A 234310-nucleotide genomic window follows, 5' to 3' on the forward strand; every position below is an offset into this window, starting at 1 on the left:
TCTCTAGTCTTGCATGGAAATTATACCCAACACAAAAGAGCAGCTTACCCAACAGCCAAGCTCAAAGCAAGGCTTAATTTAAAAAAAAAATGCAATGGGATGTGCTAGGAGTGGAGGCGAGAAGAGGAAAAGGGGGTGGTGGTCCCATCAACTCATGCAGTAAGCAGAAATGTCATTTGATCTAAATGGCATGGGAGGAATGGTGCTGGATGTTTCTCTTGTTGATATTGTAGTGTTATTCAGCTTCATTGCAGGCTCCCTTAAAAGCATATGTACACAGTGGAGCTGCTGGCCCCTGGGCATTTCATAAGTCACTGTGGCTCTGTATTAGATCGTTAGACTCGTTCTCTTCCTCGTGCAGAGGAATGCTTATTGCTGCCTTAAGATTTAGTGAGAACGGACCCATGTTAGTCTCCAAGTCACTTCTCTGATTTGTATTGCTCGGAGGACTCTTCTTCTCTGGTGGACTTGTTCAGCTTTAGCGGTCTTCTGGTCTACGGGAGGATTCTCGGGCTCAAGTGTTTGGCAAACCTTAGGCACGGGCTGTAGTAGTTTAAAAGCTTTAAGTTAGTTCCACTTTAGTCCTACACAATGCATCATTCACTTAAGTCATATTTTAAGTGTGAGGTAAACAAAGCAAGGTACAAATAGGTTACATACTCAGTCCAAAGTGATACTATATCTAGGTATATTCTTGAGATGAAGACGAAAGACCAAGTCCAAGTATGTCTCTACTTGTCGTCTGTTATATTGTGTGGGTCATTTATGAGATAGGCGATGTTCCAAACAGTCCTGGTACTGTCTGTAGAGATTAGTGTAGAGTGAGATCTTTATTTCTATAGGCCTGGCCGAGCTCTTTCTACAAATGTCCACAAGCCACATTCAGAGCAGCACAGTCTCCAAGTAAATTATTTCATTGTGTTGTTGTGCATGGGAGCACTTTGACTCCGCTTCCACGTGTCTTGGAAAGCGCCCTCGGCCAGTTGGAGACTCGCTGACCACACCACTGTTTCCCTAGGGACTGCAACTGCTGCTGCTACTGCTGCCTCCCTCCCTCCCTCCCTGTACTTCACCTCACTCAGTTGTCAGAGTCAAAAGTGGCAGGGCATGATACCAGGGCATTACACCACTCCCCCTCCCCCACACATCACATGGTATGTTTGGGCTATAAAAAGCACAGCAGAAATCATGTTTGTTTCTCCTCAGGCCAGAAACGGATGTTTTCCCTGGCTAACTCTGTCCCTCCTCCTGTCTACAAGGCTTTACAGATGCTATTCCATCAAGAGCTGAATGAAATACCGGGCCTCAAAACAGAGTGATGTTAGAATGTAATTTGTGGTTAAAGCACTGCTCTCCTGTGCATCTCCTAGCGTGAAGGTTTTTAATTTACCCAGCTCTGTGGTGAATATATTGTGTTGACTGCTTCTCTACACTTTCCAGCCTGGGCCTCCCTGTTACAATGCTGATGATGATGAAGTGGAAGGAATGCGGTGGAGACACCCCTCTTGTTGAATGATCTGATGAGAGCCAGGGCTCAAGCAGCTTTAACAGGGAGTGTGAGTCATCAGGTTGTGATTGCCATGTTTGGTACCAAAGAGACTCCGTCTCACCTCGTGGGCTAAATTACCTCAGAGAGAGGAGGAAAGGATTAGACATCCCAGAGACTAAAACAGCCCTCCTTAACCTGGACGAGAGACCACTATACTTATTCACCTACTTTAATCCCTTTTATTTGTTCATTGTTCTGTCAACTCCTGTTACTGTTGGGATTATTATAGATAGTTGAAGCATTGATACTGACAGATCAGATGTTATATTTTAGGTCCAGTTCCTCACTTTGCACCACTTGGTCGTCTTGTTAAATTAGCATTGCAGCATTGTGCCCGTGTCCACTCCAGAGGTCACACTGTAATCATCTTTTCCAAACAAGTGAGCAGATTTCTACTGTGATGGTTTCTGTTTACCTCCTGACCAGTCCCTGTTACTGTAATCAGATGCAGATCATCTGTTTTTTTAGCACTCTGGTGTTGAAACTGGCTTTATGCTGACTGTGTAATTCCACTCATGTAGGGTGCTCTGTTTGTGGGAGTGACATATCTATCTCACTGATTCATCACTTCCTCCCAGTGATGGATGTTATTGCTGGCCAGTGTTGGCCAAGCGTGAAATAAAATGACAGTACTAACTTGTTTTAGTATAGCTCCATGATTGGTGGGTAGCACTGAGCATTGGTTTGATCAATTATCAGATTCAGCCCAACCCAAGAGTCCAACCTCATCATTGCTGTGAAACTTCATCTTTGTCCTTCATGCCTTTTCTGTCCATACGGTAGAGCATGTTCAACATGATATTAAAAGATTTAGGGATTATGGTCTCAGCGTTTCAGTGGGCCAGCTCCAGCTTGTGACCAGGCAGGGAAGTCTGTTGATAAGCTGACTGATAGAACACACAAGGCAGACTGCTTCTGCCAACCTGTCACTCAGGCGGCCTTACAGGGGTCTTTACCAACTAGGCCGGTGGTCCCAGCATCTGCAGTACCCCTGGCTGTGCCCGTCTGATGCCAAGGGAGCAGACCCAGCCTTGTCCTCCTGGTGACTGCTCTGGAGACCTTACCATGTATCCCGTCATGTAAGTCTTCTATCGACCAGGGGAACAGAATTTATCTTTTCAAAACAAGCGGACAGATTTAGTCCCTCATCAAATGCATTTGATGCTTGTTGGGTGCAATTGCACAACAGCACGGTGGCTTCAAATTCATTAAGAGATGCCTGTGTGGTAGTTCAGGAAAAATTGGTCCTGTGGTGGATTTACTTCTTAGATATTTTCTGTATCTCAACCTGTTCCCTTCGGCTTTAGACAGACACTAACGGTCTCTGCTGCATTCCCAACCAGACGTGAGTCTGAAATTAAAGCAGTGCCTGTGGCAGTGTTTGGTCCACAGAGATCAGTGCTGTGAAGGCATAGTGAATGCCAGCAGGCCCATGCTTCTCACTGTGTGATGATCGACAGAGGGACAACCAGGAACAGCCCTCATCACTCAAATCTTTACCGCACAGAACAAGAGGCCCTTTGGCATTTAGATGGACATACCAGACCAGGAGTCTGTGTAGACTTTCTCCTGTCAGAGAGCGTTAAAGGGCAGATTATATTCTAACTTGTTTGACTGGAGTGACACTTCTCTGTGAACCTGTCCTTTTTAAAGTGAACCTGTCCCTTTAAAGGCCTACTACGGATGGTTTTGAGGGACAGACTGGGAGAGAGGGACCGCACTGACCTCCCTCATATCTCGGACCAAACAGAATGCCCAATGGAGATGCCAATAAAGTAATACTTGAGGGGACTTTGGAGACAAACCATTGCATCTTACCACTGGCCAAAGCTCAGTTGACACGCAGTACCAAGATAGTGCCTGACTTCACACTTATTGTGTGTGTTAGTATGCAAGCACACAACTCCATGTATCCCCAGACTCCCCCCAGCTCTCTGCTGTGCGTCAGTGAACATTTACAACCACCGACGAGAAGACTATACAACGCTGCTTCTACCGGGTTGGAGGTTATTGTAGCAACGGCTGGTTGCTATCAAACAAGACAAGCTTCTCCCCAGCCGTCTAGCTAGCTCCGCACGCTTCTGATTTATGTGCGGATTAAGGAACCACTGTGATTTACTGCGTGGGCCAATCTCCTCCGGCATCTCACAGCCACAGCTCCTCTCACCGCTGCAGTTTTAATCTGTCATCCCGGTGATATGCAGGGCCCTGTGCCCCGACGAGAGCGTCAGGCCTTCCTCCGCTAGGCTAGGAGATTTGGCCTACAGTGAGCTGTGTTAAGTACCAACCAACCAGACTACTAAATCACAGGCTGTCCTGGGCTGAACTGGGTCTTCACACTGTCTTTAGTGGCGCAGGATGTTTTAGACCTGGGACCAGATGGGGAGGGAACACACACACACACACACACACACACACACACACAATGTGTTTGTGAGAGGCCAAACGAAGGCTTCGCTCCTCTGTCACCCTAATCCGGTAAATCCACTGGCCCATTTCCCCATGCTGGAATGAAAGGGCCACGTCACCATAGAAACAGGATCAATAAATCATTAGGATAAAAGGTGTGTTCGGTAGAGAGGGGGAGAGCTCTCTCTTTATTAAGACGTTATACATTTTATCGCTGTGTTTACGATGTTTCCATGTGCATCACCTTTTCTACTCGACCAATGGTTTTGTAACAAACTGTTGCTATAAATAGCAAACTTGCCCAATGTGTTTTTGCCACATGCTCTCTAGACAACAGTCCTCTGATTTTAAGTTGACAGGGTAGGTAATATGATGGCATACCGATAATCATATTTGAACTTTTTTTTAATCATTGGCAGCCAAGCATCAATCTTCATGTCACCAGCATTCAAATAATACCCTCGATATTTATTGGAGATTTGCATCAAGCTCATCACCATCCGTCACTTAACCACCATGAAGTTCATAACTTATTTCATTTGCCTATTAACTCTTAATGCTTTTCCATGTGGGGGTGGTAGATATATCCTCACATGGAGTGACTCCATTTACTTCGACATGGTGGTTTATTTGTGCATGGAGTTTCCACCACAATTGTTGCGTAATCTGTTTCACAGACACACAAATTATCCCACTTTGTTTTGGGATGTTTCCATCAGACCTGACTTGAGTTTTTTTTATTTTTATATGTCAGTTAATTCAACCGCATGAAATAGTTGGATGGAAACCTTGTTACTGACAGAATCATTCTCGTACTCACTAAATCACAGTTGATGGGAAAGTCTAGATATTGATTTAAAACACCACCGAATAGTCTGATAAATCAATATGAGGCAGTGCTTCACCCGCTGTAGGATTATATTATCAAATCTCTGAAGTCAAGGGCCTATCATTTATGCCACATGGTCCAATTGATTTAGCTAGAGACTTGGATTGAGTTGGGTGATATGGCCAACCTGATACTCTACCATGATACAGCTTTACAGACAATTATACAGTAGCTTGTCCCTCTGTCATATCTACATTTACCCTCTTGCTCACCAGACCAACATAGCAGAGTGCTGTACAGCGAGCACACTGGGGGAGTTGGGCAGGGTGTACGTATGGGTTTTGAGCCAGGGAGGAGAAGGGAGAGTTGTGTGGGGGGGGTGCTCTTAGTCTCAGAAAACCCCCGCAATAAAACCGTTCCAAGACTCCTTTCAGTCAGCATGTTTATTCCTGGGCTGAGGGGGACATTCTTCAGGGGGCTGCTCGGACGGCCCGATTTTAGCCCTCTGGAGGAGGGGTCCTAGTGGCAGCAGACCTGTTGGAGCCTCTAGTCTACATGGTCTCCTCACTGTGCTGTTGGGCAGCTACTGAGACACTTCTTTGCGGACCTCACAGGACACTGACAAGAAGGCAGACCCTCTCAGACAACGTCTTCAGGTGTTGGTGCTGAATACACCTGTTGTCTCCACCGCCAACATGACACGTGGCTCGTAAGTCCTTGTAGTGGCAAAGGGGGAGCGTGGGAAGGGAGCATGGTGGGTATGGGGTACATGATGGGGTAAGGCCGAGGAGGAGACATGTACTGGAGAGACTTGGAGGGCTATTTTCATTGTCAGATAGTGTTTGTAATGTAATAGTGTAATGTTAAATGTTTTTCTTCCTCACTATTTCTGTGTTTTAAGATGGCTCTAGAGTTGACCAGTGACTATGTGATTCCCAGTTTGGATTAGAGCTTAGTCTGTTTGTGCCCTCCTCTGCGCTGATTGAACAGCTTTAGCTTCTGTACGATGAGCCTCTACTCCCCATCCCAGTACTGCTTCATTAATAGAGCCTAGTCTAATAAGTGTCTACAAGCAGAATAGCTCATATTTATAGACCATGTCCTCTAGGGCTGGGAATTGCCAGGGTCCTAACGATACGATATTATCATGATACTTGTGTGCCGATTCTATATGTATTGCGATTCAATACTATGATTTTTATTGCAATATTCCAAACATATTGCTCACCATATGTCTGCTGAGGAGGGACAGGATGATGAAAAAAATACTGGAATTTTGGTGCAGGTACAGCCGACTAGGGCGACAATAATGCTGTGATATTACTAAAACGAAATGATATATCATCAAAAATAATACCCAGAGTTGTATTTTTATCACTAATATCCTCTTCTTTAGAATCAATTCAGATATAGTTGATGTCTGGTTAGAGTGTAGTATTTCTCCTGTGATGTGACAGGAGCATTCAGCTGCTTGCTGCTGGAGGTCTATATTTATTGATGCACACTCAGAACCAGTTCATTAAAATCCCTTTAGCTAAGTCATACCCTGGGGTGTGTGTGTTAATGTATATATATACAGTGGGGAGAACAAGTATTTGATACACTGCCGATTTTGCAGGTTTTCCTACTTACAAAGCATGTAGAGGTCTGTAATTTTTATCATAGGTACACTTCAACTGTGAGAGACGGAATCTAAAACAAAAATCCAGAAAATCACATTGTATGATTTTTAAATAATTAATTTGCATTTTATTGCATGACATAAGTATTTGATCACCTACCAACCAGTAAGAATTCCGGCTCTCACAGACCTGTTAGTTTTTCTTTAAGAAGCCCTCCTGTTCTCCACTCATTACCTGTATTAACTGCACCTGTTTGAACTCGTTACCTGTATAAAAGACACCTGTCCACACACTCAATCAAACAGATTCCAACCTCTCCACAATGGCCAAGACCAGAGAGCTGTGTAAGGACATCAGAGGTAAAATTGTAGACCTGCACAAGGCTGGGATGGGCTACAGGACAATAGGCAAGCAGCTTGGTGAGAAGGAAACAACTGTTGGCGCAATTATTAGAAAATGGAAGAAGTTCAAGATGACGGTCAATCACCCTCGGTCTGGGGCTCCATGCAAGATTTCACCTCGTGGGGCATCAATGATCATGAGGAAGGTGAGGGATCAGCCCAGAACTACACGGCAGGACCTGGTCAATGACCTGAAGAGAGCTGGGACCACAGTCTCAAAGAAAACCATTAGTAACACACTACGCCGTCATGGATTAAAATCCTGCAGCGCACGCAAGGTCCCCCTGCTTAAGCCAGTGCATGTCCAGGCCTGTCTGAAGTTTGCCAATGACCATCTGGATGATCCAGAGGAGGAATGGGAGAAGGTCATGTGGTCTGATGAGACAAAAATAGAGCTTTTTGGTCTAACTCCACTCGCCGTGTTTGGAGGAAGAAGAAGTATGAGTACAACCCCAAGAACACCATCCCAACCGTGAAGCATGGAGGTGGAAACATCATTCTTTGGGGATGCTTTTCTGCAAAGGGGACAGGACGACTGCACCGTATTGAGGGGAGGATGGATGGGGCCATGTATCGCGAGATCTTGGCCAACAACCTCCTTCCCTCAGTAAGAGCATTGAAGATGGGTCGTGGCTGGGTCTTCCAGCATGACAACGACACAAAGCACACAGCCATGGCAACTAAGGAGTGGCTCCGTAAGAAGCATCTCAAGGTCCTGGAGTGGCCTAGCCAGTCTCCAGACCTGAACCCAATAGAAAATCTTTGGAGGGAGCTGAAAGTCCGTATTGCCCAGCGACAGCCCCGAAACCTGAAGGATCTGGAGAAGATCTGTAGGGAGGAGTGGGCCAAAATCCCTGCTGCAGTGTGTGCAAACCTAGTCAAGAACTACAGGAAACGTATGATCTCTGTAATTGCAAACAAAGGTTTCTGTACCAAATATTAAGTTCTGCTTTTCTGATGTATCAAATACTTATGTCATGCAATAAAATGCAAATTAATTACTTAAAAATCATACAATGTGATTTTCTGGATTTTTGTTTTAGATTCCGTCTCTCATAGTTGAAGTGTACCTATGATCAAAATTACAGACCTCTACATGCTTTGTAAGTAGGAAAACCTGCAAAATCGGCAGTGTATCAAATACTTGTTCTCCCCACTGTATATGTTCAGCCATGTGTGTGCTATATATAAGTATTTTACGTTGGTGTACAGTACATTGAGACAAATGTGTTTTGTTTGTTCTGTTTACCATCTGTGTGCTATGCTGTTCTACAAAACAAGTTTATCAGTGGTCTCCACCGGGTTGGTGGAATCAATTGGACTTAATGGCCGTAGCTGTTTTGTTTTTTTCTCTCTTCCCTGATGGTCATTTTCCTAACCAGCTGCACTTTAGAGATCCTCTTCTGCTCCCAGATGCAGCTGCAGTACATTGGACACGTTGCAGGAACCGATGGAGTTGGGGTGGTAGGGCTGTTTTATCAAGAGTTAAAGAGATACTTTAGGTCATGTGGACACTTGCTCGTCGAACATCTCATTCCAAAATGATGGGCATTAATATGGAGTTGTTCCTCCCCTTTGCTGCTATAACGGCCTCCACTCTTCTGGGAAGGCATTCCACTGGATGTTGGAACATTGCTCCAGGGACCTGCTTCCATTCAGCCGCAAGAGCATTAGTGAGGTCGGGCACTGATGTTGGACGATTTAGGCCTGGCTCGCAGTCAGCGTTCCAATTAATTCCAAAGGTGTTCGATGGGGTTGAGGTCAGGGCTCTGTGCAGGCCAGTCAAATTCTTCCACACTAATCTCAACAAACCATTTCTGTATGGACCTTGCACGAGGGCATTGTCATGCTGAAACAGGAAAGGGCCTTACTCAAACTGTTTGGCATAAAGTTTGAAGCACAATCATCACTAAAATGTCATTGTATGCTGTAGCGTTAAGATCTCCCTTCACTGGAACTAAGGGGCCTAGCCCGAACCATGAAAAACATCCCCAGACCATTATTTCTCTTCCACCAAACTTTGCAGTTGGCACTATGCATTGGGGCAGGTAGCGTTCTCCTAGAATGAATTGGAACGCTGACTGCGAGCCAGGCCTAAATCGTCCAACATCAGTGCCCGACCTCACTAATGCTCTTGCGGCTGAATGGAAGCAGGTAGCGTTCTCCTAGCATCCGCCAAACCCAGATTCGTCTGTTGGACTGCCAGATGGTGATGCGTGATTCATCACTCCAGAGAACACGTTTCCACTGAGTCCAATGGCAGCGAGCTTTACACCACTCCAGTCTACGCTTAGCATTGCATGTTGATCTTAGGCTTGTGTGCGTCTGCTTGGACATGGAAACCCATTTCATGAAGCTCCCAATGAACAGTTCTTGTGCTGATGATGCTTCCAGAGGCAGTTTAGAACTCTGTAGTTAGTCTTGCAACCAAGGGCAGACAATTTTTTATGCGCTACACGCTTCAGCTCTCTGTGGTTCTATGCGCTTGTGTGGCCTACCACTTTGCGGCTGAGCCGTTGTTGCTCCTAGACGTTTCCATGTCACAATAACAGCAGGGCAGAAATTTGACAAACTGACTTGTTGGATATGTGGCATCCTATGATGGTGCCACGTTGAAACTCACTAAGCTCTTCAGTAAGGCCATTATAGTGCCAATGTTTGTTTATGGAGATTGCATGGTTGTGTGCTCAATTTTAAGCACCTGTCCGCAACGAGTGTGGCTGAAATAGCCAAATCCACCAATTTGAAGTGGTGTCCACATACTTCTTGTGTATGTAGTGAATATCAACATAGTTTCATGGTGCAGGTGTGACAGGTATTGCGTTGACATTTGGTTGTTGGGTGACTTTGGTTGTTTCTCTTCATGGCCCCACCCTGAGGAGAAGTTTGGGGCTTTTTACAACAGTCATCTGTCTCAAACTATCTCTGGCTTATGACAACAGCACCCAGCAACAATGACATAATTTTTCAGACTATGGTTGGCGAGAATACAACAACATCAGGAGTTAGATATTGAGCTAAAAGTTAGCACTTCTCCCATTTTTGTGTTCCGCTCATACAAGGAATCCAAGTAACTTTGTATGTTGTTCTGGAGATGTGTGGATTAGGTAGTAGTCTTGTCCACCAGCCGCCTCTTTAGAAATTAGCCTGGGGACGAGGTTAGGTAGCCATGGCATTAAAACAATAAGCCTTCTCTTCATATCAGGTGAAGTTTCCTAACCACCTTCATCATTCTGACAGTTCCCATACATAGGTAGCAGAGCTAGCCCGTTGGCTAATGTTAGTGTGAATCACTCAGAGGGTTTTGTTGGGTGACACCTGTGCACGTAGCCGTCACCTTACCTACTTTTTGTCGGGATGGATGGAAGAGTAAACTATGTTGCTTTTCAGGTCTGTTTCGTCGGGCAACCTTGTCAGAAAAGGAAGGTTATTACTGGAATGAGAGAAGTCTTTCTTGCACACCACACCTGCTGTTGAACACATTGGTGTATTTTTTTTTTTTGTTGCCTTTTGCTGTATGTGTTGTCCTGTAAAATGATCCAGAGAACAGGGTATGTCTCACAAGGTCTCTAGGACTAAAACTACTACCTGCTCTTCTTGGTCAAAGGTTGGAAATCCGAGTCGGCATGATAAACTGTGTACCCAGGCTAGGATTCCCTTTTTTTGTAAGTCTGACTGCTACCCTCTGTCTCCTTTTGCCATCAAAGCAGTTTCAATTACACGTGTCATTTCATATAGCCGGCCATCGTCACAGTCCAGCTGCTGGTGAATAACCTGTGTGTGAAGTCCCATCTGTATCCTCCATCCTCTGATCAGTGTAAGAAAAGGAGTTTTTGAATTTTTGTCCAGGAAGGAATTTGATATTTATCCTTGTGTTCAGTATCTGTCATTGTTTGTGGGAGTTGCCCTTCATGCTGATCCATGATCAGTTTTACTTAGGTTATAGCCCTCAAGTGGTGACTTGTTGTGATCATATCTCTACTAAGCTGGATGTCAAATATTTTACCTGCTCTATTAGGTGGTTGGACACAGACCGTAGCCATCCAAGGAAAGTCTTTGCATACTGTACGCCTATACACCACACAACCATACCATCTTTGATGAGGATCCTAAACCATTTAATATTGACAATATAACTCATCAAAATGCATCACTTGCAGCTGCAAATTCCACCAGTCGCCCAAGACTCAAGCACCAGACACATTTTTGGAAAATCCTCACACCCCCTACGTACCTCCTATTTGACATGGAAATGTAAAACCATTGTAGCACGACTGTAGCCTGGCTGACGCGACCCATGTGCCTCACAGCAGAGGGAGAGCTGTGACCACACTGGTCTGGAAAGGAGGCTGTTTGTTTGATTGGTTCTCTCAAATATATATTTTTTACTTCGGGGTTGAGACCTCATTGTTTGGATTTGAAAATCCAACTTGTAATGAAAGTGGCCGGTGCTCAGGATCTCTGCATGTTTGAGTGAGAAAGACATAGAGAACCAAACAGTAAAAGCACAGCCCACTTTGTCAATGCATTGCGCCGACAACATCAAAGAGTCATTCCAGACTCTGAAGTCAGGAGAACTTTGAGAGTTAGGTGTTAGCCAGACTAGCATGACTGTCTGCAGTGTGGTAAAAGTAATCTGGTGGAGCAGGGAGTCTTTTCCATGTGTTGGCTATCCATTACCTCTGTCTGGGCCTGTGACAGCCTTAATACTTGGAACAGTGTTACGAACACAGCTTGCCTTGGGAGGCTCCTTTTAAAGCCCAGCCTTGGCAAAACTTCTATCTCTTACTTTCGTCGCTCACGTTCTATCTTGATCCCTCACTCAACCTCTCAAGTCCTCTTTGACTTTCCTCAACTCTCTCTTTGATCTCTCTTTTTATTCCATTGTCCTTTCTTCCAGCTTCTCTCCTTTTACTGTCTGTGCCTGTCCCTCTTCTTCTCCGTCTCCCTTTGTCCCTTTCCTTCTCTCTCTGGTTAAGATGTCCTGTATTACAGTGCAGGTGTCAGGAGCTCGTCATCAGTGATTTTCTCCGCTGATTTCAGTGGAGCTGGAGCTCAATATAGTCTCCTACAAAGTCTCCTCCTCTTTGTCGGGTAGCCTGGGCTTCAAGGGGGCGCAGAGTCTGTTACACTGCAGCAGGGTTCCATTTGCCACCAGCGCACGGACGCTAACCCAGTTATGTTTAACAGCTGTCTGTACTGTAACACAATCCCCCTCCTCCCTCCTTTTCCCCATCTCATTGTTTCTTCCTCCTGGTCGTGACTTGGTCTGCTGCACCTGGCGCATCGCATCATCTGATATATAATTAATAGTCCTGACGCTTTGAAGTCAGTGATGCCATGATGCAGTGCATTGCGTTGCCTGGCAAAGTCAATTAAAGGCAAAAGACTGCCCAACACTTACCTGATTCCCTCTCTTTTTCTCACTATTTTCCCCCCTACTGTTTTTGTTATTCAGACCTGGATCCCACAATGCTCGGAAGTGCTGCCGCACATGACTGTTTTTGCCAGTGTGATCTGAATAGAGGCTGATTTTGCTTGTCTGTGCAGATAAAACTGCTGGGAAAGAGAAGAGCCTTTGGGAAGCTGGGTGTCGTCCTTAGTTTAGCAGCGAAGGGCAAATGTATTCATCGCACTCTGTAGTTTTCCCCTTGTTCTCTTTGTTGTACGTTTTCTTCTGAACTGCCTCGGCTGCCTGTCTCTGACCAGACTCAGCCGTGACCTTTTTACCCTCCCATGAGGGCAGAAAAGTGGTGATGTACTGCTTAATGATGTAATTGACTCATTCTGCTCTTTGTTTCTCTGCTTTCATCCACACATGCTCAGATGCTGGTAGACGGAGCCCTGTACAGTTAGATTAAAGGGGAGGATACTGTATACCAGTTCTGATTTATGTCCCCTCAGTGGTATAGGGTTAAAGGGATTCTTAAAACCTGCGTTTTCCTGGCATTCTGATGTCATGTAGTCATGGGGCAGCTGGAATGGGTAGAGGTGATCTAAGCAGGGTATTTGTTAGGGCTGGGAATTGCCAGTGACCTCACAATAACAAATTATGATGATACTATACAGGGCATTTGCAAAGTATTCAGACCTCTTGACTTTTTCTACATTTTGTTACGTTACATCCTGTTTCTAAAATTGATTAAATACATTTTTTCCCTCATCTAGCTACACACAATACCCCATGATGACAAAGTAAAAACAGGTTTTTAATTTTTTTTTGCACATTTATTTACGTAAGTATTCAGACCCTTTGCAATGAGACTCGAAATTGAGCTCAGGTGCATCCTGTTTCCATTGATCATCCTTGAGATGTTTCTACAACTTGATTGTAGTCTCCCTGTGGTAAATTCAATTGATTGGACATGATTTGGAAAGGCACACACCTGTCTATATAAGGTCCCACAGTTGACAGTGCATGTCAGAGCAAAAACCAAGCCATGAGGTCGAAGGAATTGTCTGTAGAGCTCTGAGACAGGATTGTGTCGAGGCACAGATCTGGGGGAAGGGTACCAAAAAATGTCTGCAGCATTGAAGGTCCCCAAGAACACAGTGGCCTCCATAATTCTTAAATGGAAGAAGTTTGAAGCCACCAAGACTCTTCCTAGAGCTCGCCACCCGGCCAAACTGAGCAATCCGGTGAGAAGGGCCTTGGTCAGGGAGGTGACCAAGAACCCGATGGTCACTCTGACAGAGCTCCAGAGTTCCTCTGTGGAGATGGGAGATTCTCTGGTCTGATGAAACCGAGACTGAACTCTTTGCCTAAATGCCAAGCGTCACGTCTGGAGGAAACTTGGCATCATGTCTATGGCGAAGCGTGGTGGTGGCAGCAGCATGCTGGGATGTTTTTCAGAGGCAGGGACTGAGAGACTAGTCAGGATCGAGGGAAAGATGAACGGAGCAAAGTACAGAGATCCTTGATCGGGCGGGGCTTGTGGGCGCGTCCTCTGTCTGGTGGGGTGGGGCTTGTGGGCGGGCGCGTGCTCTCTGTCTGGGGGAGCGCACGCACACTCTCTGGCACGCTCGCTCGCTCTCAGCGGTGGAGAGATGGCTCTGAGTCACCTGCCAACCATGCTCCACCTGTGGTGACATTTTAATGCAAAATGTGCAGAGGGAGGGGAAATGGAGAGCAGAATCTCCTCACGTGGTCGGCCTGGCTTGACTAGCTTGAGGGGCTTGGCATTACACAGCTGGATATCTTTTCCTGCTGTCTATGGCAGTGGTTGTGGTACGAAATATATGCATCTGTGCTCTAATGTTGATTTTGGTGAAGTTCCATTTTTTTGCCATTATGTGCCAGTTAGTGTCTCATGTGTTCTCATTACGTGTATTGTAAAGAATACCCCACCAGCAGTGTGTTTTCCTCTGTGAGTGCTGCACCTAATTGAATCGTACAGCTCTTAATGTGACAGCTCTTGACTTGGGGGTTACTGAACGTGGGACCAATAGCTCTCATGTAAGTGCTTTTATCCGACACTACAATTCATTCCCAGGGCAGATATATTTTTCTAAACTGAGGTTTTATGCCTTTTTATTGTGTTGTGCATATTTCCATTATACTATCCCGATGAGGATACATCAACAGGTAAACAGAGGAGTTGTCATATTGTAAATTATGGCATTTCTTCTTTAGCATGTAAACAGTCTGTGCCGCTCAGTGATTTAGTCATCCATAGTGAGATTAGTCTTGTTGAGGTATTGAAATGTTTCTGTCCAATCACGGGTTCCATAGTCATCACCTATATAATTAATACAAGTGTTTATGGGTTCATGAGTGAGGTGGGGTCCTGATTATGACCATGCATCTGCAGGGGCAGCCCTGCTCTGTCTGTTACTGACTGTGTCCTTGCAGTTGACCTGTTACTCACTCCCGTTCCCATGGCGAACCAACCGCCGCTTAACATGCAGTGAGGTCTGGAATCACTCCTCTCTCTACCGCCCACCCTTGCCACACGCATCTGTTCTGTCAGCCCTTCTGGGGCTTTATGGAAGGGGAAAGTAGTATCATTAGAGGTGGAGTCGGTAACCTCTCTAAAGGTTAGTCTAAGATTAGGATTATGGGTCTGGTAATCTGACCCTAAATATGTGGTTAAGGACAACTTTGACCTCAAAATGATACAGTGACTCTGAGAGTGGTTGGTTTCTATGGTTTAATCAGCCAGGGTTGTCGGGGCTATCACATGGTTAATCCTCTCTGACTGTGCTGAGTGACTACTGATAACAAGCATGGAGTAGCCAGTATGGGAGGGGTGTGTGTGTGTCCAGATGAATGTTGTTGGCTGAAGGTTGTGTGTGGGAGAGGGTGATTACGAACCTGTGTTGACGAACCTGTCATCAGGACCCCAGGAGCAATGCCATACCCTCAGTGCTCTTTCCATACTGTACATGAAAACTGTTACATAAGCACTGCTGATTCTGGTCATATCCGTTCATTTTCAGACAATGGGTCCTCTTTTTAGTTTTGTAGTTTTATAATCATCACCCGCAGAAAGGGAGACTTCCTGTCAACGTGTGTGTCATAACTCCATGGCAATGCCTGGTTAAGCCTCGTTAATACGCTCCGAAACACCGCTAATTCTGCCTGGTTATTATGATATGTCTATTTTGGAGGGAGACAGATGAGGGGGGTGGGGGGTGGAGAGAGAATAAGAGGGAGAGGAGAAGAAATCTCTGCTGAACTGAGGCCAGCTATAAACACCTGTGTGTGTGTGTGTGTGTGTGCGCGCACTGATTTCATCTTCTCCAAACGTGATCTTCATTTAACAACTGTCTGCCTGCAAGGTGAGGGGTGGGGTGAGAGCCTGTTGCTAGGTTACCCCTCCACCACTGTGAGAAGCCGTATTCCGCATCAGCAGTCGTTCACATCAGTGCTAGGCTAGCATGGAGCAGCAGCATCGCTGACTCGCAGCACCCATCCAGCACTTCATCATGAGTCACTGACTTTTTAAGAAGGGGGCAACATGAATCCGAGAGGGTGGTAGAGAGAAAGGTGGACGGCGGGACGGACTGCACCGCCCTGAGTCTGGCAGCAGTAACGGTGAGCGTTGGGCGCTGAGCTGAGTCAAGGGGAGTGTCGAGGGGGGGGCTGGGGGAGAGCCATGCAGCTCCACACCTCCACACACCGCAAGGCTTCCAGCTTCATCCTTAATGAAAGATCATGCTGCTTGTCTTCCAAAATGGACATCTACCGGTACGTACTGTAGCCTGCCTACTTTCTGTACTGTATAGTCTAATATAGTACTAGATTCCTCCTCTCTACGTCGGATAATCTTTTTGGGGTTTTCTCTCAGTACAGAATGTGCCCTGCAGTCGTGTCTTCCTCATCAAATAAACTGTTGCATATTTTTCATGCAGAGCCTCCAGGCTTGTGGCATCTTAAACACAGCTTGAAGGGTTGGACAGGAACGGTTTCACATGAAGCCTTGTTCTATGAAATAGGTGAAGAGTTTGGTCCATTAATATCTAAATTCTTCCGTTATTCCTCTGGTATGACATGACGTTATATATATTTCCTGACGCGGATGTTGATGTTACTAGAAGTAGTTCTCAGATGCTGCTGTTTCTATGCTCATTGTATCGTTCTCCTGGCTAGCTCCCCAACGAGCAGTGGACATGTACACTACTTAGTCTGGCTGCCGGAACATTAAGCAAACCATAAACATCAAGTTAAGCAAAGGAGAATCCTCATCAAATATTAATATCAATTCCTTCACATATCTGCTCTATGTGCACTGAGCGTATTTAGCCTCTGCCTACTGGGGGCTGAAGCAAAATCATAATTTCAAACGGCATATACAGTACCAGTCAAAAGTTTGGACACCTACTCATTCCAGGGGTTTTCTTTCTTTTTTCCCCCTTTTTTTTAACTGTTTTCTACATTGTAGAATAATAGTGACCTCAAAACCATGAAATAACACATGACATTAATCTGATGATTTATGTATCAAATCAACTAACTAGGTTTAACTTTTACTCAAATTAAATGAATCATGTAACAACTCATTAGGATTTGTGGCACCACGGAAGTTGTTTAACGAGTTACCATCTCCCGAATTAAACTCTAGATGATATATATTGATAAGTATTAATCATTACCACATATTGGTCTCATAATTAGCATACTCATTGCATCTGCACAAACCCCAGCTTTACTGATCATTCCGTACCACACACATTGATTTAATTATTTAGTAACTAAATGATAACACAGGATATATATATATATATTACACACACACACACACACACACGGTATAGGTTATTGATTAGAAACTTAGTCCGCTAGGAACCTGTTTTGATCGTATTAACAGCATGACTGCTTGTTTATCAAAAGAGGGTGAAATGGAGGGGGGGAAAAGGGAGAAAGAGAACACTTATACACTTGAAGCTACGCTCACAGTAATCATAATACTTTACCCCTGAACCGCCACCTGTTTGGAGTAAGAGCTAATGAATGTATTTATGTGTTTGAATGTCTTCCTTCGTTGTTTATCTCTGTTGGACCCAGGCCTTTGTGGAAAGGGTTCTGTTATTCCGTCTCCCGAGCTCTTAAGTGTAAGGCTCTGATTTATCTACAAGAGGTCACGATGTCCTCCTTAGTTGGCCGTGGCTTCAATGCCTTGTCCTGTAGTCTGAAGCAGAACTAACAGGATGGTGTTTACTTTCACTCGTTCTGGAAGAGTGGTCCTCTGAAGACAGCTAATCAGCCGTGTCGATGATCCCCAGTGGGGTGATACGAGCAGTGTAGTAGACAACGTTTTGAAGAGAATAACAGGATGGTCCTACTTAAAATCACTTTCTTATATACAGTACTTAGAACAGCTACTCAGCTGTAACATTGATTGTTAGAGAGGATACTTTGTCATCTTCACCTCGTGTTGATTTTCAGGGTTGTAACCAATGGAGACCGACGCTGCAGCTAGAGTCCTTCTGGTCTGATATGTTAATTCTCAACTCATCCTTTATACTCTGGTAAAAAGGGGGTGTTCTGTCATGCTGATACACTCTCTGAGCTCCCTCGGGCGTGGCTACTTACTTAGGCAAAGTATCATAAAAACGATAATCTCGTTAGAAAACTAAAATCACATTCCTATCTTAACAAAAATACTCTGTCCTTGATATTTCCTACTCAACGTAAAGGATGAAAACCTGACATATGCAGTGTGTATAGTGTTCAAGGAACAATATTCCTGTTATAACGTTGAAATAAATGTTTCATGACATCACAAAATAGACATTAGTTTTCCATAGACCATCTTTCATCATTCCCCACATTCAGATGTTAGGAATATTGTTCCAGTGTCCGGCCGTGATTGGGAGTCCCATAGGGCGGCGCGCAATTAGCCCAGCGTTGTCCGGGTTTGGCCGGTGTAGGCCGTCATTGTAAAAAATTGGCGACTTAAGCATTTTTGGTTGTGGAAAAAAAAGTCTCTGTTACAAAGTTACATTCCAATACTAATGGGTAAAAAGAGTCCTTTGCGGCATACAATTTACGTCCGGGCGTGAGGTGTCACAAAACCCCCACATCAATCCCCCCTCCCCTCTGCGTGGAAGAGTCCAGTCCATCATTAATTTAAGACCTGTAGGTCAGTCAATCCGGAAAATGTCAAGAACTTTGAAAGTTTCTTCAAGGGCAGTCGCAAAAACCTTCAAGCACTATGATGAAACTGGCTCTCATGAGGACCACCAGAGGAAAGGAAGACACAGAGTTACCTCTGCTGCAGAGTATGAGTTCAATAGAGTTTCCAGCCTCAGAAATTGCAGCCCAAATGAATTGGGTTCAAATAACAGACACATCTCAACATGAACTGTTCAGAGGAGACTGTGTGAATCAGGACTTCATGGTCGAATTGATGCAAAGAAACCTCTACTAAAGGACACCAATAAGAAGAGACTTGCTTGGGCTAAGAAACACGAGCAATGGACAATAGACCGGTGGAGATCTGTCCTTTTGGGTTCCAACCACCGTGTTTTTGTGAGACGCAGAGTAGGTGAACGGATGATCTCTGCTTGTGTATTTTCCACCGCGAGGCATGGATGTTAAGTAACAACACTAACAACGTGGCCAGTCAACCCTGAGACAAAAACCAGTGGTGTCCAGCCTGTTCCCATGTAGCCCAACAGGGCCTGTTCTGTTAGCCATGGGGGTGGTGGTAGATTGATGGCTGTGTTCCATATGAACTCCTCTCGGTGACTGGCTGAATGGCAGCCCACAGCGCCCAGTAGGGTAAAACACCTCCAGAGGAGGAACTGGTCCAAGTTTGCACTAACCTGCCACTTTCTCACCGTCCCGCTAGCCACCCTTCAAACGCCTGATGAGGTTGGCGTGTTCACAAACACAGTGCTGCTGCTGTCACTCACACAGAAGCTAGCAGTGTTTTCACAAGGCTGGAGCCTCTGGAGGGTTGAGGCTGCACGCAAACTAAGTTTCCCCTCAAACACATTCTGTATGACATGTTTTTCTTTCAGTTACCATGTCATCGTTTTGCAGTCTCATTCCGTTTATGTGGAACCTGTTTGGTTTGTTTCTGCTTTTTGATTGAGTTATGATCCTTCACACCTGGTGAGTGCAGAGGGAGTACTCATGGTGCAGTTTTAGTATGACAACACTGTATTACAATGTCTCTCCCACACCTCTCTACTAGAACCTCTTGCAGTTAGAACCCCAGACAGACCTCAAATACAATTTTATTGTCACATGAGCCGAATACAACTTTACCGTGAAATGCATACTTACCCTTTATCAACAATGCAGAGTTAAAAATGAAGACAAATTTGCTAAGAATAAAAAAGGAAATAGTCTATTTTGTGTTACTACAGTATGTGGAACCTGTTTGGTAGCACCGGTACCGAGTGCAAGTGTACGAGGTAGAGGTAATTGTGCTAATATGTACATGTAGGTAGGGGTAAAAGTGACTAGGCAATCAGGATTTGATAATAGCAGCAGTTTATGTGAGGAGTTGTAAAGGCTGTCCCCGACCCCCCAAAAATTTATCTTAATTGACTGAAAGTCATCTGTTCTTTCGAACAATCTATTTGGTTGAAATTTTTTAACATATTTTTCCATATATAGACACCCATGTGTTTAAAAAAAATAAAAATCAGCTTGTCGGGCGCCAGAGATCTGGATAAACATTTAAAAAAATGTAACTTGACAACTATTCTCCTGCTGGCTTTCGCAGATTCTGCCATTACTCTCCTGAAGTTGCCGGTAATGGGCTACACGAGGAGTCGGCAATGTTTTTCATGTGGAATGCCAATTTATCTTACCACTTATACCGATCTGCGTGCCAAGTATGTTTTTTTTTATGCACATTTTCATGATATTATTATAAATTAAATGAAACTATCTTTATCTCAATCATTGTCACGTTTTTAATCAAAATTCTATCCAAAGCTAAATGATATAAAAACCTAAAGTAACTTATATTGCCAACTATGTAAAAATAGCCTACATAAAGCAAACAAATAAAAACATTGTAGCCTGTAGATAGAAAATATCCAGATTTAAAAAAAATATATATATATATTTTAAAAAATCCAATAAATCACATTGGCTACACGTGGCCTGTCTGCAACAAATTTGAAACGTATCAACTATTAACTTGGGTCTGGCTCAGAGACTTGTGCTAGCAAACTTGCAGCATTGTATACAATATTCTGGGCCCTCAGTTTCCTACCCAGTGAGCTCGGGACAGACACAGATGTAGGCTATTTGCTCAAGGGATAAGAAGCAGGACTTGGGCAGGAGCTCACTGGAGCTGAGTACCGTCACCTCCCAGTTTTCTACTGCTTGAGCTCCTGTTCCTCTTGTAGAATATTATTTCAAAAGTATTGTGGCGCTCCTGTACCTAAATATAAACAGCACCAGCACCCAAAATGAGTAATCAGTTAGGCCGATTTTATGACGTTTCCACTGGATCAGAGCATGACATTTTTCCCTTTCACACTGAGTGGTTATCGAAAGGGAGAGAGCTGGAAAGATTTTAAGTACATTTGAGGAACTATTGTCATTCTCAATGGATGTTAAAACAGACTTTGTTTGCTTGCTGTTTTGAGGTGAAGGAAACATTACTTTGAGAAGATCCACAGGTCGGTCATTAGTGGTGGTGTGTTAAGCCAATCAGAAATACTATCAGATCCCCAAATGGGCACATTTCTATACCTACATTTGTGTTCAGGCCAGGTAGCCTATACGCCTACTTCTATGCATGCACGTTGTTACTCAACATGGACAGGAGCGCTCCAAACAAAGACTCAGTTGACAACTCGTAAATGGAATGAAATAAATCCAAACTTGTTTCTCACAAGTGTAGACTGTAAAATTCTCAAAAGACTGGAAAAATAATATTGAATGCATTAAACAAATCTATTTTATTTTTTATTTAACTAGGCAAGTCAGTTAAGAACAAATTCTTATTTTCAATGACAGCCTAGGAACAGTGGGTTAACTGCGTTGTTAAAGGGCAGAACGATAGATTTTTACCTTGTCAGCTTGGGGATTCGATCTTGCAACCTTTCGGTTACAAGTCCAACGCTCTAACCGCTAGGCTACCTTACCATAACCAAAGTAACAAACGTATATTACAAATTCTAGGAATGAATGGTACATGTACTACTGGTGATGTACAGAATGTAAAAGGGGAATTGATTTACACTAACAATCAAACGCAAACAATGAATGTGCACAAATTGGCGGGAGAGAGCGTATTCTGGACAGAGAAGTGCATGGTCAAGCCGATGTCTGCATTGGTCATGCTGCATTTATGGTAATATGGCCTCAGCAGAATTTAGGGCGGAGCAGTGAAAAGCTGTTGTCAATGAAGTGAGTTTGTGTTTATATATGATATACTGCCCCGCCTACCGTCAACCAATCATGTCAATGGAGCCCTCCACATTGTTACAGAATTTGGGAGGCGCATGGTGACGCGGTACTGAGCTCAATTTGGCCTCTGTAGGCTCCACAATTGTCACACCCTCCACATGGAGCCTCCGACCACCTTTTCGGATCAAGCATGAATTGGCTTTTAGTCCTCCTCAATGGATTAGTTCACTGAGATGGGCGCAAATGTGTGCGTGTGTGCATACACACACAATGCATTCGGAAAGTATTCATCCTCCTTGACTTTTTCCACATTTTGTTACATTACAGCCTTATTCTGCAATGGATGAAAAAAAAATGCTCATCAATCTACATACAATACCCCATAATGGAAAAAGAGAAAACTGTTAAATATATATATTTACATAATTATTCAGACCCTTTGCCATTTAAGTTGAAATTGAGCTCAGGTGCATCCTGTTTCCATTGATCATCCTTGAGATGTTTCTTCAACTTGATTGAAGTCCACCTGTGGTCAATTCGATTGATTGGACATGATTTGGAAAGGCACACACCTGTCTATATAAGGTCCCACAGTTGACAGTGTATGTCAATGCAGGAGTGGTTTCGGGACACGTCTCAATGTCCTTGAGTGGCCCAGCTAGAGCCCGGACTTGAACCTGATCGAACATCTCGGGAGAGACCTGAAAATAGCTGTGCAGCGGCGATCCCCATCCAACCTGACAGAGCATGAGAGGATCTGCAGAGAAGAATGGGAGAAACTCCCCAAATACAGGTGTGCCAAGTTTGTAGCGTCATACCCAAGAAGACTTGAGACAAATTTTTCGGGCTTTCCGCCAATGTGAATGGGGGCGTGCTCTGCCCTCCTAATCCGGTAGTCCACGATCGGCACCTTTTTTGTCTTGCTGACGTTGATTGGGACGTTGTTGTCCTGGCACTACACTGCAGGTCTCTGACCTCCTCCCTATAGGCCGTGTCATTGTCGTCGGTGATGAGGCCTACCACTTCCGTGTTGTCGGCAAACTGGTGTTAAAGTCGTGGGTGAACAGACCTGCACAGGGTTTATTCTGCCACTCCCCAGGGGTTCAACCTGGAGCTGGTTACCATGGTACTGTCAAAGCTCAGACCAATTACAGCCAATCAAAGGCAGCTATCTGTTGCTCACACCAGTGAAGGACCCAGTAATCTAGTGGTCCCATGGGTCCTCTGTGTCCTATGGGGAATTACTTCATTAGGGTGGAACTGAATCCACAGGGATGGTCTGTGTTCTTCACAACTGCTACTACAGTACAAGATTAAGAAAGGTTTTTCCCTGGAAAGGTACATTTTTGGAATTTATGACTAGCTTACTCCATGTCACTTGAGTCCTGTGTTGAAAGTGTTGATCCTGAATGTACCAGTTAACACGCTTGCTCCGATGAACGAGAGCTGGTACTGACCCTTGTCATCTGACCGGAAGATTGCATCACATGTACTGAAAATATCACACGTTCAGAATGTGGCTTCACAGAAGGTAATAAAGTTGTGCCCAATTTCCACTTATCTCCTGAAAGCATACGAATGCCTCCTGTTTTCCAGTTGAGCTACATTTCAGATTTGAATTGTGCTTTGTGATCGCCTCTGCTGCATGAGCCCCAGTGTGAACAGCTCACAAAGTCATCATTATGAAGGTATTAATGGTCAGTCAACTGTCCCATTTTAGAGTGTTCCAGTCTGTGTGCCAGCGGCTGAGGGCAGGCCTCCCCTGCCTCGTAAATACAGCCCATATAGTTTAGCCTCAGCCAGCTCAGAGATGTCACCTCAGCAGCTGGCCCGCCTGAATGTTTTTACAGTGATGCCTCACATTGTCCTGCCTATCAAGCAGCATGAATGAACATTGTCTCTCTCGCTCTCTCCCTCTTCCCCCCCCCCCCCCCCCCCTTTGCTCTCGCTGTCTATCCCACCAAATCTGCTTGTGTTATGCATGACTCATGGCAGTGAGTGGTGTGTATTTTTAAGCTGTTGGTCCGCTCCCTCTGTGCTATACTATGTTTGGTTGGTGGTGAGGAGTGGGCTCCCTCTGTGCTATACTATGTTTGGTTGGTGGTGAGGAGTGGGGTCCCTCTGTATGGCTGGCGTCAGAGCGGAGGTAAGAGGTGAGGTAAGGTGTTGGCGGTACGTATGGCAGGACCAGGAAAACAGCTGCTGGTGATTGACTGTGTGTGTGTGAAAGGAGGATAATCAGACTGCAGGATGTAATGACTGAGTACAACAGTTGTGATCTTACGTTCTCACTCCCTCACCACCCGTGGACATGCATGCAAGCATAGTGACACACACACACACACACACACACACACACACACACACACACACCAAGGCAATAGGTCAATCCCTCTTGTCTGATGCTCTCCACGCCTGTGTGTGAAATAGTGAGAGCGATGAATGGTTTAGTCTGGGTGTCTCGCTCTTTCCCAGCTATGGGGAAGCAGCCAGGGATCCAAACCAAAACCCACCCACCTACACAGTGTTGCTAAGGCGATGGCTGTAGTTTGGAGAAAATTTGTGAAGCGCCAATGAAGGATTGTGACTAGTGAGGGAGGGGGCTCACTGCACATTTCCACAACATGCCCCCCTTCAACCAGTCTTCCTTATTACTAGTTTCACATGGTGTGAAAGGTCTGAGGGAGATTTCATGTGAATGAAAAGGAATCCATTTTCTGCACTCTTTCCACTGAGAATGTTCCTTCTGCACTGTGACATGCTGTGGAGGGGGTTGAGAGCGACACACACACCTTGTCTTGTCTTTTAGGGACATCAGTACAACTGTCAGCCGTTTAAGAGAACAGCTTGAACTTGGAAACGACTGACTGTACTGTTCAGTGTTCATGTAGTGCTACTCCTGACAATCAAGGCTTTCTCTTTCCATCTCTATTACATGATTTAGTCTGTTTAGAAAAATGTAGCGTGTTCATGGTATTTCATTCTTACACTGGGATTTACAGTGCATTCAAGGATAACAAGACCACAAAGTGTTCCAATGCTTCTGCTGGAAACGATCCTGGCTACAGAGCGCTGTGTTATCTAGCCAACTCTTCTAACGATCTGCCTCTGACTATTGTTGTCATGCCAGACATGTTTGCCAAAGCTGTACAGATGGTCCAGACTATCACCAAACCATCTATGAGTCATATGAATTCCTTATTGATGACATACAGATGTAGGATCTTAATTTGAGCCGACATTTTTGTAGGGGTTGATAGATACATTTTTCGTAAGGGAAAATCAAGTCTCAAATACACTACACGTTCTCGTGCAACAGGGTGATCTAATTAAGATCTTACCTCTGTAATCAGTCGGGTGTCTTTTTAAATTGAATACAAGCTGAAGAGGAGTGGGAGGTTGAGGTCTTTCAGTGATTAGCATACTAGCGTTAGCCTGCTAGCATTAGCCTTGATACTGGACCTCCATTCATTTCTCAGCAGGGGTCTGGTGGTCACAGTCCAACACCTCTAACTACACTGGGCCTCTAACAGTCTGAACAACAGCAGGCTTCTGGCACCACCATCAGTGAGTTTACAGCAGTGACATTTCTCACGCCTCCCCTTCTGCTCTTCTACCATAGCTGAGAGGAATCCACAATATTATTTCTGTCTGCTATAGGTCTGGAGCTGTGGAGAAAGTGTTAAAACGTAGGAGTGTTTAAACTACCTCTGTGAGCTGTTTGCTGAGCAAATGAAAGCATATCACGTTTTGTGCTCTGAAGGAAGCATTCTAGGAACAGAACAGTCCGCTCTCTGGTCACATGTTGAGTTAAGGGTACCGTTGCATCCCATCTCTAGCCAGCAGTACTCTGGTGTCAGGCTAGGCTAGCCCTGAGATTCTGCTCCTCCTCATTCACTGTGTGAGGGACACTGCAAGCAAGTAGCCACCTGAGTAGGGGCCAGGTTCTGGTTTTCAGACAGTGGAGGCTAGTACTGGTATGTTCACTCTGCTGCACGGGAGGCCCATGTGGGGAAGTGTGCTGTGCTGCTGTCAAAGTGTTCTAGGCTAGCCCCAGTGGGGGGTGTGTGTCCCTTAGGAGTCTTCACTCTGGCTCTACAGGACTCTGGGTCCAGTTGAAGTCTTGAACCATAACCTTGACCCACACCAGTCCCTCAACACACTTTATATACCACTGCCTGTGGACCTCTCATTCATCCCCTCCCCTAATGCCTTCCAGATGGACTGGAAGAATTATTTTCTTTCCCCTCACTGACATGTGATTACGCGTAATCACGTCAGTCAGAATGCTGAACTGACAAATCAATATTGCTTTGGTTGACTTTCCAGGTAAATGAGCCCTCGTTACATTTACATATCAGTAATTTAGCAGACGCCTTCATTGGAGGTGGTTTCTGTCACAGTGACTGACATTATATTCACGGTTTGTCCGGTAACCGTGGCTACTCATGTTTTTTTTTTTTTTCATTTTCGAACAAACAATAGACTTGGTTTTAGTACTACTATATTCTTCTCATTCCCTGCACATTTCCCTTAGTGTGGTATTTTGACTGCTTAACTGACTGGTTCTAGTTAGCAGTTAGCGGCTAATTGAGTTGTACAGCCTTCCTGTGTCCATACCTGGATGCCTCTTCCCCCTTGCTAGCTCTGTCTGCGTTGGGCAGTAAATCTGCCCCAGTGTTGAGTGTCCGTTGGATGCTGCAGTTGTGGGCGCCTGTCTCCCGTCACTGCTCCATGAACAGCAACCCATCCCTCAACCCTGCCCTCTTCCCTGGCCCTCTCATCCAGCCACACAGAGCAGACCATGCTGGCCATGGAAATTCAGAGCTAAGTCCAAAACAAACAAGTTCTATCTAGATCTATACAGAGCCTCAGAACATGAGTTGTGGGGAAAAAAACATTGTCCTTCGTGTTTCTTTTGTCATACTTTGTTTTGTTTTAGATTTACAGGGTTCGTCCTCGGATTTAGTTTTGAGTATAGAGCATAGTTCAGCCGCTTGTTAAAGCAAACATGGCATTAAAACTGCGGACTGATTCCTAGGCCAACATTCCTGTTTGTTTAGCCCTAACCACTGCATGCGAGTACACCATTTAAGGCTCAGGGTTGCTATGCTCTCTCTGTGGCAATGTGGACAATCAGAAACCACACAACCATCGACCGAGGCCTCCCTGTGGTGTAGCGCCTACAGGGGGCAGAGGAAGCGCTGTCGGTCTTCCCCAGGGGAGACTGACTGATTGACTGACGAGTCTGAAGGAAATCCAGAAAACTGCAGAGAACAGTTTTATTTCTAAGACTTGGACAGTCAAACAAACCTCCACATGGGGTCTGTTCATTCGACTGTGTTGATGAAAATAATGATTTGGACCCGTTTACACACCTAAATAATGGAGTGTTCCTTCCAAAAGAATTTGCATTCCTGTTCTTAGCAGTAAGAAACAGAGCGGCGATATGTTGCCATGTGTTCTTTGGTAGGGTTATAGAAGGCAGACGCTGTATTGCGTAAGCAGGCAGGTCTAGCTAGTCCCTGGAGTGCTTTTCTGACGTCACCACCGCTAGCTTGCTCTCCCTCATCTCTCACATCCAGGCCCTTTGATGTTATATTTTGGTATAGAGACATTAACATTAATGAAGGGAAAGAAGGTAAACGCTCCCCTATTCGTGTTCCAATTCCACCTAGCTCAAACGTTACAGCTTTGTGTGTACTGTGTTTGTGTTTACTATAGAGTTCACGCTATATGACCCCTTCTGATATGTCTCTAAGGGAGTGGTGATACTCAGAGGAGTACTGCACCCTGTCCTTCAGAGAGGCTGAAGAGAGCCCATGCAGAGCCAGCTGTGTAGGTGTACTGAGAGGGCCTAATGGGGAGATAAGGAGACTCTGAATGGAATCAGGACTATAATGAGAGGGTGTGTGTCTGTCTGGGTCTGCTTAACAAAGCATTAAGGCCAGTCTTGAAATGCTACAATCTGCAACGAGAGAGAAGCCAGTGTCCTTAGCTTTGTTTTCCTACACTCCTCACTGCACATCTATTAGGCAGGACTCCACAACAACCTTCACTGGGAAGCTAGCTACTTACAGTACCTTCATTGTTTCGCTTTGTCAATTCCTCTGATTTCCCTTAGCTTCAGTGATGCGAAGAGCCTTTCTGGGTCAGTGTCTGTGTTATGACAACAGTAAGCTGTGGTACACACACACATTACTCAACCGTTATGTGTTTGGTGGTCAGCCAATACCATTGCTTAGATGACTGTGCAGATTTTAATAAAGAAAGGGAAGGGGTAATGAACGCCCTCGGTGATGTTTATGGGGAAGGGCAGCCCTGCCACCACCAATGCCACGTTGCTACCTCAATCCCACTGAGAGGGCTGTGTGGCTCCACTAACACATGTTCCCCTGCCCTGGACACTTAGTCTGGGGTTGGATTCCTCTGGGTTTCAGTTGCCTGTGGTTGGAAAGTGGTGGCAGATCAGCTACCAAAGGCCTGCGTTATGTTTCAGATTCTCTCTGGTGGTTTAGACTAGAGCACTATACTGTACTTCATTATTAGTCTCCTTTATGACTCGTCTCCTTCATGACTCGTCTGATACAAGGAAACCAGTGGGAATGTGAAACTAGGAGCTTTGTTATAGAATGTATTTGAATACGGAGTAAAGCAGTAGTCTGTGAATAAATTTACAGCTCACTCCATTTCCATTGTTCTTCTCCATTCATTAGCATTGGATATTATGCCCTAGTTCATGGTCCACATATAACTGTTTTTGACCACATCCTTTCCTGTTCCGCGTCATCTCTTTATCTAAGCAGTAGGATTGACTGTTGCACAATACTTCCATTCTGTGTTATGCAGTGTTTCCTTTCTACCGAGGACTGTGGGGTTTATTGCTGTCGTGTGTGTGTTGACACTGGGAAGATGACTGTGTCTAGTGGAGGTGTGTGTGTTAAGACTAGGAAGCTTACTGTGTCTACTGGGATTCGTGGGTTCAAGTCTCTTGGCAGGTTATTAGCACTCTTTCACCACAGACAGACTATAGCAGGCAGGCAGATATAGAACTGTCACTACAGGCAGACTATATAGCAGGCATATATAGAACTGTCACTACAGACAGACTATAGCAGGTAGGCAGATATAGAACTGTCACTACAGGCAGACTATATAGCAGGCAGATATAGAACTGTCACTAGACAGGCTATAGCAGGCAGGCAGATATAGAACTGTCACTACAGGCAGACTATAGCAGGCAGATATAGAACTGTCACTACAGGCAGACTATAGCAGGCAGATATAGAACTGTCACTAGACAGACTATAGCAGGCAGGCAGATATAGAACTGTCACTACAGGCAGACTATATAGCAGGCAGGCAGATATAGAACTGTCACTACAGACAGACTATAGCAGGCAGGCAGATATAGAACTGTCACTACAGGCAGACTATATAGCAGGCAGGCAGATATAGAACTGTCACTAGACAGGCTATAGCAGGCAGGCAGATATAGAACTGTCACTACAGGCAGACTATAGCAGGCAGGCAGATATAGAACTGTCACTAGACAGGCTATAGCAGGCAGGCAGATATAGAACTGTCACTACAGGCAGACTAGCAGGCAGGCAGATATAGAACTGTCACTAGACAGGCTATAGCAGGCAGGCAGATATAGAACTGTCACTACAGGCAGACTATATAGCAGGCAGGCAGATATAGAACTGTCTCTACAGACAGACTATAGCAGGCAGATATAGAACTGTCACTAGACAGGCTATAGCAGGTAGGCAGATATAGAACTGTCACTACAGGCAGACTATATAGCAGGCAGATATAGAACTGTCACTACAGGCAGACTATATAGCAGGCAGGCAGATATAGAACTGTCACTACAGGCAGACTATATAGCAGGCAGGCAGATATAGAACTGTCACTAGACAGGCTATAGCAGGCAGGCAGGCAGATATAGAACTGTCACTACAGGCAGACTATAGCAGGCAGGCAGATATAGAACTGTCACTAGACAGGCTATAGCAGGCAGGCAGATATAGAACTGTCACTACAGGCAGACTAGCAGGCAGGCAGATATAGAACTGTCACTAGACAGGCTATAGCAGGCAGGCAGATATAGAACTGTCACTACAGGCAGACTATATAGCAGGCAGGCAGATATAGAACTGTCTCTACAGACAGACTATAGCAGGCAGATATAGAACTGTCACTAGACAGGCTATAGCAGGTAGGCAGATATAGAACTGTCACTACAGGCAGACTATATAGCAGGCAGGCAGATATAGAACTGTCACTACAGGCAGACTATATAGCAGGCAGGCAGATATAGAACTGTCACTACAGGCAGACTATAGCAGGCAGGCAGATATAGAACTGTCACTACAGGCAGACTATATAGCAGGCAGGCAGATATAGAACTGTCTCTACAGGCAGACTATATAGCAGGCAGGCAGATATAGAACTGTCTCTACAGACAGACTATAGCAGGCAGATATAGAACTGTCACTAGACAGGCTATAGCAGGTAGGCAGATATAGAACTGTCACTACAGGCAGACTATATAGCAGGCAGGCAGATATAGAACTGCCACTACAGGCAGACTATATAGCAGGCAGGCAGATATAGAACTGTCACTACAGGCAGACTATATAGCAGGCAGGCAGATATAGAACTGTCACTACAGGCAGACTATATAGCAGGCAGGCAGATCTAGAACTGTCTCTACAGACAGACTATATAGCAGGCAGATATAGAACTGTCACTAGACAGGCTATAGCAGGCAGGCAGATATAGAACTGTCACTAGACAGGCTATAGCAGGTAGGCAGATATAGAACTGTCACTACAGGCAGACTATATAGCAGGCAGGCAGATATAGAACTGTCACTACAGGCAGACTATATAGCAGGCAGGCAGATATAGAACTGTCACTACAGGCAGACTATATAGCAGGCAGGCAGATATAGAACTGTCACTACAGGCAGACTATATAGCAGGCAGGCAGATCTAGAACTGTCTCTACAGACAGACTATATAGCAGGCAGATATAGAACTGTCACTAGACAGGCTATAGCAGGTAGGCAGATATAGAACTGTCACTACAGGCAGACTATAGCAGGCAGGCAGATATAGAACTGTCTCTGCCCGGCTAAAGCAATTCAGTTCTAAAGATAGTCACAGTAGCTAATAGAACGTAAAAATGGAATGATGATTTTCTCTGAAAGAGGATAGATCACCTTCCAGCTACGCCACAATACTGTTCCGATTTTTAAATATTTTAGTGTTTTTTAAGAGTAACTTGTGCATAGACTCTAGTACCTGTTCCTTCCTTCCAAAGCATCCACTTCCCACATCAAGTCTGGGAGCTCCCCTCCTCCCTCTAGGCCCAGGGCCTGTCAGTGTTTAGCCAGCCGTGCAGTTCTGTTATCTTGTTTTCTCCCTTTGAGGCTTTTGTGGAATTGCTCTCGGTCTCTCGGCCAGCTCCGGTCTGACTAGAGATCAATAATCATTGTTCCACCCGTTGGTTTCCTCAGTCGTGTAAAGGCCACGACAACGCCTTTTCCCCCTCAGGAGGCTGAAAAGATTTGCATGGGCCCTCAGATCCTCAAAAAGTTCTACAGCTGCACCATTGAGAGCATCTTGACAGGCTGCATCACTGCTTGGTATGGCAACTGCTCGGCATCTTGACCGCAAGACGCTACAGAGGATAGCCCCAAAAAATTCAGCATTTTCTTACATTTCTACATATCCTGCACTCATTTGAGGTCATTTTGACACTGCCACGTAGGGCAGCATGATATGGGCAAACAATGTAGGCCTTATGTTTAACCAAATATTGCAATTGAGATTTTAGAGCAAAACACTTGGGTGAACTGTTGGAATCATGGAAATATAATGATTATTCTATAGAATATAATAGTGGGTACTTACTTTGAATACAGTGTAGTTTGACATGACATCGAGTACAAATGCCAGGGAGGAGTTATTGTGACAGGTTAGGAACCAAAAGTGTTAAGTGTTTCCTCGGACACTATAATCTTTGGCTACATTGAATGTTTTCGCTTAGCTACTTCATGAAGCTAACATATTCATGCTTCTCATATTCGTCTTTGATTTAGAAGATACTGTTGCATAAACAACATGCTGATTCAGGTCTACACCATCACTGTTAGTATCAGGCTGTATAGCTAATTACGTTTGCTCTGACTCAGTAAATGTATTAGCTAGCGAGCCAGCTAACTAGCGATTAGCATTAGCGGCTATCAAGATTTAGGCTTAGTTTGTATTTTCTTAGCAAGTTATCTGTTTGCAGATGTAACAAACACAAACTAATAGTGTAATTATAGAATGCTAGTGGATTTATATTAAGAAGTGAAGTGAAAACAGCATCGTTGTCATCAACATTGCTGCATGTGCTGCGTTGACCATAAAGTAAGTGTCGTGGTCGAGGAACATTTGCTCCTTGAGTGACGGGCAGTGCTAGGTCTGTGGAAAGTGACATGGAGAGAAAGGGAGCGTAGAGAGATGAGTCAAGTAGCAATGTAAACTATATAATTGGACACTACATACAGGGTGTCACATTTAACTGTCCAAACATTCAAATGCCCTTATAGAAGGTAAAGTAAAAACCCAAACCTGTCCCGGCATCAATACCGGTATATCGTAAAATATGGTATACCGCCCAGCCCTACATCCAGGACCTCTATACCTGGCGGTGTCAGTGGAAGGTCCTAGACATTTTCAATGACTTCAGCCACCCAAGACTTGTCTCTGCTACCATATGGAAAACGGTACCAGAGTGCCAAGTCTGGGACCAAAAGGCTCCTAAACAACTCCTACCCCCAATCCATAAGACAGCTGAACTGTTAATCAAATGGCTATTTGTTTTGACCCCATTATTGCACTGGCTCTATGTGCACTCACTGGACTCTACCCACACACTCACACATACTAACCACACTGACACTCCAACACACACGCATATTGTCGCTGCACACACTCTTTCACAGACGCTGTTACTATTCTGTTTATTATCTAATTACATGTACATATTACCTCAACTACCTCGTACCCCTGCACATTGACTCGGAGCCGGTACTCCTTGTATATAGTCTTGTTATTGTTATTTTGTGTTACCATTTCTTAATTTTTTTTATTTGTGAATTTTCTTTTTAACTACATTGTTGGGAAAGAGCTCGTAAGTAAGCATTTAATGGTAAATGTCTACACCTGTTTTATTCGGCGCATGTGACCAATTCGATTTGATTAGATTGATTTGAAACAACCGCCAGATGAAATGGAGTCTGATTTATCAAGCAGAGCTGTGGAGAAGAGAGACATGTTTCAAGCCTCTTTCAATGAAGAAAGTGGAAAACGCGGGCGTTTCCCCTGCATGGTTTGTTGTTAACAACACTGCCTTCTCCCCTGCTGACACTCACATGGTGAGAGTTTGTGTGGGGAGGTTCTCTCTCTCTCTCTCTCCTCTCACTGTCCCCTGGCTCTCTTCTGCTATCCTGTACCTTGTCCCCCTGGCTTTCTCTCCTCATTCTCTTACTTTTTTCCTCCTCTCTCTTTTCCTCTTCTCACATTCTGCTCCTCTGTCTCCTCCCGTTGGAGTAGTTGCTATGGAGTGGGAGGGAGGGTGAAGCATGTTGGTGAATCATTCACTCTGCTGCCTGGCAGGGCCTTGGCCTACTTGTTTTGTCCCGCTAGTCTGTAACAGTTGTCAGGGATCACCCTACACAACTGTCATTGGACAAGTCTCAAATGACACCCATTACTATAGCCTATACAGTGAGTGTAAAGACACCTTTCAAATTTTTTGTTTCACCCCCCATGTTGACTCCAATGCTTCCCACAGTTGTGAAATTGGCTGGATGTCCTTTGGGTGGTCGACTATTCTTAATGAACAAGGGAAACTGTTGAGCGTGTGAAACTCAGCAGTGTTGTGGTTTGACACAAACTGGTGCGCCTGGCACCTACTACCATACTCTGTTCAAAGGCACTTAAATATTTTGTCTTTCCCATTCACCCTTTGAATGGCACACATACACAATCCATGTCTCAATTGTTTCAAGGCTGATTTTGAAGTGGATTTAACAAGTTACATCAATAAGGGATCATAGCTTTGTCTGCCATGGAAATACCAGGAGTCCTTATTGTTTTTTACACTCGGTGTGTAGTGCATTAGTTTTGAACAGAGCCCTGTGTGGTGAGATGGGCCTGTCAGTTCTCACTGTGGGCAGACAGGAGTCTGGTGGGTGACTGTTAAGTACTAGACCTAGGCTGTATGGTTTCCCCTCTGCAGGTGGACTGCCTATCATGTATATTCACACTCACTCTGATATATCTTTATGGATATTTGACTCCCTTAGAGTCTTCTCCTTTTAATCATGTCCAATGTCATTACATAAACGACTTCTCCAATACCATTTCCCGCCCAGACAGCCACTCTATTACTTCCTGACTTTCAGGAGACCAAGAATGTCCCTGGGATGGCCAGGCTTGATTAACTCTGATCATCTGGAGGGGTAGTTCATTCTTACTGCTCTGCTTAAGGTAAAAACCAATGTCCCCCTGTGTACTGCTGCTTGTTAATGTGTCTCTCGCTCTTTTTCTCTCTCTCCTTCTCCTTCTCTCTGCAGTGAACAGAGTATCTGTCAGGCGCGGGCCGCTGTCATGGTGTATGACGATGCCAATAAGAAATGGGTTCCAGCCGGCGGCTCCACGGGCTTCAGCAGAGTGCACATATACCACCACACGGGCAACAACGCCTTCCGGGTGGTGGGACGCAAAATACAGGACCATCAGGTGACTCACTGGGACTAGGCCTAGATGATGTGTGAAGCATAGTAGTGCTTACTGTATATGAATATAAATGCTACAGTATATAAAGCTTTTAAAAGTTGTGGTTTAAAGTGGGACTGGGATTTCACATGTGGCTGAAAACTGCGCTGATCCGATGACTCAAGACTTCTTTATTCCGTCTGACCTGTGTCAGTAGGAAGCGGTCTGGCAGCCATCTTGCCTCTCTGTGTCTCTCAGGAATGACCCAGTCTCTCAGGAATGACCAGCGCTGTAATTGAAAACAGGTCTGAGAGCTTTCCTGCTCCACCAGTCACCAGCACATGACAGCCATGTCTGGACTGGCAGAGCCAAGGTCTCAAAAACATCACTCAATCTGTCTTTGTCCCTGGTACAATAGGAAAGCCCATGGTTAGCTATAGAGTCAACAGAGGGGGGCAACAATGTAGTTCCATGCCAGAGAGGAAACGTAAGTCTCCTGTATTCCTCTCCACTGACTCTGGCTTACTGTCTTACTCCATACGGTATGATCAGCCAGACAGCCAGTGATACACATCTGTATTTAATGAAGGGAACAATTTAGTGGAAAATTAGAGGATGGCCTGTTCTCAGGAAAAATAGAAGACCTATTTCGAGAAACGCAACACCAGGTGCTGCTGAATCGTTTCCACTGCACCAGACTACGCCCCTCTGATTGGCGGATTAGTGTCTGAGCTGATTGTTGTCTGTTTTGTAGCCCTCTGTGTATTTTTAGTGTACACACTACTGATAACCTCGGCCTGAAACCGGCTCCTGGGTTTTTAGCAGAATTCCCCCCCCCCCCCCAGCCCCTCAATTCAGTTATGTCAGCAGGAACTGACAAACTCAGTTATTCTCATTACAAACAAGCTGGTTAGTGAGCCTCCTCTGCAACCCTATCTCTTTCCCCTGAAAATTGATCCCCTGAAATAGACTTGAAGGAAGCCATGATAGACTCTGACTGTTTTCAGCTTTAAGAGTGAATAGTTTTTAGTTTTTGAACTGAGGTTTATTATCCTGCCATGGTTGGGACTGAACAGAGAGTTAGCTTGGTCTGACTTGATCCTGCATTTGTCCTAAAAGAGTTTACTCTACCTGTCTGGGAGTAACTCCCTCAGTGCATCAGACTGTTGTGATTTAGTTGGTTTCACTGTAATGGTGTTCGTCAGTGGATATACTTTCACACCGTCTAGTGCTGTTCCTTTGTTGTTGGAGGATCACTATAGGATCCCAGGGCCTCATTGGCATGCAGGAAGAGTGTTTGTGTAGTGGGCTGAGTGCAGTACTAGTGTAGTCCACTGAGGCATTGTGTACATCCAGGGATGGGCAACTGACGCAACATGTAATCATTTCAAAGATCATATAAGGAAATCAGTCAATTTAAATTAATTAATGATGCCCTAATCTATGGATTTCACATGACTGCGAATACAGATATGTATCTGTTGGACACTGGTACCTTAAAAAAACAAGTAGGGTCGTGGATCAGAACCAGTCAGTATCTGGTGTGAACACCATTTGCCTCATGCAGCGTGACACATCCCCTTCGCATAGAATTGATCAGGCTGTTGATTGTGGCCTGTGGAATGTTGGCTGTGCGAAGTTGCTGGATATTGGCGGGAACTGGAACACGTTGTCATACACGTCGATCCAGAGCATCCCAAACATGCTCAATGGGTGACATATCTGGTGACTATGCAGGCCATGGAAGAACTTGTAAATGTTCCGCTTCCATGAATTGTGTACAGATCCTTGCTACATTATTATTCTGAAACATGAGGGGCGTCAGGATCCCTTCACGGTATCTCTGTGCATTAAAATTGCCATTGATAAAATGCAATTGTGTTCATTGTCCGTAGCTTATGCCTGCCCATACCATAACCCCACAGCCACCATGGAGCACTCTGTTCACAACGTTGACATCAGTATACCGCTCTCCCACACGATGCCATACACATGGTCTGTGGTTGTGAGGCCGGTTGGACGTACTGCCAAATTCTCTAAAATGACGTTTGAGGCAGCTTATGGTAGAGAAAGGAACATTCGGTTCTCTGGCAACAGCTCTGGTAGACATTCCTGAAGTCAACATGCCAATTGTATGCTTCCTCAACCTCATCTGTGGCATTGTTTTGTGTGACAAAATTGCACATTTTAGTGGCCTTTTCTTGTTCACAACAGAAGGTACACCTGTGTAATGATCATGCTGTTTAATCAGCTTCTTGATATGCCACACCTGTCAGGTGTATAGAATATCTTGGCAAAGGAGAAATGCTCACTAACAGGGATGTAAACAAATTTGTGCACAAAATTTGAGAGAAATAAGCTTTTTGTGCCTATGGAAAATGTCTGGGATCTTTTATTTCAGCTCATGAAACATGGGACCAACACTTTACATGTTGCGTTTATATTTTTGTTCAGTGTGTATTTTTTAGTAACTTAGTCGGTCTCAATTTACTATTAGTAGAATACACAAGGTGCAATTCCAAAATTTGGTTGTGCTTCAGCAGTATTTCTCTAACGTCAATTAGCAAGTCTGCACAAAAAAAATATATATTGCTAAATTACTTTCATGGTCGAATTACCGGCTGAGGGGCCCCATTTGATTTTTGTTAGTCACCGTCACTCACACACATTTCATATAAACAAATGCAAACATTTCTCTCTGCCGTATAGTAAAATGTGTAGAATTGTAGGAAATAAGCTGTTAAACAGCTCATTTTCCTCTCCACCCCATAGCAAAGTTAGTATAATTGCACAGAATTAACTCCAAAACGTACAAAAAATGATCAAGAGGGGGGCCACACAAATGGAATCAATGTTTGATCACAAACCTGCGCGCCACTGTGCCCCTCATGAGTTCCGATTTTTCTGTGGCCCCCACCCCCATCAAAGTTGGCCGTCTCTGATCCAGAGGCACAGAGGAGAGGACAGGGCCTTTTGCTGCAGTGGTAGATCCTGTTACATACTGTAGCGGTCTCAGGAGAGGCCCATGGGGAGAGGGGGGGAGAGCGGGATGGAGGAGCGGAGGACTGCTCAGACGATTGGAGAAAGGAGGCGCTGCAGTTCCAGCTAAAGTATGCGTATCATGTCAGTTGGCTGGTTACAAACTCTATAAGTGTATTTTAGTTCTAAATCTAGTATCCCTCTTTATTGGAATGGTCAACTCTCCCAGAAGCTTAATAGTTAAACTTACTGGACTTAGTTGACAGGCTTTTATTCTCTCTGTGACGTGTTTCTGGTGAGTACCATGCAGCCAGTGATTTAGACAGAGAGGTGTGGTATTGGGGGGGGGGTCAGACATAAGCACACAGGCCACAGTGGCTTCCTGATTCACAGAGTTTCCTGCCATAATAAGGTTGAGTAAATCCAGGAAGTCTGGACTCCCAGCACAGTGCCTCGCTCCCCTCAGAGAACTGATTCCACGGAGGCCAGTTAAAGACTATACCAAAGCCAGGGGGTCAGGGGGTCACAAACTATACCAAAGCCAGGGGGTCACAATGACTGATTGAGTGCAATCCTACTATTTCACTATTTGATTTTTTTTTCTTTAAAAACTTTATGAAAAACCACTGTTCTATTTGTTCCCCCTGAAGCAATAAGCCCTGACCTAGTTCCTTCCCCCTATTCACCTTGTGAACGTCTTGTTTCTGGAATGCCTGACCCCGGTCCTCCTGTCTACTAGGCTACTTGCTGTAGAGCAGAGGTATTTAACGCAGTGGAAAAGCCTCTATGATATTGTTTTCATTTTACCAATGCAATAAAGAGCTTCTGTCACAGTCACTCCCTCACTCACTAGTTCTTAAAGTTGATTGCCTTGACATTTTGTCCTTACATTTGATGTATTTTCTGTATACTAAAAACAAATACTGAATCAGTAGTCTCTCGCCTGTGATGACGAAGGTTTTCATAGTATAGTCTCCAGTGTAGCGAGGTCTTGCTGTTGTCTCCACAGCTGCTGAGCGTTGCAGAATCCATACCCTCAAGGCCCTGCCATGTCTTGTGATGGATGAGCACAGCAGACAGACCCCAGGAGTGTGTGTGAAGACACTACGCGTGTGTGACCGTGTGTGTGAACAGAGTCATGGGAGGCTGTTTACCCAGTGACGCTGTGTATGACGAGGAGCTGTGACCAATCTATCTAACACACAGGATTCGGTGGAAGCGGTGCTGGTCGCCATGTGCTTTATCAGCAATCCCAGAACCCTCCCTGTCTTCTCCCTGACATCTCCCGTCCTGTGGGCCTGTCATTTAATCCTGCTGCTGTTCATGTCAACACGATGGGAAAAAAAGCCCTTCTCACATAGACACCATCACTGTAGACGCATAATGTGCACACACGACTCGTATATACTGCTTACACACCACCCACACCAGCCAGGCTCCACTCACATCTCCATCTGAACCTGAGGATGTATCTTTCACATGTAGGAGGAACTAGACTCTTAGAACTGGGTTCACATGATAATTAGATACAGTGTAAGCCCATGTTGACAGGGGCTGCACCCTGTTCTGCGTGAGTCGCAGCTAACTGGTTACATTGTAGTAGCCCAAGGACTAGATAAGATATTCGTGAAGCATTTGTAAGACTTTCATAAGCACTTGGTCATTATGTACCGTCTAAGGATAACTTAGGCCCGGGACGATTAAAAGAAAGAAAATTGTTTATTGAACCTTTATTTAACTAGTCAGTTGAGAACAAATTCTTATTTACAATGACGGCCAAACCGTATCCCGGATGACGCTGGGCAAATTGTGCGCCAGATACCAGTATTGCATCTTTTTCTGTTGGTAAAAATGAAAGAAAATCGAAGACAACAACTCTTTTGTCCTTTAATAAACCTGCTGTATGTAAATATTGCATGCTATAGCTTGGAAAATACATGCGAGTCTGGATGAGTTTGTTTCCAACATTAGGTCTGTTATCCTCAATAAGTTTTTTTTCCTTGCCACAATACTAACGAGTATCACAATATTGGTATCATCCCGGCCCTAAGTATAACCCAAGAGTTGACTCTAAACTGCATGACGTGGAAAATAGACCTGCAATAGGATTTATGTTGTCACAAATGTTGTTGTATTCATACTCTGCTTTAGTAAGTCAATAAGTTGATAATAGAGGGACATGTTTCTATATTGCTTCATAACTCGGTCAGACTTCATACACTGACAGATTTGAATCTTCATAATCCTGTAGCGTATTATTTAGGCTCTTTGATGGATTTCTGGTTTCTCATAATGAGCAGAGAAGTTCAAAAGTACACACTGTGTGATTAGTATTGATGTGATTATTGACTTCTATCTCAAATATGAGACAGGATAAATGCAAAATGCTTCAAGATTTAATGGCTCTTATTATTATCCGACTGACTGCTAGCTGTCTGAATCTGTTTAGTGGAGGGAATCGTTAAGAGAAAGACTATCTGTCTGGTTGTGGTGTTGGCCCCTCTTCTATTTGAAGAATGCAATATGAACCCGAAAAAACATGACCAAGAACCAGCACATTCAGTTTATCCTTCAATTGCAGCATCTATAGGCTACTTTTCCCTTTGCAATGACTCTTTCAATTGGTGACAACAGCAGTGAAATCTATAGCTAGGCCTTGAATGCCTCTCCGAGCATGACTCGTTTAAAGTGTAATAGGGGTCCAGAGGGATTCTTGGCCAGGATAGTACAGCTGATTTCTGATAGGGGCTAGTTTAACTGTTTGTGTGCTGTTTTTCTCTGGCTGGAGTCGAACCGACACCCGTTTCGTTTCCTCTGCTCTTCTGTGTGCCTCAGTGAGCTCTTCAACACTAAATTATAGAACAGATGATATAAATCTCTGGCCTGGCTGCCTAGAGGGGAAAAAAAGTGAGAAACCATCACATCTTCACTTTCAAGAGCCAAAGGAATGTTCTAATTCAATTATAGATTTTTGAAATGAACTTGGTGCGGATATTCTAGGTATTTTTTCCCTACGGCATTTCGCTAACCTTAGCATTCTAGAAGTGAAGAACTGCCTCAAGCTGTGAATGATTGCTTGTGAGCTGAACGCAGCTCATTCGATACCCTCCATTTGTTTATGAAAGGTGTGCTAATGTTTCTCTGACCTGAAGACTATAGACACAGGGTTGCTCCTTAGTCCTATGCCAAAGCTGTTAAATAACCACATGTATCATTCAAGGTCCCTTATACTTTACTGTAGTAAGTGTGGTGATAGTCAATGTTCCCTCCCCAAAAATTTGGCGCTGAGCACGAACTTGAATGTGAAAATTCTGTGTATCTTCCGGCGCACGTTTACTGTGAACACTGAGATAGAGCATTGGGCCAGTAAACGAAAGGTTGCTGGATCAAATCCCCGAGTTGACAAGGTAAAAATCTCTCATTCTGCCCCTGAGCAAGGCAGTTAACCAACTGTTCCCCGGGCGCCCGAGACGTGGATGTGGATTATGGCAGCTCCCCGCACCTCTCTGATTCAGAGGGGTTGGGTTAAATGTGTAAGACACATTTCAGTTGAAGGCATTCAGTTTGTTCAACTGACTAGGTTACCCCCCTTTAAGTTAGTTTTAACAGTGGTCAAGTAGGCTACTGTGGCTATTTGACTATAATGTAGGTCTACCAGAGTGGCCTACCATTAAAAAACAATGGAGAAAAATGCATCCCATAACATTTTAACATGGAAATAGCTGTTCTATCATTCAGCCTACAGTAGCAGCCTATGTGTGGTGTTCAATGCCTACATTCCATGAGACAAAAACATGCAGGGCTTGACATGAAGCTGTTTATCCACTTGTCATTCAGACAAGGTGACTGAAAATATTTGAGTCAAGAAACCACTTTACAAAATAAAATTCATTATTATTCCCATTCTCTGCCTATTGTCTACTTAGCTTATTCAAGACCGTCTCAAAATACAACACTTTCCCTTTAAGACATAAACATCTCTTTACCTGACTCACTGTTCAAAGATGGCTAGAAATACACACATTTTCTGCTCTCGTTGGAATAAACCGCTCTCCCATTGACTAGAAATGAGTTATAACTGTGCTAAAAACTCACTAGCAAAGAATATGAACAAATGTGCACACGTGGCTCCATGCAGCTCTCACTTTCATCTCAAAACAAGCACATTTACTCCCGACCGTTCATACTATAGACTAAACACAGTCCAGTTCAAAGTGATACGGCAATGGCTATTTGCATATAGGCCTACTTCAGCTCTGATTGATTATGGCGCTCCGGTCTGTGTAGAGTATGGGCCTGAGTCTGCCAATGCAATAGAATCCTACTCTAATGCGCTTTGCCTACAAGAAAATCTCTTGCACAGTTAGTTTTGCATACTAAATCTTGCGTAGTTTGTTTTGTTTTGGTATATTATACTGAAAGTGGCTAATATTGTGTTGATTCGAACACAATTCCGGCAGTAGAGCGAAATGTTGAGTGTTAACTAATGGGGGGAAACTGTAGCGGGCTCATTTTTCATCTACACGGCAGTCTGAGGGGAGCTGCGAGCATTCACACAGCTCTGAGGGAACACTGGTAGTAGACTGACTGACTGAGGTTGTATTAGCTGTAATGTATGACTCTTATGAACTCAAAACATACATTTCCTTACCTGTAATCATGATACACTTGTTTTGAGCAACACAAATAGTCAATCAAATGTATTTATAAAGGCCTTATTACATCAGCTGATGTCACAAAGTACTGTACATAAACCCAGCCTAAAACCCCAAACGGCAAGCAATGCAGGTGTAAAAGCACGGTGGCTAGGAAAAACTCCCTAGAAAGGCCAGAACCTACGAAGAAACCTAGAGAGGAACCAGGCTATGAGGGGTGGCCAGTCCTCTTCTGGTTGTGCCGGGTGGAGATTATAACAGAACATGGCCAAGATGTTCAAATGTTCATAGATGACCAGCAGGGTTAAATAATAATAATCACAGTGGTTGTTGAGGGTGCAACAGGTCAGCACCTCAGGAGTAAATGTCAGTTGGCTTTTCATAGCCGATCATTGAGAGTATCTCTACCGCTCCTGCTGTCTCTGGAGAGTTGAAAACAGCAGGTCTGGGACAGGTAGCACGTCCGGTGAACAGGTCAGGGTTCCATAGCCGCAGGCAGAACAGTTGAAACTGGAGCAGCAGCACGGCCAGGTAGACTGGGGAGAGCAAATAGTCATCAGGCCAGGTAGTCCTAGGGCTCAGGTCCTCCGAGAGAGAGAGAAAGAAAGAGAAATTAGAGAGCATACTAAAATTCACACTGGATAAGACAGGAGAAATACTCCAGATATTACAACCTGAACCTAGCCCCCCGACACACAAACTACTGCAGCATAAGTACTGGAGGCTGAGACAGGAGAGGTTGGGAGACACTGTGGCCCTGTCCGACGATACCCCCGGACAGGGCCAAACAGGCAGGATATAACCCCACCCACTTTGCCAAAGCACAGCCCCCACACCACTAGAGGGATTTCTTCAACCACCAATTTACCATCCTGAGACGAGGCCGAGTATAGCCCACAAAGATCTCCGCCACTGCACAACCCAAGTAGTCCTCGCAGTACTTCAAAATAGCTATCCAAACCATCTCACTCTCTCTCCCTATCCTTCTTCCTAGAAGTGCATCATAGTCCTTGTGCCAAGAAAGCAAAGGTAAGCTGCCTAAATGACTACCGCCCTGTAGCACTCATGAAAGTAGCCATGAAGTGCTTTGAAAGGCTGGTCATGGCTCACATCAACACCATCCCGGAAACCCTAGACCCACTCCAATTCGTATACCGCCCCAACAGATCCACAGATGACGCAATCTCAATCACACTGCCCTTTCCCACATGGACAAAAGGAACACCTATGTGAAAATGCTGTTCATTGACTACAGCTCAGCATTCAAAACCATAGTACCCTCAAAGCTCATCACTAAGCTAAGGACATTGGGACTAAACACCTCCCCCTGCAACTGTATCCTGGACTTCCTGACGTGCCGCCCCCAGATGGTGAGGGTAGGCAACCCTTACCTGCCACGCTGATCCTCCAACACTGGGCCCCTCAGGGATGCGTGCTTAGTCCCCTCCTGTACTCCCTGTTCACCCACAACTACATGGCCAAACACGACTCCAACACCATCATTAAGTTTGCTGACAACACAACGGTGGTAGGCCTGATCATCGACAACGATGAGACAGCCTATAGGGAGGAGGTCAGAGATCTGGCAGTGTGGTCACACACCCGGTAACATCGACAGGGCTGTAGTGGAGTGGGTTAAGAGTTTCAAGTTCCATGGTGTTCACATCACCAACACACTATCATGGTTCAAACACACCAAGACAGTTGTGAAGAGGGCACAACAATGCCTTTCCCCCCTCAGGAGACTGAAAAGATTTGGCATGGGTCCCCAGATCCTCAAAGTTCTATATCTGCACCATTGAGAGCATCTTGACCGGTTGCATCACTGTCTGGTATGGAAACTGCTCGGCATCTGACCGTAAGCCGCTACAGACTGGAGTGAGTACGTCCCAGTACATCACTGGGGCCAAGCTTCCTGCCATCCAGGACCTATATACTAGGCGGTGTCAGAGGAAGGCCCAAAAAATTGTCAAACTCCAGTCACCCAAGTCAAAGACTGTTCTCTCTGCTACCAAGTCTGTATCCAAAAGGCTCCTTATGGCTTGGGGGTAGAACCTGTTAATAAGACTGCTGAATAATTAATCAAGTGGCCACCCAGACTATTTGCATTGACACAGCTACTTTTTGTTTTTACACTGCTGCTACTCGCTGTGTATTATCTATGCATAGTCACTTTACCCCTAACTACATGTACAAATGACCTTGACTAACCGGGACCCCCGCACATTGACTCGCTACCGGAACCCCGTGTACATAGCCTCGTTATTTTATTGTTACTTTTTATTACATTTTTTGCTTTATTTAGTAAATATTTTCTTAACCAACAATAGAGTTAAGGGCTTGTAAGTAAGCATTTCACGGTAAGGTCTACACCTGTTGTATTCGACACGTGACAAATACCATTTGATAATTGTTTTGAGCATCACAAGTAGTCCTTTAAGGAATTTAAATTAGCTATCAAAACCATCTCAAAAACCTTCCCTCTCTCTCTATCTCCCCCCCATCTCTCTCGATCCCCTCTCTCTCCCGCTTTCTATCCTTCTCCAGGTGGTAATAAACTGTGCCATTCCCAAGGGGCTCAAGTACAACCAGGCCACACAGACCTTCCACCAGTGGCGCGATGCCAGGCAGGTCTACGGACTCAACTTTGGCAGCAAAGAGGATGCCAACGTATTCGCCAGTGCCATGATGCATGCCCTGGAGGTGCTCAACTCTCAGGACACAGGTGAGGGTGAGCTCTGCTGACCGACGGGAAGAATATCTGCTGTAATGACCTGAGATATCCAGCTCTCTTTGGTTGTTTTGACAAAGGAGAGGTGGTCTTGCCTGTTGCCGTCCTGTTGCTTCACCCATTGCAAGTAGTCGTAGTGAGAGGTGTCCTGGATGTTTAGTGGGCAAGGATGCACAACTCTTGGCTGATGTAGAAGCTGGGTAAGGGTTAGCCTTGGAGTGCTGTGCTCAGACACACTGGTTAACGTGACTAGGTATTGGTTTTAAGCAGGACCCAAGAGGTAGAGCGAAACCCTCTACAAATGTCGTCACAGTTGAGCGTCACATTAAAACTACAGTACTTGACCAGACATTTGCCAACGGCACTTTAAAAATATATCTTTGTGTTTACAGTCCACACAGATGACTCATCAATGTTTTGCCTCACTTTGCAGATTTTTTTGCTTCACTAAGCTAAATATGGTCGGGTGAAGGAAAAAAAAAAATAAATACAAAGAAATGATTTGCGTCTTCTTTTTGATCCGCTGTTTAAATTGGTTTGGCAGAATGACTCTCTTGTCCTCAGAGTTAGATCAAATGTTTACTGAGGACCTGCTCTCGTAAAATTGGATGCAATTAGACGTTCTGATGTGTGTCTTGGGAGGTTGTGTGTGTGTGTTTGGGGAACTCTGGGTCTGGAGCAGGGGCCTAGTGAGGGGCTCAATCAAGACCCTGTTCCTGACCCCCTCCCTCTGTGGCTGCAACAACTTGTGACTGACTAGGCCCTCAGGGGTTCCACACAACAGCAGTCACACTGAGCCTAGTATCTCTCACCAGGCTGTTTAGGCCTTTTAGTCAAACTATTTACTTATTGCTAACAAATGATGCATTGTTTTCAGTGGCGGCCATTTCTGTTTTTCAGATATGATTAATCTCTGGAAAGGCTAGCTAGCGGCTGGCCTGGCAGTGTTCTGGGGGGATAGCTACAATGTATCTGTATTCTCTCCAAGCAGCAGTCTGCTGAGCCCAGCCCACAGTTACCTCAGATGGAGTGGCCTTGGAACAGACTGTGATTATGCTGGTTGCCTGCGCTGCCTTAGCTTAATTTGTTGACGGATGCGATGAGCCACTGCGTCTAATGTGAATAGCTTTCCTGTAATCTCCACCACCACGCCTGAGTAATATACACACTGTAGCTCTGGTGATATTTTCTCAATGAGGGCTGGCTGCCTGGGACAGAGGGAGGTGTGTTTGGTTGTTGGTAATATGATTGTAGAGCGGATCATCAGTCATTTTGAGAGAGCCGAAGGTTGTTGTTTTTCAACGCACACTGCACCCAATCTCTTCTCTGAGGGGAAAGTTACGGTTTTATAGTCTCTTTGCCACTGTGTTTGGAATAAGACTGACTGAAGTTCAGAAGCTATTTAACCAAGTCTGTATGAATGAATCCAGGTTTCAAAGCAAATACACTTTTATTTGTCACATGCTTCGTAGACAACAGTGAAGTGCTTACTTAATGGTCATTTTCCGACAATGCAGTTGAAGATGAGAGAGAGAGAAAAAAAAGTATAAAAATAATTAGTGACACTTGGAATAAATACAGTGAATAAATAATAAAAATGATGCGTAAAAATAACATTGTTATATAGGGAGTAGAAAATATTGTAGCTATATACAGGGAGTACCATTACTTAGTCGATGTGCAGAGGTAATTGAGGTAGCTATATACTGTGCATAGAGGTAGGGGTAAAGTGACTAGGCAACAGGATAGATAATAGACTGTAGCAGTGGCGTGGGCGTATGTAGTGTGTGTGTTGGCGTGTCAGTGTAAGTATGTCGTGAGTGTGTGTGTGTGCATAGTCAGTGGAAGAGTTAGTGCAAAAAAAGGTTCAATGCAGGTAGCCATTTGATTAGCTATTTAGCAGTCTTGTTTAGAAGTCTTATGGCTTGGGTGTAGAAGCTGTTCAGGGTACTGTTGGTTCCAGACTTGGTGCATTGGTACCGCTTGCCATGCTGTAGCAGAGCGAAGTCTGTGGCTGGAGTCTTTGAAACTGCCTGGTATAGAGGTCCTGGATGGCTGTGAGTTTTGTGGTCGGTTGCCAAGCAGTTGCCATACCGAGTGGAGATGCAGCCAGTCAAGATGCTCTCGATGGTGTAGCTGTATAACTTTTTTTTCTGAGGATCTGAGGACCCATGCAAAATCTTTGAAGCCTCCTGAGGAGGAGAGGAGCTGTCGTGTACTCTCCATGACTGTGGACGATGATATATCCTTGGTGACGTGGACACCGAGGAACTTGAAACTCTCAACCCGCTCCACTGCAGCCCTGTCGATGTCAATGGGGGCGTGCTGGCGCCCACCCAGAATAATAGTTTGTGTGGAGGTGCTGACTAACACCTTGAGGAAGGCACAATGATGCCGAAACATTGGTAAATACCCATTAAATTGCTGGGAGATTACACATGGAGTGTGCGACTTTCTTTATTTTGATAGTTTATGGTATTACAGACTGGGTCAGGGAGAGGTTGAAAATGTCAGTGAAGACACTTGCCAACTGGTCAGCGCATGTTCTGAGTACACGTCATGGTAATCCGTCTGGCTCTGCTGCCTTGTGAATGTTATCCTGTTTTAAATGTCTTACTCACATCGGCTATGGAGAGCGCGATCACACAGTTATCTGGAACAGCTGGTGCTCTCGCGCATGATTGTGTTGCTTACCTTGAAGCAAGCATAGAAGGCGTTTAGCTTGTCAGATAGGCTCGTGTCACTGTGCAGCTCGTGGCTGGGTTTCTCTTTGTAATCCGTGATAGTTTGTAAGTCCTGTCACATCCGGCGAACGTCAGAGTAGTAGGATTCGATCTTCGTCCCGTGTTGACGCTTTGCCTGTGATGGTTCGTCGGAAGACATTGTGGGATTTCTTATAAGTGTCCGGGTTAGAGTCCCACTCCTTGCCTTTAGCTCAGTGAGGATGTTGCCTGTAATCCATGGTTTCTGGTTGGGATATGCATGTACGTCGCTTTGGCGATGAGGTTGTTGATGGACTTAGTTAGTTTTATTGAATATTTAAAGTATACAATATACTTGCAGTGAAGCCACTCAACTACATTACATTAGTCATCTAACAGACTCCCATCCAGAGCGACACACAAGCAACCAGGGTCAACGCCCTGCTCAAGGGCACGTTGACAGTTCTCCCACAAGGTCAAAAACAGGGACCCGAACGAGTGATCCATCAGCCACCGGCCCAAGCTCCCAACCATCCAAGGCCCCCCCACCGAGAAAAAAAAAATAAATACAATAATTCCATTCCCCCCCAATACACCAACAAAATATAAAAAGGAGAAACAGCAAACAACAAAGCAAAAGACATCAAGGACAACAAAAATCATAACAGCAAGGCCAACTGAATAAGTTTCAGTGCATGTATGGCACTATTTACATGTGTGTCCGTGTATGGGTGCATTTGAATGAGAGCGTGTGTATATTGCATGTGTACAAACACCTGCAATGCATCAGCCTCAGGCAATCCGGCATTAACTGTAACAACACTGCCCCTCAGTGTCATTCAAACTGACTTTTTGTTATGTTTTATTTTGACTTTATTTTTTAAACATTTTGTCTTTGACGGTCATTCTATCCCCCGCCCAGCAACTCCACTCCCACCTGTCTCCAATTCCACATGCGAATTTCTATACACCATATATCTTTCAACTATGCTGTGATGTTTAAAATACATACAATCTATCTAATCAAATAGAATCCACGGATTGCGAGTTGAAGATAAATACTTTTACTAAGACTATTAGTAACTGACTGACACAGTCTCTCAACAGTACTATTTCTAGGGTAGATTTTTGATAAATGTTATGCATTTTCAGCCACTCCTGAACCTGAGACCAGAAACATGATACCTGAGGGCAATAGCAAAAGAAATTATCTTGATTCTGTATCCTCACAACAAAATCTGCAGCGCTTTGATGATTGTATGGCCCAAATATTCAACATTTTGTTGGTGGCAAGAATTTCATATAATTTTAGCTGAAAAGCATAAAGTCTTGAATCTTGCTTCATTTTATATATCAACTCATACACCCTGTACCGTGGAATCGGTACATCATAAATCTCTTCCGAACTATTTTGCAATCTGTTTGGCACAGCTGGTCATCAAATGAAACTGGTATAGCTTCCTATTTATGCTGTTTTTATTCCTCTCACAGTTTTGATCCTTTATAATGGGCAGACAGACCAGTTCCCTACCTCCTCCCGCTGCCACCTGTCTCCTCCATTTTAGGGGGTAATGCTGTAATCAATTGGTTGTAATCTTGGATTGAGTTCCCATGCAATTCGGAAAACTCCATGAAAGACAACTGTACCATTACAATATAATTTAAAAACAATATACCGTTTTCAAATATCTTTCCCATAAATACAGTTCTTTCAGCCATAATATTTGTTGTGTCTTTTCAGGGTGATGAAATTGAAATTGTAGCCAGCTCTGCAGTGCTTGTTTGAAAAAGAGAGCATTTTTTTAAAGTATCATTTTCAATTAATCGAAAATGAGACATGGCAATCTGCACAAAGGCAAAAATGCAATTTTTATGCAATGGATGAGCTTTTCTTAGTGATCTACTTGAACCATTTAGGGTTCAAATAAAACTTTTGAATGAGTGAAGCTTTTAGAGAGGTTTAGTGATTTTATATTTAATCTCAACCCACCCTATTCATTATATAGATAGGCACACTTTATCTTGTCTTGTCTGCGACGAACCATCAAACAGGCAAAGTGTCAATACAGGGCTAAGATTGAATCAAACTACACTGCTCCGACGCTCGTCTTATGTGGCAGGGCTTGCAAACTATTACAGACTACAAAGGGAAGCATAGCCGCGAGCTGCCCAGTGACACAAGCCTACCAGACGAGCTAAATCACTTCTATGCTCGCTTCGAGGCAAGCAACACTGAGGCATGCATGAGAGCATCAGCTGTTCTGGACGACTGTGTGATCACGCTCTCCGTAGCCGACGTGAGTAAGACCTTTAAACAGGTCAACATACACAAGGCTGCGGGGCCAGACGGATTACCAGGACGTGTGCTCCGGGCATGTGCTGACCAACCGACAGGTGTCTTCACTGTCCCTGATGAGTCTGTAATACCAACATGTTTCAAGCAGACCACCATAGTCCCGAGCCCAGGAACACAAAGGCAACCTGCCTAAATGACTACAGACCCGTAGCACTCACGTCCGTAGCTATGAAGTGCTTTGAAAGGCTGATTATGGCTCACATTAACACCATTATCCCAGAAACCCTAGACCTAACAGATCCACAGATGCAATCTCTATTGCACTTCACACTGCCCTTTCCCACCTGGACAAAAGGAACACTTATGTGAGAATGCTATTAATTGACTACAGCTCAGCGTTCAACGCCATAGTACCCTCAAAGCTTATCACTAAGCTAAGGATCCTGGGACTAAACACCTCCCTCTGCAACTGGATCCTGGACTTCCTGACGGGCCGCCCCCAGGCGGTGAGGGTAGGTAGCAACACATCTGCCACGCTGATCCTCAACACTGGAGCACCCCAGGGGTGCGTGCTCAGTCCACTCCTGTACTCCCTGTTCACCCACGACTGCATGGCCAGGCAGACGACAAAACATTGGTAGGCCCGATCACCGACGAGACAGCCTATAGGGAGGAGGTCAGAGACCTGGCCGGGTCGTGCCAGAATAACAACCTATCCCTCAATGTAACCAAGACAAAGGAGATGATTGTGGACTACAGGAAAAGGAGGACCGAGTACGCCCCCATTCTCATCGACGGGGCTGTAGTGGAGCAGGTTGAGAGCTTCAAGTTCCATGGTGTCCACATCACCAACAAACTAGAATGGTCCAAACACACCAAGACAGTCGTGAAGAGGGCACGACAAAGCCTATTCCCCCTCAGGAAACTAAAAGATTGGCATGGGTCCTGAGATCCTCAATAGGTTCTACAGCTGCAATATCGAGAGCATCCTGACTGGTTGCATCACTGCTTGGTACGGAAATTGCTCGGCTAGTGTGTACGGCCCAGTTCATCACTGGGGCTAAGCTGCCTGCCATCCAGGACCTCTACACCAGGCAGTGTCAGAGGAAGGCCCTAAAAATTGTCAAAGACCCCAGCCACCCCAGTCATAGACTGTTCTCTACTACCGCATGGCAAGCGGTACCGGAGTGCCAAGTCTAGGACAAAAAGGCTTCTCAACATTTTCTACCCCCAAGCCATAAGACTCCTGAACAGGTAATCAAATGGCTAACCGGACTATTTATATTGTGTGCCCCCCCCCCCCCCCCCCCAGACCCTTTTTTATGCTGCTGCTACTCTCTGTTTATCATATATGCACAGTCAGTAACTATACATTCATGTACATACTACCTCAATTGGCTCGACCAACCAGTGCTCCCGCACATTGGCTAACCCGGGCTGTCTGCATTGTGTTCCACCACCTGCCAACCCCTCTTTACGCTACTGCTACTCTCTGTTCATCATATATGCATAGTCACTTTAACCATATCTACATGTACATACTACCTCAATCAGCCTGACTAACTGGTGTCTGTATGTAGCCTCGCTACTTTTATAGCATCGCTACTGTATATAGCCTCGCTACTGTTTTTCACTGTCTTTTTACTGTTTTTATTTCTTTACTTACCTATTGTTCACCTAATACGTTTTTTTTGCACTATTGGTTAGAGCCTGTAAGTAAGCATTACACTGTTGTATTCGGCTCACGTGACAAATAAACTTTGATTTGATTTAGCGTCCCAGATAAAGCAAAATATTTTTTGCTCATATGATTTGAAAACTAATCATCAGGAGTAGGCATCGCCATGTGTGAGTAAACTGAGATATGACTAAGGAGTTAATCAATGAAATGTTTCCATAAATATACAGGTGTTTACCTCTCCATAGTTGCATGATCTATTGAAATTCTCTATTGAAATTCATTGTGGAGAGCTCATTTATACATTTTGTGACATGAATACCAAGTATGTCTACTTCACCGTCAGTCCATTTTATAGGTAAACTGCACGATAATGTACATTTTATTTTTACGTAATATTGTACACATCATAATTAGGTTTTAGTCCAGAGATTCCAGAAAAGTTATGTAGATTTTCAATGAGACATTGCAGGTATCTAGCTTGCGGACTTAATATAAAACTTGAGTCATCGGATGGACGGACTTGATCCATGGACACTTGTTTTTAAGCCTTAGATTTTTAATCCTCTAATGTTGTTATTTGATCTGATTTTAATAGCTAGCATTTCAATGGCCATAATGAATATATAAGGTGACAGCGGACACCCTAGTTTAACTCCTCTTGACATTTACATTTACATTTAAGTCATTTAGCTGACGCTCTTATCCAGAGCGACTTACAAATTGGAAAGTTCATACATATTCATCCTGGTCCCCCCGTGGGGAATGAACCCACAACCCTGGCGTTGCAAGCGCCATGCTCTACCAACTGAGCCACACGGGACCATATTCAAAGCTCTGAGAAGTAGCCACTATTTACTATTTTACACCTGGGGTTGCTATATATTTAGTTATTAATGAACCAGTGACTGATGTGATAAAGTCCTCAATGCCATTAGATGAATCCTGGAACATATTCCAGTCTGTGCTAGCAAAACAGTCCTGTTGCTTAGCATACACTTCATTGGACCACTTGGTACTTCCTGTTTTGAGTTTTTGCTTGTAAGCAGGAATCAGGAAGATGGCGTTATGGTCAGATTTGCCAAATGGAGGGCGAGCTTTGTATACATCTGTGTGTGGAGTATAGTTGATCTATATCCCCCCCCCCCCCCCACCATCTAGTTGCACAAGTGACATGCTGGTAGAAATGAGGTAAAACGGATTTCAGTTTTCCTGCGTTGAAATCACCGGCACCTAGGTGCACTGCCTCTGGATGAGCTTTTTCTTGTTGGCTTATGGCCCTATATAGCTCGTTTAGTGCCGTCTTAGTGCCAGCATTGGTGTGTGGTGGTATATTGACAGCTACGAAAAATATAGATCTCTTGGTAAATTAGTATGATATTTAACACAGTTGTTATGAGAGCACTGAACATTGCATACATATCCTAGCTGCTGGTAATATTACTTACCCTTGTCCCTTACCCTGCCTCCCTCCCTGACTCTCCCCCTGTCCCTTACCTGCCACCCTCCCTGACTCTACCCCTGTCCCTTACCTTGCCTCCCTCCCTGCCTCTGCCCCTGTCCCTTACCTTGCCTCCCTCCCTGACTCTGCCCCTTACCCTGCCTCCCTCCCTGACTCTACCCCTGTCCCTTACCTTGCCTCCCTCCCTGCCTCTGCCCCTGTCCCTTACCTTGCCTCCCTCCCTGCCTCTGCCCCTTACCCTGCCCCTGTCTCCTCCCTGTCTCTCCCCCTGTCCTTCAGCTCTTTGTTCCTGACTAGCCTATCGCCTGACTAGTGTATCTGGCTCTGTTTACCCCAGTGACCTCTAGCCCTCATCTCTCCCTGAGGCTGAATGCTTGGTTCTCACTGAACTTTTCTAGCCTGTATTAATTACCCGATAGTGATGAGCTTGATTATGGGAATGGTGATGACTTTCTCCAGCGGTGTGGGTGTTCTCACACTATCAAAGCCTGCCTGTTGCAGCCTGCCTCTGACAGGAGGAGACCCTGGGGTCTGCTTGCACTTTGAAGGAGTCTAAGGATATCCTCAACGTGTGAGTGAGAGGGAGTGAGTGAGGATGTTTCAGTCCTCTCCAATTCCCCTGTCTGTTTGCAACAACGTTTTGTAGTGTGAGCTGTCTTAATAACGACATAAGCAAGGACTTTTCTCTCAGACACCCTCTTCCTCTCTCCTTCCTTCCCTTCTCTATCCTCCTTCTCTCTCGCTCTGCTGTTCTCCTTTGTTTTTCTTTCTCATCCTCGTTAGAGAAGGGGGGTTTGTTAGCTGTTATTCTTTTTGCTGAACTCCTCCAGTGCTGAGTTTGCAGAATTCCCCTGTGTTTGGTTGGGGGCTTAGACTTGGTGCTAGAGGCTGAGGCTGGTTGTCGGGGCAGGGATCTGCTCTGGAGCCGAGGCTGAGGCTGCATATGGGCTAGACTGGGAGGGAGGCTGGGAGCTGGAGCGCCACAGGCTTTATAATGCAGAGACTGTTAGCCTGGCCCTACCAAAGCCCTGCCAGGCTGACAGAGAAAATGGGAGGCGAGGTACGATGGGACACTAATTGGCCCAGCCTCAGTCAGAGACCCATTTTGTGTTCAGTAAGCCGTTTACAGCAGCACAGTCCAGCACAGTGATGGGGCTTGATGGGGCTGGATAGGCCTGACTGGATGGGGTTTCAGCGACCATAGAGGGCTGGAACAGGCTGGCACGCCACTGTGGCCCAGTGCAGCCAAGCTTTCTCCTATACTTGTCCTTAACTGAGATGGAAACATGTATTGTGTGCAGTAGTTCTCGTCAGGGTTGTGCAGAGAGGAGCTCAGCACTTACACAGGTCCGGTTGAGTCCACCCAGGCTACAGCTGAGGTACAGCAACCCTGTTCGTGAGCAACTTTGTTTGAGAGGCACTTTGAGAACTGTAGTTAAGATATGGATCTGATTTTCTGTGCCTCTTGTTGGTCGTACATAGAACTGCACACAGAAGCACTCCAGTGTTATTCTTATCATCCAATGTGATGATACTTCTGTTCTATTCGGTGTCTCTTTTAGACATGATAAGCCTTCCATGACACGAGGCTCAACATCATTCACTCCCGGACTGGGGTTTATCACCGGACAAGAGAGCAATGGAGTCACGCTAGTCTATCTTTTTATAATACTTGTTATTTATTTCACCGCTAGCTAAATCCAGTGTTGACATGATTTACCGAGGCCTCTTCTGCCTGTGGTCTGTGCTGAATGTAGATCCAGCTGCTGTGTGTTCTGTTGCGGACTCTGCACTGTGATTGATCCTGCCTCTCTCCATTGTTCCTCCACTGGAAAACTGATGCTGCTGCTTGGGAGGAGAGAAGAAAAACGCAGGGTGGTGGTTGTGTCTTTTGCTGGTAGTGCAGGATTTTACTGCCTTTGGTGGAAGTGTGTAGCTCTTTCTCTTGAATGAGTGTGTCTCTGTGTGTGTGCTTTCAGAAAGCCCTCCTCTCTCCCTATGTCCCTGGAGTTTCTACGGTCTCTATAGTATCTGGTCTAATTTTAGCAGAGTGAAATGTGTGGTTGGGAATCACATGGCAGGCAGTCGGAGCTAGGCTGACACTGACACCGGAGCTGTGTCCGCTTACCGTGCTGCTATTGCCTGAGACTTTGTGGCATGTGGGCTTTTCTAAAATAAATGGCTGTTGTCACCTTCCTTCCCAGTCAGATAGAACACTGAGTGACTGAATGACTGAGTGACTGAGTGACTGAGCCACTGGACAAAGGGCAGAGCGGACTCCTGGAGATCAGGGACGTAATGGGTTCAGAGTTCATGTTTTCTCTGTGTAGGCCCTGTGAGGTGTTGTAGCCCGCGGACAGATGAGTACATACTCTAACAATGAGCTATCGGACTGTCTCTATGGAAATGTGTAATGTGACATTTGGTTTACACAGAAACCAGCCGGACCAAACTAAACCACACCTTTTCTGTGTTTAGCGCTGAGTCCCAGGTGCTGTAATTTGAACCGTTGTCAGAACAGCAACAGAACAGCACTGGGAGTGTTTTTCTCGTCCTCTTTACCGAGAAGGAGTGTGTGTGTGTGCACGCCAAGACAAAGGAGCGATCGGTTACCGTCAGAGACGAGGCAGTGTTTGTGGTCTGGTGAGGGCGTGTGACTTTTGGAAGGTCGAGGGTTTCTTGTAATACACGTCAGTCAGATGACTGAGGGGTCAAGTCTGGTGGAGCCTGTCTGTGACCCTCCTCAGGTCACACCAAAGCAACTGTGTTCTCCCCATGTCTGGGTCCAACCTCATTGAACCCGAAGTCATTGAGCTGTAGTGTGGTGCTAAATGTTAGTTCTGGGCTTTGACCTGAGCTCACTCTGTGTCAGTCATGTCCTGTAACCCATAGAGGCCCATACAGACTGATGTTCTCAGTCTACCTCCCTCTCTCTGCTCTCCTAAAATGGGTAAAAAAAGGACTGGACTGAAGGTCAGGCCGCTGGACGCCGGTCAGTGTTCTGGTCTGGCTGTAATCCCCTCCTTTTCATCTGGCTGTGGACAGATTGATACAGTGAGGGAAAAAAGTATTTGATCCCCTGCTGATTTTGTACGTTTGCCCACTGACAAAGAAATGATCAGTCTATAATTTTAATGGTAGGTTTATTTGAACAGTGAGAGACAGAATATCAACAAAAAAATCCAGAAAAACGCATGTCAAAAATGTTATGAATTGATTTGCATTTTAATGAGGGAAATAAGTATTTGACCCCTCTGCAAAACATGACTTAGTACTTGGTGGCAAAACCCTTGTTGGCAATCACAGAGGTCAGACGTTTCTTGTAGTTGGCCACCAGGTTTGCACACATCTCAGGAGGGATTTTGTCCCACTCCTCTTTGCAGATCTTCTTCAAGTCATTAAGGTTTTGAGGCTGACGTTTGGCAACTCGAACCTTCAGCTCCCTCCACAGATTTTCTATGGGATTAAGGTCTGGAGACTGGCTAGGCCACTCCAGGACCTTAATGTGCTTCTTCTTGAGCCACTCCTTTGTTGCCTTGGCCGTGTGTTTTGGGTCATTGTCATGCTGGAATACCCATCCACGACCCATTTTCAATACCCTGGCTGAGGGAAGGAGGTTTTCACCCAAGATTTGACGGTACATGGCCCCGTCCATCGTCCCTTTGATGCGGTGAAGTTGTCCTGTCCCTTTAGCAGAAAAACACCCCCAAAGCATAATGTTTCCACCTCCATGTTTGACGGTGGGGATGGTTTCTTGGGGTCATAGGCAGCATTCCTCCTCCTCCAAACACGGCAAGTTGGGTTGATGCCAAAGAACTCCATTTTGGTCTCATCTGACCACAACACGTTCACCCAGTTGTCCTCTGAATCATTCAGATGTTCATTGGCAAACTTCAGACGGGCATGTATATGTGCTTTCTTGAGCAGGGGGACCTTGCGGGCGCTGCAGGATTTCAGTCCTTCACGGCATAGTGTGTTACCAATTGTTTTCTTGATGACTATGGTCCCAGCTGCCTTGAGATCATTGACAAGATCCTCCTGTGTAGTTCTGGGCTGATTCCTCACCGTTCTCATGATCATTGCAACTCCACGAGGTGAGATCTTGCATGGAGCCCTAGGCTGAGGGAGATTGACAGTTCTTTTGTGTTTCTTCCATTTGCGAATAATCACAGAAACTGTTGTCACCTTCTCACCAAGCTGCTTGGCGATGGTCTTGTAGCCCATTCCAGCCTTGTGTAGGTCTACAATCTTGTCCCTGACATCCTTGGAGAGCTCTTTGGTCTTGGCCATGGTGGAGAGTTTGGAATCTGATTGATTGATTGCTTCTGTGGACAGGTATCTTTTATACAGGTAAGAAACTGAGATTAGGAGCACTCCCTTTAAGAGTGTGCTCCTAATCTCCGTCCGTTACCTGTATGAAAGACACCTGGGAGCCAGAAATCTTTTTGATTGAGAAGGGGTCAAATACTTATTTCCCTCATTAAAATGCAAATCAATTTATAACATTTTTGACATGCATTTTTCTGGTAATTTTTGTTGTTATTCTGTCTCTCACTGTTCAAATAAACCTACCATTAAAATTATAGACTGATAATTTCTTTGTCAGTGGGCAAACGTACAAAATCAGCAGGGGATCAAATACTTTTTTCCCTCACTGTATGGAGAGAGAAGAAAAAAAGAGACATAAGAGAAATGAGGCAGTGTGTGAGAAAGGGCCATGTAAGGCTACAAAGCACCAAGTTAAAAGGCAGAGGGAAAGGGTTTTTCAGACGTGGTCCTGTAACAAAAAACTCCACAGCTTCTGTTTGGGTCTTCATGTTGACAGACGGCCATCTGAGCCCCGGGACAAACGTCCTGTAACATAACACTCCACAGCTTCTGTTTGGGTCTTCATGTTGACAGATGGCCATCTGAGCCCCGGGACAAAGGTCCTGTAACATAACACTCCACAGCTTCTGTTTGGGTCTTCATGTTGACAGACGGCCATCTGAGCCCCGGGACAAAGGTCCTGTAACATAACACTCCACAGCTTCTGTTTGGGTCTTTATGTTGACAGACGGCCATCTGAGCCCCGGGACAAAGGTCCTGTAACATAACACTCCACAGCTTCTGTTTGGGTCTTCATGTTGACAGACGGCCATCTGAGCCCCGGGACAAACGTCCTGTAACATAACACTCCACAGCTTCTGTTTGGGTCTTCATGTTGACAGACGGCCATCTGAGCCCCGGGACAAACAGCTGAACACAGTCTGATTCTACACAGTGGTGTCCCTCTCTTTGGGGGGTCCCCTGGCCCCTAAACCTCCACCCACTGCCCTGTGCAGCCCCCGTTCTGCCCGCTACACCCCTAGCAACACAGCCCAGTCTGGCAGCATGGTGTGCGGGACCAGGGGTAGATTTATTGATGGGCACCTTTTTGGGGGTATAAATACCTTGATGTGATGGCCTGTTGCCAGAGCAGAATACAGGGCGAGTGTGTCTGTTTCCATGACTTCCTCAGTGTGAGAACAACACGGGAGCTGGGTTGACTGTGGTTCTGTGTGGCCTACTGTTGCCCGTCATAGAAACAAGCTGCATCCCTGAGCCAAAATAAGTTTGTTTTTGCAGCTAAAGTCCCTGCCTTTTTAAATGAGTGCAGACAGAGTAGGGGGGTTGGACACTGACACCCTACACCGTCTCTCAGGGTGTCTGGTGTGTTGCTTTCTTAAGTCATGCCACCATGTGAACCCCATTGCATCACTGGGCCAGTCGAGATGGAGGTTGGTGTGACGTGAGTCCCGACTGCCTGCCTCACTTTTTGTTGATGAGCGCATGCTCTTTTGCACCATACTGCCATAATAACACACGCTGCTGAGAGGTTCTCCAGCTAGCCAGCCTGCTACTACTACTACTACTAACACTGACAGAACAGCTGCCCTGCACGGCCCAGAGTGAAACCCCAGCATGGTGCCTACCAGAGACTACAACACTGTACTTATCAGGGAAGGCGACCAGAGCGGGAGAGACCAGACATTGAGAGCAGCGTGATCCAGAGAGAGGGAGCAGGGCCTGCTGTTTTAGACTTGTGTCCCAGCCCAGGATGGTGCTGTCCTGTTTGGTGCTCCTCACTGCTGCCTCAGATCTCTCTCTCATCCCTCTTCTGCTCCTCTGTGAGGGGAGAGACTGCTGCTGCTGTTTGGTGCTGGCACTGTAGAGACAGTGGAAGGCCCTCCAGGCGTCCACAGATATGCCTGCTCCCAGAGTGAGCCGCTTCCAACTGCAGCAGACTATCAGTCGCGCTCAGATCATCCTCAGCAGTGAGTAGAGCTGGACTGGAGGGGGTTGGTAGAGGGTTTGATTTGGGGGTGTAGTGAGACAGCTGATGAGGAGAAAGGGTGGTGCAGGAGTGGGAGGGGGCAGATGACTACACCACTGATTGCATGTTGCAGAGCGTTAGTTGAAAAGGAAGCGCGACTGACTGAGTTCCTCTCTTACTAACACAACTAGTGCTAACAAGTCCTTATGTAACTTGTATAACATGAATGTTTTATGCTCTATTCGAGATGTCAGTGAAAATGAGGTGTTAGTTGCCTGTAGTGTAACCTGCTATATATTATACACTGTCCCGATAGGCGATGGAAGGAAGATGGAGTCCTCTTATGATTGGTCAGAGATCAGTTACTCTATCTTCTGATTGGCTAAGCTGTGTTCCATACTTTGGTGCTCTGTAGCAACAGTCTTAAGAAGCCCCTGGCTGAAAGAGAAAGGGCAAGGAGATGGAGGGCAGCCGTGACCTCTGTTTCTGTGCTTAGACGATCTTTGAAAGATAATTAAATCACTTAAAAGTGGTCCTGAGTCTCCCAGAAACACTCTGTTCAGTCCACACAAATAATTCAACCCTCGAGGGAGAGGAGAGAAAAGGTACATTTTAGGCATAGTTCTGAATGCTTCTCCATTCTCATGCCCTCAACACAGTTGGCTTCCTTCAGCTAGCTCTGTTTTCGGTTGGAGGCGAACCCTGTGGAAAGCCCTGTCTCTCCTCTCTCGGTTGTGCCAGCATTAGGATCATGAGGATATGTCTTTATTGCACGCTGCTTGGCTCGCAAAACTGATGATTCCTATAGTGCAGTTAGGATCAGCAGCAGAACACAAGGGCTTTCTCATTACAATAGGCTGTGTTTAGGCAACAATCCTGCTGACTATCAGGTGCTAAAGGCATGGCTGCTAATGAAATTGGGACACACATGTCCTAACAATGCAAAACAGTTGCATTTTGGTCTAGTCATTGGATACTGTGTCTTTGGGGCTAGTTCCCTGGATGATGTGTCTTTGGGGCTAGTTCCCTGGATGATGTGTCTTTGGGGCTAGTTCCCTGGGTGCTGTGTCTTTGGGGCTAGTTCCCTGGATGATGTGTCTTTGGGGCTAGTTCCCTGGGTGCTGTGTCTTTGGGGCTAGTTCCCTGGGTGCTGTGTCTTTGGGGCTAGTTCCCTGGGTGCTGTGTCTTTGGGGCTAGTTCCCTGGGTGCTGTGTCTTTGGGGCTAGTTCCCTGGATGATATGTCTTTGGGGCTAGTTCCCTGGGTGCTGTGTCTTTGGGGCTAGTTCCCTGGATGATGTGTCTTTGGGGCTAGTTCCCTGGGTGCTGTGTCTTTGGGGCTAGTTCCCTGGGTGCTGTGTCTTTGGGGCTAGTTCCCTGGGTGCTGTGTCTTTGGGGCTAGTTTCCTGGGTGCTGTGTCTTTGGGGCTAGTTCCCTGGATGATGTGTCTTTGGGGCTAGTTCCCTGGATGATGTGTCTTTGGGGCTAGTTCCCTGGGTGCTGTGTCTTTGGGGCTAGTTTCCTGGGTGCTGTGTCTTTGGGGCTAGTTTCCTGGATGATGTGTCTTTGGGGCTAGTTCCCTGGATGCTGTGTCTTTGGGGCTAGTTCCCTGGGTGCTGTGTCTTTGGGGCTAGTTCCCTGGATGATGTGTCTTTGGGGCTAGTTCCCTGGGTGCTGTGTCTTTGGGGCTAGTTCCTTGGGTGCTGTGTCTTTGGGGCTAGTTCCCTGGGTGCTGTGTCTTTGGGGCTAGTTCCTTGGGTGCTGTGTCTTTGGGGCTAGTTCCCTGGATGATGTGTCTTTGGGGCTAGTTCCCTGGGTGCTGTGTCTTTGGGGCTAGTTCCTTGGGTGCTGTGTCTTTGGGGCTAGTTCCCTGGGTGCTGTGTCTTTGGGGCTAGTTCCTTGGGTGCTGTGTCTTTGGGGCTAGTTCCCTGGGTGCTGTGTCTTTGGGGCTAGGTTCCTGGGTGCTGTGTCTTTGGGACTAGTTTCCTGGGTGCTCCGTGGGGGCAGTTACTTCTGAGGCATTGGCAGAGCTCCATGATGAACTCATCCACAGGTGCCGGTTGGCCTGGTCTGGGGGTTGTATAGCTCAGGCTCCTCCCCTAACACGGTGGCTGGGCCAGAAATAACATGTTTACCTTCTCCTATGGATGAAGGGGGCCTGGCCTGCGTTGCTTCTGCTTATGGGCGTACTGTTTTCGAGAAGGGCAGCTTTTATTTGGTAACTTTACGTCAGACCTGAGCTGAGGCATCCGGCCCCCTGAGCTGGCCTGGTGTCAGGTGCTGGGTCTCGGTGTCAGTGGCCTTGCCTGTGGAAATGGATATGCCTAGCTGTGCTACTGACAGCCCTGCTAAGGACAGGGGGAAGGGTAGGGGGAGGGTGCACTTTCCTACTGACACCTAGACCCCTAGTCTCTCCCTCTGCCCCATAATAAGACCCCACCTTGGAAAAGAGGGTGGAGGTGAAAGGGATTGAGGTTTTGGGGGTAGTGTATACGGCCTGCCCTGTCATTACGTTTGTCTACACGTCTGTACTGTATGCCTGTCTCCCTATGGGAGACGGGAAATGGTTACACTGCTGCAGCCATGAATAATATATCACAGGCTGTCTGTGATTGCAGACTCCTCGAAAGCTGTTTTTGTAACCGTGAAGGAAGTAGGCTTAATGTTCTGACATGCAACACCTACCATCATCCATCACCACACCCCCGTCCTGTTGCCACAGACGGTGAACTGACCTGTGACAATTGCTCAACCTAATTGGCACCCCAAACTGCAGTGAAACTGTTTATAGCCAATCCTATCTAGGCGTAGAGAGCCTGCGGAGTCAGGAGGACCAATCATCTGCGCTCTGATGACTCTTCATCCTTTTTCTTGGAAGTTTTTCTCCCAGCAGCCTCACATCTGTTGGCCTGTTCACAGTAGCAGCACTCAATTTCACAAAATGGGGTTAGCCATTGTTTAATAGGGCTGTGACGATACCAGTATCGTGGTACTTGAAAACAAACCTAATTATGTTGTCATCCAGTCACATTTGTTTGTTTTCGAAGTTATGTTACACAATATCTTACAGACAACAGGTTTTTAAAGGACCAAATAGTTTTTGGTCTGCTACATGTTTTCTTTCTTGCCTTTGAAAAAATATTGCGATACTGGTATATTCACAGGCCTATTGTTTAGACACTGTATATTTGTGAGTGTTATGCTGCGAGACTACGGAGTCCTCTGCTTTTGGGGGGGGGACTCATTTGCGGGTTGCAAGTAGTGTTACAGCAGCAGTGTTGGGGTTTTAATGAGACGGCGGTGTTACAGCAGCAGTGTTGGGGTTCTAATGAGACGGGCGGTGTTACAGCAGCAGTGTTGGGGTTTTAATGAGACGGGTGGTGTTACAGCAGCAGTGTTGGGGTTTTAATGAGACGGGCGGTGTTACAGCAGCAGTGTTGGGGTTTTAATGAGACGGGTGGTGTTACAGCAGCAGTGTTGGGGTTTTAATGAGACGGGTGGTGTTACAGCAGCAGTGTTGGGGTTCTAATGAGACGGGCGGTGTTACAGCAGCAGTGTTGGGGTTTTAATGAGACGGGCGGTGTTACAGCAGCAGTGTTGGGGTTTTAATGAGACGGGCGGTGTTACAGCAGCAGTGTTGGGGTTTTAATGAGACGGGCGGTGTTACAGCAGCAGTGTTGGGGTTTTAATGAGACGGGTGGTGTTACAGCAGCAGTGTTGGGGTTTTAATGAGACGGGTGGTGTTACAGCAGCAGTGTTGGGGTTTTAATGAGACGGGCGGTGTTACAGCAGCAGTGTTGGGGTTTTAATGAGACGGGTGGTGTTACAGCAGCAGTGTTGGGGTTTTAATGAGACGGGTGGTGTTACAGCAGCAGTGTTGGGGTTTTAATGAGACGGGCGGTGTTACAGCAGCAGTGTTGGGGTTTTAATGAGACGGGCGGTGTTACAGCAGCAGTGTTGGGGTTTTAATGAGACGGGTGGTGTTACAGCAGCAGTGTTGTGGTTTTAATGAGACGGGCGGTGTTACAGCAGCAGTGTTGGGGTTTTAATGAGACGGGTGGTGTTACAGCAGCAGTGTTGGGGTTTTAATGAGACGGGTGGTGTTACAGCAGCAGTGTTGGGGTTTTAATGAGACGGGCGGTGTTACAGCAGCAGTGTTGGGGTTTTAATGAGACGGGCGGTGTTACAGCAGCAGTGTTGTGGTTTTAATGAGACGGGCGGTGTTACAGCAGCAGTGTTGTGGTTTTAATGAGACGGGCGGTGTTACAGCAGCAGTGTTGTGGTTTTAATGAGACGGGCGGTGTTACAGCAGCAGTGTTGTGGTTTTAATGAGACGGGCGGTGTTACAGCAGCAGTGTTGGGGTTTTAATGAGACGGGCGGTGTTACAGCAGCAGTGTTGGGGTTTTAATGAGACGGGCGGTGTTACAGCAGCAGTGTTGGGGTTTTAATGAGACGGGTGGTGTTACAGCAGCAGTGTTGGGGTTTTAATGAGACGGGCGGTGTTACAGCAGCAGTGTTGTGGTTTTAATGAGACGGGCGGTGTTACAGCAGCAGTGTTGTGGTTTTAATGAGACGGGCGGTGTTACAGCAGCAGTGTTGGGGTTTTAATGAGACGGGCGGTGTTACAGCAGCAGTGTTGGGGTTTTAATGAGACGGGCGGTGTTACAGCAGCAGTGTTGGGGTTTTAATGAGACGGGCGGTGTTACAGCAGCAGTGTTGGGGTTTTAATGAGACGGGTGGTGTTACAGCAGCAGTGTTGTGGTTTTAATGAGACGGGCGGTGTTACAGCAGCAATGGTAGTGATGGAACACTTGGGGAAGTATTATGTCTATTGCCACATATAATTGTCTAATATCTGTATTTTGAGACCGAGAGAACAGGCTGATGTTTTGGTGGAGATGGAGACTTGTTTTGGCCCTCTTGTTGTTGCTTTGATTCCTGATTGGTGGAATTGGGTGACAATTCTTGAGATTTGAATAATTGGAATAATTGGAAATGAGCACAGTTTTCAATTACTTACTACTGGTTGCTATAGAACATGGCTATTGCTTCACTAGTTTTTGCTTTTCTGATACCAAAGTCCTGAACAGTATTTGACCTGAAAATGCATGTGCAGTGGAATGATAATTGGCAGATGTGCCAACTCATGTGTAACTGTGTCTCCTCGCTTGTCCCTGTTAGCAAAATGTAAAGACTGTGGGTAATACACTGGCCTCCCGTCTCTCTCAACATGATTGATCAATAACCATTACCTGAGATGGCCTCCCAAAAAGTAATTTTGGCTCCCCTCAAGTACAGTACATCAGTCATAATTTCCTCTCCAATTTACTTTCCCCTCTTTCGGTGAACCAAAATAGATAGCTAAAATACATTTCCACATGACCTACAGGATATATTTGATTATTGAGCTTCACATGTTCGTAATTTCTAATCTTATGGCTAAGAATTCAAAGGAAAATCTGTCAGTTAAAAATAACTTATGGTATTACAATGTTTACTTCCTTAAGTTGGTCACAGGGCCTCTTCCTCTTCTTGGCCCAGCCCAAGTGAATGGATGACCTTGCTGATGGTTGAGGAAGGTTTCTCTCTGTATGGAGCCCAGATAAGGTAGCAATGGGTATCAAAGTTGTTAAATAGTTTAAATACAATACTGATGAATACAACCACTGGACAATGGATGAAGATACTCGGAACTTTTAGAATTGTTTAAATCCATCATATATTGACTGAATTATAGCACATTAACACTGTACTGGCATGGACAAATAATGGAGTTCAGGCTTTTTGGTGGTAATTCAGGCATTCAATTTATTGTAATATGTCACTTTTTTCCCTATAACGAACTATCAGGTATTTAAAAAAATATATATAAATACAATTTTATTTGCGTATAGACTGGGTGTATTTGCATACATGAATACATTTATATAAAGGGTTGAAATGGGTGAAACCACAAACTACCTCTAATCATAAACTGTGCTGTCTAGACTGCCTCATTAATGATCCATTACAGTTGTCACGTTCTGTTACCATAATTCTACAAGTGTGTAAAGAGAATGATACCCACGCAATTTAAAATCAAAACGCTCGTTTCTAGATTACACCTATCTATAAATACTGAACATTGTTTGCGAGATCAGACATAATATCACTATAATCCCAGTGTTCCTTTTTGGGAAATTGTTTTCATTTCAGCACATTACTGTATTAAAATGACTTTTTTTTTAATTGCACAAAAAATCTACACCTGCAAAAATAGTGTTTTTCTTGTGATGTGTCGAGGCGGTGGGTTAAATCCTCAGCCAATCGTTGGTGTTTTGTATTCCATTTGTATTCTACTGAGCACATTTCAGCCATTACCGGGGTGTGTTTGACAGGTCACTAACGTTTCCACGGTTGTAACGTTAACTGGAGAAAAAAAGTCAGAAGCAACAGTGGGAAAGAGTTTCATGAAAGTAATCAATATAGTGAGATTTAAGTCAGTTAAGAACAAATTCTTATTTACAATGACGGCCTACCCCGGCCAAACCCTAACAACGCTGGGCCAATTGTGCGCTGCCCTATGGGACTCCCAATCACGGCCAGTTGTGATGCAGTGTCTAGCACTGCTCCACTCGGGACAAGCTAATCCCGAGTGGAGCAGTGCTAGACACTGCATCAGTGCTAGAGGCATCACTACAGACCCTGGTTCGATTCCAGTCTGTTTCACAACTGGCCGTGATTGGGAGTCCCATAGGGCAGCGCACAATTGGCCCAGCGTTGTTAGGGTTTGGCCGGGGTAGGCCGTCATTGTAAATAAGAATTTGTTCTTAACTGACTTTAGTTAAATGGAGGTAAAAAAAATATTATAATAATCAAATAAAAAAACACAGGAAATACTGTAGATATTCTCAGGTGGGTGGGGCCTGCGTGTTGCTAGATAAAAGGTCAAAACATTGTAATAATGAACATTCTCAGGAGCCCACCAATTCTAAAATTGAAGTAAAAAAAATTAACAGTTGCAATGGAGTTCAGTATGTCAAATCGGAGGGCCTGTTGTCCGGACGTCTGGCAGTCTCTATGGGGGTGCCACAGGGTTCAATTCTCGGGCCGACTCTCTTCTCTGTAAACATCAATGATGTCACTCTCGCTGCTGGTGATTCTTTGATCCACCACTACGCAGATGACACCATTCTGTATACCTCTGGCCCTTCGTTGGCCACTGTGTTAACTAACCTCCAGATGAGCTTCAATGCCATACAACTCTCCTTCCGTGGCCTCCAACTGCTCTTAAAATGCAAGTAAAACTAAATGCATGCTCTTCAATCGATCGCTGCCCGCACCTGCCTGCCCGTCCAGCATCACTACTCTGGACGGTTCTGACTTAGAATATGTGGACAATTACAAATACCTAGGTGTCTGGTTAGACTGTAAACTCTCCTTCCAGACTCACATTAAACATCTACAATACAAAATTAAATCTAGAATCAGCTTCCTATTTCGCAACAAAGCATCCTTCACTCATGCTGCTAAACATACCCTCGTAAAACTGACCGTCCTACCGATCCTTGACTTCGGCGATGTCATTTACAGAATAGCCTCCAACACTCTACTCAACAAATTGGATGCAGTCTATCACAGTGCCATTCGTTTTGTCACCAAAGCCCCATATACTACCCACCACTGCGACCTGTATGTTCTCGTTGGCTGGCCCTCGCTTCATACTCGTCGCCAAACACACTGGCTCCAGGTCATCTACAATTCTCCGCTAGGTAAAGCCCCAGCTTATCTCAGCTCACTGGTCACCATAGCAGCACCCACCCGTAGCACGCGCTCCAGCAGGTATATCTCACTGGTCACCCCCAAAGCCAATTCTTCCTTTGGCCACCTCTCCTTCCAGTTCTCTGCTGCCAATGACTGGAACGAACTGCAAAAATCTCTGAAGCTGGAGACTCTTACCTCCCTCACTAGCTTTAAGCACCAGCTGTCAGAGAAGATCACTGCACCTGTACATAGCTCAACTGTAACTAGCCCATCCAATCTACCTCATCCCCATACTGTATATATTTATTTATTTATCTTGCTCCTTTGCACCCCAGTATCTCAACTTGCACAATCTGCACATCCTACCATTCCAGTGTTTAATTGCTATATTGTAATTACTTTGCCACCGTGGCCTATTTATTGCCTTACCCCTCTTATCCTACCTCATTTGCACATACTGTATATAGATTTTTCTACTGTATTATTGATTGTATGTTTGTTTATTCTTTGTGTAACTCTGTTGTATGTATCGAGCTGCTTTGCTTTATCTTGGCCAGGTCGCAGTTGCAAATGAGAACTTGTTCGTAACTAGCCTACCTGGTTAAATAACGGTGAAATAAAAAAATAAATAGAAATGTCCAAATAATTTGAATGAACCATTTCATACATTATGGCAGTGCTATTCAAAGTTGGTTCGCAACAGCGGGAGAACTGCAGTGGGGTCGGCAATAAAAAATCAATAAAATAATTCATTGGACAGTCCCACAGTTGACAGTGCATGTCAGAGCAAAAAACAAGCCATGAGGTCGAAGGAATTGTTCGTAGAGCTCCGTGACAGGATTGTGTTGCATCACAGATCTGGGGAAGTGTACCACAAAATGTCTGCGGCATTGAAGTTCCCCAAGAACACAGAGTTTGGAACCACCAAGACTTCCTAGAGCTGGCCGCCCGGCTAAACTGAGCAATTGGGGGAGAAGGGTCTTGGTCAGGGAGGTGACCAAGAATCCGATGGTCACTCTGACAGAGCTCTAGAGTTCCTCTGTTGACATGGGAAAACCTTCCAGAAGAACAACTATCTCTGCAGCACTCCACCAATCAGGCCGTTATGGTAGAGTAGTGGTCCTGCTGCTGGGTTGTTGCCCTCCTACGGCCTCCTCCACGTCTCCTGATGTACTGGCCTGTCTCCTGGTAGCGCCTCCATGCTCTGGACACTACGCTGACAGACACAGCAAACCTTCTTGCCACAGCTCGCATTGATGTGCCATCCTGGATGAGCTGCACTACCTGAGCCACTTGTGTGGGTTGTAGACTCCGTCTCATGCTACCACTAGAGTGAAAGCACCGCCAGCATTCAAAAGTGACCAAAACATCAGCCAGGAAGCATAGGAACTGAGAAGTGGTCTGTGGTCACCACCTGCAGAACCACTCCTTTATTGGGGGTGTCTTGCTAATTGCCTATAATTTCCACCTTTTGTCTATTCCATTTGCACAACAGCATGTGAAATGTATTGTCAATCAGTGTTGCTTCCTAAGTGGACAGTTTGATTTCACAGAAGTGTGATTGACTTGGAGTTACATTGTGTTGTGTTCCCTTTATTTTTTTGAGCAGTGTATTTTTACTCTTTATTAGTTATATATCATTGTGTGCAGTATTTTATTTTCACTGGATGCCATGGTTCTAACTTCAGCAGTATGTATGGGCTCTGCCTGGTCCTCTTTATCAGTATGACTGGTTCATGATGACTCATCCCCAAAGACCCCCAACTCACAGGTTCCAGGTCAGATTGCAGGTCAGCGGGCCAGGGAGTGATTCATGTCTTCCTGACCCAGGAAAAGTGAAATAGCACAGGATAGGCTGGACCTGGGGAATAGATGCACTCCAGGGGCTGTAAGGGGCTGAAACACAACAGGACTGTTTCACAGAATCACAGGAAGAGGAAAACCCCCCAAGACTACCCTAATTTTTTCCTCCCCTCCTTTTATCTCCTCCGTAGATCTGGGTGGAAAGAAACATGTAGTTAATTAGCAAAGAATACATTAGAAGAGGAAACACATCATGCTGTGTTTGTACAATACTTTTATGGTCTGGTGTGGAAACGCACAAAGGGACCAATGCAGTGTGATCAGAGGAAAGCTCAGATTTCTTGTTTGTATCTCTTTCTCTAGTATTCATCACTTCTTATTTTCTGTGCCACTGTTTCCTTTTCACTTTCTTTTTCTCTTTTTTTTTTGTCTTCCCTCTGGGTTTTTGAGTTGGTTTGTCTCGAATTGACACACGTGCGGTGTGATGTGATGGGGGAGGTGGGAGGATGCCTTGCCCACCCTCCATGAATAATTGATCAGGACAAGGTTTTGCACGACTTGCGGACTGACCAAAGCATGGGACCACATCCCGTAGACACCTCCCTCTCTCCACCTACTCCCTCCCTCCCTGCCTGTGTAGCGTAGCCCTGGCTCCAGGCGTGGCGTGTGGGTAGGTAGCAGCTCGGGGCGCTGTGTGTGTTAGCATGTGATAGAGCGGCATGGAGCTCTGAATTCCCAGGATATGAGCCTTGTGGAGCCATGATGACTGGATCTGGGGTTTTAGTTGGTACTGGGTCTATGACTATGGTTGGGACCATGTCCAGGGCTGTGGTCGGAGCACCTAATGACTGCCCGACGATGGACTGTGGCAGTATATCTGCTGTCAGAAGAGACTGGATTACTGCTTGTGCTGATTGTAAATAAAATACTTCTGTCCTTACTGGGGTGTAGTGGTGTAAAAATACTTAATCCCTGTCATTTGATTAGGCCTACATTAATTTATTTTAATGTGTGTATTAAAACCTCTTAAGGAGGCTTTTCCAATTTTCGCCTAAAATGACATGTCTAACTGCCTATAGCTCAGGAACTGAAGCAAGGATATGCATATTCTTGATACCATTTGAAAGGAAACACTTTGAAGTTTGTGGGAATGAATGTAGGAGAATATAACACATTAGATCTGGTAAAAGATAATACAAAGGAAAAAATGCCATCTTTGAAAGGCCACAATGTATTATTCCAGTTTAGGCGCAATTTTGATTTTGGCCACTAGATGTATGTGGCCACCAGTGTATGTGCAAAGTTTTAGGCTGATCCAATGAACCATTGCATTTTTGTTCAAAATGTTTTATGAAGACTGTTCAAATGTGCCTAATTGGTTTATTAATACATTTTCATGTTCATAACGGTGCACTCTCCTCAAACAATAAATAGCATGGTATTCTTTCACTGTAATAGCTCATGTAAATTAGACAGTGCAGTTAGATTAGATATGTCTATGTCCTGGGAAATGTTCTTGTTACTTACATCCTCATGCTAATCACATTAGCCTACGTTAGCTCAACCGACCCGCGGGGTGGGACACACCGATTCACTGTCGTTTATTCTTCTCCTTCTCGGAGTGGCAACGTTCTTTGCAGAGTTCACAACCTGCTAAACTTGCGAGAAACAAGTTATTTCATACCATTTAGGCCCTACGAGTTTTAATTAAATTACATTTTTGGAGCGCTCCATGTGAGCAAATGAGCATGTGTCTGGACTGTGTGTTGTTTCTCTGTCCTATTAATGTTGACGGAGTGCGCACACCTACATAAAGTAGGCCTAGGCTACCTGGCCTGCTGCGCGCAAATGTAGGAATGTGCCCAATATGGGGATCTCTGATTTCTGACCTCCACTAACAATAAGCTGAGCTTCTCAGTAATTTTTTCTTCACCTCACACATTAAGTCAATGAAGTCAGTTTTTTTTACATCCATTGCGAATTATAGGCTAATAGTTCCTCACAGCAGTTGAAAAACCTTTCTAACATTCTCCCCCTCGGTAATCACCAGGCCTCCGTGTGAAAGAGCAAAATGTCATGCTCTGATGATCCCATATATCCAGTGGAAACGTCATAAAATACCTCAACACTTTTCCCTGGCCTTGCGTAAAAACAGCTGTCTCGAGCTGACTGGCGCAGGAAACTGAGGGCCCAGAATAGGTTAGTTAATACAATGTTACAAGTTTGCTTGCGAAGGCTTCAGGACTGATCCAGTTTATTGTATAAAATCAATGTTGCACTTCACTAGAGAGAGCTCAAGTCAAGAAGGATAAAAGGAGGCAGATAGGCTTAGATATGAATGTGATTGGAAGAACCTGAATGTTCATCTACTGTTTTTATTTTTCTCGGCTTTATGTATTTTTACTTAGTTTACAAGTTGACAATGGAAGTGTTAAGCCTGCTGCTGCATTGGCCAATTTGGCCTATAGGCTAGGCTATCTCTGAGTTCCATGCACTAATTTCTTTAGCCAATGGCTCACGGTTTAGGCCTATCAATGTGTCCATATGGCAGAGGCTGGTGCTCTCGCATTAGTTGAATTTTAGATTTTTTTAAATTGTAATTCAGATTTGTTTTAGCCACGTGCCAATGATGTTGACAATCTTAAAAAAGTTATGGAAATGAAACTGTTCCACGAAAATGTGAATATGAAAATCATAACTGGCACGCAGATCGGTAGAAATGGTAGGATAAATTCTTAGCTTCTCCAAATTCAACTCACTCATGTTACCTTGGAAAATGCAGTTCTTATTTTCTTCTTCGCCATGATCAGCTCAGAAATGGACAAATAGGCCTACAAACCTTGAAATCGCTAATTATCATGATAATTTAGCCCACTGAGTGAAACTCCCGGACAGCAGTCGTGAGTAGTCTGATTTCATTCTGTGGGCTACTGTCCATTTTACTTTGACCGGTCCTGTTTTTAGGATATGGTGTGTTAACATCTTAATTCTTATTCACATTGAAGGACATTTTTATTTGATTGGGTGCCGTTTAGACGATTTGATCAGAAACATGATATAAAAAGTGTCATTAAGTTATGCTGCCTTTACGGCACATGACAACCATGAGAGAAAAAATGTCTAGGTCCTAATCTCTAATACTTATTGATTTTAGTGATTGGAAAAGGAATTTGCTTTATTAGGTTTGGTGATTAGTTTACAGAACATAAATCTAGACCTTCTAGAAAAGAGCTAGTTTCTTTACTGTTCAGTGCTGGTGTACAGTATGAAATAAAAAAATAAATAAACCATTCCCCCTGTACTTATTGTTTCTCATTTACATAATGAGATCATCTAAATGCAATTCTACCTAGTCTCATGTCGGAAAATTTAATTTACCTCAATTTCTAACTGTCTGCAAGGGGAGTGGCCCTTCTACAACACTGTCTCAGGCCTGCTGCGAGTCATGTTCTGGGTGACTAGTGTTTACACTGTGATCTATTAAATGCTACATTTATAATCAGTGCCGGGATAAGGTAATTGGCCACGGAGAACGTTTCTGCTGAGTTTACGACTCAGCTGTGTGCTGTTTGGTGAGCGTGACCACAGCACTGAGACTGTCTGTCACACATGCAATTTCCCCTCTCCTTATAACAGGCCTGGGAACAGTTTGCCAAAAAGCACCTGGAGGATGATCGAGTCTGTTAGAATGTTCTTAGAATGGACAGATTCTAAAGTTTAACTTTTTGGATGACATGGGCCCTATTATGCAAAAACCAAACACTGCATTCCACAGTAAGAACCTCATACCAACGGTCAAGCATAGTGGTGGTAGTGTGATGGTTTGGGGATGCTTTGCTGCCTCAGGACCTGGATGACTTGCCTTAATAGAAGGAACCATGAATTATGCTCTGTATCAGAGAATTCTACAGGAGAATGTCAGGCCATCTGTCTGAGCTGAAGCGCAGCAGGGTCTTGCAGCAAGACGATGATCCAAAACACAAAATCAAGTCTACATGAAAATGGCTAAAAAGCAACACATTTGAAGTTTTGGAATGGCCTAGTCAAATGCCAGACCTAATACCAAATAGGGCTATCTTCTATATACCACCCCTACCTTGTCACAACACAACTGATTGGCTCAAACGCATTAAGGAAAGAAATTCCACAAATTAAGTTAAATAGACACACCTGTTAATTTAAATGCATTCCAGGTGACTACCTCATGAAGCTGGTTGAGTGCATGCCAAGAGTGTGCCAAGCTGTCATTAAGGCAAAGGGTGGTTACTTTGAAGAATCTCAAATATAAAATATATTTGGATATGTTTAACACATTTTTGATTACTACATGATTTCATATGTGTTATTTCATAGTGTTGATGTCTGCACTATTATTCTAAAATGTAAAAACAAAAAAAACCTTGAATGAGGAGTAGGTGTGTCCAAACTTTTGACTGGTACTGAACTTATTTCATAAACAAAGTTAAGCGACACCCAATGCCCCTGTGTAAAATTAATTGCCCCCTTAGACTCAACTGGTTGTACCACCTTTAGCTGCAATGACTCCAATGAAATGCTTCCTGTAGTTGTTGATCAGTCTCAGAACTGCTGTAACTCAGCGACATTTGTGGTTTTTCAAGCATGAACTTCTCATTTTAAGTCCTTCCACAACATTGGTAAAAGACCAAGTCCATATTATGTCAACAGCTCAATTAAGAATAGAGAAACGACAGTCCGTTACTTTAAGACATTAAGGTCAGTCAATCCAGAAAATGTTGAACTTTGAAAGTTTCTTCAAGTGCAGTCACAAAAACCATCAAGCGCTATGATGAAACTGGCTCTCATGAGGACTGACCACAGGAAAGCAAGACCCAGAGTTACCTCTGCTGCAGAGGATGAGATCATTAGATTTAACTGCACCTCAGATTGCAGCCCAAATAAATGCTTCACAGAGTTCAAGTAATAGACACATCTCAACATCAACCGCTCAGAGGAGACTGCGTGAATCAGGCCTTCATTGTCGAATTGCTGCAAAGAAATCACTAGTAAATGACCAATAAGAAGAGATTTGCTTGGGCCAAGAACCACGAGCAATGCACATTAGACTGGTGGAAATCTGTCCTTTTGGTCTGATGATTCCAAATTTGACACACTTTGTCTGTGTGAGACGCAGAGTAGATGAACGTATGATCTCCGCATGTGTGGTTCCCACCGTGAAGAATGAATGAGGTGGTGTGCTTTGCTTGTGACACTGTCAGTGATTTTAGAATTCAAGGCATACTTAACCAGCATGGCTTCCACAGCATTCTGCAGCGATACGCCATCCCATCTGGTTTGCACTTAGTGGGACTATCATTTGTTTTTCAACAGGACAATGACCCAACACCTCCAGGCTGTGTAAGGGCTATTTGACCAAGAAAGAGAGTGATGGAGTGCTGCATCAGATGACCTGGCCGCCACAATCACCCAACCTCAACCCAATTGAGATGGTTTGGGATGATTTGGACCGCAGAGTGAAGGAAAAGCAGCTAACAAGTGCTCAGCATATGTGGGAACTCCTTCAAGACGGTTGGAAACGCATTCCAGGTGAAGCTGGTTGAATACCAAGTGTTCAAAGCTGCCATCAAGGCAAAAGCTGGCTACTTTGAAGAGTCTCAAATATAAAATGTTTTGATTTGTTTAACCCTTTTTTGGTTATTACATGATACGATATGTTATTTCATAGTCTTCATGTCTTAACTATTATCCTAGAATGTAGGAAATAGTAAAAATAAAGTCAACCCCATGAATGAGTGGGTGTGTCCAAACTTTTGACTGGTACTGTATATATACAGTGCCTTCGGAAAGTATTCAGACCCTTTGCTATGAGACTTGAAATTGAGCTCAGGTGCATCCTGTTTACATTGATCATCCTTGAGATGTTTCTACAACTTGATTATAGTCCCCCTGTGGTAAATTCAATAGATTGGACATGATTTGAAAAGACACACACCTGTCTATATAAGGTCCCACAGTTGACAGTGCATGTCAGAGCAAAAACCAAGCTATGAGGTCGAATGAATTGTCTGGATTATATCGAGGCACAGATCTGGGGAAGGGTACCAAAAGAGTTCTGCAGCATTGAAGGGCCCCAAGAACACCGTGGCCTCCATCATTCTTAAATGGAATAAGTTTGGAACCACCAAGACACTTCCTAGAGCTGACCGCCCGAGTTTGCCAAAAGGCACCTAAAGACTCTCAGACGATGAGAAACAAGATTATCTGGTCTGATGAAACCAAGATTGAACACTTTGGCCAGAATGCCAAGCGTCACGTCTGGATGAAACCTGGCACCATCCCTATGGTGAAGCGTGGTGCAGCATCATACTGTGGGGATGTTTTTCAGCGGTAGGGACTGGGAGACTAGCTGGGATCGAGGCAAAGTACAGAGAAATCCTTCATAAAAACCTGCTCAAGACCACTCAGGACCTCAAACTGGGGCAAAGTTTCACCTTACAACAAGACAATGACCCTAAGCACACAGCCAAGACAACGCAGGAGTGGCTTCAGGACAAGTCTCTGAACGTCCTTGAGTGGCCCAGCCAGAGCTTGGACTTGAACCTGATCAAACATCTCTGGAGAGACCTGAAAATAGCTGTGCAGTAACGCTCCCCATTCAACCTGACAGAGCTTGAGAGGATCTACAGAGACAAATGGGAGAAACTCCCCAAATACAGGTGTGCCAAGCTTGTAGCGTCATACCTAAGACGACTCAAGACTGTAATCGCTGCCAAAGGTGCTACAACAAAGTACTGTGAAGGGTCTGAATACTTATGTAAATGTCATATTTGGTGTTTATTTATTAATTAGCAAACCTTTCTAAAAACCTGTTTTTGTATTGTCATTATGGTGTATTGTGTGTAGATTGAGGAGAACATGAATAAGGCTGTAAAGTAACAAAATGTGGAAAGTCAAGGGGTCTGAATAGTTTCCAAAGGCACTGTATATAAAAAAAAAACTCAATATACTTTAAAATGACTAAAATCAAATCAAAACTGTGTAGAAATTATAAAAGACCTACATTTATACAGTTACTTGAGTGTCCAGCTTGCTAAAAAACACCCACATGAAAGCTAGACAGTCAGGGAGCATCGAGCATTCCAAAAACTATGGATAGAGAACAATTTTTTTGCACATTTTTGCTGTGAGGAAATATGTAACCAATTCAGTGCGCCCCGCTGGACATTGTTAAAGACCGAATGTAGCCCCCCGGGGGGGAAATGAGTTTGATGCCTCTGCTATTAAGAGACCTGGCCCTGCTACTACTTGTTCTGACTGGACTTGCCTGGGCTAAGGTGCAAGTCAATAATACCTTTAGTTACAACAGTTTTGTATTATCAATCCTCTTTCATTGTGGGTAATGGTTATGGAACATTTCTAATAAACGTTAGTGATATCAAATGCTTGTTTAGCAGATACTGCTGTTGATGAAGAGTGTGGAGAGGGCTGTGGTTGTGGTGGACTGTCACTAGCAGGTCTGGTGTAGGAACAGAAGGTTATATATGAGTCACTGCTGCCAAACCTTTATAGATTAAAGCCTTATTCTTCCCTCAGATTTAGAGCTCTCTCCATCTGTCTGGAATAGCAGATCAATGTATCACTGCTCTACACAGACACTAGCCAGCCTGAATACTGATAGCATAGAGAAGACTCATCTCTTTTGGTCAGATCCAAGCCCTCCAACTTCTGTCGACACTGGACTTTGAGTCTGGCCATAACCGCATTGGCTTTTCATCTATCGGACGTAGGCTTCAGTGAATCACTTAAAACCACTTTAACGTGTATACATTTGATCAACAAACAGTACCAGTCAAAAGTTTGGAGTTTGGACACATCTACTCATTCCAGGGTTTTTCTTTATTTTTACTATTTTCTACATTGTAGAATAATAGTGAAGACATCCAAACTATGCAATAACACATATGGTACCATGAACCAAAAAGTGTTAAATCAAAATATAATTAATATTTTAGGTTCTTCAAAGTAGGCACCCTTTGCCTTGATGACAGATTTGGAGACTCTTGGCATTCTCTCAACCAGCTTCATGAGGAATGTTTTTCCAACTGTCTTGAAGGAGTTCCCACATATGCTTGTTGGCTACTTTTCCTTCACTCTGCAGTCCAACTCATCCCAAACCATCTCAATTGGGTTGAGGTCAGGTGATTGTGGAGGCCAAGTCATCTGATGCAGCACTCCATCACTCTCCTTCTTGAACAAATAGCCCTTACACAGCCTGGAGGTGTGTTGGGTCATTGTCTTGTTGAAAAACAAATGATAGTCCCACTAAGTGCAAACCAGATGGGATGGCGTATCGCTGCAGAATGCTGGGGTAGCCATGCTGGTTAAGTGTGCCAATTCTAAATAAATCACTGACAGTGTCACAAGCAAAGCACCATCACACCACCACCTCCATGCTTCACGGTGGGAACCACACATGTGAAGATGGCCCGTTCACCTACTCTGCGTCTCAAAAAGACATGGCGGTTGGAACCAAAAATCTCTAATTTGGACTCATCAGACCAAAGGTTCAGATTTCCACCGGTCTAATGTCCATTACTTGTTTTTCTTGGCCCAAGCAAGTCTCTTCTTCTTATTGGTGTTCTTTAGTAGTGGTTTCTTTGCAGCAATTCAACCATGAAGGCCTGATTCACACAGTCTCCTCTGAACAGTCGATGTTGAGATGTGTCTGTTACTTGAACTCTGAAGCAGTTATTTGGGCTGCAATTTCTGAGGCTGGTAACTGTAATGAACTTATCCTCTGTAGCAGAGGTAACTCTGGGTCTTCCTTTACTGTGGTGGTGTCATGAGAGCCAGTTTCGTGAATGTGTTTTATGGTTTTTGTGACTGCACTTGAAACTTTCGAAGTTCTTGACATTTTCTGGATTGACTGACCTTCATGTGTTAAATAAATGATCGACTGTCGTTTTCTCTTTGCTTATTTGAGCTGTTCTTGCCATAATATGAACTGTGTCTTTTACCAAATAGGGCTATCTTCTATATACCACCCCTACCTTGTCACAACACAACTGATTGGCTCAAACGCATTAAGAAGGAAATACATTTCACAAATGAACTTTTAACAAGGCACACCAGTTAATTGAAATGCATTCCACGTGACTACCTCATGAAGCTGGTTGAGAAAATGCCAAGAGTGTGCAAAGCTGTCATCAGGGCAAAGGGTGGCTACTTTGAACAATCTCAAATATGAAATATATTTTGATTTGTTTAACTCTTTTTTTTTTTTTATTACTACATGAATCCATATGTGTTATTTCATAGTTTTGATGTCTTCACTATTATTCTACAGTGTAGAAAATAGTAAAAATAAAGAATAACCCTGCAATGAGTAGGCTTGTCCAAACTTTTGACTGGTACTGTGTCTTTGATCCCTGGCCAAACGTGGAGCTCTCTTACTAATTTGATTGTAGGTTTGTTTTGTGTTGATTTTCTTTCGATGGTCTTGTCGTCTCTACAACTACCAGATAATTGATTGTTTTGTAACTCTGTGGCTGTTTGGCAGCAGTCCAGTGCTGTCAGTGGATATGATGGCTGATTGGTTGGAGTAGCTGTGAGAGCAGGCTAATAGACAGCTCTGGGAATGGATCAGTATGACAGACGTTAGGTCACAACCTAGCCGGCCGACAGGGAATTACGCTTAAAGGATCGGTCTGGCCTGAAAGAAAAAATAGTTGGGAAGGAGACTGTGTGAATTGGATTTGATTCTGATTTTGAAACAAATTTAAGACTGAAACTTTGAATGAAATGCTGAGAGAAATGACTGGGTAGATGTTGCATTCCCTCAATAAATGAGACTACACTAAATATTTAGGCGTTGAGATTTGAGTAAAAAGCGATGAGTCCAGAGGCCGTTTCCTTCAGAGCGGATTTGTGACCATCTCTGTGTGTTTCTCTTTCCAGGCCCGACGTTGCCAAGACAGAGCCCCCAGGTTCAGAATGGACCTTCGCCAGAGGACCTTGAGATGCAGAGAAAGTAAGATCTGAGCCTACAACAGCCCTTAACACAGCACGACAGCACTAAATATAATACTGTTACTCGGACCCCAATCCATCTCGTAGATACACACACTTCTGACTAGAAATTCCTGTTTTGAGTTCAGTGTTTCAATCAAATATGAGCCAATCAGTCAATTGCCTGCTTAACACTACCTGCTTGCCTAAATATATTGATCCAAGTACACTACATGACCAAAAGTATGTGGACATCTGCTCATCGAACATCTCATTCCAAAATCATTGGCATTAATATAGAGTTCGTCCCCCCTTTGCTGCTGTAACAGCCTCTACTCTTCTGGGAAGGCTTTCCACTAGATGTTGGAACATTGCTGCTGGGACCTTAGCGAGGTCGGGAACTGATGTTGGGAGATTAGGCCTGGCTCGCAGTCGGCGTTCCAATTCATCCCAAAGATGTTTGATGGGGTTGAGGTCAGGGCTCTGTAGAGGCCAGCCAAGTTCTTCCACACCGATCTTGACAAACCATTTCTGTATGGACCTCGCTTTATGCATGGGGTCATTGTCATTCTAAAACAGGAAAGGGCCTTCCCCAAACTGTTTGGCACAAAGTTGGAAGCACAGAATGGTCTAAAATGTCATTGTATGCTGTAGCGTTAAGATCTCCCTTCACTGGAACTAAGGTTCCTAGCTCTTCACCATGAAAATCAGCCCCGGATCATTATTCCTCCAACACCAAACTTTGCAGTTGGCACTATGCATTGGGGCAGGTAGCGTTCTCCTGGCATCCCAGATTTGTCTGATGGATTGCCAAATGGTGACGCGTGATTTATCACTCCAGAAAACGCGTTTCCACTGCTCCAGAGTCCAATGGCCAATTGTGCGACGCCCTATGAGACTCCCAATCATGGCCGGTTGTGATACAGCCCGGGATTGAACCAGGTTCTGTAGTGACGCCTCTAGCACTGAGATGCAGTGCCTTAGACCGCTGAATCGCTCGGGAGTGGCTGCTCGGCCGTAGAAACCCATTTCATGAAGCTCCAGACGAACCGTTCTTGTGCTGACGTTCCTTCATGAGGCAGTTAGGAACTCGGTAGGGAATGATGCAGCCGAGGACAGACAATTTATACACACTTCAGCAATCGCCAGTCCAGTTCTGTGAGTTTGTGTGGACTACCACTTCGCGGCTGAGCCTTTGTTGCTCCTTGAAGTTTCCACTTCACAATAACAGCACTTACAGTTGAGCGGGGCAGCTCTAGCAGTGCTGAAATTTGACGAACTGTCTTGTTGGAAAGGTGTCATCCTATGATGTTGCCACATTGAAAGTAACAGCTCTTCAGTAAGGCCGTTCTACTGCCAATGTTTGTCTATGGAGATTGCATGGCTGTGTGCTCAATTATATACACCCGTCAGCAACGGGTGTGGCTGAAATAGCCGAATCCACTAATTTGAAAGGGTGTCCACATACTTTTGTCTATATGCTGTACTTTTGAATGGATACAACCGGCTTTGGACTTATGCTCTAAAAGGTTGTTACCTCTCCAGCCCTCACCATTTCCACTCCCATATTAACTAGGCAGGCGGAGTGTTTGCCTGCCTGCAGGTGGTGTTCTTCCACATCCTGGCACAGAGTGAGGCTGATGGCTGCCAGTTTGTGTTCAGACACCCCTGGAGTAGAGCAGGGCTGGGTGAGAGGATGATGGCGCTTGTGGCAGGCTGTAGTATACAGGCACCACATCAGTGTGTCAGGTGGAATCACAAAACACTGCTGAGTGCAATGGTACACTCACAGCCTGAGGTTAGGCGCTGGCTTAACTCTTTCTCACACACACACACACACACACACACACACACACACACACACACACACACACACACACACACACACACACACACACACACACACAGGCAGACTCACTCTGTGAGAAGTGTGTGTGTATGAGAACGCATATCTGACTTGGTGTGCATCAGAGAGTGAGAGAGGCAGACATGTTGTGTGTGTTTGGAGACATCAAAAGAAGAAATGGACTGATAGAGGCTTTTTTAATGAAAAGCTATTCTACAGCGAACCCCTATCACTCTCGGGGGACTTTGGCTTTCTCTCCCGTTCTGAAAACACACTGCTCTAAATCCTTTGAGTCTCCCTCTCCTGCTGCACACACACTCAATAACGCTTGGCATGAGATCCGTCCGTGTTCATATTCAAATGCGTTTACCGAGGCTAACACACATTTTGTTAAGAGTGTGTGTTTTCTCGCGCAATCACTTCTGTTTTGCGGCTCAGACTCAAGCGAGCTCTTAGAGGGAGTACTGTACCTGTAATTGTTTTTCCTTCTCCTTAAATGGCAATGAACCTATTCCCCCTTGGGTGGTAATAATGTGCAGCTAACGCTGAGTTTCTCTGTGTGGTAAAGAGCCCCCCCCCCCCATTCTTCAGTGGGGCACCACAGGACAGTGCAGCGTAGCACTGTAGCAGCAGTATTAATCTGAGCCAGCTGCTGTCTGTCGGCTATTTTATTACCTGCTCACAGAAACCTATAAAACGTTATTGAATTAGCCTGCAGCCTGATCTCACAGGACCACACAGGGACTGCCACCTGTCCTGTCCCCATGTACACAAAGACATGGCATCATGACGATATGACCCCCTCCTCCCTCAGTGCCATATCCTGCGTCACAGCAGCAGAGAACATTGGTAGTTCGATAGAGAGCATCTGGAGTTTGGATTGCCCCTGGCCCTCTCTCCTTGTCCTCTAGACTGCAGCCAATTTACAGAGTAATGTGCTGTGGATTTAGTTGTCCTGGCTGACTGACAGGTAGTATGGCGGGAGAGTGGATGTGTGTGTGATGCCTGCAGAGTAGGCGGCTGCTGGTGGTCAGGGTGCTGTGTTATGAATGATGAACAGACTCCTGGTATGGCAGCAGTATATGTTGTACGTGTCTGACCATAAAGGAGCTGCAATGGAAGTAAACATAAGATGGAGAGACTTGGCTCTATGTTGAGGTTTATCATGGTAACTGTTTGTATGTGAGTCAGGGTCATTTCAATCCCAGACAACCTGCCCATGGGATTTTGAATTTAACTTTACAATCAAAAGATAACTCATCCATGACGTTATTTGTTAATCGGCCTAGATTTGCTTGCTTTAGTCCCCACTAGTCGTTACGGACAATTAACTCTGAAGATTGTGAGTAAGAAATAGTTTGACGATTCTGTGTTCGTGTGTCCGTCCAATAGGTGTGTATCTGGCCTATTTGTGTCTTTGCGGTCCCTACCTGTCGTCCCATGATGTATGGTGACTCAGCAAACACAATGACACTTTTCATTAAATGAATCCTCTTGTTTCAGCAGGCTCACTGAGACCCCAAGGCCTGCTGTAAGGCCACTTGGCAATTTGGTTAGCAGCAGTTTATTAGCAGCGACTGCCTTGGAGATGTCATTGTGGTATATTGTACGTGAGATGGACTTGTCATATCATTCATACCCATCCTGTTAGTCTCAGATGAGGTGTTCCACAGGGTATATGGCATCTCTGATTCTAGTGCTGACCCCAATTATTTGACTGGTCGAAAGGATGTTGGTGGACCGAGATTTTTTTTAGTTGAGCAGTAGCATATATATATTTTTTTTTATGGCAAACGAGACACCTGTCTTGTTCGCGCCCATCTCAGTGAACGAATCCATTGCGGAGGCCGTGGGAATGGCAAAGTCCAAGAAGAAGGGGAGTGTGGCTGTGCAATCCACTTCTGTCTCCAGAATGCGCTCTCTGCTGCCAATTTGTGCACATTCGTCGTTTCATAACTTCATTGTGTGAATTGTTTGCATTTGATTGTTAGTGTTTATCAATTCCCCAATACTTATATTATCAGTAGTATATTTACCGTTTAATCCTATAATTTCTAATCTACAATGTTTGTTTGCTTACTTCATGTCTGTTAATGCATTCAATATATTATTTTTCCAGTCTTTTACCATTCTCATTGTCGGAGTGGTCATGTTGTTTGCAGAGTGCACAACCTATGCTACACTTGTGAGAAACAAGTTCTGGTTTATTTCATTCCATTTACGAGTCTTGTCAATTTAGTCCATGTCTTTTTTTTGGAGTGCTCCTGTTAATGTTGAGTAAGGACGCGCACCTGATTATGCATAGAAGTAGGCCTATAGGCTACCTGGCCTGCGCGCAAATGTAGGCATATAAATTTGCCCATTTGGGTATCTGACAGTATTTCTGATTGGCTTAATGCACCACCACTAATGAGCTGTGGAGCTTCTCAAAGTAATGTTTCTTCACCTCAAACAGCAAGCAAACAAAGTCTGTTTTTACATCCATTGAGAATGACAACAATTCCTAAATGTATTTGAAAAACCTTTCCAGCTCTCTTTCAATAACCACTCAGCGTGAAAGGGAATAATGTCATGCTCTGATCCAGAGGAAACGTCATAAAATAGGCCTGCCTGATTACTTCTTGCGCAAATAGCCTACAGCTGTGTCTGTCGTGAGCTCACTGGGGCAGGAAACTCTGAGGGCCCAGAATATTTTATACAATGTTGCAAGGAGCTTCGGGCCGGACCCAAGTTAATAGTTGATGCAATGTTTCAAGTTCATTGCAGACAGGCCATGCGTAGCAAATGCGATTTATAGTATATTTATTTTTTATCAGGAAATGTTCTGCCTGCAGGCTGCAATGTTTTAATTTGTTGGCTTTCTAGGCTATTTTTACATAGTTTTTAGGTTTATCATTTTTAGATTTGGATAGCATTTTGACTAACCACATAGCAATGATTTTGAGATACGAAGACGTTATTATAAATTAAATGAAACTGTTCCATGAAAATGTGCATATAAACCCTAACTGGCAGATCGGTAGAAATGGTAAGATAAATTGGTATTCCACATGATACATTTAGCTGACTCCTCGTATATCAAATTCTGGAGAGTAACGGTAGAATCTTTGAAAGCCAGTAGGAACAGGAGGAGGATGGTTGGGACAGGTTACGTTTTTTTTTCTGGTTATCTTGATATCTGGCTCCCTTAGTAATTTGTCTTATTTCATCAAATAGGGAGCTTAAAGCATCAGAGAAGTTCAATGCATATATAGTTGATTTTATTAAAACCGTCTATATTTAGAAAAATATACGTAATACTTTTTTTTTTTAAATAAAAACTTTCTACCAATCGATTGCTCCGAATATTACATTTTTTTGTAGGGGCAATCCCTATCTGATTCTTATCCTGCACTAGAGCAGTTGTTATAAGTGTTGATTTACACAGGCGCATGTGTGTGTTTTTGCTGCCTTGTAAAGTCAACCCACTCTCTCCCATCTGAAAGTCATAAAATTGAATCCTGACATGGATTTGATATTAACTCCATCATTAAGAAATTGGTTTATTGCTCCACGCTAACATGGGGCACACACACATGGAGGGTAGTTTGAGAAGTGGGTGGCCTTGCCTGAAGCTTGTTGAGTGATTGCCTAGTCTAAAACACTTTCTGTATACATTCAGACATAGGCCTCCCTGTGAAGAATGTCCCTGGACCGTTCCAAATGTTCCTTGGCCGGGGAACCACCTCATACAAAGAATTACCTGACATAGCAACATGTCCGTCCAACATAGCTCTGTACTGTATTAGTAGACTAATCATTCCTTTAGGATGGCTCCTTTTAAGGATATCTAACCTAATCTGTGTGGCTCTGTCATTAACACAAAAGGCCTGGATGTGTTCAAAGGACTTATATAGTTTGTGTGAAATGGATCTGGCCCTGAGCCTCCCCCTCACTCTTCTGTTCTGTTCCGGCCTTCGTCCATATTTAGCTGTTGCAGTCAATGGAACTGGCTGGGTGCTTAATGCCTGGTGTCATCCCTGTGATGCAAACTCACTACAATCCTGCCTGGCCCACCCTGGAGAGATGGAGTGGAGAGGATGGATTCTCACAGGCTCACACACTCATCTGCACTCTCTAAAAAAAAAAATACAACCAGGTGCAGAAACGCCTCCACACATGGATGCATGTACGCAATCGCGAACATGCACACACTTTGCTATCAGGGGACAGCCTAGTACTTTCAGTCTGACCCTGACAGTGTTTTTATTTTATTTTTACTATTGACTATGTTCGAGGTCTATAATTCCACCATAGATTTAGCCTGAAGGTTAGGCATACTTTACCATGACCCTCACATTCTAGTCTTTAGTGTCAGAATGGAGATGGATGTATTTTAAAGGTCACTGTTTTCTTCCCTTTTTATAAATAACACCAATGATGAAATGACTGACACTCTTGGTTATAGTAGTTTCCTATTACACCCTCCATCATCGAGCCTTGTAGTGGAATAGCCTTGCACCACTAGTCTATTTTCACACACAGGGTTAAGAACTGTTCTATGGTCAGTAATGCAGAGGTCCAGTGTGTCCGTGTTCCAGAGCTGGGGCCTCATTTATAAAACTGTGCGGCGGATTCACGTCAAAGGTGGCGTACAGACGAAACACAGGAAGTGGTTACGCACAAAAATATTCCGATTTATAACACAGTACGCACGCACGTCCCATGCCGGTTTCCCTTTATAAATCACAATCAACTCGAAATTTGGAGCACGTGAGCGAGCGTCTTGTCCCACCATTTTAACGCCCATAGTTGCCTATAAATAGTCAGTGAACCGCCCCTAATTAATATCCGTCCATACTGACTGCATGACGACGATGACGGAAAATCCCGACAAAGGCTTAAATAGAAATTTCACCCAGTGTGAAATTGAAGTTCTTGTGGGGAGGTTGAAGCAAAAAAATAATAATTGTTTGGTGGACACAGTGTGGTTATTATAAATGTCAAAAAGGAGTTAGTGGCGGCATGTGGCGGACGCTGTGAATGCTGCTGGCTCAGAAGTTCGGACCCTTTCAGAAATAAAAAAGTGGTCTGACATAAGTGGAGGCCAAAAGGCGCATAGCCTTACACAGACAAAGTGTTTGTGCCACTGGCGGGGAAAAAGGACACCGGACCTCAATGAGGGGGACACGACATGCAAGACACACCGGATGATCCAGGTATGTAATTATTATTCCCTCGTTTGAAAAGAGTAAACCAAATGCATTCAAGTTGTGTTGAAACAGTTATTTTCTATTGTTTTTAGTAGCTGTGTTCCACCGGGGCGGTGGTGCTGCAGCTGAGCAGGAGCTGAGTGTTCCACCGGGGCGGTGGTGCTGCAGCTGAGCAGGAGCTGAGTGTTCCACCGGGGCGGTGGTGCTGCAGCTGAGCAGGAGCTGAGTGTTCCACCGGGGCGGTGGTGCTGCAGCTGAGCAGGAGCTGAGTGTTCCACCGGGGCGGTGGTGCTGCAGCTGAGCAGGAGCTGAGCGTTCCACCGGGGCGGTGGTGCTGCAGCTGAGCAGGAGCTGAGCGTTCCACCGGGGCGGTGGTGCTGCAGCTGAGCAGGAGCTGAGTGTTCCACCGGGGCGGTGGTACTGCAGCTGAGCAGGAGCTGAGCGTTCCACCGGGGCGGTGGTACTGCAGCTGAGCAGGAGCTGAGCGTTCCACCGGGGCGGTGGTGCTGCAGCTGAGCGTTCCACCGGGGCGGTGGTGCTGCAGCTGAGCAGGAGCTGAGTGTGCCCAGCCCCAGCGTCTCCACTGCACCTCGTGCGTCACAACCCTCCAGCGGCCGTGTCCTCACAGATGCAGTCCTGCAAACGCAAAGAGACACCATCGACACCATTAACGAGGTTGCCAAGGAGTTGAAGTGGGACAAGCATAGCTTGGTTTCTGCGGGTGCTTCTCTGTAAAGCTGGGCCCACTACAGCACAGAGATCCAAGAGAACAGCTCTTGGTAATCGGAACCGGCTCATAAGCCACTTATTATCATTGGCCAGTAAATCTTGCTGGTCTCTGACAATTCGCTATCTCGGAATTCTTCCATTCGCCAAATCTTCCAACAGTACCAAAGCAGCCATTGTGCATCATTACGCATTGTAATTGCATGCCTTTTTATACCCACCCATTTGATTGTCACAGCTCCCCAATTGCGTAACACCTTCAGGTGTGGTAATTACCCTGATTGTAACTGACAATGACAGGGCCATTATCACATTGACAGTTCTGCGCAACGAACATGTGATAACAATATATGAAACTGCACTCGTATCTGCCCGACTGAGGCATCGAAAACAGCATCAGTTTAAACGTAATTTGTCCTACTGTTCACCTTATGATTTGAGTATAAATTTCATAATATGCAAGTATTGTTTAATAATTACAGATCCAATTAAATATGATTCCCGATTAAACTGGACAACATATTTTAGGGGTTCTTTTGCAAAAACGGATATCTCCATTTGTATTTATTATCCTAAATGTTTTTTTTTTCTCTGTTGTTTTTTTGTGCACTCCAGGGAACTCTATACATAATACTTGAGAGGTAATATTTCAATTTATTTTACACAATGGTATCAATTTCAAAGCGTTTCTCGAGTTTCTTCCTTCTGCCATCGGAGTCGCAGTTTCTAATTTATCCAGTTTATGTACGTACGTATGGGTCAGTGTCCGTTGAGGACCGCACATTCTCCCGTCAAGTTTGTTTTTTACAAATCCCAAAGTTTGCTTATAAAGTGGAGCACACCTTCTTTTGTGCCTAGGCAACATTTATAAATGAGGCCCCTTGGTCTCTACTCACTTTTCTGCCCCATGTTGTGTTGGAGGTGAGCGAAATAGACTGTGTAATGCATGCGGAGTACAGTTTATTTTATTATCTTCTTCCTGAGCGGTATGACGGCTGCGCGGTCCCCTGGTGTTTATACTTGCCAACTGTTGTTTGTACAGATGAACGTGGTACCTTCAGGCATTTGGAAATTGCTCCCAAGGATGAACCAGACTTGTGGAGGTCTACAATTTCTTTTCTGAGGTCTTGGATGATTTATTTTGATTTTCCCATGATGTCAAGCAAAGAGGCACTAAGTTTGAAGGTAGGCCTTGAAATACATCCGCAGGTACACCTCCAATTGACTCATATGATGTCAATTAGCCTCTCAGAAGTTTCTAAAGCCATGATATAATTTTCTGGAATTTTCCAAGCTGTTTAAAGGCACAGTCAACTTAGTGTATGTGAACTTCTGACCCACTGGAATTTGTGACACAGTGAATTATAAGTGAAATAATCTGTAAAGAATTGTTGGAAAAATTACTTGTGTCATGCACAAAGTAGATGTCCTAACCGACTTGCCAAAACTATAGTTTGTTAACAAGAAATTTGTGGAGTGGTTGAAAAACGAGTTTTAATGACTCCAACCTAAGTGTATGTAAACTTCCGACTTCAATTGTAAATGTCTTCCAAATAAAAGATTGCAGTACGGGCCTCTCGAGTGGTGCAGCGGTCTAAGGCACTGCGTAGCAGTGATAGAGGTGTCACTACAGACCCGGGTTCGATCCCGAGCTGTATCACAACTGGCCGTGATCCCCATAGGGCGGCGCACAATTGGCCCAGCGTCGTCCGGGTTAGTGGTGGGTTTGGCCAGGGAGGGTTTACTTGGCTCATCGCGCTCTAGCGACTCCTTGTGGCAGGCCGGGCGCCTGCAGGCTGACCTCAGTCGTCAGTTCAGCTGTGTTTCCTCTGACACATTGGTGCGGCTGGTTTCCGGGTTACGCTAGCTGGTGTTAAGAATGCCGGTTTGGAGGGTCATGTTTCGGAGGACGACAAGATCTAAATTGGAGAGATTTTTGGGGGGAAAAGAACCACAAAAAAGTGTAGTAAATGCAGTTGACGGTGGTATTTTCAGAATAATTAGCCTAGCACCACAGTTATACTACACTGTAACTGCAGTTACACTGCAACATTACTGTAGTAAAAATAAGTTAATTTGGATGCAGTATTTACAGCATACTGCAGTTACTGCACTTTAACTGCAGTTATACTGCATTGTACAGAAGTTATACTGCACTCCGACTGCAATCTTTTTTTGTAAGGGACAAGAACAGCTCAAGGACAGAACTACATTCATTTAAAATTAGAATAAATAAATGATAATGGTCCCGTACTGGCAAAACACTGAGAAAACAGAGATGCCTATACTATAGGCCTACATCCAGTCACATCTATCAATGTCATGCTTGCATACATGCATACCAGTTTCCATATACATACAAGTTATTTCGGCCAGATAGGGGAGAGACCTTGCTGCGTCCTCTCTGCTTGGAATATCTTCATAAAATACAAAGGATCAAGGGAGCAGAAGTCAAATTAAAAGGAGAGGGATGGGGAGAGAAAGCAAGAGGCCCAGCTGACTTGAGCACAGTTTCAATTGGCACTTTGAAGTCAATCCAGGTTGGGCTGGCCTTGGTGGGCTAGCTCAAATTGTGTTTCCACTGCCTCCAGAAATTGTCAGGTTGCTAAGTAGCCAATATGTGACTACAGCTGGCTTTGCTAATGTTGCTAGCTAGCTAGTGAGCAAGATGTTGAAGAAATGAATTCCCTCTTACCATGCTGTAACTCACGTGACCCCATACTTCTGCCAGTGCCAGCTAGACTCAGAGCCATGTATTTAGCTTGCTGGCATTAGCTAGCTAGCTAAAAGGTTAGCATCATTATTAGCATAACAGTCTAGCTAGCTGACTTATTTTCTACCTTGCTTGCCATAGCATTGGCTATTAGCTAGCTAGCCAACCAAGCAAATCCGACCTGGCCAGCTAAAATTAGCTAGCTAGCTTGTTTCAACTCGGATTTGCTAGCTAACGTTAGGTAACTAGCATTTGAGGGCTGACTGTTCTCAAAGTTTATTCTGTAGTGCAAAACAGAACGAAGGATCCAGCTATGGTGGTAATTTGTGTCATGTCTGACTACTGTAGTACTGCTTGTCCATGTGCTAGCTAACAGCAACATGCCCAGACGAGCTAGCTAAACGTTGTCAGCATTCATAGCTCCAGCTGGAGAGACTAGAGGCGCGTCCCCAGCCAAAACCGCTCTCACTACTCAGCTATGGCCTCAGAGCAGCCTGGCATCCCAGGGATCAGTGTGTGTGACTGTGTGTGTCACAAATCCTATATACGTGTGTGTTTGAGGGGGAAAAGCAAGCCATTCATACACATAATGTGGAAATCCTGTTTTAAGTTTTGCAGCAATCCAGTCCAACAATGGCATACCAAATTCTTGAATGACCACATGTATTGAGCCTTGGCTGTTTATATATCCATCTCTTAAATACATTCCGTGCTTCGTCACGCATAACTATATCTACGCTGACTATTTCTCAGTGTCATACTTTGAACCACGCTATAAATAAATATTTAGATCTATGTCCTCTGTCAGAAGATCGCTGGTCGTGGTTTCGAGAAGATTACATAGGCAAATATGTGGATTTGGAAATCTCTCTTCCAATCCCAAATCCCAGTCCTTCTGAAGACATGACTCACAAAAGCCAAGACTTTAAGATGCCTCTTTAAAGTCCCAGAGATACCCAGTATTAACCTACCATTAGATTAAAAGAGTGTAATGGGATGTATAAGTAGCTGGTGTGAGACTATAGCAGTTTGACTGTAGCACTGTGCCTGCTTCTAGCATCTGTCAGGTGGTGAGACAAAAGGAAGATATTCTCCATACTGATGCAGGGAGATTGGAAATAATGTGGTGCTCTGTACCCGATTGACAGAATCATTTAGAGACGAGCTGCTAATGAGGAGCATTTATCTGCTGCTTGACATTGATCACACGGTATGTGGTTGAGATCTCATGGTAACAGTAGTTGAGATCACACAATAACAGTAGTGGAGGGGTGGTATCAAGCACCTGCAGCTGTGTCAGACTACATGTATAGTGCTTGTGTTCTGTTATTGTCTAACACAGGGCTGCTGTTGGACAAAACCAATTCCTCTCCTTGGCTTTGACTAGTGTTCTGGGGCCTCGTGATGAAATACAAAATGTATCCCAAAACAACCATGCGCCAGTTTTCTCCCAAAGGTTACAATTTATAAAAACTGAACTTGGCATGAGAATGTCATTACTTCGACACAGAGTTTAGACCATGCGCACGCACATTTTCTAGTGGTTGGTAAGTAAGTATCTTGTGCAAATGGGTGATATGATTATTTATTTTTTTATTTAAAAAATTGAAAACATAATTTAAAAAATGCAGCCATTTGCTGTTAGTGAGAAGAGCTGACATGTCCACAATAATGTGCCATTTTATTGTCTTTCAGAAACGGTCAGTCCTTTTCCAAATACAGCCTAAGTTACTGCAAAAGATAACATTCTGCCAACACCTCCAAAAATATTTGATCAAATTTGTCATTGCTCTTTGTAAACTCAGCAAAAAAAGAAACGGCCTCTCACTGTCAACTGTGTTTATTTTCAGCAAACTTAACATGTGTAAATATTTGTATGAACATAAGATTCAACAAATGAGACATAAACTGAACAAGTTCCACAGACATGCGACTAACAGAAATTGAATAATGTGTCCCTGAACAAAGGGCGGGGGGGGGGTGTCAAAATCAAAAGTTAACAGTCAGTATCTGGTGTGGCCACCAGCTGCATTAAGTACTGCAGCGCATCTCCTCCTCAGGAACTGCACCAGATTTGCCAGTTCTTGCTGTGCGATGTTACCCCACTCTTCCACAAAGGCACCTGCAAGTTCCCGGACATTTCTGGGGGGAATGGCCCTAGCCCTCACCCTCCGATCCAACAGGTCCCAGACGTGCTCAATGGGATTGAGATCCGGGCTCTTCGCTGGCCATGGCAGAACACTGACATTCCTGTCTTGCAGGAAATCACACACAGAATGAGCAGTATGGCTGGTGGCATTATCATGCTGGAGGGTCATGTCAGGATGAGCCTGCAGGAAGGGTACCACATGAGGGAGGAGGATGTCTTCCCTGTAATGCACAGCGTTGAGTTTGCCTGCAATGACAACATGCTCAGTCCGATGATGCTGTGACACACCGTCCCAGACCGTGACGGACCCTTCACCTCCAAATCGATGTAATGCTCATTCCTTCTACGTTAAATGCGACTCCAACCATCACCCCCGGTGAGACAAAACCACGACTCGTCAGTGAAGAGCATTTTTTGCCTTTTCTGTTTGGTCCAGCGATGGTGGTTTGTGCCCATAGGCGGCGTTGTTGCCGGTGGTGTCTGGTGAGGACATGCCTTACAACACACCTACAGCCTATTGTGGACAGTCTCAGCGCTGATGGAGGGATTGTGCATTCCTGGTGTGACTCGGGCAGTTGTTGCCATCCTGTACCTGTCCCACAGGTGTGATGTTCGGCTGTACCGATCCTGTGGAGGTGTTGTTACACGTGGTTTGCCACTGCGAGGACAATCAGCTGTCCTTCCTGTCTCCCTGTAGCGCTGTCTTAGGCGTTTCACAGTACGGACATTGCAATTTATTGCCCTGGCCACATCTGCAGTCCTCATGCCTCCTTGCAGTATGCCTAAGGCACATTCACGCAGATGAGCAGGGACCCTGGGCATCTTTCTTTTGGTGTTTTTTCAGTCAGTAGATAGGCATCTTTAGTGTCCTAAGTTTTCATAACTGTGACCTTAATTGCCTACCGTCTGCAAGTTGTTAGTGTCTTAATGACCGTTCCACAGGTGCATGTTAATTAATTGTTTATGGTTCATTGAACAAGCATGGGAAACAGTGTTTAAACCCTTTACAATGAAGATCTGTGAAGGTATTTGGATTTCTACAAATTATCTTTGAAAGACAGGGACTTGAATATTGGGCTTTACAATCATTTACAAAAAGACTTAGAAATCTATTTCAAATTACAAAAATAAAATGACAGTAAGGATCTTTAAAAAGAACTTGCAGTGTTTTTTTGCTGAGTTTATCAGAAACTAACATGGACTAATTCAAAAAGTTCCAAGTTATACAGCAAATAAATGGCATTAAGTCACCATAAAAGGTGGATGCAGGGCGTTTTCCATGCGGAGTTATAATGCTAGTTCACGCATGCACAGTTTAAGGACGTGTCAGATTTATAACGGGAAACGTGCGCATGTTGTGCGCCAAGTTTATAAATCTCTATTTTTAGACATGCATTTATTTATTTTTGAATGGCGCACGCAGATGTATAGTGTGAAATTTATACAATGGTTATAAATGAGGCCCCTGGTCTGACTTGCTGCGCTTGGTTAGGGGACACCTGGAAGTAACTGTGAGCTGTAGAGTTGGACGGAGTCATTTATAGAGTAGCTCCATATGGACTAACTGGGCTTCAGTCCACTGATACAGAACTGTTCAGGCCAGGCCAATGAGGAAAGCTTCTCTGACCAACTGGACTGGGGGCTTGCCAGGCTTTGTGATTGTGCGGCTCTGCTTCCCTTGGCTGTCAGAATCAAGGACCGCTGAGAAGCATCACACTTGCTACACCCTAAAGCTTGGACTGTGTGCAGTTAGTTCTCAAGACCACTCCAAAGATGCTCACTCTTCAGTGTGGAATTGTATTTTGACATTTTCATTGGATGTAGACCATGTTGTCTAACATCTGCTCCTGCTAGGGCTCGGCGACTATATCGTGAATAACGGTATACCAGGATCCACATACCGGTATGGATTTTTGCAATACTGTCTATAACGATATTATTGTAGAGTGCTAAATAAAATGAAAAGTTGTACAAATTGTACTACTTTGTCAGTTTTGTACTAGTTTGGTTAAGTATAAAACCATCAGAATGGAGAAAGCCCATTAAAAAGCACTCCGAATTCATGTGTTGCCATTCAAGGGTTATGCACTACTCATAAAACATATTTAGAACTTTTATTCAGAAACATAAAATACCGCCATGCTGTCAGAAATGTGAAAAATATTGTGATATTTTGGCCTTATCGCCCAGCCCTTTTCTCCTGCCCCAACCTTGGTTCTAATTTTGTCTGTATTAATAGTCTGCCCTCGTTCTGACACTTTCATACTGTAATGTCCTCCTCCTCCGCACTGGTTTCCTACTGTCTAAATAATTAATTTGTCAAACACAGCACATTCAAGCGATTCTCGTTTTCTTGTAAAATACTGACAAAGCTTTTTTGTGTGTGAGTCCGTGGTAGTAGTAAGTTGTTGAAAGACGTTCGGATTCAGGCCGTGTGCTTTCTACACTCCCTTAGCAACCGTTCCCCAGGCAACGCATGTCAGGAACTGAGACTAGTAAATGGATCACCAAGGTTCTTCACATCTTTGAAGCCTTCAATACCTTAAATGTGAGAGAGGAAGTCATGCACATATCAACCTTTTCCCACCCGGCTCGGTGTGCATGTAGGGCTCCTGAGAAAGTGAGGGGAATTCTGTGTTTGTGTGTTTTAACATGTGCTGAGGAATCCTTTCATCATTTCTGATCTGGTCCCATTGTTCTGTTCAGTAGGACCTGCAAGGAGCTGCCTTCCCCTCTTTCAGCAAGACATATGTATTGTTAATGCTCCAGCTTGGCTCACCCTAATAGTGATGATACATTGTATTGTTAGACTGTATGAGAGTTTTATAGTTGTCATATCCCAAAAAGATTCTATATTGGAATGTAATGAAAGTTCTGCTATGGGTGCAGTATACACTAGTACTCAAAACTGACATCCCTAAATACACTGAACAAAAATATAAACGCAACATGTAAAGTGTTGGTCCCATGTTACGTGAGCTGAAATAAAATATCCCAGACATTTTCCATAGGCACAAAAAGCGTATTTCTCTCAGATTTTCTGCACAAATTTCTTTTCGTCCCTGTTTGTGAGCATTTCTCCTTTGCCAAGATAATCCATCCACTTACAGGTGTGGCATCAATAAGCTGATTAAACGGCATGATCATTACACAGGTGCATCTTGTGCTGGGAACAATAAAAGGCCACTCTAAATGTGCAGTTTTATCTCACAACACAATGCCACAGATGTCTCAAGTTTTGATGGAGCGTGCAATTGGCATGCTGACTGCAGGAATGTCCACCAGAGCTGTTGCCAGAGAATTCAATGTTCGTTCCTCAACCATAAGCCGCCCCTGATGTCGTTTTAGAGAATTACGTCCAACCGGCCTCACAACCGCTGACCACGTGTAACCACGCCAGCCCAGGACCTCCACATCAGGCTTCTTCACTTGTGTGATCGTCTGAGACCAGCCAGTTGATGAAACTGGTTTGCAAAACCCAAACATTTCTGCACAAACTGTCAGAAAGAGTCTCAGGGAAGCTCATCTGCATGCTTATCCTCACCAGGGTCTTGACCTGACTGCACTTTGTCGTCGTAATCGACTTCAGAGGACAAATGCTCACCTTCGATGGCCACTGGCACGCTGGAGAAGTGTGTTTCAGCATGATAATGCACGGCCCCATGTCGCAAGGATCTATACACAGTTCCTGAAAGCTGAAAATGTCACCCATTGAGCATGTTTGGGATGATCTGGATCAATGTGTACGACAGTGTGTTCCAGTTCCCGCCAATACCAGCAACTTCGCACAGCCATTGAAGAGGAGTGGGACCACTTTCCACAGGTCACAATCAACAGCCTCATCAACTCTATGCGAAGGAGATGTGTCACGCTGCATGAGGCTAATGGTGGTCACTCCAGAGACTGACTGGTTTTCTGATCCACGCCCCTACCTTTTTTTAAAGGTGTCTGTGACCAACATATGCATATCTGTATTCCCAGTCATGTGAAATCCATAGGTTAAGGCCTAATGAATGTATTGCAATTGACAGATTTCCTTATATGAACTGTAACTCCGTAAAAGCTTTGTTGCGTGTTGCGTTTTATTTTTGTTCAGTGTAGTTGTATTTATTATCCCTTATTGCTTCAGATACAGTACCAGTAATAAGCTTGGACACACCTACTCATTCCAGGGTTTTTCTTTTCTTTTTACTATTTTCTACGTTGTAGAATAATAGTGAAGACATCAAAACTATGAAATAACACATATGGAATCATGTAGTAACCAAAAAGATGTTTGTTTTAAGTAATGAAGGTCAGTCAATGCAGAAAATTTCAAGAACTTTGACAGTTTCTTCAAGTTCAGTCGCAAAAGCTCTGAAACTAGCTCTCATGAGGACCGGCCCAGGAAACGAAGACCCAGAGTTACCTCTGCTGCAGAGGATAAGTTCATTAGAGTTACCAGCCTCAGAAATTGCAGCCCAACCAAATGCTTCAGAGTTCAAGTAACAGACACATCTCAACATCAGCTGTTCAGATGAGACTGCGTGAATCAGGCCTTCATGGTGGAATTGCTGCAAGGAAACCACTACTACAGGACACCAATAAGAAGAAGAGACTTGCTTGGGCCAAGAAACACGAGCAAATGACATTAGACCGGTGGAAATCTGTCCTTTTGGTCTGAGTCCAAATTTGAAATATTTGGTTCCAACCACCGTGTCTTTGTGAGACGCGGAGTAGGTGAACGGATGATCTCCACATATGCGATTCCCACCGTGAAGCATGGAGGAGGAGGAGGTGTGGTGGTGCTTTGCTGGTGACACTGTCAGTGATTTTATTTAGAATTCAATGCACACTTAACCAGCATGTCTACCACAGCATTCTGCATCAATACGCCATCCCATCTGGTTTGGGCTTAGTGGGACAATCATTTGTTTTTCAACAGGACAATGACCCAACACACTTCCAGGTTGTGTAAGGGCTATTTGACCAAGAAGGAGAGTGATTGAGTACTGCGTCAGATGACCTGCCCTCCACAATCACCTGACCTCAAACCAATTGAGATGGTTTGGGATGAGTTGGACTGCAGAGTGAAGGAAAAGCATCCAACAAGTGCTCAGCATATGTGGGAACTCCTTCAAGATTGTTGGAAAAACATTCCAGGTGATGCTGGTGGAGAGAATGCCAAGAGTGCAAATCTGTCATCAAGGTGAGGGGTGGCTACTTTGAAGAATCTCAAATATAAAATCTAATTTGATTTAACACTTTTTTTGCTTACTACATGATTCCATATGTGTTATTTCATAGTTTTGATGTCTTCACTATTATTCTACAATGTAGAAAATAGTAAAAATATAAACCCTTGAATGAGTAGGTGTCAACTTTTGACTGGTACTGTATATCCATGTTCATCTCAAGGAGAACATTACTTTAACATGACGTCCCTTCCTTGAAAGTTAAACTGGATGTAAACAAATTGCTATCCCCTTGACGAATGGCAAGCAGACTCTGTCCTATGACTCTCCTCCTCTCCACCACCACCTCTCGCCACACAATCTCGCCTAACAGACATGGTGAGGCCTAGTGCTTATTATAACTGTTCTCCTTTGTGTTGTGTAGGAATGTTATGGTCTCGTATGCCAGGGATTTCAGTGTGTGTCAGATAGTGTTACATGTACAATAAATACACTAGATGGAAATAGTCTGAACTACTGCTGTGGACAGGTATGTCATGTCACCATTACCAAAGTTAACCAAAGTTCTACGTTGTAAAACACCTTATTTTTGGTGAAGCCTTGTTCCGTATAAAGCAGGGGTTCCCAAACTTTTTGGGCCCTGATCCCATTTAGATTTTTTTCTTTTTTCACCAAACCCCACCATGTAAAAACTAATGTAATCAACGGACAATGTTGAATTTTTTTATTGTAGCTATGACAGTTTATTACTAATCAGTCTGACAGTTTTGACAGTATTTCAAGCTGAAGGTAGTATGGTTAAAAGTGACTGAAATGCATCAGAAAGGTATTGGGAAGTTCAGAAGCTCACCAGGCAATATTTTTGTATCATCTTCAAGGTAGAATATAACATCATAATTGATGTTCTTTTCCCCCCAGTCTGATTTTAGTTCCTAGGCTTGTCCACTCTGTTATTGCTTGTGGGAATTGTAGACGGAGTCTTATATTACAGGCATGGGGTCATAATATTTTGTGGTTTAAACCGTTCAAAAGATAGAGCAACATTTGCAGGAAGAAAACACAAACCACATCCAGTGGCTACCGCAGGTTACTGACGTAAGCCCGGTTCTATGAACCAAGCACAATGATCATTTTGTTGTTGTTTTTCCTCATAATCCGGGTTGATTGGTTTACGTCATCCTTTTTACATGTATTCCGTTACTACCAATCCTGTATACAGTTTCACTCGGTTTTGTACGGTATAACCACTCCCCATATAGGTGTCATTGACATTGCACGTCAATTGCATCATCCACCACTGACCTTCTCTAACCCTGTCGTTCGTTCTAGTGGTGTGCATAATCAACCCTTCCTGCTGCTCTCAACACCATCCCGCCTACATTTAACCTCGGGCATACTGATAATATTCTACACTTTAATTGTGATATTTTAGAGGCTCCTGCTTGTGCAGCAGTCTCCGGCACTGTCAGCACTCCTGTCACAGTTTGATACTCTCTGTGGAGGAGCTGCGGCCCTCGCAGACTGCCCCCGGGGTGGAGTATATGCTAATCACTGTAATGCCTCTTATCTTAGCGCTGATATACACTACCTTATATAGTAGACTCTCTGCTGTACTCCATACTGTAGCTATATCAGCGTGGAGATAAGGGGATGTTATCCTATAGCGAAACCCCTGGGAGTGGTCCTTCGAGCCAGATACCTTGCCTCCAGACCTCTAGTGGCCCAGCGCCTAATGAGCAGTACAAAACTCCTGCTCTTTAATTAACTCAGAGGGAGGTGGGGAAGAGGTGGAGGGGGAGGCGTGGGAGGATGGAGAAGAGGTAGATGAGGGCTGCACTGGGGCTTTAGTGAAGTTAGGACGGGAGTGCTCTGTTCTGTGCTCCCTGTCTTGTTGTAACAAGGCAGTTTCATTATGAAGTGCACCAGTGGCGAGGAGAATAGCCGTCCTCATGGGAGCCTGCTGGGTACAGCTACATTTCGATAACAGCACAGTGTGATATGGGGACACCTTGTAGAGTGAGACTAGTGAATATGGATAATGGGGTCAGTGGTACTGGGGGAAGCCTGGCTAAGGCAACAGCTAGTGAAAGCCTCCTCAGCCGCTTCCACGCTGGTTCTGGGAGAGAGAGGATCTCCACCAACTAAATCTGTTAACTCTCTCTCAGCCCTTTCTCTGGCTACTCTAGCCTACAGAGTGGATTGCTGCCTGGGCCCATAACTGTTTCTAGTTGTATTACTAGCTGAAGCTTTACAGTCTTAAGTAACATTGAAATAATTTTCATGCCATTCTTAAGCTATATATGTTAATGATGGATTATTTCAAAGCTTTTTCGATCTCCATCAAAAAGAGAAGAGCGATGGTTTGCCTTCCAGTAAATCATTAGTCTTAGTTCACTAGAGCCCATGAAGTCATTCTGGGTGAATAACATGGATTGATTGAACCTGTAATCCCCTGACTTGGCACATTGAGGGTTTATTTGTGTCCGGTTTCCACTTTGACTTATCACTTCTTCTCTCAGAGCACATAGTGTAGAATAGACACACACAGTGCACTTATAGGAAAAGGGGAGCGGAAGTGCTGTTATTCATAAACAGGTGTATTGTAAGTCGTTTACACCACGTGATAGGACGTCATACTCCTCCAGGCCTGTCTTGGGGCAGGAAAGCGTTTTTATTTCCCATCATGTTCCTCTCTAAAGGGTGTGTGGAGACTTGATGCTGCCCCACCAGGGGATGCAGGGCCAGGGAAGTAGGAGGGGTTCAATGGGAAGTTGGCTGGTGACTGGTGGGGTAGAGTATTCAGGTGATGAACCTAGAGGGGGGTGTCTGGCTGTGACATCATTGCGGAACAGGTGTGTGTAGCTAGCTCCTGGCCAGATGGAGCGCGGGGGCGGTGTGACACCAGATAGCGTTTGAAACTGATGACTGATGTTGATGATTCAACGTGAACAGTAGGGTGAAGGAGTGACTGAGGGAAAAGGGCTTGCAGCTTGTCCCTATACAAGTGAAGCACCACAGGTTAATTTGGTCAAGGCTTCAATTGTATTGATGTGACCCAATCCAAAATGTCCCAAATTGACAGTCATGGATAGGGGATCTGCAGTGTTATTATGACAGTCTGGGTAATATTTGTCAGCAGGCCTGGTTGAGGCTGATGAAGCCAAACAGAATAGGCGGGTACCAGTCACAGCCTCCATGGTAGTGATATGGGGAGAGCGAGAAGAAATGGCTTGGAGCTGCAGCCAACCAGCCAGAGTCACAGTGAGCTACAGCAGGCTACCCCAGGAGGCAGCCTGCCTCATCTCTTATTACAGCATGCTGCCCTCTAGTGATGAGATTTCTCGCTGCAGAAATAAGTCATTCCCAACCTGAGAAGCTCCTATCCGACCTCAGCAGACCTAGTTGGAATGAACAAGCTGATGTGTTTAGGTATTTGGTGAATGTTATGCAGTAAATGCCAGTAGAAGCTGAATAACAGACAGGTTCTGTTTATAACAGACAGGTTCACTACAGAATGGGAGGCTGTAGCCAGAAGAATACATTGTGGTGTTTAACAACAAATGTGCAGAGCTAGCTGTGGTTGCGTAACGGTTTGTCTTGCACAGAACAGTAATTACATAATGACAACAAGCTTATATAATGATGACAAAAATACCTTTTCCAAGTGACAGCACTGCCTGTGGGTCTGCGTGGTGCGTTAGGCCAGCGTGTGAAACGAGGTCAGGGCCTCATCTCTTCATTGACATTTTACAGGAGCGATTAGGATTAAGTGCCTTGCTCAAGGGCACATTGATAGATTCTTCACCTAGTTGGCTCGGGGATTCGAACCAGCGACCTTTCCGTTACCTGGCCCTATGCTCTTAACCGCTAGGCTACCCCATCTTCTCCACTCCTCTATTCTTTCTCCTCTCTGCTTTCTCCACAATCCTGTATGGTCTCTCCTTTTTCTTCTATGGTTTCCTCTCTTGACTGTATGGTCTCTCCTGTCTTAGTTCTCCTCATCGGGTGTCTCCTCGTCTGGTGTCTCCTCTCTCGTCTCTCCTCATCAACCCCTTTCTCTTCCTCTCTCTAACCTCTTCTCTCCTCTCTCCCCATGGCAGGCAGCTGCAGGAGCTTCAGAGGCAGAAGGAGATGGAGCGCGAGCGGCTGGAGCACGAGCGCCAGGAGAGGGAACGGCTGGAGCGTGAGATGCTGGAGAGGGAGCGTGAACGGGAACGTCAAGACCGTGAGCGTCAGGAGCGAGAGAGAGAGCGCGCCGAGAGGGAGAGGGAGCGCGCCGAGAGGCAGCATGTGGAGCGCGCCGAACGGGATCGCCTGGAGCGTGAGCGTCAGGAGCAGTTGGAGAGAGAGCAGTTGGAGAGAGAGCAGTTGGAGAGAGAGCAGTTGGAGAGAGAGCGGGCGGAGAGAGAGCGCGGGCGGAGAGAGAGTGGGAGCTGATGGAGAGCGAGAAGCAGGAGAGGGAGAGGATGGAGCGAGAGACTCACCAGGAGCAGCAGTTGGACAGAGAGCAGATGGACTGGGAGAGAGGGAGACGCATCTCCAACGCCGGTGAGCAGCCAAGCCTTTTTCCTTACCTCTTACACACTCGCCCACATGCATACACATACTTCCACACACACACACACACACCAACACGCATATGCACACATCTGATGTCTAGGACAGGACAAGGTAGTACAGTACACACTGACGACACAGAACAAAATGACAGAATAGTTACCAACAGGTGAGTGGGCTTAGATCTCACTTAATTTAGCAGTAGTACTTCCAAAGAGTCGTCTTGGGTGTAAAATCCCAGCTTGACATTTAGCTGGAGTCTGAAGCGGAGCCTAGACGCTGACTCTACTCAGCCATCCCTGGCCGCTCATTAGTTAGTGTGACTTATAGCGAGGCTCCTCTCCCATCTCTCTCTGCCCATCTGCCTGTGTGTTGGACGGGCTCGTGGAACAGCTTGAGTGGCGCTAGGGCATAGGGGGAGTGTTTAGGTGCTTCTCTCAGCGAGCAGGCAAGAACACACACACACTGACACACACTCAGCTCTCTCTGCCTACTCCTGTTAAATGGGTCCTGTTTTGACCAGGGATGGCTTTGACTATGTGTTGGTGGATGGTAGGGGGAACCCCAGCCAGCCTGCCCGGCAAAGCATAGGCAGGTGCAGGACTCAGGTTCTGGGTTTGGTTAGGGGAGGATCAAGGATGGGAGATGGGCATTGCTGCTACATATTGGGTCAGTGGGGGAGCCAGTGTTGGCATGGTTCAGTGCCACAATCATCACATTAACTGGGCCAGATTCTGTGTTAGTAGGAGAAAAATGAACCATCAAGGCTAACATTCTGCCTGCACTGCAGGAGCACATCAATATAACTAACATATCATGGTATAGAGTTCACTTTATTTTTCCCAGGACATTTATACAATAAATGCATAACGACCCAATTCACACAGAACATGACAAGACCAAATCAAATCAAATCAAATCAAATTTTATTAGTCACATACACATGGTTAGCAGATGTTAATGCGAGTGTAGCGAAATGCTTGTGCTTCTAGTTCCGACAATGCAGTAATAACCAACAAGTAATCTAACCTAACAATTCCACAACTACTACCTTACACACACACACAAGTGTAAAGGGATAAAGAATATGTACATAAAGATATATGAATGAGTGGTGGTACAGAACGGCATGGCAGATGCAGTAGATGGTATAGAGTACGGTATATACATATGAGATGAGTACTGTAGGGTATGTAAACATAAAGTGGCATAGTTTAAAGTGGCTAGTGGTACATGTATTACATAAAGATGGCAAGATGCAGTAGATGATATAGAGTACAGTATATACATATGAGATGGGTAATGTAGGGTATGTATACCAACACAAGAAACAATGTTGCATTGCATGTTGCTGTAACATTTGGGACGCTTTTGGGTTTGAGGTGTGAGTATGCACTTTTAATACGCTTCTAGTTGTCTTTCCTGCAGGAAAAACAAACATTTGCGCTGTTGGCCTAATGTACATAGCCTTGACATAGCTTTTGGTTGGATTTCCAATTTCATTCATAGTATGTTTAGTATTCCATTGGATGTCGTCAGTGTCTAATGGATGCCATGCTGATCCTGTGTGTAACCATACCTCAACTTCTGACTGAACACTTGAGGAGAGGTCTGCTAATAGGGCATCCGCAGATCCATGGACTATCTGAAATGAGCTTCCTGATGTGTCCGGCACACTGTGGCGTCTGTCTCATATTAGCTATGCCCCTCATCGCATTCAAAAGAACAAGGGATTCCTTGTGTGAATGTCAACAACTTTAATCCAGCCATTCCTACTACTGATGTGATGGTTTTAGACCGGTCCGCTTCTTCTGTAGGCCACTCTCCTAGGGAACACACTAGGCTACACACTAGGCTACATTTAGTTAGTGTGTATGGAGGAGATGGAGTGTATGTCCATTTTGGGGTTAGTGAGGTGTGTGTGTGTTATTACTCTGGAATCACAGAGCAAAGCTGGGGCCTGCCTCTGCCCACTTACCACCCGGAGGGAGGGAGGGAGGGAGGGAGGGAGGGGAGAGGAGAAAGGAGGAGACAGTTGGGGGATCGGGAAAAAGAGACAAACATTTGGGCAAGAGTAAGTCTTCTGGCTGGAGGAGTGTGTGTGTGTGGCTGCCACTGAGGGTCAGTGGAGCAGAATGAGGCCGGCACAAAGGATTAGCAGCATTGCCCCTCAGTCAACATATTGCATGAGTGGCCTCCGCTCTGGGCTAACTCTGGGGCTACGCTGGCTGGGGCCACAACAAAACAGAGCATGGATAATTCAGAGCATGCAGTCAGGCTCTGGCAGTGTGACCACCCAGCGAGACTACCCCCGCAATGGCTCACCTCACTAATTCTGTACTTTACATGAGAGATGAGAAGATACTACTGATGTGTGTGTTGATGAGAAACAGACTTTGTGATGGTATTTTTTTCTTTGTTTTGTAAGACAAGGAGCGAACTCCTTGTCATTTGAAAGAGGAGATTCTGACTTGAAATCGTTCTGATAGAAACTAGGTAATGGTGAATGCAAGTAAGGGGTGATTGATTTAAACTGGAGTCACCCAAATATATTGAAGCGTTTTATTTATTTAGTTCATTTAGATTGTACTCGAGTCTGTGCACCATTTGCTTATTGTTAGAACAATTTACAAAACATGTCCAAATTGGTGTCATGTCTCAATTGTGGTTCTTTGACTTCTAAATGTATAGAATACAACTGTTCTGCTTGCTCAGTCCTGGTATGGAGCGGCTGGATGCAGCATGGACAGAGTGAGTGACTGACCAGTGCTGTGTCTGGTGTGTGTTGATCCTGTGAGTTTCACCAGAGGCTAATAAAGTGTTTGAAGTGGGCATCACTTGATTAGGCTTCATTCAATGAGCGGCCAAGCCAAGCGCTCCCGACTGAAAGTACTATGGTCTCTGTTTTTCTGCTGCCTCTCTATCCATGTGTACACATTGACGCATTGTTTACAGAGTGTGCCTCAGGTTCTGTCTCAACTGCTAACCTTGTGTACTAATAGTAGCATCCTTTCTGTCAGACAAGTATAGAAAAAGGAGATTTAGGTCTGTGCTGGTTTTTCCTGCTTCATTTGCCCCCTTCTCTCTGTTCTTTCTGTTTCTCCCCCTTTCTCTCTCTCCTCTCCTGTGTTCTTTCCCCCCTTGTGTGGCTGCACGGTGGCTGCTTCTCTCCTGTCCTGTTCAGCGTTTGAAAGTACCCTCTACACCCCTCCGCCTCCAGAGTACTCCTCCAAGACCTCCTCTACGTCTGTGTCTCCCACCACCCCCAACTACCCTCCGCCCACCCTGTCACCCTCCTCTGCAACACCCCCCACCCCGCCTCTACGTCACTCTGCCTCCCGATTTGCCACCTCACTAGGCTCCGCCTTCCACCCAGTCTTGCCCCACTACGCCACAGTCCCCAGGCGACAGCCCGTCCCTCCCACGCCCCCCACCCCGGCCCCAGCAACCCCCTCCAAGTCTTTGGTGTGGTCAGCAACAAACTTCAGCCCTCTGCCCCCCTCGCCCCCAGTCATGATCAGTAGCCCCCCGGGCAAGGCAACAGGCCCTCGCCCTGTCATTGCCATCCCTGTCCCCAGCCCCTTGTCACAGAAACCCCCCTCCCCCAATGGGCCTCCTATGTTCCCTGCCCCTTCACCGGTCACCATTGGCAACAGCAGCAACCCCACCCCGCCGCCCCCTCCCACCCCACCGCCCCCTCCACCGCTGCCCCCTCTCTCCCTGTCCCTGTCCTGCCAGCAGTCGCCTGTTGTCTCCCCCATCGCTCCCCTTGTGTCCTCTCCCTCATCCCAGCCTGCTGTTGTCCCTTCTCCTTCCACAGCTCCCCCTGCCTCTGCTGACCTCTCTGTAAACCTCTCTGAGCTGGGAGACTCCTGCTCCTCGGCTCCAGAGGCCTTTCAGCCTGCAGACCCTCTGGCCCAGCAGGGTAAGGCCTCACCTCTCTCAGCCTCGCTCTCTACCTCCACTCACCCACTAACGGGGGGCCAGGGAGTAGCGGGCCTGCCCTAACCAGCTCGGCCCAGCACTGGGTGCCAATGCTGGCTGCAGCGGTGGATAGTATGGCTCTAGGTCTGCTAGGTGCTTGTTAATCTGTGTTGGTCAGGTGTATGTCTGGCCTCTGTCAGCATACTCTCGCCATGTATGTCCATGCTATTGCTCGTGGTCTTGAGTTGCCTGGTGAACTGGTTTGAATGGTGTCTGGGCATGGCATGGCATGTATGTGTGCACTCACAGACAGGGGGCTCTGTTGCATCTAGCTATAGATCGCTGCAGCTATGTCTGGAGGGATCAATGTCTCTTTGTTTCTCCTTTGCTTCTTGTTTTTTTTTTATCACCTCAAACTATTATTTTTCTGCAATTCACCATTGTGATGACCTTAGTATGTTACCATGACTTTTAACCCTCACTTGTCATGTCAGTGTTGTGTTCATCAAGCCGACTGGACCTGGTGACCGTAGGCTTGTATACGTGATACAAAAGGGACTGATAGATGGAGACTCATTTCTGCTCTATCCTTGTTCACTTAGGGTTCTTGTCATGACACTACTGTACGTTTCAAGGGAACGGGAAGGATGCTGGTGCGGAGGAATTAACATAGATATTAGATGTATTTTGATTAGGAAATGACTGACTGAACCCGGGGGCAGTCTTTAGAGGGATTTTCACTGTCAGAAGCTATCCAGCAGCTGGAATCAATAATATTAAGATCATTTTTTCCCTCTCATAAATAGAATAGTTAGCATACACGTCTGTCCCCTCTGCATTTGGGGATCCAAATAAATGAATAACCTCTAACAACCATGTCAAATGAGGACAAGCTTTTTATTATTCTTCCTTAACCGGCCATCACATCTGATTACCTTATTAACTTTATGAGAAATAACATTTAATTCAATAGTAGTTATCCACATTTGAAATCTTCCTGAAAACCATTGCAGTTTCAAAAGTTCAGATTTGACATAATTCAAACACTCCAGTAGCATTAATGAGACTATTTTGTAACATAATAGAGTTTTAACAAAGTACTGAGTAAAGGGTCTGAATACGGGGTCTGAATCAGTTTATAATACATTTGCAAAAATGTCTAAAACATTTTTTTTGCTTTGGCATTATGGGGTATTGTGTGTAGATTTGAGGGAGAAACTAATCAATTTTAGAGTAAGGCTGTAACGTAACAAAATGTGTGAAAAGTCAAGGGGTCTGAATACTTTCTGAATGCACTGTGTATGTAGATGATTCAGTGCGACTATTTCTCCCACTTGGACTGACCCACCCGTGTTAGTGACCTCTGCCCTCCAGTCTCCTCTCTCATTGGCTGAAAGGAAACTGGTCACACTATAGAGATCCAGTTAAATTACTATTCTAATAATTAGTATTCGAATTCCTAATTCTATAGGTCACGCCCTCATTAACAGGAGCTCAATATGGGCACGTTCCATCATGGCTTATTGATCCAATCATCTGTCTGGGTTGAGGAATCACAATGATTTTCTACATGCTACTTGTTACAGTTAATACATCTCTGTGGTTCCATGGTTCAGGGCTGCTCTTGCAGGCATATGCCGATATTGACCTAACTAAGGCTGCTAGACTTCCTGTGTCCAATGCATTTTCTGTCTTGTTTATGTGTTGGATGTCTCCATTTGCTTCATTCAAATGGATACATTTAGGCCATTGCCACAACTCACTGATATGCATGCATGTTGTATGACAAACAGCAAGGGGATGTTGGCGACTTCATGCTGTGTCTTCACACACAAGTTTTAAAGTCTAAAGTTACCCAATAAATGGTCAAGCCTGATAATGTTAGTATTGATGCTGAATATAGTATGGGTACTTTAGGAAGCCTGAGTTTTGTGTGTGAGGATAAACTAAATAGGAGAGAACTCGTGACTCCTACTCTTTCTGTGAGTCCTACATTTTGATACTGACTGTTTACTCTTCTCCCTCCTCCCCCCATACAGACACAGTGTTGACGCCGGTGCTGCCCACCCCCCCTCCCCCTCCCCCCCTCCCTCCCGGCTCCACTGTGACCCCCACAGCCTCTGCCCAACCAGGCCCTCCTCCCCCTCCCCCCTTACCCCCCACACTCACCCCTACCAGCGGTGGGCCCCCTCCCCCACCCGGACCCCCACCTTCCCTCGGTGGCCAGGCCCACCCTCCCCCTCCACCAGCCCCTCCCCTGCCGCCCGGCCTCTTCTCCCCCTCAGAGGACCGCCCCCTGTCCGGGCTGGCCGCTGCCCTCGCTGGAGCCAAGCTGCGTAAAGTGCCAAGGGTGAGAGGCCAACACGCACAGAACAGAAACACACCCACAAGTCCTTACCCTTACACAGACACCCACTGTTTGTCTCATACCATATCCTCACAGGCTTGTAATCTTGTCCAGCACCAGTCACACTTTATATCCCCTCTATTGGAAGTAGTGCTGAGCTATTAACTAACATTTCATCGTTTTTTTGGATATTAAATCGACTTCTGTTCAATTACTTGAATTCCATTTAATTCACTTTTTTTGGTGAGCCCAGCTCGCTGTTTCATTCACGAGAGAAATCTGAGAAATCAAGTCAATGTACACAACGATGAGAGGGACAGAGACAGTTTGTGAAAGTATACCTTATCTACTTTGAAGAACTAGTACAATTATTTTGTCAGACAGTTCTGCAGCATACTGTAGGCTACAGTATTTAGGCTGGCTAGCTAAATAGGATGACTGAAGACAGTACAGTGTGGGGAGCACGTTAGATGGCCTGGCTGGCTGACTGCTGCTGCCTGAGTAGAGATGAAATGATGACTTTAAGGAATGAAAAATCAAATAAAAACTAAGTAATATACAAAACTCTAATATTTGATTATTTCATAGTAATTTCCCATTTTTCTATTGATGTGGAACTGTCTACCTGACTGGTCCACATTTTGGCCTTTGGAATTTCCATTAAAATGCTCAAATCATTGTAATGTCATTATTTCGTAATATAAAAATATTGAAATCAAACATCGGGATTATTTTTTAAATAATCTAACAATAACCGAACCAACCTCAAAACACGAATTACTCAGCACTAATTGGGAGCTGCCACTCACTTCAGATACATTTAAATCATGTAGCCCATACTGTACTTCACGCTTTCATATGCCTCACTCCACCATACCTGACCCCCAGTTATGTGCCTCTGTAACATGGTCTACCACTACTTCTCTGACTCTGACCTTTCTCTCTATCCTTCAGAGTGATAGTGGTGGTGATGCGGCAGCTGCTCTGGCTGCAGCCATGGCTGGGGGCTTGGCTGGCGCTACAGGGGCCAAACCTGGAGGGAACGGCCCTCTGGGAGGAGCACCTGGAGGAGGGGGGTTGATGGAGGAAATGAGCGCCCTCCTGGCCAGGAGGTAAACATTTTCAGATCAAATCAAAGTTTATTTGTCACATGCGCCGAATACAACAGGTGTAGACCTTACAGTGAAATGCTTACTTACAGGCTCTAACCAATGGTGCGAGGAAAAAAAGGTGTGTGTGTGTGTGTGTGTGTGGGTAAGTAAAGAAATAAAACAACAGTAAAAAGACATTTGAAAAAAGAGTTGCAAGGCTATATACTGCCTGTTAGTCAGGCTTATTGAGGTAGTATGTACATGTAGGTATCGTTAAAGTGACTATGCATATATGATGAACAGAGAGTAGCAGAAGTGTAAAAAGAGGGGTTGGCGGGTGGTGGGACACAATGCAGATAGCCCGGTTAACCAATGTGCGGGAGCACTGGTTGGTCGGGCCAATTTAGGTAGTATGTACATGAATGTATAGTTACTGACTATGCATATAAGATAAACAGAGAGTAGCAGCAGCGTAAAATAGGGGTTGGGGGGGGCACACAATGCAAATAGTCCGGGTAACCATTTGGTTATCTGTTCAGGAGTCTTATGGCTTGGGGGTAAAAACTGTTGAGAAGCCTTTTTGTCCTAGACTTGGCACTCCGGTACCGCTTGCCATGCGGTAGTAGAGAACAGTCTATGACTGGGGTGGCTGGGGTCTTAGACAATTTTTACGGCCTTCCTCTGACACCGCCAGGTGTAGAGGTCCTGGATGGCAGGAAGCTTTGCCCCAGTGATGTACTGGGCCGTACGCACCACCCTCTGAAGTGCCTTGCGGTCGGAGGCCGAGCAATTGCCATACCAGGCAGCGATGCAACTGGTCAGGATGCTCTCGATGTTGCAGCTGTAGAACCTTTTGAGGTTCTGAGGACCCATGCCAGATCTTTTTAGTTTCCTGAGGGGGAATAGGCTTTGTCGTGCCCTCTTCACGACTGTCTTGGTGTGTTTGGACCAATCTAGTTTGTTGATGTGGACACCAAGGAATTTGAAGCTCTCAACCTGCTCCACTACAGCCCCGTCGATGAATGGGGACGTGCTCAGTGCTCCTTTTCCTGTAGTCCACAATCATCTCCTTAGTCTAGGTTACGTTGAGGGATAGGTTGTTATTCTGGCACCACCCGGCCAGGTCTCAGACCTCCTCCCTATAGGCTGTCTCGTCATTGTCGGTGATCAGGCCTACCACTGTTGTGTCGTCAGCAAACTTAATGATGGTGTTGGAGTCGTGCCTGGCCATGCAGTCGTGGGTGAACAGGGAGTACAGGAGGGGACTGAGCACGCACCCCTGGGGAGCTCCAGTGTTGAGGATAGCGTGGCAGATGTGTTGCTACCTACCCTCACCACCTGGGGGCAGCCTGTCAGGAAGTCCAGGATCCAGTTGCAGAGGGAGGTGTTTAGTCCCAGGATCCTTAGCTTGGTGATGAGCTTTGAGGGTACTATGGTGTTGAACGCTGACAGTAGTCAATGAACAGCATTCTCACATAGGTGTTCCTTTTGTCCACTACATTCACATTTGAAACATGGAGAGAGGAGGGATACAGCATGTTTGGGTGGGCTTGAGGTCCAAATGTTTCTTGTCAATATATATATTTTCATTGAGTGCCATATCATTGCAGATCATGTACAGTAGCTGTTAGTACCACGTTAGCCAAACATTATTTAAAAGTAATTTGGTGTGAGAATATTTTTTTTTGACATACAATATAACATGTTATAACTTTAATATTTTGTGGGGTTTTTCAGGAGAAGAATTGCAGAGAAGGGATCATCGCCTGAGCCGGAGCAGAGAGCTGTGAGTATGACAGATAGACAGAGGCCAGGGAAAGTTAATCTCTATATCCTGCCTGACAGTATCTATCTAGTCTACCCATCTACAGTGGGGAGAACAAGTATTTGATACACTGCCGATTTTGCAGGTTTTCCTACTTACAAAGCATGTAGAGGTCTGTAATTTTTTATCATAGGTACACTTCAACTATGAGAGACGGAATCTAAAACAAAAATCCAGAAAATCACATTGTATGATTTTTAAGTAATTAATTTGCATTTTATTGCATGACATAAGTATTTGATACATCAGAAAAGCAGAACTTAATATTTGGTACAGAAACCTTTGTTTGCAATTACAGAGATCATACGTTTCCTGTAGTTCTTGACTAGGTTTGCACACACTGCAGCAGGGATTTTGGCCCACTCCTCCCTACAGATCTTCTCCAGATCCTTCAGGTTTCGGGGCTGTCGCTGGGCAATACGGACTTTCAGCTCCCTCCAAAGATTTTCTATTGGGTTCAGGTCTGGAGACTGGCTAGGCCACTCCAGGACCTTGAGATGCTTCTTACGGAGCCACTCCTTAGTTGCCATGGCTGTGTGTTTCGTGTCGTTGTCATGCTGGAAGACCCAGCCACGACCCATCTTCAATGCTCTTACTGAGGGAAGGAGGTTGTTGGCCAAGATCTCGCGATACATGGCCCCATCCATCCTCCCCTCAATACGGTGCAGTCGTCCTGTCCCCTTTGCAGAAAAGCATCCCCAAAGAATGATGTTTCCACCTCCATGCTTCACGGTTGGGATGGTGTTCTTGGGGTTGTACTCATACTTCTTCTTCCTCCAAACACGGCGAGTGGAGTTAGACCAAAAAGCTCTATTTTTGTCTCATCAGACCACATGACCTTCTCCCATTCCTCCTCTGGATCATCCAGATGGTCATTGGCAAACTTCAGACAGGCCTGGACATGCACTGGCTTAAGCAGAGGGACCTTGCGTGCGCTGCAGGATTTTAATCCATGACGGCGTAGTGTGTTACTAATGGTTTTCTTTGAGACTGTGGTCCCAGCTCTCTTCAGGTCATTGACCAGGTCCTGCCGTGTAGTTCTGGGCTGATCCCTCACCTTCCTCATGATCATTGATGCCCCACGAGGTGAAATCTTGCATGGAGCCCCAGACCGAGGGTGATTGACCGTCATCTTGAACTTCTTCCATTTTCTAATAATTGCGCCAACAGTTGTTTCCTTCTCACCAAGCTGCTTGCCTATTGTCTTGTAGCCCATCCCAGCCTTGTGCAGGTCTACAATTTTATCCCTGATGTCCTTACACAGCTCTCTGGTCTTGGCCATTGTGGAGAGGTTGGAATCTGTTTGATTGAGTGTGTGGACAGGTGTCTTTTATACAGGTAACGAGTTCAAACAGGTGCAGTTAATACAGGTAATGAGTGGAGAACAGGAGGGCTTCTTAAAGAAAAACTAACAGGTCTGTGAGAGCCGGAATTCTTACTGGTTGGTAGGTGATCAAATACTTATGTCATGCAATAAAATGCAAATTAATTATTTAAAAATCATACAATGTGATTTTCTGGATTTTTGTTTTAGATTCCGTCTCTCACAGTTGAAGTGTACCTATGATAAAAATTACAGACCTCTACATGCTTTGTAAGTAGGAAAACCTGCAAAATCGGCAGTGTATCAAATACTTGTTCTCCCCACTGTATAATTCAGTAGCCTGGTGTTTGTATTCTGTATCCATCCCTTCTGGATGTCTTTGGAGCTTCATATGTTTCTCTTTGAGGGTCATTGGTGGCATTAAAGAGGATCAATGGATCTCCCTCAGTGGATTATTAACTAAATGCCTGGTCACATTTCTGATCATCTGAAGCTGCCTGACCTATAACTTCTGACCTTTGAACTCACTGTGCTTCTCTCCAATAGGACGACGGCGGCAGCGAGGGCACCACGACTCCTAAAGTGTCTGCCTGTAGCACACCAGGCGAGTGGGGTACAGGATACAGTACAGGACTGTAGTGGTCAGAGATACACAGGACCAGAACAGAAACATGCACCTTCCACATTCAGACCACCAGGATCCTAATCCGTGTTGGCCAGCAGTTAATGTAGTTTGGCAGATTTGTTCAGTCAGTATTTTTTTGTCTTCTGATGAAGTGGTTCAGTTATATCAGTGTAATATCTCTAATGCTTTTGTGTTTCTCTCCTCCGCAGACATGCCCAGGAAACCATGGGAGAGGACTAACACTATGAATGGTAGCAAATCCCCAGTCATTGGAAGGTAAGTACCAGCATTCCATAAATGTGCTTAGATTTCATGTACAAACGGTAATACATTTTTAGTCTCTGAGTCTAAACACATTATTGGGTCAAGCACAACTAAGTAAAAATATCCACTGCCTGTCTGAATCATTGACTGCCTCTGCATTGCCGTTCATTATCATGTAACTGGAGAGAAGGAGCATAGAGGGTAGCAGAGCATGGCTCACTGCTGGGGTCCGACCCCTGGGCTTGCTGGTTCATGACTGGTTAATAACATGACTAAAGCACAGGGTTGCTGCTTACCACTAGGCTACCGCTAGCAAGGCTGTCTGTATCAAATCAAATTTTAATTGTTGCATGTGCCGAATACAACAGGTGTAGACCTTACAGTGAAATGCTTACTTATAAGCCGTTAACCAACAATGCAGTTTTAAGAAAAATTCCCCCCAAAATTAAGAAATTAAAGTAACAAATAATTAGAGAGCAGCAGCAAAATAACAATAGTGAGGCTATATACAGGGGGTACCGGTACTGAGTCAATGTGCGGGGGCACTGGTTAGTTGAGGTAATATGTACATGTAGGTAGAGTCATTAAGGTGACTATGCATAGATAATAAACAGAGCAGCAGCAGTGTGAAGGGGGGGGGGGGGGGGAGAGGTTGTCCTTGCACCACACGGCCAGGTCTCTGACCTCCTCCCTATAGGTGGTCTCGTCGTTGTCGGTGATCAGGCCTACCACGGTTGTCATCAGCAAACTTAATGATGGTGTTGGAGTCGTGCCTGGCCATGCAGTCATGAGTGAACAGGGACTACAGGAGGGGACTGAGCACGCACCCCTGAGGGGCCCCCGTGTTGAGGATAAGCTTGTTACCTACCCTTACCAACTGGGGGCGGCCCATCAGGAAGTTCAGGATCCAGTTGCAGAGGGAGGTGTTGAGTCACAGGGTCCTAAGCTTAGTTATGAGCTTTGACGGTGTTGAACGCTGAGCTGTAGTCAATGAGTAGCATTCTCACATAAGAGTTATTTTTGTCCAGGTGTGAAAGTGCAGTGTGGAGTGCAATAGAGATTGCATCATCTGTGGATCTGTTGGGGAGGTATGCAAATTGAAGTGGGTGTAGGGTTTCTGGGATAATGGTGTTGATGTGAGCCATGACCAGACATGAGTGCTATGGGTCGCTGTCATTTAGGCAGGTTACCTTAGTGTTCTTGGGCACGGGGACTACGGTGGTCTGCTTGAAACATTTTGGTATTATAGACTCAGACAGGGAGAGGTTGAAGATGTCAGTGAAGACACTTGCCAGTTGGTCAGCACATGCTCGGAGTACACGTCCTGGTAATCTGTCTGGCCCTGCGGCTTTGTGAATGTTGACCTGTTTAAAGGTCTTACTCTCATCGGCTACGGCGAGCGTGATCACACAGTCATCCGGAACAGCTGATGCTCTCATACATGCTTCAGTGTTTCTTGCCTCGACGAGTGCATAGAAGTAATTTAGCTCGTCTAATAGGCTCGTGTCACTGGGTTAGCTCGCGGCTGTGCTTCCTTTTGTAGTCTGTAGTGGTTTGCAAGCCCTGCCACATCCGACGCGTGTCGGCGCCAATGTAGTACTATTCAATCTTAGTCCTGTATTGACGCTTTGTCTGTTTGATGGTTCATCGGAGGGCATAGCGGGATTTCTTATCAGCTTCCGGGTTAGAGTCCCGCTCCTTGAAAGTGGCATCTCTACCCTTTAGCTCAGTGAGGATGTTGCCTGTAATCCATGGCTTCTGGTTGGAGTATGTATGTACAGTCACTGTGGGGATGATGTCATCGATGCACTTATTGATAAAGCCAGTAACTGATGTGGTGTACTCCAATGCCATCGGAAGAATCCCGGAACAAATTCCAGTCTGTGCTAGCAAAACAGTCCTGTAGCTTAGCATCTGCTTCATCTGATAACTTTTTATTGACCGAGTCACTGGTGCTTCCTGCACTATTTTTTGCTTGTAAGCAGGATTCAGTAGGATAGAATTATGGCCAGATTTGCCAAATGGAGGGTGAGGGAGAGCTTTGTACGCATCTCTGTGTGTGGAGTTATCTTTTTTATATATATTTTTCCCTCTGGTTGCACATTTAACATGCTGGTAGAAATGAGGTAAAACTGATTTAAGTGCATTAAAGTCCCCGGCCACTAGGAGCGCCGTATACAGCTCGTTGAGTATGGTCTTAGTGCCGCATCGGTTTGTAGTGGTAAATAGACCGCTACGAAGAATATAGATGAAAAGTGAGTGTTCCTGAGATGTGTCAATGAAAGCCCCAAATTCCAGGTTCTAATTCCAGGGCTCTAAATGGCGGTTTGTCGGTGAGAACGTGTTCCTGGAAATGCACCTCCAGCTTCCATGTGCAAAACAGAATGCTGACTGCCTCCACCACAAGTCCTTTTTTGTTTTAATTCGCTGAGAATGTGAGATGTTTTTTAGAACTTCCTTTAAAGTCGGTTGGTGTTGCATTTTAGCGTATTAATGCGAAAAGTTTCAGACAATTAACAGATCCCTAGAAAATTCCTATTACAATGCTTTATCATTGTAAAGTTAACTTAAAACAAAGTCAATATATCATCAATAGCAGTTGTTTTTCCATATGCCCTGACAGCTATACTCAGTGTGTTCTCTGTAGCCTGTAGATTTAGTTTGGGTTGGTTTAGGGAGGGGGGCTACAGGACAGGCCTTCTAAGAGCTGTAGTCTCTCTCTCACGGATTTGACTCACCGTGTAGAAATCTGATGGGTTCTGATCTCGTAAACAGGTATACAGGCCTGTAGAGTGATAATTCTCCCTTTTTGCTCATTTTGTGTCATTTACTGTGATCGAAGTGGAAGTGATATTTTGGGGGGGTTGGGTTAGTGCCTTGTAATTCCCACATACTGTATCTCTGTTTTGCCAGCAAAGTAATCACCAGACTACTAATGAATTCCACATATATACATTGGTTTATTCTTGTTTTAAAATAAGCAATCTATAGGTCTGTCATGTTACGTTTCCAGTTGCTTTACAATCTTTGTTTTACTGTCCATCTCTCCTACAGTGCCTATTTTGCTAAATTCCTGTCAAAGGGAATCCCTCGAACACGTCACAAAGAGCCCACTACTCACATGTACACACAGACTCAACACACTCTGTGGCTGTGTGCTACTATATAGTGAGGAAGCTAGAGGAGACATCACCCCGCCCAGTGCTGTTAATATTCACTTCCGTGCCAATTATGTCCCAGACGCACCCAATAGATAAGGCCACACAGCCCTGCATTGGCATCCTACATTTCTCTCACATAAACTGGCCTTAGTATCTGACCTATAGAGGAGGACAGAGAGACCACGAGAGCAAATACACAAACACGCAGAAGGACAACTATTGAGAATTGTTACACTTCCCCTCTTGGCTTCCACTTCCTCTCTGACAAGCTTTTGGCTGTTCACAGAGTTAATTTCTAAACTGATTTCACACTCAGATAGTTTCCTTAGTTCCCTTGAATCATTCCTGTAGTTGTAGACCATGGTGATTACCTTGTTTGCAACAGTGTCCTGTCCCAGCTGATCCAATGGCAGAGAAGCATGGCTGTGTGTGACTGCTGAATTGTGTGTGCATGCTGTAACTACAGCGGCCTGTTTCTGAACTCTGGCTCCCAAAGTCAACTTGATTGTGTTTAAATCGGGCTAAACTACCCAATGTCAGCTGTGTGTTTCCTTCCTATTAGTTGGCGTGTGAACTCGTATGGTTGGTGTGTGTAGCATGTGTATTGGGCTAGCTTTACCTAAGGCAGGGATGGGCAACTGGCGGCCCCCCATTTAAAGGCCCTCCGATCAATTCCCTTGTTATGTCAGTCACTGATGGTCACTCAATTAGCCCATTTCAGCTAACATAATTCTTTTACATTTAATTACAGCCCCTCGTGATGAGTTCAGATTTTTTTGTGGCCCCACCCCATCAAAGTGGCTCATCCCTGACCTAAGGCATTAAGCTATTCTATTTGTGATTCCAGTCATAGGACTCTACAGTTTCCAGTTAATTTACTGGTTCACTTTGCCTAAATCTAGATTCAGTTTGCTCTGAGCATAATGATGCTTGAACTAACTAAGTTCATGAAGGAGCCTCATACTGTATGTGGGCAGCCAAATTGTTAGGTACCCTGTCAAATAGGCTCAGTTGTTTACCACTAGTGTCATATCAATGCTGACAAATGGATATGAAATGGCCTGAAAATAATTGTGGTACTCTTATGCTCTACATTGCCATATTTGTGTATCAGTTTCCAAATTCTGAATTTAAAATAATAATGTTGGTGTATAATGACAGTTTGTTTTGTGCATTTAAGTCTAACTTCCAAGGTTTCCTGTTGTGTTTTGATATCAAACCGTCAATTTGAATCAATTTGAAATCTCAGATGTCCTCCTTTGGGGTTTCAATGCACTTTCTTTCAACTTGTTTATGTTATAGTTGCACATTTTTTAAAAGAGTGATTGAAGTGTCTGAGGACTGAATGCAGAGGAGAATGATCTAGCTACAGTCGGCACTTCGCTGTCTTGTTTTCCTCCAAGAGGGACTTCTGAAGGCCCCCTTGACAATAGCCCCAGTTTAGGTATACTACTCTAACTTTTTCTGTTTCTTGTCTACAGACCAAAATCCACACCGACTGGATCCCTAAGTGCCAACGGGGTGCCAACAGAAGGTCTCGACTATGACAGATTGAAACAGGTATTCAGAGGAGACAAGTAAAAAATGACCGACTTGCTGTTTGCTGCCAGTACACTGGAGCTGTTGTATTTTACACAGCATACTAAAGAGCCCTGAGAGGGTGTGCCCAATGACGGTGTCCTGTACTGGGGCAATCCCGCCCTTCTCCCCTATGAATGAGCCTGTTAGATAAGTGTAGATTCTTCATATACCCTCCCTATCTGTGCACACAGCAGCAGCCTCAGTCAGAGCAGTAACACAGAGGAGTGACACTATGGGCTTACTAAAACTCATTCAGCTCTCTGGGACAGTATCGCTCATTGATGCTATGCTCACTGTTTTCCCCCATCTCACATGTCCAAAGAACCTGAAGTTTGATACAAGTCACTTGTTTTTCCACTGTTTTTTGTCTCTAATCTTCTCCTTCCAACCTTGTATTTTCAGGACATTCTGGACGAGATGAGGAAGGAGTTATCAAAACTGAAAGAGGAACTCATTGATGGTAACTGATTGCTTGATAAACCTTATGCACATACTGCTCTGTAGTATGTGACAGGGTGTGAAACAAGTTCCTCAAAGCACAGGGCTGAGAAGAAGTCCTTACGCTTACGAGGCCTGCTGTACCTTTGTCATCAGAGAATTAGCATCAAACCATTCAAGCCGCTGCTAAGATCATATCAGAGCAAAGACAGCACAAAACACAATATAACTGACATGTTGTTTGTCTGTCCACAGCCATCAGAGAGGAGCTGGGCAAGTCGAACACTGTGTAGAAGGATCTCACCTCCCTGTAAATTACACCTATTACCGGACAACTGAGACAGGTCAACTTCAGATAGGACAATATTATAAAGAAACAAACAAGGAAAAAAGTTTAAAAAGGTGGCGATGATGATGACAATAACCGAATTAATACAGCAGACAGAGTTTGTGGGCGGAGCATCGTAAGGCACACAACTGGGGACGAGGGAGTGCGGGAGGCGTGTAGCATGGAAGCACTGTTGGTGTCCATCTTGTGAAGCCTGGCCGTTGCTGCCATTTTCCCGCAGCCTCACCTGGAGGACAGGACACAGTCATGAAGAGAATTGACTGTCATTATGCAAAGATTTCTCTCTTTGTCAGTAACACAAGAAAACAAGGAAAATCAACAAATAGAAAACTAACTATATTGAACTGTATACTGTATTAACCATTGAAGTGTGAGAAGTCAGACAGCGGTCACACTAAGATTTGGAACGGTTGGTGCGCACTTGTGATTTCAAAGCAAAAAGGCACGTTTAGTGGGCGAGTGTTAAGTTTGGAGGCAGGAGGGGAGGGAAAGGGAAGTAGGACTCAGTTTCCCATAGGGCCATAGGAGGGAGCCTCTTGTTGTGAATGAGGGACTGGTGGACTTGGTATTATCTACTGCTGCAGGACTCTGTAATGCTTGTCTTCCTCAAATACTATTTTAACCTGAATATGTACAAAAGAAGAAAAAATGATATCTACAAGTCTATCAATTGTCTGTTTTAATGTAAAACCATGGCCATATCAAGTAGCTTAATCAAATAGTTTCAAGATGGTCTGTCTTTTGGTCTGTTTGGCTTAATATCCGAATATCATCATCTTCTTTTTTCTATAGAAATGATCGCTGTAACAAGCTACTGTACTGCATTTCTTCTCACTGTTTCTGTGTGTTGCAGGCTGATGAGACGGTCACAAAGGGTACATGCCTTTCTACAGTCAATCTTTGTAGCTCTTTACCAAACAACCTCTGTCAATTAGTGACGGTTAATACTGCTAAAATCACCATGACCAGATCTGGAGATGGAGCTATTTGAAATCTCTGTACTGTTATTATGAACTGAACCTTTTTTCCTCTCCCTCTCATTTTCTGTCAAATGTTTGGTGCATGTACGATGAGACTGCCAAGAAGTTGCATTATTGTCCGTCAGTTTATAAGCAATAAGTGTAGCATCTGAGTTGAATTTCCCCCACATGTTTTCTTTAAAATGTTCCTGTTCTTTTAACTCCACTCCAGCGCCCTGTTGAGGATGTGATAGTGATTCTGTACCTCCTTCTGTTCACTACTGTACATCCACCAAATAGATTCTAAACTGTTCTGAAACAAATGGGTAGAGAATAGATGGAGATGGACAGACCCCCTCTGTTTATAGCCATAATGTACTTAATTTACTGAGGTACGTCATTCATTTTTCAATTCATGGTACTCATGGTATTTTGCATTTAAAAAATGCATAAGATAGTAATGAAAAAGACATGAGGGACACCCCATAAATGACTTTGTCGGCATGACATATCCGCATCCATGCTTGTGCCATTCAGTGTTTTACCTGTGCTTAATTATTTGTAGCATTTTTGTTTGCCTTTATTTCCTCTCCTATAATATGAAGTTCTGATAATGGCATACTTCTTTCGCCCTTTGATTGACTTTGTTCATATGGGAATGGCTACTTTTAATTGAAAATGTTTCCTTTTCAAAACAAAACTTTTTTGATTTCCTAAAAATCTCGATGTACAATCAACTGAGAGAAGGTCAAACTGAGGTCAGCCTGAGACTAGTGTAAAACAGCGCTGTCTTCACTCCCCTTGTGAGTGTTTTGCTCAAACACAAATTATTTCATTCTCATCTCTGAATCAAAGCATTGGAAGTTTGTACAGAAGAGTGTTTACAGCATCGATTGCACTTTATAAACCCATAGAAATTCATGATACTAAGATGAACCTGCTTACAAGATGCAGCCATCGCCAATAGTGTGTCTATCACACCAAAGGTTTCAGCTACAATCTCCTCCTACACACGTCACACTCTACTGAGTCGCCTTTTGTTTTATCATTGTCAAGAGAATGGGAGATATCTATATATCGAGTCCTTTGGATTGGGGAGTGAAACATTCTAATTAAGGATCATTCATATCTACATGGATAATTCTGTTTGTGATCTTCATGGTTTGTGCCTTGTTCTGAATTTACATTTAATATGTCAAAGATTTAAAAAAGACTAGTAATAATTCTAGGAACTGTCATAATCTCACACATGATCATTGTTTAGTTTTTTTGCATCCTGGTATAGTTATTTTAATGGGAGAATGAAGTTATGTTACAAAGTACAATTGAACCCAAGAAGTGGTGTATTTTCCTCATGCCATTTGTATGTTACAGAGCAGTTTGTTACATGGTTTAGGTTCTTGGCGCTTGGGAAATCTGAAAATGTATATATCATCTACAGCAGTGGAGGCTGCTGAGGGGAGGACGGCTCATGTCTGAAACAGAGTGACTGGAATGGCATCAAACCATGTGTTTGGTGTATTTGATACCATTCCACTAATGCCGCTCCAGTTATTACCACAAGCCCATCCTCCCCAATTAAGGTGCCACCAACCTCCTGTGCTCTACAGTTACATTTTTGTCCCCAAAATCAGATTTTTCCATCTACTGAGGGAACCGAAGCTGGTGGACATATTAAGAATAGTCATGAGAAATTCAACTGAATGTCTCTGAAATGAAGTTATCAGTTTCCTTTATTCTTTTATCATTCACATTGTACCATACCGTTCTCATATTAATTAGAATTTTCTTACATGCTAACATTGTTTGAGCAAATGAAATAAAATAAAAATGCAATACATGATTAAAAAGTAACTTTGTTTTGTGTGGTGTTCAATTGATGTAGTTTCAGTAACTCATTGTTAACTTTCTAATCTGGATATTTCTCTCCTGCTGTGGGACAAAATGTGATCCACAGGAGCTCATGAAACTGAAGAGTTACGAGCCATACATGTACTTGTGCTGCATCAGCAGTTTCTCTCACAGAGCTCTCAGCCTTTGAATATAACTTGTTTATCTGCAACAAAGAGAATGTGTGGGAGATCATACCCGTTTTACATGCAGGGCATTCATCAAATATTCAAATGCTTGAAAACAATAATTCAGCAGAAATACTGAAATTGAGCTTAGGTGAAAATCTTGGACTTGTCTTGTCTCATGGTGATTATAAGCCTTGCGTTTTACTCTTTATCTGTGTTGAATACTTTACAGATGTTGGGTATAAAGAGGTCATTACTGTATAGGAATTTGTCATAAGACTGTACTTGCTATAGAACTGTCCCCTCATGAGTCAGTCACTGCCTCAGCCACTTGTTCCTTAAGTAGGTCTAGGGAATTCCCAGCAGGCCTATTCTTAGTAGCAGACCAATCACGTTGTGTTACATTACCCCTTATTTCACACCCCATTAGCAGTGAATGTATCAGCGCCTCGGGTTTTGCGCTCTTCTACAGACACAGGTTAGCTGAGGCGAACAGGAAGAGGCAGGACTAACTGAAAATGAAGCAGAGAAATCTCTTAAGACTGTTGCACAAGCTATTTTTAACCCCCCACACAGTTGCTGTCTGAACCCAAGCCTATGTCCACTGCAAAACGAGGCCGATCATCTGCTTCTGGTCTTGCAGCTTTTTACAGGGGTGACAAGATCTCACAGTGGGAGTCAACTACTGTGTGCAGTTGTTTGCAACATAATGAACAGTAGAAAGATGTTTCCTGGAGGAGGGTCTGAGAAGTCTGCCAGTCCATTTGCAGTTAATTTGTACCGGAGTAGAGAAAAGGCTCTGCAGGGGCGGAAACTGCTGTAAGACAGGAAGATCGACTAAGCGGCTGTTTGGCTTCATGACCTCAGAGAGAGCGGGCGGAGAAAACGCTGTAATTGGACTAGAGTTTGTTTGAATTTTCAAAATATTTGTTTTATTTCCTTCCGTAGTCATGAAATGACTATGTGTGAACTTTGAATTGTGACATCTGTTTTGACTTTACATGCACAGTTATAACTGATTGCTGAGAGAAGATATGTTTCATGATAATATTCCTTCATAATCCTATGTTTTTAATATTTCTTCGCAATGTCTCAGACTCGTTGAATGTAGTTTTGGAATCTCCCTCTAAGCCTATAAAGCAACATCCCATTGAATTGCACAATGTGAGGTCAGACCAATGTGTTGAAGATACATCAGAGCTTCATAGAGGGAATGGCATAGCACCATGTTACAGCTGGTTTGTAATGTTGAAAGCAACTCCTGCAACAAGATGTTGTGAACATCTAATATATACCTGACACTTGGTAGATAGTGTCACTGGTTCTGCACTATTTTCAGCTTCAGTCAGATTAATTAACAATTAGAGTCAATATCTAATGAGGTCTAGAATGCATGAGCACTTTAGAATTTTAGAAATTGGAAAAATGTGTTGGTGAACTGCTATCTAACCGTTTTTTCCATTAGTGTAATTAACGGGCAGTAATAAGTTATTACATGATGCGCATTTATTTACAGATTTCTGGATTTCAATTGTTGATAGTTTCGTTTTAAGTTTAATACAATTTGAAATAACCTTTTATGACCAACTGTAATCAGTTTACTTTGTTTATTAACAAATTGTTGTAAATGCTCTACAATTTACTACATAATCAAATCAAGAAAGGGTTTGTATGATATCATAGCATTTTCCATGCATCAATAATGCTGATGTAATTAATAATTAATCAATTTAAACATTAACTTCCATTTATACTAAAACAAAGATTATCTTCCATACAATTACAAAAAATATTTCCTCCATTTTGTCTTGACGCTTGTAGAAATCTGATGGCACATGACACGGAGTTGGAATCACTGAAGTAACTGGCAAGGCTAGAAATCTGACACCGTCAACAAAGAGAGTGGTAGGACAAACCGATTACAACCAATCCGCACTCTGTTAAAATCCTCTATCGACCAATCAGAACATTTTATAATTTTAAAAGAAAAGCTTTGTAGCCAATCAGCGAGCTTCGCGCCATCATAGACTGGTGGGCATCGCGGATAGAGGGAGGGAGAACGCGCTCTACATTCAGCTACGGATTTTACAAATATAGCTAGCTATATTTTTGTTCCACGTTTTTGACAGGATACATATCTTATTTTCCTAATTGGATTCGTACGTGTTATCTAAAGGTAATAGCGTTGATGCATATTTACCATTTATTGTGCATAAATGTGGTCACGTTTTAAATGTCTTTGTTGAGAACTTGGCCGCTAACTAACGGGTTTTCTTTAGTGTGTTTTGGGGTTGCGTGGGGTCAGCTAGCTAAAGTTAGCTACAGTAACCACTACAGCTGAGCATATGTCGTTATCTAGCTAACAACTTATTTTTTATTTTATATTAATTAGTGGCTATTTATTAGTTTTGCCTCTACACATTCAGCAATTTTACACCTATTTATGCGTCGGTGCAGTTTTTACAGTTGCAAAAACGTAAACATGCCCTGGAACAAGCTCGCTGACTATAACATTAGTTGACCTATTACAATGACCGACCGTTGACGACATCAATGATGTGCTTGGTCGCCGAGTTTAGTTCGCCTGCTTGGATGTTGCCACACACATACCTACTTGTTAACAAAATTAAGGAGGTTTCCTTTAAAATTATTCATAAATATTATCCTGCCAACCACTATATGAAGAAGTTTAAGGAAAACATCAACTCAAATTGCTCCTTTTGTAATGACCACCCAGAAACAGTGTTGCATCTTTTTTGGCATTGTATTCATGTAAGAAAAATGTGGCAAAACATCAGTAGATTTATTATTGAACACAAAAATAAATTTAACTGTATTTTAAGACTATTAAATACTCTACTAACAAAAAAGCTGTTAGAATTGTAAGTGTATGTATGTCCCTTAAGGTCCTTGTGTAATTGTAATGTGATATTGTACCCCCTAGCTCGATTGTCCATTATATATAATCTATATATACTTGTGTTCCCTTATGTACTTTCTGTATTGATTTGTTGTTAATAAAAATAAAGTTTAGTTCGCCTGCTACTAGCTAGCTAGTTAGGTCAACAATTACTAACAAAGGTTTGAATTCATGACGTTTTCCCTCCATCCCGCTGTCACTTGGAGCTATGGCCATTAAAGGAGCAGATACATTCGAGCAATCTTTACCACGAATCTAAGGTTACCTTTTGCACATTGATTCATATTTTGGGTTGCCCATTTTGATAGTTGACGTTGGCTAACCGCCAAAGTTAGCTTAGTTACACCGTTCTGATTGCTCTTCCAATTCAATCTAATGACTAGCTAAAATGGCTAGCTAGCCTACCGTTAGCTAGCTCCTTTTTGTTGTTGTAGATAACGTTGGTTTTTTGTTGCTCACTTTGTTTTTCTGACCAACTAAGTTAGCTAGCTTTAGACGGCTAAATATATCTCCGACCAAACATCCACAGATGTCTACATTTTATCCAAATATAAAAAAAAATATATATATATTTAAGTAACTTTAAACGTCTAATTCTATGGGAATATGTTCAACGCTGACTTGTGCGCAACATCCATCATTCAGTCACATCAATGAAACTAGCTAGCTGGCGGCTGAACTTCTCTAAGGTTAATGAACTAGCGGGGGCTGGGTGAATTTACTTTCTATAAAACCAATTGCAAACTCCCATTAGAGTATTTTGATCTATTCATTGAGACGATTTTACTTTTGGGTGTTGTATTTAAAAGGCTGTGTGTCGTACCTTTGGGTGTTGTATTTAAAAGGCTGTGTGCCCGAGGTATGACACACAAGGTATGGGATAACTTTCAAAGCTCCACCCACATCATACCGCGCATCCTTTCATCATTCCTGGAGTAGGGAACACTGTTCGCATCGTTTAGCTATACCTTTAACCATATGGAATTCAGCAGGGACGTCAGGACACCATCACAGAGCCTTTTGGTTTGTCAGTGTTGGTATTCATTAATGGAGGTGTTATGGAATGTGCTTTACTAGATTAGTGGGCTCACTGGTTCTATTTATAATCTGTGGGCCATTAGGAAAAGGATACTTATTTATTTTTCTAAAACATTTCAGCAGCTGTGGTGTCCCGTTTTGACTTATATTAGATGACAAATATGGCCAGTGCTGAGTAGTTGATTATGGTCATTACAAGGACAAGAGCTGTGGAATTCCAGTGAGCTTGGGCAGTAGTTGGGAATATGTCATGCATTTCACATCTATTTAAATAATATCTGCTTTGATAAGGATCTAGGTTTTCAAAGTGTGTGTGTAATGTGTGTTGACAGTTTGTGGGCAAAAAATATTGGGCTTTAACTTGTTGATATGAAGTGTTGGTTTATGGGTAGACATAGAAGCACAACTTCCAATGTCTGTCAAACTTCTAAAATGCATTTTTTGATGTTACCTGACCGTTACTCGAATCCAGTGTACAAAGGCTATTGAAAGCGTGACAAAGGGGGCTGGAGTGGCAATGTCGAGTTTAAACCTACAGAGTTAAACCTAGTGGGGACGGGCACGTCAGCACTTCTGTGAGCTCCGCAGCCCCTTCCATACCGCTGACCTCACTGCTCCATTGTGTCAAGCCGTACACGTGTCTGTCCCCCTTTACATTTTCTTAATGCGCACTGTAAATGTCTCATCTAGCCTAATCCACTCACGCCAAAGTCAAGTAGAGGCAGTGGAGCGCGTGATTGGGGAAATGTTGTGAAGGAGCGTTCTCTCCCATCGTAGATGGTTTTGGTATGCACACCTGATTCATTTGAAAAAGTTTATCTAACGTGATAGGCCTACTTATAAATTGACACCTTTGTTGAATTTGTCGGGGTAAAGTGAAAGAGAAAACAGAAGCCGCATGTCTTAACACTGAAATAATATTTTTGTCTTAGTTCAAAGGTTCAAAATCCTCTTGTATTTCCCCTGTTTTTTTTAACTTGTGTTCTCTCTCGCTCTCTGTCAGGTAAATGAGGATGCCGAGTATCAAGTTTCAGAGTGGGGACACAGTGATGGGCCGCTGGCCCGGCAGCAGCCTGTTCTACGAGGTCAAGGTGCTGAGCTACGATGCCAAGAATCAGCTCTACACTGTTATCTACAAGGACGGCACCGAACTGGAGCTCAGAGAGTCTGACATGAAGGTAGTAGCACAATCTATCTCCATGGCAACCATGTCACTGAAGACGTGACCCAGATGAATATAAATGTCACATAATGTGACTTCTCTTTTGGATGGTGTTTTTATACCTTGAGAATTTTCAGACATTTTGAGCTTATAATATTATTGTAGTACATAATCAAATCTTATGAGCCTTTTATGATAAGTTGATTGCTCCATTGGCGCTGCCTTTTACAATTCAGTTATGTAATAGCTATGTAATAACAAGTTGTAACCTTGCTAAATGCTGTAACTTATGTTGTTCCAGAATCCCACTGGGTTCAAACCAAGCCGTCGCTCTCGTTCTCGCTCACGCTCCCCGTCGCGGCGGCGCAGTCGCTCCCGTAGCCCGGCCAGGACCACCAGGCGCTCCTCGTCACGCACTGTCAGCGGCACCTTCATCGCGGAGACCCACAACGCACGCAAGGAGCCCAAACTGAAAGAAGTGCTGGAAGTCAGACTCGTTCCTGTGGTGAGGAGCATGTGATGTCACACTGCTGGGATTTAGAATGGCTTTTTGTTTTGAAATATTGCTCTACTGATGTTTGTATGCTGCCTGAGTTTGTGTATTCAGGATGTACTGTAAAATGTATGGCCTCAGAGATGGCATTATTTAATTTAATTACATTAGTAAACAATGGTTTAATAAACCCGTTTCTTTAGCGTAGTGTGAATTAACAACTTATAGTGTTAATTCGATGGGTCCATCTTTGCTTAGACATGCAGTGTTGGTCATCACGTTCGTTTTTCTGCATGTTGATGTTTTTGCTTCCTTCACTCCATTTTAATTTACCACAGGCAAAGCCAATTGAGAACAATATCAACAATAAGCATGAAAAGACAGAGGAGAATGATACTGCTAACACATTCAACGAGGTGAGACTTCTAGATATGTACTTCAGGAATACTTTTTTTTCTGTCCATCCATAATTGTCTCAATGATCCTAGAACAAAATAAAAGTTTGTGTTGGGCTGTAAGCAAGATGACCCAAAGTCATGGCATTAGGCAATGGAACTGTCCCTAGCTGTACTGCTTGTTTGTAAATCGGCTTGTAGGAATGTCATGGTGCGTGCATGTTGTACCTCCTGTGTGTTGGGAGGACTGCATGGGGGAGTCAGCCTGACTGAGCTACACACTCACACCACTTAGCGTCTTGCTAATGTTCCATCAGTCAGTCACATGCTGTTGGAACATGTGCTGCCTGTTTTCTCTGCTCTCCTCAGAGGTTCTGAGGACTTCTCATTGTACGTTATGAGGACTAGTTTACGTTAAACAAATACCAAGACTTTGGCTATCAGTATGCCCGTGGCCATGTAACACTGCCAACTTAGTAGTAAAACCAAACAATGGTTTATGGTATTTCCCGCTATAACAAGATAAGTGTTCACTTTTCCTTTTAATAGCAGATGCACATCTAAAGCTAATTTGTTTGGCAAATAGAATGGATGGGCATGACAGGAACGCTCATAGTGTCTGCCTGTCACTGAATTCACTGCCATTGCATCAGATTTGGGCCTGTATAGTGAGACATTGTACCTTTTATTAAAGTCTTACTGTTTATATTTTGCTGTCGTATTTTCCCCATGTTTGTCTGACCTGTGAAACAGCAAGGCCTGTAGGCCACAGCAAATTCACGAGCTCCATTGTCCCTTACTTTAGACTCAGGCATTCATGCTGTCTGCCCGCCTGACCTCTTAAGCGGCCATCAACCAAAACATGTACGTGTACACGCAGCAGTGTTCTAGAATATTTGACCGCTGGCTTTCGTACTTTCTAAATTCCAAACGTCAACACATTCAAATTAATAAAGGACGAGTAGGCTATGTTGGTTGGTAATATTGGGGAGGTGCACGTTCGGGCTATGTGTCACAATGAGACGCCGGACTATCGTGTCTGTAGACTCTGAATTACACTTTACGCCCCCATCTCACCAGCTGTGTGAGACCAAACGTTGTCTATTCTACGATAACCTCCCCCATAAGCTCAAGTCACAGTTGTTTAGACATGTTGTTCATGTCTGTGTAAATACATACCACTCAGCCTGTCCCTTGTGTGTCTACTTCCAGAAGCTTGCAGAGGTGGAGCCAGAGAAGAAAGTAGTAGAGAGCCGCTACAACTTGAGACGCAGGAAGGATGACGGTGACGCCAAGCCAGCCGAGCAGACGGAGGAGGATGAGCAGAAGCCTGCAGTAGCCACAGCCCCCATCACCACTGAGCTGGAGTTTGGAGGGAGGCTAGGTGAGAAACTGAGAAATGTGGTTGCTGTGCCTATCCCATCTTGTCGTGTGCTGGATAAAGTGAGGGAAAAACAATGGTGCTAGTCTGCACACTGTTTTGCCAATAAAATTGCACTAGGGTGCTTGTCTGCACTAGCCTGGGTACCATCTGTTTAGATAACATTCCACTCCTTGCGCTCCGTGTCATATGTCAAAGATGTTTAGCATGGCAAGGAGTGGATTGATAGCTAAACAAACTGGTACCCAGACTAAGTCTGTAAATCCTTTGTCAATGTATTTCTTGAGGGGCCGGTAACAGGGTAAACATAAGTCAGACAGTTGGAGAAGGACCAGGCTGACTTCCCTTGGCTCCAGTCACTCAGTGTCTTTCCCCCTGTATTTGCAGGAGTGTTCTGCATGACTCTACTCCTGCCTGCGACGGTGTTGGGCCTGATGGTGGTTTGCAGTCAGGAGGATGCTAGCCTGATGAGTTCCCCCCCTCTGCCTGCTCTTGACTCCCTGTGGGACCTACAGGTGTTTGGCATGGTGGTCCTCTGGTTGCTCTTCCAGGCCCTGCTCTACGTGCTGCCTGTTGGAAAGGTACCATGATCGCCCACCTCACTGCTTTGTTGGCGCACATGTAGAATCAGAATCACCAAATTCTGTTCTAGTCATTGTGGAGAGAAAAAAAGAACTCAACCGTAGATGACTGCATTCTTAGAATTTCTACTCCCACCCCCTCTGAAGACTACACACACTGGCAAATACACACACCAACCGTCCCTGAGAGTACAGGCAGTACACATGACTCCCATCTGTAACCTGAACAGAGCACATGACCGGCGCTCACTTCTGCTCGTTAGCCGGAGCAGAGGAGAGAAATGAGATTAGTCAGCGGGAGTAGGCTACGCTCCACACTGGAACTCTACAGGAGAGAATGGGACATTTTGTTCTTATTTTCATAATCTCCTGATCTTCCTTATGAAAACTGTTGAAGCACATGTGTCTTTTTCAGAATGTATGAAACTTTCACCATATGGCTCCCAGGAAATCACATGTTCTCTAGGTCTGGGAGACATTAGTAAAAGGGATGCTGTACAAAAAGTCACCTGTCCTATCTACATTTACCCTCTCAGATAATGTATTTCCTGTAAGGTTGAATGAATGTCCAACCTGTGTGCTTTTGTTGTCCCCAGGTTGTGGAAGGAATGCCCCTGAAGAATGGAGAGAGGCTGAAATACAGAATGAACAGTGAGGCATTCTTCTGTGTTATGTCTTTTTTTTTTTTTTTTTTTTTCAACGGAATGAAATGAGATGAACTAGTCTGTTACCCCCAGCACTTATGATAGCTCTAGTAAAGCACTATGCCAATGTATTTCATTAACATGTAAGTTGTGAAAGGAAACTAGGAAATACCTTTTGGTTGAGGTACTTCCTGTGTATTAACCCTGTATGTTTCCCTCTCCTCCACCACCAGCCCTCTATGCCTTTGTGCTGACGGTGGCTGCCCTGGGGGCTGCAGTGCACCACAAGATAGACCTCAGCTACATCCACAGCCACTTCCTCCAGCTGGCTTTGTCTTCCCTGCTCTGCTCTGTCCTGCTTAGTGTCTACCTGTATGTCCGCTCTCGCTGGGCAACCCAGGACCTGCTGGCCCCTGGAGGAAACTCTGGTGAGTGGGTGTTTGTGTGTAGTTGTCACTGGTAAACATACTAGAGGTCGATCGATTATGATTTTTCAACACCGATACCGATTATTGGAGAACCAATCATTTTTAGTTTTTTGCGTATTTTTATTTGTAATAATGACAATTACAACAATACTGAATGAACACTTATTTTAACTTAATATAATACATCAATAAAATCAATTTAGCCTCAAATAAATAATAAAACATGTTCAATTTGGTTTAAATAATGCAAAAACAAAGTGTTGGAGAAGAAAGTAAAAGTGCAATATGTGCCATGTAAGAAAGCTAACGTTTAAGTTCCTTGCTCAGAACATGAGAACATATGAAAGCTGGTGGTTCCTTTTAACATGAGTCTTCAATATTCCCAGGTAAGAAGGTTTAGGTTGTAGTTATTATAGGAATTATAGGACTATTTCTTTCTATACGATTTGTATTTCATATACCTTTGACTATTGGATGTACTTATAGGCACTTTAGTATTGCCAGTGTAACAGTATAGCTTCCATCCCTCTCCTCGTTGCTACCTGGGCTCGAACCAGGAACACATCGACAACACCCACCCTCGAAGCAGCGTTACCCATGCAGAGCAAGGGGAACAACTACTCCAAGTCTCAGAGCGAGTCACGTTTGAAACGCTATTAGCGCACACCCCGCTAACTAGCTAGCCGTTTCACATCGGTTACACCAGCCTAATCTCGGGAGTTGATAGGATTAAAGTCATAAACAGCGCAATGCTTGAAGCATTGCGAAGAGCTGCTGGCAAAACGCACGAAAGTGCTGTTTGAATGAATGCTTACGAGTCTGCTGGTGCCTACCATCGCTCAGTCAGACTGCTCTATCAAATAATAGACTTAATTATAACATAATAACACACAGAAATACGAGCCTTTGGTCATTAATATGGTCGAATCCGGAAACTATCATCTCGAAAACAAAACGTTTATTCTTTCAGTGAAATACGGAACCGTTCCGTATTTTATCTAACGGGTGGCATCCATAAGTCTAAATATTCCTGTTACATTGCACAACCTTCAATGTTATGTCATAATTACGTAAATTCTGGCAAATTAGTTCGCAATGAGCCAGGTAGCCCAAACTGTTGCATATACCCTGACTCTGTGTGCAATGAACGCAAGAGAAGTGACACAATTTCACCTGATTAATATTGCCTGCTAACCTGGATTTCTTTTAGCTAAATATGCAGGTTTAAAAAATATACACTTCTGTGTATTGATTTTAAGAAAGGCATTGATGTTTATGGTTAGGTACACGTTGGAGCAACGACAGTCCTTTTTCGCCAATGTGCACCGCATCGATTATGCAACGTAGGACACGCCAGATAAACTAGTAATATCATCAACCATGTGTAGTTATAACTAGTGATTATGATTGATTGATTGTTTTTTATAAGAGAAGTTTAATGATAGCTAGCAACTTACCTTGGCTTCTTACTGCATTCGTGTAACAGGCAGGCTCCTCGTGAGGCAGGTGGTTAGAGCGTTGGACTAGTTAACCGTAAGGTTGCAAGATTGAATCCCTGAGCTGACACGGTAAAAATCTGTCGTTCTGCCCCTGAACAGTTAACCCACCGTTCCTAGGCCGTCATTGAAAATAAGAATGTTTTCTTAACTGACTTGCCTAGTTAAATAAAGGGGGGGGGGGGCAACATCGGCGTCCAAAAATAACGATTTCCGATTGTTATGAAAACTTGAAATCGGCCCTAGTTAATTGGCCATTCCGATTAATCGGTCGACGTCTAAAACATACTTCTACAATCTGGGTGTGATATGATTCCATGAAATGGCTCTATTATGACATGGACCAGCATAAGGTTAAGAGCAAAGGTGAATTGATCCAGAGCTATAGAATTAGGTAAAGGATCCACCATCTTGGCATCAAATGTTCAATTGATTCTGACAGGAGAATTGCATTCCAATCCTCGAGGTGAAAGCTGTATGTCTGTACTACCCATTTGAATGATGATGCCTCACAAATGGTCAACATAATATGATTAATTTGTTCTTCTCACCTCCTCAGGGAGTGTTATTTATGACTTCTTCATGGGAAGTGAACTTAACCCCCGGATCAAAGGCTTTGATCTCAAATACTTCTGTGAGCTGCGCCCAGGATTGATTGGTTGGGTAAGTTTAACTAGTGTACTGAAATATTTCCATTAAAGTACTTCTCAGCTGTATATTAGAGACATTTAGTGTAGATTAAGCTGTTTATTTCCTCAAACACAACTGCAAAAACAAAACTCTCCCATTCTGTTTATTACTCCCTCTAGTGGTAAAATGTAAACTGCTTTGAATACATCCTAAAATAATTCTACTGTACATTTTGGAGCCAGTTTGTTTAACTGTCTGTTCAACGAGAGTGTTTAATCAGACCTGTGATCTTAATTCCATTACTTTACTTTTAGATTTGTGAATTGTTAGATAATACTGCACTGTTGGAGCTAGGAACACAAGCATTTCTTTACGCCTGCAGTAATATCTGCTAAATATGTGTATGTGACCAATACAATTTGATTAGATTTTGACATCTCTGTTCTGTCCAGCTGGTGATCAACGCTGCCATGGCTCTGGCTGAGATGCAACTCCACCACCTGGACTACCCCTCGCCAGCCATGATCCTGGTCAACTGCTTCCACCTGCTCTATGTGCTTGATGCCTTCTGGCATGAGGTACAAAACCTGCTTTTTCTTTCTGCCTGATTTGGTGTTTAGTCTATTTATTTGGTTGTAATCTAATGGTCGATTGTTGCTCCCCAGGAGGGCGTCCTGAGCTATATGGATATTACCCATGATGGGTTTGGCTTCATGCTGGCATTTGGAGACTTAATGTGGGTCCCCTTCACCTTCAGTCTCCAGGCCTACTACCTGGTTCACCACCCCAATCACCTCTCTCTGCCCTGGATCGTAGGCATCGTCACTCTCAATGGTTAGTCGGTAGTACTGACTCAATACTCAGACCTTTAGTATTGGCTTATGTTCATGTTAGTCCTACATGTCATCTGTGATATTCTTTTTGTTGTATGACTAACAGTGACATTTTCTTTACATCATTTGTTAGTCATTGGATTTAGCATCTTCCGTAAAGCAAACTCACAGAAAAACGCCTTCAGAAGAAATCCATCAGACCCCACATTATCCCGTAAGTCCCCAATCCCATTCATGTATATACATTAGCCATTTGCAGGCTCCCTGCCTTGATAAAGGGATGGAGTTAGTCCCCATCATGTTGTTGGACTCACTGTATCTCTGTGTTTTCCAGATCTGAAGACTATCCCTACTGCCACTGGGAAGAGTCTCCTGGTATCTGGTCTGTGGGGGCTAGTCCGTCACCCCAACTACCTGGGGGACCTCATCATGGCTCTGGCATGGTCCCTACCCTGTGGTGAGTGATGGCTAATCAGCTAGTTAGTTACCAGGTATTTGTTTTTTGTATGCATTTTTTCCTGGGTTGTACTGACGAGGCATCAGAAACAGCCCAGTAAAGCTAGATGTGTTTTGATGGGTGTATAGTGTGAAGATGAGACGCTGTAGTGTATGTTGACCTTTTGTGTTGTCTGTGGTCGTCCTGTAGGGTTCACCCACATCCTGCCATACTTCTATGTGATCTACCTATCCATCCTACTGGTTCACCGGGAGGCCCGAGACGAGGCCCAGTGCAGGAGGAAGTATGGCTCGGCGTGGGATGACTACTGCCGAGAGGTCCGCTACCGCATCATCCCCAGAGTCTACTGAGGCCTATGCCACCCCTGCCCCCACGCCACGCCCTTCAATTCTGCAAGCTTACGACTCATCACACGGCTGCATGAGTTCACTGAAAAAACAAGTTGTTTGAGAACATTTGAATTTTGGAAAGGGGGACTCTTGATTCTTGGAAGTACCACAGGAACAGCTTTCTTTTGAACTTACATGGTTTTAGGAAGGTAAACACTCATTGGCCGGCTGAATTTTGTTAATGCCTTTGTTTAGAGAGAAACATTTGGAAAAAATAAGCCTCAGAATCTAGTGAAGTGATGTGTATATATTTTGTACATATACATTTTTTTAACTGAAAGATACCTGTAAACAACATTGCATATTTGGTCTGTGTTAGTTTTCTTTGCTCCCATATTTGAAGTGTACAATATTTTCTTGGCTTTTATTTTGAAGTATTTTGTAATGATACATTTGGTATACATTACTTGTGTATATTGTGAATGGTGGGATTTAAAATGTTCTTTTTTCCCCCTGTACAGTTGACATAGGACTAACGTTCTCCCTCGGGATCACGACGTTGTCACAAAATTGCATTTAGTTTTTTTGGTCTTAATTTATATATATTTTTATATATAGAGAGATATGTAGCCTAGTGTTAACTGAGAGTGATAAAAATATTTGGTGGTTTTAAATGCACTATGCGAGATTGCGTTTTATACCCAAAGTCTATTATTTGTCTTTGCTACCTCAGGTTCTGTCAAATTCCTCCCCAGTCCTCTGGATGGTGGTGTTGCTTAGTGCTCCTGTGATAGTCAGTCACTGTTTCAGAGGGAAGACAACCCATCTGTTATCAAATCGACATACACGTAGTCTTATTTAATACCATTAGAATTTGCAACGGTGCTTATAGGCAGTATCCATTCAAGCACCACAAACCTTAAGTTATTCAAGACCGTACTTTTAAAAAAAGGTGTCAATAATGACATGATTTTTTAATGTTTTATTTTATTTTAGTATTTTCAAGTTTATACTGTGACATTCTGCACAATGCTGTGTAGTGTGGTAGCCATCTGGCAACATTGGTGGTTTATCCTGTGCATTCTCAAACCCAAACAAGTATTTTTGGACCCAGCTGTAGATGAACAGCATCGCAGCAATATGTCAACTAGAATATGTGGCATTTTATGTGACTAAATGCAATGTACATATTCTAAATTTGTTTTTATTTTAAGTAAAAAAATATACAAGTTAATGGTAGTAATCATAGATATTATGTTTCACGCGTAGATATTGAAAGTTACATTTGATTTTAACTGTTTTGTTTTTAAGTTAATTGCCTGAATTACCTTTGTAGCCATTTTTGTTTACAGCTAGATCTGCCGTTATTACTGACTCAGTCATCTGAGAAGATTACTTGTGATTTGTCATTTATCATGAACTATTTCTCATTGAGCCACGTTCTGTACCCAACCCCTGTGTTTGTGGCGGATGGGACTGGTAACAATATCCTATTTTGGTCAGCTGGTAGTTTGTCGAAGCTAAAAGTTGGAAGTAACTAAGAATTTGGAAGAAGACCCAAAGTTTTTGAATCGTTAAATTCTGGTGGAGACAGATCAAACCTGTGACAGTGGCTGGAAAGCTTGCATTGTACAAACATTTTGGCAAAAAAAATAAAGGTTTCAACTTACATTACCCCATGTTATTCAGAGGTGTCAAACAGTTCAACAGATAATGCACTGTGTGAATAGTCAAAGTGAAACCAAACAATAGGAGGTAACTGGGAAAGTAAGCAATTCAACACAACTGAGATACAGAGGTGATGGGCTGTCCTCTAAGTCAGGAATGGGGCTAACTGCCTGCTGAGGTGTAGATCTGGACAGGACCAGAGACTCCCTCAGGCCCCTGCTGCAGACCCTCTGGGAATCAATTAGAGATGTCAAAATCTTGTGACCCATCACTGATTTACGGCGACGAGCCGTAAATCCCCCAAATGATCTAGAGGGACAGTTTAGTGTTTGTTTTTCTCAGCACGACACCACATTGATGTAAAAGTCACATCTCTGCAGGTGTTTGGTAGCCTGGTCCAAGGTCTGATTGTACTCTTGCCAGCTCCATTCTTCATTGTTAAACCAAACATTGTTTGGCATGACCATGAGTGACAAGTTTCAACCTAGTCTCAAAGCATTTGGTATTATTCCGTACGTAAATCTGAGACACTCCATTTAGAATGATATGGTACGTTGGGTATGGTTACATAAGGCAAAAATGAGAGGAGGTTGGTCGGGCGTGGAACACGAACGTCTAGCAACCCAAAGGTTGCAAGTTTGAATCTTATCACAAACAGCTTTAGCAAATTAGCAACTTTTCAACTACTTTGCAACTACACTATATATACAAAAGTATGTGGACACCCATTCAAATGAGTTGATACGGATATTTCAGATACCAATTGCTGACATGTGTATAAAATCGAGCACATTGTCGTACGATGCCACCTTTCCATCAGTAAGTTACATTTCTGTCCTGCTAGAGCTGCCCCGGTCAACTGTAAGTGCTGTTATTGTGAAGTGTCAACTTCTAGGACCAACAATGTCCCAGCTGCAAAGTGGTAGGCCACACCAGCTCACAGAATGGGACCGGCAAGTGCTGAAGCGCGTAGCGCATAAAAATCGTCTGTCCTCGGTTGCAACACTAGCAAGTTCCAAACTGCTTCTGGAAGCAATGTCAGCACAAGAACTGTTCGTTGGGAGCTTCATGAAATGGCTTTCCATGGCCGAGCAGCAGCACACAAGCGTAAGATCACCATGTGCAATGCCAAGCTTTAATTGGAGTGGTGTAAAGCTCGCCGTCATTGGACTCTGAAGCAGTGCAAACGTGTCCTTTGAATCACGCTTCACCATCTGGTAGTCCAACGGACAAATCTGCGTTTGGCGGATGCCTGGCGAACGCGACCTGCTTAAATGCCCAGTTCCAACTGTAAAGTTTGGTGGAGGAGGCATAATGGTCTGGGACTGTTTTCATGATTCAGGCTAGGCCCTTTAACTCCAGTGAAGGGAGATCTTAACGCTACAATATATAATGACATTCTAGATGATTCTGTGCTTCAAATTTTGTGGCAACAGTTTGGGGAAGGCCCTTTCCTCTTTCAGTATGACAATGCCTCTGTACACAAAGTGAGATCCGTACAGAAATGGTTTGTCGAGAACGGTGTGGAAGAACTTGACTGGACGGCACAGAGCCCTGACCTCAACCCCATCGAACAACTTTGGGTTGAATTGGAACGCCGACTGCGAGCCAGGCCTAATCGCCCTACATCAGTGCCCAACCTCACTAATGCTCTTGTGGCTGAATGTATGCAAGTCCCTCCAGCAATGTTCCAACATCTAGTGGAAAGCCTTCCCAGAAGAGTGGAGGCTGTTATAGCAGCAAAGGGGGGACCAACTGCATATTAACCCTTTTAGTTTCCCCTAACGCTTCAGCAGGCAGCGCTTGAGCTCTGGCAGGATAGGAACAGAATAGGAAGCAGTGGTGGTCGCAGAGAAGTAGTTTAGCTGATCAGCTCCCATACCCAATTTACATTTACATTTAAGTCATTTAGCAGACGCTCTTATCCAGAGCGACTTACAAATTGGAATGGTCTAGCCTGCAGTCGGCCTCCATCTCTACTCTAGGCTCTCTTCCTCTCTCCTCACTGTTCTGCCTCCCCCACAGACACCACCCCAACACCTAGTTGAGTTTAAGAAACAAGGTCACTCACTGACATGAAGTAGCATAGAGGTCAAGAAGTAACCGGCCAAATAAACATCGTACTTATAGGTAATTTATCGAAAGCAGTCTTGCTATGAAACCAATGCATGAAGATGTGTATTGTCCTCACAGACCCATTGTCCTCACAGACAGAGTTGCTTTTTTCCCGGTTTAATCCTGTTGTCTGTTGTCTTTTTAATTTGTGGTATATTTCCTTACTAGATCCAAGGGGATTGCAGTGACATCATTATGGTATGTTAATGAATCTATAAATAATTTAGACTGTCATTTGAATAAACGCATGAACGTAGAGAATAGGATGGTAATGGAATCAAGTAAACACTGGTAAGCACCTGTAAGATCCTATCCTCTTTTAAACCTTAAACCTACCTTGCATTAAGTTTAAGAATCTGTGCAGTCTTGCTATGAAACCAATGCATGAAGATGTGTATTGTCCTCACAGACCCATCAAGTCCACTTGACCTGTACTTTGTGTTTAGACAGAGTTGAAGTCGGAAGTTTACATACACTTAGGTTGGAGTCATTAAAACTCGTTTTTCAACCACTCCACAAATTTCTTGTTAACAAATTATAGTTTTGGTTAGGACACTACTTTGTGCATGACACAAGTAAGTTTTCCAACAATTGTTTACAGACAGATTATTTCACTTATAAAGCACTGTATCACAACTCCAGTGGATCAGAAGTTTACCTACACTAAGTTAACTGTGCCTTTAAACAGTTTGGAAAATTCCAGAAAATGATATCATGGCTTTAGAAGCTTCTGATAGGCTAATTGACATCATTTGAGTCAATTGGAGGTGTACCTGCGGATGTATTTCAAGGCCTACCTTCAAACTTAGTGCCTCTTTGCTTGACATCATGGGAAAATCAAAATAAATCAGCCAAGACCTCAGAAAAGAAATTGTAGACCTCCACAAGTCTGGTTCATCCTTGGGAGCAATTTCCAACGCCTGAAGGTACCACGTTCATCTGTACAAACAATAGTACGCAAGTACAAACACTATGGGACCATGCAGATGTCATATCGCTCAGGAAGGAGATGCGTTCTATCTCCTAGAGATGAATGTACTTTGTTGCGAAAAGTGCAAATCAATACCAGAACAACAGCAAAGGACCTTGTGAAGATGCTGGAGGAAACGGGTACAAAAGTATCAATATCCACAGTAAAACGAGTCCTATGTCGACATAACCTGAAAGGCCACTCAGCAAGGAAGAAGCCACTGCTCCAAAACCTCCATAAAAAAGCCAGACTACGGTTTGCAACTGCACATGGGGACAAAGATTGTACTTTTTGGAGAAATGTCCTCTGGTCTTATGAAACAAAAATTGAACTGTTTGGCCATAATGACCATCGTTATGTTTGGAGGAGAAAGGGGGAGGCTTGCAAGCCGAAGAACACCATCCCAACCGTGAAGCACGGGGGTGACAGCATCATGTTGTGCGGGTGCTTTGCTGCAGGAGGGACTGGTGCACTTAACAAAATAGATGGCATCATGAGGAAAGGAAAATGATGTGCATATATTGAAGCAACATCTCAAGACATCAGTCAGGAAGTTAAAGCTTGGTTGCAAATGGGTCTTCCAAATGGACAATGACCCCAAGCATACTTCCAAAGTTGTGGCAAAATGGCTTAAGGACAACAAAGTCAAGGTATTGGAGTGGCCATCACAAAGCCCTGACCTCAATCCTATAGAACATTTGTGGGCAGAACTGAAAAAGCGTGTGCGAGCAAGGAGCCCTATAAACCTGACTCGGTTACACTAGCTCTGTCAGGAGGAATGGGCCAAAATTCCCCCAATTTATTGTGGGAAACTTGTGGAAGGCTACCCTAAACGTTTGACCCAAGTTAAACAATTTAAAGGCAATGCTACCAAATACTAATTGAGTGTATGTAAACTTCTGACCCACTGGGAATGTGATGAAAGAAATAAAAGCTGAAATAAATAATTCTCTCTACTATTATTCTGACATTTCACATTCTTAAAATAAAGTGGTGATCCTAACTGATCTAAGACAGGGAATCTTTACTAGGATTAAATGTCAGGAATTGTGAAAAACTGAGTTTAAATGTATTTGGCTAAGGTGTATGTACACTTCCAACTTCAACTGTATACCTCTATTGCTTAAACAGATTATATCACACATAACAGGTTTTCATTTAGATTCGAATACATAAAGATATCTGTTTTGAGTGTGTGGAGCATTCTAAGAGGTGTTTGGATTATACCTGGACTGTCCCATTTTCTTAACAGTTTCAAAACAGATAGGTCAGACCTGATTTGTTGGGTGCCATCAGTGAAATACCAGGAGTAAGTGAATGGGAGGCCCATAGTAAACTGTCAATTTGTTCCTAAGGTGACACACATTTCCAGTGCATATCTGGAAGTCCCCAGACAAATCTAGTGTGCTGCAAAGCATCAGAGATTTACTCACTTTTTTAAATTAATGTAATTACTTTGCTTTTCAATAAAGGTCGGCCTCATTATGTAACCCAATAGTATTTTATAACATCAAAGTAAAGCAGCATTGCTTTGCATTCAGCTGTGTTTACTCAGAATCACAACATGGAGGTCATGGTTTGTGGAATACAGGAGGGAGAAACACTAGAACACAGAGGCTGCTGTTTTGACAAGGGTAATTGATTCTAAGATGTCTTTGAAGTGAGAAATAGTGACTCATAAAACACAGTGATTTTTTTTCTCCTTTGCTGTTTGTTCTTCCCTTACATAAGCTAATAGTTGTTTTCTTTCCTGGCTGCTATCCATTTTCAGCAGAGCCAGAGCCCTCACTAGTGATAATAAAGAGTAAAACATAATTTCATGAAAATGATTGGAGTCACTGTAATATTTGTTGACTATATTTGAAAACTCTTGAGGAAAAACAGTATGTTCACAATCCTTGATTGCTGATAATTGAGAAATAGCTGCCTCTATTTGAGTTTACTTTATGAAATGGATGGTGAGTTGTGAATTCTGTACACTTGTCTGAAACTTACGGCATTGTTTACACTTTACAGTAGACTTTGAAATGCACTTCCTTCTAATCTTCGGATTGTTCTCCATAGCTCATGTCAGGCATGGATTGAAGCATGCATGTCCGCTGTGCCTGTCATGGTGGAATCTGTGTCTGACTATGTGCATGTGTGACTGGGATTCTGGTATTCTGACAGATGCCGTAAGCAATATTTCTCTCTATCTTTGTCTCTTTCGTACAAAAGACGGAATGGAACAAGTACCTATGTTTGGAAGTGGCCTGTCCTAAGGAAGTCTTACAAAAGCATAGATAATTTTAGATGAGAGAGAGAGAGAGAGAGAGAGAGAGAGAGAGAGAGAGAGAGAGAGAGAGAGAGAGAGAGAGAGAGAGAGAGAGAGAGAGAGAGAGAGAGAGAGAGAGAGAGAGAGAGAGAGAGAGAGAGAGAGAGAGAGAGAGAGAGAGAGAGAGAGAGAGAGAGAGAGAGAGAGAGAGAGAGAGAGAGAGAGAGAGAGAGAGAGAGAGAGAGAGAGAGAGAGAGAGAGAGAGAGAGAGAGAGAGAGACACATCTAACGCTTCATCCTTCTGCAACTAAGCAGGGTCAGAAATGTTGAAACAACCAGCTATGTATCTGTTAGCAGCAGTAAACTTCATCCGAACACGGTCAAGATCCAGCTCTGTAGGAGGGGAATTATAGGGTATAGGACGGTTCTGAAGTGACTGTGAAATGTACAGTAATGCTACAGTGATAATACACTTGAACACCAGATGCTGCAAGTGAGTCACAATCACTCCTGAGCTGCAGATGGTTCTAGTGCCATGGTAATTGTGTTCCTTTGGGGGTCCTACATCAGATCCAGGGGACTCAATTTGCAGAGCGATGGAACTATCTCCTGAACTGGAGATAGAGCGTAGTAATGAAGATCATGAGGAAGATCCATTAGTGATAGCAGTGCTTGATTTCTCTGTTAATTAGACAGTGGTTGACTCAGCCATCTAAATGTTCTACATAGGAAATAGGTGCTTCTGCTGCCACGCTTAAGTGAGCATCATTAGACACAACTGCTGTCTTATAGAAACCAAAAGAGCTGTCATTAGGAAAGTGATCTCACACCTTTTAATCGGGAAACCGGGAAAACCTTTTGGCTTTTTAGCATCAATGGAAAAACTATGACATTAAAGAACTCAAATGTATCACACCTCAGTTTTAACATAATGCATCTGCAGGATGTAGATGAAATACATCTTTCATGCAAATAGTGAGAATAACAGTCCAATGGCCTCTTAGTCTTTGTCAGACTCCTTTGTCAGGTGAAATAAAATGAAGCGTTTGACAGTGAGGAGGGGTTTGGAGCATGTTGCTGAGACAATGTTTTTTATTATGGAATGCATTGTGTGACAAATTGCTTTTCACTGTAGTTTGTAAGAGAGCAGAGTACATCTGTCAAAACTAGTGTGAAGGATGACGCAAAGGGGGGTTTGTGCAATCTATAATAAAACATAAATCCTTATTTTACAAAGTAAAACTGGACAGAACCTTTAGGCCTCTGTGACAAGGTCAGAAGCAAGATGACAAAGAAGAATGTTGTAAGAATGGCCAGCTTTGATATTGTGAAAATGATCAAAAAACAATACTTTTCGGAGATGTTTGAAGTGTAGGTGTATCCAAATGGAAGGCATCATTAGGTGTGTATTAGAGCCTACAGCTGTGCAGTGCAGTAGAAAGACAGTCAGGGTACTTTATGATGGAGCTAACTGAAGAGTAACATGCTGTAGAAATCCAATCGATTGGATCTAAAGACAGCTAGCTCTCGTGTTCAATAGAGACTTCTCACACCTATTCTTTTACAAGGCCTTACACATGGCTTTCATCATCTTCCTCCTGTCAGTATGCGCTAGAAACTGAGGCGGGCCACTCGATAGAAACAGCATTTGATCAATTGGCTGTAATTGGCAATAATATTGGAATGATTTCAGCCAAGCCACGCCAAGTGAATGCCCAGCCCACCACATTGAGTTGAGTTGAGTTTGTGAATGATATCATATTGCTGTAGAAGTTCTTGTGTGTTCCTCAAAACTCAGTGTGTGTTAGCTGGGCTTCTCTCTCCCCTCCAGTGAAGAGGAGCTGACTGGTGTGGCTGCTCATCTGAGCCTTCAGTCAGAACACCATAATTACGCTGCTCCAGATGGCTTGCATATTGTCTTGCTGTTGGCTAGGCTTGAAAATAGCTTTTAATCTTTAGCATACAATAAAATTGTCTCACTCAGCAGACGCGTCAATCTGCAGCTATTCTTAACATGTGTTTCTGTAATCCCTTATCACTACTGGGGAGCTTGGCCTTTCCGTATCTCTCTCTCGCTCTCTACTCTCCCTCTCCCTCTCTCAGCACTTGGCCCTGTGTAACAGAGAGTGACATGTGTGATTGTTCCTTTCCCCTCATAAGGAATTACAGTTGCGAGCGTGACTTCCTTTCGGGCTGTCTGTGTGCGGCTGGGCTCCTCGCGAGTCACAGAACCTCAGTATAATCTCCATGACGTTGGCTGTCAGGGTGGCTGGGAGCCATGCCTTCTGAGGTACCCACCATCCTCTCTCTCTCTGTCTTTGAGACTCCATGACATCAATCTGTGCGTAGTTTGTATATCACTTCTGGCACAAACAAATACACACACACACACACACACACACACACACACACACACACACACACACACACACACACACACACACACACACACACACACACACACACACACACACACACACACACACACACACACACACACACACACACACACACACACACACACACACACACACACACACACACACACACACACACACACACACACACACACACACACACACAGCACTTCTCCTGGCACAGACAAATACACACACACACATACACACACACACACACAAATACTGGCACATACTGACTGAGTTGTCTTATTTCTCACACACCCCCCCATGCACTCCTCTGGGGCATGGAGGAGTTAACTTGGCAGAGGTTTCTCCCCGTTTCTGTGAGGTGGCTTTGATCCATAATCTGAGGATGGCATTTTTCTCCAGGGACTGTGACATTGCAGTGGTGCTGTGCTGGTAGTTTTGCAGGCTGGCTGCTGTAGCTGCTGGGCAGACGGCTGGGCTAATTCACTCTGACTAACAGGAAGTTACACGACAGCAGAACAGGCAGCTTAAGAAAATCTGACTCCCTCGCTTTGAGAGGCAAAACAAAGTAGACAGCTTAAAGAAGAGGTTTGTACGACGACAAGTCTCACCAAATGTTCAGGTAAATGCTGATGAGAAAATATTGATCAGTCTAATAGCATAAACTGTAGCTATGCAGCCGTTCATCCTGCACTTGTCTATATTTTTTTGGAGCATGTCTGCAAGATGGTCATTCTTAATACTCTCATATCATTTAAATAGGATTATCTTAAATTGAATTTCTAATCGTCCTTCCAACACAAACTAAATTGTCAAACTTAATCAGTCTGCAAGTGCTGAAGACTTTTTCTATTCCCTGTGGGTGTAGTAGGCATGCAGCTGGTAGCCTGTGTAGCAGTGCTGGTGTTCTGGGTGGCAGAAGCTGTAGAGAGCTGTCCTGATGTCTGTAAATGCACCAAGAAAACCAGCCCTGAAAGGTCAGAGGTCAACTGCCACAAGAAGGGGATGAGGACATTTCCCTCCAAACTGCCCCCTGATTCCTGGATCCTAAAGATGGGTGAGTCCACTTATTGTTTGCAATTGTGGGAAAACCACCGTCTCACTTTAGTATGTGCCAGCTATTTGGCTCCAAATCGATATGTTATTTTATTGACATAACCACAAGAAAGAGGCTGGTATTACCATCTTCCAATGGTATTGATTTCTCATGCTGTTTCTGTGGTCCATATCCCAGGCGAGAACGGAATAGTCGACCTCCCAGCAAACGTCCTGAAACCCATCCCCAAGATCGAAAGCATCAACTTGGAACGCAATGCCATCAAATCAATACACCCCCAGGCCTTCTCTGGAGCCCAGAGACTGATGCTGATCAATCTGTATGGGAACCAGATCAACAAACTCCCTGTGAAAGGCTTCCAGGATCTCATCAACCTCCGCTTCCTCATGCTGGGCCAGAACCAGATCTCCAGTGTCAAACCAGACATGTTCACAGGCATGCGGAACCTTTCAGACCTGGACCTGCCCCTCAACTCTCTAGTTGCCCTTCCTTCCAACGCCTTCAAGCCTCTGAACGCCCTAAAGGTTCTGGACCTGGCCCTCAACCGCATCGAGAGGATCTCCCCCAAAGGCTTTGTGGGCCTGACAGAGCTGCTGTTCCTCAACCTGGACAACAACAGTCTGAAGAGCATCTCGGCTGGTGCCTTCAAGCCTCTGGCCTCCCTGGAGATGCTGGTGCTGGATAACAACCTGCTGTCCACTTTGACCTCAGCCACTCTGGAGGGCCTGTCCAACCTTCAGGAGCTCTACCTGAGGAACAACGAGCTGGAGAGGCTGCCCCAGGACCTGTTTAGACATACACCCAAGCTCTCCCAGCTGGCCCTCAGTGGAAACCGTCTCAAAAACATGGATGGAAACATTTTCACCCAGCTGTCTGGTAAGAGATGAATAATGTACAACAAACTTTTCTAGGTGTTTATTCAAATGCATTTGTGGACTATATGTGTCATATGTGTACTTCATGTTTGACCATTTGTTCATAAAAAGTAATATACATTTCTATTATAAAAAAAAGTGTCACAATGAGCATAATCTGATTGTCCTCTACCTCCTGCCAGGCCTGAAGGAGGTGTATCTCCATGACAACCCCTGGACATGTGACTGCAACATCAATGGCCTGGTGCGCTGGGTGTCCCAGACAAAGGCCAACCTTTCCCGTCTGGAGTCCCTGAGGTGTGTTGCCCCGACAGAGTACCGCAACAAATCCCTCAGCAGCCTCAAAGACCAGAACCTACGCTGCCGGGCCTAGACTAGAGCCAAACCAACCTTTACTCTGTGCTGTCGGGCCTACACTAGAGCCACTCAAACCTTTACTCTGTGCTACCAGACCTAGACTAAAGCCACACCAATCTTTCCTCCACACCAGCATCCTGCATCAGCCACGTTACATTTTTACATTTTACATATTTTGCAGACACTCTAATCCAGAGCGATTTACAGTAGTGAGTGCAGACATTTGCATATGTTCCTGCTACAGAGTAACCTGTTATACAACACTTAATACTTAGCTATGGTCCAACGACAGGACAGTTACCCATTATTGTGCAACCCTAGCCTAGGTCCAGCCACAGAATGCCATGTCATTGTGCAACATCTAGGCAGCCACGGCCCAATAACTGACAATTGTACAATTAGCTTTTACTGTACAACCATAAGCGAAAGTTATTATAAACTCATAATAAACGTCCCGTTTATTTTCAGCAAACTTAACGTGTAAATATTTGTATGAACATAACAAGATTCAACAACTGAGACATAAACTGAACAAGTTCCACAGACATGTGACTAACAGAATTGGAATAATGTGTCCCTGAACAAAGGGGGGGTCAAAATCAAAGTAACAGTCAGTATCTGGTGTGGCCACCAGCTTCATTAAGTACTGCAGTGCTTCTCCTCCTCATGGACTGTACCAGATTTGCCAGTTCTTGCTGTGAGATGTTACCCCACTCTTCCACCAAGGCACCTGCAAGTTCCCAAACATTTCTGGGGGGAATGGCCCTAGGCCTCACCCTCTGATCCAACAGGTCCCAGACGTGCTCAATGGGATTGAGATCCGGGCTCTTTGTTGACCATGGCAGAACACTGCCATTCCTGTCTTGCAGGAAATCACGCACAGAACGAGCAGTATGGCTGGTGGCATTGTCATGCTGGAGGGTCATGTCAGGATGAGCCTGCAGGAAGGGTACCACATGAGGGAGGAGGATGTCTTCCCTGTAACGCACAGCGTTGAGATTGCCTGCAATGACAACAAGCTCAGTCCGGTGATGCTGTGACACACCGCCCCGGACCATGACGGACCCTCTACTTCCAAATCGATCCCGCTCCAGAGTACAGGCCTCGGTGTAACGCTCATTCCTTCGACAAATAAATGCAAATCCGACCATCACCCCTGGTGAGACAAAACCACAACTCGTCAGTGAAGAGCACTTTCTGCCAGTTCTGTCTGGTCCAGCAACGGTGGGTTTGTGCCCATAGGCGACGTTGTTGCCGGTGATGTCTGGTGAGGACCAGCCTTACAACAGGCCTACAAGCCCTCAGTCCAGCCTCTCTCAGCCTATTGTGGACAGTCTGAGCACTGATGGAAGGATTGTGCGTTCCTGGTGTAACTCGGGCAGTTGTTGTTGCCATCCTGTACCTGTCCCGCAGGTGTGATGTTCGGATGTACCGATCCTGTGCAGGTGTTGTTACACGTGGTCTGCCACTGCGAGGACGATCAACTGTCCTTCCTGTCTCCCTGTAGCGCTGTCTTAGGCGTCTCACAGTACGGACATTGCAATTTATTGCCCTGACATCTGCAGTCCTCATGCCTCCTAGCAGCATGACTAAGGCACGTTCACGCAGATGAGCAGGGACCCTGGGCATTTTTCTTTTGGTGTTTTTTCAGAGTCAGTCGAAAGACCACTTTAGTGTCCTAAGTTTTCATAACTGTGACCTTAATTGCCTACCGTCTGTAAGCTGTTAGCGTCTTATCGACCGTTCCACAGGTGCATGTTCATTAATTGTTTATGGTTCATTGAACAAGCATGGGAAACACTGTTTAAACCCTTTACAATGAAGATCTGTGTAGTTATTTGGATTTCTACAAATTAGCTTTGAAAGACAGGGTTCTGAAAAGGGCTGTTTCTTTTTTTGCTGAGTTTAGCTGTACAAGCCAAAGAGAAAGAAGAGCTGAAGGGGATATGTAATAGCTTGCCCTGAGCTTTCTGTCATTGAAATATTATACTTTCCATCAACCCCAAACACAGAATTTACACGTTCATTAAACCTGCTATTACCGAAGTGCGCTGTGAACCATGCTACTGTAATACCCTCATTAATACTGCTCCTGCTTTATTTTTTATTCTTGCATATTTTATATTAACTGAAATTAATTTCTAGCACTTCTTTACAGTAATATCCTATGCTGATAAACCTATCATCTTAACATTAGCTTTTTTTCATAACTCAATATGTATATAGGGCAATTGTATTATTTTCACAGATATGGAATCATTCCATGCTTATTAGTTTGATATCTTTGAGGATTTGGCTATGCTTCCGAGCTTGTCTCTGTAGGTTGTAATGAGTGAATCTCCTAATCTAAAGCACAATGAATATATCTTATTGTTTCCATTGAGTGAAAAATATGTACTGCTATTGTACTTGTTCAATCCTAAAACAGCATTTACTAAGTCTGTAGTCTAATTGATTTCATACTGTACATACATTTTGAAATAAAGGCCATTGTGCAATGAACAGCATGTCATCTCTCACAGTTACTGAAGTTCAGTGGATCTTGTTTGTACACATGATTTCATAACATCAAGAGTTATTCAAGCCTTAATACCAACTGCAAAATTATTCATAAGTTCAGAAAATGCAGCTATTTTCTGCTCCAGCCATTTTTGTGTAGAGAAGTGCTGCTTCAAAGAGGGAAAGTAGGTTAAAACATCCTTTTACTTGCAAAGTGACGGTAAACTCCCATCACCACATGAGAAGGAATAAGAAATTCCTCATCAGATTGTTACAGCTGAATAAGCTTCCATAGAAATCATCGTTCCACCTCCACATTCCAGAGCCAGTCAGACAGGCTGCTGAGGCAGCATAGACCTGAGCATCTAGGCAGGCCTTCCACCATGGCACAGTTCTGTCGCAAATGCTAACCTGTCTTACCTTTCACATGGCTGGCTTTGCATTGTAGCAGAAACAACATAAGGTAGGGGGTATAGTTATAGTAGGCCTATAGTATGCAGTGAAAATAGGCTATTATGTAACTAGCTTTCTACAGCTCTAAATCAATGAATTATAATGTACATCAAAGTATTTTTGGATCACCTGTATTGGTATAGAAAATTACACTTCAAAACAAACCAATTATGGTCAGTGATACACAGCATATAGAAGAAAGAATAAATGTCATTAATTAGCTCCAAAAATGTCTGAATCCTGGTTGTCCATGATCTCACAGTGCTGATAGAGTGAACCAGCAGATGGTGTTGGAATGGACAGTTGGAAAACCCCGCTAGTCTGGAGCCAGAAGCTGTCTGATGACACTCACTCACCTTACCTGCACAATCCAAACCACAGGGGGGGGGGGGGGGGGGTGCTGGGGGGTGCTGTGGGATTATTAAAGACTCTTTGAAGAGGTAGGGTTTCAGATGTTTTTGGGAGATGGGCAGGAACTGACCTAGCTTCAGGGGGAAGCTCGTTCCACCATTGGGGTGTCAGGATAGAGAAGAGCTTTGACTAGGCTGAGCGGGAGCTGTCCTGTGGGACGGCAGTGGGAGGACCAAGACACAGGAGGTGGCAGAATGCAGTACCCGAGTTGGGGTGTAGAGATTGAGCATAGCCTGACGGTAGGGAGGGGCGGTTCCTCTTGCTGTTCTGTAGGAAAGTACCATGGTCTTGTAATGGATGTGAGCTTTGACTGGAAGCCAGTAGAGTGTGCGGGGTGACATGGGAGAACTTCTGGATAAGTTGCAGGGGTTTGATGGCACAAGCAGGGAGCCCAGCCAATAGCAGGTTATAGTAGTCCAGACGGGAGATGACAAGTGCCTGGATTAGGACCTGCGCCGCTTCCTGTGTGAGGTAATCCTAATTTGCTCCAGGGGCGCTGTACTACTATGGGTGACCCTGTAAAACAACACATTTCACTGCACGTATCTGCTGTATGTGACAATACAACATATTGAGACAGAGATGAGACTGGGTGTCAAAAATAGTTGAGTGTCAGAGGGGTCGAGTGTTTCTTGTGGAGAAGAGAGTCTCTGGCCATTTTGAAGTCAGAGGTGATGCCGCCAGTTGTCAGGTATGAGTTGATAAGGGAAGCGAGGAATGGGAAAAGGTCTACAGAGATGGTCTGGAGGAGGGGATGGGGTCGAGCGGGCAGGTTGTTGCGTGGCTGGACCTCACTAGCCGCAGGATGTCATCTGGAGAGAGAGGAGAAAGAGGTCAAGGCATAGGGTAGTTATGTGTGAGAATATGGCACCACCATGCCTGGTTGTTCTTCAAAAGTGCCTTCCTCACCATCTTAAATAAGCATGCAACTTTTCAGGGAAGTCAGGAACCAGTATACACAGTCAGTTAGGAAAGCCTGCAGCACTAACTCCAAAAAGTTTTCGGACACTGTAAAATCCATGGAGAATAAGAGCACCTCCTCTCAGCTGCCCACTGCACTGAGGCTAGGAAACACTGTCACCACCGATAAATCCATGATAATAGAAAATTTCAATAAGCATTTCTCTATAGCTGGCAACGCTTTCCACCTGGCTACCCCAACCCCGGCCAACAGCTCTTGTCACCAAAGCCCCATATACCACCCACCATTGTGACCTGTATGCTCTTGTTGGCTGGTCCTCGCTACATATTCGTCGCCAAACCGACTAGCTCCAGTTCATCTATAAGTCTTTGCTAGGTAAAGCCCCGCCTTATTGCAGCTCACTGGTCACCATAGAGGCACCCACCCGTAGCACGCGCTCCAGCAGGTATATTTCACTGGTCATCCCCAAAGCCAACACCTACTTTGGCCGCCTTTCCTTCCAGTTCTCTGCTGCCAATGACTGGAACGAATTTCAAAAATCACTGAAGTTGGAGACTTATCTCCCTCACTAACGTCAAGCATTGGCTGTCAAAGCAGCTGTATACAGCCCATCTGTAAATAGCCAATCCAACCAACTACCTACCTCATCCCCATATTTGTTTTTTTATGCTCTTTGCACACGAGTATTTATACTTGCACATCCTCATCTGCACATCTATCACTCCAGTGTTAATTTCTAAATTGTAATTACTTTGCCACTATGGCCTATTTATTGCCTTACGTCCTTACTTAATTTGCACACACTATATACAGATTTTCTATTGTGTTATTGACTGTACGTTTGTTTATCCCATGTGTAACTCTGTGTTGTTGTTTTTGTCGCACTACTTTGCTTTATCTTGGCCAGGTCGCAGTTGTAAATGAGAACTTGTTCTCAACTGGCCTACCTGGTTAAATAAAGGTGAAATATATATATTTTTAAAACAGTCGTTATGGCATGGCTGCTATTATTGCTATAGCCAAGAGCTCACGGTGAACTCGTGGTGACATAGAGGCCAACACTAGCTACCCTGTAAGGGGTGCGTAACTGGTGGCAGGGAAGTCAAACGCAGGAGAGCAGAACTTGGTGAATAGCCGGGGCAGTTTAATATATAAAACTAATGGCATATAAAACAAACACATGGGTACAAAACCCGTAGCGCACCAGTAACACATAGCACAAGAACTTACAATAAACAATTCCCGACAAGGACATGGGGGAAACAAAGGGAAAATATACATGTAATTAGGGAATTGAAACCAGGTGAGTGTGAAAACAAGACAAAACAAATGAAACATGAAAAATGGATCTGCGATGGCTAGAAGACCGGTGACGTCGACCTCCGAACCCTGCCCGAACAAGGAGAGGAACCGACTTCGGTAGAAGTCGTGACATACCCCTTCAACTGTATCGGCTTGGAACATTGCAGTATGATGGCAGACATTCATTTTACCCAGGTGCAAAACAAATGTTTTCTCAGATCCTTTACCCACGTGCTATGTGGCTTTCAACATGAACACTGAGTTTATACATTCATTGAGAATGTGCTGCTTTTAGTGTGTATTTATTGTGATGCATGTAATGGCTGGTGCAATCAATTTCCCCTTTGGGGGATTAATAAGTACTTATCTTATTTAGCCTACTAATGCATTATCGGGTTTTACTGTGTTATACCTTAGTGGGGAAGCTGACTTCTTAACAGCTCTGAATGTACTTGCCAGTACTATGCCTCATGAAGCTTGCTATGTGTAAGGGCTGTCGCTCTCCTCATCCTCGGACGAGGAGAGGAGAGAAGGATCATCAGACCAATATGCAGCATTCGGGAAATAAGCCATCTTTTATTTGAACACGATGGCAACACGAAACAAAACACTTACAAATTTACAAAACAAGAAAACGACGTTGACGAAACCTGAACATAAACTTACATACTAAACGTAAACTCACGGACAGGAAACAGACGACATCAAAATAAACGAACAGCCAAACAGTCCCGTATGGTACATACATTCGACGACACAGGAGACAATCACCCACAAACAAACAGTGAGAACACCCTACCTAAATATGACTCTTAATTAGAGGAAAACGCAAACCACCTGCCTCTAATCAAGAGCCATACCAGGTCACCCAAAACCAACATAGAAACAGATAACATAGACTGCCCACCCAAAACACATGCCCTGACCATAAACACATAAAAAACAACATAAAACAGGTCAGGACTGTTACAGTACCCCCCCCTCAAGATGCGCACGCCGGGCGCACAAGCACAAAGTCCAGGGGAGGGTCCGGGTGGGCAGTTGACCACGGTGGTGGCTCCGGCTCTGGACGCTGTCCCCACACCACCATAGTCACTCCCCGCTTCTGTCTTCCCCTCCCAATGACCACCCTAAAAACCACATCCCCTAAATAAACGGCCAGCACCAGGAGAAGGGGCAGCACCGGGATAAGGGGCAGCACCGGGATAAGGGGCAGCACCGGGACAAGGGGCAGCACCGGGACAAGGGGCAGCACCGGGACAAGGGGCAGCACCGGGACAAGGGGCAGCACCGGGACAAGGGGCAGCACCGGGACAAGGGGCAGCACCGGGACAAGGGGCAGCACCGGGACAAGGGGCAGCACCGGGACAAGGGGCAGCACCGGGACAAGGGGCAACACCGGGACAAGGGGCAGGTCCCGGCTGATATACTCTGGCAGATCCCGGCTGAGGGACTCTGGCAGGTCCCGGCTGAGGGACTCTGGCCGGTCCCGGCTGAGGGACTCTGGCCGGTCCCGGCTGAGGGACTCTGGCCGGTCCCGGCTGAGGGACTCTGGCAGGTCCCGGCTGAGGGACTCTGGCAGATCCCGGCTGAGGGACTCTGGCAGATCCCGGCTGAGGGACTCTGGCAGATCCCGGCTGAGGGACTCTGGCAGATCCCGGCTGAGGGACTCTGGCAGATCCCGGCTGAGGGACTCTGGCAGGTCCCGGCTGAGGGACTCTGGCAGGTCCTGGCTGGACGGCTCTGGCAGGTCCTGGCTGGACGGCTCTGGCAGGTCCTGGCTGGACGGCTCTGGCAGGTCCTGGCTGGACGGCTCTGGCAGGTCCTGGCTGGACGGCTCTGGCAGGTCCTGGCTGGACGGCTCTGGCAGGTCCTGGCTGGACGGCTCTGGCAGGTCATAGCAGGACGGCTCTGGCAGGTCATGGCAGGACGGCTCTGGCAGGTCATGGCAGGACGGCTCTGGCTGGTCATGGCAGGACGGCTCTGGCTGGTCATGGCAGGACGGCTCTGGCTGGTCATGGCAGGACGGCTCTGGCTGGTCATGGCAGGACGGCTCTGGCTGGTCATGGCAGGACGGCTCTGGCTGGTCATGGCAGGACGGCTCTGTAGGGAGGAGAAGGAGAGACAGCCTGGTGCGTGGTCTAGGCACTGGCTGCGCTGGAGAGGAGGAAACAGCTGGAGAGAGAACCCGGAGAGACAGCCTGGTACGGGGGGCTGCCACCGGTGGACTGGTACTTGGAGGTGGCACCGGGTATACCGGACCGTGAAGGAGGACACGTGCTCTTGAGCACCGAGCCTCCCCAACCTTACCAGGTTGAATGGTCCCCGTAGCCCTGCCAGTGCGGCGAGGTGGAATAGCCCGCACTGGGCTATGCAGGCGAACCGGGGACACCACCTGTAAGGCTGGTGCCATGTACGCCGGCCCGAGGAGACGTACTGGAGACCAGATACGTTGGGCCGGCTTCATGGCACTCGGCTCGATGCCCAACCTAGCCCTCCCAGTGCGGCAAGGTGGAATAGCCCGCACTGGGCTAAGCACGCGTACTGGGGACACCGTGCGCTTTACCGCATAACACGGTGTCTTACCAGTACGACGCCTTCTACCTCCACGGTAAGCACGGGGAGTTGGCTCGGGTATCCTACCCGGCTTTGCCACACTCCTCGTGTGCCCCCCCCCAAGAAATTTTTGGGTCTGACTCACGGGCTCCCAACCGCGTCGACGCGCTGCCTCCTCATACCAGCGCCTCTCAGCCTTCGCTGCTTCCAACTCCTCCTTGGGACGGCGATATTCCCCTGGCTGAGCCCAAGGTCCTCTACCATCCAGGATCTCCTCCCAAGTCCAGGAGTCCTTGTTGCTCTGTTGAGCATTCCCTTGCCGCTTGGTCTTAGCGTGGTGGGTGATTCTGTAAGGGCTGTCGCTCTCCTCATCCTCGGACGAGGAGAGGAGAGAAGGATCATCAGACCAATATGCAGCATTCGGGAAATAAGCCATCTTTTATTTGAACACGATGGCAACACGAAACAAAACACTTACAAATTTACAAAACAAGAAAACGACGTTGACGAAACCTGAACATAAACTTACATACTAAACGTAAACTCACGGACAGGAAACAGACGACATCAAAATAAACGAACAGCCAAACAGTCCCGTATGGTACATACATTCGACGACACAGGAGACAATCACCCACAAACAAACAGTGAGAACACCCTACCTAAATATGACTCTTAATTAGAGGAAAACGCAAACCACCTGCCTCTAATCAAGAGCCATACCAGGTCACCCAAAACCAACATAGAAACAGATAACATAGACTGCCCACCCAAAACACATGCCCTGACCATAAACACATAAAAAACAACATAAAACAGGTCAGGACTGTTACACTATGATGGCATCAGCGGTGGTCAATAGCCTTCATGTTGCCGTCTTTGCTGGCTGCTTGATATAAAGGACATTACATATAGCTGCAGGTGGTTGGCTGTATCATATTGCTAAAGGTTGCTTCTTAGATAAGGAGATATTTTAATGTAGACCCACCAGATGATTTCTCACGCTGCGGTGCGTCTCCAGGATGGCTCGGTTCGTACTGCTTACTAGTCAGATAGGTGGAATACAGTAATCCCTCGTTTATCGCGGGGGTTACGTTCCGAAAATGACCCGCGATAAGTGAAATCCGCGAAATAGAAAACTTTTTTTTTTTTACAATTAGCAACTATTACATGTATACAAATACAGTGACTCACGTGTAGGCCGTTTCGTCGACATTATGGGTTTAGGAGATGTTCGAAATTACAAGATAATTTGGCCAACTTAATGTAAATTTGCCAAGCTGTTTTAAGTACGTACACATAACTGCACGAGACGACAAAATGATAGCACAATTCGTAGCATGTTTTGATACAAGAAGCGGGAGTGAGTTTTTAGCGAATCAGAATGCAGAGCACAATGCACCAAAAAAAAAAAAAAAATGCATTATGAAAATCCGCGAAATAGCGAATCCGCGATAAGTGAACCGCGAAGTGGCGAGGGATCACTGTATACCAAGATGACAGCTCATCTTGCCTCAAGCGAGGTTACCAGGCGGTAATGATACTATCATGATCCTGTCAGTATGATTAAAGTGTTAGATATTTCCCCCTAGAAACCCTACTTTTATATCTCCCACCCCCTACAACTTCCTTTCATACATTGTTGTCTTTAATTTAAGTAAAAATCTACATTAATTCTCTGAAATGTTCCCCTGGATAGTTCATTTTAATGATAGAAACATAAAAAAGCTGAATAAATGGCATTTAATGAGCTTGATGATAAAGTGTTGACTGGTACAGAGAGTGTGTTTAACTACCCGGAAAACGCTCTCTGATTGTTCAAGGGTATGCCAGGACACTTCCTTCATTGTATATCTTGTCAATTTAAGCTAGAATTAACTCCTATGGAGGAGTGTTCTGGATCACACTTCAATGCTTCCACGGATTCAGAACATACTGATAGCCCCTGTAGTTGAATATTACCACATACAGTTCAGTGGTAAGTCAGTAAGCCTCGCTACACTTCTGCTTCAATGTAAGAATGCAACTTTTTAGTCATTCATTTAGGCCTGCAAATTTGAGAGACGCATGAGCTTAAAGGATGTTGAGAGTTCCTTTAGTTCTTATAGTGCCAAAACCTCAGCCCAAACATACTGGAGGAAACACTGAGCTTGTCATATTGATTTGGAACACGCAGCATCACATTAATCTAACAGGCTTATTACTGATTTAACACGACTACATAATGCAGTAGAACACAACAGTTAAACTAAGGAGGCTCAGGACTGGGAAGCACAGTATTTAGGAAGTCTTCATGGCCACACATAAAGTATAACTAATAACGCAATGGTGTCTTGAAAATGTGCATTACTAAACGAGTTTGTCCTTCCACTAAAATCACTTTTACCATGAATATTTTGGGGGTCTGATCTTCCTTGACTTTAATGCGGGATAGAAGGGTTTAGAAAAACACAGTAAAAGTTGACAAATTGCGGAGATATTGCCCTGAACGCCAGATTATAGATGCAGGATTTGATCACTCTTTTGTTGCTGAGAACTTTCATGCACAGCAGGAAATGCAAACTTGTAGTGCATTTGAGTTTAAAAAAGTGTTCTAAAGTTTGTAATTTCCACTTTGAAATTTCAGACTTGATTTGCCCTAACAAAAAATGTATCAACCCCTACAAAACAGTCATTCATTATAATCCACATAATAATTTCCTGTTTCTGCAGGATAATTATCCTGCTGTAGCAAACTGGCTCAAATTAAGATCCTATCTGAATGTTAAAGGTACAGTATATCTACATCTCACTGATGGAGGATGAAAAACCCACAACAGGGACACACTTATGACCAGGGCATCTCACCATGTTGTGAGAGATTGTAGAAGAGCAGACACAAAACAACAAGAAGTGTCATATATTCTAGGGAGTCCAGAGTTATCTTAGAAAACACATTTAGCTTCATTTCAGTTCTCTCCCAGCAAAAGGCTCAGTGTGGCACCAAGGATACAACAACATGACAAAGCTAGTTTGGGTTTGTAGTTTGTTCAACCCCTGAATGTTTGTCCAATTTGCTTGAATTCCCATTAATAGTGTGGCTCCTCTCCAAAAGCCATTGGGTCAGGGAATCTAGATCACAGCATCTCATTTGATCTGGCCTTAGATGTAGTTGGACCAATTCTCCAGTCAATACACTGAGCTCCAGTTCTGAGGCCAAGTCTTTTCTGGATGGAATATAATTATAGTGTCTCTGCTGTCTCTAAAGTATGAGAATTGCACCTTTTGAACACAAACGAAAAGGTAAATGTTCATTTTTAGCCACGCTCCTAATACATTTATAGATGCATCCGTACATTCACCGATGATTGACATGGATTCAATTAATTTACAGTGATTAGATACAGTTAGATAACCTCTGTTGGAACAGCATATTAGCTTCTTACAATTCTATTAAAAATTCATCAGCGATGAAGGAATTGATTTATACCAATCATGACTGTCACCATAAATTATTAATAACAGTATCATTACTCCCAAGATACATTTTGTATGATGATGATGATGTTTGTTATTGGTCTTGATTAATATTCATACAGACTTAGATCAATAATACCTGCTTTGTCCCACCTGTAACAACATCACACATCTCTTCCTTGTATTGCCTGTATCATAAGCTGATATTTAATTTAGAACATTCTTTCATAAACCAGACTTTCTGAGAAAACTGGAGCAGAATAATAATGAACTAGGGATCCTTTTGGTCTCTTAGCAAACTATTAACCATATCTGCATGTGTCAGCAATTTCTTCTTATCTCCCTCTACTACTCAGTAGTAATTAATGGAATCAAGAGGTGATCGAGGGAGGACATGTACAGATGAAAGGACTGGGCCAAAACACAGGGAGGAGGAGGTCAATCAGGAAGTTAGTGTCTTATATAACAGAGCCATTCCTGTCCATTAGGCTAGTCCACCTCAACATAATAACCTTCTTATTTTTATGATTTAGCCTAGGGGTCATCTCAGTTCATGGTGAGCTCCTTCCTCACTGCCCAGAATGGAATAGAGAGATTGTAGAAGATTGATTGATGGAGAGATTGTGGAGAGGGCTGTATATACTGCAATTATCCTCTGCTCTGGTAGCACTTATTCTCTTGAAATCACAGCAGAATCACTTTGTGCTGTGAAGGATGTGTGCATGGTATTAAAAATATGTTATTGGCCTGTTATCCTTGTTGCTGGGGTTTAGCTACATTACAGTGTGGCACTCCAGTGGGATTTTTCACATTGAAAAGCCATTACTAAAATATGTCAGTCAGCTTTTTCCCCCCAGCAGGTGCAGATAATATATCCAGGAAGAGAATGGGTGCTGATGTAGCAGCAGAAGAAAGAGAGGCTGTCTCAGAATTGTCTCCCATAATGAATCCAGTGGGAGGTGATTACAGAATACATGGTAGGTTTCCCATGCAGCGCCTCTCCTTCCCAACCGTTTGGTACAGTTACTGGGAGAGCTGGTAACCCTTCATTTTATAGCCCAGTAATTACTAGGTTATAACTAGGTAAATATCTAGTAGCAAAAAGTAAATACATTGTAAATATTTAGTCCCAAACATACTTACTAGGAACCAAGCAAGAAAGTACCAAATACTTAGTAAATACAAAGTAACAAAATGTAATTATACACTGACTATACCAAACATTAGGAACAATTAGTTGGGGCATGGACTCTACAAGGTGTTGAAAGCGTTCCACAGGGATGCTGGCCCATGTTGACTCCAATGCTTCCCACAGTTGTGTCAAGTTGGCTGGATGTCCTTTGGGTGGTAGAACGCTTGAGTGATGCACCTGCATCCCGGCACCAAATAGCTCTGTAGCAGGATATCTAACACTGATTTTGGGACCTTGACAAACTTAACAGTGAGTGAGTGATGACCATGAAAACACACAAGACTGATGGCTATAGATACATTTAACAAGTATATTATTCTTCTGGTTTTATAGCTCTATTTGTGATATTTGACCTTGCCTCTCTGGCTTGCTAGCTTCTAGGTAACCATCTTATTACATGTTTGTTACCTTGTACGAGCTGCATTTGAAGTAGCATGTGATCATATCCACTAGAAAGCAGAGCTAGTTTCTGATGAGGCACTGTGTGTACAACTTTTCATGATGCAGCCGGAAAATGGGTCTATAGCACTGTTGTAAACTTGACAGTATTTGGTATTTATATGGTTATATAGCAGCTTCATTTTACATCTCTCTTACCCCGTATCTATCCTGTAAGTGTGAAGGTCGTATGTCCCTTGGGGGTATCAGTACCTAGGTATGACATGTGAGGGTTAGGTTAGTAAACATGCTGGAGCTAGTACCTCGTTGTTGTGCGTCCTTATTTTAGATAATACTACATGGTGTCAGAAGTTGTTTTAATAATCACATAAACGTGAAGGACATACCAAGTAAATCATACATTCAGGCGGTTTCAAAGCAGGGAGGGCACAGTGTTGGAGATAAATTAGCGCATATCATTATTTTGCTAGCTAACAAGCAAGGACTAAGTTACTGCTAAGCAACATGTTGCAAGAGGAAGAAACTGGCGGGATTTCCGGGTTTGCGACTCCAAGTTCAACGGCAAACACGGACAGGCCAGTGGCTAGTGCTGACGGATTTCGCGTTAGGCCCCCAGAGAATTTTCATAGTATGGACATTCAAAACTGGCCGAAATGGATCAGGTGCTTTGAAAGGTACAGGGTAGCATCAGGCTTAAATGTGAAAAATGAGGCATTTCAAGTTAATATACTGATCTACTCTATGGGTGATGAAGCCGAGGATATATTAAATGCTTCGACGTAGACCGAGGAAGAGAAACTTAACTACAGTGCCGTTAAAGACTGTTTTGAAACGCATTTTGTAGGGAGACACAACATTATATTTGAGAGAGCTAGGTTTAATATGCTAAAACAGGAGCAGGGTAAAACCACCAACAGTTTTATTACAGCTGTTCACAAACTAGCAGAACCTTGTCAGTTTGGTGCGCTCAGGGAAGAGCTGATCCGAGATCGGATTGTAGTGGGAATAAGAAATATATCACTTTCTGAAAAGTTACAGTTGGATTCCAAGCTTACCTTGTCCAAAGCTGTAAACCAGGTTAGGCAGAGTGAAACAGTAAAAAGACAGCAGACGATACTGCACGACAGCAGCTCCTTGCAGAGCGAAGAGAGTGAGGAAATAAGTGCATTTTCATACTGAGCTAATAAAACGGAGGGGAACACAGAACAGAGACAGAGGTGGAGAAAACAATCACAGACAGCACCAGTAGCCAGTTCAAGTGCTTGTCGCAAATGTGGGAAATCCCCTTTCCATAGATGGAAAGATTGCCCAGCAAAGGATGCGGAATGCAGGAAATGTCACAGGAGAGTGACTTTTCAGCTGTCTGTCGATTAAAGCAAATGCATGAGTTTTCAGAGGAGGTACAGCAGGACAGCATCTTTCTGGGAGAAGTAAGGGAAAACAATGCTGGCTGGCATTCAGACATTAAACTCAATGGGGAGGTTGTGTCATTTAAACTAGACACTGGGGCAGCAGTGATAGCTATCCCAACTAGGCTGTATAGCTATAGTAGAGATGGCCCTTTGCTCTCTACAAACAAAAAACTGGACGGGCCCAGTAATAAGATATTACCAGTGGTAGGGCAGTTGGTGATTAAACTGGAGAGTAAAGACAAAAGTGCCATCCAGCCTGTCTTCGTCATTGACTCTCTAGCCAGACCGTTGCTGGGGATGCCAGCAATTGAAGCATTGCAACTCATTGAGAGAATGAGCAAACTGGAGTAACCAGGTGAGGTTTTCAAAAATAAATTCCCAAAAGTGTTTTCTGGTCTAGGAAGGATAGAAGGTGACTTCAAAAGTCATTCTCCTATGCCCTTACTACCCGCCACCGTGTGCCTATCCCTTTATTGGCCAGAGTAAAGGAAGAGTTGGAGAGGATGGAAGAAATTGGGGCGGTGTCTAAAATAGAGAGTCCCACTGAATGGTGTGCAGGGATGGTAGTGGTCCCAAAAGCCAATGGGGACATAAGGATCTGTGTGGACATGACTTACTTGAATGAGGCACTCTGCAGAGAGAGACACATCTTACCCTCAGTGGAGCAGTCACTGGCTCAGTTGGATGGCTCACAAGTCTTCACAAAGCTGGATGCCCGCTCAGGTTTCTGGCAGATACAGCTGTCATCAGAGAGTAGGGCGCTCACAACGTTTGTAACACCGTTTGGCCGTTACTGTTTTAATGTTTTGCCATTTGGAATCGCTTCCAGTCCTGAGCATTTACAAAGACGCATGTCCCAGCTGTTGGATGTGCTGAGTGGCGTCATAGTCCACGTGGACAATGTGCTCTTGTGCGGAAGGGACAGAGCAGAACATGATTTAAGGCTCACAGCAGTTCTGACCAGACTCCAGGAGACTGGCCTGACACTCAATGAAAAATGCACTTGTGCAGAGTCAGAGGTCTTGTTCTTGGGACACAAAATCAGTGCAGCTGGAATAGAGCCGGACCCGGAGAAGATCAGCGCAATCACAGATATGCCCATACCCCAGAATGTGGCTGAAGTCAGGACCTTCTTAGGCATGGCTACATATGTGGATAAGTTCCTCCCACAGTTTTCAGATACAACCAAACCCCTGAGAGACTTACTAGCCAAAGAGAATGACTGGTCATGGGGTCACGTGCAACAGGTGGCGTTTGACAAAATCAAAGGAGACCTGGCCTCACAGAGAGTGCTGGCCCAGAACCGTCCCCACACTAAGACAAAGGTCTCAGCAGATGTATCATCCTTTGGGCTAGGGGCGGTCCTCACACAGATGCAGGACAACATGGAGTGGCGTTCAATGGCATACATCTCCCGAAGCTTATCCGACACAGAGCAAAGGTATGCACAAGTGGAGAAGGAGGCGTTGGCTATCACATGGGCATGTGAAAGGCTCAGCCAATACCTTATTGGCCTGCAGTTTACAGCAGAGACTGACCACAAACCACTGTTGGCTCTGTTAGGGACAAAAGCACTGGACGACTTGCCTCCCAGAGTTCTGCGCTTCCGCCTCAGATTACTGAGGTTCACCTACAAGATGGTGTATGTGCCAGGGAAGGCACTGATCACAGCAGATGCACTCACTAGGGCCCCAATTAAATGTCCATTATCAGCGGAGGAGCAATGTCTAGAGGGTGAGGTACAGGTGTCCATTAATGCAATAAGGAACAGCCTACCTGCATCTCAGACCAAACTGCAGCAGATTGCAGAGGAGCAACAACTAGACCCCATCTGCCGGCAGATAGTGCAGCAGTGCAAAAAGGGATGGCCCAGGCCAAAGTGACTTCCACTGTAATGGAGACCTTCTCATGAAAGGACAACGGATAGTTATCCCAGAGACTCTACAACCAGAAATGCTAGACAGAGTGCATGAGGGACACATGGGGATAACCAAATGCAGACTGAGGGCTCAACAGTCAGTGTGGTTTCTTGGTCTGAGTACTCAGATTGCCAAGCTGGTGGCCCAGTGTGAGGTCTGTACAAAATGTCAACCTTGTCATCCGAAGCCAATGATGGCAACAGAGCTGCCAAAACGGCCATGGCAAAAGGTAGGGGCAGATATGTTCTATTGCAAAAATGACACTTATCTGCTAGTGGTAGATTACTATTCAAGATACATTGAAATAGCAAAGACACCCATAACCACATCAGCTGGTGTTATCAATGGATTAAAGTAAATGTTTTCCAGGCAAGGGGTCGCTGAGGTCCTGGTTACAGATAACGCTCCCCAGTTCTCTGCAAGCTCCTTTTCTGCTTTTGCCGCAGAGTATGACTTCACACATGTGACCAGTAGCCCCTACCATGCACAGAGTAATGGTGAGGCAAAGAGAGCTGTGAAAACAGTCATCCATACAGGGCTCTGTTAGCTTACAGAGTTACACCACTGCATCATGGGCCGTCGCCTGCCGAGCTCCTGATGGGCAGGAGGCTGCGTTCCCCATTGCCTGTCTCGCCGGCTCAGTTTAAACCCAGATGGCCTAACAGGAAGGTCTTCGCTGAGAGTGACAAACGGCTGAAACAAACGCAAACTGGAGACTTTAATCGGTGTCACCGTGCTACGGAGAGGCCAGAGCTGACAGAAGGTCAACGTGTGTGGATTACAAACTCAAAGACACCAGCAATAGTGCTGAGGAAAGCGGATGCCCCACGCTCCTATGTGGTGGACACAGGCTCAGAAGAGGTACGGAGGAACAGAACACACCTCAGAGCTCTTCCAGATCTACCAGCCACACAGACTGAGGCCACAGAAAATGCACAAAAAGAGGGTGAAGGAGAGAGAATGCTCACAGAGCTACAAGCGCACCCAAAAAGGGATGTAAAGCCACCAGAGTGGCTGAAAGACTATGTTACGTGAAGAGAAAACATACTGTTGGGGACCATACCCAGCAAAAAGAGACTGTACCCAAGTTAATGTTCATACTGTGTAATTTAATGCTTTCATACTGTTTCAGGATGTGAAGTAGCATGTTAGAGAATAATACTGGTTTCCAAATTGCATTTCAGATATGCTTCAGTGTTTATGCATGTTGAGTTCTTGTTCATGGGAGAGGGGAAGATGTAGTAGGATGTCCCTTGGGGGTATCCGTACCTAGGTATGACATGCGAGGGTTAGGTTAGTAAACATGCTGGAGCTAGAACCTCGTTGTCGTGTGTCTTTATTTTAGATAATACTACACTTAACAGGGGTGATATACGGTATGTTCTCATTATACAATTGTATTGCAACCATCTCAGGCGGGTGTTTATTGTCTGTGTGAGCTCTAGAACATATCATACCCCAGTCCTCTTCTGAAATATCTTCCTGCATATTTTGTATCCACTGAAGTCTTTTCCTATCAGAGTTGTCTTTAAGAGTACAGTAGCTACCGTTTTCCCATATAGTAACGTCATGTGACCTCTCCCATAACACATATTAACAGAGAGAGCTTCTAAAGTGGTCAAAGGAGGTGGTAGGGCAGATTGTTTTAGTATGGAAAAAAATAAAACTCCTCAATTATAAGTATTTGGAAAAAATGCTTTTGTGTTAAGTTAAATTTGCCCTTTAGTTCTTCAAACAACATGAGCCCTTTTTCGTTGTATACGTCTATTACACTAACAACATATTTTATTGCCTGTAAAGGTTTTCTTCCAGGGGTGAAGGAGAGGACCAAAATGCAGCGCGGCTTGTGTTAAACATGTTTAATACAAACACAGGTGCAACACTACAAACAACCTACAAAATAACAAACGTGCAAAACCGATACAGACCTATCTGGTGCAGAACACAAACACAGAGACAGGTAACAACCACCCACAACGAACACAGTGAAACAACCTACCTAAATATGACTCTTAATTAGAGGAACGCAAAACACCTGCCTCTAATTAAGAGCCATACCAGGCAACCCTAAACCAACATAGAAACACACAACATAGAATGCCCACCCAAAACTCACGCCCTGACCATCACACACATACAAAACAACAGAAAACAGGTCAGGAACGTGACAGAACCCCCCCCTCAAGGTGCGAACGCCGGGCGCACCAGCACAAAGTCCAGGGGAGGGTCTGGGTGGGCATCTGACCACGGTGGTGGCTCAGGCTCCGGACGCTGTCCCCACACCACCATAGTCACTCCCCGCTTCTGTATCCCCCTCCCAATGACCACCCTTCAACTAAAACCACCTAAATGAAGGGGCAGCACCGGGATAAGGGGCAGCACCGGGATAAGGGGCAGCACCGGGATAAGGGGCGGCAGGTCCTGGCTGAGGAACTCTGGCAGGTCCTGGCTGAGGGACTCTGGCAGGTCCTGGCTGAGGGACTCTGGCAGGTCCTGGCTGAGGGACTCTGGCAGGTCCTGGCTGAGGGACTCTGGCAGGTCCTGGCTGAGGGACTCATGCAGGTCCGGGCTGAGGGACTCTGGCAGGTCCGGGCTGAGGGACTCTGGCAGGTCCGGGCTGAGGGACTCTGGCAGGTCCGGGCTGAGGGACTCTGGCAGGTCCGGGCTGAGGGACTCTGGCAGGTCCGGGCTGAGGGACTCTGGCAGGTCCGGGCTGAGGGACTCTGGCAGGTCCGGTCTGGCGGAAGGCTCTGGCTGATCCGGTCTGGCGGAAGGCTCTGGCTGATCCGGTCTGGCGGAAGGCTCTGGCTGATCCGGTCTGGCGGAAGGCTCTGGCTGATCCGGTCTGGCGGAAGGCTCTGGCTGATCCGGTCTGGCGGAAGGCTCTGGCTGATCCGGTCTGGCGGAAGGCTCTGGCTGATCCGGTCTGGCGGAAGGCTCTGGCTGATCCGGTCTGGCGGAAGGCTCTGGCTGATCCTGTCTGGCGGACGGCTCTAGCGGCTCCTGTCTGGCGGACGGCTCTAGCGGCTCCTGTCTGGCGGACGGCTCTGTAGGCTCATGGCAGACGGGCGGCTTTGCAGGCTCATGGCAGACGGGCGGCTTTGCAGGCTCATGGCAGACGGACAGTTCAGACGGCGTAGGGCAGACGGGCAGTTCAGACGCCGCTGGGCAGACGGGCAGTTCAGGCGCCGCTGGGCAGACGGGCAGTTCAGGCGCCGCTGGGCAGACGGGCAGTTCAGGCGCCGCTGGGCAGACGGGCAGTTCAGGCGCCGCTGGGCAGACGGCAGACTCTGGCCGGCTGAGACGCACTGTAGTCCTGGTGCGTGGTACCGGAACTGGAGGTACCGGGCTAAGGACACGCACCTTCAGGCTAGTGCGGGGAACAACAACAGGGCACACTGGACTCTCGTGGCGCACTCTAGGCCTGGTGCGTGGTACCGGAACTGGAGGTACCGGGCTGAGGGCACGCACCTCAGGGCGAGTGCGGGGAGAAGGAACAGTGCGTACAGGGCTCTGGAGACGCACAGGAGGCTTGGTGCGTGGTGCCGGAACTGGAGGCACTGGGCTGGAGACACGCACCATAGGGAGAGTGCGTGGAGGAGGAACAGGGCTCTGGAGATGCACTGGAAGCCTGGTGCGTGGTGTAGGCACTGGTGGTACTGAGCTGGGGTGGGAAGGTGGCGCCGGATATACCGGACCGTGAAGGAGGACACGTGCTCTTGAGCACCGAGCCTCCCCAACCTTACCAGGTTGAATGGTCCCCGTAGCCCTGCCAGTGCGGCGAGGTGGAATAGCCCGCACTGGGCTATGCAGGCGAACCGGGGACACCACCTGTAAGGCTGGTACCATGTACGCCGGCCCGAGGAGACGTACTGGAGACCAGATACGTTGGGCCGGCTTCATGGCACTCGGCTCGATGCCCAACCTAGCCCTCCCAGTGCGGCAAGGTGGAATAGCCCGCACTGGGCTAAGCACGCGTACTGGGGACACCGTGCGCTTTACCGCATAACACGGTGTCTGACCAGTACGACGCCCTCTCACTCCACGGCAAGCCCGGGGAGTTGGCTCAGGTATCCTACCCGGCTTCGCCACACTCCCCTTTAGCCCCCCCCCCCAAGAAATTTTTGGGTGAGCCTCTCGGGCTTCCAGCCTCTCATACGTGCTGCCTCCTCATACCAGCGCTCCTGGGCTGTGGCTGCCTCCTTCTCCTCCCGAGAGCGGCGATTCTCTCCCACCTTAGCCCAGGGTCCTTCTCCATTGAAAATTTGCTCCCAACTCCATTCCTCTTCTCTCCATTGCTTTAGTTCTTGCCCTCCTTCCTCAATCCGCTTGGTCCTGTTGTGGTGGGTGTTTCTGTAATGGCTGTCAAAGTCGTTCTCCTCCTCAGACGAGGAGGAGCATGGATCGGACCAAGATGCGGATTGGTAATTGTACATGTTTAATGTAAACAACAAGAAAACACTACAAACTACAAAATAACAAACGTGCAAAACCGATACAGACCTATCTGGTGCAGAACACAAACACAGAGACAGGTAACAACCACCCACAACGAACACAGTGAAACAACCTACCTAAATATGACTCTTAATTAGAGGAACGCAAAACACCTGCCTCTAATTAAGAGCCATACCAGGCAACCCTAAACCAACATAGAAACACACAACATAGAATGCCCACCCAAAACTCACGCCCTGACCATCACACACATACAAAACAACAGAAAACAGGTCAGGAACGTGACATTGCCCTGATTAAGCTAATCAGGTAAATAATTAACTAGAAAGTCGTGGCACCACGAAATAATGTTTATAGAGCTGTTATCTTCCGAATAAACTCTTAAAGACCTGGTAATCTTTTACGTCAGTAGCAGTCAATATTTAATCGTCACCTTATTTAGTCTCATCTGAAAGTTGTAAATTCTTGGTAATCTTCACGAACCCTGGCTAACAAGTTGAATCAGCAATACAAAATATGGTTTAATTATTTATTTAATTACATATACACAGAATTACAGTATCATACATTGATTGTTCCGTCCTTAGCGGACGGAACAGATATGACAGCTGGTTACACAAAGAGAGGGGATTGGGTTTGAGTGAAAGAGCGTGAAGACTGAGTAACAAAGGGAGAAGCTATGCTATTGTAAATACAGAATCTTATGCATTCTAAATAATCGCCCATTTGAAAAAGGAAAATGCAATAAATATTTACTCTGAGCTGCGCTTCGGTAGATTGGTTGTAGATGGTAGGCCGTGTTGTCCAGTATGGGTCTCTGGTCCTCTGAAGACTGTCTAGTGGTGCACTGGAGTGTGGTAGAATGGATACCCATTCGTTTAGTGGGCGGAGGGGGTAGCACTTCTTTAGTGAATAAGAGTTCATACCAAGTTGCCATACTGTTAAGCTCATGCTATATTCTGGCTGGTAGAGTTGAAATTCATCCTTTCGGCATGTTGACCGGCATCTTCACATTGAAATTCGATGCTAATTTTGTTAGATTCTTGCTGAGGTTGGCTTAGTTCTGTAGGTGGTCTTTGTCCTTTCAACGTGGGGACCTCAAGTCCCCACGTCCTTGGAACAGGTTTTTATCTGAACCCTTTTAACGTAGAACCGTCGCCCTAACGTCCTCGGAACAGAAAGTTACATTTTCGTCAAGGGCTTTATATAGGATGGGAGAGAAGAGCGTGTTTCATTGTTTATAACTGTAACGGCGTTCCTCTTCCACTTCATACGAAGAGGAGGAGCAGGGATCGAACCAAAATGCAGACTTGTGATTTGACATGATATTTATTAAAGTAAAGACGACAACACGAACTTCACTTAAAACTAAACAAAACAACAAACGGAGTAGACAAACCTGAACGTAAGGACTTACATGTAACGCAGAACGAACGAACAGGAAAATGACTACATAAAACGACGAACGAACGAAACAGTCCCGTATGGTGCAACATAGACACAGACACAGGAGACAACCACCCACGACAAACAATGTGAAAACACCTACCTTAATATGATTCTCAATCAGAGGAGATGAAAACCACCTGCCTCTAATTGAGAACCATATTAGGTACCCAAACCAACATAGAAACAGAAAACATAGACTGCCCACCCAAACTCACGTCCTGACCAACAAACACATACAAAACTAACAGAAAACAGGTCAGGAACGTGACATAACCCCCCCCTCAAGGTGCGTACTCCGAACGCACCACCAAAAGTCTAGGGGAGGGTCTGGGTGGGCATCTGACCACGGTGGTGGCTCAGGCTCAGGGCGAGGTCCCCACCCCACCATAGTCAATCCCAGCTTACGTCTCCCCCTTAGAATGACCACCCTCTTATTACCCCCACCTAATTTAAGGGGCAACACCAAGATAAAGGACAGCTCCGGGACAAGGTAGCTCAGGACAGAGAGGTAGCTCAGGACAGAGGGATAGCTCAGGATAGAGAGGTAGCTCAGGATAGAGAGGTAGCTCAGGATAGAGGGGCAGCTCCGGACTGAAGGGCAGCTCCGGACAGAGAGACAGCTCTGGACTGAGAGGCAGTTCTGGATGAATGACGGCCCCGGACGCTCATGGCAGGCTGACGGCTCTGGACGCTCATGGCAGGCTGACGGCTCTGGACGCTCATGGCAGGCTGACGGCTCTGGACGCTCATGGCAGGCTGACGGCTCTGGACGCTCATGGCAGGCTGACGGCTCTGGACGCTCATGGCAGGCTGACGGCTCTGGACGCTCATGGCTCGCTGACGGCTCTGGCTGCTCATGGCTCGCTGACGGCTCTGGCTGCTCATGGCTCACTAACGGCTCTGGACGCTCATGGCTCACTGACGGCTCTGGACGCTCATGGCTGGCTGACGGCTCTGGACGCTCATGGCTGGCTGACGGCTCTGGACGCTCATGGCTGGCTGACGGCTCTGGACGCTCATGGCTGGCTGACGGCTCTGGACGCTCATGGCTCACTGGCGGTTCTGGCAGATCCTGTCTGGTTGGCGGCTCTGGCAGATCCTGTCTGGTTGGCGGCTCTGGCAGATCCTGTCTGGTTGGCGGCTCTGGCAGATCCTGTCTGGTTGGCGGCTCTGGCAGATCCTGTCTGGTTGGCGGCTCTGGCAGATCCTGTCTGGTTGGCGGCTCTGGCAGATCCTGTCTGACGAATGGCTCTAGCGGCTCCTGACTGACTATCGGCTCTGACGGCTCGGGACAGACGGGCGGCTCTAATGGCTCGGGACAGACGGATGGCTCAGACGGCACTGGGCAGACGGATGGCTCAGATGGCGCTGGGGAGACGGATGGCTCAGATGGCGCTATGGAGACGGATGGCTCAGATGGCGCTATGGAGACGGATGGCTCAGATGGCGCTATGGAGACAGATGGCTCAGATGGCGCTGGGGAGACGGATGGCTCTGGCCGGATAAGGCGCACTGTAGGCCTGGTGCGTGGTGCCGGAACTGGAGGCACTGGGCTGGAGACACGCACTTCCAGGCTAGTGCGGGGAGCAGGGACAGGGCACACTGACCTCTCGAAGCGCACTATAGGCCTGGTGCGTGGTACCGGCACTGGTGGCACCGGGCTGAGTGCACGCACATCAGGACGAGTACGGGGAGAAGGAACAGTGCGTACAGGGCTCTGGAGACGCACAGGTGGCTTAGTGCGTGGTGCCGGAACTGGAGGCACCGAACTGGATACACGCACCATAGGAAGAGTGCGTGGAGGAGGAACAGGGCTCTGGAAACGCACTGGAAGCCTGGTGCGTGGTGTAGGCACTGGTGATACTGGGCTGGGGCGGGAAGGTGGCGCCGGAAATACCGGACTGTGCAGGCGTACTGGCTCCCTTGAGCATTGAGCCTGCCCAACCTTACCTGGTTGAATGCTCCCCGTCGCCCGACCAGTGCGGGGAGGTGGAATAACCCGCACCGGGCTATGTAGGCGAACCGGGGACACCATGCGTAAGGCTGGTGCCATGAATGCCGGCCCGAGAAGACGCACTGGAGACCAGACGCGTTGAGCCGGCCTCATGACACCTGGCTCAATGCCCAATCTAGCCCTACCAGTGCGGGGAGGTGGAATAACCCGCACCGGGCTATGCACACGTACAGGAGACACCGTGCGCTCTACTGCGTAACACGGTGTCTGCCCGTACTCCCGCTCTCCACGGTTAGCCTGGGAAGTGGGCGCAGGTCTCCTACCTGCCCTTGGCCCACTACCTCTTAGCCCCCCCCCAAGAAATGTTTGGGGTTTCTTCTCGGGCTTCCTTGCTAGCCGTGTACCTTCATATCTGCGGTTCCTCTCTCCCGTTGCCTCCGCTCTCCTAAGCGCCTCCAGCTGTTCCCATGGGAGGCGATCCCTTCCAGCCAGGATCTCCTCCCATGTGTAGCAACCCTTGCCGTTTAATACGTCCTCCCATGTCCATTCCTGTTTATTAGTTCACTGCTCGAACTTGCGCTGCTTGGTTCTGGATTAGTGGGTGGTTCTGTAACGGCGTTCCTCTTCCACTTCATACGAAGAGGAGGAGCAGGGATCGAACCAAAATGCAGACTTGTGATTTGACATGATATTTATTAAAGTAAAGACGACAACACGAACTTCACTTAAAACTAAACAAAACAACAAACGGAGTAGACAAACCTGAACGTAAGGACTTACATGTAACGCAGAACGAACGAACAGGAAAATGACTACATAAAACGACGAACGAACGAAACAGTCCCGTATGGTGCAACATAGACACAGACACAGGAGACAACCACCCACGACAAACAATGTGAAAACACCTACCTTAATATGATTCTCAATCAGAGGAGTTGAAAACCACCTGCCTCTAATTGAGAACCATATTAGGTACCCAAACCAACATAGAAACAGAAAACATAGACTGCCCACCCAAACTCACGTCCTGACCAACAAACACATACAAAACTAACAGAAAACAGGTCAGGAACGTGACAATAACCAATGTCTGTTCACCTGAGCAGGGCCACTGAGTTGAGCATAGTTCACTCATGAAACCCCAATTCTCTCATTTGGAAGCTAAAATTACATTTAATCTTTTCACAAATAGTTTCATATTTAAACATTTAAATTGCACGACAATTCCATGTGAATCTGATAACTAGAATGTGTAGACTTTCCAAGATACAGTTTATGTCGTCCTATCATCAGTAATAATGTCTCAGACGCCAACTGATCTGGCATCATATTCATTTAGTACCAACGCATATTTTCAGCTGGTTGGATTACTGAAATATGGTTTCGTTCCCATCTTTTGATGTCACCAGAATCTCTCTCAATGTTAACAAAGGGATTTTCAATAGTCACATCGATAGAGTAGAGAGAGGAAAAAGGGGAAAGGTATTTATGGGGGTCATAAACCTCCCCCCTCAGGCCAATGTCATGACAGTTGTGCAGCCCAGTAATACCACTGTAGGTTTGGAAGTTGTAACCCTTCTCTGTCATAGGGCAAATAAAGAAGATAACATCTAAGCCTTGGTTTTCTGTTGCTCCAGATACAATTTTAGAGTATCTTTCTGATCTTTGGGAATAATATATGTGGTGGAGCCAGAGGTATTGATTGAAAAAGATAAATACATTTGGGCAGAATATTCATCTTAATGACATTTATTCTACCAATAATAGATATAGGCAATGATGTCCATCTGTTGATGGATTCTGTCACATTCATTATTATGAGTTCATAATTTGTTGAACTCAAGGAGCTAATTTCTGGTGTGATTTTTATACCAAGATATGTGAATGTTCTGCATTCACAAATGGATGCTGGACAACTGGATTCAGTCTCTCTTGCTTGTTGAGGGAAAGGATGGAAGATTTGGTTTCATTAACATTAAACCCAGAAAATTGACCAAAGTTATCAATTAAATTGGAGAGGGAAGAGATAGAATTCTTTAGATCTGTTAGGAATAAGAGGGTATCATCGGCATAAATGGCCACTCGATGTTCAAAATCGGATGCTTTAATTCCACTAATTCACTGGTGGGCCCTTATTGCAATGGCAAAGGGTTCTATAGCTAAAAGAAAGAGTCCTGGACTGGCTGGACAACTTTGTCTTGTGCCCTGAAAAAGTTTGTGAAATCAAGTTGTTAGTGGCAACTTCTGCAGTGGGGTTGATATATAAAATCTTAATCCACTCTTAAGGATTGGACCCTTTTTAAAATGTTTGCCTAAAATGACATACCAAATCTAACTGCCTGTAGCTCAGGACCTGAAGCAAGGATATGCATATTCTTTATACCATTTGAAAGGAAACACTTTGAAGTTTATGAAGTTTATGGAAATGTGAAAGGAATGTAGGAGAATATAACACATTAGATCTGGTAAAGATAATACTAAGAAAAAAACATGCATTTCTTTTCTTCTCCATCATCTTTGAAATGCAAGAGAAGGCCACAATGTATTATTCCAGTTTATGCACAATTTAGAATTTGGCCACTAGATGGCAGCAGTGTGTGTGCAAAGTTTTAGATTGATACAATGAACCATTGCTTTTCTGTTCAAGTCTGCCCAAATGTGCCTAATTGGTTTATTAATACATTTTCAAGTTCATAACTATGCACTCTCCTCAAACAATAGCATGGTATTATTTCACTGTAATAGCTAGTGTAAATTGGACAGTGCAGTTAGATTAACAACAATTTAAGCTTTCTGCCCATATCAGATATGTCTATGTCCTGGGAAATGTTCTTGTTACTTACAACCTCATGCTAATCACATTAGCGCATGTTAGCTCAACCGTCCCTAATCCATTTACAGAAGGAGTCCCATTTTACAGCCCCCTAAAAACAAACATATTTGGTAACTTAAGGCAAAGTACATAGAAAAGTACATAGAAACAACGTGAGATAATACCAACGTCAGGATGATTGACTTCAAGGTATTTATATGGTAAATACGTGGTGATAAGTAAATAAAAGAACACACGAATGTTCTGACTAGGTATTTACATAGTAGGTACCTTGTACTTACTTATAGTGTCTTTAATTACAACCTTTGGGACTAAAGGGTACTACATGCTGTTACTTTGTATTTACTAAGTATTTAGTACTAAGTATTTAGTACTTATTTGCTTGAATCCTAGTAAGTATGTTTGGGACCAAATAGTAATTTTTTGTTACTAGGTATTTACCTAGTTACTACCTGGGCTGTAGAATGAAGGGCTACCGGAGATCTGCCTCTAATAACATGGTTTGCCTTATAGGTGTGTGCGTCCCACACACACACTGTCATATTGGCGAGTAGACCTGGAGTAAAGTGAAGATAATGACATTTGAGTGGTATTTGGCGGTAAGGGTATACTAAATGAATGGGGTATATATATATCGTACAGTGATGCCAGAGCCTCATTAAATGAATGGGTTGCTTTTTCAATAGCCACAGGGAATATGCACAGTCGTACAGACCATGGCATGTGTAAAAATAAGGGGCTTGTTTTTGTGTGCGATTTCCTCTCCAAAGTTTGACATCTTGACAACCATTTCTATTTTTGCGAGGGATTATGAATTTGCTCACAGAAGCATGAACAGCAGCCTTTGTGGACTGAGCATGACAATAGGAGAGAGAGAGAGAGAGAGAGAGAGAGAGAGAGAGAGAGAGAGAGAGAGAGAGAGAGAGAGAGAGAGAGAGAGAGAGAGAGAGAGAGAGAGAGAGAGAGAGAGAGAGAGAGAGAGAGAGAGAATGTAGGGGAGAGGGGAAGAGAGAGAGAGAGAGAGAGAGAATGTAGGGGAGAGGGGAAGAGAGAAAGAGATAGAGAGAGGAGATAGAAAGAAAGTCTGACCTGTTTTATTAAATGGGGGGGGGGGGGGGGGGGACACTGTAGAATCTATGATAGATGGCTGAATGACTTAAGTCTTACACCGGTATTATATCACAATCGTAGCAGCCGTTACCTCCTTAAGAGGACATGAAGGCTTTAACGCTGTGGTTTTTGTTTAATCTCTCTTGCGGAGTGGCCAGTGTCACATGAACGTGGATGTCAAAGCAGTTATCAGGGGACGGTGTCTGGCACTAAGGCGTTGACAATGTGTGACCCCTAAATTATTGACACGGTTATCACACTGTGCCCCTCCAGGTGCTTCACAGACAGTACAGCAAGCCTGGATAATGGGTAATAGTTGTCTGGTTGTCTGGCCGGCTGGCGGCTGTCTGTCTGGCTGGCTGGCTGGTTGTCTGTCTGGCTGGCTGGTTGTTTAGCTAGCTGGTTGTCTGACTAGCTGGATGGCTGGCGGTTGGGTGCAAAGCTCCCAGTCTGAACACAGACAAGGTATGAATGTGTAGATAAGACAACAGACACAGAAGAATTGCACGTCGCTGAGGTGACACCAGAACCATGCTGTACTGTATGGCTGTACTGTATGGCTGTACTGTATGTACAGGTGGACTGCTGGGGTTTCTTTTTTTTAGTATACCGTACCTCTGTTGACTAGATAAAAGTTAATGTATTTTATGAAGCTGGAATGATGGTGTATTCATGTACTTTGGATTCAGTATATTACATATTTATCATTCGTGACGAATATAAGTTTTACATAGCTGTCACGCCCTGGCCTTAGTATTCTTTGTTTTCTTAATTATTTTAGTTAGGTCAGGGTGTGACATGGGGAATGTATGTGTTTTTTGTAGTGTCTAGGGTGGTTGTAAGGTTTAGGGGGTTTATTAGAGTAGTTGGGTTTATGTTTAGTATAGTAGTCTAGCTGTGTCTATGGTTGAGTGTAGGTATCTAGGAAAGTCTATGGTTGCCTGAATTGGGTCTCAATTAGAGACAGCTGGTTATTGTTGTCTCTGATTGGGAGCCATATTTAAGGCAACCATAGGCTTTAGCTGTTTGTGGGGAATTGTCTATGTTGAACGTAAGTAGTTTGTGTGTGCACTTGCGTTTTGTAGCTTCACGTTTGTTGTTTTTGTATAGTTTGTATAAGTGTTTCGTTTCATGTTCATCTTCGTCGTTATAATAAAAGAAGATGGCTTATTTTCCACATGCTGCGTTTTGGTCCGTCTCTCCTCCACATGATCGTGACAATAGCAATAACTTTCTTGTTATAGTCATTCATGTTATCTAGGGGATATTGAAGATATTCATTGAATACTGCAAGCAAAGTTGTGTCTCTGTTGATACTAACAGATTTGTGTTTCTTAGCCTTTAGATCAATCAGAACCCTATGGCTTTAGGTGCTAGCAGAAGAATGGAGGCAGCGGACACACATCAGTTAACATTCACATTCAGTTAACGCGCGCACACACACACACGCGCACACACACACGCACACACACACACACACGCGCGCACACACGCACGCGCACACACGCGCGCGCACACACACGCGCGCACACACGCACGCGCACACACCCGCACACACACACACACACACACACACACACACACACACACACACACACACACACACACACACACACACACACACACACACACACACACACACACACACACACACACACACACACACACACACACACACACACACACACACACACACACACACACACACACACACACACACACACACACACACACACACACACACACACACACACACACACACACACACACACACACACACACACACACACACACACATTACTCAGGTATGTCCATCCCACCTATTTTTGTGTCCCAGATAGAGCTGTTCTTCCCTCTTTTTTTCTCTGCTTCCCTTTTTACTCCCTCTGTGTTTCCCTCCTCTGCTCATCTCTCCTCTCACAGAGAGCTCTGGCTCAACCCTGTGGCCACGTCTTTGAGGGGGCTGATATCAAACACTTCAAAAGGAGCCTGATTCTGCTGTGGAGTTGTATTGTGTTTCACTGCCACAGAGCCTATACCCTTATGTGTGCCCTTGAAGCATACTGCACATCTAATTATATGGTGTTCACATCCACTCTACCCATACGATACTCTTTCTCTGTCCTCTCACTCTATAGCTGTAAATGACTGAGTGTGCCGGAGGATATAAGGGGGGAAGGCGATGGTTCATCAAATCCTCTGGCATACAAACCATACTGTAAACTCAAACCCAAACACAAACACATGTGATGTTATCATGTTTGTCTGTAAGTTTCAGATCATAAATTGCTGTGATGCTGTTGTCTTTCCTGCCTTGCCTGTTTGGTTCCCTTCACAGGTACTGTCACGCCTGTCAATCACTGCCCAGTTGGTCAACGACAAGAATCGAATTTCACACAAGGACAAGGAATGACTGGGGAATGTCCCCCTCAATTAACTGTTTTCCTCATCCGCTCCTTTCTTTGTCTGCCTGATCCGTCTTCCATCACCACCCTCTTTTTTTAAATTTCTCTCTCCCCTTCTCTCAATTTCACTCTGCGACTCTTGCTTTCTCTCTCTGCTTATCTCTCTCTCTTTCTCTCTCTCTCTTTCTCTCTCTCTCTCACTCTGTCTCACTATCTTTCCCCTCTCTCTTTCTCTCTGCATTTCCATATCTAAACATCTCTCTCCTGCTCTCTCTCTGCCTCCCTCCCTCACTCTCTCTCTCTCCCTCTCTGTCTAAGACCCAGCTGGGGGCTTAAATATGCTCTTTTTGAATTCTGGATGAGGATTATACTCAGGGTTCTGGATGAGGATTATACTCAGGGTTCTGGATGAGGATTATACTCAGGGTTCTGGATGAGGATTATACTCAGGGTTCTGGATGAGGATTATACTCAGGGTTCTGGATGAGGATTATACTCAGGGTTCTGGATGAGGATTATACTCAGGGTTCTGGATGAGGATTATACTCAGGGTTCTGGATGAGGATTATACTCAGGGTTCTGGATGAGGATTATACTCAGGGTTCTGGATGAGGATTATACTCAGGGTTCTGGATGAGGATTATACTCAGGGTTCTGGATGAGGGTTATACTCAGGGTTCTAGATGAGGGTTATACTCAGGGTTCTGGATGAGGATTATACTCAGGGTTCTGGATGAGGATTATACTCAGGGTTCTGGATGAGGATTATACTCAGGGTTCTAGATGAGGATTATACTCAGGGTTCTGGATGAGGGTTATACTCAGGGTTCTGGATGAGGATTATAGTCAGGGTTCTGGATGAGGATTATACTCAGGGTTCTGGATGAGGATTATACTCAGGGTTCTAGATGAGGATTATACTCAGGGTTCTGGATGAGGATTATAGTCAGGGTTCTGGATGAGGGTTATACTCAGGGTTCTGGATGAGGGTTATACTCAGGGTTCTGGATGAGGGTTATACTCAGGGTTCTGGATGAGGATTATACTCAGGGTTCTGGATGAGGATTATACTCAGGGTTCTGGATGAGGATTATACTCAGGGTTCTGGATGAGGATTATACTCAGGGTTCTGGATGAGGATTATACTCAGGGTTCTAGATGAGGATTATACTCAGGGTTTTGGATGAGGATTATAGTGAGGGTTCTGGATGAGGATTATACTCAGGGTTCTGGATGAGGATTATAGTCAGGGTTCTGGATGAGGGTTATACTCAGGGTTCTGGATGAGGATTATACTCAGGGTTCTGGATGAGGATTATACTCAGGGTTCTGGATGAGGATTATACTCAGGGTTCTGGATGAGGATTATAGTCAGGGTTCTGGATGAGGATTATACTCAGGGTTCTGGATGAGGATTATACTCAGGGTTCTGGATGAGGATTATAGTGAGGGTTTTGGATGAGGATTATAGTGAGGGTTCTGGATGAGGATTATACTCAGGGTTCTGGATGAGGATTATACTCAGGGTTCTGGATGAGGATTATAGTCAGGGTTCTAGATGGGAATTATACTCATGGTTCTGGATGAGGATTATACTCAGGGTTCTGGATGAGGATTATACTCAGTCAGGTTTCAAGACTAGTCATTCAACTGAGACTGCTCTTCTCTGTGTCACGGAGGCGCTCCGCACTGCTAAAGCTAACTCTCTCTCCTCTGCTCTCATCCTTCTAGACCTATCGGCTGCCTTTGATACTGTGAACCATCAGATCCTCCTCTCCACCCTCTCCGAGCTGGGCATCTCCGGCGCGGCCCACGCTTGGATTGCGTCCTACCTGACAGGTCGCTCCTACCAGGTGGCGTGGCGAGAATCTGTCTCCGCACCACGTGCTCTCACCACTGGTGTCCCCCAGGGCTCTGTTCTAGGCCCTCTCCTATTCTCGCTATACACCAAGTCACTTGGCTCTGTCATATCCTCACATGGTCTCTCCTATCATTGCTATGCAGACGACACACAATTAATCTTCTCCTTTCCCCCCTCTGATAACCAGGTGGTGAATCGCATCTCTGCATGTCTGGCAGACATATCAGTGTGGATGACGGATCACCACCTCAAGCTGAACCTCGGCAAGACGGAGCTGCTCTTCCTCCCGGGGAAGGACTGCCCGTTCCATGATCTCGCCATCACGGTTGACAACTCCATTGTGTCCTCCTCCCAGAGTGCTAAGAACCTTGGCGTGATCCTGGACAACACCCTGTCGTTCTCAACTAACATCAAGGCGGTGACCCGTTCCTGTAGGTTCATGCTCTACAACATTCGCAGAGTACGACCCTGCCTCACGCAGGAAGCGGCGCAGGTCCTAATCCAGGCACTTGTCATCTCCCGTCTGGATTACTGCAACTCGCTGTTGGCTGGGCTCCCTGCCTGTGCCATTAAACCCCTACAACTCATCCAGAACGCCGCAGCCCGTCTGGTGTTCAACTTTCCCAAGTTCTCTCACGTCACCCCGCTCCTCCGCTCTCTCCACTGGCTTCCAGTTGAAGCTCGCATCCGCTACAAGACCATGGTGCTTGCCTACGGAGCTGTGAGGGGAACGGCACCTCCGTACCTTCAGGCTCTGATCAGGCCCTACACCCAAACAAGGGCACTGCGTTCATCCACCTCTGGCCTGCTCGCCTCCCTACCTCTGAGGAAGTACAGTTCCCGCTCAGCCCAGTCAAAACTGTTTGCTGCTCTGGCACCCCAATGGTGGAACAAACTCCCTCACGACGCCAGGTCAGCGGAGTCAATCACCACCTTCCGGAGACACCTGAAACCCCACCTCTTTAAGGAATACCTAGGATAGGATAAAGTAATCCTTCTAACCCCCCCCCCTTAAAAGAGTTAGATGCACTATTGTAAAGTGGTTGTTCCACTGGATATCATAAGGTGAATGCACCAATTTGTAAGTCGCTCTGGATAAGAGCGTCTGCTAAATGACTTAAATGTAAAATGTAAATGTAATACTCAGGGTTCTAGATGAGGATTATACTCAGGGTTTTGGATGAGGATTATAGTGAGGGTTCTGGATGAGGATTATACTCAGGGTTCTAGATGAGGATTATACTCAGGGTTCTGCTCCCCTCTTCTACCAGGGCACAGCGGCTGGCCATGTTACTCAGCTCCTACCTAAACCATACAGACCATATATCAACTAATAAAGACAACTCGCATTTAAAAGGATTGTTTACATTTTGGGGACAAAAGAAGAATGACATCAATAGAGCATCTACTTTTTTTTCTCCAATAATAAATATGCTGCAATATTATTGGTTATTATCATGTTATGACATAGTTATAGCAAAGTGTGTGTCTGGGTGTGGGGTGTGTAATGCTCACACATTTCTGTATCCCTTTCTCTCTCTCTCTCTCTGTGTGTGTGTGTGTGTAGTGTACCAGCAGATCTCCTCTAGCTAGCTGAGTCTGAGCTCCTGATGTGCTGCTGTCAGATTGGCAGTGTGATCCTGTCTGCTGAGGTGCTTCCTGCTTCCATACGCCGCTCTATGTCACTCCAACAGCCTCCCAGCTCTGTCAAAGCTCCTGTCCAACACACAAAAACACCATGCAGTGCCAACAGTTTAGTCACTCATTTTCAGAGGGCCTCTGGGAGCCCGGTATGGTCATGGTCTTTTCAGGAACATGACCATACCAGGCTAAAGGGTCAGCCATCTATTTATTGACACAACTGTTTTCTGTAATGCGGCCTCTTCTTGTTTTACTCATAATTTACAGTGGTAATAATAGTTTTGACAACTTTGATTGGTATGAGTCTTATGATCCAGTACCCTGAAGCAATCCACATTTTCTTAAATAAATAAATGTGTTTTTCCCGTTCCATTTTCTCAGTTAAATGTTGTTTTCTACCGTTTGAAGATGTTCCCATTTGCAGATTCCCATAGAGTCAGGGAGACCTCTCTAAATCTCAATTACACAGCCGCCAGCTGTTTGCCCGTATCTATGGGGTAAGATTCTGTTTCTGTCCCTTAGGACAGCAGACCTGAATACCCTAATTATATATAAAAGATTGAACAGCATGTGGACTAAAATGGGAGGAATTATAGCTCACTATCTATCTGCAGCAAGCAAGCAAAATCTACCCCTTATAGCTAAAGACTGAAACACAAAGCTCAGTGAAACTGCCGGCCATGGAGCTAGAGTCATCAGTTTTGTGGTATTGTTAGGGAGTAAGTGTTGACATGGGTGGCGGTGGGATGGAGATAGGGATCTGGATGGGGGCTGTTCCTGTTCCTGTTTCCCAATAACAATAGTGGAGGAGTCATATCTCAATGTTAGATAATCCCTGTCCAACACTGACACCAATCGTTACCCTCACAACTAACTCATAGTGATCCTCGCTCTCACAAAGGACCAAAGTCTAAGTAATCCCTCGACAGCCTTCATACTCCTCTCATCATCCCCCTTTCTCATCCCTCCTTGCCACTTTAACCCCTGAAACATGTGGACTCTGAAATACAGATTCTGTAACATTGTCAGATGATATATATTTTTTTTCTGTCTCTGAATATTGTTGAATATCTGATCTAGAGCAACTGGAGAACCTATAGTAACTCTATTCATATGTCATTGACAGATGTTCTGTTTGACCAGAGTGGAGAGAGCCACAGATGTAACTATGTGTTAGAGAGGAAGCAGGGGAACACCCCATAGACTGTTTAGACTTCATGGGGTCACAATTCTACTAATTTCTGGTAAATTCCGAGGTATTCTGGGTATTCCCACCTATTCGATCTACACAAATTCTCTGCAATGTCAAAGTGGAAGAAAAATTCGAACATCTGTAAAAATGTCATAAAGAATAACACACTAATATATCTTGATTAGATAAGTATTCAACCCCCTGAGTCAATACGTGTTAGAATCACCTTTGGCAGCGATTACAGCTGTCTGGGTTACATCTGTGAGTCTGGGTAAGTCTCTAAGAGCTTTCCACACCTGGATTGTGCGTAATTTGCCCATTATTCTTTTAAAAATTCTTCAAGCTCTGTTTAATTGGTTGTTGATCATTGCTAGACAACCATTTTCAGGTCTTGCCATAGATTTTCATGCAGATTTAAGTCAATACTGTAACTCAGCCACTCAGGAACATCCACTGTCTTCTTGATGAGCAAGTCCAGTGTAGATTTGGCCTTGTGTTTTAGGTTATTGTTCTGCTGAAAGGTGAATTCATCTCCCAGTGTCCGGTGGAAAGCAGCCTATGCTTAGCTCCATTCCGCTTCTTTTTTCTCCTGACAAACAGTTTTTGATGATTACAAGCATATCCATAACACGATGCAGCCACCACTATGCTTCAAAATATGGAGAGTGGTAATGTGTTGTATTGGATTTGCCCCAAACATAACACTTTCTATTCAAGACAAAAAGTTAATGGCTTTGCCACATTTTTTTCAGTATTACTTTAGTGCCTTGTTGCAAACAGCATTCGTGTCTGTACAGGCTTCCTTCTTTTATTTTTGTCAATTGTGTTAGTATTTTGGAATAACTACAATGTTGTTGAGCCATCCTCAGTTTTCTCCTATCACAGCCATTAAACGCTGTAACTGTTTTAAAGTCACCGTTGGCCTCATGGTGAAATCCCTGAGCGGTTTCCTCCCTCTCCGGCTACTGAGTTAAGAAGGATCTGTATATTTGTAGTGACTGGGTGTATTGATACACTATCCAAAGCTTAATTAATAACTTCACCATGTTCAAAGGGATATTCAATGTCTGCTTAAACCAATACAGTAGGTGCCCTTCTTTGCGAGGTATTGGAAAACTGTCACGACCCCCGCCGAAGTCGGCTCCTCTCCTGGTTCGGGCGGTGCTCGGCGGTCGACGTCACCGGTCTTCTAGCCATCGCCGCTCCCATTTGTTTGTCTTGTTTTTCCGCACACCTGTTTTACATCCCCTCATCACTCTACGTGTATATTATCATCTGTTCCCGCCATGTCTGTGTGTGTAATTGTTTGTTACGTGTCAAGTGTGACGCTTCATGCTGGTTTTTCGCCGGGTCTTGTTTGGAACCCGTGGTATTGTATTGTATGCTGTACATTATTTGTGTGACGAGTACGCTATTCGCTTTTGCCTTTGTCACATTTACGCAGTTGCGTCCGACTGTTTCCCTTCTGCCAAACAAAGTGTGCCTGTTCACTCATCTCTGCTCTCCTGCACCTGACTTCAGTTGCACACACTGTTGACAAAAACGTCCCTGATCTTTGTGGTTGAATGTAAGCCGAATTACCTTTAAGCACATGGAGTTGACTTATGAAAGCAAAGAGAGTGTATAGCTGCAGTATGAAAGACTTTGATTGATTTCATGATAAAATAGATATTTGACCTTTCTTTGATCTGCTGAAGGTCAGTGGTTGTTTAAGGCTGGTACCTGGACCATTTAACTGTTAACTGCTGTGGAGTTCATGTTTTTATACTGTTCATGTTCATTTTATACTGTTCATGTGTTCATTTTATACTGTTCATGTGTTCATTTTTATACTGTAGCACTAAGAGACATTAAATAACATTACATGCATTGAGGAGACCTATTAATATGAATCTGAAGTACTTCAGATCCAGATCCAAAGTTCTTAAGAGAAATAATATGGTTTATTAAGTGGACAGTATATGAGAACACATGAATTCTCCCATCTATACTCTTATGTAGAGTATCTGGACATGTTTGTTAAAAATAGTCCTAGAAACCAGAAACCAATACTGATCAAATAAAACCACATGCTTTAGAGCACTGCTGATGATGTCTAAACATGCCACCTCTACACACGGGTGTAGATCTGATAGGATTACATACATGTACAGTAGGTTCACTTTCTGGAAATAGCAGTATGGCAATAGCTCCATCTTGTCTTCTGATAGGTGGAATTTTTACCAGAATTCCTTACACCTGCATAAAAGCAGTTTTGTAATTTGGGAGTTAGTGACTAATTTACTAATGACTAATGTACTGCATTGTTGTACTTCATTTCACTACACCTTATAGCTGCTGTAAACTGTGTATGTGACGAATAAAATGTGATTTGATTTGTGTTAGGCTTGGGTTTAGGTTTAGGCTTAGGTTTAGGCATAGGGTTAGGGTCAGGGTTCGGGTTTGTGCTCATTTTTGTACCTTCAACAGATCATAAAACCAAGAGATTGCAGAAAGCTCGAAATCCCCCTTAAATGAAACTTTCAATCCAATGTCAGCAGCCTCCTCCAAGCCATCCCTGTAATTCCAGGTGACTGGGATAATGGATGCACAGCAATCCGTTTTTTAGGGGGCTGAAAACTCTTCTTTGGATTAAGGGGCTTCTTTCTGATGGGTTTGGGCTGCAAAATTCTGTTATCTCAAAAAAACAGGACATTCCCATGATTGTTTCATCACCCCGTCTGTGGTTTAAGCCCAACTGCTGGTTGATTTCAGTATAATTAAAAAACATTTATTTTCATTTCTGAAGTTTGAAACATTCTGGGGTTTGAAGTGCTCCCAGAAGTGCTCCCAGTTACCTGCCAGAAATGAAAGGATCCTTTTCTTAGGGAATTCAGGAGCAACTTATTAATTAATTTAAAAAAAATTGTAATTTAGCAGACGCACTTGTCCAGAGCAATTTACAGTAGTGAGTGTATATATTTTCATACTGGTCCCCAGTGGGAATCGAACCCACAACCCTGGCATTGTATGTGCCATGCTTTATCAACTGAGCCAAACGTTATTGATTTGGTTGTTTTTTTGTTTAACATTTGTCTGAATATGTACAATAATTTATTCTGTAGACAGGGACATTGATGAACATCTTTCCACTAATTTGTATTCCTGCTAATACACTTTTGACTTCTGTGACTTCCTGGGTTAGAGTGTGATCAGATCATATCACCAGTGGTATTCACACAAGTTTGAAACGAAGCCATATCTCCACTTTTCATCATTTGCTCAGCTGTGGCAGAGAGAGAAGACGAAATTGATTATTAGCAACACATTCTGAGGAAGGAGTGGGTCTGTGTTCCTGTGTGAGCACTTGGCTAACAGCTAACAGCGACAGAGTGTGACTGACCTCTTCCTCAGTACCATCTGCATTTCTCTGAGAACTAACACGTACAGATCTTAATTTGATCACCCTGTTCCAGGAGAACTTTCCTGAAATGCAGGACATTTTAAACTTGTAGCGTATTTGAGGTTTAAAAAGCCTTCTGAAGTAATTTCCACTTAGAAATTTCAGACTTGATTTTCCCTTACGAAAATGGTATCAACCCCTACAAATATATCCATGAATTATAATCCAGATAATAATTCACATTTCCTGTTGCTGCAGGATTATTTTCCTGCTGTAGCAAACTGGCTCAATTAAGATCTGTATATCTGTACAGTACATCTGAGTCACCAAATCTGGAACGGCTATAATAACACTATAGTACACATTAACTCATGCTGTTACTTCCTATAGTGTCATTAAAGCATTGTACTGTAGTATTCATCAAATCCTTTTGTGAAAAAGAGATGTGGTTAAAGATGATATCTAGTCTATGGACAACCCATTGGTTTGCCATGCTTGACTGAGTTGAACTTTGTTGTGACCTGATCTGCCTTGTGCCTATATGACCAGGGTTATGAGGAGATACATTGTGCAGTTATGGAATACATTACAATTACTGTACATTGAATTACACGCATTTCAGTGAACCAAGTCAGAAAAAAAGGTAATCATTCTGATACACATTGTATATCAAGGCAGGTTTTCTGGATAAGGATTTGTCCAGTCCAATGTAAACAGCTGTGGTTGCGTTCCAAGATCTTAACCATTTTAAATGTCACTTAGAGTTTACTCCTACAGTATAGTCTCTACTTTAACCAAGTTCCAGAGAATGGCATGATGTAATCATCCAATACGTCTATCACCCATAGATGTTTATATACAGTGCCTTCGGAAAGTATTCAGACCCCTTGAATTTTTCAAAATGTTGTTACGTTACAGCCTTATTCTAAAAAGGATGAACTTGTTTTTCCCCCTCATCAATCAACACACAGTACTCCATAATAACATAATATAAATGTTTTAAATAAAAAACTGAAATATCACATTTACATAAGTATTCAGACAGTTTACTCAGTACTTTGTTGAAGCATCTTTGGCAGCGATTGCAGCCTCGAGTCGATATTGAGGTAATTAACTACATGCAGGTAGAGTTATTAAAGTGGCTATGCATAGATAAAAACAGAGAGTAGCAGCAGCAGTGTAAAAGAGGGGGGAGATGCAAATCTGGGTGGCCATTTGATTAGCTGTTATGTCTTGGGGTAGACACTGTTTAGAAGCCTCTTGGACCTAGACTTGGCGCTCCGGTACCGCTTGCCGTGCGGCAGCAGAGAGAACAGTCTATGACTAGGGTGGCTGGAGTCTTTGACAATTTTTAGGGCCTTCCTCTGACACCGCCTGGTATAGAGGTCCTGGATGGCATGAAGCTTGGCCCTGGTGATGTACTGGGCCGTACGCACTACACTCTGTAGTGCCTTGCGGTCGGAAGCTGAGCAGTTGCCATACCAGGCAGTGATGCAACCCGTCAGGATGCTCTCGATGGTGCAGCTGTAAAACCTTTTTAGGATCCGATGACCCATGTCAAATCTTTTCAGTCTCCTGAGGGGGAATATGTTTTATTTTGCCCTCTTCGCGACTGTCTTGGTGTGCTTGGACCATGTTAGTTTGTTGGTGATGTAAATGCCAAGGAACTTGAAGCTCTCAACCTGCTCCACTACAGCCCCGTCGATGAGAATGGGGGCTTGCTCGTTCCTCCTTTTCCTGTAGTCCACAATCATCTCCTTTGTCTTGATCATGTTGAGGGAGAGGTTGTTGTCTTTCCACCACACGGTCAGGTCTCTGACGTCCTCCCTATAGGCTGTCTCATCATTGTCGGTGATCAGGCTTACCACTGTTGTGTCATCAGCAAACTTAATGATGGTGTTGGAGTTGTGCCTGGCCATGCAGTCATGAGTGAACAGGGAGTACAGGAGGGGACTGAACACGCAACGCCCTCGTGTTGAGATCAGAGTGTCGGATGTGTTGTTACCTACCCTTACCACCTGGGGGCGGCCCATCAGGAAGTCCAGGATCCAGTTGCAGAGGGTGGTGTTGCAGAGGATTTTCATTTATTTAATCCATTTTAGAATAAGGCTGTAAAGTAACAAAATGTGGGAAAAGTCAAAGGGTCTGAATACTTTCCGAAGGCACTCTATCAAAGGGTCTGAATACTTTCCGAAGGAACTCTATCAAAGGGTCTGAATACTTTCCGAAGGCACTCTATCAAAGGGTCTGAATACTTTCCGAAGGCACTCTATCAAAGGGTCTGAATACTTTCCGAAGGCACTCTATCAAAGGGTCTGAATACTTTCCGAAGGCACTCTATCAAAGGGTCTGAATACTTTCCGAAGGCACTCTATCAAAGGGTCTGAATACTTTCCGAAGGCACTCTATCAAAGGGTCTGAATACTTTCCGAAGGCACTCTATCAAAGGGTCTGAATACTTTCCGAAGGCACTCTATCAAAGGGTCTGAATACTTTCCGAAGGCACTCTATCAAAGGGTCTGAATACTTATGTAAATAAAATAAATTCTACAAACCTGTTTTCGCTTTGTCATTATGGGGTATTGTGTGTAGATTGATGAGGAAAATGTTTTATTGAATCAATTTTAGAATAAGGCTGTAACATAACAATATGTGGAAAAATTTAAGGGGTCTGAAGACTTTCCGAATGCACTGTAGAAGATCATAGAGAAACCAGGACATAGGGTGCTTTCACATATCCCCTTATGATCTGGAGCATTTAGTACCCTGATCTGCCCTATAAAGCATGTGTGAAACACAAACTAACCCTAGCTTAAACTAATCCTAGACCTGTGTGAGTAGGACCAGTGTACCAGGTATTGAGACGCGGCATTGCAAGTCGCGTGGAACTTTTTTGCCTGTTGTAAACAAGCTAGCTTACTAACATCAAATAGAATGTGCGTCTTGCTAATGCCGCGTCTTATATTCAGGTCTAGTGTAAGCAAAACTGTTCTGTAGAATTCTCACAATCGCTCCAGGACACCGAACCAGGATACTGAATTATATTTGTGAAAATGCCCATAGTGTCTATAATACTGTAAAAAGCTCACCTAGTTACTGACACAAACTCCAAACTCCACACAGTTGTCACTGACTAGTTGGATATTACTTTCCCAATTAGCAAACCATTTCTGTACTTACAAGATTGTCACGCCCTGGCCTTAGTATTCTTTGTTTCCTTTATTATTTTAGTTAGGTCAGGGTGTGACATGGGGAATGTATGTGTTTTTGTATTGTCTAGGGTGGTTGTATGGTTTAGGGGGTTAAGTAGAGTAGATGGGTTTGTGTTTAGTGTAGGTGTCTAGCTGTGTCTATGGTTGCCTGAATGGTTCTCAATCAGAGACAGATGTCATTAATTGTCTCTGATTGGGAGCCATATTTAAGACAGCCATGGGCTCTAGGTTAATGTGGATAATTGTCTATGTTGTACGTTTGTAGCTTGTGTGTGCACTTACGTCTATAGCTTCACGATCGTTTGTTGTTGTTTCAGTTTGTTAAAGTGTTCGTTGCGTGTTTTTCCCTTCTCAAATAAAAGAGAATGTATTTTGCACACGCTGCGCCTTGGTCCACTCTCTCTCAGCAAGACGATCGTGACAGAATTACCCACCAAAGGACCAAGCAGCGTGTGAAACAGCAACAGGACCCACCTACACAGGATTCATGGACATGGGAGGAGATATTAGATGGAAAGGGAGGAGGCGATATGAGGAGGCAGCACGGAAGCAAGGCTGGAAGCCCGTGAGTACAACCCAAAAATTTATTGGGGGGGGGGCTGAAAGGGAGTGTGGCGAAGTCAGGTAGGAGACCTGTGCATACTCCCTGTACTTACCGTGGAGAGCGAGAGTACGGGCAGACACCGTGTTACGCAGTAGAGCGCATGGTGTCTCCTGTACGTGTTCATCGGGTTATTCCACCTCCCCGCACTGGTAGGGCTAGATTGAGGATTGAGCCGGATGTCATGAAGCCGGCCCAACGCATCTGGCCACCAGTGCGTCTCCTCGGGCCGGCTTACATGGCACCAGCCTTACGCATGGTGTCCCGGTTCGCCTACATAGCCCGGTGCGGGTTATTCCACCTCCCCGCACTGGTCGGGCGACGGGGAGCATACAACCAGGTAAGGTTGGGCAGGCTCAGTGCTCAAGGGAGCCAGTACGCCTGCACGGTCCGGTATTTCCGGCGCCACCTTCCCGCCCCAGCCCAGTACCACCAGTGCCTACACCACGCACCAGGCTTCCAGTGCGTCTCCAGAGCCCTGTTCCTCCTCCACGCACTAGCCCTGTGGTGCGTGTCTCCAGCCTATTACCACCTGTGCCTACGCCACGCACCACACTCTGTGTGTTCCCAGAGTCCTGTGCGTCCTGTTGCTGCTCCCCGCACTAGCCCTGAGATGCGTGTCTTCAGCCCGGTACCACCAGTGCCGGCACCACGCACTAGGTCTAATGTGCGTATCCAGGGTCCAGTATGCCCTGTTCCTTCTCCCCGCACTAGCCTGAAGGTGCGTGTCCTTAGCCCGGTACCTCCAGTTCCGGTACCACGCACCAGGCCTACAGTGCGCCTCAGCCGGCCAGAGTCTGCCGTCTGCCCAGCGCCATCTGAGCTATCCATCTGCCCAGCGCCATCTGAGCTATCCGTCTGCCCAGCGCCATCTGAGCCATCCGTCTGCCCAGCGCCATCTGAGCCATCCGTCTGCCCAGCGCCATCTGAGCCATCCGTCTGCCCAGCGCCATCTGAGACATCCGTCTGCCCAGCGCCATCTGAGCCGTCCGTCTGCCCAGCGCCGTCTGAGCCGTCCGTCTGCCCAGCGCCGTCTGAGCCGTCCGTCTGCCCAGCGCCGTCTGAGCCGTCCGTCTGCCCAGCGCCGTCTGAGCCGTCCGTCTGCCAGGATCCGTCTGAGCCGTCCGTCTGCCAGGATCCGCCAGAGCCGCCAGTCAGCCAGGATCCGCCAGAGCCGCCAGTCAGCCAGGATCCTCCAGAGCCGCCAACCAGCCAGGATCCTCCAGAGCCGCCAACCAGCCAGGATTTTCCAGAGCCGCCAACCAGCCAGGATCTTCCAGAGCCGCCAACCAGCCAGGATCTTCCAGAGCCGCCAACCAGCCAGGATCTTCCAGAGCCGCCAACCAGCCAGGATCTTCCAGAGCCGCCAACCAGCCAGGATCTTCCAGAGCCGCCAACCAGCCAGGATCTTCCAGAGCCGCCAACCAGCCAGGATCTTCCAGAGCCGCCAACCAGCCAGGATCTTCCAGAGGAGCCGCCAACCAGCCAGGATCTTCCAGAGCCGCCAACCAGCCAGGATCTTCCAGAGCCGCCAACCAGCCAGGATCTTCCAGAGCCGCCAACCAGCCAGGATCTTCCAGAGCCGCCAACCAGCCAGGATCTTCCAGAGCCGCCAACCAGCCAGGATCTTCCAGAGCCGCCAGTCAGCCAGGATCTTCCAGAGCCGCCAGGATCTTCCAGAGCCGCCAGTCAGCCAGGATCTTCCAGAGCCGCCAGTCAGCCAGGATCTTCCAGAGCCGCCAGTCAGCCAGGATCTGCCAGAGCCGCCAGTCAGCCAGGATCTGCCAGAGCCGCCAGTCAGCCAGGATCTGCCAGAGCCGCCAGTCAGCCAGGATCTGCCAGAGCCGCCAGTCAGCCAGGATCTTCCAGAGCCGCCAACCAGCCAGGATCTTCCAGAGGAGCCGCCAACCAGCCAGGATCTTCCAGAGGAGCCGCCAACCAGCCAGGATCTTCCAGAGCCGCCAACCAGCCAGGATCTTCCAGAGCCGCCAACCAGCCAGGATCTTCCAGAGCCGCCAACCAGCCAGGATCTTCCAGAGCCGCCAACCAGCCAGGATCTTCCAGAGCCGCCAACCAGCCAGGATCTTCCAGAGCCGCCAGTCAGCCAGGATCTTCCAGAGCCGCCAGTCAGCCAGGATCTTCCAGAGCCGCCAGGATCTTCCAGAGCCGCCAGTCAGCCAGGATCTTCCAGAGCCGCCAGTCAGCCAGGATCTTCCAGAGCCGCCAGTCAGCCAGGATCTGCCAGAGCCACCAGTCAGCCAGGATCTGCCAGAGCCACCAGTCAGCCAGGATCTGCCAGAGCCGCCAGTCAGCCAGGATCTGCCAGAGCCGCCAGTCAGCCAGGATCTGCCAGAGCCGTCAGCCAGCCAGGATCTGCCAGATCGGTCAGCCAGCCATGAGCAGCCAGATCCGTCAGCCAGCCATGAGCTGCCGTCTCTCAGTCCGGAGCTGCCGCCCCTCAGTCCTCCGGAGCTGCCGCCCTCAGTCCTCCGGAGCTGCCGCCCCTCAGTCCTCCGGAGCTGCCGCCCCTCAGTCCTCCGGAGCTGCCGCCCCTCAGTCCTCCGGAGCTGCCGCCCCTCAGTCCTCCGGAGCTGCCGCCCCTCAGTCCTCCGGAGCTGCCGCCCCTCAGTCCTCCGGAGCTGCCGCCCCTCAGTCCTCCGGAGCTGCCGCCCCTCAGTCCGGAGCTACCCCTCAGTCCGGAGCTACCCCTCAGTCCGGAGCTACCCATCCGTCCGGTGGCGCCCTCTGGGATGGTCTTCAGTCCGGGACTTGCTACAAGGGTCGCCGCTCCAGAGGCGCCACCAAAGCGGGTATTGACAATGGTGGAGTGGGGGCCTCGTCCCGCGCCCGAGCCGCTGCCATGATGGGGGCCACCCCGGACCCTCCCCTTCTGTTTCAGGTTCTGCGGCCGGAGTCCGCACCTTTGGGGGATGGGTACTGTCACGCCCTGGCCTTAGTATTCTTTGTTTCCTTTATTATTTTAGTTAGGTCAGGGTGTGACATGGGGAATGTATGTGTTTTTGTATTGTCTAGAGTGGTTGTATGGTTTAGGGGGTTAAGTAGAGTAGATGGGTTTGTGTTTAGTGTAGGTGTCTAGCTGTGTCTATGGTTGCCTGAATGGTTCTCAATCAGAGACAGATGTCATTAATTGTCTCTGATTGGGAGCCATATTTAAGACAGCCATGGGCACTAGGTTAATGTGGGTAATTGTCTATGTTGTACGTTTGTAGCTTGTGTGTGCTCGTGTTCGTTGCGTGTTTTTCCCTTCTCAAATAAAAGAGAATGTATTTTGCACACGCTGCGCCTTGGTCCACTCTCTCTCAGCAAGACGATCGTGACAAAGATTCTTTTTTCCCAGTTTTATTGTTTGGTGGATCTTGTTTTTCTATTGACATTTGTCAATAAAACTCATGAATGCAGTTGCTTATGTCAAATTGTTTTGTGTTCTACTTGTCCTCAAAATAAATTGGTAAAACACCTCCATGTGAGGCTAAATATGAGGGCAGAGCAAGCAGACGAATGAATTTCAGTTTTTGCACTGTGGGATTTCCTGGGACTGGTAAGGTTAATGCCTTCATGTCTGGATTATAAATTATGCATATTACACATGGAGACAGTGGGTCGATTAGTGAGATTACATCTCGGTTAATCACAGCTTTCGTAGCCCTTTCCCTCAGTCAAATGACCTAGTGGCCTCGGGTGGAATGCTATTCATATTTTTCATAATTTCATAATTAATACACTTCTTTTTTTTACCACAGAAAATCAGGTGCTTCTATGTCTCTCTCTCTCTCTCTCGGGGTGCTGCAAGCAACAATATTAGTTGGTAGAGTACTACACCCCTGTTTACTAGGTTCAGAATACCTATTATTCTGCCATGTCTGCTGGTCTGAGAGAGTTTTATATGGTTATATCACTTTCCAAGCAGTGTTCCCAAGTTGTTGTGAATCACAACAGCAACCTCAAAGCAGTTCCAGCTTCGTCAGGTCAGTAATGGAATCTGGGGTGACAGTCATTGCCTTTGGATAGGATTTAAGTTATTTTTATTTTCATATTATTTTAGTGGGTAGATAGATCAGCTTTAATATTGCAGATAGATTGTGGCTTCTATCTATTTAATTGTCTGCATAACTTCTAATCCCCCATAAAAATTGTAAATATATTGTAAATATATAAAACAATTGTAAATTGTAAATATATACAATATATACAGTGCCTTCGGAAAGTATTCAGACACCTTGACTTCTTCCACATTTTGTTAGGGTACAGCCTTATTCTAAATATATATATTTTTTAAAGATTCCTCATCAATCTATACACAATACCCCATAATGACAAAGAAAAACAGGTTTAAGAAATTTTTGCAAATAAATAAAAAATATATCACATTTACATATAAGTATTCAGACCCTTTACTCAGTACTTTGTTGAAGAACCTTTGGCAGCGATTACAGCCTCGTGTCTTCCTGGGTATGACACTACAAGCTTGGCACACATATATTTGGGGAGTTTCTCCCATTCTTTTCTGTAGATTCTCTCAAGCTCTGTCAGGTTGGATGGGGAGCATTGCTGCACAGCTATTTTCAGGTCACTCCAGAGACGTTAGATCGGGTTCGAGTCCGGGCTCTGGCTGGGCAACTCAAGGACATTCCGAGACTTGTCCACAAGCCACTCCTGCGCTGTCTTGGTTGTGTGCTTAGGGTCGTTGTCCTGTTGGAAGGTAAACCTTCACCCCAGTCTGAGGTCCTGAGCGCGCTGAATAAGGTTTTCATCAAGGATCTCTCTGTACTTTGCTCCGTTAATCTTTTCCTCGATCGTGACTGTCTCCCAGTCCCTGCCGCTGAAAAACATCCCCACAGCATGATGCTGCCACCACCATGCTTCACCGTAGGGATGGTGTCAGGTTTCATCCAGACGTGAAGCTTGGCATTCAGGTAAAAGAGTTCAATCTTGGTTTCATCAGACCAGAGAATGTTGTTTCTCATGGTCTGAGAGTCTTTAGGTGCCTTTTGGTAAGCTCCAAGTGGGCTGTCATGTGCCTTTTACTGAGGAGTGGCTTCCGTCTGGCCACTACCATAAAGGCCTGATTGGTGGAGTGCTGCAGAGATGGTTGTCCTTCTGGAAGATTCTCCCATCTCCACAGAGGAACTCTAGAGCTCTGTCAGAGTTACCATCGGGTTCTTGGTCACCTCCCTGACCAAGGCCCTTCTCCTCCGATTGCTCAGTTTGGCCGGGCGGCCAGCTCTAGGAAGACTCTTGGTGGTTCCAAACGGTTTCCATTTAAGAATGATGGAGGCCACTGTGTTCTTGGGGACCTTCAGTACTGCAGAAATGTTTTAGTACCCTACCCCAGATCTGTGACGTGACACAATCCTGTCTCGGAGCTCTACGGACAATTACTTTGACCTCATGGCTTGGTTTTTGTTCTGACCTTTAATAGACAAGTCTGTGCCTTTCCAAATCCTGTCCAATCAATTACATTTACCACAGGTGGACACCAATTAAGTTGTAGAAACATCTCAAGGATGATCAACGTAAACAGGATGCAACTGAGCTCAATTTCGAGTCTCATAGCGAAGGGTCTGAATACTTATGTAAATAAAGTATTTCTGTTTTTAATTTCCAAAATACCTGTTTTTGCTTTGTCATTATGGAGTATTGTATTTCGATTATTGTTTTCTAATTTTTAATCCATTTTAGAATAAGGCTGTAACGTAACAAAATGTGGAAAAAGTCAAGGGGTCTGAATATTTTCCGAAGGCACTGTATATATATATATATATTTTAATATATTTTCCTTTATTATTTTCACCTAACCCTACCATCCCTTCCGTAATTGGAGTAACTAATGGATAACAACTCTCGTGTCCATGACACGAGCGAACAATCCCAACATATCTGTCAACAAACATAACATGCAGTTATGAACTGTTGTAACTCAAACCACTTTTGACATGACTGCTACGTACACCCACACATGCTGACGATTGCATTACAGTATCATAACCCAAGCAAATACAGAATTTTTTATGGCAAAAATAGCACCTGGGATTTGTTTGTTTGTTTTGCAAGCTCACTTACTTTAACTTGTCACTTCTGTCAAAGGTCTGGCCAGCTGCAGAGTGTTTGCCCTAACAGCCCACAAAGCATGCATGCACAACACAGGGAGGAAGGGGAAGGGCTGCAAGCTACATGCTCAGTCTATTGTAGCATGACAAAGACAAGATGTAGCCAAGGAAATACAGCTGCAGAGACACAGAACAGAACACACACACACACACACACACACACACACACACACACACACACACACACACACACACACACACACACACACACACACACACACACACACACACACACACACACACACACACACACACACACACAGCTTGCTGAGATGAATACAGCTGTTGTGGAATAGATGTATAGATATTTTATAGGAGGCACTTTTGGCTGTTTGACGAGCATCATTATCATAATCATTCATATTCCACAGGTGGGTAGCGCATGTACTGTTGTTGTTGAATTTCTTACTCATCCATGACATTAAGTATCTTAGCTTTAACATCATATCTACTCTCAGGTATGTAAACGTTGCATTACTCACACCCATTTTCACACTTCTTGTGTAGAAAGTGGAACAAATACCCCATAATTGCTTCCATTATTTGGCCTCAAACCTGTGAGATAAACAGCTGAGGGAGGACTTATCTTTCTTAACCTAATAATACATAAAGCCACATTCTGTACACATCCAGAGTTGAGGGGGATTGACACCACAAACAAGCCTGACCAGACCAGCTGCTTGCCTTGGACTTGTCCCTCATCCTCTCCTCATAAAAATATTCTGCCTAATAAAGAACTAATGCTACTTGTGAAGACAGAAGGGTTCGAGAGGGAGCTAACAAGAGAGAGTCTGCTCATGAATCCTAACAATTCTGCAGCTGCTGCTTCGTGCCTAAGGGGTGTGAAGTCAAAAAGAAAATGGAGAGTTACTGGACCGACTTGAAAACCCTGAGGCTCAGCTGCCGCCACAATCCATCCCCACAGATAACCACGACGACGAGACGTCTGTGATCGAACTTTGTATTTAACTTAAATCCTTGTCCCCCTCCCTCCCCCTTCTACTCCACCCCTCTAAACTTTCCAAAGTCTTCTGGTTGCATAGTGAGTTTGACAGCTATTCAAGAGGGAGGCGGAGGCACGATGCGCCAAAGTCCCCGTGGAAGGTTGCCAGTCTGAGGAGGAGAGGAGTGGGGAGGAGAGGGGGGGACTCGCTGGTGAAACTGTGATTATGCAGGCTTTAAACACAATTTGTATTCAGGATATTAATTGACCTCAATTACCATGTGTTCTTTGACTTTCTCTCCATTTCTCAGTGCACAGTGAGACTGTTCAACAATGATAAATGGTGTGGAAAAAAGGTTTGTTGTGTCTTCTATATCGATCCACCTCATACATTCCCTCCCCATTAAAGCATTCCAACATCCACCAGTCATCTCTCTCTCAATTCCCTTCTAGACACAAATTAATGACCATACCTTTACATAACCAATTCCACCACCCTCTCTCCAAACAGATCACACGAATGACATTTAAACCAGGGTTGAGTGAGTGAGTGAGTGAGAGGCTCTATGGAGATTTCCTGAGCATTGACTGAGAGAACAAATGAAGTGAGGAGGAAGGCATTCTACTGCGATTGTGTTTCCCTGTACCCAGGGGACTACTCTTAAACAAGAACCAAGCCTCTTCTACAATCGATGGCCACTTAGAAGAAAGGTCCTTTTTGAAAAGAGACGGTCAGCGGGTGCCTGGGGATCACGGTGTCACTGGTGACCCCAGAATAAAAGGGCTAATCAATGTGCGAGAAAGCTCTGGTTTGTTTTTAAAGGCTATGGACCCCTGGTGAGACTCACTCTGTGAGAGAGCTACCTGTGCCTGAGTGGGGTTATTAGTCAATGTTAGAGGTGGGGGATATTACAATTTCAGCTGTCTCAGTGTAGACTGGACTAGAGCAATGACTGTAGGTGTTGAGGCTACTAGAGCAGTGATAGATGAGTGTATTATCTACCTTCTATAAGGAAAGTCTAGGGTAACTCTGATGTCTTTGGTCTGGTAGAGGGATTTAAAATGGACTGTCATCGATTGTGACATAACTGACTGTGGATATGAAGCAGCACTGATATTTCCAACACTAAAGTGTTGGAAGTTGCTTAGGTCATCCCATACTGAACAGTGACTATCAGATGCCCCCTCAGATTTGTCCTGTTTAAAAAAAATTAGATGTTAAAATAATTACTAAACTTCATTTTTAAACCCACGGTTTATCGTCATTATTTATAAAAACCCCTGTCAGTGGTATTTTGTGAAGGGGGCACACTGACTGGACCCCCCTATTCTCCCTAGTAGGTGGTTCCTTCCAAGGTGCTCCACGGAGCAAGAGAGAGAGAGTGTACAGTGATTTGATTTTAGTTGCCGGTGATGGACAGGACTCGCAGGAGGTATGTTTGTAAATTAATTTGATCAAGCTATGTAGCCTATTCATTCCTCCTTGATGAATAAATAAAACAAATATGTCTGGTTGTTTCTCTGTAATACTAGCCACCTAGCGATTTTATGAAGTTGGCTTTAGCTAGCCATCTAGATAGATCCTAATCTCCCAACCTCATAACTAGCTACCAAGACATTTCAGGCTATCAATGAAGTTAGAATTGCTTGTCTAACTATCTTAGCTGGCATGCCTGCTGGCAAGGTTGCTAGACTTTATAAAAGCAAGCAATTACTAAATGTACTGAATAAGATTGACATTCCTTTCAATCTTTTACCCATATTTTAGCAGAGATGCTCTAATCACTCTGACATCAATGCAAATGAGTCGAAAATCAAATCAAACACTTAATGAGAGCCCATGAGCTCATGTTGCGCAACATTTCTACAGTGCCTTGCAAAAGTATTCATCCCCCTTGGCGTTTTTCCTATTTTGTTGCATTACAACCTGTAATTTAAATTGATTTTTATTTGGATTTCATGTAATGGACATACCCAAAGTAGTACAAATTGGTGAAGTGAAATGAAAAATAATTGTTTCAAAAAAGACATGACCAGCCTTTCAAAGCACTTCATGGCTACCGACGTGAGTGCTACGGGGTGGTAATAATTTTGGCAGGTTACCTTCAGCAGGTTACCTATGGTGGTCTGTTTGAAACATTTTAGGTATTACAGACTCGTCCAGGGAGAGGTTGAAAAACGTCAGTGAAGACACTTGCCAGTTGGTCCGTGTATGCTTTGAATATATGTCCTGGTAATCCGTCTGGACCTGCAACTTTGTGAAGGTTGACCTGTTTAACGGTCTTGCTTACATCGGCTACTGAGACTGCTACACAGTCGTGTGATCTCATGATACAAATACACCATGATACAAATACACCATGACAGCGCAATACACAGGGGGTGGAACAGTGGCAAAGGTACCCACAGGACAAACAGAATAATATTAGTCTGAGGAGAGATTAAATAGCATTAATACAACAAAAATAATTCAAAACACACCTTTAGTTTACACCAAAGTTAAACAGATGTATTTTTTCTTTGTGAACTGTCAAGAAAGATTGCTAACTTATTAGCTAGCTGGCTAGCTTATTAGCTAGCTGGTTAGTTCTGTTTTCTTTCATTTCTGTGCTTTGTAGAGATCGACGACCAAGGGTGTCCGAGATGCAAGACAACAAAATACAGGAATCCTGCCCTGAAAGACGACCAAGGGTGTCCGAGATCGATGACCAAGGGTGTCCCAGATGCAAGACAACAAAGTACAGGAATCCTTCCCTGAAAGACGACCAAGGGTGTCCGACAACGATAGACAGCTGTACCTGATTGACATAGAAATACAAATAATAGAACATAGAATACCCACCCCAACTCACACCCTGACCAAACCAAAATAGAGACATAAAAAGGATCTCTAAGGTCAGGCCGTGACAAGTGGTTCGTCTGAGGGCATAGCGGGATTTCTTAAGTTTCCGGATTAGTGTCCCGCTCCTTGAAAGCGGCAGCTCTAGCCTTTAGCTAGGTGTGGATGTTGCCTGTAATCCATGGATTCTGGTTGGGAAATGTACGTACGGTAACTGTGGAAACGACGTCGTCGATGCACTTTTTTGTGAAGCCGGTGACTGAGGTGGTAGGAGAAAAACCAACCAGAATTTTTTGGGGGGAGAGACCATCCTCTTACAATGGGAAGTATAAGGGCATTCTGAAAATGAGCTCCCAGGATGCAATTCCTATGGCTTCCAAAGGGTGTTAACAGTCTATGTTCAAGGTTTCAGGCTTGTAACTTCCAAAACGAATAAGAAATATCAGTTTTAGTACAGGGACACAGTCTTGGAAATTCGTGTTTGCGCGCTCCATGAAGAAAGGACTCACTTGCTAAAATCGGTTTCCTATTGAACATACTTCTTTCCGTAAGATTTATTATAGTTTGATTACATTTTGTATCTGAGGAGTAAATAGAAACCTATTTTGACTTGTTGAAACAAAGTTTAGGGGTAGATTTTGTGCGCTCAATTTTATACACCTGTCAGCATACTTTTGAGTATATAGTGTATGTCCATTGTGCTGCACACAATTTAAACTTAGTCTTGAATGATGCATGCCAAGATATACCAGAGATAAGGGTCTGTTGATATTGCAACAACACAACTCAAACGCCGGTTCACCAGTATGAACAAAATCACAAACAGCTTTTCTTGTTCAAGCCCTAAAGAACTGTTGTCTGCTAAAGATGCTAATCTGTTTGAATCTGCCAATATATTGGCTGTCCAGTATCCAGACGACCTGTCCCCAGAGCTTCCTATACAGTCTCTCTCTTTCCGTAACGTGTTGAGCCAGGCAACTAAGGAGAAGGAGAGGCTCAATTAAAGATGTTATAGAACTGCTGCATTTGAAGCAGCACTCCCTTCTACCCAGTTTCCCTGATGTTGCTATGGCAATCAAGCTGTTTTTACCATCCCTATAACTGTCACTTCTGCGGGGAGAACATTTTCTAAACTGAAACTCATAAAGAACTACCGTAGAAGCATTAGGTTCTCAGGTCTGATATGCAGTTTTGAACACCTGAGTAAGCTCCACACATTGCACTTGCGCCGTCATAGCGTTGACCACGGCATTTGTTCACTGATATCCCTCATATTTTCAATCAGTTTCTTTTTCTTTTTCACTTTTTCTGTCACATTCCTGAACCCCAAGAAACAAACACTTAGCTTCCTAGTACATATGGAAATGAAAAAGGTTTATGAATACATTTTTGTAGGGTTACTGTCAAAATGATTTATTAAATACAAAAAAATAGACTTTGATAACAGGCGCATGGGCTCCCAGATCTAGTGCCCCCCCCCTGCCTTGTGGGGCCTGCGGTGGTTTCCGGTACACCAGTGATGTGTGTTATGATCCCATGTGCCGTGTTGTAATTTGGATGTAATATCCTAGGCATGTTAGTGCATTATATTGAGATGTGTAACTTCCAACAGTCAGGATGACACCCTCATTAAAATTACAATTGAACAGGTAAAGCAGTATGCTTAGATATCCTATGCAGTAAAATATACATAGTCTTGACAGAAGTAGGCATAATGGTTATGGCTCTAGATTGCTTGATTCAGGTGTTTGAAAAATGTAAAAGGAAAAATTCTCCACCCCCAACATCCTCATGTCTTTGTGCCCCCTCAAAAATAATGGGTGCATGACGCCCCTGGTTACTATGCTGTAAGCCTATATATATACCCCTACAGCAAAACCCCCACACCGGCTCCACCACACCAGGGTCTGTCTCAAAGATACAGCACATTTGTCCGACGTCTATCATTGTCTCTATGAATCATACCACCGCCATGGTTCCTTGTTAAACTCTCAGCATCCGTTAATTAAGTCTGCGATAACTTTATGAAATTCAAAAGAGGGTCAGTGCTATTCAGACCTTGTTTAATTCCCTGCAGCACAGCAGACAATTACTACAGTATCACCCCCTGAGTCATTGGAGTATTACTAGTATAGAAGAGCAGATTGCGTCACTCTGGACTGATTTCTACACATTGTTTCTACACCATTTCAGCTGCGCTCAGTGCTTTAAACATATGTATGGTACATGATGCCCCCTGTGTTACTAACTCAGTCATTCATGCCTTGTGAGTTATGCTGTCATGTTGCTACCCTTGACTAAGCAGTGGCATTATGCTTCAATAATCCCAGCCATTATAACTACTACAAAAAAATATCCTCTGGATTGAACACGGTTGGCTGCACAGATAAAATGGTCTCCTTTAGTCTGTGGATAAATGTTAAAACATTGCCTCTCATTTAGATGCAAACCGTGAAGAGGTATCTTTTTCTGTTTTCTGTGTTGTCTATGAAATTAGGGCAAGGTGGGTGAGGGGGGATACATAGCAAATGTATTAGCAGTTTCTTTCATGGGGAGATGTCAGATGAATGTGTCATGCTTGAAGGAAATAATTTGCAGTTTTTTTTTCTGTCCACGATGTTCCTGTTACAGGCGCTACTGACGGTTTGGCCTAGTGTGTATGAACATGTGACATGTGTATGAACATGTGATTTGTTGATGAAGATACGAGACGTTCATAGTCTGAATGAAGTGCATAAAAATACAATTTCCTTATGCCAGCTTAGTAAGTGCTTTGGGGCTATACTCCAGTCTCATTAATATGTTAGAGTAATACATGATCTTGTTTCTAATTCTAAAATATATACACCTCTCCCGGTGTATATAAAGGACAGAGAGAGGCTATCCTCTTAGACTGTTAGACTGTTCCGCTGCCTGAATAGACTGCCATTAGACCAGTGACTCACACACTCACAGTCTTGGGGAGAAAGAGACAAGCGCAAGCATGCACACGCACACACAGCTTCCCCAACCTCCCTAGAGTCTTGCGGAAAAGAGCATCCTAAAACAACACTACCCCTCTCCAAAACGAGACACCCCACACAATCACCACATCATCAAACATAGTTTTTAGTATCACTAAATACAACCACAGCATTGTCTATGTTGAGAACAGTTATTTGTCTGATTTGTCCTCTTTGCTGAATCCATCATGACTTTGTTGCCAAATGACAACAGTTACTGTAGGATGGTGAAATAATGGATCATAACAACAGTCATTATCATTAGGAATGAGATCATTAAACCAACTGCTCGATGCAAATTAATGTTCATTAACCTCTTACAGTAGCTGTAGGGGTAGACATAGACACAGTTACTGTGTAATGGTCTCCAAAATAGAGACAAATCCTTGAGTAATGGAATTAATTCTTGGCAGGGGAAGATGAAAATACCTTTGATGTTGGCGAAACAATGTTAGATTTCATTTTTTCTAAGTTTTCTCTTTTAGCCAAAGGTTTTTGCAATTATTGTTATTATTGTACAATATGAAAGTATCAATGTGCGTTGCTATAGAATACCACTTTCAATTGCTACCACCTAATGCATTTTCTTTTAGAGAGAAGCAGATGCCATTCCAGATTATAAACATGAAATATTCAAATGCATATTTTAAAGATGATTAAACTGCATCCTATTTTGATTCATTTGAATTTCTCACCTCACTGAGTTGTGATTCATTTCAGAAGCAATTCCCACTTCTCCTAGTCAGATAAGGACGCTGCTGCTGTGTTATTCACAAGGCTTGGAGATAGCTTCAAGTTCCTTGGCGTGCACATTACTGAGGACCTGAAATGGTCCATTCACACAGACAGTGCGGGGAAGAAGGCGCAACAGCACCTCTTCAACCTCAGTAAGCTGAAGAAATTTGGCTTGGCCACTAATATCTTCACGAACTTCTACAGATGCACCATTGAGAGCATCCTGTCGGGCTATATCATCGCCTGGTATGGCAATTGCACCGCCCACAACCGCAGGGCTCTCCAGAGGGTGGTGCGGTCAGCCTCACGCATCACCGGGGTCACGCTGCCTGCCCTCCAGGACATCTACAGAACCCGGTGTCACAGGAAGGCCAAGAAGATCATCAAGGAACTCAACCCCGCAACAATCTAGAAGGCGGAGAGAGTACAGGTGCATCAAAGCTGCGACGAAGAGACTGAAAAACAGCTTCTATCTCCAGGCCATCAGACTGTTAAATAGTAACCACTACCTGGCCTTTGCCCAGGACCCTGCCCTAAACCTTAGTCACTGTTACTAGACGGCCACCCCCCAGTACTCTACCCTGCACCTTAGAGACTGCTGCCCTATGTACAGTTGAAGTCGTAAGTTTACATACACCTTAGCCAAATACATTTAAACTCAGTTTTTCACAGTTCCTGACATTTAATCATAGTAAAAGATCCCTGTCTTAGGTCAGTTAGGATCACCACTTTATTTTAAGAATGTGAAATGTCAAAATAATAGTAGAGAGAATGATTTATTTCAGCTTTTATTTCTTTCATCACATTTCCAGTGGGTCAGAAGTTTACATACACTCAATTAGTATTTGGTAGCATTGCCTTTAAATTGTTTAATTTGGGTCAAACATTTCGAGCAGCCTTCCACAAGCTTCCCACAATAAGTTGGGTGAATTCTGGCCCATTCCTCCTGACAGAGCTGGTGTAACTGAGTCAGGTTTGTGAGGCCTCCTTGCTCGCACACGCTTTTTCAGTTCTGCCCACACATTTTCTATAGGATTGAGGTCAGGGCTTTGTGCTGGCCACTCCAATACCTTGACTTTGTTGTCCTTAAGCCACTTTGCCACAACTTTGGAAGTATGCTTGGGGTCATTGTCCATTTGGAAGACCCATTCGCGACCAAGCTTTAACTTCCTGACTGATGTCTTGAGATGTTGCTTCAATATATGCACATAATTTTCCTTTCCTCATGATGCCATCTATTTTGTGAAGTGCACCAGTCCCTCCTGCAGCAAAGCACCCGCACAACATGATGATGCCACCCCCGTGCTTCACGGTTGGGATGGTGTTCTTCGGCTTGCAAGTCACCCCCTTTTTCCTCCAAACATAACGATGGTCATTATGGCCAAACAGTTCTATTTTTGTTTCATCAGACCAGAGGACATTTCTCTAAAAAGTACAATCCGTAGTCTGGCTTTTTTATGGCGGTTTTAGAGCAGTGGCTTCTTCCTTGGAGCAGCGGCGGCCTTTCAGGTTATGTCGATAAAGGACTCGTTTTACTGTGGATATAGATACTTTTGTACCTGTTTCCTCCAGCATCTTCACAAGGTCCTTTGCTGTTGTTCTGGGATTGATTTGCACTTTTCACACCAAAGTATGTTCATCTCTAGGAGACAGAACGCATCTCCTTCCTGAGTGGTATGACGGCTGCTTGGTCCCATGGTGTTTATACTTGCGTACTATTGTTTGTACAGATGAATGTGGTACCTTCAGGCATTTGGAAATTGCTCCCAAGGATGAACCAGACTTGTGGAGGTCTACAATTGTTTTTCGGAGATCTTGGCTGATTTCTTTTGATTTTCCCATGATGTCAAGAAAAGAGGCACTGAGTTTGAAGGTAGGCCTTGAAATACATCCACAGAAACACCTCCAATTGACTCAAATGATGTCAATTAGCCTATCAGAAGCTTCAAAAGCCGTGACATCATTTTCTGTAATTTTCCAAGCTGTTTAAAGGCACAGTCAACTTAGTGCATGTACACTTCTGCCCCAGTGAAATTGTGATACAGTGAATTATAAGTGAAATAATCTGTCTGTAAACAATTGTTGGAAAGATTACTTGTGTCATGCACAAAGTAGATGTCCTAACCGACTTACCAAAACTATAGATTGTTAACTAGAAATTTGTGGAGTGGTTGAAAAACAAATTTTTATGACTCCAACCTAAGTGTATGTAAACTTCCGATTTCAACTGTACACAGTCATTGAACACTGGCCACTTTAATAATGTTTACATACCATTTTACCCACTTCATAAGTATATACTGTATTCTAGTCATGGATCACCCTATATAACTACTGCTGTACACACCTTTTCTATTCATATACTGTTCATACTGTCTATACACACCATTATACGGTATATACACTGAGTGTACAAAGCATAAGAAACATTAGGAACCTTTCTAATATTGAGTTGCACCTAGGCCTGTTGCGGTGACCATATTACCCCCACACTGGCAGTGGTGAGTCATGGCCACAGTAAAATTCCACGGTAATCTCCTTTTATGCACTCTGGACATGCTTTCGTAATACCCAACTTGCTAATTACCATCAGGTCCTAATGGCCTGGTGCTCAGGGCTCTATTGTCCCTCCATCAGGTCCTAATGATCTGGTACTCAGGGTTCTATTGTCCCTCTAACCACTATGGCAGCAATGCAAATGCAATCAAAAATCACATCAAACACTTATCATCAAAACAGTTTGTGCTTTTACATTTACATTACATTTAAGTCATTTAGCAGACGCTCTTATCCAGAGCGACTTAAAAATTGGAAAGTTCATACATATTCATCCTGATCCCCCCGTGGGGAATGAATCCACAACCCTGGCGTTGCAAGCGCCATGCTCTACCAACTGAGCCACACGGGACCTCACTAAAACTCACCTCACTGTGATTGATCAATTTGAAGAAAGAAGTTCACAATACAGGTTGAATCTGAGTGGAAAACATGGTTGTTGTTTCAAAGCCCAACACAACGAAATGGATAGCACTTTCTAAGGTGATGAGTAATTCAAAACACCCATATGCTTATGCATACTCATAGGCCTATATATGAGCCCAAGCTCGAAAAAATTACCTGAATTAAAATAATGATTGTGCCATTATACAATACATAGCCTACCGCATATTATGCATGGCAGAAAAACTGATTTAAGGTGTCTTTGGTACATAATTGGTCTAGCCTATATAATTAATCTTATTCTGGTAATCGCCTTTGAGTGTGGACTGTATTACTATGCATACTGGATGGACTGGTTACCTTATGCTATGCTTCAAACTTTCTATCAATGAGTATAGTAAAGAACATACACTGAGTGTACAAAACTTTAAGAACACCTGCTCTTTCCATGACATAGACTGACCAGGTCAATCCAGGTGAAAGCTGTGATCCCTTTTTTGATGTCAGCTGTTAAAATCACTTCAACCAGTGTAGATGAAGAGGAGGAGACAGGTTAAAGAAGGATTTGTAAGCCTTGAGACAATTGAGACATGGATTGTGTATGTGTGCCATTCAGAGGGTGAATGGGCAAGACAAAAGATTGAAGTACCTTTGAACGGGGTATGGTAGTAGGTGCTAAGCGCACCGGTTTGTGTCATGAAGTACAATGCTGCAGGGTTTTTCACACTCAGCAGTTTCCTGTGTGCATGGTCCACCACCCAAAGGACATCCAGCCAACTTGACACAACTGTTGGAAGCATTAGCATCAACATGGGCCAGCATCCCGGTGGAATGCTTTCGACACTTTGTAGAGTCCATGCCCCAACTAATTGAGGATGTTCTAAGGGCAAAACTGGGGTTGGAACCGGTCCAGGGAACAGAACTGAAACCAGGAACGAAAGTGACCCGTAATGTTCTGGAACAGAACCTTTATTTTAAAGCATGGGAACCGGGTTCATAGCGTTATTTTACGTTCCAGGTAATTTTCTAGTCCCATGAAAAAACACAACACAGAGCCTATGCAAAGCCCTCACTCTGTCACTCAGAAACAGATTCCAGTGTCTGAAAATCTTTGCCATTGTGTGTGCGTGGTTAGGCTACTTGCCACTCCCCCCTCCGAAGCATTGGCTACTGTACTGACTTTACAAGCGTGATTCAGAAGATAGGGAGAGCGATTTTTTAATTAGTTATAGAAGAATGGATTAACTTTTTCAATACTAGTTAAGGATACTAGATGCCTAGTTAGGATGTTTCCCGTTGAATTAATTAACTACAAAAAGGTAAAACGTGTTTTTATTCTGGTGCAGATCTGCACCAGAATGTCCAAAGCTAGCTCAAAGGACATTCAAAGTTCCTCCATAGAGGCCGCTCCTCCTAGATACAATTCTGTGAACCTAATTCAGATAATGTCATAACAAGATGCACAGCGCTACAAACCTCCACCTCAACCCTCTCTCACTCTCTCCCCACCCAAAATTTCTGTTGCATCTTGCGCCATAGGCTACACTTGTCTGTCCATCATGCATGTAAAAGATCTAGTTTGCCTGTTCTATCCACTCTGTTTGGTTAAGTCATTTAATGAGCTAAATGTAAAAAACAGTTGATTTCACAAGTTAAAAAAGGAACAGAAAGGAATTATATAAATGGGTACTTTTTTTGGTTCGAACCGGTTCAGAACTTTATTTTGCTGGTCGGAACAGCGGAACGGAATGAAAAAATGGAAAAAAATGAAATAATAATAATTTTGGTTCCAATCCCAGCCTGTGACCAATTCAGTTGTTTGGACATGATTTAGGAAGAAACACACCTGTCTATATACGGTCCCACAGTTGACAAGCAGGCCAGAATTCCGGAGTCGCCTCTTCACTGTTGACGTTGAGACGGGTGTTTTGCGGGTACTACTTAATACAGCTGCCAGTTGAGGACTTGTGAGACGTCTGTTTCTCAAACTAGACATCTGGACAAAAATAATACCTATGAAAGAATGTTGTTAATTTACTACAGCTCAGCATTCAACACCATAGTACCCTCCAAGCTCATCATCAAGCTGGAGGCCCTGGGTCTCAACACCGCCCTGTGCAACTGGGTCCTGGACTTTCTGATGCGCCCTCCCCAGGTGGTGAAGATAGGAAACAACATCTCCACTGCTGACCCTCAACACTGGGGCCCCACAAGGGTTTGTGCTCAGCCCTCTCCTGTACTCTCTGTTCACCTACGACTGCGTGGCCATGCACGCCTCAAACTCAATCATCAAGTTTGCAGGCGACACAACAGTAGTGGGCCTGATCACCAACAATGACGAGACAGCCTACAGGGAGGTGGTAAGTGCACTCATAGTGTGGTGTCAGGAAAACATCCTCTCACTCAACGCCAACAAAACAAAGGAGATGATCGTGGTCTTCAGGAAACAGCAGAGGGAGCACCCCCCTATCCACATCGAAGGGACAGCAGTGGAGAAGGTGGAAAGTTTTAAGTTCCTCGGCGTACACATTACAGACAAACTGAAATTGCTAACCGACACAGACAGCGCCTCTTCAACCTCAGGAGGCTGAAGAAATTTGGCTTGTCACCCAAAACCCTGACAAACTTTTACAGATGCACAATCGAGAGCATCATGTCGGGCTGTATCACAGCCTGGTACGGCAACTGCACCGCCCTCAGTCGCAAGGCTCTCCAGAGGGTGGTGCGGTCTGCACAACGCATCACCGGAGGCAAACTGCCTGCCCTCCATGACACCTACAGCACAGGAAGGCCAAAAAGATCATCAAGGACAACAACCACCCGAGCCACTGCCTGTTCACACCGCTATCATCCAGAAGGCGAGGTCAGTACAGATGCATCAAAGCTGGGACCGAGAGATTGAAAAACAGCTTCTATCTCAAGGCCATCAGACTGCTAAACAGCAATCACTAACTCAGAGAGGTTACTGCCTACATTGAGACCCAATCACTGGACACTTATAAATGGATCACTAGTCACTTTAAGCAATGCCACTTTAAATAATGCCCCTTTAATAATGTTTACATATCTTACATTACTCATATCACATGTATATACTGTATTTTATACCATCTACTGCACCTTGCCTATGCCGCTCGGCCATCACTCATCCTTATACTTATATGTAAACATTCTCATTCACCCCTATAGATTTGTGTGTATTAGGTAGTTGTTGGGGAATTGTTAGATTACTTGTTAGATATTACTGCACTGCCGTAAATAGAAGCACAAGCATTTCACTACACTTGCATTAACATCTGCTAACCATGTGTATGTGACCAATAAATTGACCAATTGTTGACTGCTTTTCCTTGACTCTGCGGTCCAACTCATCCCAAACCATCTCAATTAGGTTGAGGTCGGGTGATTGTGGAGGCCTGGTCATCTGATGCAGCACTCTATCACTCTCCTTGGTCAAATAGCCCTTACACAGCCTGGAGGTGTGTTCTGGGACATTGTCCTGTTGAAAAACAAATGATAGTCCCACTAAGCGATGGGATGGCATATATTTCCACCGGTCTAATGTCCATTGCTCGTGTTTCTTGGCCCAAGCAAGTCTCTTCTTCTTATTGGTGTCGTTTAGTAGTGTTTTTTTGTTGCAGCAATTAGACCACGAAGGCCTGATTCACGCAGTCTCCTCTGAACAGTTGATGTTGAGATGTGTCTGTTACTTGAACTCTGTGTAGCATTTATTAGGGCTGCAATCTGAGGCTGGAAACTATAATGAACTTATCCTCTGCAGCAGAGGTAACTCTGGATCTTCCATTCCTGTGGCGGTCCTCATGAGAGCCAGTTTCATCATAGCGCTTGGTGGTTTTTGAGACTGTACTTGAAGAAACTTTGAAAGTTCTTGAAATTTTCCAAATCAACTGACCTTCATGTCGTAAAGTAATGATGGACTGTTGTTTCTCTTTGCTTATTTGACCTGTTCTTGCCATAATATGGACTTGGTCTTTTATCAAATAGGGCTATCTTCTGTATGGCACCCCTACCTTGTCACAACACAACTGATTGGCTCAAATGCATTAAGAAGGAAAGAAATTCCACAAATTAACTTTTAACAAGGCACACCTGTTAATTGAAATGCATTCGAGCTGACTACCTCATGAAGCTGGTTGAGAGAATGCCAAGAGTGTGTAAAGCTGCCATCAAGGCAAAGGGTGGCTAGTTTGAAGAATCTCAAATATAAAATATATATTGATTTGTTTAACACTTTTTAGGTTAGTACATGATTCGATGTGTTATTTCATAGTTTATATGTCTTCACTATTGTTCTAGAATGTAGAACATTTAAAAAATAATGAAAAACCCTTGAATGAGTAGGTGTGTCCAAGCTTATGACTGGTACTATATATATGAAAGTATTCACCCCCCTTGGCATTTTTCCTATTTTGTTGCCTTATAACCTGGAATGAAAATTGATTTTTTTGGGGACTGGGATTTTTGCCCATTCTTCAAGGCAAAAGTGCCCCAGCTCCTTCAAGTTGGATGGGTTCCGCTCGTGACCAGCAATCTTTAAGTCATACCACAGATTCTCAATTGGATTGAGGGTCTGGGCTTTGACTAGGCCATTCCAAGACATTTGAATGTTTCCCCTTAAACCACTCAACTGTTGCTTTAGCAATATGCTTAGGGTCATTGTCCTGCTGGAAGGTGAACCTCTGTCCCAGTCTCAAATCTCTGGAAGACTGAAACAGGTTTCCCTCAAGAATTTCCCTGTATTTAGCGCCATCCATCATTCCTTCAATTCTGACCAGTTTCCCAGTCCCTGCCAATGAAAAACATCCCCACAGCATGATGCTGCCAACACCATGCTTCACTGTGGGGATGGTATTCTCAGGGTATTGAGAGGTGTTGGGTTTGCACCAGACATGAAATTTACCTTGATGGCCAAAAAAGCTAAATTTGAGTCTCATCTGACCAGAGTACCTTCTTCCATATGTTTGAGGAGTCTCCCACATGACTTTTCGCGAACACCAAACATGTTTGCTTATTCTTTTCTTTAAGCAATGGCTTTTTTCTGGCCACTCTTCCATAAAGCCCAGTTCTGTGGAATGTACCACACGGCTTAAAGTGGTCCTATAGACAGATACTACAATCTCCGCTGTGGAGCTTTGCAGCTCCTTCAGGGTTATCTTTGGTCTCTTTGTTGCCTCTCTGATTAATGCCCTCCTTGCCTGGTCTGTGAGTTTTGGTGGGCGGCCCTTTCTTGGCAGGTTTGTTGTTCTTTCCATGTTTTAATAATGTATTTAATGGTGCTCAGTGGGATGTTCAAAGTTTCTGATATTTTTTCATAACTCAACCCTGATCTGTACTTCTCCACAACTTTGTCCCTGACCTGTTTGGAGAGCTCCTTGGTCTTCATGGTGCCACTTGCTTGATGGTACCCCTTGTTGCAGACTCTGGGGCCTTTCAGAATAGGTGTATATATACTGAGATCACATGACAGATCATGTGACACTTAGATTGCACACATGTGGACTTTATTTAACTAATTATGTGACTTCTGAAGGTAATTGGTTGCACCAGATCTTATTTAGGGGCTTCGTAACAAAGGGGGTGAATACATATGCACGCACCACTTTTCCGTTTTTTATTTCACCAATTTGGACTATTTTGTGTATGTTCATTACATGAAATCCAAATAAAAATCTATTTAAATTACAGGTTGTAATGCAACAAAATAGGAAATGGCTGAATACTTTTGCAAGTCACTGTACATATACATTGAGTGTACTAAACATTAAGAACACCTTCCTAATATTAAGTTGCACCCCACCTCCCCTTCCCTTTTCCCTCAGAACAGCCTCATTTTGTCGGGGCATGGACTCTACAAAGTGTCGAAAGCATTACACAGCGATTCTGGCCCATGTTGACGCAACGCTTCCCACAGTTGTGTTAAGTTGGTTGGATGTCCTTTGGGTGGTGGACCATTCTTGAGCATGAAAAACACAGCAGCGTTGCAAGTCTTGACACAACCGGTGTATCTGGAACCTACTACCATACCCCATTCAAAAGCACTTAAATGTTTTGTCTTGCCCATTCACCCTCAGGTACGCAGACCCGCGAGCAACTGCGGCCCCTCATGAGTTCAGATTTGTGGCCCCTTCCCCCATTAAGTTGACCATCTCTGCCTTAGGCCCTCTCACACATTCCTATACACGGCCCTCCCGAAAAAGCCTTGAATAAGCATAATTTCACATGCAGTACGTACGTGTTTACTTTCATTGTAGAAGGAAAATGATCAAATAATTCAGATCATTTTATAGACTGTTTTTAAAGGTATCTGTATTCATGAAGTAGTCAGTCACAACCTTGTGCGGAGTGCTGGGTCACTGGCATGGCCCGATCATTAATATTGAATGGTTGGCTTCTGAGGTTTTGGCTTCAAGGCAATGATAAGGTCATGAACCCTACATGAAGTACACCCCTCTGAGAGCTCTGATGGTGGGGACCCTCCAGGAGACATACAAACACGCACATATACAAACACTGATTCATGCACACACACACGCGCACGTGAACATGCACACACAGGGAGCAGGGAGAGGGTGTAGATGTGTTCTGTGTGGTGTTATTCGTATGGTAGACCTTCCATTTACAGTATTTTCTTAAATCACTTTGATATGTGAATTTTCTAGACTCAGCACAAAACTCCAAACTGATAACACTTGTAACACAGCCATTCAAAACCTTTCATTTTGCTTGTAGACATCATTCACCATACAAGCATTGGTCCAAAATATAAGTTTACTGTGAAATACAATGAGTTGTAACGTACAAGCAGGGAGTCAGGAAGCAGGTGCAGAAGGTGAGTTTAATACTGAAACGATACAGAAGAACAAACATGAGAAGCGTACTGAAGTGAGAGAAAACAATACTGCCTGATTACTGAGGCTACTGAGGGCTATATGAAGGGAGAGTAATCAGGTTGGTGATGAAGTCCAGGTGTGCTTAATGATGGGGAGCAGGTGTGTGCAATGATTTTTGCCAGGTGTGTACATTGTGGGTTGCCAGGACCGGTGGTTAGTAGAGCGCCGACGTCGAGCACCGGAGGGAGGGAGCAGGAGTAGGTGTGACATGAGTAATCTTTTATCCTGAAAAACTCCCGAATACTTAACGAATACAAGCATACCCATAACATGATCCAGCCACCACTATGCTTGAAAATATGGAGAGTGGTACACAGTAATGTGCTGTATTGGATTTGCCCCAAACATAACACTTGTATTCAGGACAAAAAGTGAATTGCTTTGTCACATTTTCTACAGTATTACTTTAGTGCCTTGTTGCAAACAGGATGTATGTTTTGGAATATTTGTATTCGGTACAGGGTTCTCTCTTTTCACTCTGCCAATTATGTTTTTATTGTGGAGTAACTAAACTCAGCAAAAAAAAGAAACTTCCCTTTTTCAGGACCCTGTCTTTCAAAGATAATTCGTAAAAATCAAAATAACTTCACAGATCTTCATTGTAAAGGTTTTAAACACTGTTTCCCATGCTTGTTCAATGAACCATAAACAATTAATGAACATGCACCTGTGGAACGGTCGCTAAGATGCTAACAGCTTACAGACGGTAAGCAATTAAGGTCACAGTTATGAAAATGTTGACACTAAAGAGGCCTTTCTACTGACTCTGAAAAACACCAAAAGAAAGATCCCCAGGGTCCCTGCTCATCTGTGTGAATGTGCCTTAGACATGCTGCAAGGAGGCATGAGGACTGCAGATGTGACCAGGGCAATACATTGCAATGTCCGTACTGTAAGACGCCTAAGACAGTGCTACAGGGAGACAGGATGGACAGCTGATGGTCCTCGCAGTGGCAGACCACGTGTACGAACACCTGCACAGGATCGGTAAATCCGAACATCACACCTGCGGGACAGGTACAGGATGGCAACAGCAACTGCCCGAGTTACACCAGGTGGAGGGTCCGTCATGGTCTGGGGCGGTGTGTCACAGCATCATCGGACTGAGCTTGTTGTCATTACATGCAATCTCAATTACAATTGCATTACAGGGAAGACATCCTCCTCCCTCCTGTGGTACCCTTCCTGCAGGCTCATCCTGACATGACCCTCCAGCATGACAATGCCACCAGCCATACTGCTCGTTCTGTGCGTGATTTCCTGCAAGACAGGAATGTCAGTGTCCTGCAATGGCCAGCGAAGAGCCCGGATCTCAATCCCATTGAGCACATCTGGGACCTGTTGGATCAGAGGGTGAGGGCTAGGGCCATTAACCCCAGAAATGTTGAGATCTTGCAGGTGCCTTGTTGGAAGAGTGGGTTAACATCTCACAGGAAGATCTGGCAAATGTGGTGCAGTCCATGAGGAGGAGATGCACTGCAGTACTTAATGCAGCTGGTGGCCACACCAGATACTGACTGTTACTTTTGATTTTGACCCCCCCCCTTTGTTCAGGGACACATTATTCCATTTCTGTTAGTCACATGTCTGTGGAACTTGTTCAGTTTATTTCTCAGTTGTTGAATCTTGTCATGTTCATACAAATATTTACACATGTTAAGTTTGCTGAAAATAAACGCAGTTGACAGTGAGAGGACGTTTCTTTTTTTGCTGAGTTTTCAATGTTGGTTATCCGTCCTCAGTTTTCTCCTATCAAAGACATTAATCGCTGTAACTGTTTGAAAGTCACCATTGGCCTCATGGTGAAACCCCTGAGCGGTTCCCCTTCTGCGGCAACTGAGTTAGGTAGGACGCATGTATCTTTGTAGTTACTTGTAGTTACTTGGTGTATTGATACACCATCCAAAGTTTAATAACTTTAATTAATAACTTCACCATGCTCAAATGTCTGCTTTAAAAAAATATATATCTACCAATAGGTGCCCTTCTTTGCGAGGCATTGGAAAACCTCCCTGGTCTTTGTGGTTGAATCTGTGATTGAAATTCACTGCTCGACTGAGGGACCTTACAGATCATTTTATGTGTGGGGTACAGAGATGAGGTAGTCATTAAAAATCATGTTAAACGCTATTATTGCACACAGAGTGAGTCCATGCAACGTATTAGAAGGGCATATATTTATTCCTCACTGCCACAGTTGTTATTATGTATATAAAGGAAAGGGAAGAGAAAGGGGGATTCCTAGTCAGTTGTACAACTGAATGCATGCAACTGAAATGTGTCTTCCGCATTTAACACCATTTCTATTTCTATTGTTGTCTTTATAACGTTTTCATATTTTCACTTAGTCCTGCGTGTTGGAGCTCGAAGCTTAAGATGTTCACGGTACCCTGCAATCACACCTGCAACCCTGTACATGTGAGTGTTAAACAGTAACAGTAGTAAAGCATACCCCAGCAACTTTTGGATACATGTTTACTGTAGACGGGATGCATTTCATTCTTGTTTTGGACTTTCTCGATTATTTGCGTATTGGTATTGTATTGATATTGTATTACTGCACTGTATGAGTTAGAAACACAAGTATTTCACTGCACCTGCTGTAACATCTTTAATCTGTGTATGCGACCAATAAACGTTGATATGATTTGTTACATACAGTACATCCCTGATCTTGTCAATATCGTCATCACCGTAGTACATTTGACTATATATATCATACTTTTTATGTTTCTAATTTACAGACATACATTTTCGCTATATTGTTCTCAGGCTCTGTAATAGACAAGACAGTTTACATGTAAAATCTTTACGTTCACCAAACGTTTAAGCGACAATCAATGAAGATCATTCGGATTATGTAATAGATTTTTATAAAATAAATAAGAGCATCGTTTCAAAAGTAATGTGAGAATTGCATTGTGAATGGCAATTACTTCATATGAACATGTATTGCAATATGAAACATGTATTTCTAGATTAAACACTCAGTGGTGTTGTGGTGCCTGGAGAAGTGGATGTATAAGGCACCCTGTGTGAAAAATTATATGAGAAACAGTGACATACTGTTGGCCTAAATGGCCTAAAATTATAAATCCCGCATTGGTCTTTCACCGTCAGGCCTACCCAAGCTGTACTGTGCAAGTAGGCTAATAGTAGGCTTACTATTGAAACAGACAAATGAGGATGTCAACTGAAAATTGTAAGGAGCCCCATGATAGTCACACAGCTGAAACGCAGCATAACAATCTTACCATAAGGATTCCCATAGCTGACTGTACAGTATGTGTTATCTCTTGATGGCACACAAAGGTAGGTATTATTATTCAATATTCAAATATTGTGTACTTGTATAAATGTTCCCACAAATGATGGTGTTGGCAAGATATTCTTGCTAAAGGTACAAAAATACACGGCAACACTTTATTTAGATGATCCATCTGTAGATGCTCTACAGATTATTGTGAGGGAAAAAGTATGTATTCACCTTATTTGATTGAGATTAATAGTTAAGACATTTCTTTCCTTCATTCTGAGTGATTTAAGAGGAGTTTTTTGAAGCTGGGGCTGGCAACTGATTAAGTGATGGCTAGGTAAAAACCTACAGCTGGCATTCCATAGATGAGATGTGGTAGGTGTCACCGAGATAGAGATAGCCTGGAGGAACAGAACAAAGGCCTCAGTATTCCTAATCTTCCTGGCATCTGGGAGACAGCACCGGAGGCAGATGACCAGAGGATGAACCCAAAGTGGCTTATGGTGCCCCCATAAGGGGAGGGGGTTGAACCAGCTATGACTGAGCAATCTTGGTATGAGGTATATAAGGAACAGCATGGTCTGTAAAGGGTAGGCTCTCAGCCTAACAGTCAAGACTGTTGGGCTGACGGTTTCATTATTGCAATAATTAATCAATATTAAATAAAGATGATTGTTTGAAGAAATGACCAAGTCTCTCTCAGTATTGAATTTCCACGACACTATCTACAGACTATCAGTAACATTTCAACGAACTATCTACTAACCCTAGCCCTAACCCTAACCTTAAGTCTTAGGTCAGTACAGGTGCATCAAAGCAGGGACCGAGAGACTGAAAAACAGCTTCTATCTCAAGGCCATCAGACTGTTAAACAGCCACCACTAACATTTAGCGGCCGCTGCCAACATACTGACTCAACTCCAGCCACTTTAATAATAGGAATTGATGGAAATTATGTAAAAATGTACCACTAGCCACTTTAAACAATGCCACTTAATATAATGTTTACACACCCTACATTACTCATCTCATATGTATATGTATATACTGTACTCTATATCATCTACTGCATCTTGCCATCTTTATGTAATACATGTATCACTAGCCACTTTAAACTATGCCACTTTATGTTTACATACCCTACATAACTCATCTCATATGTATATACTGTACTCTATACACCTACTGCATCTTGCCTATGCCGTTCTGTACCATCACTCATTCATATATCTTTATGTACATATTCTTTATCCCTTTACACTTGTGTGTATAAGGTAGTAGTTGTGGAATTGTTAGTTTAGATTACTTGTTGGTTATTACTGCATTGTCGGAACTAGAAGCACAAGCATTTCGCTACACTCGCATTAACATCTGCTAACCATGTGTATGTGACAAATAAAATTTGATTTGATTTGATTTTGATGATTTGATTTGATTTATCCTCTAAGGGATATTGTACCAGTGGACGCAAATGCAAATAGGCATTTAAAAACAAAAAACATATTGCTACAACAATTTCTACCTACGAACGAGCGATAATAAATTGTTTGGTTAAATTTCCTCTCATTTTATGTGTGTCAGCATTACATTCTATTAGCAGGTTATCAGCCAGAGAAGTGGGCTACAATAGCTTAATCTCCATCTCTTAACTGGATTATATCTCTCCTAGTCATCCCCACAGCTCATAACGCAGATCTTGCAAAAAAAATAATAATAACAGGGAGACGACAGAAATAAGTCTACCATTGCGTAAGTTGTTTGTCTGTTTCTAAATCTATTCGTTTTTATCACAGTACATTTCAATTATGTAATAGTTGGTATTTTTTTCCATAAGATCATCTTTACTTTAATAGCCACTGGAGTGCATGCAATTATTAAGCTGAAATGCCTGCAATAATATTGTATTGGAAACCCTCATTTGATTGTACAGACACAGACTGTGTGCGTAGACTCTCGATTGGTCAAACTCAATCTTCCACAAACGCAACAACATTTTAATGATAACATGGAGGATGGCTTAATAATGATGATTTGGGGTGAGTGATGAATAATACATTTCTCATGCAGTGTGTCTCAATTGTGTCTCAAATTACACCCTGTTCCCATGATAGTGCACTACTTTGACCAGACCCACATTGGGAATAGGGTGTAATTTGTGATTTGTCCATTTCTACCATTGATCGGCAAGCTCCTTGCAACCCAGACTCTAAGCACATTAGCCCATCTGAGGGACTAGTCAGCAACATCCCAGGGACCAGTGTCGGTCCTCGAACCGGGAGTTGAAAAACACTCAAGCTAGTGAATCTAAGTTCTATTTTCTTTTACTAGCAATATGGATCTTTGCACTCATTCTCATTTTGTGCATAGTGCTTCTACAGTATATGAAGTCACTGAATCTGCCTGCAACCAACTCTCCTGTAGGACCCACAGCTTGTGACACACGACAAGAGGATCAATAGAGCCACCACAGCGCTATAGATATTTAACTTCGGTATGATGGATGAATCTGACAAAATAGGTCTATGTTTGAACTGCATGACAGCACAGTATTCTCCATTCCGCCATCAGCAACTGCAGTGCAGAAAAACAGACAGACGTCATGACCAGTATGAGTAGGAATGGAGTTATTGACACTGTTAGACTGTCTCAGCTCAGAAAACCCAGCACTGTGTTTCAACCGGATACATAGGTCTTCTGTGAGTCATTAACAGTCTGGAGTGAGCTATGAGTAATTTATTAAACGAGATTTTTCATGTGTAGAGTTGAAAACAGATTTTCCAGCAAGCAGCTCTGAGGAGAGTTGAAGCCTGTTTTCAGCTCGAGAAGGGCCTTAGAAACTCCTCCATATCATCTGACAAGCTATGTGTGTGAACCCCTTTGAAGCTCGCTGGGAGCTCTGGAACAGAAGGAGCACACTTATGTTACTGAATCATTGTGTTGTTAGTGTTATCTTTACTCAGCTGACTGCAATTTCTCTGATGCATTTCTGCTACTTCGTAAATGCAAAATTGATTCACAGATCCTATCCACTTGTGATATTTGGCTTTGTAAACAAAGAACCTTCATGATTGTGTCCATACTGAAAGACTAATGAAATGACACATTTTGTGAATAACAGAATAACACATTAGGGTGGATTTGAGTACTTCCATTTAAACAGATTCACAGTCCAAGAGTCAGCTTAATCAGAGTGTGTGCAAGACCCCCATTATTATTGTGATGTATAAAATGTGAACATCCCATATGAAAATATACTACAGTTTACTATAGAATATTATCGTACTTACTATCAAATTCTGTAGTAAACTATAGTATACAGTAGAATACTATACTGCACACTGTAGTATCCCATGATTGTGTAGTGCTTACTATATACAGTGCATTTGGAAAGTATTCAGACCCCTTCCCTTTTTCACAGTTTGTTATGTTACAGCCTTATTCTAAAATGTATTAAATAAAAAATGTTCTTCATCCATTTACGCACAATACCCCACAATGGCAAAGCAAAAAAGGGAAAAGCAAAAAAAGGCACACACCTGTCTATATAAGGTCCCACAGCTGACAGTGCATGTCAGACCAAAAACCAAGCCATGAGGTTGAAGGAATTGTCCGTAGGGCTCTGAGACAGGATTCTGTCGAGGCACAGATCTGAAGGTCACAAAGAACAATGTGGCCTCCATCATTCTTAAATGGAAGAAGTTTGGAACAACCAAGACTCTTTCTAGAGCTGGCCATCGGGGGAAAATGGTGACCAAGAACCCGATGGTAACTATGACAGAGCTCCACAGTAACTCTATCGAGTTGGGAAAACCTTCTAGAACAACAACCATCTATGCAGCACTCCACCAAATCAGGCCTTTATGGTAGTGGCCAGACAGAAGCCACTCCTCAGTAAAAGGCACATGACAGTTCGCTGGAGTTTGCCAAAAGGCACCAAAAGGACTCTCAGACCATGAGAAACAAGATTCTCTGGTCTGATGAAACCAATATTGAACTCTTTGGCCTGAATGCCAAGCGTCACGTCTGGAGGAAACCTGACACCATCCCTACGGTGAAGCATGGTGGTGGCAGCATCATGTTTTAGGGTTATTTTTCAGCTGCAGGGACCGGGAGACTAGTCAGGATCGAGGGAAAGATGAACAGAGCAAAGTACAGAGAGATCCTTGATGAAAACCTGCTCCAGAGCGCTCAGGACCTCAGACTGGGGTGAAGGTTCACCTTCCAACAGGACAAGGACCCTAAGCACACAGCCAAGACAATGCAGGAGTGGCTTCAGGACAAGTCTCGGAATGTCCTTGAGTGGCCAAGCCAGAGCCCGGACTTGAACCCGATCGAATATCTCTGGAGAGACCTGAAAATAGCTGTGCAGCAACGCTCCCCATCCAACCTGACAGAGCTTGAGAGGATCTGCAGATAACAATGGGAGAAACTGCCCAAATATAGGTGTGCCAAGCTTGTAGCGTCATACCCAAGAAGACTCAAGGCTGTAATCACTGCTAAAGGTGCTTCAACAAAGTACTGAGTAAAGGGTCTGAATACTTTTGTAAATGTGATATTTTTAGATATTTCAATTAAAACCTGTTTTTGCTTTGTCATTATGGGGTATTGTGTGTAGATTGACGAGGGGGAAAAAACAATTCAATACATTTTAGAATAAAGCTGTAACGTAACAAAATGTGGAAAAGGTCAAGGGGTCTTTTACTACAGTATTTATACTATAGTTAACTGTAAATACTACAGTGAATACATATCATAGTATACTATAGTACTTTTTCATGTGGAATGTCTGTCGTGTTAGGTCGAAAGAGGAAGCTAAAGATTGCTGTTGACACCCTTTCAACCCTGACTGGGAGAAGATGGCACCCTCACAGTGAGGCATTAGCCTAACACAAAGACACAATTCAATAACACATGCCCGAAATCGATCCAGAACATTCTTTGATGTGACATTGTTACTGGCTCCCTTGTATTAGCAGCCCAAGAAAACAAGAGGGGAGAAGTGAAGGAGAAAAAAAAACTCCAAATGCTCCATTCTCCCTGCTGCTGCCTGATAATTGAAGTGAAGCAGCAGACAGTGAGCATATGTGAGACAGCCAGGCAGAGAGAGAGATAGAGAAAAAAAGACAACGAGAGAGAGAACCTTCGCACTAGTGTGCATGTTCTGCCAGTTTCAGCATGCAAAGGTCCCATGCTGCACAACAGAGCTGAAGGAATGTGGTGACTGGTTTAGGCACCATTTGAAATAGAAGCCAGGTATACTTTAGTAGCGGCTGCTTTAGCTCTACAATACCCAGTTTGAGGGCCTGTAGATACAAGCCTTGTAGATACAAATAGACATGCAAAGTTTGAGGAAGGAAAGAGTTTTAGGAAAACCAACCAACTCCATATCCACTGCTTCCAAAAATCACCTGTGGTGAGTCCGTTATCTGAAGTGCTTGCTGTACATCCTCTTCCAAACTAACTTTGGATTTGGTGTGTGTGTGTGTGCTCTCTGTGGATAAACAGTGTACACTGTGCTTCAGGAAACAGGTGTTGTTAGGTCAGTGGTACAGTACAGTAGTTTGTCTCTGGGCACAGTAAGAGGTTGGCCCAGTGTATGTGTCTCAATGACCATGGTTGGTACACTGCCCACTGGGCTGCAGCAGCACTGACCAGACAAGGCAACGGTGTACTTCAGACAGCCACTCACCTGTAAAATCTGTGGTATGGATGTTCACAACACAAAAAAGCAACTCTGGGAAGTCAAATAGACAGTGTAAACTGTAAAGGAAGCTCTGAGGACAAGTTGTTTGGATATTGGCAGATGCAAACAGATTATCATATTTAGCAGAAAACACTTCTTGAGGGCTTGAACAAAAAAAGCTGTTTGCGATTTTGTTCATACTAGTGAATCGGCATTTGTGTTGTGTGGCTGCAATATCAATAGACCCTTATCTCTGGTATATCTTGGAATGAATCATTCAAGTCTACATTTAAATTGTGTGCAGTGCGATGGACATGCAGTATAATTCACAATGTCTGGTTTGGCAATACTCAGTATAGAAAACAGTCGGACCCGAAACCTGGACCTACAGGCAGTGGTGAAGGCATTTGCACACAAAAAAGGAGGACTTCAGGACACCATGGGAGTCTCTCAAGTTGGACTTAATTTTATTTATTTTAATTTACCTTGAATATTGCAGCCCATTTGTGTAGGCTATTAACCAGACAAAACCCGTTGAGTTCAACAATAAATAGCTATTTGATGTGTCATTTTTATAAAATGCAGTTGAAATCGCTAACTGTCAGAGAAATGGAACGACAACATCAGTTGCAAAAATCTTTGTCACTACGCCAACCACGCAAACTAGGCTACAGTCCGCCAAAAAGCTAGTTACTATAGTTAGCTTTCTGCATACCAGCTCGAACGAAAACGCAAGGATTGTATATTGTTTTGCTCCAGGCTGCAACCATATCTCTCCTGCTGGGAGGTTCTCGTTTTGTCGGTTCCTGAACTAAGCTAAGCATGTTAGCTAGACTTAAAGGCATGCAAACTGAGCTGTAGTTTTATTTTTTTAGATGTTAGCACATAGTTAGCTTTTTACTTGATTTGATACATAAATGCTTAAAAATTCACATAAACTGATGTTAGCTGATGAGATTATATTTTATTATATAACTAAATGTATAATATCTCCTAAACCTGTATTTACCACAGACCCCTTAAAAAAACATTAATTTCCCCATAGGCTTTGGCCAACAAGCCATTAGTGCCTACGAAAAGACGCCATTACTGTTGCTCTCTATGGTAACCCTAACCCTTACCCTGATCTTGGCATAACCCTAGCTTCATGTCCACACCCCGGCTCAACCTAACCATAGCCATAACCCTAACCCTAATCTTGGCATAACCCTAACCGTAGCCCTAGTTCAACCCTGGCTTAACTCTCACCTTAACCCATCCAAATAGGCCTCAGCCACCTCTGAATTCCCAATTTAACCCCTAATGACACCTAAAGAACCCAACATATTAAAAGCATTTGGAGGTTTTACCATAAAGATTTCACATAATTCAGAGAGTTAAACCAGATTATGAGAAGGGACACCGTCCATACAGACAGATATGTTAGAACTTTCTATTTGATATCTAATGAGACAGGACCTGTGGTGGGAATCAAAAGGTTCTGTGTGCTTTGACATCTGGATTCTCTTTCTACTGAGCCCTGACAGCTTTATACTTTCACTACAGTGGATGTCACAGGTAATAACAGGACTACAGAGCACTCTCATTATACGCTCAACAGGAGAGTCAAACATCACATCAGCAATGCTGTTTGGTGCATACATGAATGAGAAAGCACGGTGAGCGAGGATGAAGGGAAGATGGAGGGAAGAAGGATGGAGGATGGAGGGAGGATAGAAGGAAGGAGGAGAGAGGGAGGAATGGTGGGAGATTAAACACTCCCATGCATAAGCAGTAAGCATCAGTGCTGAGCTGGCTGCAGAGCCTGTGTTCTCTTCTCACCCAGGCTATTTTAGCCTCCCCAGAGGCAGCATTTTACACTCCAGTCCCGCTGGAGCTCTGTCAGGCGTGAAGTCCAGGACAACACACACGCACACACACACACACACACACACACACACACACACACACACACACACACACACACACACACACACACACACACACACACACACACACACACACACACACACACACACACACACACACACACACACACACACACACACACACACACACACACACACACACACACACACACACACACATGCAAGCCCACGACTGCATTAAGACATTCACAGATTGAGGTTATTTGAGGAATCTAGGAAAAATCTGAATGTAAACCTACAAAAAACTGACAGTGAGGTGTTCCCTGTAGACTTTGGCCAGCGAGCCATAGCGGAGTTAGCCTCTGTTAGTGCCTACGAAAAGACGCCATTACTATTGCTCTCTATGGTAACCCTAATCCTAACCCTTATCCTGATCTTGGCATAACCCTAACCCTAGCTTCATTTCCACAACCCGACTCAACCCTAATCATAGCCATAACCCTAACCCTAACCCTAACCTTACTCTATATTCAACTCTGGCTTAACCCTAGCCCCTCCATATAGGGCTCAGCCACCTCTGAATTCCCAATTAACCCCTAATGACACCTAAAAACGCCAACATATTAAAAAGCATTTAGAATTTGCTTCGCTGGAGAGTTGGGAACCTGTCGGGCGTTTCTCGCTCAGTGTTCTCTCATCATCGAGCTGCAGCCCTTCTCCTTCCCCTCGGACCGCTTGAAAATAGAGTACCTCATCACGCTGATGTCCGGGAGGGCTCTCGGCTGAGCTACGGCCGTGTCAGAACAATAGTCAGCGAGAGGCTGCCCGGAAGTTACTCCAGCTTCGGCAAGACTCAGTGTGACTGCAGTGTGGCAGACTATGCGGTGGATTTCCGCAAGAGTGCCTGGAACCTGGAATCGCTGTTCAACATGTTCCTGCATGGAGTATCGGAGGAGGTAAAGGATGAACTAGCAGCCCGAGAACTACCGACGGATCTCGACTCGCTCATTGCCTTGACCATCCGGATCGATGGGCGGCTAAGGGAAAGCAGGAAGGAGAGGGGGTACAATTCCACTCGCCTGCCCAAGGATTCCACCTAGCCTACGAGGCTTCCCCGAGAGTCTCCGAAGTCTGCTGAATGCCATCTTCCTCAGCCGATGCAACTAGGGAGAGCTTGGCTGTCCGCAGCCGAACGTCTACACCGGCTTCACACGAAGAGCTGTCTGTATTGTGGGACTACTGGTCATTTCGTGTCCTCCTGTCCACTAAAAGACCAGGCTCAACAGTAGGGGCGAGAACTCTGGTGGCCATACGCAGAACTTTTCCTCTCCCCTTACTCGCATCACTTTCCATGCCATTCTGCTGTGGGGGAACCTGTCGAAATCTCTCCGGGTACTCATCGACTCTGGAGCCGATGAGAGTTTTATGGACGCTACACTGGCGTCTGAGCTGGGCATCCCCACTCAGCCCCTATCCATTCCCATGGACGTTAGAGAGCTGGATGGGCACTCTATAGGCCGGGTCACCCACACTACCACTCCCATCAACCTACCAGTGTTAGGGAACCACAGCGAGGCTATCCAATTCATGCTAATTAAGTCTCCTCAGGTTCCTGTAGTATTGGGATTCTCTTGGCTTCAGCGACACAATGCCCTCATTGACTGGACTGCTGGTGCCATCATGGGCTGGAGCCCGTTCTACCAAGCCCATTGCCTACATTTTCAGTAAGGCCTCGGCAACTTCACTTCCTACGCGCCGACCCTATGACTGCGGGATCAACGTTCTCTCAGGCACCACACTGCCCCAGGGATGACTGTACTCTCTGTCGGGTCCGGAGCCCAAGGCTATGGAGACCTACATCGAGGACTCCCTAGCTGCAGGGTGTATCAGTCCTTCTGCATCCCCCGCCGGCGCAGGGTTCTTCCTTGTGGAGAAGAAGCACAAAACCCTGCTCCCGTGCATCGACTACCGGGGCCTCAATAACATCACGGTGAAGAACCGCTACCCACTACCACTCATCGCCTCGGCCCTCGAGCCGCTCCAGGGGTCCACCGTTTTCTCCAAGTTGGACCTGTGGAATGCGTACCACCTGGTGCGGATATGGGAGGGTGACAAGTGGAAGACTGCCTTCAACACGGCCAGCGGTCACTACGAATATCTGGTCATGCCATTTGGCCTTACCAACGCCCAGCAGTTCTCCAGGCCCTGGTCAATGACGTTCTCTGTGACATGTTGAACTGGTTCGTCTTCGTCTACCTCGTCAACATCCTCGTTTTCTCACACTCAGCCCAAGAACATGTGCTCCACATCTGACAGGTCCTCCTGAAGAACCAGCTTTTTGTGAAATCGGAGAAATGCGAATTCCATCGCTCCACCATCCCCTTCCTTCGTTACAGCATCGCTGCAGGGAATGTACAGATGGATCCCGGGAAGGTGAGAGTGGTGGTGGATTGGCCCCAGCCTACGTCCAGAGTGCAGCTGCAACGTTTCCTGGGATTTGCCAACTTTTATCGCCGCTTTATCCGGGGATAGAGCACCCTGGCTTCCTCCCGTCTGGACTCACCTCTCCCATGGTTCCGTTCACATCATCCCCAGCTGCTGACCGGGCTTCCGGAACCTCAAGCACCGCTTCACCACAGCTCCCATATTGGTTCAACCTGACCCGTCCCATCAGTTCGTGGTGGAGGCTGATGCTTCGGATGTCGGAGTGGGGGCTGTCCTGTCCCAGCGTTCTGCCCTGGACCTCAAGTTACGTCCCTGCACCTTCTTCTCCCAATGCCTCAATGCCACGGAGAGGAATTATAATGTGGGAAATTGTGAGCTTCTCATTGTGAAGATTGCGTTGGAGGAGTGGAGACACTGGTTAGAGGGGGCGGAACATCCGTTCATTGTGTGGACGGATCACAATAACCTGGAATATCTCCACACCGCCAAGCGTCTCAATTCCAGGAAAGCTAGGTGGGCCCTGCTTTTCACCCAGTTCAACTTCTCCCTCTCCTGCCGACCGGGGTCCAAGAATATCAAGCCGGATGTGCTGTCACACCGCTATAGTCCCACGGCTACACCCTCGGACCCAGAGACCATCCTTCCCACCTCGTAGCTGGCGACGGCACTCAGCTGGGGAATAGGGAAGCAAGTCCATGAGGCGCAGCATTCCCAGCCAAACCCCAGGGGGGCCTAGATAACCCTATGTTTGTTCCTGACGCTGTCTGCTCCTCGGTCCTGAAGTGGGCCCACTCCTCCAGGCTTGCCTGCTACCCGGGCTCCCGTCGGACCATGGCCTTTGTGTCGCAACGCTTTTGGTGGCCGGCCATGGTACCAGACGTCTCTACTATCGTTTCTGCCTGCACGGTCTGTGTGCAAAACAAGACTTATTGGCAAGCTCCGGCTGGTCTCCTTCAACCACTGCCTGTCCCTCACCGTTCCTGGTTTCACATATCCCTGGACTTCGTCACGGGTCTTCCCCCATCTGATGGCAACACCGCCATCCTGACAGTAGTGGACCAGTTTTCCAAAGCCGCCCACATCATTCACCTCCCCAAGCTACCCTCTGCCAAAGCGACGGCCCAGCTCATGGTGCAGCACGTCTTCCGGATCCATGGACTCCCGGTGGGCATGGTCTCCCGACCTGCGTCCTCAGTTCTTGTCCCGGTTCTGGAAGGCGTTCTCCACGCTCATTGGGTCGTCGGCCAGCCTGTCCTCTGGGTTCCACCCTCAGTCCAACAGCCAGTCAGAGCGAGCAATTCAAGACCTGGAGACGACTCTTCACTGCCTTGTCTCTACCAACCCCACCACCTGGAGCCAGCAACTCGTGTGGGTTGAATACGCCCGCAACACCCTCCCCTGCACTGCCCCTGGGCTCTCGCCTTTCGAGTGTTTCCTGGGTTATTAGCCCCCGCTCTTCCTGGAGCAAGAAGAAGAGGTCGGCATACCCTCGGCCCAGATGTTTGTCCGCCGCTGTCACTGTACCTGGAAGAGAGCCCGGATGGCTCTCCTCAAGACTACCTGCAGGTATTGATGACAAGTGGACCGTCACCAGACCCCGGCTACCCGGTATCGCCTCGGGCAGAGGGTATGGCTGTCCACTTGAGACCTGCCCCTCCGGGTGGAGTCCCACAAACTTTCCCCCCGTTTATATTGGCCCTTTCCCTATCCCCAAGATTATTAGCCCCTCTGCTGTTCGTCTTGCACCGTACCCTCTGTATACATCCCACTTTCATGTGTCTAGGATTAAACCTATGTCTCACAGCTCTTTGTCTCCTGTTTCTAGGCCCACACCCCTCTTCCCCATCTTGTCGACGGTCAACCGGCGTACACGGTGAAGTGCTTCCTGAGGGTTCAACCGCAGGGCAGTGTATCTGGTTGACTGGGTGGGTTATGGAGAGGTGCTGGGTCCCTGCTAGGGACATCCTAGACCCAGGCCTCATCGCTGAGTTCCAACGCCAGCACCCCGGTAAACCAGGTATGCGCCCAGGTAGGACACCAGGTGGCGCCCCTAGAGGGGATACTGTCACACCCTGATCTGTTTCACCTGTCTTTGTTCTTGTCTCCACCCCCCTACAGGTGTCGCCCATCGTATTCATTATCCCCAGTGTATTTATACCCGTGTCCTCTGTTTGTCTGTTGCCAGTTCATTTTGTTTCATCAAGCCTACTAGCGTTTTTTCCCATGCTCCTTTGTCTCTAATTCCTGTTTTCTAGCTTTCCCGTTTTTTTACCATTATGTCTGCCCTGATCCTGAACCTGCCTGTCGTTTGCCTTCCCCCTGTTTTTGTAATGAACTTTGTTACTTCAAAACTGTCTGCATCTGGGTCTTCTCCTGAGCCTTGACAGAGAGTAAAATCAGACTATGAGAATTGACATTTTCCATACAGACAGATATGCTAAAACTTTTGGGATGATATCTAATGAGACAGGAACTGTGGTGGGAATCAGAAGGTTCTGTGAGCGTTGACATCTGGATTCTCTTTCTACTGAGCCCTGACAGCTTTTTATTTCCACTACAGTGGGTGTCACAGGTAATAACAGGACTACAGAGCACTCTCATTATACGCTCAACAGGAGAGTCAAACATCACATCAGCAATGCTGTTTGGTGCATACATGAATGAAAAAGCACGGTGAAAATACAGGCTTTGGCTCTCAGAGTGCCGTGGTTCAGAACAATAGGCCATGCAAGGTCAGCAGCTATCGTCTGTAAAAACCCCACACTCAAACCGCCTCTCCCTTTAGGGGACCAGGCAAAGAAAATAGCTCCAGGGTGATCAATTGAGATACTTTTCAAGAATCACTACAGTAATGCCTCTCCGCCCTGTCATAACATTTGTGACTCATTTCAGGAAACTTCGCGTATGTCATGTGTCACACATCACAGGAGAGGAATTTGAACGTAAACTTTTTTGGCACATGCCAAGAGATGAGTTTGGATTGGTCTGCATGCTTCTGTCTATAACATGAGCTGTTCAGTATGTGTAGGTAATCCTTTCTAACGCTGCTTTTTTGAAAGATATCACTTAGTAGAACTGAAAAAGTGTTGCTCTCCACTTTCTGGAGGACCGAGTTTTGAAATCAGTGTAATGCCCGGTGAATTAGCGTATCATAGCTAAGGAGATGGAGAAAACTCTGGCATTTGATTGCAAATATGCAGAGTTGAAAAGAGAACACACAGAAGGCTGTTGTATAAAACACCTGTCTCCAGATTACATCTTCAAACTAAGGGCAACCATGGCATCTGTGACAGATAGGGAGAAGCGTTCATCCATGTATATGGGTAAGATAGTCTTGCTAGCTACATTTTCAGATATTATAAGTTTCTAATTTTGTCACAAAGTCATTTTCATTTCAAGTTAAAGTGTACTGTTAGCTAGCTAGCTAACGTTAGCTGTCTGTCTCGCTAGCTAACATTACGTGTAGTAATTGCTAGTTGTAGCCTATTGTTAGCTAGCTAGTTAACATTGATCCTGGTTGGTTAGCTACCTGCAGATTCATGCAGGGTAGTAACGTTACTTGGGATTATGTTTAATTGATTATCTAGCTACATGTAAAAAAAAAAAAAAAGACTCCACTATGCAAGTAACCATTTCGCTACACCTTCTGTATCCTGTGCATGTAACAAATAAACTTTGATTTTATTTGATATAGTATGTGTTTACCAGAGACGGTAATATGAAGAACATGATCTGCACCAAAGTCAAATTAGGATATAATGTTAGGCCAACAAGACAGAGTCCTAGTTCTATAATTCTATGGTAGAATGCCCTGCTTTTATTTTGTCACACTCACAACCGTAAGCTATTTTCTGTAATTGGCTCACCATTAACTTGTAAATAATGATCTTGTTGTGAGTCTATTTTCCTGTAATAATGAAGACAAATTAGCTAAAGTGAAGAAGTTGTCAGATATATGATATGGTCATTATTTGATCTGGCTAGCAAGCTAACTTAACATTCACTAACCAAACATTGTTTAGAAAGTTGATTTTAGTTGCCTGTTTTGCTAGAGAGAGGATGGAGAGAGGAGGAAGCGAGGGAGGACAGAGGGAGGATGGGGAGAATAAAGAATAAAGGAGAATATACCTATATTGACATATACTAAATTCATTTGTAAACGGGTGTGTTTATTGGTGATAAAATACATTAGTTATGCTATTTTGGACCACAAGGCTATAATGCAGCCTGTAGTTTCTTGTGTTTATACTTTTTCATAACGATAATGACAAGTTTGATGTTGGACGACAATAGAATGTTGTCACTGATGTCACTGCGACAACCAGTCTTTAGTCTTGAAATCTTCGGCTGTTTAGTACATGGCCTCACATGTGAATCCTTAAAGAGATGGATTGGCTAAGGCTTAAGAGGGTGTGAATGATGCCGAATGGGTGTGGACAAAGAAGAGCTCTCTGGTAGGTGTACCAAAACATTCAAGGCCCATTTTCTCAAAAGTGAGGTTACAAGTTTATCAACTTTCAAAGCAGAATTACTTCCCCATTGTTCCTCAACTGTAGTGTATGATATACTATTTTCTGGCTCTGAGTCTCTACTTTTATCCAATGTAAAAAACAAAATGTCAAATTTTGCTACAGAAAACCGAATCGAGCCGGTAGGTCACATTTGGTCTAAGAAGCCATTTATAGTTCCTGATGTGGGGGTTTGGGAACTACTTTTTCCTCCACCGTGGACAGATCTGCTGAGGAAGATGGAACATACTGAGAAGGATAGAGGATGGAGGGAGGATGGAGGATGAAGGGAGTATGGAGCAAAGAGGGAAGGTTGGAGGGAGGATGAAAGGAGGGAGGATGGAGAGAGGAGGAAGCGAGGGAGGACAGAGGGAGGATGGGGAGAATAAAGAATAAAGGAGAATAAACAACCCCATGCATAAGCATTAGTGCTGAGCTGGCTGCAGAGCCTGTGTTCTCTTCTCACCCAGGCTATTTTAGCCTCCCCAGAGGCAGCATTTTACACTCCAGTCCCGCTGGAGCTCTGTCAAGTGTGAAGTCCACACACACACACACACACACACACACACACACACACACACACACACACACACACACACACACACACACACACACACACACACACACACACACACACACACACACACACACACACACACACACACACACACACACACACACACACACACTGCATTAAGACCTTCACATATTGAGGCTATTTGAGGAATCTAGGAAAGAGTGTCTCTAGTCAATGGAGTAACACGTAAAACAGAATTTATGAAAAATTCTGAATGTAAAAAAGTGACAGTGAAGTGAACATCTTGGTGCATAAGTCTTCCATTGTTTGCATGAAGACCATTTGACCTAATTGAAAGCTAAGCCCTTCCTTCCTGCTGGATGTTGTGCAGCAAACAGGCTGGAGAATAAGGAGTGCTTGTGGAAATGTTGTGGTCTGGCAAAGGCTTTAATCCCTTCAGACATAGAAACACTGAAAGGAAAGCGGCAGGAGCCAGTCTCTGACTGCCATTGACTCATTACACACACACAGGCATGCACACACACGAATACAGACGCAGACACACAAACACATTTATAATAACAGAACATAATTATAAGAATTTGTGTACTGCAAATTGAACACAATTAAGTCCAAAAAGATGATATGCCTTGATTACATCACACGATAACATACAGTGCTTTCGGAAAGTTTTCAGACACCTTGACTTTTTCCACATATTTGGGGAGTTTCTCCCATTCTTCTCTGCAGATCTTCTCAAGCTCTGTCAGGTTGGATGGGGAGCGTCGCTGCACAGCTATTTTCAGGTGTTTCCAGTGATGTTCGATCGGGTTCAAGTCCGGGCTCTAGCTGGGCCACTCCAGGACTTTTAGAGAAGTGTCACTCCTGCATTGTCTTGGCTGTGTACTTGGGGTCGTTGTCCTGTTGGAAGGTGAACCTTCACCCCAGTCAAAGGTCCTGAGCGCTCTGGAGCAGGTTTTCATCATGGGTCTCTCTGTACTTTGCTCCGTTCATCATTCCCTCGATCCTGACTAGTCTCCCAGTCTCTGCCGCTTAAAAACGGCATGATGCTGCCAACACCATGATTCACCCTAGGGATGGTGCCAGGTTTCCTCCAGACGTGACACTTGGTATTCAGGCCAAATAGATCAATCTTGGTTTCATCAGACCAGAGAATCTTGTTTATCATGGTCTGAGAGTCTTTAGGTGCCTTTAGGCAAACTCCAAGCAGGATGTCATGTGCCTTTTACTGAGATGTGGCTTCCGTCTGGCCACTCTACCATAAAGGCCTGATTGGTGGAGTGCTGCAGAGATGGTTGTCCTTATGGAAGATTCTCCCATCTCCACAGAGGAACTCTGGAGCTCTGTCAGAGTGACCATCGAATTCTTGGTCACCTCCCTGACCAAGGCCCTTCTCCCCTGATTGCTCAGTTTGGCCGGGCGGCCAGTTCTAGGAAGACTCTTGGTGGTTCCAAACTTCTTCCATGTAAGAATGATGGAGGCCCCTGTGTTCATGGGGACCTTCAATGCTGCAGAATTTGTTGGTAGCCTTCCCCAGATCTGTGCCTCGACACAATCCTGTCTCGGAGCTCTACGGACAATTCCTTTGATCTCATGGCTTGGTTTCTGCTCTGACATGCATTGTCAACTGTGGGACAATATATAGACAGGTGTGTGCCTTTCCAAATCATGTCCAATCAATTGAATTTACCACAGATGTACTCCAGTCAAGTTGTAGAAACATCTCAAGGATGATCAATGTAAGCAGTATGCACCGAGTCTCATAGCAAAGGGTCTGAATACTTATGTAAATTTTGTATTTCTGTTTTTTATTTTTTATACAATTGCAAAATGTCTAAAAACCTGTTTCCACTTTGTCATTATGGGGTATTGTGTGTAGATTGATGAGGAGAAAAATATTTTATACATTTTAGAATAAGGCTGTAATGTAACAAACTGTGGAAAAAGTCAAGGGGTCTGAATACTTTCCTGAATGCACTGTATGTCTCTTTTCTTATTTGTGGGAATACAATATTTTTTTTGCTGATTCCCGATTTTGGCCAGTGGGTTGCCTGTTGCCGACAGCTGCTGTAGGGTTTTACAGGCTCCATCCGCTCCATCTTTCTTTGTTTTAGTGGCTTTATCCCTCAGTAAACAGACATGTCCTGCAGAGGTTAACATGGTACAAAACAACCAATGGGGGGATAATGAGAGAGGGGAATGGGGTGTCATTTTATGTGTTTGGGAGCAATATTAGCACTGTCATAAGCCAAATCATCTTTCTGGGTTAAAACTTAGTCCAGAATGCCCTATTATACCTGCATGACTGCCCTTATGTTTGCATTGAACGACCTGTCGCTGCCTATACCCTTATGTTTACATTAGATACTCTGTCCCTGTCTCTACCCTTATGTTTACATTATATACCCTGTCCCTGCCTATACCCTTATGTTTACATTATATACCCTGTCTCTGTCTCTACCCTTATGTTTACATTATATACCCTGTCCCTGTCTCTACCCTTATGTTTACATTATATACCCTGTCCCTGTCTCTACCCTTATGTTTACATCATATACCCTGTCCCTGCCTCTACCTTTATGTTTACATTATATACCCTGTCCCTGCCTATACCCTTCTGTTTACATTATATACCCTGTCCCTGTCTCTACCCTTATGTTTACATTATATACCCTGTCGCTGCCTATACCCTTATGTTTACATTAGATACTCTGTCCCTGTCTCTACCCTTATGTTTACATTATATACCCTGTCCCTGCCTATACCCTTATGTTTACATTATATACCCTGTCTCTGTCTCTACCCTTATGTTTACATTATATACCCTGTCCCTGTCTCTACCCTTATGTTTACATCATATACCCTGTCCCTGCCTCTACCTTTATGTTTACATTATATACCCTGTCCCTGCCTATACCCTTATGTTTATATTATATACCCTGTCTCTGCCTATACCCTTATGTTTACATTATATACCCTGTCCCTGCCTATACCCTTATGTTTATATTATATACCCTGTCTCTGCCTCTACCCTTATATTTACATTATATACCCTGTCCCTGCCTATACCCTTATGTTTACAATATATACCCTGTCCCTGCCTCTACCCTTATGTTTACATTATATACCCTGTCCCTGCCTCTACCCTTATATTTACATTACATACCCTGTCCCTGCCTCTACCCTTATGTTTACATTAGATACCCTGTCCCTGCCTCTACCCTTATGTTTACATTAGACACCCTGTCCCTGCCTCTACCCTTATATTTACATTATATACCCTGTCCCTGCCTCTACCCTTATATTTACATTATATACCCTGTCCCTACCTCTACCCTTATATTTACATTAGATACCCTGTCCCTGCCTCTACCCTTATGTTTACATTAGATACCCTGTCCCTGCCTCTACCCTTATGTTTACATTAGACACCCTGTCCCTGCCTCTACCCTTATATTTACATGATATACCCTGTCCCTGCCTCTACCCTTATGTTTACATTATATACCCTGTCCCTGCCTATACCCTTATGTTTACGTTAGATACCCTGTCCCTGCCTCTACCCTTATGTTTATATTATATACCCTGTCTCTGCCTCTACCCTTATGTTTACATTATATACCCTGTCCCTGCCTATACCCTTATGTTTATATTATATACCCTGTCCCTGCCTATACCCTTATATTTACATTATATACCCTGTCCCTGCCTATACCGTTATGTTTACAATATATACCCTGTCCATGCCTCTACCCTTATGTTTACATTATATACCCTGTCCCTGCCTATACCCTTATGTTTATATTATATACCCTGTCCCTGCCTATACCCTTATGTTTATATTATATACCCTGTCCCTGCCTATACCCTTATGTTTACATCATATACCCTGTCCCTGCCTCTACCCTTATGTTTACATTATATACCCTGTCCCTGCCTCTACCCTTATGTTTACATCATATACCCTGTCCCTGCCTATACCCTTATATTTACATTATATACCCTGTCCCTGCCTCTACCCTTATGTTTACATTATATACCCTGTCCCTGCCTATACCCTTATGTTTACATCATATACCCTGTCCCTGCCTCTACCCTTATGTTTAAATTATATACCCTGTCCCTGCCTATACCCTTATGTTTACGTTAGATACCCTGTCACTGCCTATTTGTTCCTCCATTTCCAAAGAGCACAAAGCAAGAACGGGGGACATACAGTACAGAACTACTGTATATAAATAGCAACAACATTTAAACAGCTCCTATCTGTAAAAATAAGTCAAACTGCTGCCAGAATGTTAAACCAACAGCCTGTGAGAGAATACCACTCTCCTCTCCTCTCCTCTCCTCTCCTCTCCTCTCCTCTCCTCTCCTCTCCTCTCCTCTCCTCTCCTCTCTCAGGACCACAGCAGG

At 44.7% G+C, this 234310-nt stretch overlaps 3 protein-coding genes across 5 annotated transcripts; all 3 read left to right on the plus strand.

Moving 5' to 3' along the window:
- The first annotated feature begins 15894 nt into the window (after positions 1-15894).
- On the plus strand, positions 15895-120845 carry enah (ENAH actin regulator). The gene is made up of 15 exons (XM_071370282.1): positions 15895-16000; positions 34275-34440; positions 44598-44775; positions 78696-78768; positions 100647-100944; positions 101034-101094; positions 104288-105028; positions 107067-107377; positions 108329-108486; positions 110203-110251; positions 112161-112218; positions 112449-112515; positions 117146-117224; positions 117648-117705; positions 117939-120845. The coding sequence occupies exons 1-15, from the start codon at positions 15909-15911 to the stop codon at positions 117974-117976; spliced, it is 2427 nt and encodes an 808-aa protein (XP_071226383.1). The 5' UTR covers positions 15895-15908; the 3' UTR covers positions 117977-120845.
- A 2172-nt stretch (positions 120846-123017) lies between these two features.
- Positions 123018-135467, plus strand: lbr (lamin B receptor). Of its 3 annotated transcripts, none has more exons than XM_071370285.1 (14): positions 123018-123185; positions 125971-126145; positions 126431-126634; positions 126961-127038; positions 128230-128401; positions 128786-128979; positions 129576-129630; positions 129857-130051; positions 132107-132210; positions 132630-132755; positions 132843-133011; positions 133144-133224; positions 133345-133467; positions 133657-135467. In XM_071370285.1, the coding sequence occupies exons 2-14, from the start codon at positions 125975-125977 to the stop codon at positions 133815-133817; spliced, it is 1833 nt and encodes a 610-aa protein (XP_071226386.1). In that variant the 5' UTR covers positions 123018-123185; positions 125971-125974; the 3' UTR covers positions 133818-135467. The 3 variants fall into 3 exon arrangements, with proteins under 3 accessions (XP_071226386.1, XP_071226385.1, XP_071226384.1); XM_071370284.1 differs by lacking the exon at positions 123018-123185 and adding an exon at positions 124170-124189; XM_071370283.1 differs by lacking the exon at positions 123018-123185 and adding an exon at positions 124899-124952.
- Positions 135468-143616: 8149 nt separating this feature from the next.
- LOC139556381 (leucine-rich repeat-containing protein 15) lies at positions 143617-145951 on the plus strand. Its single transcript, XM_071370286.1, has 4 exons — positions 143617-143812; positions 144059-144247; positions 144425-145123; positions 145305-145951. Exons 2-4 carry the CDS (start codon positions 144064-144066, stop codon positions 145493-145495), a joined length of 1074 nt encoding a protein of 357 aa, XP_071226387.1. The 5' UTR covers positions 143617-143812; positions 144059-144063; the 3' UTR covers positions 145496-145951.
- Positions 145952-234310: the final 88359 nt, after the last annotated feature.

This window comes from Salvelinus alpinus, chromosome 27 (genome assembly GCF_045679555.1).
Source record: "Salvelinus alpinus chromosome 27, SLU_Salpinus.1, whole genome shotgun sequence".
In the NCBI taxonomy this organism is placed as follows: Eukaryota; Metazoa; Chordata; class Actinopteri; order Salmoniformes; family Salmonidae; genus Salvelinus; species Salvelinus alpinus.

What these genes read in the sequence shown, in the direction of transcription:
- enah (XM_071370282.1), top strand. Translation starts at nt 15,909, where the DNA reads ATGCAGCTCCACACCTCCACACACCGCAAGGCTTCCAGCTTCATCCTT. An exon ending in GCAAAATACAGGACCATCAG is followed by an intron (nt 34,441 to 44,597) that starts GTGACTCACTGG and finishes ATCCTTCTCCAG; the next exon opens with GTGGTAATAAACTGTGCCAT. An exon ending in GAGACGCATCTCCAACGCCG is followed by an intron (nt 101,095 to 104,287) that starts GTGAGCAGCCAA and finishes TGTCCTGTTCAG; the next exon opens with CGTTTGAAAGTACCCTCTAC.
- lbr (XM_071370285.1), top strand. Translation starts at nt 125,975, where the DNA reads ATGAGGATGCCGAGTATCAAGTTTCAGAGTGGGGACACAGTGATGGGC. An exon ending in AAGTCAGACTCGTTCCTGTG is followed by an intron (nt 126,635 to 126,960) that starts GTGAGGAGCATG and finishes AATTTACCACAG; the next exon opens with GCAAAGCCAATTGAGAACAA. An exon ending in ATCAGACCCCACATTATCCC is followed by an intron (nt 133,225 to 133,344) that starts GTAAGTCCCCAA and finishes TGTGTTTTCCAG; the next exon opens with ATCTGAAGACTATCCCTACT.
- LOC139556381 (XM_071370286.1), top strand. Translation starts at nt 144,064, where the DNA reads ATGCAGCTGGTAGCCTGTGTAGCAGTGCTGGTGTTCTGGGTGGCAGAA. An exon ending in TTCCTGGATCCTAAAGATGG is followed by an intron (nt 144,248 to 144,424) that starts GTGAGTCCACTT and finishes TCCATATCCCAG; the next exon opens with GCGAGAACGGAATAGTCGAC. An exon ending in CATTTTCACCCAGCTGTCTG is followed by an intron (nt 145,124 to 145,304) that starts GTAAGAGATGAA and finishes ACCTCCTGCCAG; the next exon opens with GCCTGAAGGAGGTGTATCTC.